Below are 257,502 nucleotides of genomic sequence, written 5' to 3' on the forward strand. Positions count from 1 at the left end.
AGAAAGTGGGTCATTTTATCTAATAAATGCTTTTTACTCACTTAAAAAAAAAGAACATGCAAACTGAACATTGGAATTATTTAATGAAATACTTGAGAATTTTAAGCCATGTGGGTTTATTAACAGACCATCCACGAATAGTTTTTCTCACATACTTTTGCTGCAGAATTCTTCTTTAAATGTCAAGATCTCTAAATGTCAACAATCTCCACACTAATTTTCACTGTAAATACTACACCCAATCTTTGTAGGATAATGTAACAAAATAACAAAACTTTTCACTGAACTTTCAACTTCATTTTGTTGTTTCACAAAATGTGAGATCCAGTGACATTGACTTGAAATTGGCCAACAACTAGTTAATGTCAGAGCGGAGGCTAAGCCCCACATGCCTCAACTTGGTGCACAGGGCCCTTTCTTCTCATCCAAACCCACACAAACGATGCAAGAGAGCTTTCAAACTGGGGTATGCACAGCGCTGCAGGCAATGGCGGGATGCCAGGGGGCTGAAGCCACAGGATAAACACAGGGTGTCTTGCCTCAGTGTAAATATTACTCAAAGATTTAGAAGAGTAGAGGAACCACTTTATTTTTTTATTAAAACAAGATTGATTATAAAGGAGGCTGCACATCACATTCTAAATGAATTTTTGAGATTTCAGCCTGGGTTTCTCTGGCCACTATCCTAGCACATGATGTAAAAGCGTTATGCTCTCCCTGCTCAGGATGAGTGATGATGATGATGATGATGATGATGATGATGATGATGATCTGACATAAAGACATCTGTGAAAGGGTTTTTATGCTAAAGTGTCTTCTATAGTCTTCATCTCTGACATTCTGTAGAGATTAACTTCCATAATCATTATATAATAACATTTTTTAAAGACCACGGTAAAATGTTAGGGCTCCAGTAAGGGTGCTTGCCAAACCTAACCCATGTGAGTTCCATCCCTAGGGCCACATGGTAGGAGGAGGGAAGCAACTTCCACTGCTTTCTCTCTCTCTCTCTCTCTCTCTCTCTCTCTCCCTCCCTCTCTCTCTCTCTCTCTCTGTTTCTCTCTCTCTCTCTCTCTCTCTCTCTCTCTCTCTCTCTCTCTCTCTCTCTCCCTGGCTCTCATCTGTCCCTGGCTCTGTCTCTCTCTCTCTGCTCTTTCTGTATGTCTCTCCTCACAAAGTTAGGAACATTTTTTAAAAGATCTTACAGTGATTTTGAAATCTCAGTACTAAAAACGAATTTTGTTGCATTTTTAATTTTTTTTTTAATTTTAGATAAAAAGTATAATGAAAAAGCAAACAAACAAACAAGTACAATGGTATAAGATTAAAAGATAAACTTTTCAAATACAACTTTAGTAGAAATTACATGGAAGATGTTTGCAACGGTTACTGCCTATGGTTTTAAAATTATGTGAGATGTACAAAATTGAACAAATGCTGTGTTTTGTCACTTCTCCATGCAACATATTAATAATATCTGAAATGCTTGGCCATATTAAATGCAAAAATGGAAGACAGGCCAATAAATTATTTTATACACTTCTTTGATGGCCTATATCTCTGGTCTTATTTCTGGCTTAACATTTAAACAACAGTTCTTAGGGGATGCTTCCCTCTGTCTTAATTCCAGCTGCCAGCTCTTGCTTCCTCTGTGAAGACCATGCCCTGGTCCCAACACCCTTTTCTTTTCTTTTCTTTTTTGTCGAGACAGGGTCTCTCTCTGTGTTAGCCTTGCCATCCCGGACTCGCTTTGTAGACCAAGCTGGCCTCGAACTGACAGTGATCCACCTGCCTCTGCCTCCCAAGTGCTGGGATTAAAGGCGTGCGCCACCATGCCCGGCTCCCCAACACCATTCTTGTAAGTGCTTAGCAGCCGGATCCATTTCACAAAGCTACATTTGATTTGTAAATGTCAGGTTCAAATTTGGAGACCAGCAACCAGCTCATTCGGTTCAATCAATACTTACTAACACAACGTATTAAGCCCTGGCAGAAGACAAGACATCTCAAACTGGACCCTAGTTTAAAAGTTCCCCCCATGAGCCTCAGCTGAGAGAATTCGGACTCATACAAAAAAGATCACAGAGAAGTCAATGTGACTGGTTCCGGGGCAAGCAGCACACACGGCAACTAAAATATAAAAGCCGCGCTAGAAGAAATTGGCTAAAGTAGTATTTGTTTACTGGTGTTGATCAATGCAGTCAGCAGGAAACTCTGTTTTCCGGTGACTGGGTTCTTGGGGAACCGCGACACCCTCAGCCTCACTCTCCATCCCAGGTTTGGGTGCATAGGGCCGTGGTTCGGATGTTAGTGGTCCCCAAACCTCAGCAGTTGAAATAAAAATCTTAATGCTGTGCTTTCAAATCAAAATTGATGCAAAACAGTAAATAAAACATTAAATTTTATATAAGAATGAAATCATGGTTGTGTTTTTGTTTCTTTTCATTTCTATAGGAACGTACCGAAACTCAGCAGAGAGCGTGGCCTCACTTCTCTTTCTACAACAGCCAACAGCCTACAGGGATACCTCATGTCCATAAATGGTGCTTATATGCCAACTCTGTGAAATTATTGCTGGACCGCTGTTTGTCCACAGTGAGTGGCCCTCAGACCCAGTCACTCTTGGTCTCTGTCATAAGTGACCCCATTGTACGCTGTGTCTTGCATATCTTGCTAGAGAGGGAGGGAACACAGGAGGTGCTGTGACCTGTGTAAACGTCACAGAAGTCAGGGTTTGGTTTCAGAGCTTCCCTGATTTGCATTGGCCTTTAGTTCACAGAAAGGTGGCAAGGGAAACCAGGCTATTGGTGCCCGTCACTGCCATAATTTTTCTGATGTCCAGAGACCGTAAGTCCTACCTGCTGCCCATCTTTCCATGCTCCACCCCCCAGAAGGCGTCCGAAAATGCTGTGCCAAACAGTTTCCAGGTAAGAGGCTCTTCCCTTACTAGAACAACAGCCTGGGACCCAGGTTCAGTTGCGGGAGGAAGGGGAATAAAACAATGCTCTTCTCTCCTAGAAGCTGCCCCTGAGGTCCTGATAAGAGGGCTTCTGCAGCGCTAAACTCCACTCTGTCTCACTAGCTAAGTCGAACGTCAAGTCACCATGGCAGGGTTTGGGGATGGCTACAAAGCCACACAAAATCCTAACTTGGATTGTGTTGCACTAGGAGTTGCAGGAATTGATCATCAAAGATGTTTCCTTTGGTAGGCTTTAGTGCAACATTTAATCATTCTGAAATTTTAAAATAGTATCTTCATGTATCTAAATTCTGAGACAGTGGGTAGTGGAGAAAGGTGCTGCTCTCTTTCTGTGGGGAACCTCCATCTCAAATCTGTATTAGATTATTTTCATTTTCTTGATAAAGTACAACTTAACTTGAAATCAGAGCACCCCACTGCCCTGACAGGCTGCTGAAATAGTTTCCAAATTCAACATTGTTCCCGAATAATGATGGCTTCCACTAGGAACAACACTGAAGACCTAAATTCCACCTTCTTAAAATTCCCTCCTGGGTTCACAATGTGGCAGTGTTTTTCTCCACCTTTGAGTCCTTTCTTTCCTCATCTTGGTTCCCTCTTACTTTCTCATGATCCTACACTTTGACATGACCCTAGATGTGGTTTTCCTGTTTTTTTGTTTGTTTGTCTGTTTTTGTTTTTGTTTTTGTTTTGTCTTTGTATTTTCTCTCCCTTGGGCTCGAATGACTCGCCAGGTCTGCAGATTCACCCTTAAGTTTCTGATGGGACCACACTCACTCACTCATAGTTTCCTTCCGGACACCATGACCTGCATCGTATGTTTCATTGAGGCCAAAGTTTCAAGTGTCTCACAGCTGGCTGCCTCTTCCTTCTAGCCACTTTTCTCTTCGTCAAGCAAGCCATCATGTTATTGTCTCCACCATCATCATGGTATCACTGTTACCATTGCCTGTGCCTTCTTCCCGCTGCCCTTACCATCTGCCATTTGCCTGCACTCTCTACCCAATATCTATCTACACACCACGTGATCTTATCCATTGCTTACTCCCATTCCCTGTCACCCAGTCATTCTTGATTTCCCAGAGGTGGCTTTGGTTGCTGTCTGTACCTCTCTCTGCCCCCTAGGCTATCACACACCTTGCTGCTAGAGGCATCTTCTGAAAGCTTGTCACATCCCTTCTCCAGTCCAATGACTCAGTAAAATGCTTATATCATCCCACATTAAGTCCAAATCCACATTACCCAATAGTTAACTAAGCCCATGTTTTTGGTACCAACAAGGGCAGGGCACAAAAGAGAAGTATAAACAAGCCTTTGCAATTACATCACACGGGACATTGGTTTAAAGCACTATTGTAGTTGTCATGTGAAAAAGCAGACCTTCATCAGACTTTCTACTAGGATTTTACCAGATAGCTAATTTGTATACATGTGTACGTATGTATAAAACATGTGATATTAAGTTAATTTCAAGTAACACCTTACAGAAAATATGTGGTTTTCATTTATGGTTATTGAAGCCCACAAAAGTTTTAAATGCACATTTCCAAATCTAAATTTCAAAGGTAACATTCACAATAGGAATCCCAGGCACCTTCCTTAACTTATTGTCCTACCTGCTTTCTATGGGCCTTTCCTTGACAGTGTGTAATGCTGAGAGCTTTCCCTGTTTGCCTTTTCTGTGCTCCGAGTACTCTGCCCTTTCTTCCATCAAAATCCTGGTTCTTTCCTTGTCACTGTTTAAGCCCAGTCTCTTGGTCCTGTCCTGAAACTTCGTTGTGCAGAAGAATAGGAATTTCTTCTTCCTCTGCCTTTGCTACAATGTATCTCCCTTTTCTTAACGCCCTTAAGATTTATCCTCTTCTTGGTTTTTTGTTTTGTTTTTGTTTTTTAATTTTATTTTTATTTAATTAGTTTATTCAGATTACATCTCAATTGTTACCCCATCCCTTGTATCTTCCTGTTCTTCCCTCCCTCCCACTTTCACCCTATCTGCTCCCCTATGCCTGTGACCGAGGGGGATTTCCTCTCCCACTACTAAAGGCTAAGAGTTCAGATGCTTAGGCTGAAATACCCAAACTTGATCCATGTTTTGGTGAGTGTAGAACATAACTCCAGTGATTAGAAGACATGAGTCCAAGCCTTTAAACTCTCCAAGGTCCCAGCTTCAGTTTGTTTGACACACACACACACACACACACACACACACACACAAAAAAAAAAAAAATCAGGGAAGTAAGGGACTGGAAGTCTCCTTCACTAGGATATTTGCCCTCTCGGTTCTTTAAGTATTTGTTCCTCTGACTCCACTCTCAAAACCTTGTAAATCTCTTTCTTGCACTGCAGTCATACCACCCACAATAAATCCCCACGGAAAATCTTTGAGTGTTTTGATTATGGTAATTACAATGTTTGTGGGCCCCAGGATTGTACCAGCGACCCCTTCGCTTTTGTTGCGTCTTGATAGCTTGACTCTTTCATGGCCATTTATAGACAGGCTGTAATTTTTCCATATTACTCTCAGCTGGGTGGCCTACAAATGTTTAATTGGTAATTATTAAAGAAAAAAGGTGTTATAGCTGCTGCCAGGCCTGAGCTCTAAAGTAAAGCCTGTGGCAATAAAATGAAAAACGTATTAATTTACTCAGATAAAAATGACATTTATCACTTGTTTGATACTTGCTGAGAGCTTATTCGCGCTGGACATACTGAAGTGGGCCATTGAAAAGACAGCTCTAAAAATATACATTGTATTTTATTCCTTCCACCTCTAACCTGGGACTAAGTGTTTTCTATAAACACAGAACACCGTCAAACTCTAATTCTTCATTTATGAAGAAACATTTAAGAATAATTGTTAAAGAGCCAAAAAACCCTACCTCAAGAGAATTAACTTAATTGTGGTGTGTATACACACATTCACATTTTTCCTCTATGATTAAAAGTTATTTACACATCTGTGCCTAAGGTTACAAATAATGAGATTCAACCACAAAGATGAGTAAATAATATATAATTGTAGTGTTGGAATTTATCAATTTAAAGTGGTTGCCTTCCATATTCGCCTTTCTTTTGATCTCCTTGTAGACATATTGTTATTGACTGCAAATGTCTCAGTATTTTTGCTCATTGGAATGTGGTTTGACAGATTAATTATATGTTATCAGGCAGTTGAAGATCAGTTAAAGATATGTGGCCACAAGAGGGATGCTGATGTCTTTGAGCTGTTTCTCTCTAAAAAGTAAGTGTACTTTGGGGGGGGGGAGGGAAGAACGAGTATCATTTTATAATCTTTTATAGAGGCAAATTTTTTTCATTACCTCTTCTTCAAGGACTGGGTAGGCAACCGCAGTCTAATTACTTTACCACTTATGAGGGTCCAACACTTGTACTGGAGAGGCAAGGCATTGAAAAGGATAAAACGTAGAGATTATTGAGCCAGCCTGGCTCAGGATAATTTTGACATGTTATATAACTTTTCTGCTAGGACTATCACATTTAAAAACAAGTAGGACATCAGATATCTATGAATTTTAGAAAAATAGTGAATATAATTTTTAGTATTATTATATCCCAGACAATAGTTGTTACTTCTCAAAAGCTGCAAATATTAACTAGACACCTTTTTACCTTTAACCATCCTACTGTTGTGTATTAATACAACCTTATTATAGGATTGCTGTGATGTGTGGGAGAGTTAGAAAATAAAGAGAGATCTAGTTCATAGTAAACACTCCGTCATCATTAGAACTGTTATGATGATAATGATGATGATGATGATGAATAATGGCCTATGATTTTTATAATATAAAAACACTATTTTACTATAACTCCTAAAAACATTTATATTAATTTTGTTAGCAAACAGAAAAATCTCTCTTTTACATCAAAGAGGCGTTCTATAGAACACAGTGACCCCAGGGTCTGTGAGAGAAATCAGGTATAAGAGGGAAAGGATTCAATGAGTGTGACTCTGACCACACCGTGTTTCTATTGGCCAATAAGTGACATCATGCTTGGCCACTGTTTGCATTTTAATAGCAATAACACTGATCTGATTCCTATGCATCCCCCAAAACTCATACTTCAGAAACTAAAGCTCTAATGAAGCAAGGTTGAGAAGCAGGACCGTTGAGGATTGGTTGGGCCATGAGAGCTCTGCAGCTCATTCATGGGTTAGTACCATCGCCACCAAAACAGGCTCGTTGGCTCAGAAGTGAGCTCCTGAGGCAAGTGAGAATGCTCCCCAACACATGCACATATGCAGCAAGAAGACCAGATGTTATCTTGGCCTTGGACTTAACCGCCTCCAGAACTGTAGGAAATATGTCTTTGTCCTTTCTCTGTGGTTAAGAACAGGAGTAAGAGAAATAAAGTGAGAAAGAAAAGAATTGTCTGCAAGAGCATCATACCATGCCCAAACTTGTTTGGCCATGCCACTGCTCTGCTCTGTATCTCCTTCCTCTTTACAGGCAAAACATGCCGTTTCCACCACCCTGTGAGCTGGCTTGTGGATGTCTCTGTGCCCCTCTGTGCTGCTCACTTTCTTTTAGGTTCTTAGGTCTGATACTGTTCACCATCAGGGCCAGGACAGGAAAGGCATTCCTATAGTCACAGTGAAATATAGCTCCTCCTTGAGGCCAGCACAGTCCTTTCAGTTAGTGAGCACCATGCCAGGCACAGATGTATTCTCTAACTAACATGAACAGTGGTTGAATGTTGTACTTTATACATGGGGGAAAGGACCTGCATCATGTTAACAATAGAGATAGTCCAGAAGTTACAGCCAACCAGGGTTCCCCCATCAGCCATTAACTCTTTAAACATCAGGATAAGCAAGTGACCATGCATTTGGGCCCATGCACCATAAAAACACGTCTTTGTCATTGTCAGGATCATACTCTGACAGAGACTGAGGAAGAAACGAAAGATTCATCTTCTGCCTCATGTTTATCCTGAGGCTCATCCAATGTGTTCTTTACAAGGTATCCATTTTTAGGTAGTGGGTTACAGTGAAAATGGACAAAGACTACCTTGATATTCCTTTTGGTTAACTTGTTATATTTACTTCCTATTGGGAGCTGGGTAGAAAACAACCTTAGTGAATAAATTCTCTCTTTCTACCATGTGGGACCCAGGAACGAAACTCAAGCCATCAGATGTGGCTGCAAGTGCCTTTGCCCCTGAGTCACTTCAAGTGCCTGTGCCTTACTCTTGATTCTCCCTCTTCTTGGTCACTGCTTGTGAATAAGTTGTGTGCTCTTGACAGACATCATGGCACACGCCTTTAATCTTAGCACTCGGGAGGTAGAGGCAGGTGGATTGCTGTGAGTTCGAGGCCAGCCTGGTCTACAAAGAGAGTTCCAGAACAGCAAGGGCTATTACACAGAGAACCCCTGTCTCAAAAATACAAACAATAAAACTCTGTGTGTTATTATAAATAGGCATGGTATACATTTACTTATTTAAAATCTTTGAAATAGAGGCTCACTTTAATGAAACAGCCTAGTTTAACAATGAATGCAATCACTTTGTCTACAGTGATTTGAGAAATTTGTCATTAATAAATATATTTCTTTAGTTACTTTAAATATTTATTTTAATGTATTATTATAGAAAATGGCATGTTTTTTGGTGGCTCCAAAGTACTTGTTGGTAAGGAAATAAAGAGATGCCCCCACTTGAAATTTAAAGCAAAGCTTGGGTATAAATCACTGTGTTTGATCCTCAGCTTTAAAAAAATTAAGTAAAAAAATAAATAGTTTAAACTATAATAGATACAACAGAATTTGAAGACATCCAAGGTCATACTTTGAGCCTTTCTAGAGATCAGTTAAATTTATAACAATAATACAATTTTTTTAATTTATTTTTTTATTAATTTATTCTTGTTATATCTCAATGGTTATCCCATCCCTTGTATCCTTCCATTCTTCTCTCCCTCCCAGTTTCCCCTTATTCCCTTCCCCTATGACTGTTCCTGAGGGGGATTACCTCCCCCTGTATATGCTCATAGGGTATCAAGTCTCTTCTTGGTAACCTGCTATCCTTCCTCTGAGTGCCATCAGGTCTCCCCCTCCAGGGGACATGGTCAAATGTGAGGCACCAGAGTACGTGAGAAAGTCATATCCCACTCTCCACTCAACTGTGGAGAATGTTCTGACCATTGGCTAGATCTGGGTAGGGGTTTAAAGTTTACCGCCTGTATTGTCCTTGGCTGGTGCCTTAGTTTGAGCGGGACCACTGGGCCCAAATCTGGCTATCATAATGTTCCACTTGTAGGTTTCTAGGACCCTCTGGATCCTTCTACTTTGCTATTCTCCCATGCTTCTCTCATCTAGAGTCCCAATAGGATGTCCTCCCCTCTGTCCCAGCTTCCTGGTAAGTGAAGGCTTTCGTGGGACGTGCCCCTTGGGCTAGTATAAGGTCAAAATGTTGCACCACTAAGCTTTTTGCCACTCCACTCCAACAATGGCATACTATTGATCACAACACTGGGTAGATAAAAAGGATAGCTCTAACACACTAGAAAAATTAGAAATATCAACCTCTGATCATGGGTGATTAGCAGTCTTCCTAAATGAAGGACAACAAAGTCGGAGCAAAAAATATTTCACAGTCTACATGCATAGACTAGATGAGCTAGGTACTTTGCTTAAGTCCCTGCTGCCCTTACAAGGACAGTCTTATCAGTCTCTTGGTAACTGCAGAGCATAGACTCTAACATGCACTAAAATAGTATCATCAGCACAAGTCATAGCATCATTGGTAGAAGATTTACATCTCATGGTCTTGATTGGCCTCACCTTAAAATATAACAGCTTATTCTTGGTGTAGGACAGGTTTGTGTTCAGAACAAATACTTCCAGGTTGGAAGCACTTTTTCTTAAAAGAAAAAAAAAGTGAGTCACACTTTTTAATAACAAGGTTTTTAGCATTCATATCATTGCTATTAGAAACTGGTAAAGATAGGCTCATTGATTATATACTCATGGATTGGAAATTTCCAAAGTGAGGCTCAAGAACTTTATACTTCTAGGTGGAAGTTGTTTTTATTATGTCACACGAAGAGCTGAAGCTATGTCGCTGCCTAGTGCAATGGTCAGCGTGCAGCGTGTTGTAGGGCCTCCTTCCCAGAAGCAGACTGCAGACTACAAAGAGAGGGTGTGTGTTAGTGGTGTGCACTTCCTATTGAAAGCTGCTTTGGAGAGTCCTGGCATATGTTGCTGCTTCATGGAAATTGTGTGTGGAAGGATACATAAATGCAAAGAAGATAGAGAAGAAGAAAAAAAAGAAAGAAGAGAACAGATGTTTTTGTAAAAAGAAAAGTTAATGGATGTAAGAAGAATGAGGACATTAGGGGAAAAAATTTCAATCCCAAATCAAGGAAGAGTCACCAAAGGACGGTAATGACGCTGTAGGGAGCAATATGTGGAGTCAGAGTTAGGCCCTCTATGTCAGCGTTTTAATATAAAATTTTCACGTTTACAATAGAGACCGGGCTGACTTTAAAGCAACAGGACTTAGTTTTAGCAGGAGTGGGACGAACTGACATCATTTGCCTAATGATGTGCCACAGACGTTCCACTAGTGTCATTGAGGTGATGTATCTGGAATATGATTGTGAAGAAACTATGAGATAAATCTAAAATGTGGGGCGTTCTCCTGGCCAGTTGTCAAGGACTTTTCAAAATGTAAATATGTTAGTGGGAAAGACTTTGGCAAATGTAAACAAAATGACTAGAATTAGGTCAACTAAATACATGAATATTGATAAGATAGAAACACTGTAAAGGAAATGTAGGTGAGTGGGGGACATGAATAATTTGTTTAATGGTTTTGCTTTGCTGAATTAAATTTAATCTCCTAAGGTATGATAGTAGTATTATGATTTGCAGAAGAATATTTTAGTTTGGAAGCTATGTATACTGAACTATTTAAGAATGAGACGCCTGCAATAAGAAGCCTTATTTTTCAGATGAGTCCAAGAAAATTATACAGAGACTCATACACACACACACACACACACACACACACACACACACACACACACACACTCATGGGTGCCGAAAATGTAACAATTTGCTGTATTTTTAAATGTTATGGGCTAGAAAGATGGCTTAGCAATTAAGAGTGCACATAGTCTTCTTGCTGAGGACCTGAATTCAGTTCTCAATACCCATATCAGGCAGTTCACAACAAATGAAATAAGTCACAATATACTTCAAAAACAGAGCCCAGAGAGCCCTCAGCTGGAACTAACTAAGGACTAGCTTTCATGGTACCAGAAGGCACCACACATGATTCCAAAACAGGGAGGCAACCAACAGTCCTACCCAGCGATGCTTATGAACCATTCAATAACCAGGATTGATTGATAAGTCTAAGGTTACAGTAGTAGTGTGCATACCTTGGCGATGCATAACCGCAGCTCTCTGGGTGTACTTGAGGCACTCTCCCTCAACAGGTAGGAAATCATGCCTGGCACTGGAAACAGATAACTAGTGCATGCTAGTGAAGTTATGGTTACTGCAGGAGAGTTTACAGCCTCTAATTTACTAAGCCAGCATAATCCCTTACAACAAGCTACAAATGTTTGTCCTTATACCCATAGAGAAGTGGGGTTTTCACCATTTATCAAGGAAACTCTCTTTGCAACAGGTGGAGACCAGCACAGAAAACCACAGCCAGTTAAAATGTAGGGCTTCATACAGATACCATGACTCAAAAGAGGTTTTAAGGTTTGTTTTTTTTTTTAAAGTCGAGAGATGTTACTATAAATGAGTCAATATATGTAATACATTAATATTTGAATACTAATATTACATATTTACATAAGTGCCCTGCATACTGTGTATTCTACAAGATTTGAAAGAGGAAAGCAACAGGTACGATTACGTGCTTGGTACTCTGAGAACTCAAAAGAGATCTGAAAACTCCAAAAAGCCACGTCACCTGATAGAAGCCACCCCCTGCCCACAGTTCCTTCTGTCCAGTCGCCATGTGCCCATCTGCTGTGTGGGCATACCAGCTGTGACTGCCAAGGCTACCTACACGTTAGGAGTTAACAGTCCAAGAAGGGTGGGTAATGTATTGACTAGGAGATCAACGAGCACCAAAGCCCCCACCTCAGCATCTGCCTCCAGGTGCCCCACCATTATCATGTCCTAGATCCTGTCTGGCCACAACAGGACCAATCACAAAGTCAGAACCTATGGACAATACTAAAGCAGCACCCCATTCAATTTTTCCAACATGGAGTTGACAGCTTACCTCATTTTTCTCCTTCCTCAATCCCAAATAAAATGTTTTCAAATGAGATTGAGATAAACTCAGCAATAATGAGATATAAAGTTCAGCTAATGAACTTTACTGGCAACAAAAGTTTAAATCAAATGATGTTACTTCAGAAATTGAAAGGTGCATGTTCCAATGGTTCTGAAAGGACAGAGAGGCCTTGCCAGTTCCATCCAAACTATTGTAGCAGTATGGCCAGCTCTATCCATAAGCGATGAACTGTTGCTAATATTCATGTTCTTTTTTTTTTTCTTTCTTTCCAGGGAACTGACAGAGGTTATTGATCTTTCTAGATTTAAAAAATTAAAATATTTATGGCTCCATCATAATAAGGTAATGTTATATTTTATCTTTAAGTTACTTAAATGTCTTGATTTCATGTTTTAATGAGATGATGTTTAGAATATTAAGTATTATTTGTAAAACTTAACTTCATATAAGAAACACACAAACATATACATGTTATATATATACACACATATATATATATATTCACAGAGAGAGAGAGTGAGAAAAAGAGAGAGAAGAGGGAGAGAGAGAGAGGGGAGAGAGAGAGGAGATAGAAAGACATCAGGCAATCTATAAGATGTATGTACATCTCTTATATTAAATAAAAAAAGTGTGAGCTTCTATCAGAACACAGTGCTATTTCTGCTTCCCAAGTTTTGTGGAAGAAAGCTTGGACAGTCACTTCACTCCTTTCTTGGTAACACAGAATTGTACAGTCCATTTGGTCAATGTCTTAGACAAAGTTCATAAATGAAAACATTTATCATGTAGTATTCTTCCTTTACAAATGAGGGACAAAGAGGCATGGAAACACTCACACACATAATCTGCCTTGGTGAGATGAAATTTACATCTCATGGTTTCGGAATTTATTGCAATCACATTTCAAAACATTTTATTGAGAATGGTACGGCCATGGGTGCTTTCTTTATTAACTGGGAAGATTGCAGTCATCCCTTTTCTTGCCTCTTCACCTCCACTCCAGGCTTTAGCAGGTTTGGTATGGATGCATATCTACAGGCAGGTTTGCTATGGGCTGGGGTGTGTGGAGGTTGAGGGAAGGAGCGAGAAACAGTTCTTTGTTTCATGTTCACTAGCACTATCAGGCTTTCCAGGTTGGCTCTGTCTCTGTGCAGCCTCTGAAAGCTTCCCTGCTAGGTCTCTTGTGATGCTTTCTATCCACTGTGGCCACCAGTCTCCTGCAGTAAGGACCTTGTGACCAGCCTATAGTGCTAACAAAAGTGATGAGAACATTAGGAGGTGGGGCCTAGTGGAAGCCCCCTCATGTCATTGAGGGTCTACTGGAACCGGAACCATGGCCTCTTTCTCCCTCTTAGCTTCCTGGCTCTCATGAGAAATTCCATCTGCCACACACTCCCTTTGCAATGTTCTGCCTCACCATCAGTCAAAATTCAGCGAGACTAAAAACACAGTGAAAGCTCTGACACTCACCACTGTCAAAATAAATCCTTGCTCCAACTTGGTTTTCTTGAGTATTTGGACATGCAGCTAAAATCTAAACACTCTGTAGCACCAACTCTTTCCACTTGCTGTCCCCAACCTCACCTTTATCCAAACTCTGCTCATGTCTGAGGCCTCTGGACACTGACACTGTAGGCTTTGGTCATCCCTTGTAAAGTGTTTCAGATATGCATTCTTTTGTTAATATTGTGTTTATAAACTTTTATTAGTCTTCATTAATTGCACAACATTATACGTTTGCTGCATCATCTTCATACATGCATTGAACATCTTCCCCTCCCCCCACTATCTTCTCCAACACCACCCTGCCTCATCCCAGGCAATCCGCCTCACATGCCTCCATGCCTTGCTTTTTAAATCTGTAACCCAAATATAAGAAAACTCATGTACTACTTAGTTGAATTTTCTGGCTTATTTCATTTGACACAATGGTATCATGTTCTATCCATTTTTTTTTTCTGAAACATGATTTTGTTCATTCTATGATGGCTTAAATATACCACTTGATGTGTCTAATAATTAATGTAACACTTTATATTAATATATAATAATAAGTTATTATTATACACATTTTACTTACCCATTCCTCTGTTGTGAATAGTGTCAAGGTAAGCATGGGTATATAAATATCTCTCTGTTGCTTTTCGTGTTTATTTTTTTATTAGTATAAAGGGATTGTGTGGCTGACCGGCTCACTTTATTTTAGCATTTATTGATCAGATTCTTTGTTCTTTGGTGTTCTTTTTTGTGTTTTGTATATTGGTTCTCTGCTTTCATATTTCATGTAATTCTATTCATATATTCTTGCTAATATTCTGGAGCTATTAAAGTCTTTGTTCCATATGCTCCTGTATTAAATTACATTCCCTAGGTTTTCTTCTAGTCACCTCAAAACTTCAAATTTCACAATAAGAACTTTGACCTGGCCAGAATTTTACCTATGATCTCATATTCAAGTGCCCAGTAGCATATATCTTTGTTCTTTAGTCAAAGAAGGAAGATGTCTGTGAGTCCAGTTGTTAGTGAAACGCATTGAACTTGTTCAGGAAGCATCAGGCACCAAGCCACCATGTCTCAAACTTCAGGGCCAGGTCTCCTGGTCAGAACATGGTCTGCAGAGCTTCCATTGGACACTGTGGTTTAGAAGTAAGTGCCCTGGCAGTATGACCTCAGGGTGGGGCTCCCAGCTCTTGCCAGCTGATCCTCAAGGCCAGGCAGGAAGTGCAGCTACCTGGTTAGAAGGTGGTTTTCCGCAGTTAGTGTGCCTTTCCAGCAGCCTGGATTTTGTTCGTCATGCATTAAGAACTCAACCTCTGCATTTTGAAATTAGCTTTCCAAACACCAGCAGTCAGGAGCATGGCGATCTTTTCCTCACAGTGAGCTGCCTTCGTGCACAGGCCTAGATTCACCACACTGAGTTTTTAAATGGCTATGTTTATGAAAACAATTCAGGATGTCCTTGGATTTTTTTAAACCAACTGGGTGGAAATGGAAAATTAAATTGCTTTCAGCGTTAACTATAAGCATCAGTCTATCTCTTAATCTTGAAGTAATTTCTAGAAGGAAAAAAAAATACAAATACCTTCAAGGCGCAGGCAACTAAAAACTGAAATGGAAAGTACACATACCACTTAAGGGTATTAAAGTTCAAAACCTTTCTAGACACCCTGCCAGAAATTATGCTGGGTCATAGCATGAGACCTCTGATTAAAAATAAGATGGAGCTCATCAGGCATGGCAAAAGTGATTCATCTTTGTTTTCCGTGCGGTGGCCTCTTTTGAAAGGAATAACATGTACAAATGTTGCACTATGTCTGAGGGGAGAGACATGTTTAGGGAATTTGTGGTCTTTGTCGCCTTTCTATCAGTGGGTAACGTCCTACCTCCAGTCACCCACTGACTTTTCATGCAGTTGACCTACAGAAGCATTGTGCAGGATGTAAGGGATTGCATTTTATCCTTTCTTTTGAAGAGGGTGGGGAGCAGGGTGGCATAAGGAGAGTCCTTCTCTTGACCTTTCCTTATGTGCAGTGAACTGTGCATACTGTAAAAATCATCACTTGCTTTATCTTGAAAGAACACTTCTATATAGTCTGTAACACAGAAAGCTGAGCCCACCTAACGCATTCTAAGTGCTTCTGGAACAGGTGAATGAGCTAAGACAACATGAATTTTTTTATTGATTGATGATTGACTAGGTACCCATAATGCAGAAATTTTGGATATATCCCTCAGATTTACTGTAATAAGTTCGGCGGGTATATGTGTTTATTTATTTGGAAACACCTTACCTTTTTCCAGAAAAATAATTGCAAGCAACCCTCATACTGAAAACCAACTATTAATAAAATGAGCTGCACGAGTTCAACACAATTTGTGCTCTTATGATGAATTCCTCTTACCTCAGGGCAACATTAACTACATTACGCTGTCAACTTTGTTGAAAGACATATATTTTGCCAAATGTTAAAGCATTAAACACACACACACACACACACACACACACACACACACACACACACACACACACACATAACCAATATAAAGCTCACTGCATGGCTGTGAGATCTATGGATATGAACAGCATATGCCCAGTTTTTATTTTTTACTAAATTTTTATTTTACATATATGTCTTTTACCAATTTGTGTTTATGTGTACCACATGCATGCAGTGCCTAAAGAGATCAGAAGAGGGCAGTAGATCCTCTGGAACTAGTGTTTCAGAAGTGAGCCAGCTCATGGGGAGCTGGAAATCAAACCCACGTCCTCTGGAAGAGAAGCCACTGCTTGTAACTGTTGGGCCATACTCCTTGAGTTGTGGTTTTTAAAGAAAGGACTAATATTTGTTTTTGGAAAGTGCTCCCATAAAAATTTCAGTTATTTGCAAGTAGGAGGGAGTAAACATGTAAACGATAATCTTCCTGATTAGATACAACAATTATTTCTAAATGTTTTCAAGTTTAATTTTTAAAGTTAAAGATTTAATTTTTAAAGTTTGTTTTCTTTGTGTGTGTGTTTTATTTTGTGCTTTTTTGTGTGTTTTGGTTTTGGTTTGGTTTGGTTTTGGGGTTTGGTGTTGTTGTTGTTGGGTTTTGGTTTGGTTTGGGTTTTGGTTTTTTGTTTGTTTATTTGTTTGTTTGTTTGTTTGTTTTGAGACAAAGTTTCCCTATATAGCCTTGGCTGTCTTAGACTCACTTTGTAGACCAGGCTGGCCTCGAACTCATGGATATCTGCCTGTCTCTGCCGTCCAGAGTGTTGGAATTACTCGTGTGGATCACTGCACCTGGCTACATTTATGTTTTAAGCTAGTATAAAATACTGTTTTAGTTTATTAAGCAAATGTATCAAAGAAATAAACTTTAAAATACAAGGTGAATATTAGTTTTAAATTTATTTTTCCTTCATATATATTATATTACTAAAATTCTCCCATACAAAATGCAATTTTAAATTGCTGTAAGATTCCACCCTACCCCAATAAGGATGGCTGTCATTAGGGAAACCAACGACAGCAAGTGCTAGTGAGGATGTTGGGGAAGAGGAACTCATACACTGGTGATATGAATGTAGCCTCATGCAGCTACCATAGAAGTCAGTGGGAGATGTGGACAAACAAAACAAAAATAGAATGCCCATATGACCCAGATGCACTACTCCAGTGGACACACCCCACAGACTCCAAGTCAGCATACCACAGGGACACCTGCACATCCATGTTCATTGCTGTTCTATTCAAAAGAACCAGGAAATAGAATCAGCCTAGATGCCCATCAACCAATGAATGGATAAAGAAAGTGTTACACAGGCAGAATGGACAAACGAAATCATGACATTTACGGGGAACTGCATGAAACTGCATAATCATTATATTAAGCAAAACAAGCTGGGTTCAGAAAGACAAATGCTCATCTATAGAGTGTGGGTTTGTGTGTGTGTGTGGGGGGGGGTGTTTTAAATCACAAAGGTAGAAAGAGGAACCCACCTTTCTTGAGGAAATCTGGGAACAGAAAGTAATGGAATATATATGACAAGAAAGCAAAAAGGGGGACTAAACTGGAGAAAAGCTAAAGTAGAAGAGAAAGGATGCAGAAGGCCACAGGCAGGGGAATGAATTAAAGCAATATGTCTCAGCTAGGGTCGCTATTACTGTGATGGGACACCTCGACCAAAGCCGTGTGAGGGAGGAAAGGGTTTATTTGGCTAACACTTCTTCTCAAGCAGAGCAGGACCTAGAGTCAGGAGCTGCTGCAGAGGCCATGGAGGAGGGCTGCTTACTGGCTTTCTCATTGTGGCTTACTCAGCCTGATTTCTCTCTTTCCTTCTCTTTTTGGTTTTTCAAGACAGAGTTTCTCTGTGTAACCCTGGCTGTCCTGGACTTGCCTTGTAGAGCAGGCTGGCCTCGAACTCACATCAATCCACCTGCCTCTGCCTCCTTAAGTGATTATATGTGTATGCCACTGTGCCCTGTCAGCTCAGCCTTCTTTATTTTTTTATTTTTTAAATAAAACCCAGGACCATGATTCCAGGAATGGCACCACCCTCAGTGGGCTGGGCACCCCTCCATGAACCACTGATCACTAAGAAAATGCCTCACAGCAGGACCTTATGGAGACATTTTCTCAACTGAGGTTTCTTCCTTGTGTCAATTTGACATAAAACTAACCAATATAACAATACACATGTAGGAAGATGGCCTAAAGAGACCCTTTTTTTTTCATGCTGACTTAAAAAAATAATTTAAATAAACTGGAGATGCGGTGGCACTCAGGGAGGCAGAGTCAGGTGGATCGCTGTGAGTTCAAGGCCACCCTGGTCTACAAAGTGAGTCCAGGAGACACCCAAGGCTACACAGAGAAACCCTGTCTCAAAAAACAAAAACAAACCAAACAAGCAAAACTACTTAAATAATTAAGTTTAAAAAAGAATCCCCTCTGACAAATACTTAAAATTCTATTTTAAGACATATAGTATTTCAATATTAAATATAAATAACTTAATTTACAGACAAATGTAAAGTTCCTGAGACTGTAACTGTGCTGTTGAATCCCTGGTCTTGGGGCTGGGATCTTTTCTCAGAGGTTCTCAGCCATGATATTACTGACTTCTGAGCTGGGTTTTTCTTAATGGTAAGAATTGGCCATTTTAAGATATTTAGCAGTACCCATGGCCTCAACCTGTTGGTTCCTAGGACAAGAATTCCCTGACAAGAATTACAACTAAAACTGTTTCCACATCATCAGTTACTCCTTGGGCCAGGAGAAGAATTGCCCCCATCACTAGGAATCACTCAATATGACAAAAGCAAAAAGAAACAAAACAAAACAACAGAAACCCATGGCCTATGGAAACAAGTCCCCTCGCTGCTCAAAATCCAGATGCCTTCATGTTCTTTTCAGTACTACACAAAGAGTTCCTGGCTATTGTTCAGCCATGGAGCTCTGGTCCAGCCATACCGTCTACCATCTTGTCTCTCTCCATCCAGCGTTGTCCATCCCAAGCTCTGGCCCTGCACACAAGGGCAATGTGCTGTGTTCTTAACTGCTTCCAAGGTCATCACAGCAAAGAAATGTAACGGGATAGATGGAACACTAATAAAAACAGAACAACAAACATTTGCACATGCAGTTACAGAATAAATACGAAGATTCAGCTTTCCAACCCTTTAAAAGTATTTTGTTGGGCTGGAGAGATGGCTCAGAGGTTAAGAGCGCTGTCTATTCTTCCAAAGGTCCTGAGTTCAAATCCCAGCAACCACATGTTTGTTCACAACCATCTTCTGTTCTCCATTTATATGTACTGTATAAATAATAAATAAATCTTGAAAAAAAATAAATAAAAGTATTTTGTTGGTGGTGGTTTTGGGGTTTTGGAGGGAGGCTGTTTTGGGTTTTGTTTGTTTGTTTGTTTGTTTTGTTTTGTTTTTTGTTGTGAGACAGGGTTTCTCTATGTAACAGCCTTGACTGTCCTGGACTTGCTTTGTAGACCAGGCTGGCCTCAAACCCACAGAGATCCGCCTGCCTCTGCCTCCCAGATGCTGAGATTAAAGGTATGCGCCACCACTGCCTGGCCTTAAAAATATTTTTAAAAATTTAATAGCACCATGTACTCACATAATAAAAGTTTAAAGAATTGAGTAGTTCTATAAATTAGCAAGGGGACCAGTGGCTCACCCCATCTGCTGTGCTCCTGTGTGCCTTTCAGGCCTTCTCAGTGGCACTTCATTACCAAACCAGCATTTCTGCGAAACCCAGGTCGGCACTGCTACTTCTCGATTTTCCTCTTGTGCAGTCATTTTGTTTCCGCTTAAGAACATGAGGGCTTCGTTCCTTCTCCTTCTTGTTCCCACTTGTACCACACACATACATACTTTCCACTTCCTGGTCTCCTGATGTGGTTGTTCTGTAATTTCAGTTAAATCAATATTCACTCATTACATTGTTAAGACAAAGTATGCTTTTCAGAACTAAACCAGGCATTATACCCCAGTCGTGCTGGATTGTTCTTCTGCTTCCCTGGAGTTCCTGTTTGTTTGATTTTGCCCCCTGAGGGCTGGATTGTGTCTCCCTATAGTCATGTGTACAAGTCACGATCTCTGGTCCCATGTGACTGCATTGGAGATAGGGTATTTAGACGTAATTAAGTTAAACGGGGTATTAAGGGTGGGCCCTAATCCATTATGCTTGCAGTTTTATAAAAAGAGATGAGTAGGGCTCACAAAGCGATGCTTTTCATACGCACAGGGGAAGCTCACGGGAGGACAGGAAAAAGAGGGCTTCTACAAGCCGGAGAGGTCTCAGAACCACACAACTCCCAGCAACACCTCAGCCTCACACTTTCACACTCTACAACTGTAAAGAATCTTCTATTTCGGACAAACATTCCCTGATCTGCTCTAGCAAACTAACGTACTGTTACTGCGTTCTCAGTTCCAACTCTTGTAACTGAACAAACCTGAATGCACTCAGTTCTGCCCATGGCATTACTCTGTCCAGGCCCTTTGGATGTGCTCCGGGGCTGCCCGCCCTGTGTGTCTGTCTGCAGCTCCTGTCACCTTCGCCACCTCCCTAGGAAAATCCTAAAATCTCCCACCTCCTGTAATGCCTGTCTTTCTATTTCCTCCACTGTATACCTGGATACGGGTTCGCAGGTCATACATGTTTTCTTATTGTGAATGCCTGTGATTGTGTGTGTTCAACCCTTGTATTTGAAACAAGAGTTTGGCTTATTTCGCCAGCAGAATTTTAGGTTCCTGATAAGGTATTCCTCTATTGTTTTCTTACTTTCCAATGGATCCACTGAAACGTGTGAAGCCATCTGAATCCTGATTTGGGAGGGATGGGGTGGGGGTGGGGTGGAACACACGAGCGTGCGCATGCGCACACTTTCACGTGAGTGACAAGATCTGGCGACGCCTCCTCTGCTTTATCTTCAACTGTCCTGACATTTCACGATGATACGTGTTGATGATAGTGTGACATCAGATCGCCTGGGAAGGGTGGCCTGCGGCTGGGTCTGGGAGGGGACTGTACTGATTGTGTTAATTGTTACAGAAAGACTCAGCCCATTGTATCAGCACCAGGACGGGGATGGGGGCGGGGCGGGGGTGGCTTGAACTGTATACCAGTAGGAAAGTGAATAGAATATTAAATGTGCACCATTCATTTCTCCCTACTCTAAACCATGGAGGTATTGTGAATAATTGTCATAATTTCCTGGTGCGCCAACTTCCCTGACACCATGGCTTAAAATAAACTCTATCTCCCTTGCGTTGTTAGTTGCCAGGGTGCTTTATCATAGCAACAGGAACAAAGCTGTGGCAATGGGAACCCATTTTTACCTGTTGTGTTGAATTGGGGCATATTTCAATCTAAAAACCTCTGGTCTTCTGATTTGGGGACATTTTTCTTAAGTATTTTCATTTCTTCCTCTATATACATTTTTCTCTTTTGGGAATATACACATATACACAGAAACACTCATATACACACAGGTAAGCAGACACATAAGCACACACACAAACACATGTATTTACACATACAACACATATACACACATGTAGCTGCTGAATTGAGGTCAGCCATCTTGCATTTCCCTCCCATTTTCCTGTTTATATTCCTCACAGTTTCCTCTTCTTCCCAAAGCCCTTCATCTTTCTTTCCCACACATCCATCATGTTCTTTAAGGCTGCTCTCAAATCTTTAATTTTCAAGTGCTCTTTTTAACTAAATGTTTGTTTATTTTCTTGTTCTTATTTTTAAATTTTTTAGTTATTTATTTTTCAAGACAGGGTTTCTCTGTGTAGCTCTGGCTGTCCTGAACTTGCTTTGTAGATGATGCTAGGTTCAAACTAACAGAAATCTAACTGACACTCTCTCTCTCTCTCTCTCTCTCTCTCTCTCTCTCTCTCTCTCTCTCTCTCTCTCTCTGTGTGTGTGTGTGTGTGTGTTTGGACTACATCTGTGCACCACTGAGCCTAGCTATATTTTTTGCTTTTTTTGGTTGGTTGGTTGGTTGGTTGGTTTGGTTTGGTTTGGTTTGCTTTTTCGAGACATGGTCTCTCCGTGTAGCCTTGGCTGTCCTGGACTTGCTTTGTAGACCAGGCCGGCCTTGAACTCACAGCGATCCACCTGCCTCTGCCTCCCAAGTGCTGTGATTAAAGGCATGCACCACCACGCCCAGCTTATTTTTTGTATTTTAAACACAGGGTATCATGTAATAACTCACCACCATTACATACCCAATCTTAGATTATGTTGGGCTCAAACTTAGTGTTTTCTGCATGTAAAGCAAATGCTCTACTCAATGAACTATGTCCCCAGCCCCTAAATGTTTATTTTATATAAAGCTTTTTATATGTAATCCAGAAGAGTTATATATTTGTATGATGTGCTTTCTGTACATCCTCTGATGGGGAGGCCTGGTGGCACTCAGAGGAAGAATAGCAGCCTACCAAGAAGAGCCTTGATACCCTATGAGCATATACAGGGGGAGGAGGTCCCCCTTAGTCACAGACATAGGGGAGAGGAGTAGGGGAAAAGCGGGAGGGAGGGAGGAATGGGAGGATACAAGGGATGGGCTAATAATTTAGATGTAATATGAATAAAGTAACAAAATATAAAAAAGATTCATTTTAATTTTATGTGTGTATACGTATGTGTATGCATACATGTATGCAGGGGCTGGCTGAGGCCAGAAGAGATAGAGTTACAGTCCTCTGCAAGAGCAGTTAGTGATTTCAACTCTGCCATCTCACCAGGGCACATTTCTAATATTTGAATGAAGGTATAACTGAAACATAAATAACTGCATACGTTTAAAACATACAGCCAGACGATGGTGGTGCATGCCTTTAATCCCAGTACTTGAGAGGCAGAATCAGGCATTTCTCTGCGGGTTTGAGACCAGCTTGGTCTACAGAGTGAGTTACAGGACACCTAGGTCACACAGAGAAATCCAGCTTTAGAAAAAAAAAAGTACATTTAAAATGTACAACTGAATAACTTTGAATGAACACATACACCCATGAAACCATTGTCCAACCAAAATGACCTCATTGAAGAAGATTCCCAGAGGGGATAGAATACTTAATATGAAATTTACCTCCTTAGCAAATATTTAATTGTGCACTGCCTCATTGGTAAACACAAGCACCATATTTCACAGTAGAGTTCTAGAAGTTACTTATGGCTTATAACTTATACACACCGATCAATGACGTCATAGTTTCCTTGCTCCAGGCCACAGCAATCATCACTGTCTACTTTCTGCTTCTGGGAATTTGGCTATTTAGATACTTCACGAGTAAGGATTTTACTGTCTCTGTCCTTTCAGGATTGCCTTATTTCACTTAACATGGTGTCTTCCAGGTTCAGACATTGTCACATTGTAGGATTTCTGTATATTCTAAAACTAATATTCCATTGATATTCCATCATATATAAACTGTAGCTTTTCATTCATCCCTTTCCCTGTCAGCAGACATTTGAGGTGCTTTTCACCTCTGGGCTATTTTGAATAATCCAGCAGTGGACATGGGAGTGCAGATTAACCCTTTGAGATTCTGATTTTATTCTTTTGCATACACATTGAGAAGGGAGATTGCTGACCAGGGTGCAGGAATGCCTTCCAAACTCAGTACAGCGGAGACCCAACTCTTCCATGTGCTTGATAACATCTTTCATTTTTTAAAAAATATTTGAGGTAATTAAAATGTTCATTTATTTATTTATTTGGAGGTCATCCCAGGTAAGAACAGAGCAATCTGTTACCTGTAAACTTGAAGGGTGATGGCTCTGGGCTAGGCTGCTTCTTGCAAACAACTGAGACGGCTGTACCCATCTGCAATGCACCTATGCAGAGGTGGAGTGAGGGGACATTTGGAAATGGTGGCCACCTTGAGGGTCTCAAAAGCCTGGGCCCGGTGCATCGCTGGCATGGCAGTACTCCTGCCTCACTGTCTTGTAGGTGCTTTCGGCCAATAGCAGCTCTCATTCTCAGCCCTCAGCCCTCACCACTCCCCCAACCCAACTACACGCCCCGCTCCCCCCCTTCCCCCCTCCCCCCGCTTGCCCACTCTTCCTGACCCTCTGCCTGCCTGGAATGTGACAGCAATGGAGACTCAGTGAAGACCATGGCGTGTGTCTCTTGTAGCGCTCCACGGGCCTCCTCTTCCCTCAGACACTCTTCCTTCACCCACTTTCAATCCAGCTGTTTAATTTTATTTATTGCATATGAGTGCTTTACAGAAGAAAGCAGCAGATCTCATTATAGATGGTTGTGAGCCACCATGTGGTTGCTGGGAATTGAACTCAGGACCTCTTGAAGAGCAGGTGGCGCTCTTAACCACTGAGCCATCTCTCCAGCCCCCAGCTGTTTACTCTTGTTGTTGTTGTTGTTCCTAATGTTTTGCACATTAATCCTTCCTTCACCAGACTCGTGATTTTCAGATGACTTCTCCCATACTGCAGCTGTTTTTTCATGTTCATTATTTCTTTTGCTGGAGCGGAGTGGAGCGGAGCTTTTAATGTTCTGTCATTTATCTGTTTTCTCTTTTGTTACCTGTGCTTTGAGGGTGATAACCAAAAAAATCAATGCCAGTTCAATGCATGTGGCTTTTTCTGTGCTGTCTTTTAGTCATTTTATCTTCAGATCTTATATGCGGGTCTTTATTTTGAGATGATGTTCTGTATGTGGTTAGAGATGAAGATCCAATCCCATCCTTTCACAGGTGAACAGTCAGTTTTTCCAAAAACATCTACTGAAGGGACCACCCTTTGCCTGTGTATATTTTTGGTTTCATCTAAAAAATCAACTGAGTGGCTGGAGAGATGGCTCAGCAGTTTAGAGCATTGACTTCTCTTCCAGAAATCAGAGTCAGATTCTTAATACCCACATGGTGACTCCTGACCTCTGTAACTCCAGTTCCAGGGGATCTGATGTCCTCTTTTGGCCTCTGGAGCACCTCATGCAGGTGGGGCACAGACACACATGCAGGCAGAATAAAAATTAAATTTAAAAGATCAACTGAAATAAATAAATATATGGGTTTAATTCTGGGATGTTTCTGTTGTTCAGTGTTTCTTAGTTGTGTTATACAGTGTCTCAGTGACAGTTGTATTATACAGTGTTCTAAAGTCAGGAAGTAGAATGCCTCCAGCTTTATTGCTTTTGTTCAAGAGATGTTGGCTATTTGGGGCCTTTTGTGGGTACATGTGAACTTAAGGCTTTTCTTTCTCTTTTTTTTTTTTTTCCTATTTTTAAAAGTATCATTGAGAAATTGATGGAAATTGTATCACTTTGGGTGGCATGGACATTTTCCCAGGATTAATTTTCTTAAGTCATAGATATGGGATGTCTTTCTATTGATATTTTCTTTAGTTTTCAGTTAAAAGTTATTTTTGCCTTTTTGAATAAACTTATATATATATTTGTATTACTATTGCTATTTTAAGTACCATTATTTATTTCCTTAATCTCCCTTTGGGATAGTTCTTATTAGTATATAAATATTGGTTTTATCTTTTTTTCTTGTAGTGCTGGAGATTGGCCTCAAAGCCCTGTATATGCCAGATAAAGATTCTACTACTGAGCCACATTCTCGGCCTTATCAGTACCTAGAAGTCTAATTTTTTTGTGCTTACTTTGTAGCCTATAACTTTATTTAAACCCTTTGATTAGATCTAACAGGTTTTTTAAATGCTTTTATCAGTATATATTAATTCTATATAATGCTGGATTTCCATATGACATCTCATACAGGTACATAATAAACAATTTTAACAGGGTTTTGTTGCAGTCAATCTTTAGTACTTCTACATTGAAGATCCTGTCATCAGCATATAAATATATCTTCATTCCTTCCTCTCCTATGAAGAGGCCTTTTATTCTAGGACTTTTATTAGCATGTGGGAAGTGGTGAGAGCACGGGTGTTTTATCTTTGAGAGCACACTGTCAGCGTTTGACATCTGGAACTGACATGAGTTCATCATGTATGTATTGAGTTGACGTCTATCTCCTCCAAATGTAATCTAAGAGCTTTGATTGTGTGTATGATTTTTAAAACTTTTAAATGATTCTTTGTGAATTTCACACCATCCTTCCCAATCCCATTGTTGTAGTTAGGGTTTTATTGCTTTGAGGAGACATCATAACCACAGCCACTCTTACAGGCGGTAAACCTTAAACCCCTACCCAGATCTAGACAATGGACAGAACACTCTCCACAGTAGAGTGGAGAGTGGGATATTACTTTCTCACATACTCTGGTGCCTCACCTTTGACCATGTCCTCTGGAGGGGGAGACCTGGTGGCACTCAGAGGAAGGACAGCAGGTTACCAAGAAGAGACTTGATACCCTATGAGCATATACAGGGGGAGGTAATCCCCCTCAGGAACAGTCATAGGGGAGGGGAATAAGGGGAAACTGGGAGGGAGGGAAGAATGGGAGGATACAAGGGATGGGATAACCATTGAGATGTAACAAGAATAAATTAATAAAGGAGAAAAAAAAAAAGAAAACACTTAGTTGGGGCTGGCTTACAGTTCAGAGAGTTAGTCCACTATAGTCATGGCGGGGAACATAGCAGCATGCAGGCAGACACGGTGCTGGAGACAGACCTGATAGTTCTATATCTTTATCTGCAGCAGCAAGGAGAGACTGTGTTCCACACTGAGCGTAGCTTGAGCATAGGAGTCAACGTAACGTTTATTCTCCAGATGTAATTGCTGTCTTGGAGGCTTGCTGACTCTGTCTGCTAGCCTGGGCCTAGTCCTGTAAGCTTCTAGCCTGCAGACAATCTAATCTAGGCCTAGAATGTTCTCAGCCTCTGAGACTTACTGCTGAATAAGCTCACCTGTGTAGCTCTTTCTGAGTGCTGGCTGGCTGGTTCAAATCAGCTGTTCTGGCTCAAACTCCTCTCCAAGCTGACGGATTCAACCTGGCTTCCCTCACAGCCTCTGAGCGAACTGATCCTGGCAGTATCTTCTGGCTCCACCTCACTCTCTAGCTCATTGTCTTTACCTATGTCTAGCTCTTTCTTCAACCTCTTTCTGGAAAATTCTCCTAGTTAAAAAATGCCTCTGAGCGGCATGAACTGAACTGCCGCAAACTCATTGTCACTGCACTGCCCTCAACTCACTGACTCAACCAAAGTGCCTAAAGAGAACTCAGAGATCTGCACGCCTCTGTCTCCTAAATGCTGTGACTGATGGTGTGTACCTCCATGCCTGGACCTAAGCCTTTAAAAACAAAACAACAAAACAAAACAAACAACAACAACAACAACAACAAAAAACCAACCCTGAAACTAGCTCTATATCAGGCTGGCCTTAAACTCAGAGATCTGCATGCTTCTGTCTTCCCAGTGCTAGGATTAAAGGCAGGTATCACCACTGCCTGGGTCTAAACTGTTCTGTTCTTTCATTCCTTTTCACAAGATGGAAGCTTATCTGGGTTGGATCTTGTCCTGAGATTACCATTCCCTTTATTGCATTTAATATCTTAAATCTGTTTATCTCCTTGAGCACAGGATTTAGCTCTTTACTTCCTGATGTCCCTTTTCTCCTTGAACCATATACATGTTTTTTCCTTGCTAGGTTTGCTCCTTTTCATCAAAATGCTCTTCATAAGAGTGAACAGTAGTAACCACATGCCAGACTCTACACTAGGCTGTTGTGAGATTTCCTTTGCCAATGCAATTAATCTAAATCTCTTCACTTTAGCCCCAGGCAGACTCTTTGGAGAAGAGAAAAAAAAAAGCCACATTCTTCACCGAAATCTAATATTCTCTAGGCAACATACTAACATTCTCATCCTTTGAAACCTCTTGAGCCCGGCTCCCGTGGTTTAAGTCACCCTCACCACTACTGCCTTCCATGCTTCTATTAATATGGCCCATTAAGCACTGCTTAAAGGAGTCCCTAATCCAAAGTCTCAAGTCGACATTCCTCCAAAGAAAAGCATGGTCAGGACTATCAGATCAATACTTGACTCCTAGAACCAACTTCTGCCTTAGTGTGAAGGGACACTGTGACAGTGGCAACTCTTATAAAGGAAACCATTTAATGGGGCTGGCTTACAGTTCCAGAGGTTCAGTCCATTATCATCATGGTGGGAAACAAGGCATCATGCAGGAAGACATAGTGATGGAGACAGTGCTGGGAGCTCTACATCTTGATCCAAAAGTGGCAAGGAGAGACTGTGTTCCACATGGGGCACAACTTGAGCATAGGAGACCTCCAATCCTGCCCCTACAATGACACATTTCCTCCAACAAGATCACACTCCCTAATAGTGGCATTCTCTATGGCCAAACATTCAAACACAGGAGTCTATGGGGGCCATACCTGTTCACATTACACTCACCCGTTCATCTCCTCATCCCTCCATATCTACCCTCTACCCTTGCAACCTTCCCCTTCAAAGAAAACAAAAATAGAAGTGGAAACAAAAACAACAGCAACAAACTCACTGTGGAAGCTGTGGTGTGACGCAGTGTGCCACACACACAAACAGGTTTGCTTGGCAAATGTTCATTATAATGAATCATTGGTCTGGTTCGAGGCCTCTGGTTTCTGCTACACTATCCATACTGGATCCTCATGGGGGGTTCCTCTTAGATATCCTGATGCTGCCCTGTGTCATGGAGATCCTGCAGCCTTGGTTCCGAAGGACTGGCCCCTTCACATGCTTAAGCAGTTCATAGATCAGGTCAATGTTGTGGTGGGCCAACTCAAAGCCCTTCATCTGGGCTTGGCCAGTGCCTGTATTGTTTAGCCCAGCAGCTTTCTTGCCAGGGCCAACTCTCCTGCTTTGCCCAGGTGAAGATCAGGGACAGCTCTCCTGCTTGCAGCAGCCAGCACCAGGTGGGACTCGATCTCCTGCATGCACACCATCAGGGCCATTTCTCCTATACCCATATCACCTGGCCCAGGTCTCCAGCACTACCCCTGCTAAGGGGTAGGGCCACTTTCCCCACTCTCCCAACCTCAGGGCCAGCTCTCACAAATGTTGCAGCTGGTGAGAGAGGTGGAGCCAACTTTCCTGTATCACCCCTGTGTTGGATGGGACCAGTTTTCCCACAGGCACACATCACCACATGTCCATGGAGGGCTGAGGCCAGCTCTCCTGCATTCATACCCTTTGGCCCATTCACTGGCACCCATGACACCAGAGCCAGCTCTATTATGTTGCCCGGGCTAAGTATGGGGGCCCACACTCCTGAGTGATGAAGCCATCAAGAGGTGGAGCCAACTTGGCAAAGCCCTTGGATATCAAGATGGCTCCAGGATAGAGCCCAGACCAGGGACTTCTGCATGGCTTTTGGTGGTAACATGGGCCATGGACCACTTCTCTTTCTCTCCTATCACATACTTGCTCATCTCTATGGCAGTTACCCACACACTACCATGCAGCAGCAGGTGTGCATCACAGCAGCAGGCATCACGTATATGATTTTGAAGTTACCCTACAAGTCAAAATTCCATGGTCTTGTTTTATAATCACACAAAGGTTTTGAGGCCAGTCTTTACACTGCTAAACATAAATCAGATTTTTTTTCTTTGTATTTCAGGGCAAGTATTTTTATCGTCACAACTGAAATATGTGTGCTGTTGGCATTGACCAGTTATGGGTTAGGGATGGATGGCATGTTGGCCCATGCCAAAAACCAGCTGAGAATCCTCTGATCCAAAGATCTCCATCTTTGGCTCTAGAGCAGTGGTTCTCAATCCGTGGGTCGAATGACCCTTTCACAGAAGTCACCTAAGACCATCAGAAAACACATAATTACATTGTGATTCATAACAGTGGCAAAATTACAGTTATGGAGTAGCAGCGAAAATAATGTGATAGCTGGTGGTCACCACAACATGAGGAGCTATATTAAGGGGTCACAGCATTAAGAGGGTTGAGACCCACTGCTCTGGAGAGTGCTTGCTTCGCTTAGATTCACGGCAGTCTTCGTTTTCCCCAGCAGTTTCCCAAAAGTAATTTACATGCAAGAGCTCATATGTATTAATAATAATGGTTAAATAACAAAGGAAAATCACTTCCTATAATGTAAAACATAGAATGCCAAGCTTTGAATTAAGGCCTGTGATTTGTGAATATTGCACTAAACATAAATTTTACTATCATCGTATTATTCTCTATAAACAAAAGTGTAGATTTTTTAATGAGTAACCGTGATAACAGTTTATTTTAATGGTATCATAATCTTATTCTGTTTTTGGCTGTAACAATCTATTAAGTTTCCACATCATGTCAATTACATGAATTATACCCTGGAACCATCTCATTTTCTTCCATTAGTTTACTTTTGGCTTTCTAAATTAGAGTAACACCTTCCTGATTCATCTCCTGCTGATACACTATTAAATGGGGCATTTTCTTTGACATCAAATTGGGTGACAATGCTGTCCCACTCTGTCTTTGCATAGCTTCTCATCATCATGGGAAGCCTTGTGCTTTCCTTTCCACCTCACCCCCCCCCCCTTACCTTGACACACAGAACCATCTCAGTATCTCAGTAATCATGACCCATACAGTCTTACTATCCTCGGGAAAACTAGGATTCTCCAGCTCAGGTGGAGGTGGCAGGATCAGCAATGTCCTTCTTGTGTGGGTTAGTAATGCAAGAGAAATGAGCCCACACTCTTAGTGATGGCTGTAAATATGCATTGGGCAAGCCCCCAGAAAATATCACAGTTCCCACTGGTGAGGGTTTCCCATGCTGGTGGCTATTATTAGATAGGGGGAGGGGGAAGGAAAAGAAGGCAGTGGATTCTTGCTGGAAGCCAGTAGGAAAAGCACAGAGACAGGAAGGCAAGTGGGAATCTTCCTTCCATGCAGGGGACGGCTCTTCCTGCCTTGGGAAACTGCGCTTCCCTCTGGCCTTTATGAAGCTGTGGCAGCCTTAGTGCTTTGTGTGCTGACTGGATGCTCACATGATTTGGTGTAGAGAGGAGCCTGGGAAATTACATGAACAGTATAGGTGCCTTTTAAGGCATCATAAATTGTGAGTACTGCCAATATAAGAAACTGAAGAAAATTTGTCAAAGAAAGCAGCCTTCATCTTTTGGGTGCAACATGAAATGGCTTTTCTGAATGATGTGAAGGACACTTATTTTCAATAAATACTCCAAGACAGCTGGGTTGCCATCTATATAACTGACTCTATTCATCAAGTGGTAAAATAGGTTGGTCTCATCATTAATAAGTTTCTAGCTTTAGAAAAAAGAAATCTATATCCATGAGAAGGTTTTCTATTTTTAAAAGCATAAAAAATTGTTCAGTAATTATTTCACAAGAATTCTCTCCCTAGCACTACATATATATATAGTGTGATATATATATATATATGCTATATATATATAGGATATCCTATATTGAAAATTTCATATATATAATATATATCATAATCCTTTGTTGTTGTTGTTGTTGTTGTTATTGTTGTTTGAGACAGTGTTTCTCTGTGTAGCCTTGGCTATCCTGGAGCTGACTTTGTAGACCAGGCTGGCCTCGAACTCATAGATGTGCAGGTCTGCCTGGCTCTGTCTCCCTGAGTGCTGGAATTAAAGGTGTGAGCCACCACACCCACCTTATCATAGTCTTCTACTGAGCAGTAAAGTAAATACTCTTAAATTTAATTATCCGCTACTCTTAGAATATATCTTCCTCTATCCTGTGCTCTACTGTGCATCACCATAATTCAAACAAAGAAGTGAATTATTTTCAGAACTCTGGAGGTGGGGTCAATGAGGCACTTGCTACCAAGCCTGACGACCTGACCTCAATTCACAGGATCCACATAGTGAAAGAAGAGAAGCAGCTTTTGCAAGTTGTCCTCTGACCTCCACATACGCACCCATACATATGCACAAAAATAAAGTGTAAGAAAAATTAAAATGAGATTTCTAAAATAACAGTGTTCTCTTCGCAGATAGCACAAGACCTTCCTACATGTGGCTTAGTACCTGTATCATTTACACAGACACACACATATGTGCATATGTGTTTATATGCAATCATATACACTTACATATATACCCACATGTATATCACCTAACAGTGCATCTAAGAAATTTTCAAGAGTATTTTTGGCTTTTTGAATTTTGAAATAAATCGTAAAAGTAAGATATGGGCTTGGGGCTGGAGTGATGGCCCAGTAGTTTAGAGCATTTGTTGCTCTTGTAGAGTACTTGTGTTCAATTCCAAGCACCCACATGGTGGTCCAAATCCATCTATAAATCCAGTTGCATGGGGTTTAGCACTTGGCACACACATGGTGCACACAGACATGCAAGCAAAACACTCATTGAAATAATAATAATAATAAAATAATAATAATAATATAATAATAATAGTAGTAGTAGTAGTAATAATAATAATAATAAATAAATAAATAAATAAAAGGATGTGGACTGGAGAGATGATTCAGTGAGTGAAGCTCTAGCCATGAGTATATGAAGACTTGGCTTTGAATCTCTCAGACCTACACAAAGCTAGACACATTTGTAATCTCAATGCTCTTGTAGGAGGCAGAGACAGTACCTCCACTCCACCCCCAGAAGTTTGGAGGACTGACAGCTGGCAAACATAACAGTGAACAAAGAGACTATCACAACGATGGTAGACAGCGAGAACAGACACTACAGCTTATTCTCTGATTTCTACATGTGGGTCCTAGCACATACCAGAACTTAAACACATGAACACGAACACACACACACACACACACACACACACACACACACACACACACACACGAAGTAAGATGCAGTTTTACCCTATTGTTACAAGAGCACACCACGGTGGGAAGGAGAGCTGAGGGTCTTGGCTCCTTTCCCTAAGGAAGACACAAAATTGGAGTGCTAGAATAATTCATTGCAACACTTGAATGTGGGCATGGTCAAAGGGACAGAGGATCATGGGAAGACCTTGAGGAAAACAGCAAAGAACAAGACAACAGAAGAGGCAGGACTGTGTAGTGCAAAGTGCTCCGGGTGTGGCTGGGAGCTTGCTGAGCTGTCAGCACCAGCCCTGCTTAGCAGTGTTGCCTTTTATCCAGGTCATAGAGGCCTTTGCATCTTCGCATACAAAGGATATTGAAGCAACAAAGAGATTTTGTAGAGTAGGGTAAGAAGAAAGCTTAGCATTCGGCCATTACTAGTGAGTCCTGGACCAGAAAGAAGCCCAGAGAAAGACAAAAGATAACCAAAACTACAGTAATAGAACAGTTGGAAGCTACAGGAAAGTCACAGGATGGTTTTAGAAAATCACCAGAATTGTGAAAATGCAGTATGGCATGGTTTGGCATGGTTTGCTGGTCTAGGCCTAATTCTTATACATAGTCAGAAATGTGATGTCCAAGGAAGATAGGACATGTGGGCAAAGGGAAAACATCACAGACGCAGGTGTGGCTGTGCGTTATCTTAGAGAGCCGTGATTCTGAGGAACAGATGGAGGCTTTGTGAGTGGATGTCCAGTGATACCATCTGGAGCAGGACCAGGGGGAAACTGTTAGAAAATCTGGAGCCAGGAGTCTGGCTCAGAAGTGCTCAGAAGACTTTGCTGGTAAGTAAGTTGGTTAAAAACGTCCTTCTATCACACAGCTGTGAAAAAAATAAGAGTTCAGGTGCAACTTGTAGCCCAGTTCAAAAGCCACAAGTAGTCATGGTTGTTAAAAGCCACACTCATGTTGTCTTGAGATTAAAAACATATCATTTTTCACTTTCAGCTCCATGGGATAGGATTTTTAACTAGAAATTATTGTCTGACAGAGCTGTATCTAAACAACAATGCAATATTCGATATAGAAGGTATGTTTCACACTTTCTTTCTCGATTGAATGATTTTTCAATGAAATAATAGTTTTCAACTGTAATGATTACTAACAACACACAAATTTCTCTTCCATCATGTTTAATAAAATATGTAATATCTATTTTAAATGACTATATGTACGTTTAATTTAAAAAATATGTTGCATCATTTTCTAGGCCAATATTATGTGTCCTGCTCAAAATTTAGAAGTATTTTTTTTAATAGTAGCACCATTATAGTGCCGAGTTGGACACAAACTAGCTACTGTACAAACAAGCAATATTTAGGAGTAAGAGTAATAAAAACTATAAATTGTCTTAACATTTCTTATTGGCTGTGATTTTATCATTCAAGCTCCTGTTGCCACTTACTTAATTTTATGATAGTCTCTATACAGACAGTTTCAAGCCAGGTATAAGTGTACGACAGGTCATGATCAGGAAACATGGCAGATTGCAGGAGAAAGTACTTGGCATTAAAATAAAGTATCATAGAACCAAAATGTCAGACATTTTAACACCCATGATAAGTCCTAGTATTTTGTTTTGTGGTGTGTGTGTGTGTGTGTGTGTGTGTGTGTGTGTGTGTGTGTGTTGGTTTTTTTATTATAATTTATTCAGATTACATCCTCGTTATTATCCTCTCTCTTGTTCCTTCCCGTTCCCACCCTCCCTCCCTCTTCTGCTCTGGTCCCCTCTCCTAGACCTCTGACAGAAGGGGACCTCCTCCCCCACCATATGACCACACCCTATCAGGTCTCATCCAGATAGCCTGCTTCCCCTTTCTCTGTGTGCCACCAGGCCTCACACCAAGGGGAAGTGATCAAATTGGAAGCCCTTGTACTGCTAAGGAAAAAAACATTCCAGTTTAACTATGATTAGATTATCACACAGATTCATTCTATTTTCATTTATGTTTTAAAATGAATTAAAATGTACAGCTCAGGGAGAAATGAAATGACTCTATGGCTTTCCATTCTGCAATAGCTGAGCCGTTTGAAAAGAATACATTGAATGGGTGAGAAATTATTCTTTAGTTTGCATTATTATTCTAAGTAACATTGGTTCACATGTGCAGGCACACATATCACAAAACCAAACAAAAAGAAAGAATATAACAAGTATATAACAACCTGGAAACTCAAATGAACAAAATCACTGGTTGTTTTCTGAAGCAGCAACAGTAATGAAAAACGGCTTCGTAGCCCCCATGTGACAGTCAGTTTTTATTGCTGAATGCTTAGGATATCATTAGCAGGCATCTCTCTTCTCACCAGCTATGATGCATTCTCTTGCTTAGTTACAATATCTAATGATTGTGAAAAGATTCTTATTTGTGTTTGTCAATTTAAAGAGTAAAATTCATCCACAAATGTCAAAAATCTTGCAAAAATATTTCTGTTTTTTTAGGCCTGCATAATTTGTCTTCATTGCATATTCTCCTGTTGCACCATAATGAGCTAACAGACATTGATGCTGCCACGAAGGAACTGAAGGGGATGCACAACCTGAGGAGCCTAAGTACACACTGCACTTCTATGTGGCCATAAATTAAGACAGGGATAACACAGAGCGTTCATGCTCAGAGAAGCAGGCTTACCGCTGGAAAGTGTAGCCCGTTCTCTTGGACGGTGACTACGTTTTAGTCTGTATTAACACATGCTTTTGAAAATAACTTTTTTGTAAGATGATATGTCACATAAGATGAAAATGACAATAGTAACCAGTGAGGATGTGTATGTCCAAATCTACTCTCTTGGTTTTAATCTCAAAAGCAAGTTGTGACATTCAAATTATAGGGCTACCCCCAACACATACATCCTTAGAGGCGGAGGTGAGAGGTAGCTCTTGTTAAGTACATTTGTATGCATGCAGGGCTGGGGAGAAGAAGGACTCAGGTTGATAGGTGAAATGAAAGGGGGGTGGCATTTCTTTAGGGGTGATAAAATGTTTTTAAATTGACTGTGCTGATCTGTGATTCAAATCATTGCATATATTGAGTATGCGTGAATTATTAATTTTAAGTAGGCAAATATATGTGGCATAAGATGATATATATTAATAAAGTAAGTAAGCAAATAAAAAGAATGTTGAAGTTTTCATATATGTGAGCAACAACCTTCAATCACATCTATTGAGCCAGGCCCAGCAGGACACTGACTGCTGAAAAGAAAAGCAGTAAATATTTAGGACTAGATCAAAAATAATAAATGTAAAGTTCACCTCTCAATATGATTATAGGCTTGAAGGGTTAATAAATGTGCACACAACTGCAAGACAAGGCAGATGGCTCCAGGTGTCACAGGTGGATGGCCTTGTGACCAATGAGGAGGTTTGTAAACCTGAGCTTGGAGACCTCTGCTGATGAAGACACAGGCATTGTCCCTTACTCATCTTTCAGAGCTGCCTGTGTCTGTGTAGACTAGTGTTGGTTGGTGGGGAAGATTCTGATCAGACCAACACAGAGAGTAACTAAAGCTTCTGAAGCTTTTCACTGTTATCAGGAATATGTACTTAAAGAGAAATGACTAGTGTGACAAAATGTAGACCTTTAAAGATCCATATAGTAAAAATCACAAAATCACACAAAGTTCTTGGCATGTCCACGATCCCTTTAGAGATGTGCTAAGGCCCCTACCATTAGAAAGTTTCTGAATTCTGAGGTTTCATCAGAGACTTGAATTAGCCTGCTATTTATCTAATCCTTCCATATCAATCAAATGTTTCCACAATTAAAGGAGTGTGTTAGGCCCAGACCTCTTATTTGTCTTTGTTTTTCTATAAAGTGGGCTCATGGCTACCACCTAGAATCTCTTCAAACACTAACATAACTCTCCAAAGCAGTTCTTAGCAAAAAGTTCTTAGCAAATTCACAGATGTGAATTTGAAACAGGAAAACCAAATTCTTGTATATGTAGGACATAAAGAAAATAATTATGAAGTTTCTTAGAGTCTAGAAAATCTGCTAAGAGGTAAATAGACTCAACACAACCCATGTTTTAAATAATAATCACTATATGTCTGATGTCTTTCCTGTTAAGATATTGTTCTCTTACTGTGGAAAAGATACAAGGCCAGAGATTTATCAAATTATTAGTGTTGAAATATTGACCATTTATTGATTCATTTATTCATCCACTGTTTATAATTTATTCATTTTGTACATAGGGAATCACTCACTCACTATCTGATTCTGTATGTATTAACAGATGCCCAAGTTGAAAATGAAAAGCCTGATTGGGCCTTCTATTCAGTTTATAATTTTTATAACTTGGAGCCTAATTATTGAGGTTCATGAAGGAGCTTGGTGCAAAACTATTTGTATAATTTGCTTCATATAAAAATCACTTAGATTCATCAAGATAGAAAAGATGTTTTCTTCAAGGTTTCCAAATGCAAATAACCAAAACACTATGAATGTAACATTTAGATAATTCCTGATTGTTTTGTGGTTCTTCTTGTTGTATGTAGTGTATTATATTTATGTGTATAAAAATATCTGTAAGAAAAAAAATACCTTAATCACTTAAGCAAACTTGTGTTATAAAGCAGCACACAGAGAACAGTATGCAATGTTGACCTTTGTATGGAACGGGACTGTCCACGAACCAAGATGCCTGGTTCAGAACTCAGTGTACCCGAAATCCAACCCAAGTCCTACTTGTCAGGGAACATCTGAGCACATAAGTGTGGGGCCTGGGTTAGGCATGAAATGCCCACGCTCTTCAAAGGCCAGTCTGGTAATAAAACATCCATGCTATTACTTGTTGTGACAGTTATAATCACCTCCACTTAAAACTATGATGATATCATTCAAGTTACAGTAACATGTCCCTCCTGAGAAACTTGTCATGGGGTCATTTCCTTGAATTCACTTAAAAAGAAAGCACTTTCTGGAAAGGCTTGGTAGCAGTGAGCCCATTCTGGTTGGAGCTGACATTCCATGAGGAAACAGTTCGCACTCAGCAGACAGCTAGCATTTGTGCAGTGATGACCTCACACTAGGTTCTTAGGAGCCTCGTTCGCCATCTCAGAATAGACTCAGCTCGTTAAAATGAGAAAACCACGCACTTTCATGTCTTATAATTCTCCTCTTTTCAAGTAAGAAAACCATGTAAAAATCTAAAGTGTTACTACTTCAGTCACAAGTTCTTCTGAGGGTGAGAAAACAGCCCGGGGCTAAGGCTCCAACCCATGTCAGCACTGCACCCTCCTCTGGCATTTATGAGAAAATTTGCCAACAATTGCCCAGGAGACAGAGAGCTGGGAGCTTCAGGGAGGCCTGAAGTCAGCAGCAGAGTGTGAGGTCCTGGTGCCTGGAATTCCTGTCTTCCAGGCCAAGCAGGGCCCCATCTCATCTCTCCAGGAGGTCTACCTTTCCACTCCCTCCCTGTGCAGTTCTGTCATCCTCTCCTGTTCTGCCCTCCGAACTCCGCAAAAGAGAATCCTCAGTCCACTGCGCCAGTGTTCCTCTCCCCTTCAGCCGGCCTGCCCCCTTTTCCGGCATTCAAGAGGAAAGGGTTTATTTGGCTCACACTTCCACCTCGTAGGTCATCACTGAAGGAAGTCAGGACTAGAACTCAAACACAGCAGAAACATGGAGGCAGGAGCTGATGCAGAGGCCATGGGTGGGTGCTGCTTGCTTACTGCCTTGCTCCCCGTCACTTCCTCAGCCTGTTTCCTCATAGAACCCAGCACCACTAGGCCAGGGATGGCACCACACACAATGGGCTGGATCGTCCCACACCAAACACTGATTTTTAAAAATGCCCTACAGGCTTGTCCTACAGCCTGGTTATGAAGGCATTTTCTCAGTTCAGGTTCCCAATCTCAGATAACGCCAGCTTGTGCCAGGTTGACATAAAACTAGCGAACGCGCAAGACTCTGAACCCGTTCTCGCTCCTAACCATTGCTCCCGAAAGCTCTCCATTTCACTAAATACACTTGGCAACTTGCATTTTTATCACAGGCAAGACCTTCCTAGGGGAGCTTCAGGGACAGGCCTTGTTAGAGAGGGATTCCCCAGGTCCTACCCCCCAACATTCTCTCTTCTTGCCATCAGCAACGTGCTGTTGAGAAGAACCAAGGGGCAGAAGGATTCTGGGAGAGGGGTGGACCTCAAGGCTTCATCTCTGAGTCTGTCTGTAATGTCCTTGAGGGTGATCTGCCTCTTTCCACTGAGAAGATCTACCAGCTCTTTATGTGAGAAAGACATTACTCTGCTCGCTCCACTTCCCATCTCTACCCTACCCCAGTTCTGGTAAAGCAAGGATGATTGCCTTAGTGTGTTGCGTGGCAGCCCATACATTTAGAAGCAGATGGAGCTAACAGGAGAGATGGTGATCTAGCTTTGTAGGACCTCGAATCCACTTGTCTGACCACTGATGGGCAAGCTGAACTTCCTTCCATGGGGTGGTGTTTTGTATGACGTTTTAATTCTGTCATACCCTTTTCCCCACCTATTAAAACAGATGTGTTATTGATTATATCACTCTTTTTTTTTTTCCTTTGACACTGGGTCTCACATGTAGCCCAGGCTGACCTCTAGCTACAAACGTAGCCAAGGATGACCTTGAAATTGAGATCTCCCTGCCTCCACTTCCACTGTGCTTTGATTACAGGTGTATAGCATTACACCTCGTGTTATGTAGTGCTGAGGGTTGAACACAAGACTTCAACACAAGCCCACCCCATAACAACTTTTTCCTAAGGCACTCTAAGACCATTTGGAGCCTGGGGCTGGAGAGATAGCTCAGCTCTTAAAGGCCAAGGCTCACAACCAAAGAGACAAGACTATTTGGATCTGTTTCCATGAGAACTTTTTAAAAATTAATTATTCACTTTACATCCCATGAGGACTTTTAAAGTTCTGCTTTAAAAGTTTTTTTTTTAATCAATGGGAGGCAATTATTTAGATGACTCTATCATTTTCTGTCTTCCTCTTGTCTGTCATTGAGAAGCTCCACATGAGTGACTCATCTAACGCAAGTTGCTGCGGTGTGGTGGCAGAGACAGTGTGATATATGATTGGGTAAATGTAAATTGCTTAGACTCTGACTTCCAAATTAAGATAAGCAAGACAGTGCTGGCGCCACTGAGGTGTACTTTGTAAGTAGCCTAGAGGGAAAGGTGGATTAAATAGTATTAACCTATTGAAAGCGAAAGTGTAAGCAATTTAGCTTCATAGCTGCTGCAAGAATGTGCCCATACATCACACAAAGCTTTCAGAACACTCAGACACAGGAAACTGATTTCATATCTCAGAAAGTTAATTTATGATAATTTTAGGACCAGTCATCCAAAATGCATAAATCCAAAATGTTTAATACTTAACTAGCATAGATGGGGGTGGTGGTGGCGGCGGCGGTGGCGGCTGCGGCAGGGGAGGAAGAGAATTGAAAATAAGATTGCTTTCTTCTAAAATGCAAGAACTAGAAAAAAGTGAAGGATAATGATGAAATACCTTCCAATTTATTTTTCTTAAGCAATGCCATCAGAGGCTGGGGTGGTTATTCTGTTTTAAGATGAGATGGGCAACAGATCACAGGAACATGGGCTTTTCCTACCTAGACGCCTTGCTCACAGCAATGTGGCTGCACTGTTTCGAGTGTGGCGTCTCATTTAGCTCAAGTTAGAGGTACCTCAGTGAAGTGCTTGTCTTACAGGCATAAGGGCCTAATCCTATCCCTGGCACCCATCGAAAACTGGACTGTGGTGGTGCATGCCTGTAACACCAGCACTGGGGCAACAGAGGAAAGGAGAGCCCTTGGGTCCCCAGACCAGGTTAATTGGTGAACTTCAGGTCAGTGGGAGCCTGTCTCAAAGGAGGTGAACCACAGTATCTTTAGGTGGTTCCTAAAGTTGTACTCTGGCCTCCACACACATACGTATCCTTGCATTGGCACACACACATGCACATGTACACGCACACAAGCATAATAAATTGGGGCTAGAGAGATGGCCAAGCAGTTAAGAGCAGTCTGCTCTTTCAGAGGTCCTGAGTTCAATTCCCAGCAACCACGTAGTCGCTCACAACCATCTCCACTGGGATCTGATTCCCTCTTCTGACATGCAAGTGTACATGTAGATAGAGCACTCATATACATTAAATAAATACAGTATTTTTTTAAAACAATAAAAATTTGTAGACAAATTACTTGAGTAAAGATTAGGAGAAAATTCCAGGAAAAGAAGTGAAATAGTATTGTTCTCAGAAGGTAAAGACAAAATGTGGACCCCCAAGAGTAAGCATGCGTCACTGAGAGATGTTGAAAGGTCTCCCATCAGCATGCAGTGCAGGCAGCCTAGCCATCCAGTGACTCTGATAACTATATGAACAGGAGGATGAGGCATCTGCTCTGATTACACAGGAAACCCACTGGGAAGCCGACTCCTGCTCTAAAGTGTTTTGTGACTTTTTCCTCCTCAAAAATTCTCGCTAAAGCCAATTGTGCTTTGCTTCTATGTACGTGAGCATCAGCTGAAGCTATAGTGTGTGGTCTCTGTGGCCCTTTTCAAACTGATCCTTATCGCTGGTGTAATGTGCAGCCATCCAGTTACTCCTCCATACTGGCAATTAGTGGTCCCCACTGTAAGTTCCTTTAAGATCAAACTTTAAACCTTTTGGTGCTGTTGCTGAAGTCTGGATTTCTTTTTTTCATTTTCCCTAACTTCCCCGAATACATACCTGTTTGATCACTGGCTCGGCATCTTCCTTTGCCTCTCCTCATCACTCCTTTACTTACTGTGTAGCAGGTCCCTTTAAAGCTCATGTACAGATTTCACTAGCCAGAAAAGCTTATGTTGATAAAGCACATATCTCAGTGTCTTGTTGCTGACAGAGAATACATCCAGGTATTGTTTCTCTTCAGTTTTTAATGAATTTGTTACTTTTCAAACATACCTCTCTGAACTTCTTTATGTTGCAAACGAGGCATTCTGGGATTCTGATGTTTGATATTATCACCCTTTACTAAAATTCTTGTTTAATGAATGGTCTACAGAGCAGTGCTCTTAAATTTAACAAGTGAGTAAATGAGCCACATTTTATTGGGTGACACAGCTGTGTAGCTGGAGCTCTTTGCTCTACTGCCATCTAGTGGTTCCCTGCTTTCTGTGGGATTTTTTTGTTTTGTTTTGTTTTCAGAAGAATTATGAAGATGCCACAACTGGGGAAGAAAAAAAAATCACAAAAACTTCCTTCCACAGTGAATCTAAACAGTCTCATTTCATGTTATCGAAGGATGAACAGACAAAATATGTCACTAGAGAATAAAAACACTCAAACTTTTCTAGCTGAAGCATTTTTAAAATGTCTGTCCGTGCTGATTATGAGGGGCGAGTCCTGGCAGCACCAGGATCTGAACTGTTCCCAGCTGGTCCTTCTTCTTACGTTAACCTTGCAAAGCTAGGGCAGTTCCCCATCCCTTAGCCCCACAAGCCCTGCAGACAGAGGTGAGATGCACCAATAATATCCACACTTGCGTAGGTCCTACGGAGAGCTCCAGGTGCTGCTAGCGGGTGCATCCTCTGATGTAGTGACAGTGAAACCTGCTGGGACAGTGAGTGTTCTGTGTCACTACCTGTCCCCAACCCGCAGCTCCCCCACCCGTGGCCATTACTCTGGAGACCAGAATAGTTCCAAGTGATAGTTTGTGAAATGCAGCCACAAGACTTTCGTGGAGCCAGCATCCAGTTCCTCCCTGTTAATTGACCCGTGGACATTTAAAGTTGTCCTCTTTTTTTTTTTTTTTTTTTGCCAGATCTAGGTCAGTCTGGCACCACTTTTAATGGGCAGTAGCAACCAGTAAACTTTGAATGAATGAATCCAACAGAAGGGAAAATATGCGGTGCTCTAAATAAGGAAATGCGTGATGAGCTGTGGCTGGACACTAGGCACAGTTGCTCATCTTGCAGCGATTAGCCTTGCGCTGTCCGCCGCGAGTCCTTCATCTTCTATCGTCGTAGGTGGCAACAAGGAAGTATTGTAAAATCTGACATCCTATTTTGTATTCTTCCTTTGCAGGTCTGTACCAAAACCCTTTATCCCAATATAAACTCTACCGTTTGTATATAATCTACCACCTTCCAGGAGTGGAGCTGCTTGATCGGAAACGTAAGGATACCTGTTTTCTGCAGAAACATTTAGAAACCTGTCTTGTAAATCAATGCTTTAAAAAAAAAAAAAAAAGGCAGAACACCTGTGGCGAATAGTGGCTGTTAATTGTGAACAGGAGCTATCTGTTATTCACTATGACATGTGTGCTCTCTGAAATGTGTCCTCGCTCAGGAGCTGAGGTATGTTCCATTTTTTTGAGGCTGGCCATGTTGCCAAGTAGGTGGACCATTCTCTCCTTCAGGTCAGTCTTTGGACATTAGCATATCAGATGCCAAATTGTTTTTTGTTTTGTTTTGTTTTGTTTATTGGTTTATGTGGACATGTGTTTGCTTACATGTTTCTCTGTGCACTACAGACATACCTGGTGCCCACAGAAGCCAGTGATGTTGGATACATCTGGAGTTACAGATGGTTGTAAGCCACCATGTGGGTGCTGGGAATGGAAGAGCAGCCAGTACTCATAACCACTAAGCCATCTTTCCTGCTCTTGATGCCAAATTGCTCACCTATTGAGACTTTGGTTTCTTTCTTCTTCCTCTTTTTGGTTTTTGTTTGTTCATTTGTTTGTTTTTTTGAGACAGGGTTTCTCTGTGTCATCTCTGCCTCTGCCTCCCAAGTACTGGGATTAAAGGCATGCATCATCACCACCTGGCTCTACCCTTGGGTTTCTTATCTCAAAAAATGATTTATACTAAATTTCTTAAGATCTAAATTCTAAAAGCCAAGCCATCTTCAAAATTCTATAATTATTATATAATTATAATAATATAATTATATATTATAATTGGCATACTCAACAGTTACTTGTTATACATGTATATTCACATACTTCTCTATACACACATAGATATAGATATAGATAAGCATGCGTTCCATTGTGAACTTTTGAGGCCTAATTCACCCTATTACAATATGATCTATCTCTTATTCCATTATCTTTCTAACTCTGAAGACTCTCCTTCATGGGTTATTACTGCGTGAAGTCTTTCCATGACGATAGATCAAGGCCTGACTACCTCCTTTCCAAAAGTTATGAGGTTATGCAGAGTGCTTCCTGTTGTCATGCCAGCCATGTGCTAGAGAGTCTCAGAAGTGTGCTGGACCACAGGGTTGAGTTCTACCTTGTGACACAAGGCATCCATTGCCTGAGTGCTTGGGAGACTGTATTAATACCTTTGAAATCACTTCACAAAATCTGTTTCAACAAATTGTCATATATAAGTTAAATATATGTTGCCCTGAAAGCCACCACAACATTGGTGTGTGTGTGTGTGTGTGTGTGTGTGTGTGTGTGTGTGTGTGTGTGTGTGTTAATGCATGCATGTATGTGCTGGTGTATGTGCATGTATGCACAGTCAGAGGGTGGCACTGGCTGTCTCCTTTGATCTCTCTCCCTCCTTGTATGTGGATACAAGGTCTCTCCTAAACCAGAGCTCCCCAATTTGCCTGGTCAGATTGCTCTATTTTTTAACCACTTTGTATGCCTGTGTTCATTCTAAATACTCTCTCTCTCTCTCTTTCTCCCTTTATTAGAAGTTACAGAGAAAGAGAGAAGATCCATGATTACCATTTTTAACCATAAAAAAGCTCATGTTATTCAATCAATAGCATTTGGCGGAAAAGTGGATGCCTCGTGGAACCCCAAGTTACCAATAAAGCAGAAAAGAGTCCCAAGACTTCCATCAGGTACTGTGTAAAAACAACAATGAGATTCCCACAATAAGCTTTAGGAACACTTGATATACAATGACAACTGTATAGTGAAGTAGCTTCTAACTAATATCTAAAGTTACATTTTAACTTTATGTTTCTACTGTTGATACAGTGAGCAACATATTTCATCTTCACTCATTCATGTTACCTGGCATAGTACAGTAATAGTGAAGGGATGGCCTAAAGTCCTTCTCCAGTATTCAGTGCAAGAAAAACAAACAAAAAACCAAAACAATACATAAGTTGTCATTGCTGTTGCCAATGACACAAGACAGTTTTCGCAGTGAAGAGTAGACTTTTTTCATGACATAGGAAAAATATTTTTTAAAATTACCAGCCAGAAGTTAACACTATCAATATTTTGGTTACACTCACATCCAAAGTGTCACATAGAAATATTACAGATAGTTTCAGTAATGTTTTGTTAGTTGGCACATATTTTATGTAACATAGATCCAAAGAGAGATTTATTTTTCTCACTTAGCAAAGGACACAGGGGCAAAGTAAATAAAGTTCATGTAAAGTTCTGTGATGCTGGAAGAGACATTGACAGATTTATCTACATAAAAGTAAAAGCGATGATGTAGCATGGAGACAAAATTAAACACAAATTGGAAGAAGTGCTGCAACACCTAACAGGTGGAAGCTGATCCTCACAATCCCTACGGGGCTTTCACAGTTCAATTTATATAATCCCAGGAGGAGAGCTAAGGATGATGCCAGGGGCAAAGTGCTTGCTGAGCATGCCCAAAGTCGGTTTGATCTCCAGCACAGAACAGAAACAAAAGAAAACAGGAACATCTTGCCGGGCAGAGCATGCTGTTTTCCTATTGGGAGGCTAAGGCAGAAGGATCATGTGTCCCAGGTCAGCCTGAGCCATAGACTAAGATCCTGTAGAACCACCAAGTGACAACAACAAAACACTCAAGGGGCTGGGGACATGGACAGTGAGTAAAGTGCCTGCTGGACAAACATGAGGGCCTGAATTAGGATTCCCAGGACCAGAGAAAAGCCCAGAGTGACAGCATGTGCTGTGGGAAGAAAGACAGTGTGAAGATAGCCCAGATACCTAGAGCTCGCTGGCAGCCAGACGAGCTGAAACAGTGGGTTCAGTCCCTGAGAGACCTTGTCTCAAAGATAAGGTGGGACTCTATGGAAAAGGACAAATGAAGGGTGCCTCTGGCTCTGCTCATGTGCATGCAAGGTGAGTGCAGCTACCTACACACATATATCACCTACACCTATGCCATGCAGGCGAGTGCACCTACCCGCACACACAATTAAAGGCACATAACACAAAAGCCCAATAGGTAAAATGACAAATGATATAAACAAGTCATTTCTAGAAAGTGAGAAATTGATACAATGAATATCTTCACTTATTGCCAAAGAAGGACAAACCTAAGCAGTAAAATACCATTTCATCCAACATGGAGGGGGAGAAAAAAACTTCAAAGGATAAAAATGACAAAACAAAACCACAGTACATGCTGTTTATGAAAGCATGAACTAGGTCAACTTCCTTGGAGACCGGACTGTAGTACCTTTCAGCATATAAAAAGTGCAGGCTATTTGGCATAAAAAATGCAATTTGAAATATCTACTGCACAAGTTTTGTGATGTCTTTTTATAATAGTAAATGCAGAAGAGACCTCTAATGGTTATTCATGGGAGAACATTGCATTACCAGACATTCATAGAGTACAAACCATTTCGGTGTAGACTTAACTCGTGATATATTTGTACTATTTAAAAACATAAAGTTGTAGTGTCGAGTGATAACAGCTGTGTGTGTGGAGTGTATGTGGTGAATGTATGAGCACACATGTAGGTCAGGACACTAGTGTCTTCCTCTGTTGCTGTATGGAATCACTGAATTGGATGGCCACCATTAATATCGTGGCCTTGCTGGTCAGAGAGAGAGAGAGAGAGAGAGAGAGAGAGAGAGGAGGGAACTGGATCAAAGGGAAGTCACAACTGTGCATGATGACCAAATCCTGGAGTTCCAACGTAATGTAACTATGGTTAACAATCTGATAAAAGGAGGTGGGGGGACTTTAACTGTACTCATCATATGCACACCCTGAAGAAGAAAATGGTAGCTGTGTGAGATGTCAGCAATGTGAATTAACTTACGGCTGCTATTTCAGTGTGTGTGTGTGTGTGTGTGTGTGTGTGTGTGTGTGTGTGTGTGTGCCAAAACATCTAGTAGCATACCATAAACCTGCGTGATTGTTACATTTCAATTATATCTCAATAACACTGTGGAGAAAGATCTTGCCTGGGAAGAGAAAAACGGCCCGGAGACTTGGGCAGCCACTTGGGAAAGGCATGAGGCACAAGCTCTTGGCTGTGTCCTAGTCTGTGGACTGGCGGGAGCTCACACTGAAGGCTTTAGTGGCCCAACAGGTGCAGGAAAATTCTGCCTTTGGCCTGGCACCAGGCATTCTGAAGAGGAATAAACAAAGCCAGGACAGACTAAGAGATACCCCGAGAGCTACAGGCTGTGAGGTCTGGCCCTTCGGCACTAAAGCTCTGGAAGATGGAGTCTTGTGATCTGGGATTTGTTTATTCTTTCTTTGAAGTTCATGCCAAGAGTCCAAATGGCAGAGATGGCCTGAGATGCTTGTCCGGACTGTTCTCTTATAGAAGCATGTACTCACCAAAAGAAAACACGGCTTCCTCTGTGTATGAACCTAACTTATAAAATGGACAATGGAGCCCACCCATGCTGATTCAGTGTATTGTCTTCAGGGTTTGAGATTTGCCTTATATTAAAGACTGTCCCCAAAGCCTGAAGCAAAATGCATTACCTAAGGGAAATTTTCTATTTTGTACTAGTTTATAAAGGCATATATATATATATATATATATATATATATATATATATATTGCCAGTTTACTTGAAAAGAAAACCAGTGTTGTCTCATTATTTTTAAGTGCTGACCAAATGTTTGAAAAATACTAATTTAGACTTTTATTTTTAGATTTTGCATTTGGGGATAATGTTGACAAGTAAGTGGTTTTTTGTTTGTTTGTTTTTACATCTTTATTTTTATTGTCAGATGGTTTTTTATAATTGTCTCATTTCTAAATTATACCTATCTTTTAAAAGTTAATTAATTAAAAGGTGTTAGCCATTCAATAGATGGAAAAATGATTGTTTTCCTTTGACCAACAAGTTCCAGGTACATGTTCCTATTTGACATACTCAGGCTTTTAAGTGTAATGTGATTTTTATAACCTTTAGTAAGTGAGCAGGTGATTATATGCATAAAATATTAAAACTTTTTAAGAACTATTAGCTATTCCAAATGAGGAACGTGGCTTGTTTGCTTTGCCTTTGAATATGGTCAGTAAAAGCAATTAGCATATAGATTAACATTTCACATTCACTAGAATTTACATTTCCCAAAGCAAACAGTTCATTAATTCTACGGAGGACATTTCAAATTCATGAATACTAATGAACTTAAAAACCATTACTTTTCTATGTCTGAATGTTTTCTTTAGGTTCAGAATTAAAAACCATTTTTGTAATATACAAAATATGTAGGGAAATGGCTTCAAAATTAAATGTTTACAATGTTAATCTACATGATACCAAAAAGTATTTCCAGTTTGCCATTCAACAGTTTTTTTGCTAGGAATATGTGAGCATGCGAAAGTTTGATAATAGATCCTGAATATTTCCAGACACCCCACTTCTATTTTGTTGTTGTTGTTTTGTTTTTTGGGTCAGGGTTTCTCTGTGTAACCTTGGCTGTCCTGGACTTGCTTTGTAGACCAGGCTGGCCTCCAACTCACAGAGATCCACCTGGCTCTGCCCACCAGAGTGCTGGGATTACAGGAATGCGCAGATGCTCCACTTTAAAAGTGAGCTATGTACACAATAAATACTATGTCACTTGGCCTGAAAAGTCATGTCAATAAAGCCCACAGTTTTGATGGGAACTTATGCAGTTTATTGTTTATATTAATTATAATTAATTTTTAGTAATTCGTTTAAATAAAACTTCACAGCTTTATGTGTGCTGCTGAGGTAAAGCCCTTCCCTAGGATTATAAGGCCTTGGTCACCATTCGCCACACACACACAATCGCATGGTTAGTCACACTGGTCAGACACTTGTTTTGATACAATTGCTACTTTTGCAGGACAGTGTTTGATGACCCTGAAGATGCGGTGTTCGTAAGATCCTTGAAGAGATCCCTGATGACCTTTACCTCCATGAACTGGAACACCGTTCCAACACAAAAGGAAAAGTACGAGGAGAATGAAAGCCCTGACGCTTCCCAGATGCTCATGACTTCCCTGAAATAACAGCGTTTCCAGAAATCCCGGTGCTGTTCCGTTACATGTTAAAATGCCCCTGTGACATCGCACATTATGCATTTATTGCAATAATATGCATTAATGCAACCCGAAGTTTTAAATAGAAGAATCAGTGATGAAAATGATCTTTACACTATAGGCTTCATAATGTTAAAACATTTAATATAAGCTACTCACAGATATAAGAATGTATGCAAATTCTAAGTGTAAAACTCAACACCTTTTCCCCAAAATAAACAAGGTCATGTAACTGGCACTATTGATCAAGTAATAAAGCATTACCGGCATTCTAAAAGCCCCCTCTACTGGTTAGCAAACACTGTGCACACTTCCATACTAACCGCTCTCCTCCAGCGCTGGGAATGAAAGTAGACAGCTCTTACCAATTACCTGTGCCAACTGACAAAATTAATGCTTTATCTCAAGCTCATTGCTGGTTTCTCTAACTTAAGAGATCTGTCAGAAGCTTATAAAAGGCAGTGGCATTTCTCCCACGTCCCAGTCATGCTCAGGGATTACAGACACACTGGAAACGTCGACTGACGTCATGGAGGGCAAGGCGTGACAGCTGAAGGCAAGACACAACAGCTGAAATATAAAACAGTGAAACAGACTCAGCTGTGCCTGGCCTGAGTCTGAACACTCAGGTGTGATTCCTAGCCAAAAGGTCAGGTAAAGCCCAGGAAAAGCAATGGGTTGAGCTTCTGTGTGAAGGTGTTTGATAATGTGGTGGGAACAGTAGGGTAGTAGTGTTCAGGGCCAAGTGACAGACTAAATTGGCATGTTCCCTACTCCTTCCCTGATCACTTTGGGTGCAATCCAGGCACTGTACCATGACACTCAGTCTTCTAGGGAGGCCCATATTTCGTGAGTCTCCAAGAGGAGGCTAATGCTGGTCCTCATGGGTTCTTCAACGAGATCACATGGACATTGCAGAGACCCACTTGCTCTTCAAATAGGTCTAGATATCCTACTGCTCCTGTCCTCATCCAGAAAACCTTCCCTTAGTAACTGAAGCTACTAATCATGAGCTGAGCTCAAGCAGAACCTCCAAATAACAATACAGGGGCAGAGGTGTGTGTGTGTGTGTGTGTGTGTGTGTGTGTGTGTGTGTGTGTGTGTGTAGATAAAAACAGTGTAGTCAGGATCAGGCTTAGGTGCCCCTCTAAGTCATATAAGCAGTATTTTAAAGTTATTCTAGTAAGTGACAGGCAAAATATTGTAATTTCACTGGAAGACAGAATAAAATAAAAAGAACTACATCAACAATAGAACTCTTGGTGTAGTTCTTTGTTACAATAGAATGTGTGTTGTCATCTATTTGTAACAAGAATGAATGGTATAGCCCCTTCTGATAAAAGAATATACAGTGTAGCCTTTTGTCTTATTTTAACCCCATAGTGACTAAAAATAATGGCAAATTCATGCTATTTTTTTAAAAGTATTTAACAGTTTTTATTCTTCATGTTAGATAAGTTGATGCATGCCTCACATGAATGAAGAGAAATTTTTTTCATATGTGCACTGATCCTGTAGTGCTTAGGTCTTGTTTTCTTGGTGTTCTCCCTTCCTTATGGCTCTAACACTCTTTCTGCCTCCTCTTTTGCAGACTTCCTTGAGCCCTCTCGGGGGAGGAATTTGATAGAGGCATCCTGTTTAGGGCTGAATATTCCAAGATCTCTCATTCTCTGCATATTGTCCGGCTGTTGTTTCATGTATTTGTTCCCAACTACAAGAAGAGGGAGCTTTTCTGTGTATAGCAGAATGGCATTAGGAGTCATTTCATTGCTAAGTTCCCTTAGTAGAAGAGTGACGTCTGGTTGTACCCTAGGTCCCTGGGCTATCTAGTTTCAGGTTCTTGGTCACCCAAGCAGTGCTGGGTATGGGTACCACCTCCTGGAGAGGGCCTTATGTCAGATCAGGTATTGGTTGGTTACTCCCACAAGCTTTGTGCGACCTTTGCACTAGCATATCTTGTAGGCAGGACACCACTGCGGATCAAACTTTGCTGCTGCTTATGTTTCTTTTTTGGTAACATGCAGGTACCAAGAACCCTTCCCAGAAGTGAGGGCTCTAGATAGGCACCAGCTTGACTCCTCTGTGTTCTTAGAGTTGTGTGGGTGCTCTGTTCAGCAATAGTGACTTGCTGTCCCTTTGTGGAGAGCCATCAACAGCCTTGGCAATAGCCTGGGTGGTTTAGGGATTCCCATTTGGCCAACAACTCAATGAGAATGAGGCAGGATGCACAAGGCCTGCACTATCTGCAGCAGATGGGGGCATTAGCACTGAAAGAAGTAACATAGGCCCCATCTCTAACCCAGAAGCTATATCCAGCTGACAATTATTTGCAAGTGCAAATTTGTCTCCAAGGGAATCTCAATGGGGAACCAGCTCTTCAGGACAGTCCACATGGCCAGTAGTGGAGGGGCAACAGAAAAGGAATTCAACAGTGGTTTTGGGGGTTCCTTGTCTTATAACACCATGTCTCCTTTTCTTTTCTTTAAATTTTGTTTTTTATTTCTCTCTCTCTCTTTCTCTCTCTCTCTCTCTCTCTTTTTTCTCTCTCTCTTCCTCTCTCTTTCTTTCTCTGTCTCTGTCTCTCTCTCCCTCTCTCTCCTCTTTTTTTCTCTCTCTCCCTCACTCTTTCTTTCTCTGTCTCTCTGTGTCTCTGTCTGTCTGTCTGTCTGTCTGTCTGTCTGTCTGTCTCTCTCTCTCTCTCTCTCCTATAGTAGTTCTTTGTGTATATATTATGTGTTCCACCTTTGTGTTTTTATGGGATTCCTGGCTGTACAAACTAGTGGGTCTCTGCACCAATATCTGTTCCTTAAGCCTTTTCTTGAGTTCTTTTTCTTTTGTTTTGCCCTATTTCGATGAGTTTGGTTTTGTTTTATCTTACTATATCATATATTATTATTATCCCTTAGAAGCCTGTTTGTTTTCTAATAAGAGACAGGTAGGGGGTGGATCTGGATGGGAGAAGAGGTCGGAAGGAACTAGGAGGCATAGAGGAAGGGGGAATTGCAATCAGGATATATTTATAAAATTTTTTTCAATAAAGAAAAATAAAAATACTTTTTGTAAAGTACATTCTTTTATCCTGGGTTTTAAAATGTTTTATTAATGGACAGCTGACTTGCTGTGACTGGGAAGTACTGCCTTAAAGATCATTAATCTGAACACAAAATAGAAGATATTACCCATCAACTAGATAAAGTTCTACTAAAAATGAAACATTATTAATAAAATAAAAGGAGCAGACAAACTCCACTTTGAAAAAGAAACTCCATTTTGTGTTAAACCTAGCCAAGGGCTGAACCCAGATTCCAGAAAAACCACAAACTAGTCTAAACAGAAAAATATTCCTATCCCCATGACTGACTGCTTCAACCAATCTTTTCTATAGACCAACTTGCCTATTACCCAACCATGAAACACCAAGGCTTGTAAGTCCCTGCTTGCAGCTTTTCTGCCCAAATGCCATCCAATTATATACTGTAAAACCCATTTCTTTGTCTATAACCTATAAAAATTCCTCTCTATTGATCCTCGAGGCCACTTCCCTGCATCTGCCATGTCAGTGCATGGGAGGGGTGTCCCGGGTTTGAACCTGCAATCAAGACTTCCTTGCCATTGCATTTGGACTTGGCTCTTAGGTGGTCTGTGCGGGGAGTCTCTCAAAATTCGGGCATAACAAAAAGAGAATTTGAAATTACTCTTTGTTTGTTTGTTTGTTTTAAACAATGAAGACCCATTGAGGCTGACTTCAGGGAAAACTTTTATCTCAGGATCAATTGGGAGGACACGTGAGTAAGAACCAAAAATTTCTGGTATATTTATATATGTATAGAAGACAATTGTGGGTAAAAGCTGAGCCACATGACCAGCCAGTCTAGCCTATGGGTACTTGTTTCCCTAGGCTTTTGTCTCAGGAAAACTAATGACCTCACAGAGTCTCAGGGGTTGATAAGATGATCATAAAGTGGGGAGCAGCTATCCTACTCCTTGTGTAGCTGTTAGCTACTCAGTCCTAGTGTGGTGGCGCCTCCTAGGGACTAGATTTGGTATATTCCCCATTTTCCCAAAGTCACATGCTAAAATGAAAGCCAAGGTGATGGCATTTGGAATTGAGGGCATTTAGAGGAAATCCGGTCACAAAGGTAAAGCACACACGAGTGGGGTGGTCTTTCCACAGAGCTATTTTGTCCTCTTTCTCCACGTAATGACACAGCAAGATGGGCCATCCAGGAATGAAGAATCTAATGAATAGGCCAATCAAATCAGCACCCTGATTTTAGACTTCTAGATTCTAGAACTCTTAGAAATATTCGTGGTTTAAGCCACTTGGCCTGGGGTTATTTATAAGCTCAAACTGGCCAAGACCACCTGAGGTATTAGAGTTTCCCTGAGAAACAGCACTTGGGTGGTGGTGGGCACACGCCTTTAATCCCAGCACTGGAAGGCAGAGGCAGGCAGATCTCTGTTAGTTCGAGGCCAGTCTAGACTACATGGAGAGTTCCAGGACAGTTAAGGCTACACAGAGAGGCTCTGTCTCGAAAAACAGAGGATACATACCTATATAAAGAGTAACAAACAAGGAACTCCACGCCACTGTAGGGAACTGATGAATTCAAAAGTGCAGTATGGCTGCAAATCCAGATCTGTGTTGTTGCTACCTTGAATTTGTAGCACAGTGTGGGCTAAGGGACTGTGGGCTTTTGTTGGGACTTTTGAGAGTGGAGGTGGGTGCTCTGAGGTTTCCCATGTTGCAGGCCTCGGCAGCCCTTTGTTTTGGGACACCTGAGGCAGAAAAGAACATCTAGAGACCTCACCAGCTGTCAGCAAGGATCCCAGGGTTCCTAGGCAGGCTGCCAGAGCCTAGCACAGTGTGTGGGCGAGAGCTCAGTGGGAAAGAGATGAGGAAAATGGCATATGTATGCATCTGAAATTGTTCAAATGAAGGGAGTGCGGTAACATATGGAGGCGTTGGAAGGCTCATCCACATCCTAAAGATAAGTGTTTATCACTGGGCGGATGAGGCACGTTGATGAATGACTGTATTTTGCAAGGGAAGCTTTTTACAACTGGCAAGTTTAAACAGGAGAGTTAACTTTTTATCACCGATTTCCTCCCATGAGGTCATCACTGAACAAAGATTACAGCATAGTCGAGGATATGCGTGTGTTGGGGCTGAAAGAGCAACGGCCGTGAGGAAGATTATAATCATCAGGGCTCAGGAAGCTGACCAGCTGAGGGAGGGAGGGAAGAATTCTAGTGACTTTATAGGTTACATAATGTTAACTTCATCCTCTTATTTGTCAACCTTTGTATCTGTTCCCTTCTCTAATACTCAGACTCTCAACACAAGTTATGAAACAAGATGAACTGTGTATGCAGGTAGATTTATTTTTAAAGCCAACAGGGGAGACTGAAAGACAGCACCTTCTTCAGACATGACACCCCAGCTTTGCTGACACGCCACACAAACTAAAACGCAGAATGGGACAGTTATAAAGCAGAGTTTCTGGATGGACCGAGGCTCCTGAGCAGCTGGTGGGAAGATAAAGGTTGGCCTTTCGGGTGGAGTACAGTGTGTGAGGTGGCTCGACAGGAAGTGCAGAGTGACTACCCAGTGTTTGACCCAACCTTTCTGAACGTTCAAATGCTGCAGACAGCACCGCTGCAAGAAACATGGGGATCAAAGTGCTCTTGGTACGTTCTGTTTAAACTACACCAGGCCGAACTATGGCAAAGCTGCTTGAACACAAAGCATTCCTCATGGCAGCTTTGTATGTCCAACTTCAGGACAATAATAATTCATGGGTAAGGTTTGCTTTTCGGATTGCCCATCACTCTGAGCATGATTCCTTATTCCCTATACATCACTTCTCTTTCACATCTTCCCTGCTCTTCTCTTTGCTCCCTAGCGCCCAGATTTCTTCTTTAAGGGGATTTATTTTCCTTTGTGTACAATCACCGGGGAGCCAGAAAGGGAACGGACTCATTTTTTGTGTATTTTGAAAGGCAACCTTTTCCATAGAAATGCCTGTTCAATTACAGAACAGAAATCAACGGGATATCAAGGCAGGGAGGTAGCTTTGCTTGAAAGCCTCTATTCTAGGGATGTGCAATCCTGCCACTGTGCCATGCAGTGTCACAGCAAATGAAGGTACATTCACATGAGTTCTGCAGCTGTCTGCCAGGATGCAGACTGTGCCAGCCACTGTCCACAGCTTTTACTCCTCAGACTGCTGTGGCCCTGAAGGTGCATCCTGTGCGCTGGCCAGTCCAGCCTCATCTCCCTCTTCTCTTTCCCCTTCCACAGATTCTCCAGGAGTGGAATTTTCTTGGGAGATACCCACTTCAGCCTCTGGTTGATCTTCATTAACACGGTTAGAATTGACATCAAGTTCCCCATCTAATGAAGAAGAAAAAGGAGGAAGTGTTTGTTGCTCCTACATGACAGACAGTCTAACGATACTTACTGTACCAATCTCTGTCACTACACATGGCAGATTATTACTTTTACTAGAACCGTACTATTGCTCCAATCAATTGGTGACATTGAGACGCAGGGCTGTGTACTTGCTTCAGGCTTTACAGTGGAAGAAGCAGTGCCAGCACAGAATTCAAGCCTTCCAGAATCTACATCAGAATTGTTTGGGGTAGACAAAATCTGCTTTTAAATACCTTTTCTTTTCATTAAATTGAGGTCCTTAACGTTGTTGAGACTTGCTTCAGCCTTTAACATAGAATTATTGCAGCCATTTTGTTTTTTTAGTCTCCATCTTGATTATAAGATGAAATTAAGTTTAAGTTTTCAGGATCTGCCCTCCAATGATTATGCCTCTATGGTTTGTTTCATTTTTCAAACTTTGTATACTTTGTTACCTGGACACTATAAAATCTCCGACTACAGAACCAATTAGTTTCAGTTAGAAACACTGTGTCTCGTTAAAATGCTGTAATGTTGCTTCCTACACCTGGATATCCGGTTGTTACCTGGCTGCGGATTTTGTTAGTTGCTTATGGTTTTGGACCTGGTTGTTACTAGGTTACAGTTTTTCTTATAAAAAGCCTGTCTTAGACGCAGGCCAAAGTCACAGTCTTGCTCTGGAGGCCACGGTGGCCCCAGCTGGTCAGTTCTTGTTTAGTGTTCAAATAAACTTCCATCAATCTGAGTCTGGTGTTTGAGTGGTCAGTATATGGCTATTCCTGAACCCTAACAAGGTAACTTCCTGTATTTAGTTATTTGTTTATCAGTGAAGTATCAGAAGTAAAAGCCTACTAAATTTCCAGCCTCAACACAGGATAAAAATGTTTGGTCCACACCAAAGAAAGCAAAATGGAAGACTAACTAGAAACAAATGTTTCTTTGTAAAAACAACTTTGTGCAAATCAGTCAATTACACTAATGGTAAAAGAGCCAGACCTCAGGAGTAGAGATGAATGTGGCTAGAGACAATCAGTTGTACATAGACAACGGTTTTCAACTGTACACACTTCCAAGAAAGCAGGATAGACTCCCTGGGCCGAGGGCTCAGGGCTGGCAAGTCACTAGAGTATGAGAATCAGTGGGGAAGCAAGTTACAGCGTCCGAGGAAAATCAGTCACTTGAATATGAGAAGAAGGAAAAATGTGTAACTCATGTTAGCAGAGTTGAGTGTGTACATCAGATCTACAGTTGTAGCTTATGAATGAACTATAATTTCATTCATAATATTGAACTGTAACTAAAAGTTAAAAGAATTTCTAACTTTAGTCTTCTGGTTGCCATCAGGGGACATTCAAGGCACTGCATGGCATTTAAATGTGTAGTAAACCATATCATCAGAGTTGTGTGTGTCTGATGCCATGATGTCTCAGCTGACTGCGTTCTATGCAGTATCCCAGGACTGGTTAACCGAGCCTCTTCTGTTCTGAAAACAACGCAGAGGACTGTGTATGGTGTAATCTAGCCTGCATTTCCCTCACAAAGAGGTAGCACAGGTTCAATGGGTCTGTACGTACTCTTTTCCTCCTGGCTCTTATGTTTGGCAGCTTTAGACTGTTGCTTCTCATAAACATCTTTCAGACTCTTACACATCTTCTTATGGACAAACCAGTGTGTTTTCTGGCAGGTCTGGTCACAGTAGATTACCTGAAAGCAATCATAATTGTGTTTTCACTTTAAGATTTAGAATTGCATGATTTCTAAACAAACACTAAACCAAGGATTAGTCTATAAAAATGCTGCTCCCCATACTTCAAAAAAGAAAAAAAAAACCTATTATATGATGTGTCGTTGTATTTAATATAGCTGTGTGTTGATCCAGATTTGTAATTATAACTTATACTTGAAAATAATAATGATATACAATAAGTATCTACAAAAGACGTTTGATAACTGGCATATTAAGAACCTGTGATCCCAGCCTGGCAATGGTGTCTCACAGATTTAATCCCAGCACTCAGGAGGCAGAGCAGGTGATCTCTGTGATTTCAAGGCCAGCCTAGTCTCCAAAGTGAGTTCCAGGACAGTCAGGGCTACTCAGAGAAACCTTATCTCAAAAAACAAAAACAAACAACAACAAAAAGAACCTGCGATCCTAGCATTTATCAGGTGACAAAGGAAGGCCAGGAATTCAAAGGTGGTCTCAAGAGAAAACAAAACTAAAAGACCCAAAAGAATCCTTTTGCATTTCTGGTTGCCCACTTTTTCTTCTACAACACCCTTGGGAACATGTTCAGTTGCCAAACTGCCCTACCTGAAGGCAGCCTCTGCCACAGACCTGAAGTGAAAGTATTTCAATGGACTTAAACACCGTTTTCACAGTGTTTGTGCAATAGTTAGTTCTGACAGCCTAGCCCTCTTCATACATGAGGAAACAGGCTAAGGAAGTAATTTAAGCAGGTAAGCTGCTGAAGCAAGTGATGGCAGATAGCTGATGTCTCAGAAGAAGCTGAAGAATTTTAAACTTGAAATCAACAGATAAATGCTACCTGTAGGATTCAGTAAGTGTGACAGATACACATACATGTACAGGATTGGGATGTAAGAAGGACATATTCAGATATATACTTTACAACGATAACTCTAGAAAAGGGGAAAGTGGAGAGTTTAGAATCATCATTTGTTGGCGGTTAGAAGTTCTGGTTTAAAAGGAAGAGTTGATGAAAGTCTGAGACACCAACATAAAATGCCACATGTCTTTGAAATGTCCCAGTTTGAGTTTTTCTATCTGCAACAGCCCATGTCCTGAGTTCTCTGATCTATTTTCTCTTCTTTATCCGTTCATCTCCCTCCCCCCCCCCCCCCATGCGGGAGTAAACACAGACACCAAGGCACACAGGCAGTTCTCTTTCTGAGCTACTGCTTAACATTAACATATGTTCATTTATTAGAATTTATTAGAAAACTAGTGCCAACTACTGGTCTTGTGTGATGTTAGAATTCAGCAGTCAAAGCTGGGTATGATGGCATATGCCTATAATCCTAGCACTTGGGGAGGTAGAGGTAGGGAGATCTCTGTGAGTTCCAGGATAGCCTGGCCTACAAAGCAAATCCAATATGGCCAAGGCTACACAGGGAAACCCTGTCTCAAAAACCAAAACAAGGAAACTGGAACAGAGTGGAGGACATCCTATTGGGACTCTAGATGAGAGAAGCATGGGAGAATAGCAAAGTAGAAGGATCCAGAGGGTCCTAGAAACCTACAAGTAGAACATTATGATAGGCAGATTTGGTTCCAGGGGTCCTGCTCAAACTAAGGCACCAGCCAAGGATAATACAGGTGATAAACTTTAAACCCCTACCCAGATCTAGCCAATGGACAGAACATTCTCCACAGTTGAGTGGAGAGTGGGGTATGACTTTCACACAAACTCTGGTGCCTCATATTTGACCATGTCCCCTGGAGGGGGAGACCTGGTGGCACTCAGAGGAAGGAAAGCAGGCTACCAAGAAGAGACTTGATACCCTATGAGCATATACAGGGGAAGGAAATCCCCCTCAGGAACAGTCATAGGGGAGGGGAATAAGGGGAAACTGGGAGGGAGGATACAAGGGATGGGATAACCATTGAGATGTAACAAGAATAAATTAATAAAAAAATTAAAAAATAAAATAAAAACTTTGGCACTCAGTTTGGTGCAGTCTTATCTACACATCAATGAGTTTAAAAGAATTCCACTCTTACCATCTTGCAAACCGAACATCTTTTACTTGCTCCTTTTTCTCCACAGGTGGTACAAAACTCAACATCCACAAAGCCCACTTGTCCTGTGATGGCTTGGGTAAGTACAGAGAATGCAGTGGGATCGGAACCCTGGAGGAATGTAAAAGGAAAAACAATCCACTGGAATCCATACGGTAGACCACAGAGGTATCACTGACACAAGCTGTCGACTGGAAACAGGAGCAAGAAATCGCTAATGTTCATGATAGCACAGACTCTCTGGCCGTCTTCTAAATGAGACAGTGTTCTATTCTAGAATGCAAGCATTTCCAACTAGTATTAGTAACTTCAGAAACAGGACGAAGAACTTGTAAGGTTTCTTTTTTGCTAAGAGTGGACAACAAGTCAATATTAATACCTTATCAAGTCAATACTGATATTCCACTGAATAAACACAAAGCCCTCACTAATGTCTATCTCACCTCATAAAGCATTTGAATGGCTTTATACTTTTGAATGTTGTACCCTCTTTAGTAAATACACATGTAACTGCCTCAAAGATTTTTTTTTTAAGATGTCTGAATTTTATTGTTATGGGACTACTAAAAGAACAGGTTGTGAAAAGTTTATAAAAATTTTTGATGGAGAATTTTTTCAAGATTTATTTATTTATTTATTATGTATACAATGTTCTGCCTTCATGTGAGCCAGCAGGCTGGAAGACAGCACCAGACCTCACTAAAGATGGTTACAAGCCACTACGTGGTTGATGGGAATTGAACTCAGGACCTTTGGAAAAACAGCCAGTGCTCTTAATCTCTGAGCCATCTCTCCAGCCCTGATGGAGAAATCTATAAGGGTAAGTATTTATCTGCTGGAAGCAAAGGTATTAAAATCTTTCAAAGATAAGCAAAAATAACAGACTATTATAACCGATCTTGCATGCTACTTGTTCACTCTTCTGGATTTTTAAATTTTTTTTCCTAATTTTCATTGAGTCTTGACCTCTTCCTCATAAGAACTATTTTTCTATTATCTTACCAACTGTCATAATACTCTTTAACAAATGTCACCTGAGAAAAATGGTCTATATTATCCTGTATATTGGAGACAGTCTAAGAAAACACTCAGAAGATTCAAGAAGCATTTTTGAAAGCTGCTTTTCAAACTATCAAGTTCTTGAATACAAGTAACTTTCCATGTGGAAGGGCTAAGAGTTGCATTTTGAAGTAAAGTAGGAAGGAAAAATTAGGCACATGAGCTTAAGTTAAGTTTACATTTCATCAGGAGTGGAGGTGCATGATTCTTACCTCAAATACGACATTCACCATGCTTGTTAAAAATAGAGGTCCCTCTGCCCAGTCCATACTTTGTAAATCAATTTCTAATGGTATGGTCTAGGAAACTGCATCATTATTAATGTCCCATGTAATACCAAGATATATTACAAGTGAGAAATACTGGGCTTAATATTATAGTGAATCTTTATAAAGCTACGTAATTTTTTTTTTTTTTTTTTTTTTTTTTTTTGCTTCACAAGCAGAGTGTTGCCAGTCATGGTAGTACACACACAGGTAAGATATGCAGAAATCTCTTGTATCAGAAAGTAGTTCTGGCCCACCAGTGGATTAAAGCATGGGACATTCAATGGAAATCACAAACATGACATTTCCACATTCAAATACCCTTACAAAATTGCCCGAGACATGTTCATCACAAAGATGGGGCTTTGTGGGAGCCACTCAGCACACTCACACATCCCGCTTTAACTGAGGACCAAATGCAGGATATTTTGCTAAGAGTATGGGCTGCGCATGTCAGCTGCTGCTTCAGATGAGTAACCTCGGAGGATCTTTCTTACCATTGTTGTAGGACAAGAACTTTCTTAATAAGTAAACCTTGTAATCCACTTAGCTAATCAGACAAGCAGGATGCTTTCATTCAGTGCATGTCATGAAGAGACTATGGATGACACTCTCAGGGAGGTGGCTGGGTTGAACCAATCAAAAAGCTACTAGTTCAAAGCAGGCTGGGCTCAGAGCAAGGCAGCTGCTACCTAAAGTAGGACCAGAAAGTCAACCTTAACAAATACTGGCTACAATCTACCTTTGGGCATGCATATGCTAACAGTCATAACGGGAATGCCACTCTTTAATGCACATGGTCAGAACATCAGGGGGTTGCACAGACAGCCACACCCAAGAATAACACCATACCTGTTCCTCATCTAAATAATGAGGTGTCTGACCAGCCAGGAAGGAGCCTCGAATAGGCATCCTATCCTATGGACCTAAACCTCAAGGCTCTGTGATATTGAAACACGGCCTGACTGCTCCCCAGAATCTCTCTGGTAGACAGCTTTTTTGTGTGGCCTAGCTTACTGTGGCTGCACTGCCATTCATCTGATAAACCCTGCTTCTGTCATTTTCCTAGTCAATTCTTCCACAGTCCACACATCACTGGCTTACCACCATCTTCACCCGTGGCAGATAAAAGCTAATTTCCTTGAAGTTAAAACCTGACTTGCTAATGTACACACAATGTAAGTTCTCTGCCATATAACCTGCAACAACACTCAACTGAGATTCCCTAAACAAAGCCGAAGCCACTTCCTGTTGAGCTCTGTTGGGGAGAAGCCAGAGACCCACACTCACAAAGGGAACCAAAACCTATGCAGGGGTGGCCCAGGCTGCAGAACTGGCAAAAGCAACAGTGGCTGTTCATGGCTCTCAGGCTAAGATCCTCACATTACAGTAATGTGTCAGTGTTAATTTAGAGGTGTAAATCTTTGCAGTGCTTAAAAAAAAATAAAATACCTGGTAGCTATTTGTGAAACCCAGCCATCTTTTCAAAAAGTTTTCTGATTTTTGTTTGGTTGTTTTTTTTAATTTTAGAGAACTTGGTTTTTGCACAGGGGCTTTGTGTACACCAGACAGGTACTCAACCACTGAGTTGCAGCCTCTGTATTCTTTTACTTTTTAACTGAAACAAGATCCTTTGAAGCTACTTAGCTGGTTTATGAATCTACTCTGTAGCCCAGCTACGCCTTGAACTTGTGACTCTCTTGTCCTAAATCCCTCAAATAGCTAGAATGACAGGCCTAACCTATCAGGCCCACATTAGAATATATCTCTGAAAGGACAAAAATATTTGAAAGAGACATCTTTCTAAACTGCACTAAATACTATCTCAATTTCATTATAAACCTTTCCTGTAAATCGCCAGGAAAAAACATCAAGCAGTATGTTTTGTAAGATGTAATTATTATTTTGTGGGACAAAGATGAAATGCTGACTTGCTCTGGCTCTAAAAATAACTTTTTAAAAACTTAGTTGTATTGTGTGCAGGTGTGCCAAGGTTGCACAGGTGGAGGTCAAAGACAAACACTATGAATCAGTTCTGTCTTATGTAGGGCAGACATGAGCCAGTTTGCTAGAAGTTAAAATACAAATTTTATCTTAGCTATCCATGTGGGTCTTGGTGATCAAAATCAAGCTGTTATACCCGGTGGCAAAGTGCCTTTATCTACTGGCCTCATAAACAGAAAACTGACCCTCTAAACAAATAATTTTAGGGCTGGAGAAGTGGTTCCGTGGTTAAGAGAACTGTCTGCTCCTCCAGAGGTCTTGAGTTCAATTCCCAGCAACCACCTGGTGGCTCACAACCACCTATAATGGGATCTTCTGCCCTCTTCCAGTATGCTGGTGTATATGCAGATAGAGTACTCATACATAAAATTAAAACAAACAAGCAAACAATTTTAGTGTGTGTATTTGTGTGTGTGTGTGTGTATGCACCTGCACCTGCATGCCATGGCATACACATGGAAGGCACAGGTCAACTTTGGGAAGTTGCTTCTTTCCTTTCAGCACTGGACCCAAGGACTGAGCTTGTGTCATCAGGCTTGTCCCCTCTGAGGCATCAAGGTCTGATGTGAACACCCAGGATTGCTGTGTTTGCTTTTCGGAGTTCTCTCATGGAGGTACAGGGTCAGTCTCCACTTACCAGTGCTAGGAGTGACAGCCATTGCTAGGCGCTTCTCTGACATAACTCCCCAAACTTCTCACTGACAGAGAGGAATTCAGGCTGCAGCACCAGTATGTAAATGAGTCGAAACCTTTACTCCACATGTGCATGCAGCTCAGAGTGGCCATGTGATACAGATTCAAGTGTAAGGTGTATGCAGACCATTTTCTCCTCAGGGGTAGCCCCTTTGTTCTATCTACGTACCTGAGCTGAAAATGGGTCCTGCAGGAAATGCAGAATGCCTTGTAAGTCTCTGCACACAAACATGCATATGTGAGCCTATATGGGTGTGAGTATGGGGCAGAAAGATGGGTGAGTGGGAGGACACCCCTAGGCCATTCCTCAGCCACTGTGCCAGTCCTGGTCTGCTCCTAGCTTACGTCATTTGAGGATAGGTGAACAAACAAAGCCTACTGATGTAACTCTGTTGGCCGGACCTGGCATATTCATCCAAAATAATCTATCCTCCAATTTGCTGCCGAATCTTCTAAAAGCTTAAATGGCAAATAGCCAGCTATTTAAAAATACAGACAAACAAACAACAAAACAAAACAACAACAACAACAACAACAACAAAATAACTAAGAAGAACATCTACGTGAGAGGACCAGAAGCTTGTGAACAGACTACTGCATGCTTCCATCATTTTGCTGTGAATAACTAAAACTCACTTGTATCTTGAGTTTCCACACTGAGGATGACAATGCAGCCTACAGTAGGGGCAAGGAGCGACCCAAATAGCCAGAGGAACAGAAGAAGCTATGGTGTGGGGAGTTCGGGCTAAAGGCTGATATGGGATTTGGTTGCAAGGCTTATAAGTGTGATTCAGTATGGTTAAGGTGAATACAAGTCTACTCAAAACAAGGAAAACAAAGTGTCTCATGAAACTACACTTAAGTAGGTGATAAAAAGGCAATAAGTAACTTAAGACAACACAGTAACATTTACTTCCTACAGCTCGGGTGTTGTTGTTGTTGTTATTTAAGTATGGAGCACTCCTAATTAAAGGCGCTAAGTTGCACATAAGAAGCAGGGACACTTTGAGACTGTTATCAAGAACCACATCCTGTCTTCCGTGGGCTCGTGCAGCTGTGGCCTACTGCTGGCACCCCAATACCCGAGAGAACCAATCTGTGCAGCCATCTACTCTGGAAACTTCCACTAGTAATTCTTACAGCCACCGGTGCACACACGTTTGTCTCTATCCATCCGTAGATGGGTATCCAGCCAGTGCAGTGTGCTCAGAGGTACTTAAAACCCAGATCCTTTCTTCACTGACTACTCTCCCATGGAGAGAAATACTGTCAACTTATTTCCCATTCCCCTCCTAAAGTTTTCCTGAAACAATAAAAACAAATAGTAAGGAGAGCTTGTCCTTTGGTCACACGGGACAGTCAGCGTGGGGAAAGAGGAGCCTTACAATTTCAACCGGAGCAATGCTTCGCACCAGCTGCTGGAGGAGCGTTGCTTCACAGTACGGAAACTTCCGGATGCTTTCTCTGATGACCTTTTCCTGATACACCGGGAAGCCATCAGATGCTCTGCCTTTCAACAAGCTGAAAGACATTTTTAAAACATTCCAAAGTTGGGTCGTTATAAAGCAATCCCTCCTAGGAAGACCTAACGATTCTAATAGTTTCCTGTTAAAATTGTCAGTGTCTCCTCAAATCTCAAGGGTGAACTCAATCTAAATTGGTATTCAGAGCCAGGCTCGGGAGGAAGAGGCAGGTGGATCTCTGTGAGTTCAAGGCCATCCTGGTCTACAAAGGGAATCCAGAACCGAATGGGCTACACAGAGAAACCCTGTGTCGATGGAAAAGAAAAAAGAAAGAAAGAAAGAAAGAAAAAAAGAAAGAATGAAAGAAAGAGGGAGAAAAAAAAGATTGGTAGGCCAGACTTTGTTTCCAAGATCTGACAATCACAAGCAAAGGCTGCCGTCACAGGGTTGAGCACTGTCCTCAGGCCAGCCAGTTACTCATGACCTAGACAGCTGTTTGCAGGAAGAATGGAAACTCAGTGAGCCACACACTCATGACTCAGTTCCTTTTTCTCAGTAAAGCTGCAGGGGACAAAGGCCACAGGAGCTCTGCTAGGTGTAGTAAAAGACACAGGAAGTGCTAGTAGGAATGCATCAGAGGGCAAAGGTCACACATAGCTCTGCCAGGTGTGGAAACAGACGCAGGAAGTACAGCAGCCCACCTTGCAATAAATACACTTAAGCCCATCACTTGGACTATTTTCCAGCTGTGTGGTTTTATGTATGTCACTTTACCCTCTTTGAACAGAGTCGTAAGATTCCTCAAGAGTAAACCAGTAAAAACAACAACAAAAACAACTAAAACTCTGCCTGACTCAAACATTAACCCTTGTTTCTGGGAGACGAAATGTGATTTCAACAGTGCCCAGGGCTGTTAAAATGGTCATTTTTGCATGTGTCACCGGCCTTCATGCGAGAAGGCATCTTGAGCATACTTTACATGACGTGGCAGAAGCCGTACCTTTTGATGAGGGTGTCCAGCTTATTCTCCCCTTCTTTGAGGAAGGAAACACATTTCTGAAAGATGCAGCTGAGATAGTGCATTTTCATAGCCAGAACTTCATTCATGTCCCTTTGTTTCATGCATTTCTCACAGATCAAATCCATCACCTTGTAGCATTTACCGAGCGCTGCTGCTTCTGCCAGCAGGGGATTCTCACGCACAAGCATCACGATCTAGAAGAAATACCACGGGACACTGAAATGCCACGAAAGACTTCTCCGTGTACAGAGCAGCAGCCAGTATAGCCAACGTCCAGCCTGCCCAGGCTTTTCTTAGAATCACAGTTATTGCACAATTCAAGTCAGAGGGCAGTTTGTTACTCCTCCATGTTATAAAGCTAACAAGTATTAAAGTTAAACTGTGGTCTGTCATTTAGCCCTGCTGAGGTGCTAGCATGCCTCTGAGGGCACAGTATGCTACTGTCTCTGAAAAATCACTTTTACAAATGATAACACAATGGACCTGCACAAGAGTTTTTACACACAGAATGACACCCCTGAGCAGTCCACTAGTTGTAGACTCAGTGGTTGAATCTCAATAGTGGAAACTCAATAGTCCCATAGCTAGGAAAACTACAACTCTCCCTCCTCCTCCCCTTTTCCCTTCTCCCTCCCCTTCTTTCCTTTTTGGATTTTTCAGACAGGTTACATGTACCCCAGGCTGGCCTTGAACTTGCCACATAAGGATGAGTCTGTATTCCTGATCCTCCTGCCTCCACAGCCCAGGTGCTGGAATTACAGATATGCACTGTATTTATGAGGTGCTATAAAGTGAATCCTGGACTTCCTGAATGCACTGAGCAAGCATTCTGTTCATTGAGTTAGATTCCTAGCCCTAAAATTCCTATTAATTATAAGAAAATCAGGCCTCTACAGAAAGAAGTCTAGAAATAATATGCGTTTTAGCTTTCCAATTAACTACATTCTTTGTGGAAATTTTCCTTAAGATTAGACCAGTCATGTACAATAAAGCAAGTATGTTAAAATGGAAACCATAAACAGCTTTGAAAGGGAGAACAGGAGAAAGTTATCCAATCATACACATTATGAGTCCTACAATTCCTATTCATGTACTAATTAGGCTCAAAGTAACTGCAACAAGGAATACTTTCATGAGCTTTGCCTTGGGGTGCATTACTTGAAGTTTGTCTGCAAGAGACCACCATACAAGTTGCTAATGATAATAAGACTGGAAACAAGTGTGAGGTGGCCAGAATGTGCGCAGCTGTCAGTACGTGCTGCCTATGTGCCTCAGCTCAACCCCTGTGCCACGCGCTGCTACCGTCAGGGAGGAGGGCTGTGAGTTACATCCTCTTCAGACATGAAGAAAACTCATCTATGAATTGACATCATACCCATATCCAGCTCTCTTGGAAATCTAACGCAGACTCGAGGACAATGGAAACTGCCTTTGACACTACTAAATTTATATGTAATGAAATATTTTACAATAGAGCACTTTATAATACATTACCGGGTTTCATGAAGTAAGTACACTGAATCCTTATTAGTAAATTTGCTGATTAGTTACCAAACTAAAACGAATATTAAACATTGATCTGTGGGAGCTGGAGAGACGGATGGCTCAGTGGTTAAGAGCAATGGCCGCTCTTCCAGAGAATTCAGCATTCACATGGTAGCTCAAAACCAGCTAGGATTTCCATTTCAAAGGCTCCGGTGCCTTCTTCTTGCTTCCCCAAGCACCTGGCACAATGTGGTGCACCTACACACATGCAGGCAGGCACCTGGCACACATGTGCTGCACCTACACACATGCAGGCTCGGTAACTAAGACCACATACTCCTCTTGCAGAGGCCCAGGTGTGGTTCCCAGGACTCACATGGCAGCTCGACCACTTGTAACTCCAGTTCCAGGGATCTGATAGCCTCTCCTCACTTCGGAAGGTTTTGCATACAAGTGGTGTATCTAAGACCCTCAGGTACACATACATACACATAAAGTAACTACATGTTTCTTTAGAAAATGAATTGGTAGAAAAATTAATTCATGATATAAAGGACTCATTAGTTACCAATTTTATACTTGGGCTAAGTATGATCGTTTAAAACTGTTTAATATTTTATATATGGTGTCAATAATCAAGAGTATAGACTCAAACTTATAATCAAAATTCTTTTGAAAAATCTAAAACAGAGGCCATATTAATATATTTTTTTAAAATTAAGATATTGGGCTTTACGTATTTTCCAATTAGAACAAAGATTTACGAGGACTATGGCCAATAAGTAGGGGGTTACTGAAATATTTACATGTTGCTCAAAAGGGATATTCACACTAGCTTCCTTCATACCTGCAGCATTATAAAGGGAGAAAGGGAGTCTTCATTATGTACCAAAAAGGGAAGTAGGACTATTCCTCTCAGCATACAGTCAGGGTGAATCTTATTTCTAAGGACTTCGAGGAATGACTGTGTTATGCAGTAGCATTTTTAATTCCTCTCCCTTCCTCTCCCTTCCGTCCCCTGTCCCCTATTTTTTAAATTGGTAAATCAACAATCTTGGGCTTGAAAAACCATCTGAAGACGGAGAGACTGGCCTGCTGCCTGGGCACGCTCCTCCTCCTCCCTCAGCAGTGGGTGCCCTTCCCACTGCTACTGTGGTTTTGCCTGACATTTCGTTTTTCTCCCAGAAAGCCATTATTGTCTGGGCACCAGCACGACTCCCCAAGTCCCTTTTGAAAACAAGCACATTGCTAAGGCAGCCACGTAACCTAGATGCAAACATAGCCATTTTCAGGCACAAAAGCAACGGAAAGGTGAGCTGTGCACGTGGAGAAGGTCTGGGCTTCTTTTTAAAAGATGTCTGACTTCACATGGGCTTTTCTGCTCCTCTTTTATAACCCTCTGAAGACGTACTCAGCTTAATGCCGAGTGAAGCCATGAAGTAGGGCACCACAACAAAAGCTGTGGAGTGGCTTTTATATCCCAAGTGGATATGAAAAGCAGCAGTTCAGGTGAATGGGCTGCCAAGTCCTACTGAGAACAAGGTTAGGTCTTGAGAAAGGACCATAGTCCCAACAGACTCTTCAAAGACGCTTAGACTGCCCTGGGTGGTAGCGCAGGCCTGTAATCCCAGCACTTGAGAGGAAGAGGCAGGTGGATCGATGTGAGTTCAAGGCCAGCCTGGTCTACAAAGCAAGTCCAAGACAGCCAAGATAACACAGAGAAACCCTACCTCAAAAAACTAAAAACAAAAACACATAGACCATCTCAAATCATATGTCGTTATGTTGCCTGAGTAAGTACGCATATACCCTAATTTACTCATAATGCATTTACCTGTAAAAATAACCAAAAATAGGACAAATTTTAAAACATTTAGCAGAAGCAGTGGGTGCCACACACATGCCAGGCAATTCGAGAAGCTCTCTGCAACCTCAAGGCAAAGAAAGAGACATGAAAGTCAGTGAGAGCAAAGGAGATAGGAAAGGAAGTCTGTGAGGAAGCGAAGAACTCGTTTGCTCCAATAAACCTAGTGCCAGGCCAGCTGGTCTGCACCTGGAAGCCCAGTGAGGAGGAGCTTCTGGTTTTCCGGAGAGTTCTGAAGAAGTGCAGAACTTTTCAGGAGAGACCAGAGGAGTTTACAAGTAAGTGCCAAGCCTCTTCAGATTTCTCATGTAGCTCTGTTCTTAAAAATAAAACAAAACCCAGGCAGCAGTGGCACACGCCCTTCATCCCAGCCAGAGGCAGGTGGATCTCCGTGAGTTCAAGGCCAGCCTGGTCTACAGAGTTCCAGAACAAAGAAGGGTTACGCAGAGAATCCGTGTCTCGAAAAACAAAACAAAATAAAATCAATCAATCAAACAAACAAACAAAAAGACTGGAGCCGGAGAAGATGGCAGGAAAAAATAGCTTGGAATGGCTCTTGAAGCTCGCGTTGAACAACTTGAACTCTGACACCAAACTTGACAATTTGTCTGAATCCACCAACAGCATTATCAAAGGGGTCAGATGTTCACTTGCATTGAAAGCATGCTCATGTTGAATGGAATGGCCGCACTTCTGTGTATCCCCACAAGGATAAGCACTGCTGTGTGAGAGGATGGTGCACCATCTAGACCCACCTTACCATGACTCTCACAGCAGCCCTGCCCTACTCAGCATGAGCTAAAGGCACAGCACAGTCTCCTCCAGGGAGAGAACTTCCCTCATTCAAGGGAGCCACTCATTTCCTGTCTAGCAGGTTGTTCTTCCACCTCGTCCAGGCCAATGGCAAGATGAAGGACACTAAAATTCTTCTCTCTCACGGTTGGAGCCAGGCTGTCTGCTGCAATGCCTGGGGAGAAACGAGGCTAAACCTCCTCTTGCTGGCTTTTTGCCCTGCTTCTCTTGGTTTCTCTCATCAGCTCCTGGCATCCACTGGACGCACCGCTGCAATGACTCAAGCAGACATGTGAGCTTGCTGCAAAGCCCTCATCTACAGAACTCAGCCTGAGACAATTAGGACCCCACGTAAGCAGCGCACTTTAGACTCTGAAGCAACACTGATGTGAGAAACAGATACAGCAGACGGCATGCTACCTTGACCGGGTGGAGATTCGTTGTGGTGATGATTTTGTGCAGTGGCCCTGCCAACTTTGGAGGCAGTTTGGGCTCTTTATCCAATCCCTGGGGCTTAGTGTAATAATCCAGTCTCTCTCGAGGGAAGAAATTGTTGATTATAGCCACACAGTCATGCTGACCTTTTAAATAGAAAAACAGAAACTTTGTTAGTTTATCATGAAATACAGGAGTCTGAGTTGTATTTATAGTGTGATTGTTTGCTTTTGGAGTAAACATGTATCCGTGTTTTCATTCTTCAGTGAAAGAGTAGAGAAAGAGAGGCAAAATATTTCAGAAAATATTTGTAAGCACCATAAAATAAAGAGATAACTTTATTTGTTTGTTTGTTTGTTTGTTTCTTGAGACAGGGTTTCTCTGTGTACCCTTAGACGTCCTGGAGCTCACTATGTAAACCAGGCTGTGCTCGAACTCAGAGATTTGCCTACCTCTGCCTCCCAAGCGATGGGATTAAAGGCAAGTGCCACCACTCTCAGGCGAGAGATACCATTTAAAGAGAGGATCCACAGTAAATTTGATGATTATGTAGACTACCAAAAAAAAAAAAAAGTACTCAACTTAAAACAACAAAATTGACTATAATTTAAATATCTCTTCTTCCACCCTTGACACTAATGACCCTCATGTGTGAGAAGGATTGTAAGCTTTGTCACAGGTGAAAGCAGTCTTGGAGGGCTTTGTCCTTGGACACACCAAGGATACATCCTGAGATTAACCTTGAGATAGACTGGGTAGAGCCATCCTGGGCCTGAAATTCAAGAAGGGGACAGAGAAACTCCACCTGGACTATTGTGTTTCTAATAGACCCTCAATGGGAGAGGGAGACTGCCCCTTACACGTGAGAGACAGGCAGGTGGAGAGGACAGAGAGGAGCAGCAGGTTCAGACGGGCTTGAGCGCACATGGATTGGGAAGAAGATCAGCAAACAGGCAGGACCAGCGTGTAGGCCAGCGACACCTAGGGACCCATCCCATGAAACGGATACCGAAAGGTTCACTCTTGTTTCCCTTTGATCTTTTTTTCCCTTTTGTGTAAGCTAGTTAGGTTGTATAATAAAGTTTAATTGTTAAAAAACAGAGCCAACACTCATGTTTCCCCCAATGACATGCTGATACATTTACATATACTTTAAATGCATTCTATGCAAAGTATGTTTGTTATAATTATTAATATTATCAAGTGATGCCTCCTCTCCACCCCACAGAATTGGAGAGAAGCTTGGCGTCCTTGTGAAATGAATTATAGAAAGCTTTTTTTCTCCCACGACCTTGGAATCAACACTCCAGGGCCTCCGTTTCCTAAGTTACATCCCTGTGCCATTTCTTGGGTTAAGCAGAGTTCTGCCAGAGCACAGTCCTCCCAGGAGAGCTGGGGGCTGGCCCTGCTCCTGCGGTCCCCACCCACTGTTCCCTCTCCACTACCTCTCTAAGGCCAGGAAGTGGCCACTCTGAGCAAGCATGTAGAATAGGCAGGGCACATTCCAGAGAACCAACTCTCCCAAGGTCTCTAGAAGACACTCTTTCCCTCTCTGCCTGTTGAAGGCTAAAGGATCAGCAACAGCAAGTCCTGGAGATAATGGTCCACTCTGGTTTGCCTGCCTGGCCCCTGGCCATGTGTACAAGGCCCTGAGAGTGACCTTTAGGGAAAGTACATTACTGGCCATCTGGCCTCTACATCTGAGCTGGTAGGAAGTTCTCTACCTGTCACTCAGCGCTCTTGAAAAACTGAAGAGTAGAATGGCCCTTGCTTGGGCCTAGGTGGTGCTAGACCTTGGACCTACAGGCGGATTGCAGCTCTGTGTTCCTCTGGCCCACAACTCTGGAGGCTTTCCCTGGCTGCCTAGGCTAGGAACTGGCAGGAGACAATACAGCAACTGTGCAGTGCCTCTGTAAGACAGCTTCTGGTGTCTGACCTCCACTGACACCAACATAGCCGCCACCATAACCACCACTCTCAAACAGCCACCTAAGCAGATTCCGGAAGAGTATTCAAAGATGTTCAAGAGAAAGCTGAAATTTTAAAAACCTAATAAGCAAAGTTAAAGAGAGAATTCCATTTGCACCTGTGAACTGAGCTTGAAACACTATTGGATGAAATGCTTCAGAGAAAATAATTTTCATTCAGAGAGAAATCATAACGGGAGAGAGGAGATTACTCACAATACCCAGGACATCTAATATTAAAAAGAACAAAAATCCAAAGTGGAAAAACAAAAGAATAAATATAAAAGTAAGCGATAGACGAAAATATCCCTGATTTGAAAAAAGAATTCTGAACTAACGTCAATATCATTTGTGTATAAGCTACTTTGAAATGCCAAACCATCAGTGTCTTTATGTTTAGGGCAGAAATAAGAGATAGAATCCTTTCTCCTCTCCTTCTTTCTGCTTACTAGAACTTTCTATCCAGGTGTGACTAGTAAGACTTTGTTTACTTCATCACTGGTCATCACAAGGCCACTTATGGTGAACCCACTAAAGCAGCTGTTTCTGTCTTTGCTTTTCGATCAATGGGCTCTTAACTGCCTTCTCAGAGACCAAAACACCAATGACCAAACACCCACTTTCCCCTAGACCATTCATTATGTCAAATAACAGGACTAAAGTGCCAAGAGTGAGTGGGCACGCAAAGCAACGTTTGCGACTGAATGGAGATAACGAAGCAGCTTAGCAATATTATCGCCACTGCCACCACCGTTCGGATGACTGTTTACAGAAATAACAACTATCTGTTTACTTCAGCACATGAAGATCTCAAGTCAGTCAGCTCTATTAATCCTTGAAAGAGTCCTGTAACTGGTCTACAGTGAAGAAGCTGAAAGACACAAACTGGTAAGTACATTGCCACAAAGTGGTGGCAGCCAGAATTTCACCTCAAGTCTGCTGACGTCAGAGTTGTGTTCTCAATCATAGCAGCAACCTCCCGCCATCAGAGAAGTGAAATGTCCCTACCGCTCTAGCTCTCACAGAGTGGGAATTCCATGTGGCCATTCAGTTTCTCCAGAGAGCCATCAGGGATTTCACTTATCAGAATGAACTGTCAGCATTTTGCCAGACATGGTGGCACATACATTTAATCGCAGCACTCAAGAGGCAGAGGAAGGCAGATAGATCTCTGATATCTGGCCTACACAGTGAGTTCCAAGACAGCCAGAGTTTCATAGTGAGAACTTGTCTCAAAAAATTAAATAAATAAAGGAATAAATAAAATAAAATATACATAAAGGAAACTAAGAATAATTCACTGTGAAATTACAGTAAACACTCACCCACAAATGCGGCCATCTGAGCGGCCGTTCTTCCCACTGAGTTCACAACATCTGTCTTTGCACCTGCCTCCAGCATGGCCCATGTGATGTCTTTATTACCTAGAGTTACAGGAAACAAATCTGTGAACCCTAAGAAATGTGCAATTTGAAACTCTTTCAAATTTGGCGCTCTCTCTCTCTCTCTCTCTCTCTCTCTCTCTCTCCACACCTCCATGACTTTGAAGTTTCTATCATGCATATATTTTCATTTTTCCAAAACTATCAATCATAATTACAAAAACAAAGTAGAATAACTCTATTTAGTCAATCTAATTTCCTAAGATATCAATTTGGTAATACAAACATGGTTTGGAATTGAATATCACTTTTAACAATAAAAGGAGTGTGTTTGCCTGTATGCTTAGTGTAACATCAAAACATGCATAGGAAATTATCAAAAACAAGGACAAGAGAAAATGAGCAGAAAGCCTCCTTTGAACACCACTGACTCTTCTCTCACACACACAGTCTCTGGAGCAGTTATTAAACATGGGGTCTTTCTGCACGTGTCTATGTAAACATCTGCAGTTCATTCTCATTTTCCCAAACCATTATAGATATTTTGCTATTATCTCCACTGAGTGAACAGCATTTGTGGTTCATTTTTGCCAGTATGAGCTATGGTTTTCTTAGCAACATTTTGGGGGAAATGTGGACGAAGGTCATGTGTGTTTTAAATGCATACTCTCAGGCTGCCATCCAGCAAGTGTAGACTGAATACATTCCACAGAACACTGCAAGGTTCCCTGGCACCGCTGCTTTAACTGTTGCCAAAACAGTGAGTGCAAAATGATCATATGTATTTCAATTTTGACCTCTTTGATTAATGCTGAAAATATTTTATATATTGATCAGCTGGTTCTACTTCTTTCATTCTCTGCCCAGTTGTTTATTACAGTATTTATCTTTCTCTAGTTGATTTATAAGAACTCCTTATAGATAGCAATGAGACCCTCAAAGATGTACAATAAATATTTCTTTCTTCATTTTTACTTGTATTTTAAATATATCTATGGAGTATCCCATTTACAGCAATGTAAATGAGGGCATTTGGAGGGAGATGTGGAAATCTAATTTAGTGGAAACTCCCTGAAATCTACAAGGGTGACCAGAGCCTGAACTGGCCATTTTCTGTAACCAGTCAAGGCTCACAGAGGTGGGAATGGGACACCAAGCCAGCCACAAAAACCTTCAGCCTACAGATTGTCCTGCCTGCAAGATGTGCTGGGTAACAGCGGCACAGAACACGTAGCAACCAATGGCTGGTCTAACTTGAGGCCCACACCAAAAGGAACCCATGCCTGACACTGCCTGCATGGCTAGGAAGGTTGATAGCCCAGAGGCCTAGGATAGAAACAAACATAACTGGCCAAAAAAGAAGAGTCAACGAAATGCCTGCTAATAAATGATGTTCTGCTGTACTCATAGATCTGTGCCTAGCCCAGTCATCATCAGAAAGGCTTCCTCCAGCAGCCGATGGGAGCAGATGCAGAGATTCACAGCCAAGGCTTAGGCGGAGCTCAGGGAATCCTGCTGAGGAAGGGAAGGAAGGCTTATGGGAGCCAGTGGAGTCGAGGACACTAGGAGAACTCGGCCCACAGAATCAACTAAGCAGGCCTCATGGGGGCTCAGAAACTGAAGTGGCAATAAAGGAGCCTGCAGAGGCTGTGCTAGGTCCTCTGTAAATATGTTGTGGTTGTTTATCTTGGGTTCTTATGGGACAACGAGACTGGGGGCTTCTCTGCCTTTTTCCCCTGATCATGGGATCCATCTCCTTCCACTGGATTGCTTCATTCGGCCTTGATATGAGTTTGTGCCTGGTCTTACTGTGTCTTGTTACACCGTGTTCAGTTGGAGGAAGAGTGGATCTGAGGATGCTAGGGTGGAGAAGAATGAAACAAGGGGAAACAATGATCAGGATGTACTGTATGAGAGAAGAATAAAAAAAAATCTATGTAATTACATTACGATGTCCCCTTGGCTTGTAAGGAGTTTTACTATTATTATTTCTGTGTGTGTGTGCACGCGCGCGTGTGAGCGCCTTGTGCATTTGCTGCCATGTGTTCATGTGTCCATGGAAGTCAAAGGACTTTTGATCCCCTGGAGCTGGAGTTACCAGCAGTTGTGAGTCACCTGATGTCAGTGCCGGGAGCTGAACCCCAGTCCTTTCTAAGAGCATAGGCATTTGTTTTTCTTCCTTTTTTGAAGTGGGGAGCTCTAAATGTCTTTTAATAAGGTAATGCTGCATACTGCTCCATTCCTCAGGAAAATTTCAAACTGAAGGTATCAGGAATAAACCAAACACTGTTTAGCAATTAAAAAATGCACAGATGACTACTCAAGATAGGCGCGGCTGAGGGCTACAGCCACCCTGGGCCCAAGACTGCACCAGGCCAATCAAGAGAAGCTGACATCATAGACACAAATGGTCATCCATGGAGGCAAGTTAACACAAGGTATTTTTAAAGATATGCTGAAATGAAAATCTCAAAGAGAAAATGTCTCCCTGAGGACATGAAGGAGTCATAGATGAGAGATATAACAGAACCGTGTGTATGCTGTAACCTCTGTGGACAATTGTGTGAATTCATACCTGGGAGTGAATGGAGGAATTGGGCTAGGTCTTTGGAGGATGTTTAGGTATTGTGGTATATATGGCAGTGCCCCGGGGTTGAGGAGAATAAAGATGAAAATGTAATTAAAACATGATGGAAAACGGAAAAAGAAACAAGCAACCAAAGCCTCCAAAGCAGGAAAGATTGAAATGAATGGAGCTCTGAGTCCACTTTGCTGTGTTCTCCAGGTCACTTCAGGACTGCACCAGACAAACTGATAAAACACTATACCACAGACTTTTATTTGTTGATACCACCCCTCCCGTGCACTCTGCCTCCAAGCATACTCCCTAAGTAGTACAGGCAGGGAAGACTCGTCTATTAGGAAGAACCTCTCACAGTTTTCCAGGTCGAATTCTGGCTAGTCCAAAAGGGGCCCTTCTTTTAAGGGTTGCAGGAAACGTGTGACACCACAACTTTAGCTAATCCAGCTCCAAGAGCCGGATGGCTAAATGCAAGAAGAGTTACATCAATTGCTCCAATTCCTTCCACTGTAGCAGCTTGGCCAAAACATTGCTGGTGGGGTCAATCCCAGGGTTCCATCTGGCATCATCTAGGCAGGTCCAGGAGGAGCTAGGGTACCAGCTGCCACCGGAGCAGGGGAAATGGCGCCTCTATTGTTGATGCCCATAGCATCTCCCATAGGCATTTGGCCCAACCACATATCTCTTGTTCTCCTCGCACCAGGTAAGGTTCCCTTAAATCCTTCCCACTGCCTCTTCTTCACAGTGCCTGCGCTCCTCCTGCTGCCCGGTTCTGAATGGCTTGGCTGGGCAGCTCCTCTATTCTCTTCTGGACGGCTCCTCAAATCCTGCCTCTTTAGCATAAGCCAGTGTTTGTGACTTGCTGCTTCTATCTCCAGCTTCTCACAAGCCTCATCGATGTTGTGGTCCTCTTGATCTTCCTGTTGTTTCTCCATCTCAGGAAGCACTTTCCAGGAGCATGGCATACTCACACTCAGATCCAGGCTGGGCACATCTGGGCAGCTGCCCTTGCTCTATGTGAAATTGCTAGGGGTGAGAAAGGGGCGTTGTTCCTTTTCTTTTTATAACCAGCTTCTTTGGATGTCCCTCTTCATCACATCCATCACCTCCACAGTCACAGGCCGAGGAAATGTTAGCAAAAAACAGCCTCTATTGCCATGCCTGTGAGGTCGAGGCCAGCCTGGTCTACAAAGCAAGTCCAAGACAGCCAAGGCTACACAGTCTCGAAAAACCAAAACAACAACAACAGCAACAACAAACAAAACAAAACAGAGCCTCGACTGCATCTGTCCAGTGCTTTCCGACAGCTGACTTCCCTAGGAACTCAATAATGCCTTTCCCTGAGGGCCTTCCTCAGTCATCAACAATGACCTCGGCCACCTCCTGGCCAAACACAGAAATGGCTTCTTCACGTGATTCTTTGGATATGTATTGAGGAAGACTGCGGGCTGTAAGGGATGTACTATGACAGACAAAGCACACGTACCGCTGTTTTCCACAGAGTGGCATATTGTCCGGGTCCTCTTTGGCAAGTTCCACTAGAGATCAAGATTCCGAATGGGTAAAGCCAAAGCCTTTATCCTTATGAATGAAAACTTGGTCCGTTTTCCGGTATTTTTCGGAAAGTTTCCTCATTTCCTCCTCAGTGATGTTGGGGTAAGACTGCCCACAAAGAGACGGCTATGCCAGGTGAGGGTCTCTATGGGCTTCTTAAAATTCTTCAAGTCGAGAATCAAGCCTTCATTCTGGCTCAGCTGGCCTGGTGTCCATTCGCAGGCATTGGTGAGGGTGGCTGCTGCTGCTGTTGCTGCTGGTTGTAATGGTGGTGATGCTTTCTTGGGGTATGGTTCTGCTTCTCCAAGTTAAAAGTTTTCTTGCTTTGCATTTTTTAACCTTTTGCCTACAGTTCTATGCTCAGAGTAACATCGACATTGCACGGCCTCCACTATTCCTAGTAGGCTTTCTGGTTTTTTTGTTTTGTTTTGTTTTGCTTTTTTTCTGAGACAGGGTTTCTCTATGTAACTTTGGCTGTCCTGGACTCGCTTTGTAGACCAGGCTGTCCTCGAACTCACAGAGCTCCACCTGCCTCTGCTTTCCTGAGTGCTGGGATTACAGCTGTGGGTCACCCCACCTGGCTCATAGAAGTCTTTACCTCCTAAGCTATCTCTCCAGCCCCTGATGTCTTTATTATTCATGAGTTCTTTATTGTATACAGTACTTAGAAATGCTTTTGTGCCCCACAATTATAATTTATCAGTGCTTTTGAAATCAGAGCTTACTATATTACATCTCTGTTTTGTTTTGTTTTGTGTTTTTTTTTCGAGACAGGGTTTCTCTGTGTAGCCTTGGCTATCCTGAAGCTAGCTCTGTACACCAGGCTGGCCTTGAACTGAGATCTGCCTGCCTCTGCCTCCCAAGTGCTGAGATTAAAGGTGTGTGCCACCACCACCTGGCTGCATTATAGCTTAACAAAAGTCAATTCTCACTACTCTTTTCTATTTAACTTCTAAAAAGTACTCAAGTAAAACATGCATTGAATTTAGAATATATGTGCATTTAGATTGTGTGGGTAATAAACACAGATAGAGAAACCTACCGGAAAGTGCAGCGAACATGAGGGCTGTGTACCCATGCTCATGCTGGTGGCAATTGACATCAGCTCCGTGTCGCAGAAGTAATCTGCACATGTCAAGTTTTCCTTTGTACGCTGCGTGCATTAATGGAGTCATTCCATTCTTTAAAGGGAAGGGAAAATATGTTAACTATGCAGATTTCCATTTTCATAACTTACAAACACAAACATAAGTTAATAAAATCATATTTAAAATCTATAAAGAATATTCATTTCCTCATATCTCCTTAAGACACAAATGAACAAACATGTATGCACACACAAAAAACACCCCAAAGACCAGAGGCTAATACATGAGGATCACAAAATCAAGGCCTGCCTGAGCTAGGTAACTTAGTGAGACCTGCTCTCAAAATTTCCACATGAATGATCCATCAGGGCAAACGTGGTAGAGTAGAGTACTTGCCTAACATATGCAAGGCCCTAGGTTCAACTTAGGTTTGCTGTACCAAACCAACCAACCAAACAAACTCCCCCAAAAAAAGAAAAAAAGAAAGAAAGAAAAAACCTGAAACAAACATAACACTTACCAAAAGGAAAGATAAGTAAAATACAGTGTATTTGTGATAGGTAATTATAACGGTATTCGGAAAGTGATTTTGGAGACACTGAGATGGCTCAATGGATAAGAGTGTGTGCCACCATGTCTGGACCTGACTTTGAGCATCAGGACCCACTTGGTAGAAGAGAACCAATTTCAAAAAGCTGTTCTGGAGCATATGTGCCCCACACAAGCAGATACACACACAAACAAAACAAATAAAGCTGAATTTTTTTTTTTTTTAATTTTTAGAGGGGATAGAAAAATGGCTTATTGCTTGCTGCTCTTCCAGAGGACCTGGGTACAGTTCCCAGTGTGCACATCAAATGGCTCAAAACTACTGTGACTCTAGATCCATGAGATCTGATGCCTTCTTCAGGCCTCTGTACACAGACACACACAGACACACTGACACACACATACAAATAAAACTAAACTTAAAAAATTTTAATGAATTCATCTATGTGTAGTGAATTGGAAATTTTCTGACTAATGCCAATGAGAAAAACCAGGTACAGGCTATACTTACTGCTGGGGCATCATATCTTAATGCAAAGATCCCCAAATCTCACACATATTTAATTACATTATGATTTGATTAGCTATTTGACTAGATATGATTGCAAACATATTTGGCAATATTTAAACTACACTGAATTGATTGGCCTCCATCTGCTTGTGTCTATCTAATGAAATATCATATAATGTAATATCTCATATGTGACTCCTTCATGTCCTAAGGAAGACATTTTTCTCTTACAGATTGTCATTTTAGTATATCTTAAAAACAACAATAACTGTCTCAAAAAAAAAAAAACAATAACAAAAAACATTGTGTTAGTTTGCCTCCATCTTTTTCTTGGATGAGGACTACCCAAGAGTAGGTGACCTTTTGTGTCTATGATGTCATCTTTTCTTGATTGGCCTGGTGGAGTCTTGGGCACAGGGTTGCTGTGTTGAAGGTCTGACTGTAGCCCTTAGCTTTGCCTGTCTTGAGTGTATACACTGTGCATTTTTTTAATTGCTAAACTATGTTTGATTTGTTCCTGATACCTTCAATTTAAAATTTATAATTAGTAAGATGTATAACTCCACAGCTTTTAAAGTAATATTCTCCAAAGGTATAAGTTAAAATAAAATTTAAAGATTAAACAACGCTTCAATTTTCAGTAAAAATATATGAGGTAGTTTACCTAATTTGTTTTGTCTTAATTTTTTTCTTTTAATCATAATGGTTGTGTGCCTTTAATCCCAGCAGAGGCAAAGAAATCTCTGTATGAGTTCCATACCAGCAAGGATTACATAGTGAGACCCTATCTCAAAAAACAAACAAAACAAAAAAATTAAAAAGTAAAAATATTTCTTTCCGTTAATAAAATTGTAATATGATTTTATGAGGTGTGTGGCTTCAGTTTAGGAATGAGGTGGGTACTAATATGGTTCAGTTCATGATCATGAATATTATGACCCTAAGGAAACATAGTTCATTTGTTGCTTTGAACATGCATTCCCAAGATGTCTTTAAGCAAACCATTAGCTCCGAAGGTAATTTTGGCTTTTTGTCAGTAGTGTTGGTGTTTCTTGTCTTGCACTCAACAGCATAGGTTCTGAGGGGCTGCTGCCCTTTTCCTCCTGTGTCCCCTTAAAGTGTCCTGTCTTTCTACCTTGCCTTAGAACCACCATCTTAGAGGGAAGCTGACAATAGAATTGGATGCTGGAACTTCTCGGACACTTGCATAAGAGGTCACTTGGTTGGAGCAATCAGTGCTTCCTGGGACAAGGAACAGGAAAGTAAAGAGATGGCACAGTATTAAGACTCCCTTAGTTGGGTGTTGATACAGTGAATACTGTCCTGGCTTTAATGTCCAGTACCAAACCAACAAGTACAACAGTAACAACAACATGTACATATGTGTGCATGGGCACGTGGATCTGGGTACAGGTCACGAAACTAGACAAGGAGCCATGAGAGAGGGGAGGTCCCTACAAAAGGGACCAAGGAAAGAGGAGGTGATAAAACCTGTTACCTGCAAGTGAAAAAAGAATAACGGGAGTAGAAGCAGGAAAAGAGGGGAAGAGATGGAGTAAGGGGATCAGCGGAAACAAAGGATGTTTGGAAATGTCAGAAGGGAGTGCTTTGTATGCTAACTGAGAAAACATCCAACAACGACCCCCACCCCCCCTTTTTTTTTAATTTGGTTTTTTGAGGCAGCATTTCTCTGTGTTAGCCCTGGCTGTTCTGGATTTACTTTGTAGACCAGGCTGGCCTCAAACTCATAGCAATCCACCCACTTCTGCCTCCCCAGAGCTGGGATTAAAAGTGTGCACTACCACACCCGGCCATGGTGGTGCATGCCTTTAATCCCAGCACCTGGGGAGGCAGAGGCGGGTGGATTGCTGTGAGTTCAAGGCCAGCCTGGTCTACAAAGTGAGTCCAGAACAGCCAAGGCTACCCAGAGAAACCCTGTCTCGAAAAACCAAAATAAATAAATAAATAAATATTGGATTTTAGTGCAAAAACCAAGGAAAGGTTGTTCCCCAAAACACAAGGAGTTCTCTTGACTCCCTCACCCACTCCGAGGTGTCTGGGCCAGCTGTCTGTCATGACCACACGTGATGTGTGCTTTGCTGCTATCACCATCTCAGGCTATTAGAATCTATGAAAAGTTAGACCAGCTCTTAAGACCTCTGGTTATCCTTCCTGCTTCCTTATTTCTTAGTTGCACTTTGCGTTACCCAAATGTGGAACAATGCGAAGGGGAATTACAAATTCCCAGCGCAATGGTTACTATGAATTATGTTGGTTCTAATGCTACACTTTATGATGCCAAGGAAAAACCTGAAGGAACAGTAACACACTCCTATGTGCTGAGATAAAAACCTCTGCACTAGCTTTTCTAGCTGTTTTCACAGTATGTCAAGTGTAAAACAACAACAACAACAAAATAAAACAAAGAATAGGAAACCTCAAATACCTCAAAACAGTTAACCTACTAAAAGAAAATATTCCCATGTTCAAAATAAAATCCTAAGTCAAATTTAAAAGGCTACCTTCCAGTTACAGATATGAAACGACTTGCTCTATGGAGGAAACCAATGTTGAACGGCCATCTCTTGCTGGTTAGGACAGTGGTGAGTCCGTCTCAACTGCCGCCATCTTAAGTGAGGAGGAAGCTATACCCACTGTGCTTCCAGTGCTCTGCCCAGGTGGGAGTGTCCTGGGGATTACCCATGCGTGTACTGGTGATTTTAAAATCTTCTTTGGAGCCCCGTCTGTTTGGATACTTTGCTCATGTTCTCCCACTGGCACATATGTCCTTTCTTAAGTTGGGTACGAGTCCCTCCTCGGGACTCATTTGTGAGGCTCACCTCACTTCCCTGGGCTATGACTCTATGCTCTGAAACACAAGAGCTTTCAACCACACAGATTTCCAATTTCCTATTCTCTATCTTGTACCCAAACGCCTTATCTCACATTTTTTACCCACGTTCATTTTCCTAAGTTATCTTTTCTATTTCTTTCTGCATATTTTACATATAATTTCATGATTTGAAAGCTTACCATACCACAAAGATTAAAAATATGACAGTACCTACAAAATGGCCTCTCATCACTGCTTTGGTCACTTCATACAGTTTTTATTAGACAGCATATTTTTGTAACTGTATTTCTAGTTCTAAACATTTCTACTTTATTTTTGAATCTAAGAATTACTGAATCAAAAAACTTTCCAAGAGAGGCATTTTTTTAGATCAATTATTTTTTATTTTCAAATCTAACACATTCCATTTGGTAAATTTGTTTAATGTTATATAAAATTTATTTTTTAAAAATAGTATAACATATATAACCTATTAGCATATACAAGATCATATTTCCACCTTTTGTAAAAAATGGTGGAGGCTGAGTGTGGTGGCACATACCTTTACTCATAGCACTTGGGAGGCAGAGGCAGGTGGATCTCCATGAATTAGAGGCCAGCCTGGTCTACATAGGTGTTCCTTGCCAGCCAGTGATGCATGGTAACACCTGTCTCAAACAAACAAATAAACAAACAAACAAACAACTTGGGAAAAAAAGACAAAAGAAAAAATTTATTTGAGTCAAATACCTTTAATTGCATAACTGTGTCCCAGAGCTTGGGAAACCAAGACAAGAAAGAGGACCAAAAGGCCAAATGGTAGCCTGGTCTATATATAGTATTAAGACCTTATCTCAAGGGGCTGGAGAGATGGCTCAGAGGTTAAGAGCATCAGCTGCTCTTCCAAAGGTCCTGAGTTCAATTCCCAGCAACCACATGGTGGCTCACAACCATCTATAGTGAGATCTGATGCCCTCTTTTGGGATGCAAGTATACATGTAGGTAAAACACTGTATATAAAAATAAATAAATCTTTAAAAAATAAAAGAGACCCTATCTCAAAAATAACAATAAAATATTTTTAAATTAAAAAAAAGAAAAGAAAAGAAAAGAAGGAGGAAGAGGAAGAGGAAAAGAAGGAAAGAAGAGAGAGAAAGAAAGGAAAGAAGGAAGGAAGGAAGGAAGGAAGGAAGGAAGGAAGGAAGGAAGAGATGAAGAGGGCAGGGGGAAGGGAAAGAGGGGAAGGTTATAATTTGGTTTTAATTTGCACTTATTTGATCACAAATTTTCATTGTCTCTAATTTCGGTTTAAGTAGTACAACCTGAATATAACAAATGCTATAAAATAACTTCTACTGAGAAAAACTGCATTATACATTTTGGGATGTGTGGATGTGTGGTGTGTACATGTTTGTATGTGTGAGGTACGCTTGCCTATGTGGAAGCCAGAAGTTGATGGCAAGTATCTTACCCTATTGCTTTTTACCTTATTTTTTTTAAACAGTGTCTCTCACTGACCCTGGAGCTAGACTGGCTGCCGGTCAGTGGGCTCCAGGCATTCTTCTGCCTCTGCCACTCCCACCTTAGCCAGTGCTGGGATTACATGTCTGTACATCATGCCTGGTTTTCCCATGGGCACTGTCAGTCTGACTCAGATCCTTAGGCTTGCGTGGCAAACATTTAATCTACTGAGTCATGTCCCGGATGCCAATGTTATTCACTCTCTCAGGAAGAGAAATACTGTGTTAACTTTACCTCATCCAAGCAGTTGACATGAACATTCTTACTGGACAGCAGTGTCCCAGCTTCTTGCACGGTACCTTTAAAACAGAGAGAGACAGTGGTGACATGTAGGATCATGTGTCACTAGAAAAGGGGGAAAGGTCTAACGGGAAGGCAATAAATGTTAAAGGGCTGTTTGTAACACTAAGACTGGCTGGGCTGGGTGCTAAGACATAAAGCTCCCAGTCACAAGCATTCCTCCAGAGAAGGTTTTATACAAACTGACATAATTCCACAGACCTTACATTATATTACCTTGGCCCAATTTGCCTTTTTGGCAGCCACACTATACCCACTCGGCATAGGAGTTAATGCTGAAACAAATCCTGAATATGATCTAATCCAAATCACCATCCAGAGCTGACAATCTCATCTGTGTAATGCTTGGAATTCAAGATGCGGCCAGTTTGTCATTTGTCAGCCCTGGGTCAAGTAAACGATGGCATGTTTCTTATAGAATGCCTGGGCTGGAAACCGATGGGTGAGGCATACCTACAAAGTCCCCTTGCTATGGGAAAGTGCTTTCTGGTCAGCAATCAGCCTCCCAAGCTGGAAGGAATCACATTAAAATTGAAAACTCAATCCTCTGAAAATTTGGAAATGCGCTTTAATTGGGTCAGAACGATCAGGTTTTTCCAGTTTTGTGCGCAACAGGACAGAACGTGGCTGCAAAAGACAATGTCACTATTATCATCATTAATCACTACAGCCACATGTTCTGCCAAATAATTTCTGGCTTGACTTGGAAGAGAACAATGAAAGTGAATGTCCTCGGAGTGTGAGGAAATGATCATCCACCTCTCCACTAAAAGGCAACAGTAAAGAGGGGTTTGTTACCCTGCAAGCTGAGTAAGGGGGAAAGTGGAGTGCAGACTAAAGACCAGCCTACTGCTCCTTTCCCTGTTTGGTTTGTAAACACGGTCTCCTGGGGGCTTCTCACCACTGCAGGAGAAGCAGCGATGCCACTGGGTGTGTTGGGAAAATGTCAACAGAATGATCTATGTGCCCCTGGAGCGTGACGGCAGCTATTTCTATAAATACTGTGGTTTTCTTTTCTTTTTTCATCTGGCACTGAACTCTGAGAGGGCAGTTGGTATCATCAGCTGAGTGGCTAAGGAAAAGGGGGAATTTGCAGCAGCACATGCCAGCTAGTCCGGCCTAGCTGGTGAGCTCCAGGCACATGACAAACCCTAACTCAAAGGAGGTAGACAATGTTCCCGATAATGACACCTAAGGCTGTCCTCTGACCTCCACCCAAGTGAACACACACCTACACCTACTCATGTGCACCATGTGCACACACAGAAGGGAGTGTGTGCTACATATGCTACTTTTACTTTCGACTTCAGCCATACCTGTGGCTTCTCATCAGAGACTTTCTCATTTGTGGTTGTTGTTGTTGTTTGGTTTTTGTTTATTTGGTTTAGTTTTGGTCTTGGTTTTTGAGACAGGGTTTCTCTGTGTAGCGTTGGCTGCCCTGGAGTCCAGGCTGGCCTCGAACTCACAGCAATCTGCCTACCTCAGATTACAATCAGCATCAAGAAGATTGAGGGGGAAAAATGCCTTCACCCCATTTGCACTTGGAGAAGATGCTTCAGTTGAGTCACATTCTCCACGGAGAACTCATGGAAGTCATTTTCTTTCTGGCCAGAAGATGTTTATGGAGTAAAAGAAAAATCTACAAGGATTGTGAGCAGATCAAAGCCTGCCACATGTTAAGGACAGGATGGAGATTACAATCATAAACATTTGAACTGCATTAGAGAACTATAAAATGTTTGCCCAGTGGCCAACAGTGTGAAAAGAAGATACTAGGCATGCTGTAAAGCAAAGGGTGGGGGACGTTTTCTCCTGCTAAACTCTTCCTCAGTAGGCTCAATACTTTATCTATGACACGAGAGGTACAGACATTCCTCCTGCCCCTGCCAACACACACACACACACACACACACACACACACACACACACACCAAGTGATTCTTCAGCAGATATCAATGAGATGTCTTCCTCAGGTCTGACAACTCAGAGGACTCAAGGAAACACTTAATTCACATTTACCTATTCATTATAAAAGGTATAGATAAGTGGTTCTTAACCTGTGGGTCAAGATCCCTTCAGAGGTCAAATGACCCTTTCACAGACTTCACTTATCAGATATCCTGCATATGAGATATTTACATTATGATTCATGACACTAGCAAAGTTACAGTTATGAATAGCAACAACAATAATTTTATGGTGGGGGTCACCACAACATGAGGACCTCTATTAAAGGGTCACAGCGTTAGGAAGGTGGAGAACCACTGGTATAGATAAACAAGGCATGCTACATGGGAGAGGCATCCTATCTTCCAGCAATCTGAACACTTTCTCAACCTGCTATTTCAGAAATATTTCTGTAGGCTTTGACACATAGATATGATCAGTTATTAGCTCAGTCTTCTGCTTCTCTCCCCTTCCAGGAAGATTATGGGAGCAAGGTGAAGCTTAAAGTTCCAAGCTTGTAACTGTGGCTTGGTCTTTCCAATGACCAGCCCATACTGTAAAGCTATCTAGGAGCCTGCCGAACAGCAACTAATAAATAGAGACATGCCTGTCACCTAGAACAAGCCAAGGGTTAAGAACTCTGCTCCTAGCAGGTCAAACACCAAGTATTAGAATAAAAGATACACCAGCACTCCTGAGCTTAGATGTATGAAGGCTTTAAGAGCTGATGTCAGGAAACAAGGACCAAGAGAAAATACACACTATATCCCATCCACGGAGACACATACATGCATACAAACAGATCACACAGTCTGTTAACCTCAGCCTTTTGAGATGCATGAACTGCAGCTGGCAAAGACCATGCCCCTCTCCAAGCTGCATGAGGCTATTACCAGCAGTGGATAAACTAAGGCCGTCCCATATCCCACACCTGGGATTAAAACAAAAACATTTTTATATTAACATAACTGAATTAAAACAAAACAACTTCCACTACAGAGCATGTTGGGGCTGGAGAGAGTATAAATATGAGAGCCCGGAGAGAGGAAGGGGCTTCAAGGAGAAAGAAGGCTGCTTGTTCATCCTGCTGCATTTGCTGTTTCCTATTGCTGGACTGCTGGATATCCTGACGACTGAGATTGGTATTCTTGCAAAGAACCTGATGACCCTAACCAGCCAGAACTAAGTCTAAAGAGGTCTATGTCCTCTTTCCCTTCTAACTTTCTTTCTCTCCTACCTAGGGTTGGGGAATCAGAAGGGAGGTAGAGGCATTAAAGAACCCCAAATAAAACAGAGTTTAAAAAACTAGCACCTACAATGCTCTTCTTATTTTACATTCAGAGCAATTACCATTCTTCTGAGGTAGTAGGGATGGAACTAAAGTCCTAGTTAATACATGTGGGGTAAGAGCTCTACCACAGAACCATGTTCTGGGTGTGTATAGATTTGAATAGCTATTTAGTAGACCTCAAAAAATACTCATTTATGTGCATGAGCATTTTGCCTATATGTGTGTATGTGTACCACAAATCCGCCTGGCGTCTGTGGAAAGCAGAAGATGGCATTGGATCCCCTGGAACTGGAGTTACAGATGTATGTGAGCCAGCTTGTGAGTGCTGGGAACTGAACCCAGGTCTACAAGGTCAATAAGGTCACCCCAGACCTCCAAAATGGATGCTTGAACATTTAAAATAGGAATTGGATTGGTGGTTGCTATAATGCTTATGTATAAATAAAATTATATACCACAGTATCAAGCACCATATAGCCATAGCACATGCCATAGCACATATATGGAAGTCAGGGGACAACTTCATCGAGACAGTTCTCCGTCCATCTTCATGTCAGTTCCAGGGACCAAACTCAAGTTGTCTAGTTTGCTCAGAAAGGATTTTATACACTAAGCCATCGTTTGGCCCACAAGTGCCTTAACATTAAAAGAAAAATATAGAATATAAATGCTACCATCAGCTATAAGACAGTCTACTAGTGCACACTGTTTTTGCAGAGGGCTGGAGTTCAGTTCCCAGAACCATGGCACCCACAATTGGTGGCTCACAACTGCCTATAACTTCAGCTCCAGGGGATCTGATACCCTCTAGCCTCCAAGAGTATCTACACTTTCCAACACAAACAACCATACACATAAAATGTTTTAAAAATCATTTTTAAAAAAATTAAGACACTTATTCTATATCTACTATAACTTGTGTTTTGGAACAGCAGATTTCTTCACGGATTCTAAAAGTTCTTCCACTCCAGGTGTTGGCACAGACTTGCCTACAGGCAACATGCTGGAGGTATTTTCTCAGTTGAGGTTCCTAGATCTAGCCCAGACACATAGTAAATGGCCATTACATGGTGCATCATGCTATAATTCAGAAAACAAACAAACAAACAAACAAAAAAACTCACGAAACCTTAGCTCTTCTAGGTTAAATGTATGAGCTCTTGCCATGTGTTCAGAATGGCATTCACTGTTGCCTTATCTTTTCCTATCTCCTCGTACTTTTCCTGAGAGCATTAACGGCTCAAATACCTTAATATGACAAGAATGTATTACAAACTAAATCCACCTTGGTTCTTTATTCATTGGCTTGGGGAAATTAAGACAGTGAAAACATTCGCCTGTGTACTCACAAACCTTGAGCATGTAGTGACTTAAGAAATAGAAGTGATAAGCACACGTTCTGCTTGACACCTTAGAATAAATTCTGTGCGCATGACCAAATCCATCCAAGAACGTATGCCTCTCCTTTCAGACACGTTATTTTCTCCAGCTGTGCACTGGTGTTCACTTTCAACTGAACACGTGACAGCGCTGGCCTGTTTAAAATCAGAATTCCCATCGCTGGTGGATTATGCGTTGATCTGTCCTCTCTTACTTTTGAGATACAGTCTCAGCACGCAGCTGGGGTTCCTGTTCACTGAATTAAATGCCAGACCTACTAAAGGCAGGGACACACTAACCCAGAGACAGCACGGAAAGCCAGAAGTCTTTGACAGCCATGCAGTTCGCAGAATAAGAACCCGCTCCAGAGCTCTGAGATTTTCTGCAAATATTGATTATCCCGAGAATCTAGTCATGACTAATTTAGAAGTGAGATCAGTTCCTAGTCGCCTGTTGGGTTCAAACCCTGTACTGTTTTCTCTTTTGATACTCTTTAGACATGTGGGCATTCCTTATTAGGAAGAATATATTAGTCTTCCTGTCTGTAGTCTAGGTTGAGTCTGGCTAAGTAGAAGACTGTACCCAGGAACCCGGTATTAGAATATCTAGCTTCTCTGCCATTCGAGGGCAGATATTTAATTCTTAAATTTAAAGCATCAACATTAGTCATGCCCTTAGGCCTGCATCCTCATCTCAGCAAAGTGTCAGTCACCTTATGTCACCTGCCAGGTAACATGATGCAGCCTAGAACCTCATCTGGGACAGCCACTCAGAGATTAGCGGGGAAACATGGCTTCTGGTTGGCTTCCTTCCTACTAGCTGCACAGCGGGGGCGGGACTTGAATCCACAAAGTGCAAGGGAAACACGAAGGAGCATAATAAGACCACAGAGGTCTAATTCCTCGACTAAGGGCGACAATGAGTGTCTAGACTATCTCCTCGCCTTACTGAGGAGAGTTCCTGAGCCAGCCGGCATACAAGAAGCCAGCCAGAGGCCCTGGATGCAGAAAGCTCAAGGCGACACATACAGACGTAGTTCTGTGCCCTTATAAAGAACCCCTCTTGCTGAGAGCTCCCTCCACCCACAGAAGGGGCGGAGATCCACAAGGGATACAGATCCTTCTGCCTCCGGAAGTCGAAAGGGCCCCTTAGACACCCGCCTAAGAGCCTAGAAATACCAGGCCACTGTGGTCTGGACTGACTGTGGTCAAAACATCCGAGAAGCTGGCAAGCATGCACACGCTGAGGCAAGCGCCCCAGGGCCACGCTTTACAGTCTGCGAGGGGTACTGACAGTCGGTCGATTTCCAAAAAGCTGATTTAGAGGTCTAAGCTCGGCAACCTAGATCTGATGGCCGCAACGCCTCTGCCTCCCATCTCCCCGCCCCTGCAATCGGTCCCCAGCAAGAGACAGAAAGGCTTTTTCCGGATTGCAAGTTGCCCAAGGTCCCCCGGGCGCCCCAGGCTCCTCAACGCCCCGCGGCCACCGGTGTGCAGCACCCCGTTTACCAGCCTTGCACCCGTACCTTTCCCGATCACCTCTAGCAGCTCCTTTTCCTCCTGGGTCAGCTCGCCTTTCTTTATGTGACCCATCGTTCCCGCCAGCTTGAAGCTTATTCTATTTCTTTGGGAAGGTTTGTAAAAATGAGAGACGTGTGTGCGTCGTGGAACTCCGCCACGGCCAGGCAACTCCAGGCCGGGGGTAGCAGCTCAGAGAAGTGGCGCTCGCCAGGGTCTTGTGGCTTGAGGCTGGCGGGTGAGGCGAGCTCCAGCGAGCCGGGTGGGAGCTCTCCGCAAGTCCCGCCCCCGCGCTTCATTGGCAGGGTCGGGAGGAGGAGCTGCAAGCGGCAGCAAGAGACTCCAATTGGAGCAGCCCGTAAGGTCCAAACCAGAAGGAGAAATTTGAAGGGGGGAAGCAACGTATCTCCTAGGCTTTGTATCACAATGATAGCCTATTAAGAAGTACATGCACATATTTTTCCTTTAGTTGTAATATAGCACTTCTTTTCCTGGCAGTAGCTTCCATGAGGACATGCAAAAGGCATCGGAATGCCGCTAGGCTGGCTACACTACCCCTAGAGTGGCGCGGTTCGGGAGAGGGGCGGGGCAGGGGCGGGGCCGGGACGGGAGGCGGAGCCAAGCCGGGTTCCGTGAGTCTGTGTCAATGTGTCTGTCCTTCACTCCTCCATTGTCTGCCTCAGCCGCTGTCGCCGCCGCCGCCGCTGCTGCAGAATCCGCCGCAGCCACCAGTCTCGCGCGTCGTCGCTCCCTCCTTGGACAGGTAAGAGGCAGCTAGGTGGAGGCGGTGGGAACCGGAGGGTTGAGGGAGCGGCAGCCGCCTCCGAGCCTGGGGCTCCCACCCGGCTGGAGCTGGCGTGGAGGGAGCATGTGCCTCCCGGGGCGGTTGCCTGCCTCTTGGTAGAGGAGCCCCCGCGCCGCCCCAGCACTCGAGCACGTACCATGTACTGGTGCCCCTTGAGGAAGAAGACCCAGATCTCGCTACGTTTGGCCGCCCCAGGAGCCCCGGGGACCGCAGGCGGGCCGCGAGCTAGCCACGCGGTTGAAGCTGCGGGTGCACATGGTCTCGTTCTTGGTCCGAACGATCCCTAGGGAGGCCCACTCCCGGGAGGGTTGAGGGGGGACTAACGAGGCGAGCTTACGACCGGGAGAGGTTTGGAGAAGGTAATTTTCTTTTTGCAAACCTCGCCCTCCTCATTAACTTGTCTGCCATCTCTTGGCCTCTGTGGAAGCCATAGAACCTGGACCTGTGGTGTTCGTTAAGGATATATAGAAGCCATTTACTCTTGCACTGCTACTTCGTTGGGATGTGGGATATCTCTGCTCTGAGAGAGTTGTCTGTCTTTGTAACTCGGGATTGAGGATTTATGAAACTAGGGAGGGGAGGCTGGGGAGGGCGGGGATTAAATTGGTGTTGCTGTCTATATATAGCCTTAGATTAGTCTCTTAATCCAGCCTTCATTCAACGGTGATGTGGAGCGTCCACCGTAGGTAGATCAAGGGTGAATAAAGTGTGTACCTTTATGTGGCTCAGATGCAAGACGTGCTTGCTAGAATATGCACTCATCCTCCGAGGTGCTTATCTGTAGCGTTGTACAGTGTCAGTCAGTCACAGCTTCTTCAGAAATGCGTGTTTAGGTTTACTGTTGTTTCTCTACAGACTGATATTGATGTTTCCTTCCAGACACAACTGTGCCAGGGAGAAATACCTGAATAATTATGTAGGTTTTTTTTTTTTAATTAAGTATCCCCAGGACCACTCTTTCGTTCCACAGTGCCATATATAACGTAAAATGCTTTTGCCTCTGTCCCCGCACTTCATTTTTGCTCGAAGCGTGTATATATATACTAACATTTCTAAGACCCAGGGATGATGTTCCCTATTTCTTGTCATTAGCCAGACTCTTTTCTCAACTCCTGCTGCCCATCCCCCAACAACCACAGACACACAGAGCTTCAGCTTGGGGAGGGAGGAGCAGATTCTCACATGAAAATGGTTGTAATTATTCATCTCAATGTATAACAAAGAAACTTTTGTTTGATGATGTTTTTTTAAATGATGTGGCTGTTCAGACAAGCAGTGGGGCTTCTGAGAGTGACCAGCGTTGTGTAACCCGCGGGTGCTACTGCCACAGCAATTCATGTGCCAGAGAAACCCATAAACCTAGAAAATGCCTCAGAGTAACCCCACCATGTGACTACACATCGTATCAGCAGATGCATAGACAAAATTGGGTACTTAACCGCCAGTATTTCCATCTCTTGTGCCAAATCTGGGCCATGGTTACTTGAAGGTCACACCTGTTTGTCTCACTGGGGCTGTCGGTTCCTCGAGGCTAGAGACCTAGGATGTGTTTTCTTGGCGCTTTAAGCACTGATGGGTATTTAGTCTTCTGAATGCGTGACTTTAATTTAGGGTTGATGATATTTAAGGACAAAGGAAAACATCCACCTAGAAGTGGAGAGGAATTGTGTTCGGTTTGAATTTGGAAGCAGATACCGAATAGATAGTGTGCAGAAGTGTTTTGGTACTAGCACTGTACAATAGAAATATTTAATATCAAAATGAGATTAGTTAATGGGTTTATTGAAATGTATTCTCATCAAAGAACTCTGATAATGAAATAATTATTCATTTTGACTATCTAATCTGTTCCAGATATTCTGCCAGATGCTGTGCATAGGATTATTTTAATCATTGTTACTATAGATCCAAAACTAGCCAGTAATATCTTCATTTATGAAAATATGACCAGAAACCAAAGGAAGTTAATTTGCGCACAACCCCACTGTTAGGAAGTGTGGAAGCTGGGATTAGATCCTTTTGACGTGTCTTTAAAAACCTTTTGCAGGGTGTGGTGGTACACACTTTTAATCCTATCACTCTGGAGGCAAAGGCTGGCATATCTTTCTACAAAACTGGTTCCAGCCTAGCCAGGGTTTCATAGTAAGACCCTGTCTCAGAGATTAAAAAGTAAAAACACAGTCAAATTGAATGAGAAAGAAAGCAAGAACATGACTGCTCCTCAGTATGATGGAATACCAGATGAATTAAAAACGGAAATAAAAGAAAACGTGACTGCTCCCAGGTTTGGCGGAGGAGAAAGTTTGTTGTAGATAAAAGGGAGAGCAGAGCCAGAGGCAGGGACATCTGGGAGATTCCAAAGTGAACATGACTCTGAGCCATGTGAGGAGAAGAGAGAGAGGGGAGCCAGATACAACAGTCAAGAAGGCAAAAGATAAAAGAGGCAGGTAACTAACATTGCTGGATTATATAGGAAGAGTCTCTAAGGGAAGGGCAGCCCAGCCCTTGGCCTGGAGAGTTCAGGTATGCCAGTCACACCCTGTAACAGGTAAGGACTGAGGGATGCTGGGAGGACCTGGCCTCTGGGTCAGCTTTGATGTGTTAAATAGGTGCCTCAGCCACTTATCCCTGGGTTTGAGACAACACAAAGCTTTACTCTCGCTCTTTTTTGCTTTGTGGTAAGTGGGAAAGTCCACATCCTCCCAGACTAGCTATCCTATATGATCATATTAACACACTGTCACATAATGGAAGATTTAGATCCATATATGTATATTCTCTGGGTTCTGTCTGCACGTTTTCAGAAAACAGTCATTTCTGAGATGCCGTGCGTGTCCCATCACCTTTTTCTATGACTTGTCTGCTGTAGTTTCCTAAGTTTTTTTCCTCACCTCTTCCACCTGCCTATTTGAAGGAGTTGACAGTTGAGTAAACACCAAGCACAATCACCCTTTCATTGGCCACTGAGTTAGGCTCTAACTTGTGGTCCCGGCAGGTGTTTCCAGTGACCAGCTCCTCCCACTCTCTGCCCTAAGGTTACCAGAAGCTGCTTTCTCAACCTGCCAGTAACTTTCTTCTCCTTTTCCTGGAATTCTTTGCCTTTCCTGTTCACCCATTCTCTCCTCTTGCTTGCTTGGAATTACTCTTCTTTCCACATAGAACTATTTTTTTTCCCAGCATGCACCTTGTCCAATGAGAGGCATTTAGACCCTCAAACAGTTGCTGGGACATACTGTCTTTGCACAAGTGTGGCACTGATGACAAGACGGCTAGTGCCATTGTGGGCAACCCTCTAAATTACCTGTATTATGGTAACCAGCCAACCCCCTCAGACCAGCCTTCAAATTAACACCATTGTTTCTGGATCTGCATTCCATGTGACTATGTTATAACTTAGTCCGGCTCAGTGGTGCACGCCTTTAATCCCAGCACGCTGGGATGCAGAGGCATGTGGATCTCTGAGTTGAGGCCAGCCTGGTACAAAGCAAGTCCAGGACAGCAGGAACTACCCAGAGAAACAAACAAATGAGAAAAAAAAAAAAGCCAGGCGTGATGACGTCTGCCTTTAATCCCAGCATTTGGGAGGCAGAGGCATATGGAACTCCCGAGAGTTCCAGGACTGCCTGATCTACAAAGCAAGTCCAGGACAGACAAGGAAGGATACACAGAAAAACCCTGACTCAAAAAAACAAAACAAAACAAAAATCTAGGAAAATGATATAACTTAGCAACCCCCCTTTTTCATTACATCCTATTACAATTTTTAATAATTGTTTGGGCCTCTGTAAACTCAGCAGGTCAGCTCTGTGTTTCTGAAGCAATAACCCCATATCTTGCAATTAGTAGGAGCTCACTACATGCTGAGTTGAATTCATTTGATCTCAAAGTTATTTTAGGTAGATTTGTTTCCCTAGTTGACTAATCCTTCCTGGCAGTGTGAAATGGTGTGGCACTAAACACACATAGCCATAACCAAGGGCAAGAAGTCTTGAGACATTTGAAGTCTATGGGCTTCTTGACATTCCAGTACTACCAGCTAGGAAAACATTCTCACAAATTTAGCATGCCACTCTTGGTCGTCCCATTCAAGGGCCTGGTCTTTCACTGTCTGCTTAAAGATAGCGCTTTGCAAGGTCATTGACAGCTGCCTTTCACTATCTCATGGGGAAGTTTTTTTTTTTTCCCCTTGCTATTTGACTCCTTGGACTTACTTATACTAGGTATGTTTCTTGGTTGGCTGGAAATTTAATGCTATTAAGTCATTTTTAACTTTTTTAAACTGAAGTCGTATGCTTCTGTTTTCAAAAGATCCTTTATCATTCAGAGATGCGTTCTGAACTATTTAAGAAGAACATGCTGTGCAATTGCTGTCATCTATCTGGGACTTTTAGAGTCTGGGACTGAGTGGGAACACACAGGAGACAAGGCTGACAGCGTTATTGTTGGCTGAAGCCGTTTGACTAACTTCACTAACCATCCTTCTTCCTTGTGAAGATATTGGAAGTGTTTCCAATGAGATTTTCAAGTGGACACTTGGAAGTATCACAGTCCGCTAGGGCATTACCCCATCCCCCACCCCACCCCCACCCCTGCCCCATGCTACATAAGAAAGTAATGTGAATGCTTGGCGCTTAGGTTATGCAATTATTCACTGGAGTGCTAAGACAGTCACACCTGACTCTGCAGAGGACTAAGCGCATGACATCATGGTTTACCTTTTCAACACAACTGGAAGGAAATAGGTGTTACTTCTTGCTTGTTTCTCAGGTTTATGGCTATCTTACTGGCAGGCAGTTAACATCCCTTTTAAAACTGACAAAGCCATTTGTAGCCAAATCTAAAGAAGAACACATATTTAGTTTATCTGAGAATAACCAAGTTGTGAATCTAGGGGAGATACTGATTCTCTGTCTTTTAAGCCAACTAAGAAGTCATTCCCAAAAAAGGAGTGGCAGGACTTTTGAGAGCTATGTCAGCTTTGCTAACTGTTCGGAGCAGTGTCAGCATAGCCAGGATGAGTTTATTAATGCAGGAAAGCCAAGGACAGGGTCGGGACAGGGTGTGTGCCTGGATTCTTACTCGCACTTGGTTTAACTGAATGCTGTCATGGACACCTGCTTCCTGATTTTTGGAACTTCATAGCTTGTGCTTCTTGACATTGACAGTTTTTTCTGGTGGTTGGGAAAGCACTTAGCAAGCGTGGAGCATTGAGTTGGAGCCCTTACATTCAAAATAATTAGTCAATATTATTTAAACATCACTTTCTTAACTTTGAAGGAGTTTTTTAAAGCATTTAATTAACATAGAACCTACCAATATAAGCAAGTTGTGTACAGTTAGACTTCTCATTCTTAGCCCTCTCTAGAGTCTGTTTATTGGGGACAGATCTCTTCAGCAAGTGTCTTTTGGGAGGTTAGGTGCCAAGTGGAATGATTTGGCCTGTTCTAAATTTGGCATGTGTTGACTGAAGAGTGCCAGAAATGCTCAGATAGTCCTATTTGTAAGCTGTCCACTTTGAAAATCAAGCTTAAGGTGGATTAATGAATGGCCGTTCTGTAGTCATTGCCAAAAGACAGTGCTATCATTATTCTAACACGATTTTCTGTGATAGCTCTTTTTTTTTATTTTTGTTTTGTCAGTTATAGAGAAACATGTAATGATAGAGAAAAAATAATGCCCACTTTAATATCAAGGAGAGAGTAACCATTTGGCTAGATTTAATTCTTTTAATTATTTAAATGTGAATAGGATAATGAGTTTGTATGAGTAGGAAATTACAGTTTTCCCTTCTTTCCAACTTCTTTTTATGTTAGAGGAGAAAGTTTTTGTTTGTTTGCTTGGCTTTAAAAACAAAACAAAACTAGTTTTCTCTATGTAGCTCTGGCTATCCTGAAACCCACTATGTAGACTAGGCTGGCCTGTAAAACTCAGATCTACCTGGCTCTGCTGGCTTTAAAGGTGCACACCATCATATGCATTCTAGGGCAGGACTTTCCAAAGATAGTTGTTAGATACACTATTGGTTAGGAAACCTAAAGAGAAGTCCTGGACCAGAAGGGCTGCCAGCACACACCACTGTCGTAATTACTGTGTGGCTTATGGGGTTTTTTTTGTTTTGTTTTGTTTTTTGCTTTTGTTGTTAATGTCATTTTTTATTTTTTACATATACATTTATATTACACATATATACAATAAACTACCTATAGCGGTTTTGTGCTATTGCACTGACAACCTTTTCTTCACATATGGTCGAGCCAAAAAAAAAAATGTGTGTGTGTGTGTGTGTGTGTGTGTGTGTGTGTGTGTAATTTTTTATCTATTAAGTTTTCCCAGAGCTGTGGTGGTTTCTAAGGGGGGGGGGGGAAGTATGGTCTATGTTTTCATCAGAGGACAAGGTAATAAAATGGGACTTTTATGAACAGGAAAGAGAAGAGAGAACTGACGTTTAATGGTGCCAAGGAAACTACTGGCTTGAGGAAAAGGATGTCGCTTAATACATTTGGGAATATGAAGATTGTTTTCATTCAATTTGAGCCTGTTGCAGGAAATAGTTGAACATTGGATCCCAAACATTACAGAAAGCATAAAGCCATAAATCCCCCAATCTCTAGATGTCCCCAAGAGGCAGTGTAGTTAGCTCCTTTTCCTAAAGAAGCATGAACATTTTCCATAATGAAGGTCTGCAGAGAACTGTTTGCTGTTTTGATGGTAACATGCTAATTCAATATGCCCAAGTGCTGACATTAGATTTTAATATTTATGTTCCACTCTGCCTAATTCTAAACTATAAGGTCTATGGGGCCAGTAATGACACCGCTTCGTTCAGGAATCATACGAATATCTTTCCAAGATAATGTGACAACTTGGCTCTTTGGCCAGTGTTCTGCTGGAGACAGTGGACTTGTTCCATGTTTGTCATCTCCAGAGAGACAATAATCTTTCTGCTACATCACCAAAGCTAACATGAAATCTGTGGCCTCCAAACTTTGTCTGGGGGGTGGGAAATCATTGAGAACGTGGGTTTAGAGCTGGGGTTTTCAACATATTGATTCCTTCTGGATGTTAACCATGAACTAAAGAATCAAAGAAAGGAAAAGACTACCCAATTATTCCAACATTTATCAGCCCAGCCAGTGTTCAAGTGACTGATACATTAGCTGACACCAGGGCCTCTGTTCTGCTGGGGCCAATTTAGTAGATAGAGACAAAGATGCACCTGCTGGCATGTGAATACCAGGAAACTTCTCTGCTCTGGTCCTTCTGCCCTCCAGACCTGGCATATTTATTAGGTAAACAAATGGCTTATCATATACCTGAACCACATTAAAGTATGAGGTAAGAAAGGAGTAGGTATCAGTATTAGAGCTCTTGCCTGCGTGGGGCAAGATCCTGGCTTCCAACCCTAGCACTACTAAGAAAACAAAAGTGTTTGAAACAGTTTGTAGCACTGTACTGGTTTGGATAGTTTGTTGTTAGTACTTATTTGGGGCCTGTCAAGATGGCTCTGTGGTTAAGAACCCAGGCTCTTGTAAGGACTTCAGCTCAGTTCTCAACACCCAAATGGTGGCTACAACAGCTGGTAACTCCAGTTCCTGAGGATCCAACATCCTCATCTGACCTCCATGGGTACCAGGCATGTTTCCTTTAGATTTGAGTTCATTGTGTGATCAACTGATAAAACTGGATTAATACATCCAGCACCTTGTCTCTGGTGTGCTGGCCTTCCGGCAGTTCTCCGTAGCCCATGCTTTCATTGTCTAAAGCATAAGTGCATGGGTGTGTGTGTTTAGCCTTCTGCTGAAGCTTCATCTGCTAGGCAGGCTTCGGCAGGTCCCTGTCCCAGAAAATAGGGTAGGAGTTTGTAGGTTGAAAGAAGTCATAACTGAGCAAATGTTTGGATTCATGCCACCAACCGTCTTTGACCTTCCTGAAAGGTTTGTTACCAGGATGTTGCAATTTTCTCCTACTGATTACAGTCGTTTTCCCCAACCATTGTACGTTCCTCCTTTGATTAAAGCCCTCAAGTACTGTACTAGCTCAACTTCTGACTCTGCTTATGAACTATAAGCACAAAGCGTGCCTGTCAGTTTTGGGTTTCTCGGCTTTTATGAGTTGATATCTGGTACTTGGCATTCTAATCTTTGCTGATCCTCATCTCCTGGTTTTCTCCAACTCAGAAGGCCTTTGTTGTGCACCCTGTAAGCACCAAACATCTATGTGGAGAGGAGATCTTGTATTAAAGTCACTTTCTTACCTGGGTGTGGTGGTGGAAGCCTTTAACCCTAGCATTCCTAAGGCAGAGACAGATGAATCTCAGTGAGTTCAAGGCCACCCTGCTTAACATGGTAGTTTCAGACAAGCCAGGGAGATATATGTTCAGTCTCAAACTGTGGGACAAATGAAATGACATGCCTATTTAACATAGCAAAGTGGACCTGGCTGCCAGGTTCTCCCAGTAGCCCTTAGTCTTGCATACATACATAGCCTACAGAGTGTGGTTGGCATACCCCACCACCTACCCCTGAACTCTCCAGCCCAGGGTCTGGGATGCTCTTCCCTATATAATCTATCCATTTGGGGCTATGCCTCTCTCTTGGTCAGTCTTTTGACCCAAGTTGCCCTTCTCGGTCAGTGGCTTCTCTCTTCACTCCCCTCCCCATCTCCTCACACGGTTCAGGGTCATGTCCACTCTGGACTCTCCCAGATGGCTCTGCCTTTGACGATGCTCTCCCTTTTATCTACAATAAACTTTCTCTTCCACCATATCTCAGAACAGTCATGTTCCATTTCTTTTTTCTTTTTTTCATTCAATATACAGAAAGAGGGAGTCGTGGGAACCTTGTCTTTAAAAAGAACTTTCTCAAGACTGGAAGTTGGCTCGTAGGGGAAGATCACTTACTTGCTCAGCAAGCCTGGGAACCTGAATTTGAATCTCAAGCACCTACTTTAAAACTAGCTGGGTCTGGGTGCCCATGCCTGTAACCCCAGAACCAGAGAGCAGAGGCAGGTGGGGTCCTGAGAGCCTGCTGACCAACCAGTTTGGCTCAATTGGCGAGCTTCTGAATCAGTGAGAGATGTTATCTCCAGACATTAATGCAAAGAGAGCAATAGGGAAAGACATCTGCAGCCTGCTCTGGCCCCATATGCACACATACACCTTTCTCCTGCAACATCTGTTCAGCTATCTAACAAGGATCCAATGCTTGTCTAAAGAAACAAACATTGAAGATAATTACAATATAACTTTTGTTTTTTATTTAATGTACATGCAATTCTCATGCATAAAAGCATTTTTTTTCTTAATGAAAGGGCACCTAAGGTAACATTAAAGGATTAAAATTATCATTCCTCTAGGACATATGGTCAGTATAAGAAAGTTTAAGATGTGAACTTTTTATTCTGTGTCTTTTTCATATTGGTTTAGTTTATTGGTGTTTTCAGCCTCTCCATACTATCACTTCACAGTAATAAAGGCTACTAACAAACCATATTGTCTTTTCTAAGCTTAAAAGAAAAAAAAAAATGCCAGAGTATGTCACATAATTCCAAGTTCTAATGACAGTGTGTTTAAGGGGCTGGAGAGAAGGCTCCGTGGTGAAGAGTGTTTACTGCTCTTGCAGAAGACCTAATATGAGCCCCAGTTTCCATGTCAGGATAGTCACAATCATGATTAACTCCAGTGCTGGGGAATCTGATGCCCTCAGTGGCCTCCACTGCACCTGCGTGCAGGTGGCTCACTTGCACATGTCACATAATTGTGTGTGTGTGTGTGTGTGTGTGTGTGTGTGTGTTTCCTGAGATAGGGTTTCTCTGTGTAGCTTGGCTATCCTGGGCTCACTTTGTTAACCAGGATAGCCTTCAACTCAAAGAGATAAACCTGCCTCTGCCTCCCCAAGTGCTGGAATTACAGGCATGCACCATGGCATGGTGTCTAGTTTCAGAGATTTTGGGGGAGGGGGGCATTGAGACAGGGTTTCTCTGTGTAGCCTTGGCTGTCCTGGACTCACTTTGTAGACCAGGCTGGCCTTGAACTCACAGCAATCCGCCTGCCTCTGCCTCCCCAGTGCTGGGATTAAAGACGTGTGCCACCATGCCTGGCTGCTTCAGAGATTTTTAAAGGGGACAATTTGCAAGTCTATTTAAAGGATTTGAGGTTACTGGAGAGGCTTAGCTAGTAAAAGCACTTGCCACTCTTCTTCAGAGGACCCAGATTTGGTTCCTAGCACCCACATGGTGTCTTTACCAGCCGCCATGACTCCAGTTCCAGGGGATCTGATGGCTTCTTCTGGCCCAGCAGGTGCTGTATGCAATTAGCACACAGGGACATACAGGCAAAACACTCAAACAAACAATACAAATCTTTTTAAAGAGGAGATGATGGTGGCACACTTCCTCCAACAAGGCCACACCTCCTTCCCAAACAGTTCCACTTACTGGAGACAAGCATTCAGACATGGTGAGCCTATGGGGGGGGGGGGCAGGCCAGTATTGTCTCTCAAAACATCACAGCATCAGATCCCCTGATACTGGTGCTGTAGATGGTTGTGAACCATCCTGTGAATTCTGGGACTAGAGTCCTTGTCCCCTGGAAGAGCAGCAGGTGCTCATAATCTCTGAGCCATTTCTCCAGCCCTCACCTCTCTTCTTCCTTCTCTTGGCAAATCTCTTATTTTCCCCTCTATCTTCCACCCTCTTCCCTGAATATCATAGGGTATAAAATTATCAGTGTGGGAAGAATGTATCAGTATTACAAATGTAAGTTACATTTTTTCAGTGGGTTTGGAAACATTACTAATAAACACAGAGCCACCAATAATGCTTTGGTGTCTCATTGAGGAAAGTAATCAAAGCCCTTCCCCTTGGTGTCATTTGACCAAGGAAGTACCCAGATTTGAATTCTCTGTTTCACTTTCTCTGTCTCTTTCATCATCCTGTCTGTCTGTTACGTGAGTCTGACAGTGTTTAGTACCTGCCAGAATGTTGTCTTCAGAATCTGTGTATCGGTCTCTAACAAAGGGCTTTGTTCTTTTTACTGAACAGCACAAAAAGCATCACATGGGGAAGGAATGAGGACCACTTCACAGAAATCCTTAACAGAATTTTTACAAAGGATGAAGTCACTAACGCCAACTGACCCAGATAACAACCAGTATTATAAAGATAATTTTTTATCAAGCAGTATCTGTGTGTCCTGTCCAACATTTTGGTGGGGAACACGCATTTTATAAAGCCACCCTTCAGCCTCTTTGCTGTTTCCAGTAAATGATTACCATAACACACACACACACACACACACACACACACACACACACACACACACACACACACACACACACACACTACTGCCTGGTCAGGGCCATGAGAGAGCACATAATGTATGTAAGAACAAAGCTATGTATTAGCTTATGTTGTAAACGTTGATTACAGGGAAATCCAAGGCAACTAGGGTTAATTGTTACATTGTTTCTTGAAGGCAAGCTCAATAGGCCTTCCCCTTGGTGTCAGGGGTAGTGTAGGCTAGCAGTTGTAAGTGACTCTAAAATGTATAACTCAATCTGGCTGTGAGATCCAGAAAAGTTTCTAGTCTCTTGGAACGTAAGATATTTTCATCAGAATGCATTGCCACAACTATCAAATGGCCCAACTATTCCACTCCTAGGCATATACAGGATCTCAGGTTACTCCTAACTTGCTCTCCCAGTATTTATCTCCCACTCATGGGAAACAATCTGCTCCACCTGCCTTCCCTCTTAGCGTGTTTTGAACAAAATCAGCTTTCATGTGGCACTTTGCAGAAAAACATAAAAGGTTGGTTCTTGAACCCCAAATCCTCAAATCAATAACTGGAAGTGCCCTTCTGTAGTTATCGTAATAGAGACCGGCAGAGGGAGGTAGGCTTGGAGGCCAGGGCAAGAAAACAACTGAGGAAAAGAAGGAGACACGCTGGCTTTCTTGGAGCCTTCTCCCAGAGGGTAGCACCTCCCAGTGCCCCAAAGAGCCTCCCTCATCGACATGAATCCCTCTTGTGTGTAGGCAGAAAATGGGGACATATACTCTCATGCTCACTGAGAAACATGTACACTTTTCCATATGTTTTTATTATGTATTTGAAATCATAAGAAGTGTTTTAAAATAACATTGCCTACATTAGCCAGGTTGATTATTTAAATTTATATTAATAAGAATGAAATAAAATTAAACATTTAGGTCTTCAATCCTCCTAAAAGGTTCAGTAGTCAAATATATCTATCTGCTGGCTACTATGTTAGAGGTTGTGAACAAATTCCTTCATTAGAAATAACCGTGTTGAATACATTGTAATAGTTACTATATTACATAACCATTTGTTTTCATATTTCCTACTTTTTTCTATTTATCATCGTTGTATACACATGTGTGTAAAGTGTTCATGCATAGAGACAGGAGAGAAGCGCATGTGTGCCACTGCATATGTGGAGAGCAGAGGACAACTTTATGGAGTAGGTTCTGTCCTTAATGGGTTCCAGAAATCACACTCATGTCATCAGCTTTGCAGACAAGACTTTTCTGCTCCGAGCTGTCTTGCAGGATTCATTTGCATATGGCTTCTTCAGACCATAGTAATTGGAATAGAGATGAGACCATGAAGCTGAGTATTATTTTTCTGCCATCTGCTTTAGAGCATCCATGTTCCTAAGCTGAAGATGTGTGAATAGACAGCATCACTGTTGTGTGCCTAGTGCAGCAGTATGCATGTCCTGGAAGGCAGGTTATCAGAATTTAGAGATAAACTAAACCAGACCAGACAAGAAGAGACAAAGCCAATGCATATGAACAAACGTCCAAGTGCTGGGGTAAGCTGTCACTCATTCAGGGTGACAGCAGAGGATTGAAACCTTCCTAGCTTGGTGTCTGTCTCATTTCATTTGACTCTGTGTAGCCCAGCCCAGGCTGACATCAAACTGGCGATCCCCCTGTCTCAGTCTCCAGTGTACTAGTAGGATTGAAAGTGTGCTTCAACCACACACAGGCCAGGTTTTCCAGTGGGGAGCAAAGAATGATGCTCCATGTGTCTAGTTAGTTAGTCTCAGATAATGCAAAGTGGTATATATGATACTAAATCATAATAAATGGTAATAATGATGTGTAGTTTTAACATTGTCCTGCTAGAGTATTCTTTGCTGCTTGTTCTTTGATATTGCCTAGGTGTGAGCTGCGTCGGTTTTTTTAATCCCAAGTGCCCTGGCTTTTCTTAGGCCAGGGTTTTCACATGGGCTCAGTGAGGACCTTATACAGGCTGACTCTTCCTGGAGTAGATTATAGTGCATCATGAAGAGCTAAAATTAGAGGGGAGTGTGCCTCTGCTGCAAATAGTAACAGGCCAGGGACAGGTACCCTCGGTGACCAGATTCTTCCTTCAGTCTCTGCCTGACAATAGGAAACAGTTTGTTTCTTTCAGTTTATGGTGGTGTTTATAAATCTTTGCATATATATATGCAAATATATATATATTTGTTTGTTTATGTGTTACTCATTTATTCTCCACAGAGAAGATGGTGTTGAAACTTAAGCACTTAGCACAGAAGTTGATAAAAAGCTAAAGCTTTAAAAAGTAGATGTGCTCTGTCACAATTCTCCAATGGGGGGGGGAGGGGGTATGAGAATAAGGTACAAAGACAGCATTAATTAGGGAATGCTTTGAATGTATATTCTGGATAGAAAATAAAACTTCTAGGGAAATCCCACACTTGAATTTTTCCAGATATTCATAAAATAAAAACTTTTTTTTAAAACAGAGGTACATTTTACTTTTTTTCCCAAATGGTTTCTCTGTTTAGCCCTGGCTATCCTGGAACTCACTCTGTAGAGCAGGCTAGCCTGGAACTCTCCACTTCCCCAGTGCTGGGATTAAAGTTGTGTGCCACCACACCCAGCTCTAATGAGACTCTTGATGATTTTTGGTTGCTGAGTGATAATACATTTGGGTGTTTGTTGTACTGCAAGGTGGAGATATGTCATCACTTTTGCACCAAATAGATGTTTGCTGATCTGGGGGTGCATCTGATAAAAATGTCAGCAGGGCGGTTTCTGAATGAGTTTCACAGTTTATACAAGAAATCCATGTGCGGGTGCTACTTTTCCAATACCCCTCAAGGGAAGCTGGTGCCTCACACAGTAACTATTTGCATTGGTTAAGAATATATACCTGCTCGGGGCTTCCAGCTAGTCATCTTCGTAGGTCAGTTCCTCTCACTCTGAATTTGTTAAAAACCCAAGTCCAGTGGTGTTTTGCATCTGTTGCTTCATCTGTAGGTAGATCTACTCCTTTAGTGATGGGTGGGGGTGCAGGTTTGGGGTTGGTTTTGGAGTCTCTGAGGATGGAGCCCAAGCCCCAGAGCCTGCCAGGCAAGCATTCTTCCACTTAGCTTCAGCCCCAGCACTAGGAAGGAGCGTTCCTTTTATAAATTGAGTAATGACTTTTTCCCATATTGCTAATGATTCTTTTAAAGCTTAAGAAGGAGTAAATAATTGCTTGGGTACCGCAAAATCTCTGGGTTATTTAATGGTATAATTGAAGACATCTAGACATTTTCAAATCACAGTTGGTAGAGTACATGGCTTTATGCTTGTTAAGCAATACCCTACCACTGAGCTGTGCCCCGCTTTGTATTCCTTACTTATTCCTTCATTTTGAGACAAGGTCACACTTAGTTTCACAGGCTGTCCTGTAACTTTTTCTCTGTATCTCAAGCAGGACTTAGACTTGAAATCCTCCTGCCTCAGCTTCCAAAATAGATGGGAATACAGGACTGTGCCAACAGGATCAGCTTCAAGTCACACTTTTAAATAATAGATAATAAATGCAGTAACTTTTGGATAACGTATACTATCTTAGTTGGCCTCTGTAGTTTAGGCAACCTAGATACCTAGTTATTTAGTTATTATGTGCATAATGTTCATGCCAAAAGAGGCCACCAAATCTCCTTATAGATGGTTACAAGCCACCATGTGGTTGCTGGGAATCGAACTCCGGACCTCTGGGAGAGCAACCAGTGCTTTTATCCCCTGAGCCATCTCCTATTAACAATTGAACATTGTTCCATGATAGCACAGCAGCTTACCAGTTAGGTATATAAATGCTTAATTTTTAGGTGTTAAATATAGAAAGTTACATAAAAGCCTACAAGTCTTCCAACCTTGTTGGGGTTAAACAGACCACAGACCACAGTCATATGATAATAAAATGGCCAGTGCTAAAAACTGAAAAACACTAGTCAGTGTGAACACAAAGCCGGGGACACTCCTGTTAGAGACAGGATGACCCCTACTGAGGAAGCATTTGAATGTGTGCAGAGAGGAAGCAGCAGCAACAGTTGGGGGAGCCTCCCTGAAAGAGGCAGGTAAGCGGCCTCAGACATTGGACTCCACAGCCCACTGTGTGATGGGAAGAAGCAGACTGAGTATCATTTCATCATCAGGGATGGAGTCTGATCCTGAGCTGCAGCACTGGTAGATCTGATTCGCCCTTTTATAAGGCTCTGGGTGGATATCCCATGCAGTGGCTAAGTTTTGATTTATTTAACTAGACTCATGTTGAATGCTGCCACTATATCTTTCACAAACGTGTCCGTTTGCCTTGGTTGTGTGAGTTGTAACTATAGAACAGCTCTAGTAAAGCAATCGTTAGAGTGCAGGGTGTATATACACATGTCAGTATTTACAGATAGTCACCGTTCACTCCCTAAAAGCATGGCATGATGTCTAACTTCTGCCAGCATTAATGCAGGTGGTTGTTTCCCAGCCTTTGCCAAAAGCAAACTCTTGGTAAACTTTCCCCTTTTGCTGATCCAGCAATTTAAAGGCCATCTTCACACACGGTTGAGATTGACCATGTACTTACTATCTGGATAGGTTTATTTGGACTGCTAACTTAAAGTACATAAACTTGTCTTTCTTTTTCAGTAATTTTATGAATAAGCATCAGAAGCCAGTACTAACAGGCCAGCGGTTCAAAACCCGGAAAAGGGGTAAGTGTGGTGTGTTGTGTACATGTATGTGTTCTAACCAAATTATTAGATTGGAGAAGAGTTTGCATGATTTCCAACTAACCCTCACTGGAACCCCAACTAGCCTTTATTTTGTGGTGCAGCCATGAAATCAGGTTGCTTATGGTTAGTGTTTGTTGATGGCTTTTATAGCCTACCTGAGCCACCCCTCTTTTTTATGGTTTGGTTTGGGGTTTGTTTTGTTGTTTGTTGTTGTTTTGGTTTGGTTTTTGGTTTTTTGAAACAGGGTTTTTCTGCGAAGCTCTGGCTGTCCTGGAACTCTCTCTGTAGACCAGGCTGGCCTTGAATTCACAGAGGTCCACCTGGCTTCTGCCTCCCAAATGCTGGGATTAAAGGCGTGCGCCACCACACTAGACAAGCTGGGCTTCTTTAGGGATGAAATGAAGACAATTGATAAACTGTGCTGCTTTTTACAACTTTACTGATTTTGACATCATTGTTTATGCTTTAGTTTCCTGTTCTGTTTTGTTTTGTTTCAAAAATATTTATGACAAAGACAGTACTGCCAAGGGAAGAGTGTTCCAGAAATGTGAAGTCAGACTAAAATTGAGTGCCGTACTGGCCCTTGAGGTACATGGGCTGCTCACTCTTCCCATGTGAGTAGAACACCAGCCAGGATAATGAAGAGCAGTGTGATTTCTATTTGTGACAGGGCCTTTTTTAAAGGGGGGTGTTTATGGTGCTGTCCTCTGTGTAGAGTATTTAAAGAATGATTTTATATTTTATCTTAGACAGTTTTATGAATTGTCAGCTTTGTAGTTAAATTTTGTACAAAATACACTTTTGCATAGTTAGGTGTCATATGTATAATTTTCATTACTGGTTTTACACAATTTTGTCATTGGATATAAAAATGGTTGAAATAGAACTTAATAAGATAGTATTTCAGGAAAATAAGATGAAACACATGCTGATCTTGAAAAACCAATGCTGTTGCCCTTTTCTTGTGTAGCAATCTTCTGTTCTTTTTTTGTTGTTGTTGTTGTTGTTGTTGTTGTTGTTGTTGTTGTTCTTCTTCTTCTTCTTCTTCTTCTTCTTGTCATTTTTTGGTGCATTTGGTTTTGTTTTCAGATAGATTTTTTTCCCTTGTAGCCGAGGCTGGCCTAGAATTAGCCACGTAGCCTCAGCTGGCTTTGAACTTGCCAAATTTTCTGCTTCGGCCTCTTGGGTAGTGAAAGTACAAGCGCGAGTCTCCATACCTGTGTGCTGTCCCTTTCCTTTTCACCTTCTTTCCCTCCCGAGCCAGTGATTGGTCTGGCCAGGGCCTTGCACCATGTGCACGCGTGCAACAAGTACTCTGTTAGCCACATCGCCAGCTCTTGGCAGCCGTGATAAACAAGAGAGACTTTTTAACCCTGTTCCATAAAGCACCCTGACTTCAGGTTTCTAAGCTTAGCCATGACCTGTCCTGCTACACCGTTTCACTATCTGCATCTCTTCTCTTGTTCCATGACAAAACACTCTGGCACAAGCACCTTAAGGGAGAAATGGTTTCCTCTGCTCACAGTCCATCATGTGTGGGAGTTGAGGATGCATCAGCCCTTTTAAAGCAGCTGGGCCACATTATAGCCACAGTCGGAAGATAGTCATTAACGGCATGCTTAAGAAAATCCTTCACAGGTACTCCTTGGGGACCGTCTCCCAGATGATTGTAGATTTTTGTCAAGGTGACAGTGAACATCGGGCACCACACTAACACATCCGTAGCCATGTTGGGCTGTCTCTTTATCTTACCTTTTCCTTTAGAAAATTGCTGAGAGATAAATGACTTAGGCACAAGTCTTTATTTTTTGAGACAGAGTTTCTCTGTTATAGCCTTGGCTGTCCTGGAATTCTCTCAGTAGACCACAGTGATCTGCTTGCCTCTGCCCACGTCCATATACCTCTTCCACACCCCCACACCCCAAGTGCTGGGATAAAAAGTTTGTGCCACCATGTCTGGTTCAAACACAAGTTTCTGAGTTGGCTATTACTTGGGTTCCCAGCTCCCCCCCCCACTACCACTTTTTTTTTTTTGTCACCAATTGTATTTCCCAGTTCCTCAGTTTCTAATGTCCAAATTACCAAAGTTGATCTCTCTCCTCAGTCATCATCGAAGCATATTGTATCCTTGTGAGAATGGCCTCAATTGAATTCAGTCACAGACTTTATAAGTAGCCTATGGTCTTTTCAGTTCCTGTGTTTTTAATATTATGAGGAACAAAACATATGTCTCCTAAGAGAAAGGAGAATTACCCTTGGGTTAGATTCTGAGTAAAAGGAGATGGTTTCCCTGCTTGCCCGTGGGTTCCTCTGGCCCAGAGCTATGATTACTCTGCCCTGCAGCCTATGTACTTTGTTCCTCTAGAATTTTGCCCATTTCCCCTCCCCCACCACACAACAAGACTCTAATTATACTTTCTTCTATTGCTTCCATTTGCATGTTGGTGGTTACATAATGTTTTTGTTATGGCATCAAAGGATCTTTTATCTATTTTATAGCGAACACTGTTGCTATTAATCTATATCTATCATTATGGCATCTCACCCCCGCCCCACCCCCCATGACTCTGACTAGTACTTGGGTTTTGATGTTGGGTCTAAATGATGTTAACTACTTATTATTACCCAAGTGGCCATTCTGTGCAAGCCAGACAGTTTGAGCGATATCAAAATTATGCAAGCATGTAATTTAAGCAAACAGCTCTATGAGGTGTAGTTACAGAAGCCAGGGCCTCTCTGGGCTCTTTAAGTGGTGCTTTTTGGTTTTCACGTTCATGAAGCCAGATCACATTTTCCTGTTATCTATCTCTTGCTCTTCTTCCTCTGTGTTTGTTGTTGGTTTTGTTTGTAGATTTGGTTTAGTTTTTGGCGGTATTAAATGCTCACCTCCTACTGCAGAAGCAGAGTGCTCCGCCCTGCTCTCTCTGGCTAGACTCTGCTCTCGCCTGCAAACCTTCTGTGCTTCCATCTCCTCTGACTGTGGACAAGATCTGCACAGCACAGCTCTTCCTTGGTTGCTTTTCTCCTTTATAAGTACCATTGTGTGACCTTGTGGGTGAACGAATCTATTAGTTTTCTTATTTTGGCTTCATTTTCTATGGCTTAAAACTAGACAGCCTTAACTTTCCCTTTGTTATACTAAGGAGTCGGCAGCAATGATAGTGAGCTGAAGGAATTCTTGCAGCATAGATGCATCTCACTTTTATATTAGGTTTTTTGAGAATTTCATACAACTTACTTTGACGTTGCCTCCCTCCCCCAAATCTTCCTACTTACTTTCCCCTTCCCTCCTCACACAGCTTCTGTGTCTATTTTTTTTTTACCCCATCATGGCCAGCTTGTGCTGCCCAAATGTTCTTGGATGTGTGGCTTTCCCCCAAATTAGGGAAGACTTACTGGGGGCTACACTTTTAGAGAAAACTGACCCTTCTTCTCCTAGCAGGTAATAATTGATTTTCACATTTTTTTTTCTACCTCAGCTGGGGGGTGGAATTTTGTGCCCAGCACCCTTCTCCGTTCTGGGTTTCCTCTCACTTCGGCTTTTGTGGGTCTTATATAAGATTGCACAGCCACTGTGGGTTCATATGTCCTGCTGCATCCAGAAGACACTGTCACCCGCTGCCTCTGGCTTCCAAGCTCTTTCCACCTCCTCTTCCACCGTGATCTCTGAGTCTTTGGAGGATGGAGGGTGGTACATAAGTTCCATCTCTCACATTTTATCTTACTGCAGAACTGAAGGAGGCCCTCTTGTCTACATTTCTGTGTTCAGCAGCTTTGAGCTGTCACCTTGAAGCTGTCGTGTGTGTGTGTGTGTGTGTGTGTGTGTGTGTGTGTGTGTGCGCGCGCGCCTGCCTTTGTAGGACCTCGTGGCTTAGTTTCTAGTTACTCCACCCTTTTGAGGCTTTGAATGTTCCAACACATACGCACTTTGCTCTTGTCCATGAAGAATAATAGTTTGGCTGAGCATTGGGAATCTAGGTTGGAAATTCTTTTTAGCCAAATTTCTGAGGATCCTGATTTTTGGACCTGAATTGTGGGACTCTGCTGGGTAAGGTTGAATTCTGACTTCTTCTCCCGATAGCCGTTTTTGAGCTCCATTGTTGGTGGACGCCCTTTCCTCAGTGGGGGTTCTCCACCTGATCTGGGAACCCTAGATCTCGCAAGGAGCATCACGTTGCTCTCAGAGAAGATTACAAGCAGAGCCCTTTCCTGATAAGTAACTTCAACAAACACTGGGAATTCCTGGAAGAACCCCACCCTATGCTGAGATCCCAGCCTCCAGCAAATGACCTTTAATCTGTGCTGACCTCCGGTAAAGCACGGCCAGGCCTGTTCTCAGTGGACCTGCCTGCCAACGGGGTTTCAAACATCTGCCTGCTTCCTCTGTTGTGAGCCGAGAACGTGGGCTAGCAACCAGCCAACGGGTCTCACCCAAAAGCGCTCCAGCTGCCCCTGAGCAAGAAATGGGCCCTTGCAACCTTTGATCCCAAGGTCGGTCCTTTCTTGTCCAGAGACAAGCAGTGCCTGGACCTACCCATGGGACCGGAACCCAGGGCAGCTCACGGGGTGCTGAACGACAGAATTGCTGACTTACTGAACACTGTGATCTGTTTCTTGATACTTTGTGATACGGTTTGGGTTTGCTTTGCCCCAGAAACTTCTGATAGTGACTTGTTTCTGGTGTTCTGAAATCTCATGACTATAAAGCGGACCACGTGCGGGTCCAGTTTCATATCCTTCAATCCTGTAAAAACTTTCTAGAAATTTAAGAAATAATTTCCATCGACTTGGGTTTGCCATCTTTTTTGCTGTACTGTTTTGACATTTGATGGCCCCCCTCCTCCTTTTGACTAAGGTTTTCTAGATTGTTCACCCTTTTTTTTTTCTAGCTTCTGGCAGGTAATTTTCAGCTTACTCCTTCACCTCCCCCAATGAGTGCTTCACCTTTCCTGCTCACTGTGGCTCTGGAAGGGTTTCTTGTATCCTTCTCCGTCCTCCTATGTCTTCCCCCTTTTTCTCTTCTTCAGCACCAGCTCCCTCAGCTCCCGTACGTCACTCCCAGCCTCACAATGCCATCTCTCCACATTTGTGGATACAGTTAACCACATTAGTTCATAAGTGTGTGCCTTTGTGTTATTCTATATCTGCCTCATCAGTGGGTTTATTTCATATCTGCCTCATCGTTTTCGCCTAAATCTCTGCAGCCCTTTCAGGTGATCTACAAAATCAAAACTGTGCTTAGTAAACTACTATTTGCCTCTTTTGCGTACTTCTATGAGTTTACAGAACGCTTTTCCAAAGTCTGGAGTATGTGTGAAAGTGCGGTAGGTTGTAATTGCAATAGCTAGAAGAAGCCATTAAAAGGATTGCAAGACTAGTTTCACTGTCCTGTTCAATGACTAAGTATTCTGAAGTGCTATGTCTTGGATGCCAGTAAAGTATGGATATAACACTGACAAGAGCCAAGGACAGAGAACAGTTCCTGCCCTGAGCATGCATCACACATCTTGCTTCTCACATTCAGGGTTCTAGTGCAATTTGCCTTGTAAAAGGGATGTCCTTTCTTATTTATCTTAGACAAATAATAGTTTAAATTTTAGTTGTTCTAATTTTTCCCATGTTAGGCTTAATAGATTACATATATTAGCCTAGTCTACAAATAATGTAAGTGAACTGTTAATGTTGTATGTATGTGTTAGATACTTAAAATATTTGGTGGCCTTATTGTACAGAGTTATTTAACTTATTTGAATAAATATTTAATTGTGTTTTAGAACATGGAAATCCATATGGCCAGTTTCTCTTAGGACCATATGGATAAACACACACATGTGAAATCACTTTACACATTTTTTTTTTTTTTACATTTCAGATGAAAAAGAGAAATTCGAACCCACAGTCTTCAGGGATACGCTTGTCCAGGGGCTTAATGAAGCTGGTGATGACCTTGAAGCTGTAGCCAAATTTTTGGATTCTACTGGCTCACGATTAGATTACCGTCGCTATGCAGACACACTCTTTGATATCCTGGTGGCTGGCAGCATGCTTGGTAAGCCATATGGGTTAGCGTTTCCTTATAGTGTGCCTGTGTTTCAATTCTGTTACCATACTTCCTCTTTAGACAGCATCTTTGGAAGCTTACATTAGTTACATTTGGTTTAAAAAAAAAAAATCTAATCTTTACTAGATTATAATTCAGGATGGCATTACTGTTGGTCTAAAATGATTACTGCCTCACAGAGCACAGGACTGAGGATTTCTGTTGACATTAGGACATGGCCCACCCCTTTAACCAAAAGCCAACCACTTCATGTGTCCCTAATCCAATAGCATCTATGGGAGGCTGTGGCTTTAAGTATTTATATAAGTCTTCTAGATCCTTTCCACATAATGAACCCAGATATCAAATGGCAGCTTTTCTTTCTTTCTTTCTTTCTTTCTTTCTTTCTTTCTTTCTTTTTTAATTTTTTTTCTCAGCATACACATGCATGTAGAAGTCCAAGGTTAGGAATCCTCCTTTGTGGCTTTTTCAAGTTATTCAATGAGACAAGCAAGAGCTTTCAATCAAACCCAAAGCTTGCCAACTTGGCGGCTGTCTAGCCTGCTTGCTTGTTCCTTCTTTCCTAACACACCCGGGTATTTTATGTGGGTTCTGGGACTCTTAACTTCTGATCTTTATAACAGCTAAGCTATCGCTCCAGCCCCTTTAGATCCTAGTTCCTATCGTGGATTTCCATGGTATCGATGACATTAGAAGTAGTCAGGGTTCCCGACTTTCAGTTATTTAAGACATATTTGGGGGTTGGAGATGGCTGCTCTTCTAAAGGACCCAAGTTCGATTGGCAGCACCCACATTTGGTGGTTCGCAGCCATTTGTAACTCGAGTTCCATGGGATCCAATGCCCTTTCTGGCCTTCATAGGTACTGCATGCATCTGGCTCACTTACATACATGCATACATACATGCAGGCACATAAGATACAAACGAGGTAGCTTTTTTCTTTTTTTAAGAGAAAGAGATGTGCAAATCTGTGGAAATGTTTTAATTGTTACAAATACTTAGAAATGGAGGACAAGTGTGCTGGGAGCACTGAAAAGACAGTTGATCTAATACGACTGCAAAGTGCCTGTCCCATAGGTCGTCTGTGCTTTCAATTGAGAAACACTGGCTAAGCCAATCTGCCTTGATATGGGGTGGGGGTGGGGCTATGCATTCCTCCTTTTTTGAGGTAGAGCCTCTTCTGAGCCCTTTTCACTGAGGCACATTGCGGAATGTGGCCCCAGACACTGCCAGGTGCCTGAGTTGCTGACTTTAACTGTATCCTGAATTAATTTTGTGTTATCATTTATACAAATCGCTCATCACTGTAGAATTCAAGAAAGCTGTATATAGCATGTTAAGTCCCAATACCTAGAAATAGCCATTGATAATAGTTTGGTTAATTCCCTTCTGGAAATCCCTCGCCTCAGACATTTTTGAGAACTGAGCAATATTATTTGCATGTGGTATTATGCATGTTAATTTATGTCTGCTGAGCAATATATTCTGCCTTTCACCTCCATGAGTGTTACATTTGGGATGATTTCAAGAGTTTCAGCCAGCAGTGTTAAGCAATATTCAGTTCCAATGCTTGTGGGCACATAGCCCTGTATCCTGCTCTATGGAGTTAGCAAAGCACCGCGGGACTCAGGGCCTAACAGCCGAAGGGAATGCTTTAGTCAATATTTTGCTGTACATTGTGAGTCTCAGATCTATTTTTTAGATCTTTGTTAATTAAATCAACAATTGGTATTTTCAGTTAGTAATGAAATACAGCATCTTCTAACATGACTTTTCATTGGCTATCATATATTTTGTCAATACATTGGGCGCGCTGTACAGCGATAATGGTCAGCAAATGTGTCACATGTTGCTGCATTCATTGTTTGGTCCGGTGGAACCTTGTTATCATAACTGCTCATGCGGGCAGCTCATTTCCATAGACGAAGTCCTCATATCCCAACTGTATGTGTGTTTTAGGTTCCCAGTAGCCTCCAGGCAGCACTCTTAACCCCTCTGTCTTTGTTGAACTCTTTTTATTTCCTTCCCCTCTTCCTAAAATTGCCAGAGATTCCTTCCCACCAAGCTTTCAGTGCCCCCTACCACCCCCTCCCCGCCCCCTGCCCCGTAAATGTGTTGGAGTATCTGCTCACTGTGCATTGATGATTATCTCAGGTTTATTTACAGTCAATGGCTGATTTGCCTCTGCGGCCCAGGCATCAATCATTCTTCACTGTGTCAATATATACAACAGGAAAATAGGGTGAACTGTTTGGCACAGCTTGGTCTGAGTATATAACCCCAGATGCCTCCGAAACCCAGATTTAGGTTGTAGTTGATGAGCTAAGACAACGGGTACCTTCCTTCAGCTAGTGCCTCCTTTGTTAAAGGACCAGTTGCGCAGGAATGTCCTTCATACCACAAAGCCCTTCATACCACAGAGCTTTCCTATTGGTCTTGTCTATTCTCCTTTACCTCTATCTTGAGGAAAAAGTAGCTACAGGGGATACATTTTCTTTTACTACTACCACCTTGAAAAGTAGCAGTGCTCCACACCCTAGAGGTGGCCATGAACACTTGCTTCTAGCATAATGAAAAGCCATTTTAAATGCAAGTGTGCCATCAGCATGTGACAGGTGTATCTGTTGAATGAACAAATGTGGTTTTTAAATCCCTTGCCTCCTCAGGGCAAAGTCTGCAGGTTCAAGGTCAGACTTCCCAGTTCTGTCATTTCTTACCATGAAAGAACAATTAGTCCAGAGGTTTGAGAAGATTGTCATCTTAATATCATTTTGTTCCAGGTGGTTGTGTTCATTAAAGAGGGCTAATTAAATTGGGTGCATGAGTTGATATAAGGAAAATGGATTCCTCCAGGAGCTGACATCCTGAAAACTAATTTTCTACAAAACTACTTGCTGAATTCTAAAGCCCCCTAGAAGACTCTGTAAGCTAAGAAATTCTCATTTGCCTATGTCCAGCAACACAACTGGCTATGTGTGGCCTTTTTCACCCAATCACGAATACAATTAAAGCTAGAGTACATAGATTGAGGAAGTGACTGAGGAGTGGATAGCAGCACTGGGCTCTCCTCATTGCTGGACTCGGTGCAGAGCACAGTGGCTGCTGTGAAACTGTAGGCCTCAGATACTTGTTAAGTGTAGGCAAGGTATCACTCTAACATGGACCACTCAAGCCCCTCTTAACTAAAATGAAATAGAGCCGAAAAACAAAAGCCTCGTGCTCTGATTCTGTCCTTGTAATCAACCCATGCTTATGGGAGCCATTGTTGGGGCTTCCAGGAACGAAGAGAACTGAACGCTCAGAACAAGGCCCTCCTGTGCCAGCCCGTTTACTCTACCAGCAAAGGCAGGAAGAGGATAAAGTACTGTTCTAGCCAGTGCAGCTGCTAGGTGACTAAGTACACATTCAAGGACTCAGTACAGACTGTTAGTCACATCTGGGAAATTATGCTAGTGAAAGAGGAAATGGCTTTAGAACCATTCCTGTGCCCTAGTAAAAGCACAAAGGGTCCATGAGCGTTGGCTAATACAGATGACACCACAGTTGGTGCTGATAACCTACCAGCACCACGTCCATAAGAGTCGAACTCTGCACTAAGAGATGGCTCAGTGATCAAGGTGCACACTGTTCTTGCAGAGGCCCCCAGCACCCATGTGTACAACCTTTTGTAACTTCTACCTCAGGGGATCTAGCATCCCCTTCTAGTCTCTGTGGGTGTGTCCGCATTCACATGTGTACAGGCACATATATAAGTAAATTGGGAAAATAAAGCTTTAAAAAAAAAAAAAAGCTGGATCCATGTAATCACAGTTAGGTGAATGAGGTCCAGCAAGGCATTTTCCAGTTTTTGGAAAACCCATGGCTCTATGTGGGAAGCATCAGAAGGGGCACTGAGGATAATGGAATTCACTGAATACAAGTTAGTGTTCATGGGTAAGTACCCACTTGGCAAAGAACTGGGCTTATAATAACAGAACCTAGTGAGGGCAGGGATATGGAACAGGTGTGTTCAGTGTATGACACGGAACAACTTACTTGGACAGTACTGGAAACAAATGCATTGCAACCTGTCTTTATTGACATATGTGCATCCTATGGGATTTTCTGCGACTCGTTTTTACATCTACGCCCAGTGTTTTCCTTGCTGTTCTCTGTTTTGGCATTACCCTCCAGCTCCATCCTAACAATAATGACATCTCTTCTCAGCCCCTGGGGGAACACGCATAGACGATGGTGACAAGACCAAGATGACCAACCACTGTGTGTTTTCAGCAAACGAAGATCATGAGACCATCCGAAACTATGCTCAGGTAACAGTGTGTGCGGTGTGTGGGAACAGAAACACCTGAGCAAAACGAAGGGAAAGGGCACGGGTGGGGAAACACACAGTTGCATTCCTGCTAGGACTGAAAGCGTTCACTCTCTGTTACCACACCTTTGGCCTTCACCTGCAAGGCCTCAGGGGCCCACTGCAGCTGTCTCCAACAGTGTAAATGCATCTAAATTTTTGGAGAAAACAGATTTGCTCTTTCATTTCATACAAACGTTTCACTTCTTGGTCTCAAGGCATTTTACAGCCACACTTGAGCATGTATGAAATGGCAACTACAGTGATTATCATCACAGTATTTCTTATAACAATGCCAAGGAGGGAAACGGATGTAAAACTCAAGGGAAAGCTTCGTGATTTATAGTAATAGACTACATGCTATAAAGCTATTAAAGAGTATGAGGAGGGCTAGACAGATTGCACAGCAGTCAGGACCACTGGCTACTTTTCTACCGGACCTGGCGTTAATCATCAGCACCCTTATGACAGCTTACAACTCAAGTCCCAGGGGCTCTGACAACCTCTTCTGGCCGCTGAGGGCACCAGGCATACAATGGTGTACAGACATACATACAGGTAAAACACCAATACACAAAAATAGAGCCAGGACTGTAATTCAGCCAGCAGAGTATCTGCCGAGCATGCATAAAGCCCAGGTTTGATTTCCCCAGCACTGCATAAAGTAAGTATACACCTGATGCGCACCTGTAATCCCAGCACTCTGGAGGTGAAGGTAGAGGTAGGTGGATCAGAAATTCAAAGTCATCCTCAGCTACATAGTGAGCTGAGGCCAGTTTGGGCTTCATTCAACCCAGTCTCAAAAATGAGTAAGAGGTAAAGAGACACTTGTATTGCATAAAACCTAGAAGTGATGCCTGAGTCAATAATAAAATGGCCTAAGTGTCCTTTGTAAGAAAGTACGCATATAGGCATTTCAAAGGAGAAGAAACCAATCTCTATTAAATTATGCAAGTCTGTTCAAACTCACTGGTTTTTAGGGGACTATTAAATAAAATTATAGAGTGACATTTTGCCCATATAAACTTGTGAGAGCAGTAAGGAGTTTTAAGGCCCACTGAACCATGGGGAAGTGAACAGTTGCAAATTCAGTTAACCAGGCCTGCTGTTCCTATTCTGATTCTACGTGGACTCTTTAAAAGAGTGGCAGTGTAGCTCAGTGGGGAGCATGCATTTGCTTAGCTATTTTTTACAGCCCTTACTACCAAAGGGGGTGGGTTGTGGGGGGGGCTGTTCTTATATGGAACAAAAGATTAAACAGACAGGATCAGATTGCTCAGACACTGGTCTGTCCTCTCCATGTCTTTGTTTCTATTGTATTTATAATCTGGAAGTACTTGAGAAGGCTTAGGCTTAAATAATAATGCTGAATTCCATAGCCTGCCTGGGGTTTGGAGCTGGATCCTTCAAACTTCCAATGTTTCTGCCTGCTGCTGCCACCACAGCTGGAAGGATCATAATTTAAGTCTGATGTCTTTGATCCCTAATAGCACCTTATAGTCTACATATCGTAATAGAATTTTCAGCATGAAATTACTGCAAGTCATTATTTCAATTCCAGTGAAAATGTAGATTAAAATGAACCTGGACGTCATGAAGGATAACTATTCTTTTAAATGTAAGGATATGGTACAGTTTGCCTTTGCATCATGCCTTAGTAAGACGGTGTCTTTTAACAAGGGATTCTGTTTTTTATATTGAATATGAATATTTGAAGGAAGATTTTTTTGGGGGGGGGGCCTGTGATGGCTCAGTAGGTAAAGGCAATTGCCACCAAGGCTGATAGTCTGAGTTCAGTCCCTTGGACCCATTTGGCAGGAGGAAAGAGCCAATTTCCCAAAGTTTTCCTCTGGTATCCATGTGAGTACTGTGGTACTTATGCAGCCAAAGACACAGAAAGAGGGATGGATGAATGGGTGGGTAAATGGATAATTTTTTTGCAAAACCCAAGGTCTTCTTGGTCTGTGTTTGAGCTTTTAAATCATTCCTTATTTACACAATAACAGAAAAGCCTAGCTAATAGGACCTTCAATCAGAAGAGGGGAAAAAAGTAAAAAAGAATTTTTCAGTTGGAGATGAATTTTATATAAATTATGTTAGCTCATTGGCAAATACTTTCATAGTGGGTTGATTAAAAACCTGAGGAGAGAGCTGGGCATGGTGGTGCACGCTCTTAATCCCAGCACTCAGGAGGCAGAGGCAGGTGGGTTGCTGGGAGTTCGAGGCCAGCTTGGTCTACAAAGCAAGTCCAGGACAGCCAGGGCTAACACAGAGAGACCCTGTCCCAAGAAAAAAAAAAAAAAAAAAAAAAAAAGAAAGAAAGAAAGAAAACTTGAGGAGATTTTAGGCAATCGTCCTTGGTTCTTAGTTATATGAAGAAACAGCAAAATTGTGAAAGTATGTTGTGTTAGAGAAAGCAGCTGGCTTCAGACGTTTCCATGGCTACTAAAGATAATGAGCACTTACAAGATCCCTGTTTCAGTAAAAACATTCATGTACAGAGCAGTCTAGACTCAGGACAGAGGCAGGTCCTGCTGTAGGGGTTGTAAAGCCAGGAATTCTCTACAGCTAAGTAGTTTATGGTTTTTGCTCATCTGCCAAAGGTGCATTTGTGCTCCACCTGGATAGTAATCTGCTCTGAACCCTGCTCTTCTGGCCTTACTGCTACCTGAGTGAGTTTATCTATAACCCCTTTGTTTCAGACTTTTTAACTTTTTTGTTGAAAATTGTATCTGGAAGATTTAAAATTCTATTTTATTTTCTACCAACATTTGTTTATAGTTTCCTCTACCTGTTTGTATTCTTTTTTTTTTCTTTATTTTTTTTTTCATTTTAGATTTTTGCTGTTGTTGTTGTTATTTTGTTTTTGTTTTTTCAAGAGTTTCTCTGTGTAGCATTGGCTGTCCTGCGCTCACTTTGTAGACCAGGCTGGACTCGAACTCACAGAGACCTGATTGTCTCTGCCTCCCAAGTGCTGGGATAGCAGATGTGCACCACCAGGCCTGACTGTATTTTTATTTTTATGGGTTTGTATAAGGATATGTGCACAAGTGCAAGTGTCCTTGAAGGCCAGAAAACACTCCATTCCCCGAGAGCTGGAGCTTCAGGAGCTTTGGAGCCTCTGACATGGGTGCTGCGACCTGAACTCAGTCCTCTGAAAGATCAGCAAGCACTCTTGACCTTGGCTCCACTTCTCCAGCTTTATCCTCTGTATTTGATTTTATTTTTCCTGGGGTCATGGTACCTCTTTTGAAGTACTTATAATTCCCATGTCTTAGTATGAGCACAACTATCTTTTTACTGTTGCAGACCTATGGTGGTAGCTATGGTAAATTCCCACCCTTCTTTCTTTGGCCTTTAAAATTGTTTGCATAATTCAATGGTTCTGTTTTATGTGTAGGTCTTCAATAAACTCATCAGGAGATATAAATATTTGGAAAAGGCATTTGAAGATGAAATGAAAAAGGTAAATTCAAATATCTACAGCAGAAGAACCCTGAACTTGGAGGTCAGCCTGGGCTACAAAATAAGACCATACCTCAAAAATAACACACACACACACACACACACACACACACACACACACACACACACACGAGGATTTTTAACTTCAGTGCTCTTGCTCCCTGGCATGAGATGATGTCTTTTTTTGTTTACTAGACATGGAGTAGAAGTTAAATGCTTTGATTAAGCTTCTTCCACTCAGTATAAATACCTAGAGAGTGACATAATCTCTCTCAGATGTTAGGCATGGTGAGTTAGTGTGTGTCCTACGCACATCTCAGAGCTGGTAAAAGAATCACGTCATCCGCATGTAAACATAGGCCTGTGTTCATACTGGGAACTCCTCATTGGTCCTGACTGATGAGAGCTCAGCTAGGCCCCTGTTGTGATTAGAGTACTCTGGGGAGTCGCAGCCTCATACCTAGGAAATGAGGACATTTGGTCACAGCACAAAGCGGAGGAGAGTGAGGGAAGTTCGGAGGAGTGCATCCCACAGCTCTGAGCACTTCAAACTCACTGTGAAGAGGGATATAAAATCCCCTTTGCTTTGGGCTTGTTTCAAACTCTGTAAGATACCCTCTCTCACTCTCTAAGAGCTGAAGGCTTGAAGTATTGTGATCCATACAGCTCCCCTCCTAACGACAAGAGGCTTTTTAAGTCCTGTTAAAGATCCCTTTATCTCATGTCTTCCACTGCCTCCTTACCAAGGCCGGTGCCTAAACTGTGACCCAAGAAATAATGTGCTTGATTCTGGATGTTTTTAAAAACTTAGACAACCCTTTTCTCCCTCAAGGGTCTTTCTTCACATGGACACTTTTCTGCTGTGTTTTGTGTTTGCAAAAAGTTAGGTTCTTAGGGATGGATAAATAGCTCAGCACTTAAAAGTGCTTGCTGCTCCTGCAAAGGACTCAGGGTTAATTCCTAAGACTCGCATCAGGTGATGTACAAACACCTGGAATTCCAGTTCCAGGGATCTGATACCCTCTTCTGGCCTTTCGAGGCACCTGCATATACGTGGCATATATAAACAGAAACACACTTATGTGAGAATCGATAAAAATAAAATTTTATTCTTTCCAAAAAAGAGTTTTCATGTATGCCATGGTGAGGGAGTAGTCATGCAAAGGGGGTTGGGAGGGATGTGAAACTCGGTATATTTCAGAAAACATGTTCATCATATGCTTCCTCTTCTCCATGTTCATAGCCAAATGTATGTTATGTATACACACTGTCCCCCAAATGGCTCTTATTGTGACTGTTTACAGCTACATACGTATGAACCTAGAGGAGAGTACTGTGTCACACAGCATTACTTTCTACACTGTCCATTCATGATTAAACATGTGTTTCAAGGGTATGGTAACTGTGCTAATTGGAGGCCGACTTCACTGCTTTGCAGTGAATAGATGATCTCATTGCATTGTTATCTTCCTTTCCTGGTGCCTGGGTTTATAGAAACGATTTCTTTTCTTTGGCCCACAGCTTCTCCTCTTCCTTAAAGCATTCTCTGAAGCAGAGCAGACAAAGTTGGCAATGCTGTCCGGGATCCTGCTGGGCAACGGAACCCTTCCGGCTACCATCCTCACCAGTCTCTTCACCGACAGCTTAGTCAAAGAAGGTAATTGTCCTGGGCCCTTAGTACTGAGGTGGGAAGGAAAAGGAACATTATAGACAGTTCTGCCAGCCCTCCATGTAAGTAAGTGTGTGTGTGTGTGTGTGTGTGTGTGTGTGTGTGTGTGTGTGTGTGCGCGCGTGCGTGCATATTTCCAAGTAATGTTTTAAGTCCATATTCCTTATAAGGAATAGAAGAAGAATGTGCACGCCTATATATTGATTGGCATTTGAATCCTCCTTGCAAACTAAAATCTTAGGCAGACAGTACATACCTTGATATTGATTGGATCCAAACTTTTTCTTCCAGCTCAGGTTGCTGCTGGGCTCTTTGTACAAATAACACTTATCTGGGAATGTTTTGTGTTTCATAGGACCCCTTTGCCCTTGGAGATAATGCCAGCCAGCAACTCCAGTTTTATATAGGAACCAGAAATTTCCCATCATTTTCAAAATGTTCCCCAAGCAGAAAACCTCTTCTAAACTGCTTCAGGTCTGTGGGACCTACTGGCCTGAAACTGAAGGGTCATGGCAGGTTCAAGGCCAGCTTGTGCTACATAGTGAATTCCAGGCCAGCCTGAACAACATAGCAATACCCTGCCTAAATGTAAAATATTAATAAATAAAATAAACATGAAGACCTGGCAGGAGCCCTTCGTGGAGTCTTCATTTTTTGGTCACATTTTTAAGACATTCAGGCCAAGATAGCTTATTGCCTAAGAGCACTTGCTGCTCCTGCAGAGGACCAGAGTTCCTTGCCCAACAGCTCAGGACTGCCGTGTCCACAGCTCCAGGGGATCCCACACTGTCTGACCTTGACCATACACTCACGCCCATGCACAAGCACACACATAAATAATAAAATATTTCTAAAAGGTCATTCATTGTCCAAAAGACAATGAATAATTTCAAAGTCAAGAATGCTGGACACCAGAAAGTGGTTTGTGCGAATGTTAAAGTATTAAGAGTCTGGCAGGCATTACTGAAATAATTGATTATAAAATAAAACAAAAACGGGCTGTTTACTTGTAGGAGGGTAATGGCATGCAAATTATAATTTGATTCAAAACAGTTATTTTCCTTAGAAATAAATTAAAGGAGCTTTTGTGAGAACATGTGTTCCTTCTGGGGAGCTTTCCTCCTGTGTGTGGGAGAGCCCAGCTTCACGCATGCCCATAGTGAGAGGGCCTATAGTTTTCTTGGCGTTATGCTGTTGTCTAGAGTGTTTGTCTTATGATTCTCGAATCGTTAGTACATTGTTAATACTGGAATATTTGAAAGTATTTGTCTTAAAAGAATTCAGGACATAGCTGGGTACAGTGGTACATGCCTGTAATCCCAACCCTCAGGGAGGCAGAGGTAGGTGGACCTCTGTGAGTTGGAGGCCAACCTGGTCTGCAAAGCAAGTCCAGTTACAGCCAAGGCTACACGGAGAAACCCTGTTTTGAAAAAGAAAAAAATAATAATAATTCAGGACATACTTTGTTTCTTATGTTTATAGGCATTGTTTGCACAGTAGAAGAAGGTAAAATTTACACTTTATACATTGATTATACTTAATTACCCTTTGCTTAACTCCTACATAGTAGCCTATAAGAGAATAGGACCATTCCATTCACTACGACAATAATCACAAAAGCATCATCAAGTGTCTCCTTTAATACAAAGTTAGAGACTTAAGTATACATCTTTTAGGCTCCAAAGTTCAAGCATTCTTTGTTTACTGTCTTACAAGACAGATTTGCCTTGTTTTACTTATTTTCACTTCATTACCAAACTGTATTAAAGCTATAGTGATTTTTATGAACTATTAAGACTGTTTGGCTGGGCACAGTGGCACACGTCTAGAATCCTAGCACTCGGGGAGGCAGAGGCAGGCAGATCTCTGTGAGTTCGAGGCCAGCCTGGTCTGCAAAGTCCAGGACAGCCAGGGCTACAGAGAGAAACCCTGTCTCAGAAAACAAAACAAAACAAAAAGAATGTTTAAAGTGTTTGCTGTGTTTTGCGGAGGTACTGAGAGACAGAGCACCTGCCTAGCAAGTACGAAGACCCGGGTTTCTCTTCCAACTCCACAAAAAAGGCAAATCATCTTAAAAGGTAGTCAGCATACGGTTCATGAGCTTATAATACACACACATATTTCTTTAGAGTGTTGTGTATTTACTTCCTCAGAACTTGTGTGTTGATCCGTGGACAACGTTATGGAGTTGCTTTCTCCCTTTCCCCTTATGTAGATTCCAGAGATTGAACTCGTGTCATCTGGCTTACATCAATACCTTTAACTGCTGAGCCCTGATGTATTAATTCAATTTTTCTTATTTTATTTGCCAAAAGATAAACCTAAACTAAAGGTTGGTGATCCGTCCACGTTAAAGGGTCCCTTGGGTTACCATCAATCCTTATGGCATCACTTGACAAATCACATGTCACTGGGACGATACTCCTGTCATTGTGTAGAAAGCTGCAGCAGGAGAATTGTGTTCTTGGCCATCCTGAGCTACATTTAGCAAGACCCTAACTCAACAGAACCCCAAAATTAAAAATTATGAGTCTGAATCTTAAAAGGATTTTCAGGCTGTGGTTCTGTCCATCAACTTGTCCAACTTCAGTTTGTCCAGCCCATCTCAATCTCAGTGCCCTTTCCAGAACCATGTCCTTTGCCGTGAAGCTCTTTGGGGTTCCTCGCCATTTTTGCTTCTGTAATGAAGACCTCATGAATGGAACAGGAAGCCATCTCTGTGTCCTTCCCAGGCTCTCTGGGGTAAATTTTTCTACCACTTCTTTCACACCCTTTGCTTGCATCTCTTGGTCACAATTTTCACAATTGACATACAGATACGGTGGACTTATTGTTGCTAAGTGGTGGATGTTCCCCCAGGTCTGATTGTTCTCTAGTAAAGACAACACAGAACAGATGACGCGAATAGCCAGCGTAGGCTTGGCATCCACGTGAGCACCAATCGTTGTCTGCTTTTTTTTTTTTTTATCAGATAATACTTTTTGTCCTAATGGAGTCCATACTGTGAATGTAAGTCAAGCAGCTTTCCCCCCAAACATCTCCAATGGTTAGCCTGGGTTTGCTACGTACAGCTTTATCTCTCTAAATCTCATCAAGGTTTACAAACTTATCAAGGTTCCTGGGGTAGTCTTAATCCACCTAGGCTACAGCCTCAGGCCAGAGTCCCTGTCTCAGAAACCAAGATAAAGAGCTGGAGGTGGTGGATTGCAGCTTTAATTTGGGAAGCAGAGGCAGACTGATCTGTTTGTTTGAGGTCATCCTGGCCTACGGAGCTAATTCAAGGATAGCCAACGCTACACAAACAAACCCTGTCTTGGAAACAAAAGCAAAGACAAAGAAAACAAGATGAAGGGCTTCTGAGGAACAACAGTCAGTGCTGACCTCTGGCCTCCATACACATGTGCACGCGCCTTCAATGAACATGAATAAATAAATACATGAATAGTTAAGTTATACCAGATTAGAATCAGTAGTCCTACTGTGAAAACTATTTTGTGCTGATTTATTTCCAGAGTTTCTCTGTGTAGCCCTGGCTGTCCTAGAACTCACTCTGTAACCAGGGTAGCCTTGAACTCAAGAGATCCACCTGCCTCTGCCTCTTGAGTGCTGGGACTAAAGGCATGTACCACCACTGCCTAACTGAAAACTATTTTCATTTATTTCCTTAGTGGTTTTTTTGTTGTTGTTGCTTTTCATTTGTTTTCGTTTTTAATAAGTGGGATATCGCCATGTAACCCTCCTGTCCTTAAACTTACTGTGTAGACCCAGACTTCACTTTCTGAGGCATCATGGACATGAGCCTCAATGCCCAGGTTCTTTCTTGGGAAGTTTCGTTTACAGTGTGAGAAGAGAGCAATGCATTCAGGCCGGTCTACCTTTTCTCTCTCACCAAAATCAAATTTTTCAGCTGTCCCCCGTTCCGGGAAACCTAGTCAGAAGTGTCCATCCTCACCAGTTGTGTCTGGAATAACATTCTCATTTTCTCTTAACAGGCATTGCAGCCTCATTTGCCGTCAAGCTTTTCAAAGCCTGGATGGCAGAAAAAGATGCCAATTCTGTTACCTCTTCCTTGAGAAAAGCCAACTTGGACAAGAGGCTGCTTGTAAGTATTTTGTCATCAAATCTTATGCGTGTGACATGCCAGGGTCTGCTCACCTAGCGTGTTTTTATTTTATTTCTGAGTAATGGAGCCAGTACTGACCTTAGTACCAACAGCATTATCCTTAAATGTTTCTAGCTCTATAAACTACATCAACTGCTAAATGTATTGATGCATTTCTACTTAAGGCCTGGCAATGTGGATCCATCTGTTAGGAGTGCCTGCCGCCAAGCCTGAAAACTGAGTTTGATTCCTTAGGACCCACAGATGGAAGGGCCAGACTTCCCAGGGTTGTCCTCTGAGGAGCCACAGAAGTGTGTCCTGTGACCTGCACATGTGTAAATACACTAGTTAGACATAGAGAGGTGATAGGATAGATGATAGATGATTGATAGATAGATAGATAGATAGATAGATAGATAGATAGATGATAGATAGATGATAGATAGATAGATAGATGATAGATAGATAGATAGATTAATAGATAGATAGATAGATAGATAGATAGATAGATAGATAGATAGATGATAGATAATAGATAGATAGATAGATAGATAGATAGATAGATAGATGATAGATGATAGATAATAGATAGATAGATGATAGATAGATAGATAGATGATAGATAGATAGATAGATTGATAGATAGATAGATGATAGATAGATAGATGATAGATAGATAGATAGATAGATAGATAGATGATAGATAGATAGATGATAGATAGATAGATAGATAGATAGATGATAGATAGTTGTTTTGTTGGGGCCCGTTTTATTTGTTTGTTTAGAAACACTTGTATTTCCAACACTTTATATAAAGGAAGTGCCAATACAGTTTGGTCCTCTGGGAAGGAGGCGGGGACCACTCCATAAAATGAAACAGCCCCTTCCCTCTAAATCTGGAAGGTCTCTGATGATGGTGTAAGTTTTAACAATGAAGTTTCAGTGTGGTGAGAAATGTTGTTTTGATGTGAACACACGGTTAATAGCTTCTCCCACTGACTGTTATGACAGAAGATATATGACTCAAGGAAAATTTGGGGTGGTGGTACGGGAAGGTTGAGGTTTAAGCCCCGGTCCAGCAGCCTCTGCTGTATTCCTCTTCTCGGTGGCAGCCCTATGGCAGATCTTTCCACTAAGGTGCAGTTGTAGAGCCTTCGGCCACCCGCATGCAGTTCTAACCAAGGTAAAGATTATGTCTGGCTTTTAGACTTGACAGCAGCTTGAAAAGTGTGAGAGCTCTGAGAGTTGCCTTAACTTCATAGTTGGTTGCTGAACTCACACAGGATTAGATCATGACTAAGTGTTAGTGTGCAGGTGCCAAGCTGCGGAGGGTAAAATGAAGTGTTGAAAATATGAAGGCAGCTATGGTGTTTTGCTCTTTTTTTGTTGTTGTTGTTTTAACAAAAAAAAAAAAAATTCCATCAGGATTATGTAAGAAACTGAGCAGTTGATGGGGTGAGTTTAGATTAGGTCTCACTCAGAACTTAATTGAGAGTCGCCACCATTAGTGGAGAATGGCGCACGCACACACCACTGCTCCTTTTCAGTTTCTGAATGGCTGCAGCATTTGCTTGGGATGACATCGGAGGTCCCTGGGGAGATGTGGTGTTTTTCCTAGTGTTTCCGATCATTTCAGCTTTACAAAAAGGGACTTGTTAACTCGGTTAAGGAGGCAGCGTAAACAGCTAGCGGTTACCGTTTGTTTCTTCTCAATTTGATAGCAATTCAAATATTATTCAGAGTTTTTTTATTTTGTTTTTTGGGGTTTTTTTTGTTTTGTTTTGTTTTGTTTTTTGAAACAGGGTCTCTCTGTGTAGCCTTGGCTGCCCTGGACTCGCTTTGTAGACCAGGCTGGCCTCAAACTCACAGCGATTCCGCCTGCCTCTGCCTCCCAAGTGCTGGGATTAAAGGCGTGCACCACCACGCCCGGCCTTATTCAGAGTTTTTTAATCGTATTTATTTGGTCAGGCAGTTTTAGTCCTGTGGTATTATTGATTAACGTGAAAGAAAAGGGACATGCTCATTCCACTGAGTGAAGTAAGTTTGTCTATGTTGCTTAATTCTCTTCATAAAATCATCTCATTTTGAAAGGTGCTCACCTCACTATGGGAATATTATTGTCCTGTGGAATGGTCCTGATCTGAACGGGAGATAGCACAAGTGGTATTAATATGAAAATCCCATCCTGATTTGAACAGCTTGTAGTTTACATGCCTCTTTTTTTCCTTCAGGAACTCTTCCCAGTGAACAGACAGAGTGTGGATCATTTTGCTAAGTACTTCACCGATGCAGGGTTGAAGGAGCTGTCGGACTTTCTCCGAGTCCAGCAGTCACTGGGCACCAGGAAGGAGCTGCAGAAAGAGCTGCAAGAGCGACTGTCTCAGGAATGCCCCATCAAGGAGGTAGGAGGCCATAGTGAACCCCACACAACACACAGATAAAGTGCAGGAGTGGACACCATCAGGGAGGTAGCAGACTGTGGTGTGCTCCAGTACAATATACATATATGATGGGTACAGATGTGTTCAGTGGTAGAGCACTTGAGTAAGAATTCATCCCAAGTACTGTAAAAACTGTGTGTGTGTGTGTGTGTGTGTGTGTACGCGCATACAAACAGGAAGAATTAAGTAGGCCACACAGCATAAGCTTTTCTTCCCTTATGTTTATTACTGTATACTATTCCCTCGTTCCGAGCACTTAAATTGACCCAAAGTACTCTTTCAAAATCTTACTTTATTATGTTTTGGGATACTCTAGAAATTAATGTTATTTTGGCTCAGATGGCTTATTTTACCAGACTGATATTATTATCATACTGTTTTGTCAACAGGGTTGGCTCTCTGCTGTTACAAAATCCCATAGTGTGTCATTTCTGTCTTATTGTGGGTTTTCCACCTGATGTTAGTGTTTTGTGTTGAGGTTGGGCATTTTGCATCACTGGGTATATATGTGTTGCTTGTTTCTGTCTTTGTGGTGATTGTAGTCAAACCCAGGACCTTGGGCATGCCCAGCAAGAGCTCAACTCTCGAACTGTATTCCAGCACCTTTGAAGAACAGATCCACACAGGGAAAGATCAGTTGGGCCAACATCTTGTTCACCCCTTTACAGTAGCTATTTAAAAGCTACGGTTTTGGAACCATGTTCATGCACAGAGCAATAATTGTGCATCTGAAAAGGTGCCTTTAGGATGAAAACAAACAAACAAAAAAACCCTTTCCATATGATAAACTCACACTGTCTACTGCTCCCAAATCCCCGTGTCTCAGCTGCATCTTCCCTGCTCTAATCCTTGCCTGAGAGCTGCAGAAGCTCGGGCTGGTAACTGTCCACCAGGTGGAGGTGTTAGAACAACAAATGTGTGTGGATCCATGGCCAATGGGTACACTGCCACTGCCGTGCTTTCAAACCGTACTCTTCAAACTAGAGTTGTACATGACTTTTCACAGGGGGTGGGGGTGGGGTGGGGGGGTAATAGATGACAGGGAAAGCCACAGTGACTTTTTAGATGCGCTCGAGGAAGCCCAGGCACCTCGGAGCCTCTCGGGTAGTCCAGCCACTTCTCTGGAGCTACTCAATCCCCTCTTGGATTTTTGAAGTTCAGCTACAAAGTAATAAAAAAAGTTATCTTCTCACAGGAAAAGCAAGGGAAAGAGGGTAAATTAGCTGTCACAGAATAGCATACCTGAGATACTGTGTGGCTTTTAATGACATCTAAAGGTTTCCTGTGATTGTGATTCTGTCTCAAGAAGAAAACACGTAGCATTTGAGTATGATATGAAACAAGGGGAAATAACCTACTTAGTATTGCTGGATTGACATGAATCAAAGAAAGAAAAAATTGCAGGATTTGGGGTACAGCTTGTCTGGTAGAATGCTTGCTTGGTGTGTACGAGCCTTTGGTTCAATCCCAGCACTTCCTAAACTGGTGTGGTAGCTAATCTCAGCAGCTAGGCGGGAAAGGGGAGCAGTAGGTTTAAGGTCATCCTCTGTCTATAGCAAGTTTCCCCATCTGGAGAGGAAGGTACCTTTGTACTCTACAACTTCTTTCCCAATTACCTTTCACTGAGATGGGGCATGGGAATCATCTCAAGAGTAGGAATTGAAGGGTACGTGGTAGAGATTGGATTTGTGCGAGCCCGAGACAAACCCATCAAAAAGTTTCATTTTGAGAAATAGAGATTAAAAATTCATGGACCTGTTGCTTTCTTCAAACCCAAAAAAGTCAGTCTTCTGATTCAAGTGCCCCTACTCTACTGAGCCCAAAGCATTCATCATTTAATTATTATCCCAGAAACAAAGCCTTTCTCTCGTTCCATGCCATTCCAGCAGCTTTTTGTCTAGAACTAAGTTTATGGAGTAAAAATAGATCTTGTACTTTGCCTTCACTTTGTCATTTGAGGCTGTGTGTTGGGGAAGGAGGAAGTGAGCCCAGGATATCCCACCCTACCACCGGCCAGCGAGAGGAATAACCCCAGCCCCTAGGCTTCACACTGGCTCTGCTGTTGCTCTCTGACTCTTGCCTTGACATGCAGGTGGTGCTTTATGTAAAAGAGGAGATGAAAAGGAACGATCTTCCAGAAACCGCCGTGATCGGGCTCCTGTGGACCTGTGTCATGAACGCCGTGGAGTGGAACAAGAAGGAGGAGCTCGTTGCCGAGCAGGCTCTTAAGCACCTGAAGGTAATGGGGCTTGGCCAGGAAGCAGCCGTGTGCTGGGTCTCCTGCACGTCTCAAGGGTGTAACAGCCAGAACTGGGTACGCTTCCGCAATCCTGAAACCCTAGCAGGCAGAAGGCGGCGACAAGAAGATCAGTTCAAGGGCAGTCTGGGCTACACGAGGCCCTGTCACAAATAATGAGAAATAAAAGAACAAGTACATGCCAGCTCCATCTCCCCCCAGAACCTACCAAGATTTTCCTTTTCAAATCTGCCACTGCCTAGAATGTTTTCAAATGTGAAAACACGAAACGTCTCAAATGGTTCTCTTATTTGAAAACATCTCAAATATCCAGAGTCACCAGTATTGTCATACATTGAAATGTGAGCTAAGTATTGACTGTGTTCCGTATTGTGGGGGAGGGAGATGCCCAAATCTGTCATTTAAGTGAACTATGAATAGACATTAGAATTGGAGGAGTAAACTGACTATGTGTATGTTGTATATTTTGAGGTATAGATCAGCATGCCTTTGCCCTGAGGTGAGCGGAAACCATAGGTCTTGCGTGTAGAGCTCAGTTAGGAAGAAGTCAAGGTGAACCAGGTGGTCATAGACATGGTGTTCAGTGTCCGTGAGGTGGGAGGAGTGAATGGTCTGTTCCAGATGGGGACATGGGACATCGCCATGAAAGGAAAACGAGTAGCTCTTAGAAAAAGCAACGGCTATCCAGCACCAACAGAAAAGAAAACATCAAGGATGTGGGAATGACAGAGGCTCTTCAGGTGGCTTGTAGTGCCTGGGGCATGGAGAAGGATATCCCCACCATCCCAACTGTAGAGCTTGGCTGCCCAGTAGCCCATGAAGATGTGACTTCACTTCCACAATGCCCAGTGGGCTCTGCAGGTGCCTGTAATATAGGCAGAGTCTCATTTGGTCTCTTTTCAATGGGTGCAGGGGGAAAGTCTAGTGAGATGCACTGATATAAAACTGGGCATAACATAGTAAGCCTGAAATGACCCTCCAAGGTGCTGTTGAGATTCCAACAGTGTTGGCTCCAGGTCACACCTTTTCCCTCTGCTCTGTTCTAGCAATATGCTCCCCTGCTGGCCGTGTTCAGTTCCCAAGGCCAGTCAGAGCTTGTCCTCCTGCAGAAGGTTCAGGAATACTGCTATGACAACATCCACTTCATGAAGGCCTTCCAGAAGATCGTGGTTCTCTTTTATAAAGGTATGGCCCGTGTTCCGCCACCAATGTGGCTCTGTCTCTGTGGAAGCTTTTCAGGGCAGAAATGGGTACGGCAGAGGTCACAAGCCCATCCTTATGGGGGACCACCCAAGATGTTAACTGGAGATTGGCCATATCACAGAAAGAAAGAAGGCATGCATGCGTTCTGTATGTCCTGCATCAGGAACCCTTGCTAGTTAGTTAAGCACCTGAACACTTCCTACTGGTCAAAGCTGCCAGAGGGATGAACTGGTTGTTTCTTGGCTATAGTGAATGAATGTACTTATATAAGATAATTGAGTCTGCTTCTGAATTGAAACAATTAGCTCTAATAACAGTGATTATCAAAATGCTATATATACTGTGTTCAGACCCATTTAGGTGCCATAAGGCTGACTTGAAAATTACTGGAATAATTAGCCTTTCACTTGACATTTCAGTTATTTGGCCCAACCATTCTCCTGTTTTTCTAAGGCAAGGCTATTTTTAAGTATTCACATTTACTGTCTTTTCATTGTATTTATAAAGTTCAGGTTGCCATGACAACTGGCACTAAAAATGAATGTTAAATGCTCCAACTGATCTCAGTCTGCATACCTACAGGATACAGCAGTGATCCTGGGCTGTTTAGGGCCAGATTATATAGTTTTATGAGGGGGAAAGGAGCAGTTGGGAGGTGCCTGTGGAACATTACAACAAGGGTTATTACATGCATAAGTAGCATAACATCACAAATATAAGGTAATATAAACTAAATGTTTGTTTTCCCTTTGTATTCTTAAAATTGCCTGCCCCGTTTTTCTTAGTTTTTTTTACTAGCATGGATCAGTTGAATATATGATTATTTTGATCATAGTCACACACACCCCATTGCCCTGTCCCCCTCCTACTCTCCCACTCCTATTGGTCTCCTTTATCCCAAGCGGCCGCCTTTGACTTTCATGTCTTTTCTTGTTAGCCAAGTGAGTTTAGTTAGGGTTATGTGCAGATGTATCTCTCACCCTGCTCCCCCCAACGTTGCTACTTTGAATAATAGCCTTAGACTTTATATTATAAATTTTTCACATGATTAATAAATAGGTTTTTTTCCCATGCTAATAGGTATTTCACTATGAATTTCAGTTGGCCATCCAGATTCTTAATATGAATACATCTTAATCACAAGGGATTGGGGTGATATTTACATTTGCAGAACAATAATTGTCCTGGCCAGTTTTGTGTTAACTTGACACCATCTGGCGTCATTTGGAAAAGGGAATCTCAATTGAGAAAAATGCCCCCACCAGTTTGGCCTGTGGGCAAGCCTCTAGGGCATTTTCATAATACAAGTGACTGATGTGGGAGGACCCAGCTCACTATGAGTGGTGCCAGCTCTAGGGTGGTGAGCTTGTGTGCTATCAGCAAGCAGGGTGAGTAAGCCACAGGGGCCAGCCAATAAGTAAGCGAGCAGTAGGCAACCTCCAGGTTCCTGCCCTGACTTCTTTGGCTGATAAACGACATGTTGTAAGCTGAAATAAGCCCTCTTTCCCCAAGCTGCTTTCGGTCAGTGTTTTATCACAGCAATAGAAACCCTAACTGAGACAGTGAGGTGTTTCACAATAATTATCATTTCAGTAAAGGAATATAGTAACTATGCCCAGGAGGTGGCTCAGTAGGTGAAGGAGCCTGCTGCCACGGTGACAACTGATGTTAGATCCCTGGAACCCACGTGGTGGAAGAAGAAAACCAACTCTCTCAAGTTGTGTTCTGCTCTCCGCATGTAGCTTACTGTAATACGTGCACAATTTAAAAAAAAAAAAAAACTTAAAAATGTAGTAACTGCTAAATCTCATTTGAAATTCTTCATTATTCTTTTTGGATGTGGCCCAAATATACTAGTGTCTTAAAATTGGGGCTCACCAAAGAGTGTCTCATTAAAAACAAACTGGGTGCTGAAGAGATGGCTCAACAGTTCACGGGACCCAGATTTAATTCTAGGCACCCATGCAGTTACTAGCAAGTGTCCAGGAACCCTAGGAATGAACCAACACTCTTTTCTGGCTTCTTTGGTCACTGCATGCACACGGCATCCAAACATACATGCAGACAAAAAACACCAATCCACATAAATAATAATAATTTTAAAAAGAAAAGCCTGGGGGCTGGAGAGGTGGCCCAGTGGTTAGGAGCACTTTTGCTCTTGCAGAGGACCTGGGTTCAGTTCCCAGCACCCATATGGTGGTCCTCCATTATGCGAAATAACAGGTTCCAGGGGATCCAACCGCCTCTCCTAATGGGGCGTTCAGGTTTAGCTTGTATTACTAGCACCTACAGAGCCCGCCAGTGCCACAGCTGCCTCATCTAAGGCCTGAAGGACATCTGCTTTCTACCTGTGTCCACCTCTGCATCTAAACACTGTCTTATCAAAAGGTTTTGTCTCTGAGGCACCATAGTTTAAATGTTAATTTCTCTATAAAAAGCCCCCAGTTCCCTATTCCTCTTAATTCACAAAAAATAGAAAGAAAAGGAAATGACGCTTTGCTAGGCATGGCGTCGGCATGGTTACCCTATATCTGTTTGTACTGTGTTAACCACCAAGCCTGGCAGAAACAGCTTGCAGGAAGAAATACTCACTTGGGAAAATAGTTTCGGTGGGTGTCAACCCATGACAGTAGGCATGGGGCAGAAGCTGTTCACAGGAAGCACAGAGTGAAGCCACTACCCGCGCTGGGTTGAACCTTCAAAGTCCCACTCCGGGTGACTTATTTTTGCCACCTGCCCCTCCTGCAAAAGGCTCTACAGCCTGTAATAGCACCATGAGATGGAGAACAAGCATTCAAAACATGAGAGGGGGCGGAGTTTATATTTGGAACTAACAGCATATAAGTGGCATATGACCTGTTGGGGCCCTCTGATTTCTCACTGTACCTATTAATGCCAGCATCCTTCCCCATTATGCACCTCATAGCAACCAACGACAGGCTGTAAAACTGACTGCCGCATCCTTTTATTTATATGTATGGATATTCTGTCTGTGTGGCTGGTTCCTACGGATGCCAGAAGAGATCATTCTATCTCATTCTGTCTTCTGGGACTGAAGTAACAGACAACTGCCATGTGCATACTGAGAATTGGACCTCAGTCCTCTGGAAGATCAGCCAGGGCTTTTAACCATTGGGCCATCTCTCCAGTGCTCACCTCCCCATTTCTTTATTTTAATCTAAAAGCCAGGGCTTTGGGGGGGGGGTTGTTATGAAATGGTACTGATGTTTTAAATGAATCCCATTTTCAGTAATTTCTGTGATATCCATCAGTCACAATTATTTTTAATTGCAAATGCATCATTAGAATGACATAGTAATGCATCTGTTTATCAGTCTATGTAGTGGATTAGACTTTTATCAGGGACAAAATCCAAAAGGCAACTTTGTAGGACATTGGCAGAGTATGTAGGCTGTTATTTTCATATTCTGCCCTCCTTATGTATCATCAATTCATAGTAATTAATTATAACTTAATGGTGTGCCAGTTATAATTTTAGATAAGATGCTTACTTTTTTTTCCCCCCTGTGTCTTTCTCTTACTGTGGTACAGGGAAAATACTGCACTATGATTTAGCCCAGTAGGCCTTTGGTGGTTGAAAGACCTTTCACAGCGGTCACATAGCAGATACCCTACATATCAGATGTTTACATTACGACTCACAACGGTAGCAAAATTAGTTAGGAAGTAGCCCCAGCATTTGGGAGGTTAAGAACCACTGACTTAGGCTATCACATGGTAATAACTTAGTGACAGCACATGCGTAGAAGGTTGAGCCGTCTATGGTCAATGGCTCTAGGATTCCACAGGCCGCAGCAGTCCTCCTGTGTCCCACACACATTCCCTTGGAGCTGGGGTTTTAGGCATAACCTGGACACCGATCCAGGGTCTGAATTCTTGTCCTCCCGATGCTACAGAAAGTGCCTATTAGCCACTCCTCAGCTACCTCTCCAGAGCAGCCCCCACACCCAGGCTTTTTTTTTTTTCTTAACGTGACATTCGTGTGGTAACTTGGCAACCTTGCTTTCTGTCTGCAGCCGACGTTCTGAGCGAAGAAGCAATACTAAAGTGGTATAAAGAAGCACACGCCGCCAAAGGCAAGAGTGTCTTTCTTGACCAGATGAAGAAATTTGTGGAGTGGCTGCAAAACGCTGAAGAAGGTAACTTCATTTAACAATGCTGGTCGTCACCGAGCCAATACTTAGCGCTTTACTCTAGACTCTCCCCCTCTCCTTTCCTTGAAATCCTTACTGTGTCTTCGTGCACAAACATTTCATTCTGCCTGCGTCTTCTGTTCCTTTCTGAGAGCAAGGTAATATATAAAAAAAAAATTTTTTTAAAGAAAAAATAAAAACGAACTCAGAGTATCCGTTTTGTGGGAGATGCCGAGGATGAGATGCTGTGGCTTGGCGACACATGGCGGGGTCGGAGGGGGTTTCGGGCACCTTCACCAGGTGCGTCGTGCTGCACTTGGAAGAGAAGGGGAAAGCCTCCAGCAAATCAAAGGCTGCGCTCCGCAGTGAAGTGTGTGGACATGTTGCCTTTTAGAAAGCCCAAGTTCACTGGGAGGGTTTTTGATCCACCGTTGTGTAGCTGTTTTGCCTAATTAATACATGGTTTAAAAAAAAAAGTGATCCCAGGCTGGCCACACCCTTGGGCTGCTCATTAGAAGCTTATTCATAACTTCACTTAAAGGAATGTAATAAAACGCCTGATTTTGCTCTTTGTTTTCTCCTAGAATCTGAATCCGAAGGAGAAGAAAACTAAACGTCCCAAGCACACTGCCTAAAGCCACACTTTCGGTTGGGAATGCTGAAGCGTTTGGGGAGGGAGACTTGGCTTCTGTTTGCACCGAGGAAATACGTGATCGATGAGGCCTCCCTGCTCAGAAGGGAAGGGGGTTTTCATTTCTGTTTTGTTTAAACGGAGCCCTGAGGCATCAGCTAATACACTTGGGCCTCTACCTCTCACTGTATGCTAACTAAAGCCATTCAACAAGGGGTCAGGTAGAAACCTGAAGCTTAATACTCCGCAGACCCCTTTTTTAGCTGTGTTTTCAGGTACTGTGTGAACGCCCCACTGGTGTCTGTATTACAGGCCCACTTCAATAGTTGCGTTTCTCCTGCTGGTGTACGTGATTTGACAAACCAGTTTTTTAAAATAAATGGCTTTTTAAAAATCCTTGGCGTATATTCTCAAAGCCCTTTTTATTTGTTAGTTTAGTGTGTGGTGGGGTGTGTAAAAGTAGGCTGGGCGCTTCAATTCTTCAACTAGGGTCAAACGCGGGCTTTCGGTTTGGGACCTGACAAGCACTTTTACCCACTAAGCCATCTCCTAGGCCCCCAGAGGTTGGTTGGTTGGTTGGTTTGTCTGCTTGTTTTAGTGACTTCTTACGCAAGGGTCATGATTTTTTTCCCTGTCCAAATGTTAAATGTTGTATTTCTTATCTATAAACACTACTGTGGGGGCTGGAGAGATGGCTTAGATGTAAAGGGCACTGCCTGCTCCTCCAGAGATCCTGAGTTCAGTCCCCTGCAACCACATGGTGGCTCACAGCCATCTATACTGGTATCTCATGCCCTCTGCTGGTACAAGTGTATGTGCAGGCAAAGCATTGTATACATAATAATAATTTTTTAAAAAATTTTAAATGATAAAAAGAAAACACTACTGTGCCGAGGCATGGTCACTTACACCCATAATCCCGGCATTATGGGATGTAAGGCAGGAAGAAGGCTTGCTGCAAGATTGCGGCTGGCCTGGACTACATAATGAGTCTCAGGCTAGCTTGAACTACAGTGTAAGTCCCTATTTCAAAAAGTTTAGTGGGCGAAAAAAAGAGACCCTACTCTTTTTTTTAATCTTCCTGGTTGTAAAATGGCTATCAACCTCAATATGTGTGTTTATTGCCAGTAATGCCTCAAAGTTACAACAGTTAAACAAGTAAACATAGTTCCTTACTTTCCTTGTCTCTTTCTGCTGAGAGCTTAAAGAATCGGGCTTCTTAAAGACTCTGTTTGTGTACATGTAAATTCTGGTCGTTTTATTCTCCAGCCCAGGATCCTGTTCTCATTGGTAACAATGTAATATGTCTGACTTTGGGGAAACTTTGCAGCCTTTACTCTTGAAAACCATAAAGTACTCTTACTATCGGGGCAACGGTAAGGCTGGCAAGGCTAAAGTATTATTACATAGACAGTTGAAACAAAATGAGGGTACGTAGCTAACTAGTATCCCCCAAGGTCCGGATAAGAATAATTGTATACCTGCTGGGTCAAGGCAGTAGATTCGCTGCTCTTTCATTTAGGTCCCTCTAGAGGAACAGAACCAAGGGAATGAAAACGTATATGTATGATATATAGATAGTATAATTTAATACGTGGGTTTCTAAGCCCGCGCCAAATTGCACTTGAGATGTTGAGAAGCTGGTCTTCCTCTGTGGGGCTGGGATGTCAGCAGCTGGAGTGGTTTCTGAACAGCTGCCACTAAGCGGTGGCGGCGGCCAGTAGTCACTTAGTCCACAAGGTGGGTGCCTCTAAGCACTGCTTTGGTGCCGGGTCCAGAATTCCCTGGAGAAACGCTGGCTCTGTCAGGGAAGGAATCAGCAGCAATGGATGCACAAATCCACTCCGCAGCCCTTTAAAATCTGGGCTCCTACCAGAAGGTGCCGCCCACAATCGGGGTGGAGCTTCCCACATCTGTTCTTTAAGTGAGGTGCCCTGCTCAGGTGATTATAATTTGTGGCAAGTTGACTCTAGAACGAACCATAACAACTGCCTTGGAGATGAGAAGTGGATGGCACTATTCTAAAATACGATAGTCCGTTGTGTTTGTTTGTTTGTTTTTATGTGTATGGGTGTTTCACCTGCATGTATCACATGGATGCAATGAGGACTGGAGGGGTCGGATTCCTGCAACTGAAATCATGGACAATTCTGAGCCGCTGTGTGTCAGTCTTGGAAGAGGATCCAGTGCTTGTAACTGACAAGTCATCTCTCAGTTCCTGTGATATTCTTTTTAACTGCATTCATTGTGTGTGTGTGTGTGTGTGTGTGTGTGTGTGTGTGTGTGTGTGTGTGTGTGCTGAATGCACCTGCCTACGGTGCTCATATAGAGCTCACAGGACAACTTGCAGCAGTCACTTCTCTCCTTTCATGAGTGTGGGGCCCAGGCATTGAAGTAGGTCACAGGCCTGCCTGATGGGAGGTGTACCCACTGAGCCATCTTGCCCTAGAACCTGCCATTTTTAGATGGACCTTTGAGGGAGGTGGCATAATCGAGGAAGAAAGTATGAGATTTCCAAACCATCACTTTACATGAGTCCATTATCTAGCTTCCTTCCCACCTACATGAAAATTGGAACTGTGAAATTGTGGAAATAAGTAATAGTCACATCACAGAGCCTTGTATTGATGTTTGTTTTAATTGAAAAGATGTTAATTTCAAAACAAGGTAGTAGCACATGCTAATCTCAGCATTCCAAAGGAGAATTATGAGTTTGAGGCCAGCCTTGCTACATGGGAAGAAAAGATAACCAAAAACAATACATCTGGGAGCTGGGTGCAGTGGCTCACAACTGTAATTGTGGAGGCCATCTCTGAGTTCAAGGCCAGGCTATTCTACAAATTGAGTCCAGGACAGCCAAGGCTACACAGAGAAAACCTGTCTCGAAAAACCAAATGTAATAATAATAATAGTAATTAGCATAATAAATTACCCACTACTTAGCAGCTTTAAGTACACTTTTATGATTTTATGGTTTCTTTTGGTCTTCATCTGCCAGTAGCTTTGCCCCTATCCTAGACCCTCCTATGGCCACAAACAGTTGGCTGGGGTTGTCATCCTCTGGAGGCTGTGAGAACTGCTTCTCAGCTGGCTCACTATTCCGGATGCCTCAGTTCCCCCTCCTCTTGGATACTGGAATTTCCTCACATTGTAATCTGCCTTCCCCTTCCCAGCTTTAAATGATTACAGGGGAACCCAAGAAAGAAGGCACAGTACTGGAAATGATCGCAGTAGTTCTCTGCTCTTTAAGGCCCACCCTATGGAATGTAGAAACCTGTACTGTGCACTGGGGTGTGCATGCCAGGATGGAGGGATGATGTGAAGTTATCTTCGAGACTGGCCACTATAGGAAAATAGACAGGTGGACAAAATTAACTTAGACATTAAACTCTTTACCTAGCTGGGTGTGGTGGCACACACCTCCGGGAGGCAGAGGCAGGCAGAGCTCTGAGTGCAGCCTGCTCTACAAAGTGAGTCCAGGACAGCCAAGGATACACAGAGAAACTCTGCCTTGAAAAACACAAAAACAAAACAAAACAAAATCTTTACCCAATGTTCAAATAATAAAAACAAGGCTAGGCTGATGCTTAGTTGTACACCAGTGACCTAGGTATATGTATGTAGATATGTAATATTTATATGTGAATATACATATGTAGGATGCTAAAAGGACAGAAAATGCATGGAGAAAGCTTTATAACTGTGGCAACTTTTCCCCAGTAAAAAGTGATAAACATCATATTCCTGTGTAATCTCTGAGCCTCAATCGACTGAAAAACTGACAGTTGACAAAGTTTCTGCAAATTAAAGAGGTAAGTCAATTGAACACATAGAAAAGGGATTGTGGGGGCTGGAGAGATGGCTCAGAGGTTAAGAGCACTGGCTGCTCTTCCAAAGGTCCTGAGCTCAATTTCCTTCAACCATAGGGTGGCTCACAGCCATCTATAGTGAGATATGGTGCCCTCTTCTGGTATGAAGGCACACATGCAGACAAAATACTGTGTATACTAAATAAATAAATCGTTTTTAAAAATTAAAACTATTTTAAAAAAGAAAGAAAGAAAGAAAGAAAGAAAAGGTGTGTGAAGAGAGATGCCAGTTATCCAGTGCTTAGGAGCAGTTGCTCTTACAGAGGCTCTGGTTTCGTTCCTGACACCCATGAAGCAGCTCAAAGTTCTTTTTACTCTTTATACTTATTTGAATTTCTTTCTTAAAAACCCAGCATCTTCAATACTTAAAAAAAAACAACCAGTAGATGTTTATTATGGGATACATTGAGAAGCCTTGGGGAGAAACATGTTCTAATAGTATTACAAGTATGGTTGTTTTGCTTACCGTTGTGCTTGCTTTGAGGCAGGCTCTTACTATACAGCCCTGTTTGCCCTAGACCTTCCTGTATAAACCACACTGACCTGAACTCACAGGCCAACAATGGAGTGTGTAAGAAGTCTGAGTGCTTGTCAGAAAACTCCAAGAAAACAGACCAGAGTCTTGGGACCTCGGTCCCTTCAGAATGCAGAATTGTTCTTCAGATGTGTTTTCCTGCTCCGCCCAGATCGCAGTGAGTTTACTTCAGCTGTTGTCACTTCCATGGAAAAACGTGCCTTTGCTTTGGGCAACTTGCCCTTGTGATTGTGGGACTCAGGTGATGCTTCTCAACCCTCAGAGTATAAATTGTCCGATACTCTGCATAAAGCTGACTATTGCTTGAGACTTTAGCCCAGTGGTTGGTTGTCAGCCTTCCTAATGCTTTGGCTCTTTCATACAGCTGCACAGGTTGAGAAGCAGTGCTTTAGTGCAGCTCATTTTTAGACCTCACTCTCTCAGTAAACACAGACCCACCTCTGCCTCCTGAAAGCTGAGGTTAAAGGCATATGCCTCCTACCTGTAAATATGGTGTATTCTACATCCTGCCTTAATAGCATCCTGCTATGTTTTACCATATCAATACAGTATGCTTCAAGACATAATAGAAGATAAAACAGTTACTATTGGTATGAATATGATATAATCATTCTGTTCTATATGTGGTATTGTGTAACTTTTGCTTCTATACATAAATGTTTGTTCTTCTATTAGTTATTTAGGGAGGAAATGAAACGTGTCATATCAGTAATCAAATGATGAAACCCAATATCAGGCCACCTTCCTGGCCCACTCCCTCCCAGCTCGGGACAATCATAGTGTTGCCCCCTGACAGTATCGACTCTACCCTTGTCTGAAACAGATGGCTACGTAGTGTTAATTTGCTATGTCTTCTTTTCCTCAATTTCTTGACACCTTGTTTTCCTGTTGTCTGTGTCTAGCTACTTTCTGGTGTATGATTAAGTGAACATAATTGCCCTGCCAGCCATAATGACCAGCTCTTTCAACATGAATACACGAGTCAAAAATGCTGTTATGTTTTTCAGTTCTAGGGATGGAACCCAAAGACTGCTTACTCTAGACAGGGGCTCCACCATCCCTTTCCACTGACATTTTTTTTATTACATGTATTTAGCTATGGGAAGGGGCACATGAGTCCTATAGCATATGTGTGGAAGTCTCAGGACAACTTGTCAGGATAGGTTGTCATCACTCACCATGTTGGTCCATGGGGTCAAACGCAGGCCATCAGGCTAGGCAGCCTGAGAAGCCATGTCACCAGCTCACACTTATTTTGAGACCACACTTCTCTAAGTTGCTCAGGCTGACCTCCAGCTTTCAATCCTCCTGCCTCTGCCTCCCATATCCCACTGAGAATATAAGTTTGGTTTGTTTGTTTGTTTGTTTGTTTGTTTTTAAAATAATCCAAAATGTTCTTTGGGACCAAGAAAATTAGGAAGCATGAGGCTGGTTTTCAGAGATAATTTTGGACTGTGTGCTTTCCTTTTCTACTAGTCATTAAGACAAAGAAAACAAAGCACCCAAGCATAGTGGCTCATGCCTATAATCTTGACACTCAGATAGGTAAGACAGGAAAGATCACCAGCCCCAGCTGCATGGTGAGTTCCAGGCTGGTCAGATCTACAGAAGGAGACCATCTCAGAGGGAGGGGAGGCAAAGCAACCGGGTGGGGGGGGTGGGGGGTCCTGTTTCCTTCTACAAAAGGGCATTCATGTTTTATTTATATGGATTGCAGATGAGCAAAACAGACGGCAAAAGTGAAAGAAAGTACAGCTTCCTTGTTGCTTCAGCTGTCTGCATCTCTTCTGACCTTTGCTGCTTGTGAGTGATGGAGCAGAGAGATGCGCATGGATTTGCTTGCCTTGGGCTTGGAGAAGGCCCTCTAATTAGTTGCATAGCTAATTATTAAGTCACTTAACACTTGGTATTTACTTGACTTAATTGTAAAATAAGGGCCTAGAGAAGACCCGAGCTTAAACAATGACTGGGAACCTCAGAAAGAAGCATGCAAAAACGGTCTGCCTCGGGTTCTTAGAGCAGGGGCTGCTGGGTCACATCTGATCAGGCTGTGTTTGGGTTGCTGCTCCTCAGGCCTCATCCTGAGCAGAGCGACCTGAGGTCCTGAGAGTCTGACTCAGTCAGCCTGGGCGGGCCTCAGGGGGTTTCCTTTCTCTAACAAGTTCTGGGGTGCTGCTGGATGTTCCTCCTCCCTCTCTCTCTCTCTCTCTCTCTCTCTCTCTCTCTCTCTCTCTCTCTCTCTCTCTCTGCGTTCAATAGTCTCCAAGACCAAACCTTGTGCAGATCTTCTGAAATCTCTATGGCTTTAGCCAAAGGACATTAGGGATGAAGTTGTAGCTCCTAAGATAGCTTGCCAGCCAAATGGGGTAGGGTGAGGGGACTGTATTTGCAAAGCTCTGTGTGTTTATTTGTCTAGCAGTGACCAGGGGATGGGCAAGTGTGGCTTTGAACTTCTGCTCCCTCTGCTGCTGCCTCCAGAGTCCTGGCCCATGCTCCAGGCCTGTGATACCTAGTATCAACTCTGTATTTTTGATTGCCATATAGCACAGCTCATCTCATAGCTTGGCAGGATGTTGGTGTCCAGTAAATACCCGAATGAGTAAATAAGCAAATGTGGATTTAAAATCCCTTTTTATTCTAGGGCTGCAGAGATGGTTAAGAGCACTGACTGATCTTCCAGAAGCCCTGAATTCAATTCCAAGCAACCACAGGGTGGCTCGCAACCATCTAGAATGTGATCTGATGCCCTCCTCTGGCATGCAGGTGTACCATGCAGGAAGACCACTGTATACATAATAATAAATAAATGAACCTTTAAAAAAAATCCTTTCTAAAAGGCTGAACATTGGTTTGTCCTACTGTGTTCCTATACCTACTTGAAAGCGTTAGGACCACAGCCAGACCCTCCCCCCCTCAGTGTTTTGATCGATGGAAACAGCTTTAGTGTCATGCTCCAAAATAGATTAGAATGTTTCTGTCACATATTTGTAATATCATCTCAACACTGTTTTATTTGTTATGTCTTCCCACCTGGTTCTGCAACAGTCAACACCTTTGTTATCGACCGAGGTCTGAGATTACCTCTTATACCCTAAAGCAGGTAGAACCAACCCATCCTTGGCTGGGTCACTAGCTCTCCATAGTGCACACAGAATCATTTGGAGAGTATGTACATACAAATGCTGGCAGCACTCCCATGGTATCTGACATAGAAACCCCTGCCAGAGGACTCACCTTGCTAACAGTTTCCCAAAGGATGCTACTGCTTCTGGCCTACTGACACATGCTGAGAACCACTGAAATGGACCCTTAATCCTTCCCTGGAAAAACCACACTAAAGCAACCCTGTCTCCCAAGAATGAGACTACTTCCATAGTTTCTAGTTAAGCTTTCCCAGCCTCCTTCTGGGAGTGTGGTGGGGCTTTGCTATGCATCCCAGCTTGGCCTCCAACTTTAGAACAGCCAGCCTCAGCCTCCTCTACCATTTGTGTGTCTCTAAAATAATCCCAAGAGGAACAGAGTTGGAAATATCTCAACTTCTCACAATATGCAAAATCTTGTGAGTACACTCTAGCCTCTGTGTCAGCATTCTCTTTCCCTGTTAGCAAAGAAACTCTGTGGGTTTTCTGAGGACAGGCCCCAGATGAGCAGCATCAGAGTCACCTGGAAGCTAGCTAGAAGCTCAGGCTGCCAGCATCCATGGCAGACCTCCCAGCCGGTTCCAGCCTCTCCTGGACTCTGAGGCATGATTGGCCTGAAAACAAGGCCACAGAGGTCAGCCCATCTTGAACACACACATCCCTAACGAGGCAGAAGAGCAATGGACAAGTTAGAGTGAAGTTAGGCTCGGGCGTTGGTACAGGGTAAGGGACTGGGGAGGTGGTATATTTCACGTTCCTGGTAAAAACCAAAGGACAGACTGAAGGGCAAAGGACAGGGCAAAAAGACAAATGTTTCTGGGGACAAGGTGACCTGTCATCTTTCAGTAGCTCTTACCTGACGTCAGATAATAGATGTCAGTGTCCTGTGCCTCTATGACTCAGCCTGAGCTGCAGATATAGTTGCTAGCTGCTATGAGCTCATCCTCGGGAGTGTGTGGGAACACTTGCTAAATGATGGGGGGGGGGTTGGGGGGTAGTTGTTGTTTTGTTTTTGTTTTTGTTTTTGTTTGGTTTGGTTTTGGGTTTTGGCTTTTTGAGACAGAGTTTCTCTGTGTAACAGTCCTGACTTTCCTGGACTCACTTTGTAGACCAGACTGGCCTCAAATTCACATCAATCCACCTGCCTCTGCCTCCCGAGAAAGGCGTGCACCACCACCGCCCAGCTACAACTTTTTTTTTAAAGGTTTATTTATTTATTGTATATGAGTGCTTTATCTGCAGAAGAGGGCATTAGGTCGCATTACAAATGGTCATGAGCTACCATGTGGTTGCTGGGAATTGAACTCAGGACCTCTGGAAGAGCAGGTGGTGCTCTTAATCACTAAGCCATCTCTCCAGCCATCCCCTTCCCCAACTTTTTAATTCTTACTGAATAAGAAGATAATATATTAGGGTTTTTTTTCTTCTATCCAGTAGACTCAACCATCACTCATACAGCAGGTTTTCAAAATACAGTGACCCTTTGATCAATATTTACAATGTATTGCAAGGAAACTTCTAGATAACAGCAGAGAGAAACATGAGTAAAAGATAAGTGATTTTTTATACACATTTTCAAATCCGAGTTGAAGTCGGGGAACACAGCCTACCTGGATTACAAAAGATCTAAACCTTCTTCTGCACATCTGCACGGTGCGGGAGGTAACTATAGCTTTTAGTAAAGGGCCACCCTCACAAGCTTGAGGACCTGAGATCAGATCCCCAGTACCCACAGAAAAAGCCAGGTGTGGCAGCACACTCTAACCCCAGTGTGAGGAGGGGTAAGGAAGCCTTTACCCATGCAGCCTCTGGTGTTTTAATTGATTGAATCAACAATGCATTTCACAGCATGGTGTGTACAGGCTGAATAACGTCTAACTATTGAGTAAGGACAAGGACTCACATTATTTACTTTGGAGATATGTAGGGAGTTTCCAATGTATCACTGTTATTGCCTTCTAGTTTAATTCCATTATACCCTGAACACATACACAGTATAATTTCAGTGCTTTGGATCTACTGAGACTTACCTTATAGCCTACCATATGGTTGATCAATGCACCTCGTGTATTATAAACACCGTGCATTCCACAGCTGTGAAGGGTAGACAAATATGCTTTCTGTTGCTAAGACCAAAAGCAACTTGGAGGGGAAGATTTATTTGGTCTATGATTCCAGGTCACAGTGCATCACTGAGGAAAGTCAGGATGGGCACGTGAAAGCCAGCCTGCTTGCTCTTTCATGCAGCATTACTCTAGGGATCTCACTCAGAGCCAAGGAAGCCTGGCAGAAACTGTAGAGTCTTGCTTGCTGTCTCACTTGAGCTGATGTTCAGCTAGCTTTATGGAGCCTGGGACCACCCGTTCAGGGAGTAGTGCTGCCCACATTGGGCTGGGCCCTCATATGTCAATAAGCAATTAAGACAATTTCCAACAGACATGCCAATGAGCTGATCTAATCTGGCAATTTGTCTGTTGAGGTTTTCCTCTCAGTTGATTCTAGGCTACACTGAGTTGCCACACCTGAGAAGGAGAGATGGGTGTTTTATAAATATTACCAAGAGGGCTGGAGAGATCGCCCAGTGGTTAAGAGTGCTGCCTGCTCTTCCAGAGGTCCTGAGTTCAATTCCCAGCAACCACATGGAGGTTCATAACAATTTGTAATGTGATCTGACACCCTCTTCTGGCCTACAAGTGTACATGCAGGCAGAACACTGTATACATAATAAAAGAAATAAATAAATCTTTTATTTTTTATTTTTTAATTGTTTTTTTGAGACAGGGTTTCTCTGTGTAGCCTTGACTGTCCTGGACTAACTTTGTAGAACAGGCTGGCCTGGAACTCACAGAGATCCGCCTGCCTCTGCCTCTCAAGTGCTGGCATTAAAGGCACGTGCCACCACTCCCAGCTGACAAGTGCTCTTAATTGTTGACTTTTTATTAACATCTTCAGACTCATCCTTTTTTTTTTCTTTTTTTTAGAAGGGCTAGTCGGGAGATCACAGAGAGCAGCCTGCCTCTATCTCCCGGGTACTGGGATTAAAAGTTAACTATATCTATGCCCACATCTCCCTCCCCGCCCACCCCATCCTTTTTTGACATCGCTTACTTATTTGAGTGTCAGGATGAGTTAGAGGGCAGCTTTTGGAGTTGGTTCTTGTTTCCCACCTTGCTGAGGAGGGTGCTGCTCTGGTCTCACAAAGGTAACATAAGTAGACTAAGGCGATGGGTAAATTGTCGTTATTAGTAGTATCATGACTATTGTTGTTATTCCTATTTTGAGATGTTGTCTCACTATGTAGCAATCTGGCCTCACACTCGCTAACTTGGTGTGGCCTTGAACTACAGATCCTCTTGTTTCAGCCCCTGAGTGCTGGGGTTATAGATGTATGCCATCACGCAAGCCTAAAAGAGAATCCTGAAAAATCTTCAGGCAATGTAAAGAGAAGGCAGGAAAGGAGAGATGGAGGAATAAATGCACAAGGGGACAAGAGGGGGAAAATTTTAAGTTTGTAGATTTAAATCCAATGGTTTAAGTCATAGAGATTTTAATATATTTCTCCAGTATTGCTATAACTAGGCAAATTAAAAACAAACAACTTAGTATATGTGTTTAATCTCAGGACATTTTCACCTACCCAGGTCTTGGTGATACATATATATTTAAAAGATTTATAGCCGGGCGGTGGTGGCGCATGCCTTTAATCCCAGCACTCTTGTTTTAATATATAGTAAAAAAGTAAGTAAAAAGTATATATATATCTATATATCTTAAAGATCCCTTTTGAAGTTTCCCTGGAATGGCTGGGTATTATACAGATATGTAATCTCAACATTCCAGAGGCTGAGGCAAGGGGATCTCCACAACCAGAAGGCCATCTCAAAACATATTAGGAGCTAGAGAGATGACTCAGTGGTTGAGAACACTTACTATGGCACATAAGGACCTGCGTTCAGATCCCAGCGCCTATGTAACAAGCCAGTTATGGACGTGTTCATACCTGAGATCCCAGGATTGTGGGGAATCGAAACAACACAACAGAACCTTGGAGGCTTGCTGGCTGCCAACCTCAAAAGAACCAAGCTCCAGTCTTAGGATGAGGCCTTGCCTCAAAAGAAGAAAATACACACACACCATCTACATGCATATGTGCATATATAGCACAGAGAGAGAGAGAGAGAGAAAGAGAGAGAGAGGGAGAGAGAGAGAGAGAGAAACAATGACTGTAATGATTAAAGATGATGAGAAAAAGAGAGAGACAGACACAAAAAGACAGAGACAGACAGACAGACACAAAAACATAGAGGCAGAGGTAGAGAGAGTACAGACATTCTCCTCATCCCCATCAGAGAAGAAATGGAGAACAAAATAAAGCAATTTGAGCATCAGCCCCGAGAGTGAAGAGAAAAGGAACTGAATTCTTAACCATCTATAGGAGCGGAAGCAAGCCAAGCATCATTTGGGCTCCATACCAAAAGCATCATGGATCAATATTTAATTAAAGAAAATAGTGCTCCATGGTTGGAAAACATTTTTAATATCAATCTATGGTGATAACCCCAGAACTGACTCAAAGGACTCAGAGTAAGTCAACTCTACTCAAATTTATGGGAATGATTAATTAGGTACAACAGTGATGAAGAACTGCTCAAAGTTCTTGATTACTTATCTGTCATTAATTGGATACAAATACAGGTGTCTCTTGAATGCTCTTTCAAGTTGCCTACCATTAACACTAGCGTGGCAATGTTTTTATTATGTCAAATATGACTTCTTTTTTTTTAAGATTTATTTATTTATTATGTATCCAGTGTTCTGCCTGCATGCCAGAAGAGGGCAGCAGATCTCATCATAGATGGTTGTGAGCCACCCAGATCGTTGCTGGGAGTTGAACTCAGGACCTGTGGAAGAGCAGCCCGTGCTCTTAACCTCTGAGCCATCTCTCCAGCCCCTCAAATATGACTTCTAACCTGTATCTTAAGTCCTATAAGGAGAAACAGCTCCTGAACACAAGGCAGTCTGAAGGAAGCACAATTCACTGCAGGCTTCAGCTGCCTTTCAGGGCAGTAACCATGGGAACCAGGCAGTGGCAGCCTCACCAGCACACCTAAAGGCAACATCCCAGGCTAAATGCACAGGTTGGTCATATGAGGCACCTTTACCATTACATGGCTTGGTCATGTAAGTTTCCTTTTGGCACTGTGAGAACAAATTACCATGGAAGACATGGCATAGCAATTCATCATTTGACAGACTTGGAAGTCTGAAATGACGTGTCGAGCTATACTCCTTCTAGTGGATCCAAGTAGACAACACAGTCCTGGAATCAATGGTTTCCAAGGTTTCCTCAGCTCCAGCCCTCCCTGTATCTCTAATGCCAGTGCCAAAACCTCTGCTCCCCTGGCCCCTGTGTCTTCCCTCTCTCCTAAGCCCTATGTGGCTGCTGCAGGCCACCAGTAGGACACAGCCTCCCGTCTCCATCTTAGACTCCTTATTACATCGCCTGTGCAAAGCCACTGAAGGTGATGGGGGCTCGGGATTGGGATGAGAACATCTCTGGGCCTATCATGATACATACACAAATCGGAATATACAGCAGCTTGGTAAACCAGGTGTGTGGATGAGAAGGCTAACCATTGGTTAATTCAAAACAAAACAAAACAAAACAAAACAACACACACACACATACAACAGCTTTATTCACTCAACAATTAAAGGCAAAGGGATTATAAGCCATGGGTATTTGGTTTCAGCTTTGATTAAATGAAAGCTAAAAACCCATTTGGCAAAGGATCCTAAAGGGAAAGGAGAAGTGATGAAACACTTTACTCTGAGCAGGCAGAGCCCATGTTAGCTGTTTGTAGGGAGTTAAGGGAGAAGGACGAGGAGGCTTGGTGGGCCCTTATTTAGTTTCCAATCTTAGTCTGTTTACTGAGAGAGAGGGGGGCTCTCTCCAGGTGCTTACATTTTGTATTCCTCACAGATGTGAGGGTTTTGTTCTTTTTTTTTTTTTTTTTTTAAAGCTATGTACTGAGTATTGCTAACCTCAGAATCATTTTGGTCTCATGGGAACCAATATTTGCTTTAGAGAGCTGACTTTGTTTGCTTACGGCGTGAACGATGTTTGCAGAAGAGGGTGAAGTTCCTCATCAGTCTCGTGGTCTGTGACATCAATGACCCTGTCATAGTCACTCAGACAGCTGAAGATAAAACTATGAGTCCTTCGAGACAAGAGTGTCCTATAGTCTGATCCTTTGTAGGGTTTTTATTTGCAAGTTCAACACACACATAAACCTGCTCCTAAGCACAGGATAATTTGGCCTCTTCCATCAACTCCTCTCAGTGGATGAACTGAAGTCTTACTTGTGGCTCTTGAGTTGTTCTGATATCTTCTTCTTAGCCCACACTGACAGCTCTGCAAATGCGAATTTAAAACACTAAGACAAGATCTTACGTTACAGCTCAGTCTGGCCCCAGCTCAACCCAACTGCCTCACTTTCCAGGGTGCCACCTTCGACATGTTCTCTGCTTTTTTCTGTAAATTCAAAATTCCTCATAGGTAGTCATAAAAGATTATTTCTTAATCTTTCAAAACCATACATTCTGTATGTTTTAGGAAACTAGTGATGCTACCCTCCCTGTATTGATAACTGTGATATTTCTGTGAAAACAAAAATGGATTTCCAGTACATACATGTTATTTTAGTTTACTGAGACATGGTTATTCTGGCTAGCCTGGAACTCCCCATGTAGACCAAGCTGGTCTTGAACTCATACTCACCTGCTTCTGCTTTCCAAGAACTAGGATTAAAGGCTTGTGCCACTACTCCCAATCAACATATACACTTTTTAAAAAGTGCTTATTCACGTGCGTGTGTGTGTGTGTGTGCAGGCCTTCAGAGGCCAGAATAGGACATGAATATCCTGGAACTGGGGTTTTACAGACATTTGTGGGTCACCTGGCCTGGGTTCTGGGATTCAAATCTAGTCTTCATGGTTGATTAACTAAGTACTCTTAACTACTGAGCTATCTCCCTAGGCCCATACAAACTTTTAAAATACCTGAGATTTCAAAAAAGTATTGACATTTTCATTCACAGCATGGAGATTCAGAGGTCCCTTATGACCTAACCTAAAATCTTTCAATAGTATTCAGCATCAGTCATCAATGAAAGGAACACCCAAGGTGTAGGGTAACAGGCCAATGGAAAACCAGCCTGTCCTTGGTCTGCCTCCAAGCTTGGAGACTTGGAAACCCCCATCTCCATGACTCTGCTGACTTAGCATTAATGGCCAAACAGTGTTTCAAAGTTGGCTGTCATGGAATGCTTCACACTGTGCTTTTTCACTAGCTCATGGCGTGTGCTCCAAAAACCCTATAAAAGCCCATCCTTCTGCCCAGCCCTCTGCTATCTCTGTTTCCAGTCAGAGGCAGCCATTATTCTGTGTCTCTCCCCAGTAAATCACTTGTGTGAGGTTTGTTGCATGGTGTAACTTTGTGGAATTCCATGCTACTAGGAAAAAAAAATCCCTTTTACAAGGCTTAGACTGAAAATCCCAGTATACTTTTAATTATTAACAATTTCAGAAGAATATGGTTTTAAAATGAAGATAAAATCATTTGAAAACTCAAATTAATGATACTGCATTCCTTCCTGCATATTTAAATTAACTGTACTACACTCATTCTTGTCCTGCAGTCTGATGTTGGCAGATGTGCTCCTGTAGTCAGTCCTGCTGCAGATGTTCACAGGAGCCCCTCCTCCCAGCCCATCCACATCCGCTAGGGACACAGTCTCCTGGTGCAGACTCAGGGTTCCCCGAGTTCTTTGGGGGAACTCCTATCAGCTTTTCCTTCCAGCCCATGTCCAGTTCTTTGTGACTTTGCCCACAGATAGAACCTCACTGTCTTAGTTAGGGTTTCACTGTTAAGAAAAGAAACCCTGGGCTGGAGAGATGGCTCCGTGGTTAAGAGTGCTGCCTGGTCTTCCAAAGGTCCTAAGTTCAATTCCCAGCAATCACATGGCGGTTCACAACCATCTGTTATGTGATCTGATGCCCTCTTCTGGCCTGCAGGTCTACATGCAGATAGAGCACTGCTTACAAAATAAATAAATAAATAAATAAACAAATAAATAAATAAATAAATAAGAAACCTTGACCACAGCAACCCATATAAAGGAAAACATTTAATTGGGGCTGGCAGGAAGCATAGCAGCATGCAGGCAGACATGGTGCTGAGGGAGTCAAGAGTTCTACATCTTGATCTGAAGGCAGCAAGGAGACTGTGTGCCACACTGGGCAGAGCTTGAGCATATGAGACCTCAAAACCCACCATCACAGTGACACACTTCCTCCAACAAGGCCACACCTCCTAAGACTGCCGCTCCCCATAGGCCAAGCATTCAAACACATGAGTTTGTGGGGCCATTCCTACTCAAACCTCCACATGCACTCTAACAAGAATAGAGCCCAATAGGACCACAGAAAGAAAGAAAGAAAGAAAGAAAGAAAGAAAGAAAGAAAGAGAGAAAAGCCAATGAAATGATCCCTATGATATTCTGCTATACTCATCGATGGGAGCTTATCATAACTACCATCAGAGAGGCTTCATCCAGCAGCTGATGGGAACAGAAGCATAGACACACAGCCAAACATTAGGCAGAGCTCAGGGAATCCTGCAGAATAAGGGGAGGAAGGGTTGTAGGAACCAGAGGGATCAAAGACACCAAAGAAAATCCACAGAACCAGCTAACCTGGGCTCACAGGGGCTGAGCTGATCAGAGAGCCTGCATGGGTTTGACCTAGGCCCTCTGCATATAGATTATGGCTGTGTTCCTTGGTCTTCCTGTGGGACTCCTAACAGTGCGAGCAAGGGCTATCTCCCACTCTTTTAGCTTATTTTTGGACCCTACTCCTCCTATTGAGTTGCCTCTTCCAGCCTTAATACAGGGGATAGCGCCTAGTATTACTGCAACTTGATATGCCATGTTTGGTTGATATCAATGGGAGACCTACCACTTTTTGAAGAGAAACAGAGAAGGCCTGGATAGGGGATTGGGTTGGGAGAGGAGGGGAGGAAGGAGGGGAATCAATAGTTCAGATGTAATATATGAAAGATGAATAAAACTAAAAACTGAAAAATGGTATTCCAAGAAAATGGACGCAAGAAGCACACAGGTTTGGCCTTTTTAACTGATGAAATAGGCTTCAAATCAAAGCCAATCAGGAGAGATAGGAAAGGACACTACATAGTCATTAAAGGAAAAATGCACCAAGAGGATGTACAATTCTAAATATTATGTACAAAATACAAGGACATCCATGTTTGTAAAAGAACCACTACTACAACTAAAAATCATATATTGACCTTCCACACAGTCAGTGATTTCAATATTTTAGTCTCACCTATAGTCAGGTCATCCAGGCAAAAACTAAACAGAAACATGCAGCAATTAAATAAAGACATACCTCAAATGGACCTACCAGACACCTACAGAACATTCCACTAGAACACTAAAGAATATACTTTGTTCTCAGTAGCTCATGGAACTTTTTCCTAAATTGGCCACATAGCATAAACAACATAAGAAAGATGAAATAAGTGCCACGGATTAAAGCTGGAGATTAACAACAACAAAAACAGCAGAACATATGCAAACTCATGAACACTGAATAAGTCATTACTATAAAATTGGGTCAAGAGAGAAATCAAGAAGAAAATTAGAAACTCATTAGAGCTGACTGCAAATGAAAACCACATACACCAAAACTCATGGGACACAATGAGGGCAGTTCTAAGAGGCAGATCCATAACACTAAATGTCTATCTTTATACCAAATCCCATGAGACACACTGACCACACTTCTAAGAGTCACATCCATAGCACTAAATGCCTATTTAAAAAAAGAAGAAGAAGAAGAAATTACATATTACTAACTTAATGACACACTGGAAAGTTCTAAACAAACAAACAAACAACAACAACAAAAAACCCCCAAAAATAATTTCTAAACAGAGTAGACAAGAAGTAATAATGAAACTTAGGGTTGAAAGCAATGAAATAGAAACAACAAAACAAAGATCAATGAAATGAAGATCATTTAAGCTAAAATACCCTCTTAGCCACAGGGAGACCTCTAAGATTTGCCCTGCAGAGGACAAGAATCCTCACCAAAGAAGAAAGGTACAAAATAAACACACAAAGATAAGTAGCTTTCCTATATTCAAATGACAAACACACTATGAAGAAATCAATAAACAGTACCTTTCATAATAGTCTCAAAAACAATCTTGGAATAAATCTAGCCAAGCAAATAAAGAGTTGTATAATTAAAAATGTTAAGAAACTGAAGAAGACACCAAACTGTGAAAAGACAACCCATGTTTATAATTAGGATTAATATTAGGGTTAGCACAATTACGAGTAATATTGTGAAAATGGACATCCTACCAAAACGAATCTACAGATTCAGTGCAATTCCCTCCAAAATGCCAACACAATTTCTTCATAGAAATTGAAAAAAAAAAAAACAATCTTTGACTTCATATAGAAACAAAAAAATCCAGGATAGCTAAACTAATTCTAAAACAAACAAACAAAACTGCGGCAACTATCACCATCCTAGATTGCAAGTTGTATTACAAAGCTATTGTAATAAAAACAGCACGGTATTGACATAATAGACACATTAATCAATGCATAAATTGAAGACCCAGGTCTAGATAGAACTTCAGACATCTAAGAGCACCTGTTTTTTTGTAGTTGTTTGTTTGTTTGTTTTAACAAAGAAGCCAAAAATACACACTGGAGAAAAGACAGAATCTTTAACAAACGCTGCTGCTCAAACTGAATAGCCGCATATAGAGAAATGAAAATAGATCCATATCTATGACCCTAAGCAAAACAACTCCAGATGGATGAAGGACTTTACTGTAAGACAAAATACTCTGAACCTGATAATTTTTCGACACTGTCCGTGTGAATCCAAGATTCAGTTTTTGCAGACTGGATACTTAGCTGTCCTGAGTCTCACTGGTCGCTGAGCTTCACAAGCTGCCATCCCCCACCACCTCTCACAAGCTGCTGCGCAGATGTTGGTTGACTTGCTTTGTGGACACCTGAATACATCCTTCAACTCCTCTCCAGGCTCCTCACCTATTAAGGTGTGAAAGCTCATGTCTATAGCTTTCCTGCCATAGACATCCAAGAGGGAAAACATTTCTTGGGTACTCTCAAGATATTGGAGGAGGTGTGAGTGCCCACGTGGCTCATTTGGTTGTTTTCTGGGATTTGGTTTGTGTGTTTGTTTTTTGAGATAGGGTCTTATGTAGCTCAGATGGCCTCAAACTCCTTATGTAGCTAACGATGACCCTCCTGCCTCCACCTGCCAAGTGCTAGGATTACTAGAGTGCGGTAATAACACGACTCCTTGTTCATTGCTTTGGGGAATATGGAGATGCTCCAGATCCTTCTCCCTCAGGCATCCTTAGCTCAGCTGCCCAGGCTTGGAGTTTGCCATGCTGGGGCTCCCACAGCCTCAGAGCCAGGCGGCTCACCATGAGACTGTATTAAATAACTTGGCCTCCTTTCTTTTGCTGTCCTTGTTAGTTAGCTCTTAAAAATCTGCCTGTGCCTCAGCCTGATTGTTCTCCTATGAGCTGATCAAACTTAGAGCTTTGAATTTCTCTGAACCTTAAATGAGTGTCCCCCAAATACCAGCAGTTTCCTGGCTTTTGATCTCATCAGAGTCCTCATTAGCTGGCAGCTTTCTCTAAGGCTGAAGGCAGACTCAAAGAACTAAAGAGTTCTTTGAATGTACTGGAGTGACCGTATGCCATGGTCTCAACTCTGTGGAAGGTTAGCTGCCACTTCTTGGAAAATTATGTGAATGCCCTGGGTGGTACATAAATAATTAAGTAGCGACTTTTAATTAAGGCTTTGTACTGAAAGTGGCTGTGTGCAAAATTAAGTGCTTTTTAATAACTAACTTAGAAGCTGCTCTTTCAATGTGAATTTATCATATCAGGAAACTGCACAAATGGTTAATTTTACCACCTTTGATTTCAGATGACACATGGGACTAAATTCCTTCTTGCAAATGAAGGTTTTACCCAACTTCAGGGATTTTTTTGATATTGCCAGCACTTCTCACTTCAGAGAGATAATGACATTAGTTATTTCTCATTGTTGTGACAAAATATTTAGGTAAAGCACCTTATGGAAGGTTTGTTTGTACTAGTCAGTCAGGGATGTAGTCCGTCCTGGAGGGGACGGCATGCTTGCAAGAGCAGCGCTAGCTGTGGCCACGGAAACGAGATGCAGCTGGTCAGGCAGAAAGCAGAGAGATGAATGCTTGCTGCTCAGATCATTTCTCCTTTTCCCCTTTTTAGTCAGTTCTGGATTCCAGCCTGTGGGAGTGGTGTCACCAACATTCAGGATGAATCTCTTCTCAGTAAAAATTATCTGGAAGCAAACCTCACAGATAAGCCCAGAGATGTGTCTCTTAGGTACTTTGCTAAATGTACTTATTTTTATGTACATTTGGTGTTTGGCTACATATACATATGTGTGAGGGAGTTGGGTCCACTGGAATTTGAGTTACAGACAGTTGTGAGCTGCCATGTGGGAGCTGGGAATTGAACCTGGGTCCTCTGGAAGAGCAGCCAATGCTCTTAACCACTGAGCCACCTCTCCAGGCCCTCTCCTATGTAATTCTAAACCCAAAGATTAACTGCCACAGGGCAGAACATTTAGAGTATATCATATAATAATACTATTTCATGACTCTAAAAATAATGTATTCTATGAATATCCGAAAGTTACAAATTTAAAAAGGTATAAGCCAGGTGTGATGGCGCACGCCTTTAATCCCAGCAGAGGCAGGCGCATCTCTGTGAGTTTGAGGCCAGCCTGGTCTACAAAGCGAGTCCAGGACAGCCAAGCCTACGCAGAAAAACCCTGTCTCAAAACACAAGACAAAAAAACCAGAAACAAAAAAAGCTGAGGGTGTTGTCTTGGCAAATTATGTGCCCTGCAAATACATATAGTGAGGTAGCCCCCAATGTCACACAACAGGACTTTATTTGGGGAGAGTTGTTGTAGATGTTGAAACAAGGTCATATTAACCTACAGTGGGCTTATAAGCCAAGATAAACACAAGAAGAAATCCAGGTGACGATAAAGACAAAGACCGGAGTGAGGCAGCAGAACTTAAGAAATACTGAAGATCCAGACAGAAGGGTATGGAACAACCTGTCCCTTACAGCCTTCCCTAACAACCAACCCTAAGGATCCATGAATTCCACACCTCCAGATTCTATAATTGTAATACAATACATTTCTGTTGTTTAACTTTCTCAGTCTGTGGTACTTTGTCATAGCAAAACTAACCAAATATTACGAGTTGAAGGCTTGTGGCCCTCTGAAGTTGATTTGTTGAAATTTTAACAAGGTGATGCTACTTGGAGGTAAGGCCTTTGAGTGTAATTAAATTTAGATGTTGCCAAGAAATTAGTGGTCTGATAAAATGCTTCTCCTTGTCAGATAGTCACCAGAGAGCCTGCTGTCCTTCACCAGGGGAGGGTACACCAGGAAAGCTGCAAGGCAGAAGAGCCCTTACATAACAGAACCATGTTGGCATCCTGTTCTCAGCTTCCATAACTGTGAGTGATGAGTTCCTGTTGCTCAGGCCACCCGGGATAAGGTATGTTGTTATAGCAACCTGAGAGAAGAAATCAGTTAGGGAAATCTGTGCCTCACAGGGAATTCAAAGATGAACAGTAGGCACAAAGAGCTCTCTCTCTCTCTGGTTGCTGGAGTCAAATTTACATAAAACCTTATTTTAAAATACTCAAGATAATTTTGATTAAATGTCTAATTTGCAAGCAGTCTAAAGTTGATCACAATTTGTTCTTGCAGGCCGGTGAATAGAACAAACACCAATGTGGTAGTTAGAATAACAAGGATGCCTCCCAAAGGCTCAGACTTTTGAACACTTGCCCTGCTGGAGGAAGTATGTCACTGTGGGTGGGCCTTCAAGGTACATAGCTTCACCTTCCTTCTGGTTCTCTCTATCGGCTCTGTATTTGTGTCAAAAGATGTGACCTCACAGCATTTTGTCCTTCTGGAACTTATGCCAAAATAAACTCTGTCTCCCATAAGTTGCTGTGGTCATGCTGTTTTATAAAAGCAACAGAAAAGAAATTAATACAACTACTATACATGCACTGTGCAGCCAGTGAAAAGGATTAGAAGGTAAAGGTTTATGCCCCAAGCCTGATGACCTGACGTCAATCTGTGGGACATACTGTTCTCTGGTTTCTCCATACATGATGTGGCATGCACATGCACTTTCCACCATCCAAAACAATAAAATAAAATAAAAATTTTAATATAAATTTAAAAATAAATAAAAATAGAAATAAATAAGTGATAATTTAAAAAAATAACTCAGAGCCCAAGGATGCCTCAGTATTGCTGGGCAAAGTTGGTCAGACATATAATTCCAATACTGAGGATACTATGGATTTCAATAGCTTGTGTTAGAGGCTATTATAGGCTACAAAAGAGGGAAATTGCTTTAGTATCAGGACTCATGAAACTTAGATCTAAATTAAGTATTTGTCAAATTTAAAACATAACAATCAAATAAATGCATAGACTTCTATAAGTGTGACTTAGTATATAATTGTCATTTCCTGTAATTATACTTATTTTTCAATGGCAAACAAAAATTATTTTTTTGTAATTATGAGCCTATAGAGCAATTATGCCTCCACTGACAGCTGTCCTGGCAGAGCAGAGTCAGTCACTCATATTTTAGAGATAACAGGTCACTGAAGCCTGACTTCCAGGCCTGGCTCTTTCTTCTCATGGTCCAGTTCCCTTAATCAAGTGCACAGCCTTCAGCACAAAACCTAGGCTTGTTTGGCAAACATAATGTTTTAATAATTTTTAAATCTTTGTGTGTGTGTGTGTGTGTGTGTGTGTTAGAGAGAGAGAGAGAGAGAGAGACAGACAGACAGACAGACAGACAGACAGACAGACAGATAGACAGACAGACACAGACACAGACACGGAAACAGACAGAGAAAGACAGAGAGAAGTTATGAAACTTGGTTCTCTCCTTCCACAATTTGGGCCCCAGGGATTTAACCTTTACTTGTTCAGTCATCTCCCCAGCCCTAAAAAAAAGTTACTGTTGTTGTTTTTTAATTTCCTTGGAATTTACTATCACTGAATTGGCTGCCTCTTTGATGTATGTGCCCATACTAAAGTATATTTAAATATGCTATCTCAGTGTTTTTTGTTTTTTGTTTTCTTCTTCTTAAGTAGAAAATTAAAGAAAAAAAGTTGAACTCAGTAGAAATTTTGTTTCTTTCATCTCATAAACAAATTCTGCTAATGAAGATCTGTCTCCTAATTTGCATATATCTAGTATTTGGCAAATTGTATGAATTGGAACTAACATGTGTTTTACCGAGTATATATTAGTTTAATCATGTCGAACCAGTAGAACATCGATGGCAACACAGAAGTCTGTCATCCTAGGTTGGGTGTAAGTTCTGTCTTTGCCCACCAACTTCACTGAAGCAAAAGTTTCCATTTTTAAACAACGGTTTATAGCCAGGCGTGGTGGCACATGCCTTTAATCCCAGAACTCAGGAGTCAGAGGCAGGTGGATCTCTGTGAGTTCGAGGCCATTCTGGTCTACAAAGTTAGTCTAGGACAGCCAAGGCTACACAGAGAAACCTTGCCTGGAAAAACCAGAATAATAATAATAATAATAATAATAATAATAATAATAATAATAATAATAATAATAGGAAGAAGAAGAAGAAGAAGAAGAAGAAGAAGAAGAAGAAGAAGAAGAAGAAGAAGAAGAAGAAGAAGAAGAAAAGAAAGAAAAAAGATTTGTTGTGTATTTTTTAAATGATGTGTATTTGTGTGCATCTATGTAGACGTATGTGCACGTGCACTCAGGTACCTGCAGAGAGTAGGAGGGAGCATTTGATCCCCATGAGCTGGAGTTGCAGGGGTTTGGAAGCCACCTGACTTGGGTGTTGGGAACCAGACTCTGAAAGAGGAGAGTAAGACTCTTCTTAACCCCTGAGCCATCTCTGTCCATCGTCTCTTCAGTTCCTATTAATCTAGACTGCAGCTTTCCCACAAGTGTTACTTTTCCACAACTGTTCCCAAAGTTTCTGTGGTGGTTTGAATAAGAATATCCCTGCACTCAGGGAGGCAGAGGCAGGTGGATCTCCGTGAGTTCGAGGCCAGCCTGGTCTACAAATTGAGTCCAGCACAGCCAAGGCTACACAGAGAAACTGTCTCATAAAAAAACAAAGAGAGAAAGAGAGAGAGAGAGAGAGAGAGAGAGAGAGAGAGAGAGAGAGAGAGAAAGAAAGAGAAAGAGAGAGAGAGAGAGACTAGGCCCCATAGACGTGTATTTAAATGCTTTGTTAGTGGCATTAGAAGACTTGGCCTTGTTGGAGGGCGAGCTACCTGTCCAGCACCATGTCTGCCTGCAGACTGCCATGCTTCCTGCCATGAAGATAATGGACGAAATCTCTGAACTGTAAGCCAGGTCCAGTTAAATGTTTTCCTTTATAGGAGTTGCAGTGGTCATGATGTCTATTCACAGCAATAGAACCCTAACTAAGGCAGCCTCCTTTATTGTATACAGTTTTCATCAAAAACTAATTAACTTCTCACAGGGTTGTTGGCATAATTTATCGGAATGAGTAAAGTTACTTCAGAATACAGGCTATCTGTTGTGGATGCACAACTTACTTGGCTTCTTTGCAGAGCTCTTTCCGTGCCAGAATGTTGGTCTCTGTGGTGAGTGACTGTTGTGGTGGCCCTCCCTTAAACGATTTCCTGTGAAATAATTGCTAACCTTAGGAGGCTAAATGAGCTGAAATATGCATCTTCCTGTGAGACGACTGTGCGCATTCTGTCATGCAGGCTCACACCTGTAAGCCTAGTGACAGAGGGGAGGAGAGGATTATTGTATGATGGGCATAGTGAGTCTCATAAACACAACCCCCAAAACAATAACAGAGGCCCCTCAGACCTTAGCACACCTGATGCCAATACGAACAGGCCTTGGAGTCCAGCACACAGGCTGCAACACTTGCCAAAATGAGAACAGACTAATACCATCAAAGTCCATAGCTCTGGGAAAGTCCCTAAGTGTAGTAACCTTGCTTTTTTGACTCCTGTAGTTCCACTTTCTGGCTAACTGAGGTTTGTAAACCCAGGAAGTGTTTTTTGTGCTTAAAAGCTCACCCTGAGGGGGCTGGGAAGATGGCACAGAGGCTAAGAGCGCTGACTGCTCTTCTGAAGGCCCTGAGTTCAATTCGCAGCATCTTCTGGTGCCCTCTTCCGGCATGCAGGCACACATGCAGGCAGAACATCATATACGTAATTAATAAATAAATCTTAAATTAAAAAAAAAAAGCTCACCTTGAGAAAGGCGGGGGACTACACTTGGTTCCCAACATCCATCGTCGTTGCTGGCTAATAAAGTCATTCTACTGGATTGAACCAATATCTGAGTGGCCTTCTCTAGTGGATGCATCACAATAGTATTTGGTGGCTGGATGAATAAATTTTATAAAGGCTTAAGTGGGCTGATTCTTTCAGAAGTTTGTAGCCATTTTCTTGAAGAGTTCTAGAGCTTAGTTAACTCTGTCAATGTCAAAAGGCTGAACCCAAAGATGTAGGCAACACATCTTTGTAGGCCTGTCTTACTCTTCTCTTCCAGATACTGTGGTTTCACCACCTTTTATTTCTGCCTGCCATAAACAAGAGCTTTGTTTGCTTTTCTCTGCTGGGAATCAAATTCAGGATTTTGGTGGTGCTTTACCAGTGACTTACATACCCAATTCACTGATCATTGTGTTTATATTGGTGTCTATGTGACTGGATCATTCAAAACAAAACATTAGCACACGTATAAGAGGTTACTTAACAAGGAAGAATAGGTTGCTCGGGCTGGAGAGATGGCTCCAAGGTTAAGAGCACTGGATACTCTTCCAGAGGTCCTGAGTTCAATCCCCAGCAACCACATGGTGGCTCACAAATCATCTGTAATGAGATCTCATGGCTTCCTTTGGCATGTAGGCATACATGTAGGCAGAACACTATATGCAGAATAAATAAATAAATTTGAGAGAAGGTGGGGTTGCTGGTTTTTTTGAGACAGGGTGTTTATTTGTTTGGGGCTTTTTTTTTGGTGTGGTTTTTTTTGTTGTTGTTGTTTTGGTTTTTTGTTTTTTTTGTTTTTTGTTTTGTTTGTGTTTTTGTAACCTTGGCTGTCCTGGAACCAGGACGGGCAGAGTGTTTATGTTTATTAATTATGCACTATGATACTAGAAGAACCTTAGACGTGGCTGTGTGGTGTGCAGTACCAGTTGTGCAAGGTGGTGCAGCTGCTCACGGACCCCAGGTTCAAACTGAGGTTTCTCAGTGCTGGAGATTTAAGATTCACTGTGGCTAGTGAGTGGCTTGTCGCACCTGCTGTTATTCAAGTAAATTGGGATTCCCTTTTGTAGGCTCTTAGTCTGGTTAATAAAAGGTATTAAATAGATCGGAAGGAAGCCTGAGGACAATAGTATTAGGGTTTGGGAGAAATAGAGTGGTGCAGGCACCTATAAATCTCAGTAACTGCTGAGAGGACAGGGACAAAGAAAAGAACGAGGAAGCCATGGCTTAAAGTTAGAGTTCAAGAAAGCAAGCATGTGCATGGAGGCCAGCAGCTGCTTGGTGGGAAGAGAGGGAGGAAGTAGGGAGGGAGGGAGGGAGAGAGAGAGAGAGAGAGAGAGAGAGAGAGAGAGAGAGAGAGCGAGCAAGTGCTCAGAGTGACAAGGAAAGCATGCTTCAGCTTTTGACCATATTTGAAGGAAGAAGAAAAGTTAAACTTTTTTGAGTTAATCAGGCAGGCTTAGCATTGCCAGATGGTGGAGTCGCTAAGCAGCTGCACTGAGGGAGGGGCTTTTGGCAGGATAAATACATTATCTAATTAAAGAGATAATTATTCCTCCCATCTCCTTAATTGTCTTCCAGTGACTCATATTTCTTGTGGGATGTTCTCTTGACAGGCCAAGTGCGATTAACTCTTTATTTTGTATTTTTTAGACTTGCTTATTTTATGTTTTTAGTGTTTTGTTTGCCTGCATGGATGTGCACTGCATGTATGCTTGGAACTGAATCTGGGTCCTTTGCAAGAGCAACAGTGCTCTTAACTAGCAAGCCATCTTTATGGCCCCCGGGTTAAGTCTTAAGAGAGTGCTTCTCAACCTACAGACCTCAACCCCATCAGATATCCTGCATATCAGCTATTTACATTATATAACTATCAAAATTACAGTTATGAAGTAGCACAAAATAATCTTATGGTAGGGAGTCACCACAATGTGAGGAACTGTATTAAAGGATCACAGCGTTAAGAAGGTTGAGAACCATTGCCTTAAGGGAGGAGATAAATGTGTGCAATCAGGGAATCTGTGAGGGAAGATAAGAATATCATGTCTACCAGGAGCCAGGTGTACTCTATGCTTCTGACCAGGCAGCCTGAGGACAGGCAGGTGTTGTGCTTTGCTTTCTGGTATTAAATAGCGTGTGAGCTCCATATCTGACCTTGAGGAAAGGCGCTATCCTGAATGGCCTCCAAGGCTGTTAATTCCTGTCTAGTTGCCCTCCTCAAGAAACGAGACCTCCCAGTCATTTAGAGGATGGGCTGAAGTTGGGGCATAGGAAGGTTAAGGATTTCTATTCTCCCTGACTTTCAGCCTTGAAGGTCAATCACAATGACTCAGACAGAAGAAATTAGACCACACAATGACCATCTAAGTGTGGAGCTGACATAGAAAAAGTCAAAGTAATAGAATTGATGTTAATAGATTTTGTTAGGCCACTTTAAATCACATGAGGTAGCATGTAGCTCAGGGAGCACAGCCCCGACTCCAGACACACCGAAGATAAGTAGTCTGCTAGACAAACCTGTTTAGAGATAAGGAAAAGTTAGGATGCTAGCATGTAAACGTCTGTTCAGCAGAACTGACAGTCACCAGGACTGATGGACATTAGGACCATCCTCAAGGAACATGCCTGTAACAGGCAGCTCAAGGGGGCAGCGCTGGATCATCGCCAATGCTAAGTCCTGGGCTGCCATAAACACCCCAGTTCTCTTTCTGGGAGAAGCATAATATGCCAAATGAGCAATATGATCCTCCGTAAAACCTATTAGAAAAGAGTAACACTGGTGTACTTGAGAAATATTCTGGCTCTATCTTTGCTGTGTAAATCTCCCATCTGCCAGATTTGCATGCAGTCTCTTGTTTCCGTTGTTTAAAGTGTAACCTGGGGCTGGACGTAAAAGAGATTTAAGAAATGCAGTGTATGTGAAATTCATAAACTGAGGTAGTAAGCGCTGCTATTGGAGGCTGGCCCTTCTCTGGGCATTAGACATGCTCATACAAGTTCTACTAAAGCGCCTTTGCTTTATCAGTCTCTAACTGTGCAGACTGATTCTCGCTGGGAATAAAATCAACTACAAATGAGGGTAGATATTACTGTGTGGATTATAACTGATAAAACTAGACCAGTAACTAGAGCCCCCCCAAACATCACTGGCATTACTATCCTCTGACCAAGATGAAAACAGGACATTTTCTGCTTTTTCCCAAGAACAGGCCCCATGGCCCTAAACATCCAGACCAGTTTCCGGTTCTGATTCTTATCCTTGTCCCTCCATTGCTCACTTCCTGTGTTCTACCTTTAGCCTGCACATCAGGTCTCTGCATTAGAATTACACTGCGACAGCAATTAAGCAGGATTCGTTAGATAACCAGGGTTTTGCTTAACCAACACAGTCTATCAGAAATAATTTATTAAGAACAAGTGATGGCTTCTGGCGTGGGGGAGGACTCATTTCTCTTTAAGGATCAGGCCACTGAGAGTTTGACCATGCTCCTGTGAGTATATAAATAACAGAAACTGGACTTTTGTTTAATTCTTATTTTAATTTTGACTTTTTTTTTTTGAGGGGGGTCACAAGAGTGGTGAAATTCCTTGAGAATCAATAAAAATGCTATGTTGAAAGAAAAAAAAGAACCTTCAGGGTTTTGTTTGTTTGTTTTTGTTTTGTTTTGTTCACTTGTTTGTTTGGTTTTAGGTTTTTCAAGACAGGCCATCAGGGCTTTTGTTTGTTTTTGTTTTGTTTTGTTAGCTTGTTTGCTTGTTTTTTGGTTTTTCGAGACAGGATTTCTCTGTGTAGCCTTGGCTGTCCTGGACTCACTTTGTAGACCAGGCTGGCCTTGAACTCACAACGATCCTCCAGCCTCTTCCTCCCAAGTGCTGGGATTAAAGGCATGCGCCACCACACCCAGCTGAAAACTTCAGTTTTGTGCCTTCTCAGTTAGGGTCCTATCCAGAGTTCTTTGTAAACTGATCTCCTCAACGTCAACTTGCAGAGAAATAAACCTGAAAGTCTATGTGAGCATCAGTTCTACACAGCAAAGCTAATCTCGTTGACACTGAGAGAAGGGAGGGGGAAGTTGCCGTTGGACTCCTTCATTCAACACATGCTTCCAGTTTGTCGTCGTCGTCATCGTCGACGTCGTCGTCCCCCCCCCCCCCCCCCCCCCCCCCCCCGTACCTCAGCGCTATGCCCCGGGGCACGCAGTGAGCACTACAAAACAGCCCTCATCTGTGCCTTTACCAAACCTCTTTCCTCCTGGGATGGAAGACTACATAATATTTCCTTGCAACTCTTGGGGATATTTTTGAAGAAAAAAAAAAAAGGCACTACTGTGGTAGAACACTTAGTAAGTGAGCCCAGTTTAGAACGAACAGAATGAAGGTGTCATTTAGCAGAACTACAGAAATGTATTCAGGCAAAACTATTAGGGCAAGTGGGGTGAGGATCTGGTGTTGGGGGGTGGGAAAGCAGTGGGAGGCTGGACAGGTCAGGCTGAGTGAACAGGGATCCGACAGGTGGGTTCTTCAGGATACCGAGGCCCAGAACAAATCTAAACGGAAGGCAGTGTGCATATGGAGACACGGTGTCCTTCATCATCCTGGAGACACGATGTCCTTCATCATGGCCCCGCTTAGGTGCCTTCCGTAGGCCGCAGGAAGCTGGGCTTGGTAGATCAAGTAGAATAATTTGCAAATTCTTCTTTTTTCACTTTTACTTATTTATTTGTATGTGGGGGAATGAGTGCAACATAACACACACATGGAGGTCAAAGGTCAATCTGCCATAATTGGAGGTTTTCTATACCATGTGGGCTCCAGATATCCAGTTCAAGGCTGTCCAGGCTTCATAAAGAATGGAGCCATCACACCTGAAGGAAACCTGAGGGAAATCCTTTTGTGGATTATTGGTCTTATTGATACACTCACTGATAAGATCACTAAAAACACATAGTGTCACGCTCAAGGATCCATCATCAAAATATCGTTAGGTAGTTCGGTTTGAAGGCTTAGTTAATTCTGAATAATTAATGAGAAGAGGCCTTAAAGAATGAATGGCAGTGTATGACATCACCAAAACAAAAAGAAACGTGAAAAGAAAACATAACATTTCCTGTCACAGGAAAAGTACCCACCCCCATCCCACCCCACCCCCACCCCCACCCCACCCCCACCCCCACCCCCACCCCACCCCCACCCCCACCCCACCCCACCCCCACCCCACCCCCACCCCCACCCCACCCCCACCCCCACCCCACCCCACCCCCACCCCACCCCCACCCCACCCCCACCCCCACCCCCACCCCCACCCCACCCCACCCCACCCCCACCCCCACCCCCACCCCCACCCCACCCCCACCCCACCCCCACCCCACCCCCACCCCCACCCCCACCCCCACCCCACCCCACCCCACCCCCACCCCCACCCCACCCCCACCCCACCCCCACCCCCACCCCCACCCGGAGCCCCTAACACGTTCTACAGCGGCTGGCCCCAGAGGCAGATGAGGAGGATATGACCCTGTCACCTCATCCTTCACTGTCAGTTAAAGCAGAGGAACAGTTTCCTCCTAGGTCAGCTGTCAAGGCTTTTCAAAGGCAGCCAATGAAATCCTAAGCATAAATAACTTGGGGAAAGTCTTTAATCAATAAATTAGCAACTCAAAGGTCAAAGATAGCAGGCTGGCAGGCTAGCTCAGAGGCTCTTCACAGCACTGTAGTTGCGATTCCGCTTTGATTCTCCCTCCCTGACCCCCCATTCTTAGTCTCTCTTCCCACCTCTGGACCCCTACAGACGGGAGACCCTGCTGCTTCTCTGTCTTTGGGATTATCCTCTGAGTGTCTTTCCCCATCTTCTCTGCCAATTCAGTCACCCCGCCTTCTCATAAACAAGCATTTGTTTAATTTTTAGTTTCTATGAGCTCTATGCCAAATCTTGAATATTAAATGGAAAATAAAATAAGTATGATCTTATTAATGAAATAAAATAAAATTAAACTCTCTCTCTCTCTCTCTCTCTCTCTCTCTCTCTCTCACACACACACACACACACACACACACACATATATATGTAATATGGTTGAAATTCTTCCTGTACTCCCCCAGTCTGTCAAATTCATTCATTCATTCATTCATTCATTCTTTCTTTCTTTCTTTTCTTCTATCTGTTAGGTGGAAATAATATTGACTTAAATTTTTTAAAAGCTCACACATATATGTAGCATGCTAAATCTGATATCACATCATTCTTCTCACATTTGAGCAGTTTTTTTTTCTTCAAAATTCAAACCAAAACAACAGCCCTGCTAATTAATAGGGTTGGGCACAATCCAATCCTATGAGCACACAGATCTGTAATCTTCCACTTGTGATAATTCCAGATACCTATAGCAAAGTGACCAATGGCAGTACACTCAAAGATCTAGGTAAAGAAGAGTTCACATGCTGATTCACGGGCTTGGGGTCATATGAACTGAACACTAGCATAAGTGCTGTTAAATGAAAATTCCCCACAGTCACCAAGCTCTGATGTGTTTGTTTTTCTCCTTGGATTTTGTCTTAGTTTTGACTTAGTGTTAGGATTGAAAATGAGATGGCATACAACAAATATGAATGTGGAGAGATTTGCTGTAGAATTGTGAGAGAGAATAAAGTGGGGGAGGGAGAACAGAGAGCGAAAGACAGGAGAGAGAGAGAGAGAGAGAGAGAGAGAGAGAGAGAGAGAGAGAATAAGAGATAAAGTCAGAGAGTGATGGATGATGTCTTTGTCCTTTTTATCCTGGTGGTGGTGGCAGGTGATGATATCAGAGGTTGCTAAGCAACCAGGAGGCAAGCTTTTGAAGCTGCTCATATGCTAACCCTTAGAATATTTTTTCCCCTTTCCCAGATTCTTAAAGGATGGTTGCCCATCTCTGTCTTATGTAAGAATATTCAAGAATTGTACATGTTACTTTCATGAGTGACATGTAATAACTTCCTGGACCCCAACATATTACCTGGAGTAGAAAAAGCATATCTAAATATCAGCATGGCCATATTAGTATATAAATGTAACCATGAAAGAGTTAATTTAACACTGACTGAAAACTAACATGCTTAAAACAAAAGTATATTCAAGAATAATTAACATGAGTTGGATATTATAGCATGGCTGTTTTTACACATTATGTATTGTTGAGGAAACAGATTTATTTATTTATTTATTTATTTATTTATCTATTTATTTATTTATTTTTAAGACAGGGTTTCTCTTTGTAGCTTTGGCTGTCCTAGACTTGCTTTGTAGATCACTGGCCTCAAACTCACAGCAATCTGCCTGCCTCTGCTGGGATTAAAGGCGTGCCCACCACGCCCAACTGAGGAAACAGATTTTAAGATAAAATCTTCTCTGAAATCCCCACCTAGGTAACATGCAAAGTACACACTATTATTAAGAAAGAATTACCCAGAATGCAGCACACAGCATAGACGGTCTACTAAGAAAATTCAAAGACAAAATCTTATTCTCTTCTACAGCTGCTGTATTACACCCTCTATTTTTTAGTTGTTGTTGCTATGACAATATCTGAACATATGATACGATTTAGTTAGCTAATTAGCTTTTTCCAGAGTGAAAAGAAACTTCTTTCTCTGGTAGATCATCAAGCCTGCAAAATATCAATCTAGTTTTCAAAAGAATTTTCATGCATTTTAAATAGGAAAGAAGGTATTTCCAGTTACAAGTTTAAAGTAAATACTATTTACTTAAAAATGTAAGGGAAAGAAGTCTCCAGGTGTAGCAGAGAGAATTTTTTAATTGTATTTGTCCTTGTATGAGGCACATAGTTTGATTTTAGAGACCAAGACAAAAAAAAATTAAATAATATTCCTTCAACGAATACTTCCCAGCTGATTTGCTCTTTAACTTAATAAGATGTCTTTGGTTACACCTAGGGGGAAAACCTGCTTCAAGGGCCTGAGGAATCTGAGATGGCCTTCATGCCCTTGGCTGTGCCTTCTTTGAGTCACAGCAGTCTCAGGCTAGTTTCCTTTGGCAGTTCACCCCAAATCCTGCCCCTCTTCAAGCAAGGCTGGGAGGCTCACTTGGATCAGAGTAGGTGTCTTTTCCAGAATTAATGCTGTTGCTGATCAGCCCTAAGGCTGGTCTTTGCAGATGGGGTAGAGTCAACTTCCTCTGACTTCCAAGCGGTGCTTTCGCAAAGGCGTTTATTTTTAGCAAAAGAGAAGCTAATGAAAACAGTTACACGTGGATAAGGGGTGCACACTCAACACATAACCGGAGTCTGTTACCCGGAACCGGACCGCACATCGTCTCTGCACACACACATGAACCGTAGAAGTGGAGAAGACTGCAGTGTGCCTGATCTGCATATCTTCTCACAGTGCCATCAGTGCCTCAGTTCATTAGTGTGTGCCATGCTTGGGTAGAGGTGAACACTGCTCACTGTATTTGCTCCTGTGGAAGACTTCACAGACCCTAGAAATAATTATTTCAAAAAATGCATTGTGGGAAGTAGCTGGACATTGAAAAGAACAGGTATGAGTTTTCTCTGCTCCTCCCTGTGAGGTGATGGCCCTAGGAACCTTCTAGTATATGATAGCATCTCCACCAGTGGGAACCTGGTGACAGTATGGAACAGCATAAACAAGAAATTATTCTGATTTTGCTCATGCATTAGTTTTTAGTCATACTGATTAGATTGTCTTGATCATGGTGTTATATCTTACCTGGGATTATTGGAACATTATTGGAAGATTCAAGAACTTTTATTGGATGCTTCCAGCATACTATTCATGCTGGCACAGGAAGAGATTATTGGTTTTCTGAAATATTTTCTCTTTATGGTCCTATAAATTAATATACAAAATATCTTTTTCTTACCAAGATCTGCTATTATCCTATAAATTAGCAACATAAATTCTGGGCATGAGGGTGTACACCAGAAAGCCCAGCACTTAGGAGATTGAGGCAGAAAGGTTGTCATACAAGTGAAGCCAGCCTGGTCTATATAACAAGCTCAAGGACAGCTAGAGTTATAAAGCTAGATCTATTTAAGAGCACCCACTACCACCATCACCACCAACTGATTATTGCAAGTGTGATGGCTCTTCTTGGTTGTCAGGTTGTCAGCTTGTCTACATTTGGAATTAACTAAAACTCAAGTGACACTTGGGAGGGATTTTTTTTTTTAATGTCAAGACAGGGGTTTTCTGTGTAGATCCCTGGTTTTCCTGGACTTGCTTTGTAGACTAGGCTGGCCTTGAACTCACAGATCCACCAGTCCAAGCCTCTGGAAGTTCTGGGATTACAGGCATGTGCCAACAAGCCCAGCTGAGGGATTTTTCTTGTTTGAAGTGGGAAGATCTGCCTTTAATACGGGTCGTTTGAGAAGAGAAGAGCCTCCTTTGGTCTGGGTCACTCCTTCTGGTGGCAGCCTAGATAAAGGACATGGAAGAAGGCAGCTTCTGCTTTTTGCTTGCTTGCCTTGGCTCTTACTGGCACGTCCATTCTTTCAGTGGCCTTAGAGCCAAGTTCAAGATTCTGGCCTTTACTGAAGACCCACTGAGACAGCCACCATAGTTGACTGGAAAGCTGCTGGAGTTTTGGATTTCCCATTGGTAGACAATCATTGTTGGACTAGCTGGACAACAGCATAAACCATTCTTATAGAATATACATTGTAACATATAATGAATTTGACAAAGACTTCATTAAACAATATGAAGCAAATAACTCTATGCCATTCTTGTGTTTCTTGACCAGAATCAGGCAAACATCTCACTCTGACCGGTTACTTCACAGCAAAATGCAGTAAATCAGTTTATACCACTAAATGTTAAGACTAATTATAGAAAAAAAAATAGGAAAAATAGAAAAAAGGGCTAATTATAGATTCATTTGTTTAGATAACTATAGGAAGCATGAAAAGATACAGATAAAGATATGTCTATTCATGAAATAGTGGCATAGATATGATGGTGTGGGCTGGAGAGACGGCTCAGAGGTTAAGAGCACCAGCTAATCTTACTGAGATCCTGAGTTCAGTTCCCAGCAACCACATGGTGGCTCACAACCATCTGTGAGATCTGGTGCCCTCTTCTGGTGTGCAGGCATACATGCAGGTGGAACAGCGTATGCGTAATAAATAAATCAAATAAATAAATAAATATGATTGTGTAACCAACCATTTTATTATTGAGTTTAAGGTCTGCTTCACAGAATGGAATTTTTGCTTGGTTTCCTAGCTGGGGAGGTCATAGGCCATAGAGTAGAATCTACTACTATTATTTTGTTCAATAAACAAAAGATTATTTCTTGAAATATTTATCATTATAACCATTCACTAGTACACTTTCATAAATTATCACAGAAGCTTCTATTTGCAGAGGATGTTGGTTAACGCTGAGACACATTACTGGTCAAAGTTCAGAGACTAAGTAAAACGGTGAACCGCTCAGCTACAGATAACACATCTGTATCACACCTCCTCCCCCAATGGCTCAGAGAACACTGTGGAAGAGAGGGTAGAAAGACTGTAAGATCCGGACACCAGGGAGGGAGGACTGAGCCCTAACAGTCTTCTGTACATGATAGGGCCACTGCACTCATGAGTGCATGGCAGCTTTGGGTGCCTGCACAAGGCCTACACAAGAGCAAGCCATTCAAAAATCCCAGTATGGGTCAGAGGGAGTTCACAAGACCCCACCTCCAGCCGAGTTTCCTTATTTATTAAGGCTCTTAGCAGGTGATGGCTGTTGGGGAAATGAGAGTCAGTTTTCTTCGGGGGTGTGGACTCCTGATTGGATGCTCGGACTCAAGTGGAGGCCCCACAAACATGTGCATACAGGCAACACTGATTAGAAGACTCAGTGAATTATGAAACTGTTTGGTTCAGTACATGAAGTTGCTCATGGTGGTGCAGGCCTTTAATCCCAGCACCTGGGAAGCTGAAGCATACAGATTTCTGTGGGTTTAAGCCTGGTGGTCTACACAATGAGTTCCAGGGCAGTTACAGCTCCACCATGAGATCCTAGCTTAAAAAACAAACAAACAAACAAGCAAAAAAAAAAAAAATCAAAACAGGACAGAAATTATGAAAGAAAAAAACACATATGGACAGATCTGGAATAGGTAGGTATGAGTTTCTAGGTGTCTCTTCCCAATTGAGTCCCGTGGGATGCACATAATTCTCCTAGAAATGATGTGTGACAACTCTTGCAAAATGTGACAAACTGCAAGCATTCCTCCTAGCTGTGGCGGCCAGCATTTTGCTGGAGGTCGCTCGTGTGTCCTGCCAGCACTAGTAGGATAGCCACAGCTGTTCAGATTCGCACCCCTTCTACGCAGCTCTCACCAGAGCCGCAGGCATCTTCCATAAATACAGCATGGCCCAAGACTTCAGGTATGCAAAACACTTCCCACTTATTTGGGTAGAAGACTCCAAGGGAGTGGCCAAGTGCCCATTTTAAGCTGGCCTTCCTTTGGAATGTGTAGAATTCTAGCAGCTCAGGCCTGCTGAGACAGTGAGTGGGATCTGGAAAGAGAATATAGCAGTTCTGCTCGGCAGCCAGCGATAAAATTCTGTAAGTCTCCGTCTTAGCATCGCCATCTTTAAAACAGAGTTCGTAACATAAGAAACTATACCACTCTCAGGTGAGAAAGATAAAAACAGTCAGGCAGGGTGGCACGTGCCTAGAACTCTAGCACTTGAGACAATGAGGCAAGCCAGTTTTGATTTCATGCCCAATTTGGGCTCCCCACCAGGCCCCTATCTACACACATGCATGCACAACTCAGTGGTAGACCCCAGCACAGTAAAACAAAACAAAGGAAAGGAAGGAATGCCTATAAATGAGTTTTATAATTCATTTACTCAGATGATTATGGTAAGTCAGAGTGAGCGGTTATAATTAAACATTTGCCAATTTAAATATTGTATTCATTTCTTTATTCAGTAAACATTTATTAGCTACCTAAAACTTGATGGGGACTAGAAGTGAACAAAATTTGTAAATATACAAATATACTTTTATCCCTTCATGGCATTTCCTGTATATTTGTAAACGATAGTGAGAAAGTGGCAGCACCTGGAAGCAGGAGTGATCGTATGATGATGAGATTGGTAAGTGTAGTGAAGTGACGGGTGTGGCCAGGCTACTGCTCATTGGCCATTATTCCATCCAGGTGTTTTGGTCTGGTTTGGTTTTGGTGGTGGTGGTATTTGTTTTGTTGATATAAGATCTCTCACTGTGTAACCCAGTCTTGCCTTGAACGTTCCTGCATAGGTGGCTGGTTTGAACTGCCCCATCTTCCCCGATGCTCCAGCTTCCTGAGTACTAGGACTAAGTGTGTGCATCACCACACTGTGCTGATTTGACCCATTTGATTCATTCTAGCCTAGGTGCAATGAACAGAAGTTGCATGAATCTATTTTTCTTTCCAGTGTGTAGGCTTGAAGCAAGAACGTTGTAGACGCTGGGTAGTAACTGTACCACCCAGGCACACCTCCAGCCCCTCAGGGACCACTTTTGTGTGGAGAGCTAGGAGCAAGTGTGTGTGTTCTCCAGGCACCCTCCACTGTGTGGTGAAGTAAACTCCTTGGGTTGCTGGCTGGCACATGGAGGACAGCTGTTCAGACTCAGCTTCTCATGCGCTTGAGTAAACTTTTGCAATGTCAACTATGCAACGTCAGGGTCAAATTTCCTGTTAAAGTGTGGTTTACTGTGACTGACTGGTGAGTGTCTACCACAGACCTGGAAGTGGGGAAGGATTAGGCCAGGAGATATCACATAATTAAAAATATCCCAATGGTATTAGATCAAAGAGTAACGGAAGGTCACTAGGAAGAGAGTCTGCACGTTGAAAGGCTTTGTAAATCATATTAAGGAACTTTTATGGTGGCAAAGGCTGTTAAGGATTTTAAACTAGGATGGCAGTCAGGACGCATTTATGCTTTAAAGTGATCATTTTTTGATCCTGGGTAGGGAATAGATGAGAGGAAATTAAAATCTTGTCTAAGGAACATAGCTACAATGGCTGGAAGTGGAGGGCAGCAGGCAATCGAAGAGTAAAGGCAGGTCTCTTACAAGGGCTCAGAGGAGTTCTATAAATGTGTTTCCATGGTCCAATGTTGTTGTGAAAATTTGCGAATATAAGGGTGTGTGTGTGTGTGTGTGTGTGTGTGTGTGTGTGTGTGTGTGTGTGTGTTCCCTGGTTATTACAGTCCTTTCTCTTCCATCTGCTGGCTGTTACTGGGTTGGAGCAGGGGATTGTGATGCAAGTGATTGAGTAATGTCTTGGAGCTTTTTAGAACACGTAATGAGGAAAAAGCAAGATATCACATAAGAAGCTCAACTACCTGATCTCGCTGTGATAGGAGGAAGTTTAAGTCATGCATAAAAAGCCAACATCCCCCAGTTATTTCAGTCATCCTACCTGAGGTTCCAGGAAAATGACAGGAAGCTATTTTGTATATGTAGGCCATGAGAGTCTTCTAGAATCCCTAATCCAAGTCTCCTTTTGAATGCAACAGTTTTTTAAAATATTTATTTATTTTTATTATATGTGCATTGGTGTTTTGCCTGCATGTATGTCTTTGTAAGGGTGTCAGATCATGGAGTTATAGGCAGTTGTGAGCTGCCATGTGTGTGCTGGGAATTGAACCCAGGTCCTATAGAAGAGCAGTCAGTGCTCTTAACTGTTGTGTTATCTCTCCAGCCCTGAATACAGCAGTTTTACCTCTGTGTTGGGGCTGGTTTGTTGGTAGCAATGAAAGACTGGAATAAAGTCACAGCAGAGTTAATAATAGTGTCCACACATTCTGCTATAACTTCCAGCAAGAGGTTGTTCTTATGAGATAATACCAGTACTTGGGGGGCTGAAATAGAAAGAACCTGAGTTCAAGGCCAGGCTAGGCTATGTAACAAGACCTTTTCTCAAAAAGAAAGAAAACAGAAGGTAATGAAAGGGCTGGGATTTAAGTAGCTCTGGAACAGTTTCTATCCCTCGAAACTGCAAAAGTAAATACTTGAGGGCTGGGATGTAAAGTGCTTACCTCACTTATGAAATGCTCTGGGTTTGAGCCCTAGAACTATTAAATTTAAAAGTGAATAAATAAACAAAGTTTTTGTTGTTGTTATTGTTGTTGTTGTTGTTGTTGGGTTTGTTTGTTAGTTTGTTTGTTTTTAAGAAGATGGGCCTACTTCCTCTCTCTTGGAACCTGGGCTGACCTATTGTCAGAGGTAGCAGGGGTTCATTGGAGACACAGCTTCATACTCAACAGCTGAAGCCTGAGGTGTCATTTCCAGAGCCCCTCCCCTACCTCAACTCAGGAAAAACTAGATCCTTGACTTCACTGCAAAAAGGAATCTCAGGATGTCAGTGTAAGGCAAAGTGCAGGTTTACTAAAACAGATTTTTAGCATAGACTTAAGCAGAATGGTTAATAGAAAGTGAAGTGTTCGGTGTTGGGGGTTGGTCTGGTGCTATGTATTCAAATGATAAATACTGACCCCTAAGTTCTGTTTGCTTCGCAGAGGAGCACATTCTCCTGTGCACCAAGTGATGATTGTGTAAACCTTGCCGCCCAATTTAAAGTTGGTTGGTTAATACAATAGCTTGAAGCCTGTAACTGGGCAGAAGAGAAGTAGGCAGAGCTTAGGTTCCGGGCCTTGGGGTCAGAAGGAGGAGAGGCAGCTGGAGAGAAGAAAGTCGCCATGGGGCAGTGTGGACCATGAGCGCGTGGCCATGAGGGCTGGCCTGATGATGGAACAGAAAGAGCCCAGACAGGAACAACCATGGCAGGTACCTTGGGTGTGTAGCTGGGAAACAGCAAAATAGCTTAGAAGGTTGATATCTGACCAGCTCTCTGTCTCGAATATTGGGGAACTAGCTGGGGCCGAGGAACCCTCTGGAGTCTACGACTAGCCCTTCCACAACAGAGAAAATGCAATCAAATTGATCCATGAGCATCTGTCTGAAGTGCCTGATCCATGAGCATCTGTCTGAAGTGCCTGATCCATGAGCATCTGTCTGAAGTGCCATCCTGTTTGGGAAACTAGAAGTGAGCCTGGCACTGCTAAGGATGATTAAATAAAATTTGGAAAAAAAAAAACTTAAGAAAAATACACTTTTAAAAGAAATGTATCTTTCTGCTAGTTGTCTGAGAACAGCATACACATTCTAAAAGGAGGATGGCTTCAGTCTGATTCAGCTCCTGGTACACTGGCAGTCCTCCAAGCCAGAAACAGCTCAAATAGCCATCAACAGCAAAAGCCACTAGCCAAATCCTGGTACATCCACCTAATGAAAGCCTACAGAGTACCAGAAAGAGTAAGCACACCACCTCAACATTTTGGCTTGGTTGAGTAAAAGGAACCAGAGCTACAAAAACATGTAACGCGTGATCTTGTTTATGTAAAGCTAGAAACATTAGCATCAGCAACTAGAGATGAAACCACTCACAGCAGTGAAGGGTTAATATCCACTAAAGTCTGGGGGGAGGGGGTGAGTGCATACTGGGGAGAAGGAAGAATGGGAATGATGTCTAGGGAAGGGCTAGAGGGTGATGAGAATGTCCCCAGACTGTCACCTTGCAATTCATCTAGAAAAGCCAATGGGTGTGTGGAGGCGGTGGGCAGGGAATATCTACAGCCTAATGTACCAATAATCTAAGCTTTAGATCACATAAACAATACTATTATAGGAAAGTAATAATAAAGCTACCTATATCTTTTCAGACGGTTTCCTTCAGGCTGGCCTTGAACTCGCAGCTGCCTCTGTCTCCCAAGTGCTGGGATTAAAGGTGTGCACCACCACGCCCAGTTCACATTTTTCTTTAGGAAGGATACCTGTTTACTAGGAAATGTAACATGTAGGTGGCCTTTGCCCCTTTACTTCCAAGTGTTTTGAATACTGATTGTGATTGCCAAAAGTGCCAATTTGCCTTAGTGATATTTCTGGCAAAGTGTAGCAATCTAGGGAAAAGAGACATTACTTTGGGAATCAAAAGAATAGCAACCTTCAATCGTATCCTGTTTACACAACGGCAAATGTGCTAGGACATATTGTTTAATACTTTCCCCAAACTGAATGTAATGCTGTAAAGTTTAAGATCTTATATACCAATTGAGAAATAATTTTAGCTTCCTCCCTGGTTTCACAGAGAGCTTTACAGTACATTCAGTTTCTAGGTTGGACATTATCCCTTAGAAGATGAGAAGCTTTCTTCTTTACCAGTCCAAAGATATTGTGATAGTTAATACTCTGTTTTATACATTTTTTTTTTCATTCTCCTTTGGAAGCTCACAGAATCTTGTCCTTGACTGAAGATTCTGCATTTTTTTTTTCAGAAATTCTTTAAGATGTACAAAAGCAAGATTGGTAGAACAATAAATACTTTGATACAGTTTATATATTTTTGAAAGTAAGTTATTAAAAACTACAAAATTGCTTCACAGGGTGGCACATGCCTGTAATCCCAGCACTCAGTAAGGTAGAGGCAGGTGGATGTCTATGACTTTGAAGCCAGCCTTGTCTACAAAGTAAGTCCAGAACACCCAAGGCTACACAGCGAAACCAAAACCAAACCAAACCAAAACACAGAAAAACCAAAACAAAAATATCCTATAAAATTTCCAAAGCCCTAAAGAATACAACACATGGGGTTTGTTTTTGTTTTTAGATTTTTTTTTTTTTAATTAGAAGATGTACTTTATGACTGACTGTTGAAATTCTCAAGTTGAGCGACATGCCACAGCAACTCCCCTGCTGGCTTGAGCTGTTGCTCCTTAATGGAGTCCACATCCTAACTTGATGATCTGATGCCTCAGTCTCCCACATACTGGGACCACAGATCATAACACCATATGTGGGGGTGCACAATTATTAGTATTCTTATTGACAGTTTTAGGGACTAGGCGTTTGCATATGTACTCTACCATGGAGATACACCTCTGATCCCATTCCCTGTAATTTTTTTTTTTTTTTGAGTCAGGGTTTCCTCATAACCTTGGTTGTCCTGGACTCTCTTTGTAGACCAGATTGGCCTCTAACTCACAGAGATCTGCCTGCCTCCGTCTCCCTTTGAGTACTGGGGTTAAAGGCTTGTGCTACCACACCCAGCTACTCCTTTCATTCATATCCATAACTTAAGTTAACTTTTTTCTGCCTTACAATTTGGAGTCCCAATCTTTATAGATAATGTTATATAGATTTGGGGAGGTCTCCATTATTTATCTCTATGTTACAATGACCTCTAAATTTAAAGCTTAAAGTTGTAACCATTCTATTATAACTCCTGATTTTCAGCAACACTTACCTATCTTGTTCTACTTCCTATCAGAGTGCCAAGAAGGCACTATTCAAGTGTTATCAGGCTGGGCTGGAGGGTCAAACCTTACCTACTAGGAACCATCACAATATACATTCCCTGTATGCTCAGGGCCTCTTTGTAAGGTAACAAGAAGGAATGTGTGACTGCAGATAGCTCAGTCCCTTATTTGGGGAACAGACCTGTAGCAGGGTCTCTATAAGAGCTAGAGCCTGCTATCCACTCCCAATTGGATAACACGGAATGGAAGGGAGAGAAGAGACATTGAAACCGTTCCTTTTCTAGCCAGAGATTGGTCATTACTAGGAGTGATCCCCAAATGGAGATTAGTGGTAAAAGAATGTCAAATGATTGCTAAGCATCTCTTATGGCCAGAGGGCCTTTGGGGATATGTGACAAGAATTTAGGGAAACAGGTGTAGACTCCTATCACTATAGTTTCAAGAAGTTGTCAACATTTAGTCAAAATGGAGGGACTTTTCAAAATGGTGCGACTGTGGCTAACCCTCTCCATATGATCTCACCACTGAGGTCATTGGGTTTCCTACATAGTGCTAAGGCACAGATGAAAACTACCAAAAAAAAATTTTTTTTAAAGAAAAAAATATCATAAAATTTCCAAGAGATTTTCCGCACAGACACTGTATCTCTTCTCTGTAATCTACTGGACAGGAAAGTCATAGTAAGTCAAGATAGAAAAGTGTAGAAAATTATGAGGTCAAGGGAAGGAAAAAGGAACCCTTTACCCAAAGTCTGGGTAAATCCTTTTCCAACTGAGAATCAAAAATTCCAGCACAATTATTGTTTGCTGTAAAGACTGCCTACATAGTAACCATATTGCATTACTATAAAGATACTTTCAAATAAAAGTGTTAATGGAGAAATAAACTACGCCTGAGCATATGCAACATTCTGAGTGCCCTGACTCTCTTCCCCAGACATTTTCTGGGAGCCACCAGAACAAGACTATCAACTTTTGTTTACAATGAAAACAACTTCACTTTCCCTGCAAATCTTCCAATCTAGGGAATTGCCTCACTGACAATAAGCCTGCTTGGTTCACCTCAGGAGCTGCCTTGTGATCTCATGTGGATTTCTTAGCAATACATTCAAGACAGCAACTTCAGCACTTCACAGAATCCTATATAGCTCTGGTTAAGGGAAGACGTACACTCCCTTGAGAAGCCCACATCCATGTTCTTGGGCACATCCTCCTCTTTCCCAGAATGCTTTTCTTTCTAATAACCCTTGTGCTTAATTCTACGCTAAAAATCTATTTTAATAAACCTGGACTCTGCCTTATACTGACATCTGACATTCCTTTCTGGTGTGAAGTCAAGGATCCAGCTCTTCCTGAGCGGTGCAAGGGTGGGGGTGGGGTTGTCTCTGGAAATGACTGTTCAGGCTTCAGCTGTGCTTTTAGAATGCTTACTCTGTTCTGAGATAACAGGCAGAAAGATACCTTTCTTTTAAAGTATATATTTCTTAATTTCTTTTCAAATTTTCTTTAAAATTAAAAAAATATTTAATCACTCTTAGTGCCAGGCTCACTTCTAGTTTCTCAAGATGGCACTTCAGACAGACTCACAGGGATCAACATAATTGCACTTCTCCTCAATTTTCTTCTCAAAGGCAAGAGTGTCTCATGTAGGCAGGGCTGGCCGGAACTCATGAAGTTGTCAAGGATGACTGGGCTCTGGTCCTTCTTCTTCTGCCCCCAGAGGCCTGGAACTACAGGTGTGCACTGTGACACCTGTGGTATGTGCTGCTGAGAACTCAACTTAGGACCTTGTACAGGCTAGGCATGCACTCTACCACAGAGCCACATACTTAGTTGCTAATCGTTTTTTATTTCACTCCAATATGTGTGAATTAAGTTTGTGTTATTGGCTTTTAGCTTAGAGAATGCAGGTATTTTTTTTTTTTGAAGTTGCAATATTAAACTGTAATATTGAAAATAGAATAAGAGGGCTGGAGAGATGGCTCAGAGGTTAAGAACACTGGCTGGTCTTCTAAAGGTCCTGAGTTCAATTCTCAGCAACCACATGGTGGCTCACAACCATCTATAATGAGATCTAGTGCCCTCTTCTGATCTGAAGCAGAATACTGTATATGTAATAAAATAAATCTTAAAAAAAAAAAGAAAAGAAAAGAAAATAGAATAAGATCTGGGCAAGGAGGTAATCCTAGAACTCAGTATCCTAGTCCTCTTTAACCCTAGTACTCAGCATCCTAGTACCCTTTAAGCCTACCACTCAGCATCCTAGTACCCTTTAAGCCTAGCACTCAGCATCCTAGTACCCTTTAACCCTAGTACTCAGCATCCTAGTACCCTTTAAGCCTAACACTCAGCATCCTAGTACTCTTTAACCCTAGTGCTCAGCATCCTAGTACCCTTTAAGCCTAGTACTCAGCATCCTAGTACCCTTTAACCCTAGTACTCAGCATCCTAGTATTCTTAATCCTAGCACTCAGAAGACAGAGGCAAGAAGATCTCTAAGAGGCTCACCTGATCTACATAGAAAGTTACAGGCTAGCCAAGGGAAAATAGTGAGACACAATCTCAAAATACTAGAGAGAAAGAGAGAGAGAGAGACAGAGAGACAGAGAGACAGACAGACAGAGACAGGCAGAGACAGACAGAGACAGGCAGAGACAGAGACAGAGAGACAGACAGAGAGACAGACAGAAAAAGACTGAGAGAGACAGACACAGAGATACAGAGAGAAGTGAGGAGAGAGCGCAGTGGTAGATCATTTGTCTGGTGTACATGACACCCAAGATTCAATTCCTAGTAACATAGTAAGTTAGGTAAATAAATTAATAAACAGAAACAGACTCAGATCTCAGAATTCAATTAGGGTATGTTTATAGGAAATTCTTTAGTTGCAGTGGAATATTGAGAATATTGTCAGTTTGCGGAAACTAGTACTCTCCTGAGTGCACTGCTAGCGTGACTAAGGAAGAGCTGAAAACGAAGATGTAGGGAAGAGAGAAAATATATAAGTATTTACCTGTTATTCAAGTCCTTCCCCTTATCAAAGGCTCCAGAGAAGTGACCAGGCTGGCGTACTTTGTTCATGAGTTTGGACTTGAGCATCAAACTGTACACAAGGCTTCAGTAGTTACTATGCCACTGAAATTTCTCACTAAAAAAATTTGAAGCCAGATGTTCATACTGACATCACATAGCAAGATAGTAGTACATAATGTATTTAATTCCCCTGGCAAAAAGAGATCCATTTACATATGACAAAAAAGTACAAAAAGAAAGAAAAAGAAACCTTGACATTTAATTCGTTGTTAGAAGAAAAACATTTTTAAAAAACCAAGTTCTGGATTGAAATATTCTGGCATGACTAGTGAGCCACCGTGTGCAGCAAAAGGAGGCAGAACATTGTCGTAGGAATGGAGAACATGGCACATTTAATTGCTGAAATCTGGAAAAACCCCAAAAGGAATAGGCTGATGGCCTGGAGAGATGGCTCAGTGGGTAAGTGTGCTTCTTGCTCTTGTAGAGGTCCTGGGTTTGATTCCTAGCACCCACATGGTAGCTCATAACCATCTATAACTCCAGTTCTAGGGGGTCTGGTGAATAGATGTGCTATACCTATACACATTTATATACATACACTACAATAAAAATACACTTAAATCAATAAGTAAATAAATAGAAGTCCTAGTACCCATATCAGGTGGCTCCTAACCTTCTGTAACTCTAGCAACAGAGAATCTAATAGTTTCTTCTGGCTTTTTCAGTCACCTGCACACTCATAATAAAAATAAAATTAAAAATTTTAAAAATGGGATAGGATAACAGAGAAGTCTGTTATCAAAGAACAAAATTTCTTGTTCTCTTTGGCTTGTTTATGAGACTCTTAGAGGAATAGTGGGCCGCTGAATTGTAATAAGGCTGTTATTAGAAAGAATTTAACCCTATCAATTGCACTTAAGACATTAAAACTGTAAACATGTGTTGGAGGATGTTTTGTGTACTGTTTATTCAAATGCTGATTTCAGGACCCAGAGATCTGGTTACAGTCCAGATGCTGGCAACTGTCATTATTACAAAACATCTTCTGTCTCAATGTTATGTAAAAATTATACTCCATCCATTTTGATTGGTTAATAAAGAGCTGGCTGGCCAATAATCGTGCTAGAGAGTGAAGGTGGGACTGCCAGGTCCAGAGCGGGGAGCAGTCTCAGGTGTGGACCAATGAGTTGCCATGACAACATGGATGGAGAAGGAGTACCCAAGATGAGACTAATATGGCAGGTAACAGGCCACACAGTCCAGTTAGAATAGCTCAGTATCTGCCCAGTAATAGCGCCTGAAACTTTTGATAAATATGAAAGGTCTCTGTCATTATTTGGCAGTTAGGGCAGGAGTAGAAAGTCCATGATTTTTACAAACATTGGTAATTTACTTAGTAATAACATTTTCTAGATTATGGAAATAGTACACTGGGATTTAGAAATAGTGCGAGAGTTTCTAGATGAAACACTCTGAAGATACTGTAGCATTGACATCTTATGTGACTACAAACCATATGTGATTAATTTTATGTTTATCTAATTTTGTGTTCAGACTTCTAGAAGCCTAGAGAGCATTGCAATGTTGCAATGTTATGGTTAGCACTGCTGGATGTGAGTGTCCTAAGATACTATTTTGCTTAGCATTTATTTATTAAGTGTGTGTGTGTTTGTGCGTGTGTGTGTGTGTGTGTGTGTGTGTGTGTGTGTGTGTGTGTACACATGGGCATGCATGTGGAAGGCATAGGACAACTTGCTAGAATTGAGTTTCCTTCCATAATGTGGGTTCTGGGGTCAAACTCAGCTCCTCACTAGAGGCAGGCAGCTTTACGCACTGAGCATCTTACTGGCACTCCTTAGAATGTATTGAGCATAGCTAAATCCTGATGTTGAATTCTTTAAATGGATGGTGACCAGGATGGAGAGATGGCTCAGCCATTCAAGACAGGCCCACAACCAAAAGCAATGTTTACCTTAAGCTTAAATAATAATTATTAATTGTTTTGAAGTCAAGCTAGATCTAAATGATGAAGTGCTTTTAAGGAAGGATAGCTAACGTCTGAATTATCCAAGATTACAGATACCCTTTCCTGATAAAATCATGACAACAGACTGAATGAAAGTTTGAAAAGTGACTATATTTGCTATACATAAACATAGCAACCCTAACTTTTTCTTCTAGAAAATGCACTCATATTCACTGTCGGCAGCCTAAGGAGACAGATCCCACGCTAGCATGTGAAATCAGCTGCAGACAGAACTGTGTATTCTGTTGGCCTTGGTATTCATTCACTTTCTGTTGTCAATAGTACAACACCACAGACTGGGTGAGTTTACCAAAAGTGTTTATTTTGATAATTTCATATATATATATATGTATATATATATATATATTCATATTCCATGTTGGTTATTCCTTCTCCTGCATTAACCTCTTTCCTCCCTCTTGCTGAACCCTTTGGTTTTTTTTTGTTTTTGTTTTAAATAAGTCCCCCTTCTACTTTCATGTCCTTTTGTTACTGGTATTTGACCTGAGTTTATCTACTATTATTATCATTATTACTACTACTGTTTTGTTTTAGCTGACTTTAATCCAAAGTTGCTTGCATGAGCATGAGTAGTGGTGTTTTACTGGATCCAGGCCGTTTACCATTGAGTATTATGATTTCCCCTCCCCCAGCAATCACTAACTGCCAACAGCTCCTTAGGGGGAAAGGCTACTTCCCAAGCCCCTCCCCCACCCACAGTGAGATGCTGATGGGCCCCCAGCTTGCGCAAATCACAACAGCTGCTGTGAGTTGATAAGTGCACTGGCCACCCTGTCATGTCCAGATGACAGTGATTTGAAGCAGTACCCACTATCTTTTGCTCTAACATCTTTTCTGTCCCCTCTTCTGTGAGATCCCCGAGCCTAGAATTGGGGGATATAGACAGATACCATTTAGGACTGAGCACTTAACAGTTACTTACTCTCAGGCCTTTGATCAGTTATCAGCCTCTGCAGTAACTGTCACACACTTTGAAAAGAAGCTTCTCTGACCAAGGTTAGGGCAGCAAAGTCTATGGATAGAAACCTACACACAGAGAAGACAATTTGATATCATGTCCACTTTACAAAACTGCTGTTACAGAGCATCTCCCTCCAGGGCCTATGATTTCCATAGCCTTGCTTTTGATTAGGTATATATTCCCTCCCATGGAAAGCTGGCCTCAGCTCCAAACGCAAAGCACTGGTTTCCTTCTGTAACAGCCGTGTCGCTATTATATCAGTAGGCACGTCTTGTCTGGCAGGTTGGTAACACAGCTCGCAGGGGTCACAGTTGGGGAAGGTGGTTGGTGACTTTTCTTCCCCAGAAACCTGCATAGCACTTTTTGGCTCTATGAAAGTGATCCAGGAGAAAGGAAGTTTCCTGAACAGTTGAGCTTCAATTCTTCATGTCCCACAATCAAAATTTGTCATTCTTTTTTTTTTTTTTTTTTTTTAATAATGCCATCAAGGTATAGTCATGGAGCTCTACCCCAATGGTGCTACCTAATCTGAGTCACCTCCCAAAGGTGAAGTCAGATTATGTTTCCATCTTCTTAATACCTTACAATGGGGAATAAGCTTCAATCCCTGAAGTCTTGGGGAGACAGCAGACCTATTCAGATCATAGCTGCCTTTACAGAGCCTAAAGCTGTGCTAAACTCAGACTTTCTCCTTCCCTTTCTGACCTTTCTGGCCCTCCGGCTTCACCTTTCTTCTTGCGGCCCTTGCACGGGTACACATGCATGGTGGTTGTCTGGTATTCCCAGACTCCGGTTCCATCTTGGGTCCAATACTGTGCTTCTTCTCTTCAGCTCACCTCTTACACATTTAACCCAGACTTGGAACTTAGATTCTTTAAGATCTGAAAAGATTCACAAGAATTTGTCTTTTTTCACGGCTCAACCACATCCCAAACAGCTGGGTGTTGTGGTCCATGTCCGTATTTGCAACACCTGAAAGCTGAGGTGGGAGTATCTTGTTTGATGTTAGTGTCATATATATATATATACATATTTTTCTGAGATATATACTTATCTCAGAAAAACAAAAGAAAAATAATAACAATGATGACAAAAAAAATTAGACAGGAAGGAAAAACAAAGAGAAAGTGGGACAAAGAAAGAAAGTGAGAGAGGAAAAGGGGCAGGAAGGGGACAGAAGAGCAGAGTGGAAGTGGGTTTAGCAATCTCAAATGCTTGAAAGTCTTTTTAAAAATTTGAATGTTATTTAATGGTTATCTGTTAAAAAGTATTGCCTACTGGTTCTGATTCTAAAACAAATTAAATCAAGGAGCAGTGCTATGGGAAAAGGTGAGATCTGCTGCCCAGGAGTCATTCACAACATCACTGTATTACTAGACTATTGAGAGTGACATACAGACAATTCATTTATTTCTTCATGAAAGGATCACTCCTTGCAAAGCCTGCCTTCATATTTCATTTAACAATTCAGCTGATATAAAAGACTCCAGCTTTAAACAGTAGCCAAACAATGACTTAAAGCGAGTTTTGTGTGTGTGTGTGTGTGTGTGTGTGTGTACTTGTGTGATAGTGTGCTTGTATGATTGTGTGCTGGAGCATGTGTGTGTGCAGGTGGTCAGGCACATGTGTGCATGCATGTGGAGGCAAGAGGAAAACCTTAGGTATCACTCCTCAGGCACCCTCCACCTCCTTTAGGACACAGACTTAGTGGCCTAGGACACAGACTTAGTGGCCTAGATCTTGCTACACAGGCTACACTGGCTGCAAGTGAGCCCAGGATTCCATTGGCCTGTGCCCACTTCCTAAGCACCAGGATGTCTTTCCTTTTAGTATTAAATTTTTTTAAAAGTTTATTTATTTATTTATTTATTTATTTATTTATTATGTATACAGTGCTCTGTCTGCATGTACACCTGCAGGCCAGAAGAGGGCATCAGATCACATTATAGATGGTTGTGAGCCACCATGTGGTTGCTGGGAATTGAACTCAGGACCTCCAGAAGAGCAGTCAGTGCTCTTAACCTCTGAGCCATCTCTCTAGCTAAATTGTTTTTATTCATGCTGTTTCTAGTCATGTGAAAATACGGCTGTGTAAGTATATGCACTTGAGTGCAAGTGTCCACTGAAGCCAGAGGCAATAGATCCCCTGGACTTGTGAGTCCTGGGAGCCTGATCCTGCCCTCTGCAAGAGTCCTATGCAGTTTTAACTGCTGAGCCAATCTCTCCAAGTTTGTCTACATTCTTTTTATTTTTATTTTTATTTTTTTAAGTAGATTTTGTTATTTAGTCTAGACTGGTCTCCAACACATAATGCTCCTGCCTCTGCTTTCTCAGTGTTGAGATTATAGGTATGTACTATCAAGCTTGGCTTCCAAATACAAATTTCTTAACCATTCAAATCTTTCATAATTTTAAAATAACATGTGACGTACGTAGAAAAGAAAAGGTTGAGACTGAAGCAGTTATTTGCACTCTGAAAATTGTTCACTGTTTATTTTGATAGGCATTGGTGTTGGTATCTCAGACTTTCTTGTTAACACTTCCTTATAGACTTCTGAATTTATTTTTATTTATTTAGTTTAAAACAGAATCTTACTATGCATCTTTGTCTGGCCTCTCCCTCCAGAGTACTGGAATTAAGATATGTACCACCATAGACGGCTTAAAGTTCTGGATGTTAAAGAGAAAAGTAGAGTATAAAAAGTATAGCTTGGCTGGTCGAGGTGGCGCACGCCTGTAATCCCAGCACTCAAGGAAGCAGAGGCAGGCAGATCTCTGTGAGTTCAAGGCCAGCCTGATCTACAAAGCCAGTTCAGGACAGCCAAGGACACACAGAGAAAGCCTGTCTTGAAAAACAAAACAACAACAAGAACAACAACAAAAAGAAAGAAAGAAAAAGGAAAATGAAAAGTATAGCCTGGACTTGAGGTTGTTTCCCATGCTAATTAAAAAAAAAAGTTTCTGGGAGTACATACAAGATTAAGAAGGATTACAAAAGATAAAGAACCCACAAGTGTTTGTATGGTGAGGTTAAAGAAGGTACAAAAAGGCTAGAGTATTTGAAGAGAAATTATCTTAATTAACTTGTTTAAATCAATGTGGGATTTTTTTTGTTTTTGTTTTTTGTTTGTTTTTGATACATACATTCACAGAACAGTGTGAAATTTAGGCTCAAAATGTACAGTACATTTGAAAATATCTCCTTTTAAAGAACTATTTACTTGAGTATTTTATGCCCATGAGTGTTTTGCCTGCGTGTACGCGTGTGTACCACCGGAATGCGTGATGCCTGCTGACGTCAGAAGAGGGCGCGGACCCCCTGGGATGGACTTACAGACACTGCGAGTGCCATCTGGGTGCTGGGGGCCTCTGAAAGAGCAGAAAATACCCTTAACATCTGAGCTAATTCTTCGGGCCATTGAAAATCTCTTTATAAAAACTTCTATTGTTAGAAAATACCATTCTATTGTTAGAAGAACCAAGCCTTTACTACTAGCTTAACAGCTGGAACTCAGTATTGACTGCTTAAAACACGTCTGGTACGACACTTCATTCTATGCATAGCTCTGTCAAAAAGTGCTCGATATACCTCTAATATTCTAGCTGGAGATGAAGAATTAGATTCAAGATGCAGCAAATGAAGTGATGATAAATTAACTGCATCTGTTATTGAAGAACTTCCTCAGCTCTTACTTATGCAAGAATAAGGTTGTAAAATCCAGGACCCTACTGCAAGAACAAAGATACTTGATTTCTTTTGTACATATGTATTCACAAGGTTTATTAGTATTCCTCAAATCCTTGTAGAATAAGTCCTTTTGACCTGAAATCTGTCACAATTATAGGCCACATTTCTTACCTGTGCCGAGAAACAGGCTTTTGTTTGCTCCTTTTAGTCTTTCACTTATTGTGTTTCCTTTCATTGCCTCCACCCTCATTCTCTGTAAATCTTTCATTCTTGTCTTCTTTCTCTCACTCAAATGGGGCCAGGTGCTTCGATTTGTTTTATCATCTCATTCAAAATGGTGCCACGTCACCCACGGGGCAAGAATGAAGAGAGATGCTGTCATTGCTCCTGCCAGCGTGGAGCCCCGCCCTCTGCTGCTCACCTGCTCCCTGGGAAATGACACTGAGGCCACTGTCACGAGCCGGAGGCCCCACTCCCTCCCAGCGGTCTAGGCCCCCTCCTCCTCCGCAGAGCTGCCCCGCCTCTCCCGGATCTGGGTCGGCCGAGCGCATTGATTTGCATATTTCTACCTTTGTTCCCTGGCGGTGGCCAATCAGAGTGCAGGTTGAGGCGGGGCGGCGGGGCGGGGCGCGCGATCGGCGGAGCTGCGGCCGCCGCAGGTTGCAGGGCAGAGCGGGTGGGAGCCGCTGCGGGCGCGGCACTGCACCCCGAGGGTGAACCCCGAACCCAGCCCCGGCCACAGTCCCTGGAGGCCAGGATCCAGCGGCTATCCGCCCAATTCTGCGGAGGACGCCTCAACTCTGAGGCGCCCGCTTGCCCACGCGCCACGATGGTGTGCGGGGGCTTCTCGTGCTCCAAGAACTGCCTGTGCGCTCTCAACCTGCTATACACCGTGAGTAGCCCGCGCCCGGTGGCACCTACCCGGGCCTCCGGCCTCCTCATCGCCCGAGTGGCCGTCTGTGCCCCATCCCGCGCCCCTTGCGGGCTTCCCACGTCCCAGCCTCGCCCGCATCCCCCGCCGGGGACCCCAAGCTCTCTTGTCGCAGTATCCGCCTGTCCTTCATTGTGGTGCTCGCCCCTTGCCAGGGTCTCTGCAGCCCTTCACCTTTGCATCCTTTCCAACGATCCGGTCCCTCCCGACTCTCCCACCCCAATCCTTCCAGCAGCATGCTCCCGGCTCCATCTGGAGCGTGTTCAGAGGCTGGAGAGCCGGGCTTAGAGGACAGTTTTGCGGGATAGGATGGCCTGGAATGGGCCAGGCGGCCTGTGGATGGCGCGCTTCTTGCTCAGCTCTAAGAGCTGTCCTTTGAATGGAAGCCATCGAGCGGGTTCACAGGATATCCGTGGCTTCCGAAGTTTGTTTTGTGCTTACATAAAGTCTCTTTGTTGACGTTCCTGCAACTTGATGCTTTTCCCATGCGGTCTTCCTCCCTCTTTATCGATATTCTAACTCCATTTTAGGCGAAGTACTTCAATGTATAATCTTCCACCAAAGTCATTTAGTTTTGTTTTTTAACCCCTGCTTATCAGCATATGTCGTGTTTTTTTTTTTTTAAATGCCTGCCAGTTTCAACATTGATAGCTCGCTTTGGTTTTTGAGGCATAATTCTGGCTGAACAGGAGGAAGACAAGATGTCGTTTATTGCAAACCTTCTACACCCCAGCCTTTTCATTTGTCACTTGTTATTTGTCTGTAGCAAGTAGAGTTGCCTAAATTTTATAACGATAAAGGCAAAAAAATGGCTTTAATAAGTTTTCATAGCTGGTAGTCGGTGAGTCTGGACTGGAAACAAGCTGTGGAATCTAGGCCTTTCCACAAGCTGCCTCTACTGCGTAGAAGAAACTTCCTTTGGTCATTTTGCTCCATCGCAGACTTGCTCTCTTCTATAAATACACCTGGTGCTTGCAGCACCCACCCTGAAAACAAACCCAGCTCCACTGCCTTAGCAGAGCCAGGCCATCTGGGCCAACTTAGGTTACATCTATGGACAAGAGAGGCCGCTTGTAGATAGACAAGCAGACACACCAGGTCATTTTACCCTTTTTTTTTTCTTTTAATGTATGTCTGAACATGATGGCAGGCCAGAAATAGACATTGATGGCGTATGCTTTTTCTGGCTAGTTCTTAGGAATCCAGTCAACATGTTCGCAAATGGTACACTTGGAAAATTTCGGGAACACTCAGTGATACAGCTCCTTGTGAAGGGAGATGCATGTCAAGTTGCATCTCAAAATTCACCTGTCAGATGTGAGGCATGCTTACCACACTGCTTACTAAGTAAATTCCCATCCGTTCTTGAGCCGTTTTTCTCTGATTAGCATGAATGATCGGTTAGAACGTCACATTCTATTTTGTACCTCGACTTCCCCTCCCTCAAAGATTCAGTCACCTGTTTCCCTGATTCTCCATCGTATAGTGTTTGCTTACACACAGTACAGTGGCTGCCTCTCTGCTGCTTCGCCTGTCTGATTACACCAATGTGCAACGTATATGTTTTATAAAAACAGGACGCTTTTTTTTTCAAATCAAGTAATATTGCTTTCAAGATTAATGTTATTTCTAGCTGTATCTGCAGCATGGCACGAACGCCTGGAGAAAGAAAAGTTGACCCTAAAGGGATATGCTAATATTATTTAATATCTGTCCTAAACTACTGACCTTTAAAGTATTTTATTGATTTTTATCAGATATGTCGTAAAGCCTAGTTAATTGGAAATTCATGGGACTATACATATGGCTAGCCTTTTAAAGTCCTAGACTGTTTTGGACAAAGGAACATTTCTTAAAATATGTTATTAACTAAACATTGTCCCCTAAGCATTGCAAATAGGTTATAAGATAGTAAATGTGTCTGTGTAAAGGAGGTGAATGAAACATAAGGTTGGACTAGATTTTTAACATTTAGTTAAACATAAACATCTGTGTCTTCCCTGATCTCTTTTTCCACATTTTAAGATGAAGAGAAAAATGCGATTTCTGGCAGAGTTGAACTTGGGGACTAGGGGGTCCTTTTTAAAAGACAGGAGTAAAAAGATCCTTCGTAGGTTCTACGCTGGCCCTGGTAACCTGTCTCCAAGTTGTGCTCAGTGCTGCAGGATTAGCTATGAGGTCATTTCTGAGAGGGCCAGATTAGAAGCATGATTGCTTGTGGGAGTTGCAGGTTGAAAGGAGGGTGCCGCGTTAGCCGTCACTGCTGTTGTTCTGAACCATTTCCTGAGGGAACTTCGGACTCTCAGCTAAGCTGTGTGCATCTCCAAATGCTCTAATGATGTCACTATGAGCAGGGCCCTAAAACAAGTTGGGAGGAACTACCCTGATTTGTCTTGGGGATCCAGTGACCCTATGGTGGTTAATGGTCGCTTTTTGTTCTTTTCTGCCATGCTTCTTTTAACTGAGGAGATCGCCAGGACCGGGGTAACCTGGGGTTACTGTAATGTCCGTAAACAATGTCTAAGTGTAGGGGAGAAGAGGAAGCCCAGTCGGTGTTGGGTGTTGTAAGCGTGAGAGCCCCGTGCTTCAGAACTTCCTGTATTTAAAGATGACGAGGTGCTTTAGTCAACAGTGTTGGTTGTGTGCCTTCTGTGTGATGACATTGGCCTCAGCCTGGAAATGCAGTAGGAAACCAAACAGGGCTCTACAGTAAGTCTGTCTTGATGAGGCTGTGCTTCATTTACCGCGCAGGATCTCGAGGACTGTGTCCTGCCAGGAAGCTTTTGGACATCTTGCGCTCTACTGAAGTCCATGGGAAATTAATACACATTGAATGAATACACACAGAAGGCACCTCTCGCCCTGTATGACGGGTCTAGTTACACACAATAACGTTTAGCACTGAATAAACTCTTTCTGAGTTAGGAATAAGGAAGGGGAGTTTGAATTGAGGAGATGAAGAAATAGTTTGGGAGTCTCTTTCATATCTTCAGGACACAAACCTAAATTAAAATTAGTTTGGGAAATGCATTACTTATTATTTTGAGCCAGGGTATTGCCCAGCCTGGCTTTGAGCTCACTGTGGAGCCACGGCTGCCCTCAACCTTGGAATCTCCCTGCCTCAGCTTCTTTTCTCTTTCAGTTATTTAGCAGTTTATTGAAATGGTTAACCAAACATGAAAGTTCCTATTAATATAGAATTCCAAACTTTTAAGGGTAAAAGGATAAGTTTACTTTCAGATAGGAAACAGAGTTATCATACTATCTGGAGTTCAAATAACCCTACTGGTAGCATTTAAAAAAAAACTGTCTCCAGGTTTCACAGCAAGAGCTAGAGAAGGCTTCAGATATTTAGCCTCGATGGCAGCAATGCAGATTTCCCAGCGAAAACTGGCGTTTCAGAGTCCTCTCTACCTGAAGTTCCCGATGCTTCGTTTTTGGCAAGTAATCTCAAAAACCCTCACTCTAGCGCGTCCTATATTCAAAACCACTCACACAGCTCCCTAAGTGGCAAGGTGACAGAAACCTACTCCCATGCTCTGTGATGTGACATAGTTTTACAGTACTGTTTATTTATTTATTTATGTGTATGTATGTGTATTTATATGCAAACACGTCTGGGTACCATGTAATTGCTTAGTGCCAGAAGTAGCATATGGGTGGTTGGGAGGCATCATGTTGGGTGCTGGGAATTGAACCTGGATCCTGTGCAGGAGCAACAAGTGTCTTCAACCACCAGGTCATCTCTTCAGCCTCTGAAAATGTTTTAATTGGAAACGTTTTGATAAATGTTGAAAAACCATTTTAAAAAAATATACAGTTATTTATGGGATAATTGTAAGAAATGAAGTAACTATATCAAAATGTGTAACATTTTGAAATTTCTTTATTTGTTCTGGCACTAGCAACTAATGCCAGGGCTTTTACCCATGCCGAGCACATGTTCCCGCAGTGACTTATATTCCTAGCCCTGCATTTTGAAAGTTTATGATATGTTGTCTGTGCTTAACTACAAAAGAGAATTTAACTTTAAGAAAAGTATTTGAGTAGATGATTTGTAAAATGGAATCAAATAGGAAAATATGACCAAAAAATGGTTTTACTGTGCCCTGCTGTGCTGAAAGGAGGCAAAGAAAGGACCATGGCAAGTGGAGTTTGACCCTCTGAACCCAGATGGTGGAGGAGAGAAAGGACTCCTCCAAGTTGTCCTCTTACCTTTACGCGTATGTTGTGATGTGTATTCCTCCCCAGTACACACAGATACATAAATTAATAAAAATCAAAAGAAAATTGCAGCCGGTGTGGTGACACACGCCTTTAATTCCAGCACTCGGGAGCCAGAGACAGGCGGATCTCTGTGAGTTTGATGCCAGCCTGGTCTACAAAGCGAGTCCAGGACAGCGAAGGCTACACAGAGAGACCCTGTCTTGACAGACTTAAAAATAAAAAAGGTTGCACTGCCGTCTTCTGTGTGGTGGCTCATTCTAATTAGCACATGGGAGGCTAAGGGAAGAGAAGGGCCACAGGTATGAGCACAGCTTTAGCTGTGTAGAGAGACCGTTTCTTATCCCCAGCCCAAACAAAAAAGAGAATTGCATGGCCAGTCTACATATATATGGATGGTATCATTAATAATCATTTTTTTATTTAAACTCTAGGCATGCTTTGGTATATAATATAAATGGTTTAATAAATATGAGGGTTAAGTTCAGAAAATAGCTTGTAAAGTTAAAAACAGAAATTTCAGAAGTTATAGTTGTGTGTGTGTGTGTGTGTGTGTGTGTGTGTGTGTGTGTGTTCGTATTCATTCTTCTGAAATCTTCCCAGGTTTTTCTCTTTGTCTTAATTTGAGAGTCGTGACTGTTTGTTTAGCTCAGGTTGGCCTTGAACTTGCTATCTTCCTGCTTCAGCCTCCCAATGCCAGGACTGCCGGCATCCCTTCTCGTGCCTGCCTAGTTCTTTTACTTTTTTCTTGGCAACTAGCCCATTTTACAGTTTTGCCTTCTAGGTCAGTGCTTCTCAACCTTTCTAGTGCTGCAACCCTTTAATACAGTTCCTCATTTTTGTGGTGACCCCAACCATAAGATTATTTTTGTTGCTACTTCATAGCTGTAGTTTTGCTACTGTTATGAATCACAATGCAAACAGCTGTGTTTTGCAGTGGTCTTACGTTGTTGAACACACAAAGGGGTCTCGACCCACAGGTTGAGAACAGCTGCTCTACATCTTCGCTTGTTTTGAAAAGAGTTCTCAAAAATTATGTTGATTTCTACCATTCTGAAACATAAGTTATGGCTGATTTTTTTTTCATGTCTAAAATAAGAATGCTGGGTAAGGAGGAGCCTGAGGCCCTGAGCTCCGCCCCTGGGATCACCTTGGAAGGAGAGACCCGATTCCTGCCAGCTGTCTGTCTGCCATATGTGCACGATGATGTGTGTGTACTACACTCACCACAAGGAATGAATACATAAATAGATAGGTGTAATTAAAAACAAAATTGGAGTATATTTTATAATAGAATGAAAAAAATACGTCGTTAACTGATAGAAAAATGTCACTGGATTTCTTCAGAAACTCATCTTTTCCAACTCTACCCCTAAACCAAACAGCACGATTTGTTTGTTTGTTTTTGACCTGCAGTCTCTTCTTTTGAAAATTGATGATAATCGTATTCCTCCCTCATAGAATTGTGGTTAAGAGGAAATAGTTTAATGTGTATAAAACACTTAGATGTACTGCAGAAATAGAACGAAGACCCTATAGCTTCAAGTATGAAGTGAATTACTTGAAATTTTTGAATTATAAACCTGGGTGTTATAGTCAGAGATTTTCAAGGCTTTGGGATTTTGACATATACCTGTTGCCATTGAGTCAACTTGCTCCAGGAAAGAAGGGTTCATATCCACAAATAAAGACAATTGTCTTTTACCTGTAAGAAAACAATGACTGGGGTGGGATGCGGACACACACCTTTACTCCCAGCATTCGGGATACAGAGGCAGGAGGATAGAGTGAGTTTGAGGCCAACCTGTTCTACAGAGTTCCAGGATAGCCAGGGCTACACAGAGAAACCCTGTCTTAACAAAACAGAAAAGGAAGGAAGGATGGAAAGTAGAAAGGAAGGGTAATGGCTGAGATGTGTTGATTATAAACATAGAAATATAATTTTTATATTAAAAAATAAAATGTGTGCATGTTGTGCTAGATATCAAATCCAGTGCCTCATGTATGCAAGGCAAGTTCTACCAACTAAGCTATACCCCCAGGTCCTGGATTTTAGATTTAGCTGTATAATTTTTAAGTCCAAATCTGGATATTGTATTGGGTAAGGAAATCTCTTTATTGAAATTGCTTTTGAGTGGTTGCATTTAACATTTTTCAAAGTTATGATTATTTAAAAACTGTTCTAGTTTATTTTGCTTTGTTCTCTTCCTTTTCTTTTCTTTTCTTTTCTTTTCTTTTATTCATTTTTCTTTTCTTTTCAGGACAAAGTCTCACTATGTAACCTTGGCTGACCTAGAACTCACTATATAGACCAGGCTGGCCTCAAACTCATAGAGATGCTCTTGTCCTGGGACAGGTGCTGGGATTAAAGGCATGCGCCACCATGCCCACCCTCATTTTGTTTTTGGACCAGCGTCTTGCTGTGTAGCTTGAGCTGTTCAAATATAATTTCTTGCTTCTGCTACTCCTGTGCTGGTTTATAGGTACGTGCCACCATACCTGGCTCGCCAAATTACGTTGATATTTTGAGGTGTGATTAGATGTGTGCATTAGATACGTGTAGTAATAGCTCTATTAGTCAAACCACTAAAGCTACACTTGGTCCTTGACGCCCACCACTGAGAAGTTCCTACGTTAGAGGGAAGCAAAGTTGATTTATCCATTACATTGCAAAGACAAGATGAACTCAGAGGAGTCAAGTGTGGGTGCTGGGAGAGGGTATACGTAAGTGCGTTACTGGTGTGTGGCCTTGGGGACTTTGGAGACACTTAGTCTGCAGCTACCTTTAGTCTGTTTGGCTCTACTTATGTTGCTTACCCACAGAATTCTGTTCTTGAGGAGGAGGTTTTTTTCCAGGTACTTTGGGCTTACACACAGAGGATGCTAGGAAGACAACATTGATCCTTCAATTATAAGGACATGGGACTTCACGCATAGGTTACCAGTCATTGTAACAATCTAGTTTTATGAAGTTTCTGAGAAAGGGAAGTATACTTCTTTTGCAGTATTCTGGTTAGTGATGTCAAGATTCCTGGCTGTCAGCCAGCGAGACGTGGAAATCAGAACCAAGCGAGTGGGAGATTTTCTTTTTCTCGAGCCCTTCTATTTCCTAACTAGTGGTGTCCTCGGAGTGAAGTAGATTAGAGATGTGCATGCAGAGGCACGGCGGGGACGAACAAGGTTACTGGGGTGACTGAAGCTTGGGGTGGAATGTTTTCAGCCAAAGGGAAGGAAACAATTCCCAGCCTGTTCTAAGGGTTAGGGCCAAGACAACTTCTGGTGGATTGAAAATAAGGTTCTTGAGAAAGAGGTGAGTAGCACATGATTCATGGTTGTGACCCTGGCTGGCCTGACGGTGCTATGTATGGTGGTTGGACTAAAACTCACAGAGCTCTGCCCGTGATTGCCTCCTAGGTGCTGGGGTTGAAGATGTGCACCAGTGCACCAAGCCGGCTGGCCGACAGGCCTTCCTTCTTTCCTTTGTACTTATTTGTTTTATTTAATGTGTATGTGTATGTGCCTGGCTGTGTGTATGTGTACCACGTGTGTGCAGGAGCCTGTGGAGGCCAGAAGACGGTGTCTCATCCCATACAGTAGAGTTCTGCAGGTTGGGAGCCAGCCTGTGGGTGTTAGGAATCAAACCTGGCTCCCCTAGAAGAACAAGTGCCTTTAACCAGTGAGCCATATCTCCAGCCCCTAGCTTTTGTTATTTTTTTTATTATTATTTTAAATTTTAATTTATGTTTATTTTAGGTATGTTTATCTAGGTATTTTGCCTGCACGTATGTCTGTGTACCATGTGCATGCCTGGTATCTGAGGAAGTCAGATGAGGGCATCAGGTTCTTTACAACTGGATTTACAAATGATTCTGATCTTTCATGTGGGTACTGGGAACCAAATCTGGGTCCTTTCTACAAGACCGGTGAGTTTCCTTAACCACTGAGCCATCTCTCCAGCCCCCTCTTCCCCCATCCCCGCCCCCCTTTTGAGATACAGCTTTGCTATGTAACCCTGCCTGACTTGGAATTCAATATGCAGACCAGGCTGACATCAAGTATCAGGTGCCTGCCTTGCCACTATCTTCCAGGGGCTGGGATTACATGCGCATACATACTCGTTTTGTCCTTGAATGGCATGGATATTTGGTGAATATAATTTTATGTATTCTTTATATATACAAAGAATAATCTGGAACATGGTTGGACTGAGTTTCTTTCCCTTAAATGATGTCTAGATAGAAGAATAAGCTTTCCCCAGCCCACCGAGGAGCAACAGAGAAAAGCCCTTCGCCCAGCAGTTTGCACTGGCCACCTCTTCTGCTCTAAGCGTTTAGCCTGGTGGCTGGAACATAAAATCAATGTATGCATTGACTGCAGGGCACCTGAAGTGTATAGAGCTCCTCTAAGGAAGTTAAAGATGGCTGCAGCTGGGGAGTGGGAGTAAATGACTTACCTCCAGACCATCACATTTTGTGTTTTAACACCCTAGGAGTACAGACTTAAAACAAGAAAGGAAGGATGCCACCACGGGAATGACCTAATCCTCCTGGCTTCGAAAAGCTTAAACATCCTATTAGTGTTTATGGTGGTTTGAGTGAGAATGACCCCCATAGGCACATATATTTGAATACTTGGTCCCCAGTTTGTGGAACTGTTTGGGAAGGCTTAGGAGGTGTGGCCTTGTTGGAGGAGGTGTGTCATTAGGGGTGAGTCTTGAGGTTCCAAAAACCCTGCCTGTTCCTAGTCAGCACACATAATCTTTCTCTCTGCCTGCTACCTGCTAATAGGCATGTAAACTCTCAGCTGCTGCTCCAGTGCCATGCTTGCCTGTCTGCTGTCATGTTTCCCACCATGATGCTCATGGATTTATCCTCTGACAGTGTAAGCCCTGGATAGACTCTTTTTTTTTTCTTTAAGTTGCGTTGGTCATAGTGTTTCTTTATGGAGATAAAAAAGTAACTATGTGTTACTTTTGTTACTATGTTACTTTTGTTGCCATACTCTGTTGCTATAACACTATAACAGACTGTATAGTTAGTTAAGAAAAAAATACTCCTTACAGTTTCTGTAGGACGAAAGGTCCAAAATCAAGAGGCTGACACTTGACTACATCATCACATAGAGAAAAGTCTCACATGGCACAGAGTGCACAGCCCAGGGCCCTTCCTGGTTACATAAGCTTTGAATGCATCATTGAGGCCCAACCTGCAGGACCACATCGCACCGGATGCCTTCTAAAAACCCTGTTTTCAATTAGGTCACTGAGCTGGCCCCTGTGCTGTCCTGTGCCTTAGCTGAAAATGGCTGTGTCCCTTCATGGTGCCCTGGTGGCATCACTGTTTCCCTCCCTGGGGATTTACCTCGGGGAAGCTGTGCTAGATTTGGACACTTTCATAATCTTGCTGTTGTGTGCCTTTTCCATCATAGCTCTTTTAACTCCCCTTTAAAGCTCTTTTTATATATCAAGTTTTCTTTGTTTTAAAGAGAAAACAGGAAAGGCTGGTGCTTCCTGCTCATAACAACACCCCTCTCCAGGAGTTAACAGAGCCATAATCTGTTTTTTTATCAGCCTTTTGCCTCCCAGAGGAAGGAAACTATTTGTCATGGGTCTAAATTTACGTTTATTACAATTGCTTTCATGAGAAAACTGTTATTATTCTTGAACAAAAGAATCTTCGCAGTTGCTTTGTCTACCGAGGCATAGTGACAGACTTAGACTTTTTAATTATGCAGCTAGGATTATTTTCATTTGAATCTGTAATTTTTAGATTACTAACTTGGGACATGTAATCTCATTATCCTTAAAACTGTAAACCAATGGTAACATTTAATTATCACCGCTGAGAAATAAGTTGTCTCACTGCTATATTGAAAAGACTCTTTTTAGTAAAAGTTAAACAGTGATAATCCTATCTTAGAGGTACATTAAATATCTTTAAGTATTATTTCTAGCTTGAAAAATTAATTGAGAATATTTGGTGGGCTTCAGCTATATGTGACAAACACCAGTCACACGCAAGTGCATATTTGATTTTCAGATCATTTAAATTGAAGGACTTTGATTTGTTAGGTTTTGTTTTACTACTAGTTTTTAAAAATTTACTTTTATTTATATCTATATGTGTGTGTAAGTTTCTGAGTGTGGATTTGAACTCATTCATGTATGCATGTAGGGCCTATGGAATCAAGAAGAAGGCATTGGCTCCCTGGACCTACTTACTGTGAATTCCCAGGAAACTGAACCTGGGTCCTCTGCAAGAGCAGTATCGACTCCTAAGCCTCTTTTTTTTTTTTTTAAGATTTAATTTTTTTTTCACTTTATGTGTATGAGTGGCTTGCCTGCGTGTATGTACGTGCATCCACCTATGAAGTCCAAAAGAGGGTGTCGAGTCCCCTAGAACTGGGGATACAGATGGTTGTGAGCTCTTGTATGGGACCCAAACCTGGGTCCTCTGCCAGAGCAGCAGGTGCTCTGAGCTGCTGAGCTGTCTCTTCAGTCCCTGTTTTGGGTTTTAATCAGATAAGTTGATTAGTTCAAATAAGTTCACGTTCATGCAGTTTCACTGTTTGCCGCAATAGATGCAGAATTTGCTTTGCACCAGAGGATGGAATCTACATTTCTTTCCTTCTTTTTAACTTTTAGGAATATCCCTTACAAATGATCATCCGGACTTGTGTGTTTGTGCTGGTATGTGCCTGAGAGGCAGGAGGTGGGGCCTTGTTTCACATTTCAGATTTTGTTTCTTTCTCTTTGTGTTGGCAATCTAACTCAGTCCCTTAACGCACCAGGCAGGCACTGCCACTGAGCTGTCACCTCAACGGGAAGTACTTTCGCTAGACTGTGAGTGAAGAGGCTGTGGCCCTCAGGTGTACATCTCTTGTTTGCAAGCTTCCCTTTTTCCTCAGGGGAAGTGAAGTGTAGGAAGGAATGTCGAGTGCACTTGATGACTCACAGACGGGGGATCAGCAGAAACTATTTGAAAGATTAACAAAAATATCTTCCCTTAAGTTGCTAGGCTTAGGAGGTAGCGCTGAGGCTGGATGAGGCAGCGTGGTCTAACTTGTAAGGGAAAGCAAAGCAGAAGGCTTGAGTTGGTACGTATGTAAGAAAGTGCTACTAACATTTTATAGTTTACTAAATAGGCATTCCAAAGACACAGAAAAGAACGTGATAGAGTCCTGTGGACTTAGCAGCTGAATTGTACAGATTTATAAGATACATAGGTAGATCCTGCTATTGATGGAGGATGCAGAATACATCGGGACCCCTTTCAGAAGGATGGTTCTATTCACTGGGTGACAGCGCTAAGGATTAGGCCTCAACTGCACTCAGGACTTTGGGGAGGGGAAGTTGTGGAGGGTGAGGGTGGGGTAGGGAACAGGACTCAGGTGAAGGCTGGCTCCACAGAACAGCTCTGGGTTTTGTTGAGTGTCCTTTATTGGGGGAATTTTGTGTGATTTCCTCTTATTCTTCAAAATTAATTTGTTTGGAGGGTGTTATTTTTCCTTCTGTGGAAAAAAAAATGTTTGCTTCTTTTGTTTGTTTGGCAGAATGGTTGGAGTACAGGCTGCACTCAAAGCTGTTCTTTAGCTGAGGATCTTAGCTCCTGATCTGTCTGCTTCTGTATCTGACATCCTGGGATCCTGAGTGTGCGGTACTACACCCATGCTCTCGCTTTAGTCTATGTGTCTCCTTCTGATCTCGATTTTTAAGCTAGTTTTTTGAAATTACATTTATTTATTGTGTAGAGGCCCTTGCGCCACTACTCACATATGTGGAGGTCAAAGGACAACTTGCGGCCCTCTGTTCTCTCCTTCCACTATGGGTTTGAACTCGGGTTGTGCTGGTCTTTACTCACCGGCAGGTCTGCTGTACCTCTCCTTTCATTTGATTTTAAAGTCCATGTCTGTAATATATGACTTTTTGGTCATATATAAATTTTTTTTAATCATTTTAGGTTTTTTTGGGGGGGGGCGGGGCTGCCCTGGAATTCATTATGTAGACCAGGCTAGTTTTGAACTCACAGAGCTCTCCCTGCCTATAGCTTCTGAGTACTGGAATTAAAGGCGTGTGCCACCATGCTCAGTCCTCCTTCGGCTTAAATATGCCATTCTTCACCTCACTCTGTTGTGTCAGGTTCTTAGGAGCCCTTCTACTGTTGTACCTTTTTCCTAGATTTCTTTTTTCTTAGGTGTTTTGGGAATTTCGATTGATAACAAAGCTTGTCATTTTAAAATCTGGGACTGGATTGGGTGTTGGGCTTTGGGCATGTCTCCTATGAGTCATTTTAGTTTGCTTCTCTGAGTTTCTCTTCCCTGCCTCTGTCATGACAGCTGGTGATCAGCTGTCATCTAAATCGTGTGGCATGCAGACTCCCGCGTGCATGGGGCGGGGGTAGATTCAGCGCCTAGGAGGCTTGACATTTCTTTTTCTCAGTTGACTTTTGAACATACCCAGAAATCTTTGCCATCTTCCCCAGTACTTTACCATGAGAAATTTTCTAGAGTCCCCAGCTGGAGGTTTCACTTCCCAATTCTGCATGGCCTAAAACCAAAGTCTCCATCAGACTCTGCTCTTATCAGCTCCCTTCCTCCTTAGGCTGCCCTCTGCCAGCTGGGTCAGGACCGGCGTTGGGGGTGGGGTGGGGCGCGGGACCTTTCAGTTCTTCTAGCTTTGGGTGCCTGTGGGATTTCCCATAGCTTTTTTGTGTGTGTGTGTGTTAAAATATTTTTCATTTGTTTAAAATATACTTGAGCAAGAAGAACTGCTGTTGATTTTTAATTAGTTAACCAGTTAATTTGCATATGTTTAGAATGTGGTATGAGTGTATGCAAGTGCCACTGTGCAAGGAGGATTTTTGAGAGGTGTTTTCTCCCTTCACCAGAACTCCCCGGGGAGTCTAGGGATTCAACTCAGGCTTGAGCGGCAAGTGCTGTTAACTGCTGAGCCATCTTCCCACACCCACCCTTGCCTCTAAAAAAATGTTTTAATTAGTTAGTTTTAAATATGTTTTGCTTTCATGTGTGTCTGTACACCACATCGGCATACTAGGTGGGCATTGGAGATCTCCTGGAACTGGAGTTACAGGTGGTTGTGATTTGTCACGTGGGTACCGAGAACCAAACCTGCATCCTCTGGAGTCCCAGCAGGTCCTCTGAATGGTTGGACCATCTCTCCATCTGTGTACTCTGTATTGTAAGTCTGGGTTGTTAATTTGTTACTTGTTATGTAGTCCGGGCTGGTCTTGAATTCTTAGAAAATTTCCTGCCTCAGCCTCCCAAGTGGCCAGCCATGCGCAGCCTGGAATAATTCATGAGAGTTCAGCCCTGCCTGTGGTAAGCCGAGTAGTGCCTGTCCTCAAAGACACTGCATGCTAATCTTGGATTCTGCACCTGGAATATGCTCTTTTCAGTCTGATCCCGCTACTCTGACGAGACAACCTTTCACAACCTGGCGGTTTCCTGTTTTTGACGAATTACTGCAAGTGTAGTAGCCTAAAACAACAGATTGTACTCCCCAGCAGATGTCAGAAGCCTGCAGCAGGGCTCAGCTTCGCTCTCCTGGGAAGGGGAGAGAGTTTCCTACCATCTCAGTCTGGCATTCCTTGGCATAGAACCTCTTCCTCTGCCTCCAATGCCGGCAGCACACCATCGCCGCACCTCTCAGGCTACACTCTGCTTCCCTCAGCAAAGTCCTTTTCGGACTCGCCTCCTCCTCCTGCCTCTTGCAAGGATTCTGGGATTTATTAAGTCTTATTCATATAATGCAGAATAATCCTATTTTCAGATTCTCAGTTTAATCCCAGCTTGAAAGTCCCTTTTGCCAATCTGATATGCACATATTGTGGACATTGGCCTTTGGAGCTGAGCGTCTGGTCAGAGAAAGTAGTTTGAGTCTGGGACGGACCTGGGAGTCAGGGGACACCTGCTCTCATAAAAGGGAATGCACTTTAATGTACTTTCTTTAGTGAGCCTATATTTTCTTTGCATTATTTGGCTTATTGCATTTATTTATTTATTTATTTATTTATTTATTTATTTATTTTCGAGACGGGATTTTTCCGTGTAGCCCTGACTGTCCTGGACTCACTTTGTAAACCAGGCTGGCTTCCAACTTACACAGATCTGTCTGCCTCCACCTCCCGAGTACTGGGATTAAAGGAGTGCACCATCATGCCCAACTTGTTTATTTATTTTTTTAAATTGTATTATACTGTGACATACTTTATAGAAACCTCTGACATAGCAGTTATTTCTCCTCTTGTGACCTTTCATTCATTTCTCTACTGACTTCTAGAGCAAAAGCTTATGAGCTCAATCCATCCTATGGTCTTTGTTAGAGTACACTAACAAAGAATGTTCATACACACACACACACACACACACACACACACACACACACACACATCCATTCATCCATAATTTTTTCTTTTGCTTTTTTTTTGAGACAGGTGTCTCTCTGTATATCCTGGTTGTCCTGGACTTGCTTTGTAGGCCAGGCTGCCCTCGAACTCACAGGGATCTACCTGCCTCTGCCTCTCAGAGAGCTTGGATTACAGGCATGTGCCACCGTGCCTGGCCACACATATATGTTTTAATTGTTTCAATGGCTGCCTCAGTGCAGATGTGTGGTATTTTAAATCTGTGAGCTCAGTACAAAATGGTATTTGTTTTAAGAGCTTGTTTTATTTTTATTAGTGTGTGTGTGTGTGTGTGTGTGTGTGCTTGCATGCACATGAGTGTGTACATACATGTATGTCACCTAGTGTGCACGTGTGGACCAGAGGACAGCTTTAGGGGATTCATTCTTACCTTCCCCTTGTTGAGGTAGTGTCTGTCTTGCTTCTGTTGCTGTGCAGTGGATTCCATGCCACTCGGCCTGAGTGCTTCCCGCTGATGCTCCTGTCTCCTTGTAGGAGTGCTGAGGTTGCAGACGATGCATTGGGCACTTGCTAGGTTCCAGGATCAGACCTGGATGGCAGGCTTGTGTGGCAAGTACTCTTACCTGCTGCCCCATATTCCTAGCCCAGAAGGATTTTTTTAAAATGTTAAATGAAATGCAGATTTGAGTCTTGTCTCATGGCTTTTCCTGAATTAGTAAACGAGTGTCCTACGCAGAACTTGATCTTAGCAGCTCGGGTGAGTCATCTGTGTTACCACCGACACAAGCAGTGGTCCCCAGTTGGTTGGTTGAATGCTAATCTAGATACTGCTTTAAGAGTACTTTGTAACTATAACCAGCGTTTACAGTCAGTTGATTAAGTGAATCAGACTACCCTCTATGGTGTGGGTAGGAAGCTTTTACATCCACTGCAGTTTTCCCAGATTCTGCCAAGTTTCCAGTATGCTGGACCCTGCGGATTCCTGCTTTGTTAATCCTAGTTGTGTGGGCCAGATTTTAAAAATCTCTCTAGTCTGAGCCTCATTTTCCTATGATAAATTGATATAGATACACACATTTTCTGTTGGTTCTGTTTCTTGAGACCCCTAACTGCTGCAGCTAGCTCCTCTGATGTGTGTACTTGGGAACTGTCTTCTGTGCCTGCATTAAGATACAGTGATGATACTAAGCCAGCAGAGGTGAGGCCCTTCCTCACACCTCCCTCAGGCTGCCTTTACTGGTTGTGAAAGGAAATGTGCTATGTTTGGGCATTACAGAGTCAGAAATAAGCTCACTTATGAAGGGACAGATGACTTTTTCTCAGCTCAGCACTGTGTAAAACTGCAAGGTGACTCTGAGGGGATGAAGGAACAGAGCTGACAAGAGCAGCTGAGGAAAGGAGACAGAACCCCAGAGAATGTTTTTGAATGCTAGGTGCAGTGTGGAGGTCACCAGGTCCCTGCCATCTGAAACTGGCTCTGTGGTCCTACCGATGGTTTCTTTTGTTTACACGGTTTTGGCTCTTTGACTATGACTCAAAAAAGAAAAAGTTTTGGGTAAAAATACAAATAGATGCAAAATGTTTAGCAGTTTTGTTTATATCTCTACATATGTAAATATCTTTTTAAAAAAACCAATACCTATCAAGTGTGTTTCGTTTTACATTAAACAATGACACATATGAGCAAGGGAAACATTCAAATAGTAATTTATCTATTTCTGGACCGAGTTTACCAGGCCTTTCGGCAATATGATGCTAGAAAGATGTAGTTTTGAATTTTGATTTTTCTCCAGGAAATTTACCCCAGGAGAGAGTTGACCACATGTACACTGAAGGCGCTCTGTTCTGTCCTCCAAACCCTCCTCCGCCCTTTCTCTGACACCTGATTAAGCCATCTATGTCTTCTATTGGTTAATTATAATCCCTACTGTGGTTTATCATTTATTTATTATTTAAAAGAAGAAGTAATTATAGCTTTGAGTTTTGCAAGACCTAACTTACACCCAGGTGTGCTAACTCCTCAGGTAGTGTTTAATAAGCCCATACATAAAACGACGGGAATATGACATGATTTCTTCTTGCTCAGCTGCCATTTCATTTTAAATAGCTGACCTCTCCTACACTAATTTTCATTGTGATGGTTTTAATGGTCCCTTGACCCTCTATATTTTGATGTACTTGATACTGATTACAATTAACCTCAACAATAGTTCTGGAAACAATTTTCAAGAGTTTTCCAGGGCTCAGGCTCTGATAAGCTTTCTAGGGTACATGGAGATTAGAACATAGGAGTACTTATGTTCAGATTGCTTCTGGAGATACAAACACGGGAACAGATTGTAGTACAAGGAAGAAAACAATAGCTTCATATGCAAGGAGCACAGCTTGCCAGGGGAGAAAGGATTGGCTCAGCCTTTTGGGGAGTAGGAAGGACAGAGGGGGCTGTGGGCCAACTGGGGTGTAAGGGAAAAGATAAGTAATTTTCATATGAACATACCGGAACGGTGGACCGAGATGTGTTGGTGCCTAGTTTTACATGCACTGTTTCCGGGCCAGCTCACAGTTGTTTGTGTATAGGCCTCGTTATCTAGACCATCTGAGACTGTGTGGTTGCTTTCTGGACTATTGCTAATCTTTTAAAAACAGCATAGTTGAGGAGTATATTATATTAATTAAAACAGTACTATCAAGTAAAACTTGTGTGTTTCAGTCGGCTTTCTTTAGCTATGGGTTTCACACTGATGGATTTAACCAAATGGATCAAAAATTGCCTCACAAGCCAAGATTTTTTTTCTCCTTCTTGTTATTATTCCCCTGACAACTGAGAGTAACATTGCATAGCCTTGGCATCACCTGGACTAGTCTAAGTCATACGAGGTGGTTTGAAGCTTAAAGGAGGATATTAGAAGTTATATACAAATGTGACAACTTTTTATATGAAACTTGAATATGGTGTGTGTGGCAGGTTCAAACTGAGTCCCTACAGATCCTGAGGGACTCTTGCCATTGTATAAGAGATAGTAAGATTTTAAATACCTGAACAGTGCTAGTATAATTGAACCTCTCCTCATCTCTCCACAGCTGGTCAGCCTGCTGCTTATTGGGATTGCTGCTTGGGGCATCGGCTTTGGACTGATCTCCAGTCTCCGCGTAGTGGGCGTGGTCATCGCCGTGGGCATCTTCCTGTTTCTGATTGCCTTGGTAGGGCTGATTGGAGCTGTAAAACACCATCAGGTGTTGCTATTTTTTGTATCCTTTTAAAAATCAGGACTTTCTTTTTTAAACCTCTATCAGGTGAAGTTCTCACTCATTATTGATTATGTTTCAGGGGCTGCTACTAACTTAATATTACCATTAGGGAATTCATTGCAAAGAAGCAACTTCTAGAAAGAGAATTTAGGAATATCTTTAAAGAAAAAGCCTTATGTTTAGTTATCCCCAGCCCTTCCTCATCACATCATAAAGTGTTGTGCACGTTGGACAGAGTTCTGATTTTCTTATGCAAATTCAGGATTAAGTTGAAACTCATTTGTGACTTCTGGCCTTTCCTAACATGTTAATCTTTGGTTGAGGATATAACAGTATATTCTGTAGTACTACTTTTCAGAAAGCTTATACATTTCTCTATATCTGGCTTTCTTTCTTTTTTTATTTTGCAGGTTTCAGAATTTGTATTTTATTTTGGATGTGGGTGTTTCCAAATATAATTATCTTTCTATCTCTGCCTCTCTGCCTCTCTTCCTCTTGCCCCCCGCCCCCCTTTCTGAGACAGGATCTCTGTAGACTAGACTGACACCAAGCTTGGGCAGTCCTCCTGTCTCTGCTTGTTAGGCCATGGGATTACAGGTGTCACTCACCATACCTGTAGTGTATAATTATTTATATTTTTAAAATGAATTTATTGTTATAGTATGTTAACAAAATAATAATTAAGTGCATCACTTTGAACTTCAGGTAACATTATTCTAGTTTATAGGTGAATGTCTTTGAGTGTACTTGAAAGTTATCTCAACACTCCTGCCTTATGCTTTTTCGGAGCATTTGCAATGTCCCTTGCAACAGGTAAAGGCACTTGCTGCCAAGTCTGAGGACTAGAGTTCAATCCTCAGTACCCATATGGTAGTAGAAGAGAGCTGACTCCTGAAAGTTGTCCTCTGCATGAACACCATGGCACATATGTGCCCTAATGCACATGCCTATATACTTATGTGTCATGCCTCCAGCTCCACACACACTCATACGTACAGTGAATAAATAAATGTAATAATAAAAAAGTCCTTAACTCGTTACTCTCAGTATATGATTATTCTCCTACTTGTATTTATTGTTCAGTTTTCGGTATCTTGTGCCTGCTTAGCTCTGAATCAGGAGCAACAGGTAAGTAAAGTTTTTGTTTGTTTGGTTGTTTGGTTGTTGGTTGGTTTTGAGACAGGGTCTCACTGTGTAACTCTGGCTGTCCTAGAACTCACTACATGGACCAGGTGGCCTCAGACTCACTGAGATCCACCTGCCTCTGCCACCTGAGTGTTTGTATCAAAGGCATGCACCACTATTCCCAGCTAAGTGAAGTTTTTATTTTATTCTACTTTATTATAGTATCACATAGCATGAATATAAAAAAAAAAAGGGAGAAATCTCTGGAGAATAAAACCATTTTTTCCTGTCAAGAGTGGCATTTTACCCTTTACCTAAATCTCTCTTAAGTGCTTAGTGGAAATGACTGCAGAGAAAGATGCCATCAGGGCTTGGCAGTTTGTACCCTTTAGGAAGACAACTCTCACTGGGTAAGAACTGCTATTGTTAAGAGATGTTTCAGCATGCAGGAGGCAGAGGCAGACGGATCTCTGAGTTCCAGGCCAGCCTGGTCTACAAAGGGAGTCCAGGACAGATAGGGCTGTTACACAGAGAAAGTCTGTTTCAGAAAAAAAAATATTTGCTGTCTTTCCCAGCTGCTGTACAGTGCATCAGAGTGTCTGTGGTTTCCTTTTTAGCAATTGCTCTTTCCAAACTCTTAATTTATATAGAAAACGTGGGTTTCTGTTTCGGAGCAGTTGAAACTTTGTATTGTTGCATTTATGCCTTTGAATCAAGTGCTGTTTTTAAATTGCTTTTAAAGGCCAGGACTTTTTCATTTGTTAGATAGAAATATTATGCTTTTGCAAAGTTGGAATAGTTTTATAGAGACTGCTGATTTCACATGTGCTCTACTGCTAGCTGCAGGCTCTCGCTGACTGTATTTTACATGGGGATGATACGTTTTAATGCATCTGCAAACTGCCCTTCTTAGGGTCAGCTGCTGGAGGTCGGCTGGAACAATACAGCAAGTGCTCGGAACGACATTCAAAGGAACTTGAACTGCTGTGGTTTCCGAAGCTTTAACCCAAATGACACCTGTCTGGCTGTAAGTCCAAACTATAAAAATTTTTCTTTAATATTTTAGTACAGTTTAAAATGATTAACATAGAAGAAGTGGCCCTTCCGATGTTGAATTGTATTTCAAAATTGTTTGACACATACCTCTATTATATTTTTCATATGTACTATTGACATTTATTCATCCATGTCCAGTGAGACACACCACATTTATTTATTTAGCCTGTAATTCTTTATCATTCACCTCTTTCCCTACAACAAGTTGTGAGAGAAATAATAGATCAGACTCAGAGAGGGAGGGAGCAAGAGAAAGCAGGGTCTATATTAAATTGGTTCTCTACACAACAACTCCACAGTGGAGGACACAGAAAACTACCCTTCTCTCTTTCCCTTCTTCCCCATCACAATTTCTCACTCATTCTCTTTGGAGCTGATGGACCAATGGGATTCATCCTCACGTTTCCCGCCAGATGGGACCACCCCAGTCTAACCCCAGTCTTGTGTAGACAGGCTCAGGGCTCGACTCATCTAAACAGTTAGTGTACGTTTCTACTTTGAGTCAACTCCTCTTAGCAACTCTCTGAGCCCTACCTAAGCTGGCCGTCTCTTCAACGAGGCCTCATTTGTGAAGTTATTTGTTTGCGTGGGTCTACATTGACTTTCTATTGTTGTATAATGGTACCACCAAACTCTGTGGCCTGAAATGGTCATCTGTTTATCATCACAATTTTCCATGGGAGTTCAGGTGCAGTTAGCTGAGTCCTCTACTCAAGTGTCTTAATTTCTTTTCCAGTGACAAAATACCTGCCGAGAGCAACTTCAGGGAGAAAGGGTTTATTTTAGCTTGTAGTTCCAGGTTACGTTCCATCATCGTGGGAAAGTCAGGTGCAGGAGCTCCAGGGAGCTAGTCACATCACATCCCCAGTCAGACGGAGAGAGCAGTGAGTGTATGCACACCTCTGTCCTGTTCACGTTCTCCCTGGCTTAGGGAGAATGGTCCCATCCACAATCAAGGTGGCTCTTCCCTCATCTTAAGATATTCATATTAACATATTCAATACAACCACCACACAGAGGCCTCTTAGGTGATTCTACATTTTGGTATGATGCTGAGAGTTAACAGTAACCATCGCACCAGAGTCTCACGGGGCTGAAATGAGGTGTCAGAGACTGAAATTCACCCAAGGCCTGGGGTCCTCCATCTTGCTCAGTCCTTGTTGGTAGACGTTGACTCATTGTGGATATAGAATTACAAGCCCTGCTTGTTTGGTGGCTGTCAGCCAGTGTCTCGGTCACCGTTAGTTCTATTGCTGTGAAGAGACGCATTACTAAGACAACTCTTATAAGAGAAATTAAATAATTGGGGGCTTGTTTACAGTTTCAGACATTACTAATTCCATTATCACAGAGGGGAGCAATATGGCATACAGGCATAGTGCTGGAAAAGCAGTTGAGTTACATTCTTATCTACAAGTGTCTGTCTGTCTGTCTGTCTGTCTGTCTGTCTGTCTCTCTCTCTCGTGTGTGTGTGTGTGTGTGTGTGTGTGTGTGTGTGTGTGTGAGAGAGAGAGAGAGAGAGAGAGAGAGAGAGAGAGAGAGAGAGAGAGAGAGAGAAAGACAGACAGACACAGACGCAGAGACAAATAGACACAGAGAAGGGGGGACAGACAGACAGACAGCGAGCTGGACTTAGCATGGGCTTTTGAAACCTCAAAGTCTACCCCCAGTGACACACTTACTCCAATAAGGCCACACCTCCTAATCCTTGTAATCCTTTCAAACAGTGCTACTCCCTGGAGACCAAGCATTTACACATACGAGGCTGTGGGGGCTGTTCTTACTCAGACCACCACAGCTGGGTGTCTCACTGATATCCCAAGTTAGCATGAGAATCTCTCTGTTGTGGTAGCATAAAATCTTAATAATGCGATCTGTATATCTACCAACCATTTTCACAGTTTCTGGAAGGGGGTGGATCGATCCTACAGAGCATGGACAGGAAATGACTGTCTTGGAAATTTTTCACACAATTTAAAATCCATACTCAAATTGCATGTAGCACACTAGACCTGAATTTTGTCTGTATATATATAGTTTTAGTTTTTATGTGTTTGGTTTTTTTTTTTTTTTTTGTAAATGTACTGTGAAGTAACAAGTCTTCTTTTATTGATACAGAGCTGTGCTAAAAGTACCCAGAAGTGCTCACCATGTGCTCCTATAATCGGGGAGTATGCTGGAGAGGTTTTGAGATTTGTTGGTGGCATTGGCCTCTTCTTCAGTTTTACAGAGGTATGTCTTCCTTACTTTGTCTTAAGGAGTTGTGTTTTATATGGCTAGAAGACACAGCATCATACTTTAGCAGAACATATGATACTTGAAAGGTATCAGTGCTCATATTCCTTGAGATGACTCACTGTAATGGTAGCACCCCCTAACTTGGAACGAGAACGTCTGACAAATCTAGCATGGACTTTGTGACCGGGTGACATTCTTGATCTGTTTGGCTCTGTGTACATTGTAATAAATGAAATAAGATTAAGGTGGCTTAGCTCTGGCTTTCCTCTCTGTCTAGAGTTACAACATAAGCTAGAGTTAAAATTTGCATTAAGGAGAACATTTATATTACTTAACAAATGTTAATATATAACACACACACCATGCATATGTGCATGGAAAGATTTAGTTTTAAGAATTGCCCCTGAGCCTGTGCATGCCATATCAATTAATGAAAGAAGATGCTACGGATTTGAAGGATAGGGAAGAGAAAAGGAAGAGAGAAATGCTGTGATGATATTACAATCTCAAAAAAAACAAAACAAAACAAAACAAAACAGTATAAAAGAAGTGTTACTCTCAACCTTAAAAAATGTTCCTCTGAAATCATCCCCCAGTTTTCTCTGTTGCCACCTTTTTAAAACCTGTAGGTAACTACTGTTATTTGTTTATGTTTATAGTACATTAATATATTTGAACTAATTAGTAAACTTTTATATATTTGTAAGCAAAACCAGAATGCTAACTCTGTATTCAGAATTAAACTCTCAATAGCTGTTAACATTTTTTAATGCTTCTGAGTTGGTAACAATGTATCAAGAAACCATTTTTTGTTTCTGAGCAGGGTCTTACAATCCAGCCCCTGCTGGTCTTAAATTTTCTCTCTCTTAGGCTCTCCGGTGCTAGTATTATAGGTGTGAGCCACCATGATGGTTTTAAAAATTCTGTTTAACTAAGAAAATTCCACGTGTATTATTTTATTTCATGAAAATAATTATATAACAACATAAAATGAATATACAAACATATTTATAAGCCACTTTTAAAAAGCTTATTTTTAATTATGAATGTGTGTGCATGTGTGTATGAGTGTGGATGTCTGTGGAGGAGGCCAGCAGACGGTGTCAGAACTTTTGGATCTGGTGGTGTAGATGCTTGTGAACCACTAGACATGGGAACCAAACTCCTGTTGCCTGCAAGAGTAGCAAGTCCTCCCTTAACTGCTGAGCAGTCTCTCTAGCATCTATAGACATTTATCTTTAGCAGAGATATTTGGGCTCGTTTTGCTTCTTGGCTGTATGCTGATCCAGTCCAGATGAATGACACAGGAGCGGAACCTGAAGCAGGGCCGGAAGATGTGTGCACCTACTATTTAACTGTGTCCTGGGGCCAAGTGATCTAACCTTGCTGTGTGCCTCACCCTCTAAAGGAGAATAACAGCAGCGGGCAGCTGCTTGCTTGTGCAGTGACTAACGGAGCCAGTGTATGTAAACCTTGGAATGCTCTGAGCACTCCTTCATACGTGGAGGGCCAGGGATGGTTTTGTAGCCATAGATTAATAATTAACATATGCTGTATTATGCCCTATTAGGAAACGAAAGTGGGACATTATTATTGATACATGAGATGTCCACATTGCACTTCTGTTTTAACCATATAACAGAAGAATATGGATCAAATAATTATTATAATAAAGTTTGGGGGGCAGGAGAGACGGCTCAGTGGTTAAGAGCACTGTCTGCTCTTCCAAAGGACCCGGGTTCAATCCCCAGCACCCACATGGCAGCTCACAACTGTCTGTAACTCCAGTTCCGAGGGATACCTACATACCAATGCACATAAAACTAAAATAAAAATATTTAAAAAAAATAATAAAGTTTGTATATATAGCTATAGAAGCATAGTTGACTACTTACAAGAGTAACGCATAGCCTTACAAAATTGCAAAAATTCTGTGTTTTATATAGTTAGAATTTAATAGATTATTTAATCTGTTGAACATTTCTTTTTTTAAAAATTGTATTTATTTACTTAGTGTGTGTGAGAATGTATATGTGTGTATGTGGTATGTGTGTACGTGTGTGTATGTGTGTATATGTGTATGTGGTGTGTATGTGGTGTGTGTGTATGTATGTGATGTGTGTATGTGTATGTGCTATATATATATGTGTATATGTGTGTGTATATGTGTATATGTGTGTATGTGGTGTGTATGTGGGGGTGAGTGTGTATGTGGTATGTATATGTGTGTATATGTGAGTGTATGTTTATTTGTGTGCACATGTGTGTATGTATTTGTGTGTGTCTATGTGTATGCAGTGTGTGTATGTGTGTGTATGCATGTGTGTGTATGTGTGTTTGTGTATTGGGGTAACATGCATGTGCTGTACTGTGTGTGTCGGGAACACAAGGGCCCTCTGGAATTGGTTCTCTTCTTCTACCATCTAGTTTCTGAAGACTGGACTCAGGTAATATGGCTTTTCAGTAAGTGCCTCCACCTTCCATGCCATCTCACCCCACCTTTAAAAAGTTAAATTTATTTACTTGGGTGTGGGTGCACCTGTGCCATATGCATATGTGGAGGCCAGAGGACAACTTGGGGGAGTCTGTTGGGTCCTAGGCATCACGTCAAGGAGCTCTCAGGTCAGGAGGCTTTGTAGCAAGTGTGTTTCGTACTGTGCCATCTTGCCAGCCTGACCACTTAATTTCCTTTTTTTATTTTTTTGTTTTTTCAAGGCAGGGTCTCTCTGTGTAGCCTTGGCTGTCCTGGAACTCTTTTTGTAGACCAAGCTGGCCTCGAACTCATAGAGATCCACCTGCCTCTGGCTCCAGAGTGCTGGGATTAAAGGTGTGTGCCACCATGCCCGGCTTAATTTCCTTTTAATATGCAAATATTTACCCAGCTAACTCTTGTGTGTGGACTGTCATTTCCCCTTGGGATACATTTCTAGGTGTAAAATACGACAGGTAGTGTAGGATAGTTTAGAGATTTTGGTAAACTGGGCTTGGTGGCACACACCTTTAATCAATAGTGCTTGGGAAGCAGGCTAGCCTGGTCCACATAATGAGAACCTGTCAAATAAACAAAACACCACCAAATAAAATTCTGTCTTCTGAGGAAAATATACCAACTTTTGATCTAATATCTAACTCTAGGTATTTTTGTCCTTAAAAATATTTGATGGAGCTGGAGGGCTAGCTCAGGGGTTAGTAGTGCCTGCTGCTTAGGGCATTATCACGGGGAGGAAGATTTCGGGTCACAACCCAAGTTCAGTTCCCAGCAACCAGGTCAGGTGGCTCCCAGCCACCTGTCACTCCGGCTCCTGGGGGACCCCGTGCCACTGGATTCTTGGGGCACTCCTACACATGTGCACAGACACATAGTTATAACCAAGAAGAATAAATGCAGAAAACATGCAGAGTTCGCAGTTGGCTGTCAACATGGAAAAGCCAAGTTTGTTACCCCAGCTTGGAACGCAGCTGCCTGCGTGGAACATGCAGCCCCTCTGCCTTCTTGCCTTGCAGCATACCTTATCTTTACCCTTTGCTTTGTCCACCTTGTCTCCTTCTTATCAGGACCACAGTGCCTGCACCTTTGAGCCTACCTCCATATCTCTCCTTAACATAACCACACCCCCAAGGCCCTTTTACCTCATAAAGAAACATTTGCAGGTTCTTGGCATCTTTGGGGAACAAGCATACAGTCGAGCATAATGTTTATATTTCCTTCCTTCTTTCTTTCTTTCTTTCTTTTTTTTTTTTTTTTTTTTTTTTCCCTGAAACAGGGTTTCTCTGTGTAGCCTCGGCTGTCCTGGACTCACTTTGTAGACCAGGCTGGCCTCAAACTTGCAGAGATCCACCTGCCTCTGCCTCCTAGAGTGCTGGGATCACAGGCGTGTGGCACTGCATCCAGCCATATTTCAGTTTTATTAGGGCCTGTCCTTTGATTTGCCTTTAGTCTCTTTGAACAAAGCCCGAGCAAAAAATAACTCAGGAGTTTCGATTAACTAAATCTATTCAAAGCCTGTTTTTTCCCCCCTCTTATAATTCCAGATCCTGGGTGTTTGGCTGACCTACAGATACCGAAACCAGAAAGACCCGCGTGCCAACCCAAGCGCTTTCCTCTGAGGAGAAAGCGAGGAGAAGCTTTCCTGTGTTGATCTTGTTCACTTTCTCAAATCTTAAGTTAAACTAATTTGCTCACTTGACAAAGGAAACAATATCTGAAAACTACATTATCAACAGTGGAATTTAATATTTTACTCTTACGTTTCTCTAAACGGTTTTTTGTTTCCATTGCTGAAAAAGCAATTTGAAATTCATGGTGTTCCCTGACCCTCAGTGGTCCCTGTAATCTACTGTTCTCGGTGTCTGGCACTGTCCACTGTGGCCTTTCTTAGCATTTTTACCTGCTGTAAACTGTGTATGGCACCCCTGGGTAGATGATATTGTAAACCCAAAACTTTATCTCACCAGGATAATTTATAGAGTGCTGTGTTGTACAGGCGGCTCCCACTGAAGACAGCTGATGTTACTGAAGCCAGAAAGGAAGAGTCCGTTGTGTTCCCTTATTGGGAGAAGTCTAAGGTCCCGATAGCTTTTGTCTTTTTAGGAAAGCTACACTGTAGTGAGAAGTGTTAACATAGAAATCATCATTAGCTCTAGTAGCCCTATCGTAATTGCATCCATGTGTTCTAGAAGAAATAGCTGTGTCTTTAGGAAACTGAAGTCTAGTTTTTGACTTTCATAGTCAAGGGCAAAGGGGATGCCATTTGAGAAGTGTTTCGGTGTATGACATTAATCTTTCAAAATGGGTTGAGTTTGAGGAAGATAGAGTATATAGTGACATAATCTGACATTCATTTTTAAAAAAGTAATTTGAAGTCCAAAACAACTTGCAGTCAATACATTGGCTGAGGCCCATGTAATAAAAAAGATAATTTGATTATGTTTAAAAAGAAACTTTTGTTTTGCTTTTTGAGACAGGGTTTCTTTGTGTAGCCTCGGCTGTCCTGGACTAACTTTGTAGACCAGGCTGGCCTTGAGCTCACAGGGATCCGCCTGCCTCTGCCTCCCAACTGCTGGGATTAAAGGCATGTGCCACCATTGCCTGTCAAAAAATAACTTTTAAATAACATTCCTTGGTATTGTGATAGCAAGTTGTCAAATCTAAACATATTTGAATGTACTACCTCCCATAAATTGAGAGAGAAATGGTATCTGTGGCTCTGTATGTATATTACATTAAAAATTAAAAGCTAGAAACCTTCCCTTGTGTATGGATGATTGAATCGAAAGAAGGTGCTGGAAGCATTGGTAAACTAAGGTAAGCAAGCATCTTTCCTTCTGCTCTTTGATAGCTTTCCGTTGTACCCTAAGGAAGTGTTTAAGCAAGCCTCAGAAATAAAGTCCCAGTAATGATGTCTGTTGGTAGTTATCCCCAAATCCTCTCTTATGTTAAAACAAATATTTATTGTATCTGTGTCCGTGCATGTGTGTGTAGGTCAGAGGACAGTTTATAAGAATTGGTTCTCTCCTTCTACCATCTGCGTCTCAGAGATCCAACTCAGGCCGTCAGGCTGGCAGACCTGTCACCACTGAACAATCTCCTGGCCTCCCAGTGCTATACCGCAGTGTTTCAGGGGTTAATGTTATCTGCATGATGAGAAGGGTGTTTTGATGCATTTGAAGAAGCCACCCGTATTTATATGGGAAGAGGACACACATTATATCCCATTAGTAACAGTTCATTTTCTGTCTTGGTTCTGAATAGCATGTGATACGTTATTGGTGATTGTTTTTTATCACTTTATACCAAGAGGCTGGTAAACAGTCGGTCCTCAGAGGAATGCACTTTGGAGCATTTTGTTCTGACACTTCTGGGACTCTCAGCAGCTAGCAAAACCTTGTATGGAAGTGGGACCGTGCTATTTCTAGGGTGTCATGCTGAGCGCTGTGGCCACCTGGGCAGAACTGCTTATGCCATATGATGGGAGAAGTGACTCATGAAAGGAGAGTGCTGAAGTCTGTTTCCTCCCCTGTGTTTTCTCTGTTTATTCAGCTGCAGTTGAAAATACCTGACAAGGTTTGGAATCCTAGCACACGCATCTTGCTGCAAACGATTGCAAAGGGAAAGGCTGGTGTTGCACGGAGAAGCGGCCTGCAACTGGTTTTTTACTCTACTTGCAATGGCTTTATTGGAGTCAGGCAGTTAAAAATCAGGTCTGGGGGTGGGGGGAGGGTGGGAGGCTTGGAGAATGGCAAAGCCGTTAGGAAGTCATTCTGCTTATGGGAAGGAACTGAGTTCTGTTCCCAGCACCCACATTGGTGGCTCACAGTGGTCTGTAACTCCAATAGCTGCAGGGGGATCTGATGCCTCTGGACTCCTCAGGTACCTGCACAGATGCACATACCCCAATGCACACGCACATGCGTGCACACACACACACACACACACACACACACACACACACACAGACACACACAGAAAAGAAATTGTTTTTGGTTTTGTTTTTTAAATTAGGGTCTGGCCCTGGTGAGTAATTTTGCTTGTTTTGGTTTTTGTCTTTTGAGCCAGAGTCTTCCTATATATCCCAGACTGGTTTTGAACTCTTTATGTAGCCCAGGCTAGCCTCCGACCTAAGGTGATTCTCTTACTCATGTACGACCACACCCCAGAGTGAATCACTAGGACGGTGGAATTGCTGGCTTATATAAGTGAACAATAATAATAAATGATTAGCCAGTCAGGACACTCATTCTTTTCAAGAGCCAGGGCATTCGCTGTCAAATGGATCAGACTGAAGGTGACAGCTTTCCACTTCCTTTGGTGATGCAGCATCCCTGTTTCTGAACGCAGACACACGTCGGCCCTTTTGTGCTGTCTCAGCATCTATTGGAAAGGCCTCTGAACAGTCCATCCCATGAATGGCCCAGCTGTGAGCCTACAAAGCTCCCAGTGGCAGGATGGGTACTCCCCATGTGGAGGAAACGTTGCCATAATGTGTGCTGCCTGGGCAAGAGTGCAGCTCTCAAGCCACAGCTCATGGCTGTACAGCAAACCTGCTGTCCCCTGCCATCCAGACCTTGCCTCTCCCTCTCAAAGGAACTCACTACTTAAGCAGTGCTCGGATCCCCTGTTTAGGGACTCCATTTAGACAGATGCTCTCAGAACCTTTGCTCATGCATCCTTGATGTTAAGGGTGAAATGTTAGCTCGGGGAAATGCAGCTAGTGCAAAGGGAGAGGGGCTGGCTGTGGGTTCTCATGTCTAGGCTCACTGTGGCTGAAGTTCATCTCTGGTACTTCGCGCTCTGTGGGCAGCACAGTGTTTGTTATGAAAACCAGTTCTGCATGCTCAACCTTGAAAGTACACCACTGGGAGGAACCTTGCAGAAGGCAGAGGAAACCACACATTTGCTTCTTCGTTTCTTTGAGCCAAACCCTCCTTCAGTATTTTTAAATATTTGTTTAACCCCGCCTAAGTGTGTTCATATCTTTATAAATACCGTGAATATATGCAACTGTTTTACTTTTCGCTGAGAAAGGACAGAGCGGTTTTTAGAAAAGCCCATTGTAATTGCATAGACATGACTTCTCATGCAGGAATAGTTTTGCTTGATGGGAGCTGATAGGAATGTTAAATACAGACTTCATTAGGCTTCTGGGTAGTGAGGGGGCTTGTGCAAACAGTGTTTGAGGAAACGAGATGGGGGAAGGACAGGGCTAGTCCTGTTGTTATTTTTCAATTTTTAAAATTAACTTTAAATTTTGTATATATGTGTGTGTTATGTGAATGTGGGTACAGAGCCCATGGAGGCCAGAAGAGGGTGATGGATCCCCTGGAGCTGGATTACAGACAGTTCTGAGCTGCCCGATGGGGACGCTAGAAACTGAACCTGGTTTTTCAAGAGTAGCAAGTGCTCCTAACCACTGAGCCGTCTCCCCAGTCCCACGGTGCAGTTGTTCTTGACTGTCCTTTCCTGCCTGGGCACAGTAGTCGGTGAGCTGTTTCTTTGAGGCAGTTAGAAAGGGCAAAGTCAGAATTCCCCACTGTGAGTCCAGCCACTTTGCACTAATCTCCTTAGAAAAACTAGTTTGGAAATTCATTCTCAAGTGAGTCCTTGGGGGAGTTGCTGGAGCAAAAATAATGTGTCAAGGGACGGACTTTGCCGTGTGTGGAGGGTGAAATGCTTTTGCTTTTAGTTTCCCATTCTTTTCGAAGAGGTGAGGTCATAGCTTGGCAAAGGACCTTCTGCTAAGCTCTCTGATCACAGCTGAAACTGAGCGAAGAGAGTTCTGGTCCTGCTTAGAACTCCTGGCCTCCTTGCCTGCCATTCTCAGCACTGATAATGAGAAGGCCTCAGAAGCTACATAAGCTTACTGAATGCAAGGGGGGGAAAAGACCCCCAAAATCAAAACCATCTTACATGAGCATTTGAGCAAGATCAGTTCTGCAGCAGGTGAGATCAGCTTACTCGAGTGTGTTGACTTAAAGCTGACCTATTTTATCAATGGGCTTTTGTTTGTTTGTTTGTTTGTTTGTTTTTTGAAACCTGATCTTTATGTATCCCTGGCTTCCCTGGAACTCACTGTGTAGACCAAGCTGGCCTCCAACTCACAAAGATCTGCTCACTTCTGTTTCCCATCTGCTGGGATTGAAGGTATGTGCCTCTCCACAACCAGTCAGTTAAAACCAGTTTTCTTTCTGCCTCTCTCAGCTATGGTGTCTAAAATAAAATTGGAAAAAATATTGTAGCACATGTATATTTCTTTTATCATATATATATAAAATGATATTTATAATTTTTAACCATATAAACACACAGTTCCATGGCATTAAGTACATTTGTACTTCTCAGCATCTATCTTAGTTACTTTCTTATTGGTATGAAGAGACACCAGGACTAAGGTAATAAAGCAAAGTGTTTAATTGGGGCCTTGCTTACAGTTTCAGAGGGAGAGTCCATATGACCATCATAGTGGACAGCAAGGCACCAGACAGGCAGCATGGAAACAGTAACTGAGAACTCATATCTGATCTTAAAGCCAGAGGAAGAGAGAGACTTGGCTTGGCCTGACCTTCAGAAACCTCAAAGCTCACCCAGTGACACCTCCAACAACTCTACACCTCCTAATCCTAAACAGTTTTTTTTTTTTTAAAGATTTTCTTTACTTAATATGTATACATTGCTCTGCTCACATATACACCTGCAGGCCAGAAGAGGGCATCAGATCCCATTAGAGATGGTTGTGAGCCACCATGTGGTTGCTGGGAATTGAACTCAGGACCTCGGGAAGAACAGTCAGTGCTTTTAACCTCTAAGCCATCTCTCCAGCCCAGTTTTTTTCAACTAGAGACCAAGCATCCCAACACACTACTCTACAGGGCCATTGTAGTGCAATTCCCCACACTCTCCATTCATTTCCAGACCTTTTTATCTTCGCAAGCTAACATGCCACATCCACTAAACAGTAAAAACTCCCCATTCCTCTGCTTGTTCCCCAGCCCCTGTTGAGCAGGTTTGCTTTCTCTCTACAAAGATGCTAGGCACCTAGGTGGAATTTTGAGAGTATTTGTCTTTTTTCAGTGGCTTTCCTGCTTCCCTTAATTTACACCATGTGTTCTTGCTCCTTCCACATGGTGACACAGGCCAGGGATTTCCTCCTCCTGATCACGGAACAGTGCCCCATTGTGTGTACGAGCTGCACGTCGTTTATCCCTTTGTGCACTGATGGACACTTGAGTTGCTTCCATCTTTACCTGTTGTGCACAGTGCTATGAGTGTGGGCGTGGAGCTACCTGTGCACACCTTCCGTTCTTTGAGCACATGCAGACATGGGCTGCTAGGCTGAGTTACTATTGCATGCTTAGTGTTTTGAGGCCCACTGTCCTGTTTTTTGGTACCATTTTACATTGCCATGGTTACTGACATTCTTCTTCAACTTTGAGACATAATACTCTCTGCATTTGGCTCCAATCTTGGGACAATCTGCGCTGTTCTGTCAAAGAAATAATCTGGGAGATCTAAAAGGGCTGTTACCTGAAATTTAAGCACACATGGGAGATTATGGGTGTCAGGGGTTGGATTTGGCAGCAAGAACGAGCACTGCTGATGTTTTGGTGAGTGCAGAACAAGTGCTTGCGCTGTGAAACCTCCAGCTGTCTTTGGTCATGTTTGCACATGCTTCCTACAGCTAGAAACATAAGACAGGAATTCCTCAGCTCTGTTCATATGGCCTTTTCTGGTTTTCCATACTCATTGCTTTTAAAAGAAGTTTAAAGATTTATTTTTATTTTATGTGTATGAATATTTTTCATGTATGTATATATGTACACATGTATGTATGTACATATGTATGTATGTATGTATGTATGTATGTATACCATGTGCATGCTCATTGCCCATAGAGACCAAAATAATGTGGGATCCCTTGGAGCTGGAGTTATAGACAGCTGTGAGCCACCTTGTGGGTACTGGGAATTGGACACACATGCATGCTGTGGCTCACCCATGAAGGTCAGGGGCCAATTTGTAGAGGTTCATTTTTCCCTTCCAGCATGTGGATCCTAGGGATTGAGCTTAGACCCTCAGGCTTAGTGACAGGTGCTCTTCCCTGCTGAACCACCTTGCCCGACTGTCTAAAGCTCTCTAAGTGGAATGCTTTCCCTTTTTCAGCGCATGCAATTTTTCTGCTTCTGAGAGGCTGATGCCCCCATATTTTAGCTTAGGCTTCGTGTCACCAGGTTACTCACATGTGCTCATTCCCACTTGTCAGAATGACCCCTGTGAGAGGTAGAAAAGCACCCTGGGAAAACAACACTGTCAATGCATCTGTTCAGAAAAGAAACTATCCAGTGAGCTTGCCCACCCTGAGGCCATCGGGGCCCGTCGGGGTGGGTGGCATGAAGTCCACCTAACGCCTGTGTGAGATTTAATGTGGATAAGCTGAAGGGAGTGAAAGCAGGCAAAGTTGCCTCCTTTCTTCTCCAAACAGCAGTGACCTCTGACCTCCATCTCACCCACAGGCCCTTGCTGCTCTTTGCTTTCCTCTCAGTCCATGTGGATGAAGCAATCAGTCTGAGCTCACTCTAGGCCTTGTTTCTGGCTCCTGAGATTGCATCTGGACAAGCGTACCTCTCCATTTCTCTAAGGCGTTCACAAAGGTGCATGCGATCTCTAGATGGCTGTTGTAGTGGCCTAGTCTTCCGGAGCCAGCCACCTGATGCGCTAGAGGCTTTCTCTGAGATCAGTAAGTGAGGCAAAAATCGGGCCAGCATGAATTACTAAGTAAGTGTGTGTCTAGGAGTTTCTAGCTAGCGTGAGAGTGCTTGTTTCTACATGAAATTCTTGCATGTGCGTGTACTTCCTGTATTATCATCTACACTACAGTATATGGTATTTAATACTTCTACAGGGTAAGCTCATGTCTATGTCAGGAAGACCCTATGGTATATGTCAAAATGACAGGAACAGCCTTAGGTTTCTATCTTCGCTGCTTGAATTAGTTTTGTTTTATGCCCTTCATGAACAATTTGTTCTGTTTAGTGTTGGTATTTAGTGAGCAAACTAGAACCGAAAAGCCGTTTATTCCCTCCTTCCTTTTTTCTTTAATTTGAAAAAAAAATTCTCCCATTTTTTTTTTTTAGACAGCATCTCACAATGTAGCTGAAGCTCGCCTCCAATTAAGGGCAGTGGTCCTGCCTCAGTACAAGGCTGGCAGCCGTGGGCTGCTACTCCAGGCTGGCCCAATTAGCGTTTCTATGAAAAACCAATAGATACAACACCCTTCAGTTGGAGTACTCACAAGTCTTTATTTTTCTAGAAAATCATGCTTCACTGTAGTAGATAATAATATTGTTTTCCCCCCGTATGGGTGTTTACAAAATACATCTGTTGTAACATTTAGCTGTAATGGAATCAGCAAGTCCACAGTGCTTCTTGTCGCCTGATGCAACGCATCGTTGTCTCTACAATTCTGTCTTCAGCAGCTTGAGAGCTTTCTTCATGTTGTCTATCACTGTTGGGTGAAAAGTTAGGACAGGTCACATTACCTTCAGAAACAACATTGCGGTTCCAATGAGAATGGGGCCCTGTAGGCTCAAATATCCGAATGCTTGGTCCCTAGCGAGTGGAACTGTTTGGAAAGGATTAGGAGATGTGACTTTGTTGGGTGTGGGCAGGTGGCTTTGAGGTTTGAAAAGCCCAGCCAAGCCCAGTTTCTCTCCTGCCTCCTGCTTAGGAGGCAGATGTAGCTCTCAGCAATTGCTCCAGCCCCATCCCTGCCTGCCCGCCTGCTGCCAGGCTCCCACCAGGATGCTCATGGCCTCACCCTCTGGCACTGTAAGCAAGCCGCTAAGAAACTCTTCTATAATAACTTGCCTTGGCCATGGTGTCTCCTCATAGCAATAGAGAAGTAACTAAGACAGACATCAAGGATGTGTCAGACTCTGACATTTGGGGACTGGAGTCATTGCCTCTCAGAGTGCCCCATAGTCTTAAGGTGAATAGTTGGCCATCTTATTATTGTTTCGTTGGCAATTGAGTTCTACGCTGTCAGCGCTTTAGAAGTTCCTCCTCCAGTTTCTTCTTCCCAAAGAACCTGCACAAGCTCTGTCAGCACAGCAAACTATTGTGGCTAGTGTAGAAACAAATGGAATTTTAGCTTTAAATTAATTAATTAATTAATTAATTAATTAATTGGGACAGAGGCTCACCATGTACTTCTATCTGGTCTGGACCCTGAGATGTAGACTAGGATGGCCTTGAACTCGCAGAGATCTCTCTTCGAGCGCTGGTACTAAAGGTGCGCAACACTATAGCTGCCTTAGAAGCAAATCTTAAATCGCGTTCAGGGGAACATGTCAAGTGTGTGCGGCTGCTACAAGTTTATTTGCGGAGGCGGGTAGAGCATAAATGAGGCCCGCCAGCCCATCGTGTGCTTTTGTAGACGAATCTCCTCATTCCCGTAAAAATGATTTGTCCTCGTTTCTTAACGCTGGGGCAGACCCAGAGAGTCTGAGGTTTGGTTTTTTTTGTTTGGTTTTTTTTGTTTTGTTTTTTTGTTTTTTTTTTTCTCACAGTACATAACGATGAAGCTACTGCCCTAGAGCCCAACCTCCTAGGTCAGTATGAGCAGCAGCAGCAGGACATGACATGGGGTGCGGCCTGTCTGGGAGGTACTGAGTGAGCGGCTGCTTCTGCACTCCCACAAGTAATATTAAATCTGGAAGGCACAGTGATCTTCCGTGTGTAGGGTACCTGCCCTTAATGAGTTGCATCTTTTAAAGACATACCCTGAATCTCACAAATGCCCACGCCTGGAACACGCTGCCCTTTGTCCTGGAGGCTCTTCCTGGAGACGTTGCTAATGGACCATGGGAGCGCACCTGCTGATTGAGGCCAGGCTTTCGTCCCCAGTGTAATCACTAGTCTAAGTCTGCACTGTCCAGCAGAAAGTTCTGTGAGGATGAACATATCTCGACTGGGCATACGGAATAACACGGCTGGCGTGACTGCATAACCAAGGGTGGTCATCTCATTAACACTAATTTCAAATTAAATAACAGCATATGGGTAGTGGCTAAGGTTCAGATAGGAAGGCTCTAGGAGACACTGCAAATGACTAGGACTGGTTCTAGGCCAAATTCCAATTTCTTCCCAGAAGAATGAGTCAGGCGTGACCGTGTGCCCTCCCACCAGTTGTTTCATCTGCCTTAAATCACTTTCTCTCTCTCTGTCCCTCCCCCTGCCCCTCACATTGGGCATCTGGGAAAGGGAATAGTTAGCAACTCCTGAGATCACTTGCCTATGTTCTTAAATTTAACCTGAAAATTTTTTTTTTTTTTTTTTTGGTTTTTCGAGACAGGGTTTCTCTATGTAGCCTTGGCCATCCTGGACTCACTTTGTAGACCAGGCTGGCCTCGAACTCACAGCGATCCGCCTGCCTCTGCCTCCCTGAATTTAAGCACAATGAAATGGCCTGAATTCTTTTCCTTTCCATTATTTGGGGTGGCGCAGCGGGGCGAGGCGGGGTGGGGGCGCTCAAAACAAGCCTTTGTGACAACTGCTGCAGTTATGTGGTACAGGAGTTTTCCTGCTGCGGTGTATGAGAAGACATGAGGGGCAGACAGTGTGGGGATAGAGTCTGCTGGAGAAGAAGCCTCAACTGAACGGTGAGACCTTTATCGATAGGTTTACAAAGTGGGCGTTGGAGTGAAGTATGTGGTTTGCCAATTGGCAAAAAGTCCGGGTCAAACGGATTCTCTGGCACCTCTGGGCAGGTCTTGCCCACCTCCGTCGAGGCTTCTCCCCCATTACTGTAGCAACAGGGACCTCAGGAGTCTAAGCTGGAGGCAATACTACTTACACAGAGGTGTGTCGGTAGGTTCGTAAGCATAGAGACGGTTGGAGTACCTTCCTGTGATGTCCGCCCTCACTGTCAGGCTGGGGTCTGCAAAGATAAGGAACCCGGATGAAACACGTTAGTTATAGTGTGTGCTGAAGCAGCTGTGTCCAAGCCCTGTCTGGAGCTCCGCCTCTTCCGTTCTGCTACCCTGCCCCATGAGATCTTAAGTGATTATGTTGCCCTTGGCAGAGGTCTCTGAGAATAGCCTCGGTGATTGGACACACCCAATGCTGGTGTTTGGTTATGTTTTACTCTGTTGAGGTGTTTGAAAAGCAAGAGATGGAATAAAGCATGTGAGTTGAGGGGGCATGTGAGTTGGGGGGCATGGGAATTGGGGGGGGCATGGAAGTTGGGGACAGCGAAAGGCTAGCCTAGGTCAGGCTGACTGTCTTTTGCGTTCTTCTTTTTTATTCTTTATTTTCATTATCATTTTTGTTTGCTTCTTTGTTTTGGATAGAGTCTCACTCTGCAGCCCAGGCCAGCAGGAAACTGTATAGGTTACACGCTGCCTCAGCCCACTGAGTGGTGGAAATTTAGATCTGCCAACTGAGCTAAACCTCCAGCCCCACCCCCACCCCTTTTCTTTTCACAAAATAATGCAAGTCCCTAAGCACAACAGGATCAGACACACACAAGGTGCCTTCCACTTAAAAAAAAAATATTTTATGGTTAATCAGCTGCACTTTAAAAATAGACATTTACAAAAATTCCCTTTAGACTATCTCTAAATATTCCTATAGATTTAAATCCATCTATCAAGCTGGTCATGGTGGGGAATGCCAGTAATCTCAACACTTGGAGCCTGGAGAGAGGAGAATCAGGGGTTCAATGTCCTTCTTGGTCACATAGAGAGTTTGAGGCTAGCCTGGGCTACATGAAACCTTGTCTCAAAATGCAAAACAAACAACAACAACACCCCCTCCCACCAAATCCATTTTATCCTATTTTTATGTAAGTTGAAGTTCTGTAATTAATAAGAAAAAAAGGGTACTTCAAAGGAGCGGTACAGCCAGAAGAACAGTAAGGGGGTGTAGAGAGAGAGGTATTGAAGGGAGTGACTGAAGGCTGGGGTGGAGCTTGGTGGTAGAGCATTTGCCAAGCATGAACAAGGTCCTCAGCTGGATTCCCACAGCTGAGAGGGAAGGGAGATGGAAGGGGCCTGACATGGATGTGCTGAAAAGGGGGAAGATGACATGAGACCTAGCTGGGTGTTTGCAGTCTGTCACATCCTGGAAGGGACTGTCTTTGTCACTTCAGAATGTTGGACCAGAATTAACAGACATGGATTAGCAGACACAGACATTCATTTGTTCAACCAAGACTTAGTGATGATGCCTCCACAAGAGCGAACGCAAATGCACAGTCTGACTTTCCTATTAAATCAACACAAGGCCTTTACACACCTGCTGGCCTACTCAGACTCCCTGGAGGCGTTTAAAAACCATGGCTTCCTGCATCCCAGCCCTATAGAGTTTAACTTAACTGGTTTGAGGTGCAGCCAGGGCAGATGGGTTTTTAGTCCTTCAATGCTCCTACCACTCAGCGAGCATGAAGGAGCAGCGAGCTCCACAAGTTAGTGCCTCAGGACTTGCTTGTACTAAGGCAGAAGGCAATGAATGTGGATGGATATGCTCAGAAACGTCCAAGACTCTTTAAGAAAAGTCTTATACAAGCTAGATGACCTCTGGATTGCCTGCACTGCTCAGACTCCCTTACAAATGAACGCTCTAGTTCAGGCCTTCTCACCCCCTTCCTCCCCCCCCCCCCCACCCCCCCGCCACCACTTGTTTCTTTCTGCTACTGGTGTGTGTGTGTGTGTGTGTGTGTGTGTGTGTGTGTGTGTGTGTTTCCTTTCAATGCAAACTTTGATGAATTACCGATGTTGCCCACTTGGTGGGTTTTGCTAGGCAGTGGACTTAATTACAATGTGAGTGATGGGTTAAAGCCAAATTCTATATAGTTACTAGGCCACTCAATAGACACCTATTGAGAACCTATTGAAAGCTCACACTGAGCCTGTTATGGTGGGCAGACACACAGGTAGCTTTGCCATGTTAATATGTTATTTCCCATTGGGGCAAAGTAAAAGCTGAGTGACTGACAGGCAGTGAGGAGAGCTGGGCACTCCCTCTGCAGATGTGCTTGGAGCACAAGATGGGAGTTAAAAGGAGTAGAGGAGGAAAGAAGTCACTTGTGGAAACAGTAGTTCACACGTTCTGGTGAAAGTACGTGGTGGTACTTAGTTAACAGGAAGTCCCCACCCAGAAAGTCACGATCCTTGCTAGAGGTTGGTGACCTTGGTCATAGTGAAGTGGCTGGATGAGGACATAGATGGGGAAGTGTCATGTGTGGAGCCAGGATGTGACTGTAATGGCATCATCTTCAGTGTGTCTGTGTCACTGGGACCATCACTTACCCACAAATAGAATTCGGGGCACATACTGGCCATCAGGAGAAAGGTGCTTGTCAGTTGTTTCATACTGAGATTTGAAAACAAAACAAAATAAAACAAAGGCAGCTGTTAGTTTGTTTATTCTTTAGGTATTTGTAAAGTTGCCCAAACAAAAATGTATCTGCTAAATCTTCCTAGAAGTAGAAAGGGCACCATGAGAGGAAAAACAGAGTTATTAAGAGAAGGTTAGGGAGGGTGTTGAAAAGGGGTTATAGAACATATAAAGAGAAGGAGGGCTTTAGGGGTGAGCAAAGAGAATGTGAAAACGCCACAATGCATATTAATTTTTGCAATGCATATTAATTTGCATATTAATTAAGAACAAACTAACCTGAAAAGAGAATGCGCCTATGACTATACCATGGGCCTAAAGCACTGCCAGGGAACCTCTTCTTCAAAGAGTTCACAACACAGATGAGAGGACAAGCATCACGGAGCAGAAAGAGCAGCCTGTGACACAGGGCACGAGGCAAGGAGATGATGGATGTGGTACTCAAAGAACAGAACAACCCAAGGAGGAAGAATTTGAGAAGCTGTGATTGGATGAGGTAGGAGGCCATTTGTTAGAGAGTAGAAAGCAAGTGCTCAGGCAGGTGCCTTGGTGATGAGGTCCTGAGATGGGAGGTATGACGCTAAAGTCCAAGACACATGGGTAGATCTGGACAGCTCGAGCTCTCTCTCCCAGGAAGAGAAGTGATGGCAAGGACTGTAGGGAGATGGGCAAAGGCAGTGATTCTCAAAACACACACACACACACACACACACACACACACACACACACACACACACAGTTACTATAGCAGCACAGAGATCTTGACCATTGAAGAGTATTTTTCAGATAAGATTATTAATTACTACTACATTAAAACCTAAGTGTATCACATAAATTACTGATAAAGGGTTGAGGATGTTGCTCCATGGCAGACTGTGCCCTGGCACCAGCCAGGTCTTGGGCTCAATACCAGCCATGCAAAGTTTTCAGAAAAAGGTTATTAATAAAGGAAAATATGTTTGGTTTCTCATCCTATGATGGGACTAGAAAGAGATTCTTGTTAATGCAATATGATTTCTATGCATAGAAAAAGTGAATCATACATGGAACCAGGAGAAGATGTGGGTGACAATAAGGGGAAACTTACAACCAAGTTGAGAAGAATAAACTGCTCTGCCAATTTCTGGATCTCTTTGTTTTCAGCAAACACTTTCTTTAAAGCTGTAATATAAGAAAAAAAGTACTGAACATTTGTCTCAGCTTTATACAAACTCTTATTTTCTATTGTCTTCTAAGTTGAATATAAGACCTATTTTGCCCCTCCAGCAAATGATTTGTTATGTTTTCTCTATACTATTGACTGTCTTTGCTCTTTTCATTTGGTACCTAGTTTATTTGTTCACCCACCCCATTATTACTATTGTTATCACTATTAATTATTATTTTGGTTTTTCAAGAAAGCGTTTCTATGTGTAGCTTTGGATGTCCTGGACTTTGTAGACCAGGCTAGCCTTGGCCTCACAGAGATCTGCCTGCCTCTCCCTCCCTGAGTGCTGGGATTACAGATGTGTCTGTACCTCTGTGCCTGGCTCCCCTTTATTATTTTAAAATCATAATTACTGAATAATTTGTGGCAGATATGAGTTTATATTCTAGGGAAAATACCATGGATAGAAAGCCTGTGCAGCTTCCAGAGAGTTCAATGCTTATGTCGAAATCATAGCATAAAGAAGTGCATACTACATATGTAATAATTCCATGTGTAGGTGCATACATAGGGGGGGAAGTGAGGCAAAGGCTTGAAGAACTATTAGTTTGCCATGTCAGATCTCTTTTAAGAGGTGATACTGTGGTCAGAGGGTGGGTCACTTGGGGGGGCAGATTGCTAAGACTATTGGAGACAGGTCACTGCAGGCAGAGTGGGATGTAAGAGAGTAACAGCCTTGGCTAATAAGGATGAGCAGCACAGAGGCAGGCTGGATAGAGTGAGAAGTGATCCTGACAGGAAAGGAAAACCATGGGCTGGACCTGAGCAGGCCTGATCAGGTCTAGCCTTGAAGGCTATCGCCGCCAGGAATTGGGGTTTAATTTGCTCGTGATGAGAAGCCATTGGGGCACATGAGTGATAGGAACTAATTTGTGCTGAACAGCCTCAGCCTGACTTCTGTGTAGAGGATTGATTTGTGTGACCATGGGTGACGACTGTGGCATTGTGGACAAGGTGTAATGTTGGCTTGAATTGAGGTAGTAGGAGGCGGTTGGATTTGGGCAAGACAGGCTACCTACTACACAGAGACCATTGGAAAATGAAAATATAGAGCACCCTGTGCTAGAATTATTAAGTTGAAACAGCGATGGGTTCATTACACCAAATGTGGGGGAGCTTGTACAACCATGCAGGAGGTATGTTTGCGAAACTGGAGCTGGCTGGAAGATACATTTTAATAGTAAACCCAATTGTATTTGTTGATGTGCTGGGTGAAAAAATATAAACCCCAGACTTTCTTACTCAAAATATGTTAATTAAAAACATGGAAATACTTGTTTCTTTTTAAATGTTTTAAAATATTCTTTCTTGTTCAACAGTGCTAGGTTCTAGGAATGTAAAGATCAGTGATCCAAACCCTGACCTGCCATAAAAAGCTATAAAAGGAATTTTGAAGAATAAATTACCTTGACTGTGTGGACATTCGTCCAAGTGATGAATGATCATCAAGGGCTTATTGCTGTGAGAGAGACAAGATTAGACATTTAATAGGGTGCCAGGAATATCTGATAGTCACCACTAGATGGCGCGCATGAGAGACTCGAGGGAGCTCCAAGTAACCCTCGCCCTACCTCGTCTTGGATTTGTATAAGGCTTCTTCGTATGTTTGAGTCCAGATGAGCTGATCCCCCCAACCTAGAACAAGAGGAGTTGGTGTATTTAAATCCATCACAGTTTTAGGCTCAAACCTACTGAAGAGTATGGCAAAGATCTGGATAATATGTAATTATGAAAGAACAAAAGCCTCCAGAGGAGAACTGATTATAAACTGCTAAATGTAGGGAAAAAAAAATCCCCAAATATCTTTAGTATACACGCCTGGTACCAAGAGTCATTGAGTCTTTATGAATTAAGCTGCAGTTGGGAGCCAACAAAAAAATCAATTCCTACCTCTGGACAGGGTCTGGGGCAGTTTGGGCCGAGAGTCCTTTGGGTCCTTTTTGGCTCCAGATTTGACTGTCGTATCCTTGGCCAGAGTGCAGGAGACGGCCACAAGAAGTAGCAATGCGGACACTGAAACTCTCTCCATAGCAACTCTACACGGGAAGTAAACAGAAGGGAGTTAGGATCTATAGAGTGTATCGCAGCGGTGGAAAGCAGTGGGGACCAGGTGGCATGGAGGTCAGACACCAGGCAGGAGTGGAAAGCCACATTCTGGAGGACACAGGGGTCCCCTAGGAATACTTATTGAGGGTATCTATCCATTTATTGCCTATTTATCTTTGCTATCTATTGCTTTACCTGTCTGTGGATATATAACATTAGCTACATCGTATCTTGCAGTAGAATAGATTTACTTTCCGGAAATGCACAACTAGTTAGATGTATATACTCTTCTTCGGTAAAGGAAATGCACATTTAAACATGATACTAAATGTAATTTTGTGGGTACCTCTTCTTCCCCCTCTTCCGTGTCTCACTATGTAGATGAAGACTCTAAAGTTCAGAGCAGTGAAAGGAATGTGGGGATAGGCTCAGAGCAAAGAGTTCGGAATCTTGCCGTTTTACAGTGCTCCCTCCCACCTCTCCTCCCTCAGTCACCCTAAGCATACACGTCTTCACCCTCTGACTGAAATAGACACATTTCCATTGAAGACTGAATATGAATAACATGGCCATATCCTTATTTCATCCACAGCATACTAGCTTTTCCACTTCACTGCAGACTCATTCTCCCTAGTGGAGCAGCATCTCAAATGATGAACTAAGACACATCGAATGAACATTCTTTGGCTTCTGTCTGGGTCTGTACAGGCAGGGGAGGGCACACGCGCCAGTGCACAGATACGGAGAATGAAACCCAGGGTGCTTCTTTGTTAAATTCCATTTTTTTTTCTCCATCTGTTATTTCAAAGTTAAGCTGCAGCAAATGAACACGAATAGGGCTATAAATGACAAGACATTACGTGAGTGGGAAAGGAAGGCCAAGTAGGCTGTGCTTCATGTGGTTAAAGGTACCTGTGGGCCGTACCACGGGCTGCTGCAGACTGTCTGGTAAAGCCAAATGCCCAGGAAGCAATGTAGAAGTATAGTGTCCGTCTCTAGTGGTGGTAGAGGTCTGAAGTTACATCAGACATACTCTACAAAGGAAGCGGGGTACGTCGTCATGGTTTAGTGTTCGGAAGAAGCTCGCAGCCTGCGAGCTTGAATGGGAACCTTTGCTAGAGTAGATGATTAAAAATATGTCGCTTAGGTACCAATCCCAAGTGATGCCTTAAATTAAACTGGCCAGTTGTTATCCAAGTCTTAGTAATTCAGAAACACAGTGACTCAGAAAGGATATAAGCTAAAGCAGTGATATAATGTTATAATTTTCTACAATCATAAGGATGTAGGAATGCTAATAATGAATTTTATCTTCCAAAATTTTGTAATAACAATGAAAGTATACTATAATCTAGTGATATTTAGCAGCCCTCTTTAGTGTTATGACTTCTGTTCAATATTTAAAAATGGATGAAGGACTTCATGTGAGAATTATTATTATATTTCTGGAATACAAGCTGGTTCAGAAGTGCAGATTAACTTCCTTGACATTATCAACAAATATTTGACTACATATTATTGATAACAGCACTCATAGTCACTGAAAATATAAAAGTCAATTGGTGGCAAAGTGCTGTATTTATTCCATTGTCAATTGTTGCTGTACAGATGGCTCTTAGGACTTCTTGCAACAGCTCTGCAGATTGCAGGCTGGAACTATTGATATATCCCGTGCATTTTATGACAGGATGCTTCAAGGAAGGCTAATAAAACACTGCTGAACAAACATCCCGCTCTGAGATCATGGCTTTCTGAGATCCGCTCTACCGAGTTTTCATGATGTAAACAGTCTTCCTGCACAAATTCTACTCTACAAACATCTTGCGTGAGCCCCTCAAAACCCAAAGTGCCCATTGTCTGAAGACATTATTGGGAGACTTTAATAACTTGCAGACCCTTCCCACCCTTGGCTTATTGGCCCCCTGAAACTGGTGCATTTTACTGTCACTCTATCTCCTTCTTGTCTTTAACCGTGAATGTCCTTGCTGAAGGGTTTCCGTGACTCTGTTGCTGCTGCAGCAGAAAGCACCCAGCTCTCCCCTCTGCCAGTCTTAAAAACTGCAGAAGCCTTAAGAACACCGTTTCTGGATTTGCAATAATACCAGGAGGCAAACTGAGCTGAGCTTTTTCGGTGGGGGGAGCCCGTGGGCTTCTGCCTTACCTAGTGGAAGAGGACCAATGAATGACACAGGATTCCCCCAAGCCCTAGCACAGGTTTGAAAACTCTCGAGTTCACCCACCCACTCACAAACCTCCAGTTTCCTGAGGAGGCCAAGTGTCACACTGAACCTAGGCGGGCATGCGATTCTCCACTACTTTTAACTGAAGAAAGGCCCAGCAAGCCGCCGCTGGGATTGGGTGGTAACTCTTTCTAGATCCTGCTTCCTTTCCTGGGAATCTTGTGCTCATCTTGTCGGTTGACTGCTTGCTTGCAACCGTGCGGAGCAATCAGAGAGAGGCCAAAGCTTACCCCTGCAAGCGCAAGGCCAAAGCGATTATCAATGCCTTACCTGGGCTCCCCACCCTCCTGCTTCGTGTGAGCTGCCCGGGTTGCCGTCCAAGTTCCTGAGTGTGCCAGCACAGCTCTGAGCCTCTATTTATGGGCAGAGCACACCCCAATCCCACCCACTAATCCTGTGTCCACATGCTGCTAACTCAGAAGCGAACTTTCCTTCTTCCAACCAATTGTCTTTTCTAAGATAAAAAAGTTTCTTGTTTTTTAACAAGCAATCATTGCAAAAGTTGTTGTTGTTGTTGTTTTTGTTTGAAAACCCACGTTTTTAACTGTTGGTGAAGGTTTTACTGGGCAATGTGCCAAATCCAGGTAAGCTTTAAATGAAGACATTTGATTTGTCCGAAGGCTGATTTGTCTGTATGTGATTGGATGGAAGTTGTGGTTTATAGATATTCATTTCCTTCCTCCTAGCAAGACTGCTCTTATTCAGCTTAAAAAAAAAAGATGATTCACAATTCTAACCCTTCTTATACTCATACAGCTGGCCGTGTCTTATTACCGTACACTATGTTCACAATATACTTCTCTCTCTCTCTCTCCCTCAAAGTGCTTTACTTGCATGCATAAAAACCACAAATCATCACCCATGGACTGTTTCAAACTTGGAGAGGTTATTGAAGAAAGAAAGGAACGGCTAGTGTTATGAGCTAATAATAATTGTTGTGCTGATGAATGTATGTGTATGGACATGTGCAAGTGTGTGTTTATATGTGTGTTCATGTGTGTGTGTGTGTGTGTGTGTGTGTGTGTGTGTGTGCACATGCATGCACACACGTGGAGCAAGTTCCCTCCAACAAGTTTAAAGACACTCCAGAGGTATTTTCTTATTTTAGTGTAAACTTTCCTGTTAGTCAGATGACCAAGAAACCACTTACCTCATTTTTTATACACATATCTATAATCCACCCCCTCAACTATTTAATTACTGAGAATTTAAAAATGGAAACTCAAGTGTTCTCTTAGAAAAACTCAGTTCTGTGGCTTTATCACAAAGCCATATACAATTCTTAGAAATCTCAGGACAGGAATTTTCAACAGGAAAGAGCCAGTGGGATAAAAGGTCTAGAAAGTAACGTTTAAAATGAATTGGTGGGTTGGGGACTTAGTTCAGTGGTAGAGTGTTTGCCTAGGAAGTGCTAGGCCCTAGATTCGGTCCTCAGCTCTGAAAAAATAAAATGAATTAGCTTTACCATATCTAAAGATATTTTTAAGTATACATTTCTTTCAGCAGAAGCTTGGATTCTGTGGTCTGGTGAATCTCAAAATAATTGCATTTGCTTCTGCTTCTAAAAGAGTATACGGAGACTTTTAAAAATAATTTCTTTAATTTTATTTTATATTCATTGGTGTGAGGGTGTTAAATGCCCTGGAATTGGAGGTACAGACAGTTGTAGCTGCCATGTGGGTGCTGGGAATTGAACCTGGGTCCTCTGGAAAAGCAGCCTGTGTTCTAAACTGCTAAGCCATCCCTCCCGCCCCAGAGATTGTTTTAAAAAAGGAGTTTGAACAAAATTAGTTATTTGACCTAGAGCCTTAAGACTAAAATTGCTCTCACCTAGGCTATTACTATTCAGCCCTTAGTTCAATTGAAACCCTCATTTGACAGATTTTTTTTTTTTTACAATGAAGACACCAAACAAACAAAAAATAAAATGGCTTTCTGAAGCCACTCCAATTAGTTGAGGGCAGAGCTTGGCACAAAGCCAGGGCTCTTCTATTCCATTATCTTGGACCTTGGAATATGGATGGGATGGAGGTCAAGGTTTCAGTCAGCATCCTGTTTCCACTCACTGGATGATGACATCAGAGATGGCACAGAACACCTCTGAAGCTTCAGCTTCCGTATCTGTAATGGGGTGATATACAACACTGAGAGCGATGTGCACAACTCTTGTGAGTGTAGCATGAACTGAGGAGGGGAAGAGCATCGGTATCAGAGATCTCAGGATTGTTTCTGCAGGAACAGCACAGCCCCGGGAGGCGGGAGCATCAGCGAGATTTCCCTTCTCCTGCTTCTGGAGGCTCCATGCCCAGCATCAATGCATCAGGAGGGTTGGGCATCTCTGAGCCTTCCGACCTTGGTCTGTGGATGAAGGAAGTCCTCATGTGCCTGTACCTGCCTTTGCCTCTGTACCCCATCTCTGACCGAATTTTCTTTCCTACGAGAATAACAATCGGATCAGATTAGAAGCCAGTCTAATGATCTATTTCACCTCATTTACCTTTGCTCTATTTACTTACTGTGGTGGTTAGGATCAAATCCAGAGTCTTGCGTGCACTTAGCAAGTGTTCCACTGAAGAACTGTACCACAGACCTTAGCTTAATTACTCTTTAAGTCCCTCTCTTGATCCAATATTGATGGTGTCACAGAAGCCTGGGACCTCGAACCAGACCAACAGTTCATTGCAATGAACCTTTGCAAGCGAAGGTTGCATACCGTGGGACGCACAGTAACACACTACAGCTTCCACAACGAGATGTTTTCTATGCTTTGTTTTGTTTTGTTTATTTTTGTTTACCTGTGTGTATTTTACTTTGGAGGGAGGTTGCAAGGGCAAAGGGTAGATACAAAGGGATAGAGAGGTGAAGTGGGATTGGGGTCCACGATGTGAAACTCACAAAGAATCAATAAAAAGTTAAAAAAAAAAGACCCTCTCTCTATGTACAGTCACATTCTGAGGTACTAAGGATTTCAGCACATGGATTCTTTTGAGACACATCTCAGCCATATCTCTTGATAATTAAAAACATCTCGGATTTTCTATAGTTAATTATAATGATATAACAGCTATCTTGGACTATTCCTATGTCTAATCTCATGCTGGTAAAGATCAGATATTTGCCAAGGTGGTTATGGTACATGGAGTAATTATTAGAACATCCCGCACATACTAGAGCGGCTGTGGCATCCTTGGTGCATCAATCCTGAAGTGAAGTAAATGTCTCAGTAGCTTTGAGATGGGTGGGTGAGGGTGGTCCTTTCATTCTGCTAAGGCTTTGTCGTGTGGCTATTCTTTGTGATCTCTTGACGTTGTAACGGTCTGCTATTGCTAGGTGTATGGTTTTGACAACACCTGAATGGGGGTTCTATGAGTAGCATTTGATAATTTCAAATAAATATTGAATCAACAGAACTAAGCTTGGTACCAGTGATCCTTAGAGCTGTCATAATGAAAATGCTCATGCTTGAACTGTCAGTGCAGTCAGTTCTAAATAGGTTATTCCCTATTTTGGATACAATCTGAAGACAATCATAACTAGCAGTTACTGAGTGTCCAGCATCTTGGTCCATTTATTATTTATTGTATGTGTGTGTCCTGGCCTGGGTAGAGATCATTGGGTAACCATTGGTGGTGCTCTTTATCGTCTACTCTATTCGAGACAAGGTCTGTCTTGCTCACTGTTGAATAAGCCTGTGAGTCTGCTGATATCCACTTGTTTCCACTGTCCTGCTGGGTTTAGGTGCACTGGTATGATAGACACCTGTGGAATGACATCTGGCTTTTATGTAGGTTCAATGGATCAAAACTCAGATTTGTTAGGTTTGTGTGATAAGTGCTTTATCCCCTGATCTGTGCTTGGGCCATACAGTTTGTGAAGTGGGCTAGTAAGACATATTTTGTAGGATATGTAGAAGGTTGTAAAGAAAATAAAGTCTGTAAAGAAATAACACCTGAGCTGGGCACACAGCTCAGATGTTAACAGCATTTGCTGCACGTGGTGGCTCACAACCATCTGTAACTCCAGTTCCTGGAGATCCAATGCCCTCTTCAGGCCTCCGTGGGCATCCGGGACACACATGGAGGCACAAGCATACACACAAGAGAAACATTCATACACATAAAGGGTAAAGAAGATATATCTACAAAAAGAAACAAAACCATTATCACTTATTGAGTAATCATATTAATTATTAATAAATAATGTATGACTTGCTTCCATGTGTTATGGTTTCAGACTGTCAATTCCAGGACATTTTTATGGCTGTGTTGTTTGTTTGTGTATGTGTGTGTGGGTATCCACAAAGACCAGAAGACGTATTGGATCCCCTGGGGTTAGACATACAGCTAGATATGAGCTTCCCTGTATGGATGCTGGGAACTGACCTCAGGTCCTCTGGTAAAGGAAGGGCTCATAATACAAGAGTCATCTTTCCAGACCCTTGATTACTTTTTTTATAAAGCCTATTTCAAGTCTTGAATGTATGACAATTAATTTGCCATGGTAACAACCTTACTAGACTTTATAATTTTTAAAAATATTTATTTGTTTACTTTACATCCCAATTGTAGTTCTCTCCCTTCTCCCCTCCCAGTCCTACACTCCCTCTTCTTCCTCCTATGGCCCCTCCCCTCCCTTTCAGAAAAGGGGAGCTCCCCCGCCAACCTAACCCAGCATATCAAGTCACATCAGGACTGAGCGCATCGTCTTCCTCGCTGACCTAGCATGGCAGCCCTGCCAGGGGGAATGGTCAAGAAGCATGCAACAAAGTCCTTGTTAGAGACAGCCCCTGCTCCCTTTGCTAGGGGACCCAAATGAAGGCCAAGCTGCCCATTGGGTAGATATGTATATGGAGCTTAGGTCTAGTCTGTGCATGGTCCTTGGTTGGTGCTTCAGTCTCCGCAAGCCCCCTGGGCCCAGGTTAGTTGCTCTGTTAGTCTTCTTGTGAAGTTCCTGTCCCTTCCAGGTCCTTCTATCCTTACCCTCACTCTTCCACAAGGCTCCCTGCACTCTGCCCAATGTTTGTCTGTGAGTCTCAGCATCTGATTAGATCCAAAGCTTGGTGGTTCCTCTCAGAGGATAGCTATGCTGAGCCCCTATCTGCAAGCATAGCAGAGTGTCATTAATAGTGTCAGGGGTTGGCTCTCTCCCTTGGTGTGGGTCTCAGGTTGGGTCAGACATTTGTTGGACACTCCTTGTATCTCTGCTTTATCTTTATCCTTGCTCATCTTGTAAGTGGGGTAAATTTTGGGTAGATTATTTTTGTGGGTGGGTTGGTGTTCCCCTCCTTCCACTAGGAGTTATGCCTAGTTATAGGGTGGCCTCTTCAGTCTCCATGACCCCTGCTACTAGAGGTCTCAGCTAGAGTCACACTCATATCTTCCCAGGAGCATACCCTGTCACAGGTTTCCAGCTTATGTCAGAGATGGTGGTGTCTCTTCTCTCTGCAAGCCCTCTGTCCTCCCTCCCCCAACTCTCCCCACATCTGATCCCCACACTCATTTCCCTCAGCACTCCCTCTCCTATCCTGTTCCCTGTCTTCAACCACTTCAACTGTCTATTTTATTTCCCCTTCTGAGTGAGATTCACACATCATCCCTTGGGCCCTCCTTGTACTTAGCTTCTCTGGGTCTGTGAATTGTAGTATGGTTATCCTATATGGCTAATGTCCACTTGTACCATGTGTTTCTTTCTGGATCTGGGTTACCTCACTCAGGGTGATCTTTTCTACTTCTATCCATTTGCCTGCAAATTTCATGACTTTATAATTAAAAAAGAAGAAAAAAAGCTGTCAGTTAGCTAGTTACAAGTATGCCAAAGACAGAGTTAATGAGTAACTAGAGGCCCCACAGTTCACTATAATTAATGATGATAACTCTGATATTTCCTTCAGTTCAAGTTACCTTACAACATCAGGATCATAGACACAAAGTTACTGCAGTGTTTTCAAAGCTTAGTAGGACATCCTCTTTTAGATATGCGATGTCATCATCCCATCTCCACCTGTGGCAATCAAAGGAGGAACAGGTTTGCCCCTGTGCCAAATCAGGATGCCATGATTTGGACAGTACTTTCTTACTGGCCTCCAGTAATATATGGCTATCCAGACTGTTATTGTTTGAGGCCATAATGACAGCCAATGGCTGAAAGCTAGTTATTGACTAGTATTAGTTAATACCACACCACTAGATGTGTTTCTTACGGCAGAATGTCGAACAGAAGGCCCAGCAGCAAACTGTGGCAATAACCATTTACATGAGAGGTAGGGAAAAAGAGGTATTTGCACAGCACAAATGTAAAAGTGTAACAGGAAGACCACAGGATGTGCTATGGCTCCAAGTCCAAGCTTTGGAGGACTTGAGAATCATAAAGAAGTAACCAGTGAGATACAATGGTTTAGAGCCAGACTCTTGAGAATATATTTGGCAAGGTAAAAATCAGTTGCCTTAAGTCCAAAACTATACATGCAATGCGGGCTGAAATAATTAAAGACAAAATTATGTGTAGTAGTGTATCACTGGGGGGTCAGGAAGAAGACCGTGTGCTCCCCAGGCTGCAGAGAATGACCTGAGCTTAAGCTGCTGGCTACTATCACTAAGAGCATTGTTTTTTATTCTAAAGGATACCATGATTTCAACAATAAATAATACAGTCTTGATAAAATATGTAAGTTTAACCTCTTTTTATGTTTGTACGTGCTTGTGTGAGTGTGTGAGTGAGTGTGTGTGTGTGTATGTGTGTGTGTGTGTGTGTGTGTGTGTGTGTGTGTGTGTGTGTGTGTATGTGTGTAAGCATGTACCATGGCTTGGATGTGGATGTCAGAGGACATTTTGCAGAGGTCAGTTCTCTTTCCACCATGTGGATTCCAGAGATCAAACTCTGGTTTTTAGACTTGGCAGCCAGCCTACTTACCCACAGAACCCACCTTGCCAGCCTGACATTTGTAGACTTACTAGGAGAGCTGCGTCTATTCTTGTGGAAAGATGGCTAACCGTTATCTCCCCAGGTTTGATTCAGTCCAGGAGCTCTGCTATATCCCGGTTTCCAGGTTGGCAACTCTTGTTTTCATGGTAAAGTTCTCAGGGATGCCACAGCTTCAGAGTTTGGCACTGAGCTCCCTTCTCTTGCTTTATAACATGGCTTAATACTTATTCCTAGCTATCCAGGACTTCTATACCTTGTCTGAAACTGGAAGGAAGCGTAGTCTCACTGCTTTCCAGATCTCTGTTTTCCCTGGGTAAAGGTGACAGTTTTGAATCTTTTTCATCGTGCTGGAGACTCTCTTTGAAAGGAAGAAGGAATTAAAAGTAATTTAAAGTGTGTGAGTGCCCAGGGTTATTATGTGATTTCCTATGAACTTGAATATTCTGAAGCACAGTGTTTATAAAAGAGGCACGTGACATCCTTTAGGATTTGAAACCATCTCCGCAAGTGCTTGGGTTTCCCATCAGTGTTGTGCTGCTAATGAAGCTACTCGTCTGTTTTAAATCTGGGTCTATCAATGGCCTTGGCTGTAAGTGAAAGGCAGAGACATACACATTAAGGTAACGTGTCCTTAGCAGTTGGAGTTTGACCCTGGAGTTGACAGAAGAGTAGACAAATACTCCCCTAAGGGTGGAGCATGGAACAAGTAGAGGCGCTGTGGGAGCTATCACTCATTCTTTATGCCTGGCAGTCACTTTGAAAAGACCAATATTGTGATGTGGCTTTGCTTTGCCTTTTATCCATGCATCTGTCTATCTATCCATCTATCTATCTATGTATCTATCTATCTATGTATCTATCTATCTATCTATCTATCTATCATCTACCCACCTACTCATCTATTTACCTTGTTCCTTTAAAGGATCTCATAATTTTCCTATCCAGTGTGACCTGATTGTATTGTGGTCACGACCAAAGTTTTCTGTATTATAGTTTAGTTCTTGTATGGTAAAATGTGATGTTTTATCATATAGTAGTAAATAAATAACAACATAGAACGGAAATAACAGCTATATTGTGTATCAATGCTACCTAGGCAGCTATAACACATGATATAGCATGTTATCTAGTATATTTGCGACTTGAAGGTTTATTTTTTCTTCTTTTTGAGCCACGGTCTTATGGAGACCATGTTGGCTTCAAACATGGCTTCAAACCCCCAGGTTTTATTTCCCATGGTGTTACAGATGTGTATTAGCATGCCACGCATGAAGGTATCTCTGTTGTCTAGCAAACAGTTATAAGTAACTTTTCAAGACCCTTTTGTGTGTGTGTGAATATTATTTAGAAGATTAAACTAACTTTTTAGCAACCCATGATTCTAAATTTGCTTCCATGGAGTGTGTTTCTCTTTTAAACTATCTGACTCTGCAAGTTAGGGAACTGACTTTAAAACTCTGAGCTGGCATGGCTTTTGGATTAAATTGCTAACAATAACAACAGTACAACTGCAAGATTGAGAAATGAATAGTAGGTATTGATTGCTTTTAACATATTATTTGTTTTACCGTGCATGCGTGTGTGCATGTGCATGTGCACGTGTGTGTGGATGTGTGTGTGTGTGTGTGTGTGTGTGTGTGTGTGTGTGTGTGTGTACATGCTTGCACACACGCATGCTCTCATTGTGGGATGTTTGTGGATGTAAGAGGACAGCTTATAGGAATCAGTTTTCTCTTTCTACTCTGTGGGTCCGAGGGTTTAAACTTAGGTTCTCAGACTTGGCAGTAAGCACCTTTACCTGCTGAGCCATCTCCTCAGTATAATAGGACCCTACTTGTAAGTGGGTCAAAAACCTAAAAAAATCAATTTTGAATGTTGCTGCCAGAGGTAATAAATACTTGAAGCTGATATTCAATCTGGTTGTATAATGCATGCATATACCAAAACATCACATGGTAAGTGCCACATAGATAATTGATTTTTGTGTACCAGTTAAGTTGATTTAAAAAGAAATATACTCCTTTTCCTCCCAACAAGCTGATCTTTTCAGAGCTCTTGCATTGTCCAGGTTTTGTATTTTATCCCTCAGGTTGAATACCAATGAGAGAACAGCACGTATCTCAGCATGGCTTTGTCTGCCTGTGTTTTCCATGACTCACTCCATAATGGTCTTATTCTCTCTCCTCAGCAGCTGGCCAGCCCAGAAAGCAAACAGAGCTTGCCACATGCACTTTCTTTAAGACCTCGTCATCATTTCAAGACTAAGCTTTCCTCTGTTCACTGTACAGGAAAAGGTCCCATTTGTTTATTATTCTTGTCCTCTAGATTCTACATGATGGAGAAAAATGAGTCTCAACCAGGTCGCATTTAAGAGGCAAATTTAGAAGTGGCTCTTCACTACAGATAAGCCTGCTTTCTATGGTTGTTTGAGCTGCCAGATGAAATGCAAGCAATTCTAATCAATTACTGCAAATCGGAAGAAATGTGATGAATTTGTTAGATTTCTAAAGCTGCCAATATGATTGATTAGGTATTCAATAAAAATGTTCCATACGAAACAATTAAACTCTTTTAAAAATACACAAATGAGCACTAATATGATTTTTTGTTATTTTAATCACCAAACTGTAAATAGAAAATTTTATTTTAAAATTCCAACCAAAAATGCAGATTTTTCTACTTCCCTATTACAATTATGTCAATTGTTTTTCTATTTCCTACTTCCTTTAAGATCTCATGCTTGTTGCTCATGATCCCCTAATTCCACAACTGGCAAGCAAATATATATAAGAACACACACCTGTGCATGTATGTATGTGCATGCATATGTATGCATATATATATACTTTTAAATTTAGATTCTGTCTGTAAGATAAAACACAGAGTCCGCCTTATTTCACTTAACATAATGACTTCCGGTTGCATCCACTTGCTTGTAAGTCATGATTTCATTTTTCCTCATGACTACCTATGTAGAATTCCATTGTATATATGGACTACATTTCCTTTACCTTTTCAGAATCTAGTCAAAGGACAGTGTAACATTTTCAGCTCAGATTTATGTAGGACACTGGGACTTCTAGATGACAGGCAAAGGAAATAAACCAAAGAAAGTTGCTGAAGGTTTCTGAAAGCAAGTGTCCGGTGTCTTAATTCATCATCACAATCTATAGCTATTTCACCACTTGTGACAATAAGGCAGAGTTGTGACTTTTGGGCCAGCTTAGGCTACATAGTAAGACTCAGTCTACAAGCAAACAGATAGAGCAAAACAGAATAGAAGAGAACTGAAGCTGTGATTTCTGAGTTTGCATTACGCTGCTAATTTCTTCCCCTAGAACTGAGAATTGAACCTAGGGCCTCTTGCATGCTAGGCAAATGCTTTACAACTCATATTTAAATGTATATCTGATACGACTGATTACATGTATATGTGTCCCAAGCCCCATGGGGATTAATTTTTAGGAATGATAGTCTAAGAACTGGTGATTTATATCTCGTATTCTATTCTCTTGGTTCTTGCGGCTTGGCTGCCATGGTCAGGGTCTTTCAGTACTATTTATTCCACGATGTTTTATCATAAGTTTCATCACGTACACTTGCCTATTAAATAGAACTATTACTGTATCATGGGAGAGTGAATGACAAGATGTAAATGGTGTCTCTGAGATTTCTAAACCAAGATATGGATTTCAAGATAATTTTTTTTAATCTATAAAAATCACTATTAGACTTAAAAGAGAAATTGTGTCTGTGGCGTATAGTATAGCTTTCTGAACTCCTTTGAACAGCACATGCCACGGCATTTTGGCAAGACCACTGCCCTTTGTTGACTGACTACATGTTCTGAGCCCGAACAATCCCGTAGCCGTGTCCCAAGTCGGCTAATATTTACTCAGTCATGTGTAATCCAAGAAAGAGTAAACTTAAAAATGAATCCTCAACGCATGTCATACAAGAACAATAGTATATCCCGTCACATCTTGGCACTTGGAAACACCACAAGTTTCAGGGGTACCAAAGACTGAGACAATGACACAATTTTGGGGGGAATGACACTTTTCCCCAGGAGCTGTGCATGCCATTCTGAGGCTCTGATTTTGTAGCTGTATCCCTTTTGCAAGGCACAGCGGAGGAACATTCCAGGTTAGGCAATAATGCCGCAAAGATTTATTAAGCTCAGACAGAGGAAGTTAGCACTATGAAAGTGGTGCCCACAGGGCCAATGTCTGCTAAGTAATTGCCAACGTTCTGGGTGCTGGCTGAGTAGGAGGAGGTTTATAATTCATTTCCAGCCACAGTTCAGCAGCAGCGACATGGACGCTAAAGTACATTGCTCTGTCCATCTCGACACAGGAAATGCGGGAGAGCAGTTCCAGGAGCTTACGTGTACTCAATGTTTATGCAAAAGGAAGAGAAATAAGATGGTGCTTCTAGCAGCATCATGACCTAATGAGACCCCTTGACCGCCTTTGCGCTCTCAGCACCTCAGCTGGACCTGTGTCTAGAGGCTTGTGTGGAAAGGATGACTGTGCGTTCATTCACAGGTAGAGTGCCTTGTTACAAAGGGATGCATATGGGCCCTCCCAAGCTGGGCGTCTGTGATCATCCTGCCCTGGAACTCTGGAGGGAACTCTTGTTGTACCTCTCCATTGTTAGAATTGGGGCAGGGCACCATTCTTCTAATATTTCAGGAAGGTTCCCTTTTATAAAATGCAAAGTGTTCTCCTAGTGTCTCAGGGTCATTTTTTTTAAAACTCCCATTCCCCGAATATCTGGGCCCGGTTACTCTCAACGTATTTAAGGTTTCAGTTTTCATTCCAAGGCATTTCATTAGAATCTTTCCCAAGCCACCTGCCTACTTCTACAGCTTTCTTTTACAATCTTTCTTTCCTTATAAACATTTTCTTCAAGCATACTTGAATTAGTCGTGCTTAAGAAGCTCATTTTCTTTACTTTTTTCTTTCCATGGGAGACATAATAGGTGAAGTGCTCTAGGCCTTTTGCTTGTGATCTCATCTAGAGGATTATTTTTCTGTTGGAGTCTACTATGCTGACTTGTGGACAAGTTTCCTAAGAGCCTTGGTGTGTGTGTGTGTGTGTGTGTGTGTGTGTGTGTGTGTGTGTGTGTGTGTGTTTCTGGGTATTGGGGATTGAACTCAGTGCTTCCTGGATTTTAGGCAAGCAAGAGCTGTACCACTGAATCACATTGGATCTCTCTATAGAGCCTTTAAGCTAGCCCTGAGGCAGGTACCTGGATGGTATCTCGCTCATGGCCGTGTGTACACCAGTTTCTTTAGCACGTCCCACATTAAAAAGAGCACGGAAATGCCACTTCCATACCCGCACAAAGGACAGACTGAGAGTTCTACTGTTTTATCATAAGAATATATCTTACTGTATTTTTATGGCACTTACCAGGCCTCCACAAAAGTCTTGTTCCTTGGTTACTAGGTAATATTTTCTAGGCTCCTTCCCCTTGTACATAGTTTCAGTAGAGGTGCAGTTATTTTTTATGCCTTTATTTTCATCAAAATCATGCTAAACCAATTTGTTCTTAGTTTGGACAGGGCGGGAGTGGGGTGGGGGTGTGAGGGAGCAGTGTTGGGGTTTGTATTCAGGCCACGGTCTCTCCTGTTAGGCAAAGGCTTTATGAGGAGTCCTCCATGGACAGTCCGAATAGTCTCGGGAACTGTCAATCTGAGTAGATCAGCTCATAAAAGCCGTTTCCCCGTAGTAGTCAGGCCTGAATTGATTTGTGTTAATTCAACTCTTGATGTGATTACCTTAACTAAGGGAGGGAGGAAGCGGAAAGATGGCAAGAAGACAGCGATTATTTCCACGGTAACACAGGAGTGGCTTTGTTTGGAGTCTTTGGTGGGGACAGCCCTGCCTGGGCTTTGCTCACATTGACTGTGGGGAGGAAGACTAGGTGGGGGAGTAGATAAGAAGGGAGCCAGAGGGTTAGCCCGAGCAAGGCAGCTGGTGAAGGCAAAGCTGAAGAGTAGCAGATGGGTGCCAAGGCAGAGGCCTGGTGCAGGGTGGGTGGGATGCAACAGCACTTGGTTCTTCCTGTATCAGTATGAGAAAGTTCCTGCTTTTATGCCTTTCTCCGTGGAATGAGACATGATAACATTCAGGATATGTTTGCATTAGTGTAAACATTAAAAAAAAAATAGGCCAGTGGCACAGATGGTAAATTATATTATTACTCAGGACGTATTATCTTGATTTTTAGGAAAACTCAGTGTTTAAAACTTGCCATGCTTTTTTTTTTTAAATATCATCAATTCAGCACCTGATGTGTATGTATAAATGTGTACTTTAGGCATACCAAGAGCTTATGAACTTTGGGTTAGGGTGCATATTTAGTAAAAGTGAGGAAAATTTCATCCCATCATAAAATAATTAGGGTGTGCCTGGCATTTCCAGGCCCTTTCTTAGGTATAGAAAATTCAGCAATGAATAAGTAGTAAGTTTTTGGCCTCATGGAACTTACATCTCAGGGAAGAGAGAGAGGAGGGCTGGGGGGCGTTGGGTTTGTATCATATATGTAGTACAGTAGGGAGAGGCAAGCAAGATAAGATGAGGGACAGAAAAATGAGTTTGGTGGCAGGGATCATGGATGGATTTTAAACATAATTTGTTTAAAAGAATTTTCAAAAAATACAACAAAACAAAATATAATTAGATAAAACAAAAAAACTATTACATTGATGTTGGACAGACAAATCAGCCAAGGTTGGAGACCCACTCCTTCACACACTGAGGAACCCCATAAAGGCATAAAGCTAGAAGATATTATATATTCTGAGGGCTTGGTGCAGACCCATGCAGTCCTTGTGCGTGCGGCTTCAGTCTCTGTGAGTTTATATACGCTTTGCCTGTGTTGATTGTTGAGAGGCCTTGTTTTCTTGGTGTCCTCCATGCCTTTGGGCTCTTTCCCTTGTTCTGCCTCCTCTTGTGGGACAGCAGGGGGTGCTATGGGGGTGGGGTGAAGGGGGTGGGAGGTATAAGGTGGGGCCCCTGAGCTCTGAGGGGGGATTTGGTGTAGACATCCCATTTAGCGCTGAGCGTTCCAAGGGCTCTTACTCGATGCATAATATCCCTGTGCCTATACTTTTAAATTGGATATTTTGGGAAGGTTTCATGCAAAATAAGAAAAGGTGGTAAGGCAGAAGAAAGAGTGACGGGGGATAGCGCTTGGTGGTCCTGAAGCAGAGCATTTGGTCGAAGCCATGTGAGCTGGAAACGAGGAGAGCAGGAGGTACCACCAGAGAACTGGAAGAGGCCCACACGCCCCTGTCTGACAGAAGACACATGCAGCTGAGCACCCTGGCAAGAGCGCTATAGTGCCTGAACAAACTAGTACTCGGAATTGAAGGAGTAGAGAATGACTGTAGGCAGGTGTCCCCAGTGTCACCCCTGGGAGTGACACAGCCTATGAAACTTTTCTTTTAAGCCTGCCCCATCTCTTTCTTTAGCAAACTTATTCTGTCCTGTATCCCAGCAGCGTTTCTGCAGCATCCTTGGTTCCTCCCGGGTGCCTCTAAGCCGTCGGATAAACTTGTCCGTGGTCGACACTGATTTATGGTAGCCACCCACTTTGCCTATCGAAGATGCTTGAACATAGATTTCCGCTAAGATGCATTGTTAGCTTCATTCCTCGCACCCAGAAAAAGATTACTTTTGCCTCAAGTGTGGCACTGTTTCAGGTACCTCAGTGAATTCTAAAGATCACTGAGACATCAGGGAGCTTAATGCTTAAGAGAAGGAGGACTGGCACAGAAAAGTCACAAAACCTCACTGAAGATGGAGCTCAGGTGTGGTTACTCTACCCATTGCCTTTTTCACTGTTGTAATAAAACACCCTACAAAAGCACCTTGAGGAAAGGTTTATTTTGGCTCAGTTTGAAAGTACAGTCCACAATAATGGAGAAATCAGGGTATCAGGAGCAAGAGGAAGTTTGTTACATTACAACTCTAGTCAGGAAGAGCGAGGGGGGGTGGAGAGGGAGGGAGGGAAGAAGGGAGGGAGAGACAGAGACAGAGAGAGGAGGGGGATAGGGAGAAAGAGGCAAAGACAGAGACAGACAGAGAGAGGAGGGAGGAAAGGGAGAGAGACAGAACAGACGGGGGGGGGGGGGGAGGAGAGGGTCACACACACACACACACACACACACACACACACACACACAGTGTGAGAGAGAGAGGGGGGGAGAGGGAGAGGGAGAGGGAGAGGAGGAGGGATAGATAGACTGGAAGGTTGGTTGCTTGACTTAGAAATTTGGGGTTTTGACAACACTCCCCCTTTCAGGATATGAAGGATCTCCCCATATATTCAAAGCCTTGGTGAGCAAAGGATCTTTACTGTTGCTTTCTAGTCACAATTGTGAAATGAGATTGTGTTCTGAGAAAGACTAGAAAGGGGAGGAGGTAAAGTCATTGCTTGAGGTAAAAGATAACATCTTCTACATTCTTAATGAGTTCCATGCACTGCTCTTAGAACATTGTGTTTACCTACTTGTTCTTCTAACACTTAGTGTATTAACAACTTTTCATTCTCATTTATAAAGGAGAAAGATAAGCTATAGAGAAAACAAGCTATGTGTGTGGGAGACAGGAGCAAAGAGTAGGCAGTATGTAACCTGTATCTAGTCCTTCAGACTCTAAGTCATTTCTAGGACACTTGCAAGATCTACTACCGTGTGTGGGCTATGCAGATGGCTGCTACACAGGGTCTTAGAGAACAAGGGTAAGACAAGACGTCTGCACATGTTGAGTAGAGAGAGAGTTTTCAAATATTTTCAAATATAAGCAAAGCATGGGAAGGTTCAAATTGCTGTGGTCAATGTCTTAAATGACTTGGTGACAGAGTTAGCTGCCTTCCTACGAAGAACTTCAACTCAAGGCTATCTCTGAACTGTGAATTCCTATATAACACACTGCTGTCTAACTTAGAACGAACCATAACTGTATTTCTCAGAATTCTTTTTTTTTTTTTTTTTAGTAACTAATATCCAGACTTGTCCAATCACAAACATTTGAGGTGGAAAGGATTGCTAAAGGAGGCAGGGATGGAAGAGATAGGAATGGTAATGATGAAGGTGCTGGAAGAGTCTTCCTCAGCAAGAAAGTAGAGCAGCTCTCCTCCAGAGGAAGACATTTGGAGGAGGGAGAAGAAGGTGATGCAATTCACCAGGTGGACTTTAATCTCTTCTGCAAACGGGAAGTGATCTTTATCTTAAGTAGAAATTGGGTATTGGCAAAAGAAGACTCCAAATAATAGTTGTGATGGGGTGGACTCAGAAAAATTGACTAAATGACTGTCCAGTACCATAGTAAAAGGTCATGACTCTGACATGGCCCCAGGGAATCAGGGCCTATCATCGTTTCTCAGAAATCCAAATTGCTCTTGAATTAGAGAAGTCAAAGAAGAGATGTCCTCCATTTCTTAAAATTTAAGAGTTTTAGTTGATTGGGGGTATTTTCTTATTTGGTGTTTCATATTAGTATGAGGTAAGATGACAATTTGCATAATTTAGCAACTAATAAGGAGAATTTAGCAGGAATTAGAGGGAAAGAATAATGTAGATATAAAAAGGAAAACTTCTTTAGTATTAATATAGCAATGTTTTATATTGCTTCCTGGTGGTAGATTCAGAGCCACTACTTTTTAAGTTTTTGCAGGATAAGTTATGGTTAGGGGATAATTCTGTTTAAATATTATTCAACTTAATGGCTGCCTTGTCATTTGACCAAAACTACAAGGACAGATTGTTGGTGGCCCTTGATAAATGCTGTACATGCTGGGGCCTCAGCTTCTTCATTTCCAAAGAATGTGACAGTAACAAACCACACAGGGCTGCTAAGGGGAAAATAAACAGTGGGATTGTAAAGGGTAAATGGTTGGCTAAATATTAAAAGCTCCACAAATACCTTTAGTGCCTCTGTACAGGAAGGACCCATGTCCTTTCAGATAACGTTTATTAAGTTTCCGAGAGAGGAGAAGGAATGGCTAACAAAGCAGGCATTGCCACTGGAAGTCTGTCCCGATACATTATCAATAGGTGGGCAGAGTCTCGGTGAAGTTTCCTTCTGAGGAAACACAAAGTCGGACTCTCCTGAAGTGGAGGGCTAAGTTTACAAACAAAGGACAATTGAGCAGAGTGTACGTGACTTAATAAGGATCAGCAATAAGGTAGGCGAGAGGAGAAATGCCCATTGATAAATATCCAGTTCTGTAGGTAGTAAACCTCATGACCCACTGTTCAGCCAGGCTGGCTGAACCAAAGTGCCTGGGCATCAGGAAGATGTTCCTTCCATGTTGGTTGCATTAGTGAATATTATTTCTAGTATGCCCTGTTGCTGGCCTCTAATCAGAGTGAAGCTTTCTGGTTTCCTCTGCATCCAAAGATGGCCCTAGCTTCATATGAGCTTGGTGATCAGGGCTGAGGTTTTGAGCTTAGAACCCACAAATAGAATAAGACATGACTCAAGTGGAATGACATTATCCTCTCTAAGTGTCCCAAGTTGCCATTTGCAGAGCAGTTTTAGATTCATCTTTTTGCTGCCAGTGCCATGCGGCATGAAGGGTTGGGCGTTTGTTCCTTTTCTGAAGGGTAAATTGGAAGCTCAGAAGTTACTCCCATGCCTGAAATACTACAAATAGGATTCTGCAAAGATAGCTCAGAAATGAGGCCAACAATCTCAGAGTTTCATGGTCTTTTCTTTCCTAAAGAAGATCCTCTGGGGATGTAGCTCAGTCAACAGGGTACATGCCTAGCATGTCCAAAGCCCTGGGTTCTGCTCTAGAGTTGCATATACCTGTGTGTGGTGTTGTAATTAGTCCATGTAACGATAACTAGTCCACCGACCAGTCCAGCTGGTCAGTTATTGGGGGGCCGAGGGGGGTCGCAACCTGTATTTAAAGAAATGGGCGAGAGAGATGTAGAGCTCAAGCGAACAGTTGCTTGTCAAGAGCCATTTATTGAGGGTAATGGCAGGCTTTTTAAAACCTGCTTTAGTGAGGGCGGGGGTACGCAAGGAGAGTAGTGGAAAAGTACAAAATCTTCTGGGTTGAGCCCCGGGAACATTTGCAAGGGGAGGGGTCTTCCAGGTGAGACAAAGCAGGATGTCTCTGTGGTTATCTTAGGATCAGATCGCTGTCTTCTCAGGGTTAAGCCGGATGCCTTGCATACCTAATGAGTGGCCCAGCAGGATGTTTGCTGCAAATACTGAATGGGTGGGGGTCGGCCTCAGGCCTTTTGGTCCCTGGCAGTGTTGCCTGCCTGTCACCTCAGCAGGATAATTTTGGCTGCTACACAATGAATTTCAGGCCAGCCTGGGCTACATGTCTAAAAAAAAAAGAAAAAAGAAAAAAAAAGGAGAGAACGTTTGCTACAGAAACAAATAAATACATAAGTAAACTGTAAAAAAAAATTCCTTTAAAACAGTCACAGTGTCATGAGCCTGTGTCAAATAAAAATTGGAGAAAGATTTAAGAAAGATGATGCCACATGAACTGACATAGTGGGCATGGAGGAATGCTGCTTACCTGGCCAGGTCTCCATGGCTTGCTCAGCTTACTTTCTTATCCTAGCCAGGACCACTTGCCCTGGCGTGGTACTGCCCCAGTGTTCTGGGTCCTCTCACATCATCCATCAATCAAGAAAACATACCACAGTCTTGCCTATATGTTAATCAATGGAGGCATTTACTCAGTTGAGGTTCTCTCTTCCCAATGGGCTGTGGCATGTGTCAGATTGACAAAAATCTAGCCAGCACAAGTGCCTAGTCTCAACATTCTAATGCCTGTTATCAATTGTTTTCTCTTGAACTTGAAATTTCTTCTGTGACCTCCTCTTAATAGAACACTGTGAAACGGTTTTGTTGTTTTTCTTTTTTAAGATCTTGTAATACAACTCTTTGTATAGCCATATTTTAAGTGGTTGGGGCCAGACAAAGACAATTTCACCCCCTGGCACAGACACAGGTGAGGCAATAGCTGCTTTGCAGGGCTTGTTTTAAGGATTAATGATTATTTATTTACAAGATGTCTGCTATGTAATAGGTACCCAATAAATAAAATATACCAATATTATCAGTGTCAATAAAAGGTGTATGAAAATTTCTTTGAAAAGTCTTCACATTATTGCAGCTGACAGCTTTCTACCAATGTATAATGTATGGTTGAGGGCAGTTCAGCATGAGCCAACAGAGCTCAAGAACCTCAGCTCTCATGATCTCACTTAATCCAGGGACATATGGACTCTGGGAAAATGGGTCTCCTGTTCAAAGCCAAGTCTTTAGGATGTGGACAACCAATTCTTTTGTTTCTTTTGCTGAAGAATGATATCTCCACAATTTAAAATTATGTATTTTATTTGTTTATTTTGAGACAGGATTTCACTATAAAGCTATATATCCTGGTGTGTGTGTGTGTGTGTGTGTGTGTGTGTGTGTATGTGTATAAAAAGTCATGATCATCCATCTGCCTTATCTTCCAGAGTGCCTGGTTTCTTTTAATTTGCTTTTCTTTTGGTGACTATTTCATAGATAATAGGATGCTAAGTTTATGTGGTTCTTTTTTTTTCAACTTTTGATCAATATTGTCTGTTTCCTTTAATTCTCAGGATTTCTGAAAAGAAATCTGTTATAATTTCATTAGTTTTTCTGCATAGGTAATATGTTACATTGTTTCTCTTCTTGTTTTTGATATTTTATCTTTAGTCTTTAGAAATACATGTGGTGCATTATTCTGGATTTTTCCACATGAATTCTTTACACTTGAATCCTTTACAATACTTGGGATTTCCAGGTTACGACTTTTTAGCACTTCCTCAGTGTTATCTTTCTCTTTTCCTTCCAATATGCCTGTGACAAAAGTGCCCCTTCCTAGTATTAAATTCATTAATTCCCTCCTGGCTCTCCATTCTGCTAATCAAGCCCATCCCTGAGTGGTTTTTTGTTTGTTTGTTTGTTTATTAGTTCAGTCACTGCACGTTTCTATCTTAAAATTTCTGTTTGACTTTCATTTGTATCCTCTGTTGATTTGCTGAGACTTTCTAATAAGTTGGCGTCAAGAGTGTGTTTTAAAGCATCTGTTTAAAGCTGTCTTACTCACCCATGCTCCTCACAGGGCTTAATATCTTATAATCAGGAAGAGTTCCAAAGATTAAACATCAAAAAAGTTCCTCAACAAATGGGCTAGTGGCTAGAGAAGTAGCTTAGAAACTAAGAGGTGTTGCTCTTTCAGAGGACCTGGGTCTGTTCCAACCATGGTGGCTCACAGCCATCCATTACTCTCATTCTGGTGGATCTGATACACTCTTCTAAACTTTATGAGCACCTGGCACACATGAGGTACACATGTTGCAGGCCAAACATTCAGATACATAAAGTAAGTAAATCTAAATAAATATAAATAAATAAATAAATGGGGTAATGAACTGGATAGACATTTTCTACAAAAATATTCTCAAATAAATAATTAAAAAATAACGGTTGACATCTTCAGCCATGGGTGAAACACAAAACTACTTTGAGATTCCTTGTCATCCTAGTGAGAGTGGTCAATGTTAACAATCAAAAGATGTGGCAGAGAGAAACTTTAATTTACTGCTGGAAGTAAAACTGGCTTAGTCGCCATGGAAGTCAGTGCTGAGTGTTCTCAAAACACTAAAAATAGAAGTAGCATATGACTAGCTAGTCCACTCCTAGGCATGGACCACAGACTCCATCTCCTACCACAGAGATACTTCGCACATCCATTCATTGTTTTAACGGTCTTACTAGCTAAGAAATGGAGCCAAATTAAATATCCAGTGGATGGTGAATAGTAAAGAAAGCACACTATACACATATAATAAAATTTATTCATCTCTAAAGAAAAGTAGAATCATGACATCTGTGAGAAAATGAGATTAATGCGTTGGCAAGTGTCAGACCGGCAGAGGACAGAGACAACACATTTAATAATATCTGTTAAAACTTAAATGCTACATTCTTTTGTTGAATCTCAAGGATACAAATAAAACATGTCACCACTGAGCTATAGATGGCCTCAGCCCCCTTTACTTCCTATTTTGATAAAGGGCTTCACATAACTCAGGCATCATATGGCTCGATTCCATAAAAACTTCCCATTTTATTTGCATTTCTCAAAGGGCAAATGGCAACCCGCATAATAACCAACAGCCTCACAGCTGCCAGTGCCCCTTCTTGAACTCCTTCAGACATACAGGAGAGATGCAACAGTGATGAGGGCAGCGCGCGCGCACACACACACACACACACACACACACACACACACTTGTTTATCGCCATACCTTCCTTCCTTCCTCAGTATTTCTGTTACCCATGCTCAATGTACTCTGTGTCTCCCCTTCTTCCACAAGTCCCCACACTCCCTTTCTTAGAGGCTTCTGTTATTTCTGTCCCAGCACCAGCCACCTGAGGCCATTCTTGAGCAAAGGACGCAGTCCTTCCATTTCTCTGAACATCCCTTCTGGGAGTACCAGGAGCCCTTTGGAATTGCATTACTTATCTCACGCTTATGAATGTCCCCATCCAGAGAAGCTCAGATGAGTCAAATTGTCTTCTACCTTAAATTTAAAATTTCTGCCATGTTGGATGAGAGAGACTTGATGCTCAAGAGACTTCTTTTTTTTGGAGAAAGCATTTATTTTAAATAAATGTTCCTACCTATCTGCTTCAGAAGTCAGTGTCAAGTTTTAGAGGAATTAAAAATAAATAAATAAATAAATAAATAAATAAATAAACA

At 42.3% G+C, this 257,502-nt stretch overlaps 5 protein-coding genes, 1 long non-coding RNA gene and 1 pseudogene across 8 annotated transcripts; 3 read left to right on the top strand and 4 right to left on the bottom strand.

The window, feature by feature from the left end:
• The first annotated feature begins 2,761 nt into the window (after window positions 1-2,761).
• Window positions 2,762-49,574, top strand: LRRC72 (leucine rich repeat containing 72). Its single transcript, XM_084791744.1, has 9 exons — window positions 2,762-2,927; window positions 6,148-6,221; window positions 12,541-12,610; window positions 34,008-34,089; window positions 35,503-35,613; window positions 43,119-43,208; window positions 44,745-44,897; window positions 47,912-47,939; window positions 49,082-49,574. The coding sequence occupies exons 1-9, from the start codon at window positions 2,835-2,837 to the stop codon at window positions 49,245-49,247; spliced, it is 867 nt and encodes a 288-aa protein (XP_084647870.1). The 5' UTR covers window positions 2,762-2,834; the 3' UTR covers window positions 49,248-49,574.
• A 5,068-nt stretch (window positions 49,575-54,642) lies between these two features.
• ANKMY2 (ankyrin repeat and MYND domain containing 2) lies at window positions 54,643-91,236 on the bottom strand. Of its 2 annotated transcripts, XM_084793585.1 has the most exons (10): window positions 90,964-91,236; window positions 84,755-84,819; window positions 79,061-79,199; window positions 73,827-73,925; window positions 70,520-70,680; window positions 65,938-66,152; window positions 64,860-64,995; window positions 59,435-59,563; window positions 57,267-57,396; window positions 54,643-55,674 (listed from the first exon to the last, which is right to left on the bottom strand). In XM_084793585.1, the coding sequence occupies exons 1-10, from the start codon at window positions 91,028-91,030 to the stop codon at window positions 55,493-55,495; spliced, it is 1,323 nt and encodes a 440-aa protein (XP_084649711.1). In that variant the 5' UTR covers window positions 91,031-91,236; the 3' UTR covers window positions 54,643-55,492. The 2 variants fall into 2 exon arrangements, with proteins under 2 accessions (XP_084649711.1, XP_084649712.1); XM_084793586.1 differs by lacking the exons at window positions 84,755-84,819; window positions 90,964-91,236 and adding an exon at window positions 82,689-82,739.
• Window positions 76,425-79,019, bottom strand: LOC311604166 (non-POU domain-containing octamer-binding protein-like; annotated as a pseudogene). Its single transcript has one exon. The product of its transcript is annotated as a non-POU domain-containing octamer-binding protein-like (transcript).
• Window positions 91,237-91,563: 327 nt separating the features above from the next.
• Window positions 91,564-138,515, top strand: BZW2 (basic leucine zipper and W2 domains 2). The gene is made up of 12 exons (XM_084793587.1): window positions 91,564-91,718; window positions 107,703-107,767; window positions 113,661-113,837; window positions 118,056-118,159; window positions 121,598-121,663; window positions 123,184-123,319; window positions 127,324-127,433; window positions 129,665-129,835; window positions 131,967-132,113; window positions 133,178-133,316; window positions 137,372-137,494; window positions 138,073-138,515. The coding sequence occupies exons 2-12, from the start codon at window positions 107,710-107,712 to the stop codon at window positions 138,099-138,101; spliced, it is 1,260 nt and encodes a 419-aa protein (XP_084649713.1). The 5' UTR covers window positions 91,564-91,718; window positions 107,703-107,709; the 3' UTR covers window positions 138,102-138,515.
• Window positions 138,516-171,261: 32,746 nt separating this feature from the next.
• LOC311603549 lies at window positions 171,262-190,744 on the bottom strand. Its single transcript, XR_014781122.1, has 3 exons — window positions 190,379-190,744; window positions 172,420-172,584; window positions 171,262-171,625 (listed from the first exon to the last, which is right to left on the bottom strand). It is a non-coding gene; the product is annotated as an uncharacterized lncRNA (long non-coding RNA).
• A 129-nt stretch (window positions 190,745-190,873) lies between these two features.
• On the top strand, window positions 190,874-218,660 carry TSPAN13 (tetraspanin 13). The gene is made up of 6 exons (XM_084792526.1): window positions 190,874-191,099; window positions 208,826-208,993; window positions 210,041-210,121; window positions 211,032-211,145; window positions 213,293-213,406; window positions 217,445-218,660. Exons 1-6 carry the CDS (start codon window positions 191,037-191,039, stop codon window positions 217,517-217,519), a joined length of 615 nt encoding a protein of 204 aa, XP_084648652.1. The 5' UTR covers window positions 190,874-191,036; the 3' UTR covers window positions 217,520-218,660.
• Window positions 218,661-225,182: 6,522 nt separating this feature from the next.
• Window positions 225,183-236,236, bottom strand: AGR2 (anterior gradient 2, protein disulphide isomerase family member). The gene is made up of 8 exons (XM_084793588.1): window positions 236,067-236,236; window positions 233,401-233,546; window positions 233,082-233,145; window positions 232,917-232,969; window positions 231,391-231,464; window positions 230,216-230,279; window positions 227,761-227,844; window positions 225,183-225,411 (listed from the first exon to the last, which is right to left on the bottom strand). Exons 2-8 carry the CDS (start codon window positions 233,537-233,539, stop codon window positions 225,362-225,364), a joined length of 528 nt encoding a protein of 175 aa, XP_084649714.1. The 5' UTR covers window positions 233,540-233,546; window positions 236,067-236,236; the 3' UTR covers window positions 225,183-225,361.
• Window positions 236,237-257,502: the final 21,266 nt, after the last annotated feature.

The sequence above is a fragment of the Acomys minous genome, assembly GCF_964271855.1.
Source record: "Acomys minous genome assembly, chromosome: 8".
In the NCBI taxonomy this organism is placed as follows: Eukaryota; Metazoa; Chordata; class Mammalia; order Rodentia; family Muridae; genus Acomys; species Acomys minous.

Excerpts from the sequence above, each read along its gene's own strand:
- LRRC72 (XM_084791744.1), top strand. The coding sequence starts at position 2,835 with ATGTCCAGAGACCGTAAGTCCTACCTGCTGCCCATCTTTCCATGCTCC. Across the intron at positions 44,898-47,911 it reads AGTCCCAAGACTTCCATCAG|ATTTTGCATTTGGGGATAAT; the intron begins GTACTGTGTAAA and ends TTTTATTTTTAG. Across the intron at positions 47,940-49,081 it reads TTTGGGGATAATGTTGACAA|GACAGTGTTTGATGACCCTG; the intron begins GTAAGTGGTTTT and ends CTACTTTTGCAG.
- ANKMY2 (XM_084793585.1), bottom strand. The coding sequence starts at position 91,030 with ATGGGTCACATAAAGAAAGGCGAGCTGACCCAGGAGGAAAAGGAGCTG. Across the intron at positions 59,564-64,859 it reads GCATTGCTCCGGTTGAAATT|GGTTCCGATCCCACTGCATT; the intron begins GTAAGGCTCCTC and ends ACATTCCTCCAG. Across the intron at positions 55,675-57,266 it reads TAAGAGCCAGGAGGAAAAGA|ATGGGGAACTTGATGTCAAT; the intron begins GTACGTACAGAC and ends CTTCTTCATTAG.
- BZW2 (XM_084793587.1), top strand. The coding sequence starts at position 107,710 with ATGAATAAGCATCAGAAGCCAGTACTAACAGGCCAGCGGTTCAAAACC. Across the intron at positions 121,664-123,183 it reads TTGAAGATGAAATGAAAAAG|CTTCTCCTCTTCCTTAAAGC; the intron begins GTAAATTCAAAT and ends TTTGGCCCACAG. Across the intron at positions 129,836-131,966 it reads AGGAATGCCCCATCAAGGAG|GTGGTGCTTTATGTAAAAGA; the intron begins GTAGGAGGCCAT and ends CTTGACATGCAG.
- TSPAN13 (XM_084792526.1), top strand. The coding sequence starts at position 191,037 with ATGGTGTGCGGGGGCTTCTCGTGCTCCAAGAACTGCCTGTGCGCTCTC. Across the intron at positions 210,122-211,031 it reads CTCTGAATCAGGAGCAACAG|GGTCAGCTGCTGGAGGTCGG; the intron begins GTAAGTAAAGTT and ends TGCCCTTCTTAG. Across the intron at positions 211,146-213,292 it reads CAAATGACACCTGTCTGGCT|AGCTGTGCTAAAAGTACCCA; the intron begins GTAAGTCCAAAC and ends TTATTGATACAG.
- AGR2 (XM_084793588.1), bottom strand. The coding sequence starts at position 233,539 with ATGGAGAGAGTTTCAGTGTCCGCATTGCTACTTCTTGTGGCCGTCTCC. Across the intron at positions 231,465-232,916 it reads CGAATGTCCACACAGTCAAG|CTTTAAAGAAAGTGTTTGCT; the intron begins GTAATTTATTCT and ends CTTATATTACAG. Across the intron at positions 227,845-230,215 it reads GCCCCGAATTCTATTTGTGG|ACCCCAGCCTGACAGTGAGG; the intron begins GTAAGTGATGGT and ends TTATCTTTGCAG.